The following is a 251,471-nucleotide window of genomic DNA, read 5'->3' on the forward strand; positions in this document are numbered from 1 at the left end:
AAAAGTTACTATCCATACTAGTAATCAGAGAAATGTGAATTAAAACAACATATAAAGCTCTAGAAATTAGCTGATTACTGTTTCAGTGTTCACTGTGGGCGCAGGTGAGTTTCTGCTCCCAGCAAGCTCTGGCTGTTGCAGCCACTTCTGGTTTGTCAGCCAGTGACTTGCCCTGTGGCCATTGATTTTCAGTTTGTTCAACTTTTTTCTTCTTCTGAAACACATGAGAACATTTTTGTGGCTCTTCACCATGAGAAGTGGAGGAGAAGCTAAGATTGCACCCAGGAATGTGTCACTGTCAACCTCAACAACTGGTCAGTTACCATTCAAGCGTCCTCACATTTACACACAAGGCCCCCTGTCCAGAACAGCACAGAAGCAGAGGTGGGAGTCAGAACAGAGCCAGGTTCTCAACAGACCTGGTGCTGCCTGAGGGCCTGGAGGGGAGCTGAGGAGACAGGGCTTCGAGGAACAGATACTCTGAAAATGGAAAGTTACAGGTCTCAGAACTCATGAAAGGGATGCTCTGAAGTGTTTTGTAATTCATACTACTAACTGCTTTGTGGACGCCATCAAAAATCCCACCCACAAATGTCTGGTTATGTCTTGCCTATGGACCTCCCCAACTGGTCCATGGGCATCCCTAATGCCTCAGCTCTCCCCCTGGCTGACTCCTGGCACATGCTCCCATAGATTAGTCAGTGCAGTGCTTTGCAGATGACTATTGAACGTGAGCAGAAAGTCAGCCTGAATCTGAGAAATTAAGAAGGAGCGCACAAGCTTGAACATTTTAGGGACCATGTTATGGTAAACAAAAAAGTTCTCAGTATCTGGCTTTCCAATTATAAGAATTGGAAAAAGGAGAGTTGTATTCATAGAAAAGATCTGAAAAATTCTCATTGTCCCTAACCAGGCTGACTGGTGAAGGTATTTCTCTTCCAAAGCCAGTCAGTACAAATTTGAGGTGGCGACTCTCTTCCAATGTGAATACAGCAATGGAAAATTTCAAGGAACATGAAAAAGAAAGGAGATGATGCCCCCCAAATAACACAGTTTTCTATTAACTAACCCCACAAATGGAGATCTATGTATTCCCTGACAAAGGATTCAAAATATTGTTATAACAAAGCTCAGTGATTTCTAAGGAAACAGACAATTCACTGAAACCAGGAAATATATGAACCAAACAAGAGGTTCAACAGATAGATGGAAATCATAAAAAAGAACCCAAAAGAAATTCTTGATCTGAAGAATACAATGAATAAATTTTTTTTAAAGAAATAATAAAGATAAATTCATAAATAAAATATTCTAAAAACACTTTGGCATTTATAAATAGGTTCTTCCAATCCACTACAAACAGGCTTTTGGCCTCATCATGCCACTGAAATCTCTGTCTCTCTCTCTCTCATCATTAAAGAATTCTAAATTCAAAATAATAATAATACAATTTGGGGGGACAGAACTATCAAGCATTTAAACATCTTGTAAGACCCATTATTGGCAAAGCAATGGAAGAATGAGTGCTCTATTTTCTTGCTGAGCAGAAAATACATTGGTAAACCCTTTGGAAGCGCATTTTAGTAAGTTCTATCCAAAATTTAAGTGGATATATCTTTGGCCCATAAACTTTACTTCTCTAAATTGATCCTAAATAAATACACATGTATACAGGGAATTATATGCAATAGTCTTGAGTGCAGTATACTTGGTAATCGCAGAACATTTGAAATGACCTAAATATCCACTAATGAGAACATTTAGTCAAATTACAATACATTTATGCTATAAAATACTAAACAAATTTAAAAGAATGAGATGAGCTGACACTGAAAAGTCTTCAATACATAATGTTAAGAGAAAAAACTGATCAAATGTTTAAGTGTACATATTCTTATTTAACTATATATATGCATGCATGTATACACATACAATAAACTTTTATCAGTGGTTATAAACCTGGAAGGAGACTGAACCTGGCCCTTGCGTAGAGTGGCACTTTTACTTCTATGTGTTTTTGGGGATTTGAAGATTTTTACAGTGGACCTACATTTTTTTTGTGATTTAAAAAACAATTTAAAAAAGGAAATGGTAATACCAACTGATAGGATAATACAAAAAGATATAAAGAAGAAAAATCAGCTGTAATCCCATCATTAAGAGAAAACCTCTGTCAATATTTTAATGTAAATCTTTTCAGCTCCTTTTCTGGGTACAACTATTTTCTTTAAATGTTTTTATTGATTTGAGAGAGAGAGAGGAAGGAAAAGGGAGAGAGAGAAACATTGATCAGCTGCCTCCTGCATGCCTCCTACCAGGGATCAACCCCGAAACCCAGGCATGTGGCCTGACCGGGAATCGAACCCTCAACCTCTCAGTGCACAGGACCACACTCCACCAACTGAGCCACACTGGCCAGGGCTGGGTATAACTAATTTTTTAACCTAGTTGAGATATAGACTGAACAGTATTCAAATTCTGTTTAGCCTTTTTCACTTTAACTTCCTCTAGAAGTTATCTAGTCTGGAGTTCTCCCTCTTCCATTGAAGTCACTATCTTCATTCAGGCTCTACCTCTGGGTCCGAGTTAATGCCTCTTGCTCTGGAGGACTCTCCCCTACTGATCACTGGGCTTGAAACTCCAGATCCTAGGCACAGGGCACAGGAGTGGCCCGGCAGGGACCACTAGCACCCGGTGCTATGAGCTTCAGACAACTTCGGAGCAGATGGGAAGTAAAGGCATATCAAGGCGCAGGGCTGACTCGGCTTGGGGATCAGACTAGGGGACCGAGGAGCCCCTGGCTATAGCTGACCTTGATGTTAAAAAGAAATAATCTGAAGACAATAGTAGTAAATAAGTATTCCCCCAAGTGAGTTTCCGCACTGCTTCTGCTGGGAATCGGAACTTGGCACCTTTCACGGGGGTTGCAGGGCAGTGTGAGCTGGAATGAGTGTTCTGCACAAGTGCTTTCTGTAGTATGAATACCTTACACTTGAGCTTAGTTCAATGGGGAGAGTGTTTACTTAGACATCAAGAACAAATCCACGCTTCTGATTTACAAAGGGCTCTTAAACAATGATCCTGTGGGTTTAAACAATGACCAGCAGGAGCAGGCCAAGTTTGGGAGTGGGTCTTAGCCAGAAACTGCTTACACCATCCTCCCAGACCCTAGCTGTGCAGAACTGAGTGTGAGCAGATCTGCAAGTGGATGAGCAGGCCCTGGCATCCAGGGAAGGGGCCACAGGTTAGATTAGCATCTGAATTTAATCTAATTGTGATCTTACACAGTATGGGTTAAATCTCTTTAAGTAATCATTTTGCAATATAAACACATATCAAATTATTTTGTACTCCTTAACCTATTACAATGTTACATGTGAATTTTATATCTCAATAAAACTGGAAAAAAATAAAATTTCTTTCCCTAAAGTAAAATGGTCCTCTGCTCTCCCAATGTAAACTCTAAAAGATTTTAAAAGTTCCTTTAGTAAACATACTTGTTGATTTATACATGAACACTACTACAGTCAGATTTTCTTTGGAAATGGCCAAGGTCTTCACAATTAAGGTCCAGACCTGCCACCTCTTTACATCCCCAGCGTTTCTACCGCAGTGAGGAATTTCATAATTGTTTGTGGCTGATGGCAAAGCTATGGAACTTCTGTAGTCAAATCTGATTATTCTACCAAAGAAATGAGGGAAAGGCACAAATAACCCAAAATAATTGACTCCATGATTTGATTTTGAAGTATATTGTGATGATTTTATGGTAAATTGTCCTTTTTATTCACTTTATTAGTAGTTCCTGAGCATGAGCTAATTAGTTAAGGCAGGAATCAGCCCTCTCACTAAGGAAGCTGTAAGTGTCCCTAGAGTATCCTTCCAACATAAACTTCCACTCACTTCTCCAGTGTGGCATGTGACACAAGCGCCACCAATCAAATCCTCTCTCCTAGGGCTTTGGCATTTGAACAAACTGAGAGGAAGGATATGACCTTTGGTCTCAGTGGACTAAGAATGGAGTAGACCTCTAAAGATGAAAGGGAACTTATTGTCCATATAGTAAACTCAAAAAGGGACACAGGGACTCAATTCCTTCATTAAGTTATTCATTTAACAGACATTTACTGAGTACGCTGTGTGTACCAGGCACTGTACTAGATGCTTGTACATAAACATTTCATTTAACAGATAAGGGCAAATTCCAGCTTTCAAGAAACATGCTCCAGGTCACGCAAGCAGTCCAAAAAGGCTAGGATTCAAGCTTTATTTCCTAGTGCTTCGCTTACCATTCCGCAAGTGTCTCCAGAGTTTGCCCACATCCAGTTTTAGGAGTAAATTGAAAGGGAAAAAAATGAACATTCTTTTTCAACAGATGAGGCTGACTTAAAAGGTAGAACTAAAAGTATTAAAACTTATTTGCAGTTTCTGAGAACACATGGCTAGTAGGGGCGGAGCCTAGAAGGTAGAGAGATTTCCCAGGAGAGAATGGGTGGGGACACACACGAAACAGAACCTCCCTAAACCAGAGGGGAAGAACCTCAAGCCAACAGAATGCTGTTGGGGTGCTTGGAATGAGAAAGGTAAACAGATTCTTGGCTACAAGTGAAAGAAACCCAATCCTACCAGCTTAGACAACCACAGAAAGTGCCTCAAGGGCAACTGCAACTAAGACTGGCTCTCTTTCTCCCCTTCCTTTGCTGGTCTGGGCATCTCTCTAAATGTCAACTCCATTCTCTCTCAGACAAGTCCCCACAAGTGAATGGAAGAGTAGCTGTTGGCAGCTTTAAGGCTGCATCTCCCAACTACCCCACCCAGGAACTTCTCTCCTTCACTTAGTGCCAATTGAAACGTCCTGATGCAGGCCTGGGGGAGTTGGGGAGGGGCAGGAGAAGGCAGCCAGTGACTTTGATTTTCCAGAAGAAATGGAAATATATGAGCCTGCAGTGAAAATGTTAAATGTCCTCCACATGGAGTTATAATTCTCATTGGCCTCTGTTCTTTCTGATTATAATTACATCATTGTTTCCACAAATTCAGGAAAGATGTGGATGAGCTCAACGCTATCCCTCATCTAAATTAACAGCGTCATTATTTTCATTAATGGGTATATTCTGTTGATTAGCTTTTATGCCTATTAGCTCTTGATAGACTGTGATGCATGGACATTTTGAGTGAGCTGATCATTTCTGATAACCATCCTAGATTTTTCTGTAGATATTTTCTTTCTTACATTGACTCTTACCTTCTATTTCTACTATGTGGTCCATTAACAAAAATAATTTCAAATAATTATTGTAGCATTTCAGAATTGATTAAGCATTGTATACCCCATTAGATATATTCGAAGCAATGTTTCCTTACAAAAGAATTCATTAGAACCATAGATTTGCATTATTTCCCCCTCACTTAGCATAGAAACAGAAAAGGATCCCAAACTGGGGTAGGGTGGGGACTGGATGGACTCCTCACTTTATCATGCATCCTGGGACCTTGTGGGTAGGTCCTTTAAATTTCCATTTTATTCTCTATGAAATGTTTAATATTATCTACTTACCAGGGATATTGGGAGGAGTAGAGATAACAGATGCTTAGCACAGGAGGCTTAATAAATGGTGTTTATTGATTTTGGCCAAAGCCATTCTCCTACAGATGCCCTGACATATCCTTACCCTGGTTGGGAGGACTCAGCAGTGCTCCACTACATACTCACCTGTCCAGGTTACACAGAAAGCAACCAATCAGCAATTTACAGGGATCTTTCCTCTCAGAGCCCAAATTGCCCTACATGGCTCATGGTCCATTTGATCTTCCTATTCCACTGCATGCCGAAGGGCATGTCTTGCATTGTTAACTCAGACTATTGACTCCCACATTGTTCAATGTTTCAGCATCAGTTGCCAAACTGACCTTATTTCCTGCCAAGCTAACCTCATTTCCGTTTTTTTATAGGGTTACTAAACTGGATGGGTTCCGAGAATACTGCAGACACAGTATATCTGGATTCTGCAAGGGGGGTGATAAGGTCCCGTGGTCTTTCTGCGGCCAGAATGGCCAAACAAAGTGGGAGAGAGGGTAGATAGCAGGAGTCATAACTGGCTGAACAGTTTTTCCTGAAGCCCTTTGATCAGACCAAGAAGTTGTGGGAAGTAGGTAGGTGCAGAGAGATTAACCTGGGATTGAGAACTGATGTGGTCATGAAAAATATCCTCCAAGAACTAGAATAGGAAATCCATCAACTCATTCATGTAGAAAAAACTTACTGAGTGCCTCTGCTGGGCACTATATAAGGCTCTGTGTGCGGATAGAAGAGAACAGACAAGACTTATGCTTTTTTGGAGCTTACATTCTAGTGGAGAGACAGAGACAATGAACACAGAAATTATCTGGAAATTTCTAAAACTGGTATTACCCAGAAAATAGCATGACTTGGGGCAGGAGAGGCATGCTCCTTTAGGTGTGGTTGTCTAGTAATCTAAAGAATGAGTTGCCAGCTGTGTGAACTTCTGGGGCAATAACAACCTAGGCAGAGGAAACAGCAAATACAAAGACCCTAAAATGAGAATGTGCTTGGTATGTTTAAGGTCTAAAAAGGTAAGTAGGTCCTGGTAGCTGAAATGAAGTGAGAGAGGTACAGAGGGGCAAGGAGTGGGCCCTCCAGTGAAGAGCCTCCCAGATAATGGGCCCCGAAGAGTTTCACATGGTCCCAGTTGTTGATCCCCTCGGCCCTCAAGTCAGCAGAAGTAGGATCAGGGGCACCAAAATGTCACAGGTTCGATTTCTGGCCAGGGCACATGCCCAGGTTTGGGGCTCAGTCCCTGGTGAGAGGCAGCCGATCAAGCTTCTCTCTCACATCGATGTTTCTCTCTCTCTCCCTCTCCTTTCCTCTCTCTCTGAAATAAATAAAAATGTGTTTTTTTAAAAATGAGAAGAAGAAGTAGGGTCAGGGCAACCTGATTCCCTCCTGCCACCACCATCACCTAGGACTGAAAAAAGTTCCATCTACTTACCCCAGTGTTCTCGGGGCATATTATAATTTCCTTTATATTCTATGATGTGGGATGTTGGGAAGTGCTAATGTAGGTGTTTGTAGATCATGTCAAACACTTTAAATTTTAAGTCCTGGGTAGTTTCAAAGGACAAAATTAGAACCATTGCTTAGAAAATACAGAAAGGCAAGGGGAAACTTTAAAAACTATCAGAACCGTCCAATGATGGAATGTGTTGCCTCAAAAAATAGCCTGGTAAGAGGAGGAAAAAATATATTATTAGATAGGAAGACTCAGTATTCTAAAGATGTCAATTCACAATAAATTAATCTGACATTTAACATAACCAGGATTAAAACATCAACTTTTTTTGACTAGGCAATTTTAAAATTTATATTCCAAGAATATCTGGGAAAATTCTGAAAAAAATACTGGGGGGAAAAATGGGGAAACCACCTCTTCTAGGTATTAAACATATTAAACATAGAATAATTAGAGTAGTACAGTATAGGGCATGACTAGGCAGACAGATCAATGAAACAAAATTAAAAACTCAGAAACATGTATGTGTAAGGTTTTGTATATAATTTATATATACAGAATGTGGCAAAATTAGGTTTATAGTTGTGAGTATGAGAAACACAGAGTGTATTCTTGTATTATTATTTATTAATTATTATTTTCCTAAGAACAACTGCAAACCTACTTTTGCTCCACCCTGTCTATAAATTCAGTTTATTATAAAGATAGTATTCTAAATCAGTTGGGAAAAGATGGATTATTCAATAAGAGGTGTTGGGGAAACTGGAAAGCAATCTGGGAAAAAGTTAAAGTGGATTGTCACCTCACACTTTATAGCAAAATAAATTCTAGATGAAGTGAAAGACCAAAAGTGCTGGAACAAAACATGGGAGGCCCTGGCAGGGTAGCTCAGTTGGTTAGAGCATTGTCTGGATATATCAAGGCTGTGGATTCAATCCCCAGTCAGGAAACATACAAGAAGCAACCAATGAATGTATAAATAATGGAACAACAAATTAATGTTTCTCTCTCTCTCTCTCTCTCTTCCCCCCCTCTCTAAAAGTTAATTAAAATTTTTTTAAGAAATGGGAGAATATTTGTATTTATATAATCTTTTTTTAAAATTGATTTTTAGAGAGAGAGGAGGGAGAGGGAGAAAGAGAGAGAAACATGGATATGAGAGCCAAACATCGATTGGGTGCCTCCTGCATGCTCCCTACTGAGGATCAAGCCCACAACCCAGACATGTGCGCTGACAGGGAATTGAACCGCTAACCAGTAACCTTTCAGTGCACAGGATGCCACCCGACCAACTGGGCCACACCAGCCAAGGCTGTATGTGTATAATCTTGCTGGACAAGACTGCCTCAGCATGATAAAACAACACACAAATAAATAAAACAAGAAACTATAAAATAAAGTGCTGATAAATTCCACCTTCCCCCCCGCCCAGCTTTATTGAAGTATGATGAAAAAAATGAAATTATATATATTTAAGGTGTACGACGTAATGTTTTGATATGCATATACATTGTGAAATGATTACCACAATCAAGCCAATTAACATACCTGTCGCTTCACATAGTTACCTTCTTTTTGGTGGTGGTGGTAGTGGTGGTGATGATGTAATAGAATGAAATAATCAGCCCTTCTGACTCCCTCCTGCTTGAGCCTGCCCAGTTCCCATAACATGTTTGTTAGAAACGTTTGCTTAGTCCTGAACATACATATGCTAATTATTAAAGGAATCTAACCTGTAGCCTAGGAAGTATTCAAACAACCCCTCCCCCCAGGAAATAAGGAAGGTATGTACAAAAATAATGATTGTTTATCAAAAATTTATAGGAACCTCTTGACTGAGACCACAGCAATTGGAGTTTCTTGAGCAAAAGCAAAGACGTTTCACCGTCCTCCTGGGACCCTTGCTGATGTCCAGATGTCCGCAGTCCTCACTTGCCTTCTGACTTCAGACCCCCCCCCTGCCCCCCTTACCCTGACATTTTAAAAAAGCCTGAATTCTGTACTTTCTCATGATGGTTCTTTCAAACGTTAGTTCACCATCTCCTCAGTTTGCTAGCTTTCTGAATAAAGTCACTGTCCTTGCCCCAGCTCCTTGTCACTCATCTTATTGACTGGTGCAGCAAGCAGTTCAAGCTTTCACTCAATTGCAGTGAGAACGCCTGACATCTATTGTCTTAGCAAATGCGTTATTATTAACTCTAGTCACTATGTTTTACCTTAGGTTTCAGAACTTACTCATCTTATAACTAAAAATTTCTACCCTTTGACAAACCTTATTTTCCCCATCACCCGAAACACTAATAATCACCATTCTACTCTGTTATTATGTGTTCCACTTTTTTAGATTCCACATATAAGTGAGCTCATGTAGCATTTGTCTTTCTGTACCTGGCTTATTTTACTTAAATTTACTAAATTCGACTATTAAAAAATTGTCTTAAATTCTTACATGTAAAAAAATCATGATAAAAATAGTAAACTGAGCCCTGGCCGGGTGGCTCTGTTACTTGGAGCATTGTCCTGTACACCAAAAAGTCCCGGGTTCAATTCCTGATCTGGGCACATACCTAGGTTTCAGGTTTGACCCTTAGTTGCGGTGTGTATGGGAGGCAACCAATTGATGCTTCTCTCTCACACTGATGTTTCTCTCTCTCTCAAATAAAAAAAGCATGTCCTTGGGTAAGGCTTACAAAAAAAAAAAAAAAAAGGCTTGCAAAAATTTTTTAATTTAAATTGAGCTAATTAAAGTGTAGAAAGCCTAGATACTAACCAAAAAAGCAACAAAAAGAAAAACAAATAGAAAATAAGTAAAGGATATGAACAGCCTACACACAGAAAACATACACAAATGGCCCTCATATATATATGAAAGGATGTTCAACTTCACTCATAATAAGAGAAGTGCAAATGAAAACAGCTAGGGGTAACTATTTTTGACCTACCAATTTGGTAAAAAGTCATTAATATACTGGTAACAGGAAGGGGGATGGAGTGCTCTCATAATTGATGAAAAGAATGCAAATTGATACAGCCTCTATTGAAAGCAACTAGCAATGTCTATCAAAATAACAAATGAATCTACCCTTTGATCCAGAAATTCTGCTTTTAGATATTTATTGTACAAATTTTCATGAAAAAGATGCATGCAAAGTTATTCATTGCAGCCTTGTTTGTAATAACAAAAGGTTGGAAACACCAAAATATTCATAAATAGATTGATTTAGTAAATTATGGCATATCTGTACAATGAAATGCTATGCAGCTGTTAAAAGGAATAAAACACCTCTAAGTAATGGTTATGGAATAATGTCTAAGATATTAAGAGGGAAATATTATATATGGTATGCTAACAGATGCACTAAAATAGAATATTAACATGTGCTTGCAAAATGCATAGACTGTCTCTGGAAGGATACACATGAAATTACTAATAGTGGTAGACTCTGGGGAGGAGAGTGAGGGTCTAGACTCTAGAGCAGGGGTGGGAAACCTTTTTTCTGCCAAGGGCCGTTTGGATATTTATAACACCATTTGCAGACCATACAAAATTTTTGTTGCTATGAAAAAAGCTCCTAGATTTATTGAATTTCTAGTCCCACTTGTGATTGCCTTGGCAGGGCCAGACCAAATGATTTTGTGGGCCAGACGTTCCCCACCCCTGCTCTAGAGGGACAGGGAAGGAGATAGAAGGGAGGCTTTCTCTTCATTGTATATTTTTATATCATTTGATCTTTATATTGTACCTGCTATTTAATTTTTTTAATAGATTACAATTGAAAGTATGGGGTGAAATGTTCATATGGGGTGAAATGTCACATATGAACAAGTATAGAAAATAGTTAGCCATCCTCGCTATCCTTAACAGTCCTCACCAGCTGGTGGGAGGCGGAAGGCTGGAGGTGAAGCTTGACTTTTTACTTTTATACTCTGCCATATTGTTTCAATGTGTCACATTAAGCATATATTGCTTTTCTAATTTAAAATATTAATAGTAGTTTCTTCACTAGAGAAGTGTTTGTACAAAGATAAAACTATTTGCAGAGTACTTTGTAGGAGGAGTTTCACCATGATGGGGAATTTTAAGATCAAATGGGTCTCTAGGCAGCCTCCAATATAAAACATTACTTAGTTCTATGATCTGTAACTCCAGCTGGACTGGCCTTATTGCTCCAACTGAATTATAAGCTCCTAAAGGACAGGGAGGCTGTATTTTGCTTTTTCATTTTTATTTATTTATTTACCTATCTATCTATTTATTTATTTGTTGTCAATCTTCACCCAAAGATATTTTTTCCATTGATTTTTAGAGAGAGTGGAAGGGAGGAAGGGAAGGGGAGAGAGAGAGAGAAACATCGATGTGAGACACATCCATTGGTTGCCTCCTGAACGTGTCCCTACTGGGCTGGGGATTGAACCTGCAACCTAGGTACATGCCCTTGACTGGAATCGAACCCTAGACCCTTCAGTGCTCAGGCTGACACTCTAATCACTGAGCTACACTGGCCAGGGCTGCATTTTGCCTTTTTGAAAAATGCTCCTGACCCTGGCCAGCGTGGCTTAGTTGGTTGGGCGTCATCCTGTGCACTGGAAGGTTGATGGTTGGATTCTGGGTCAGGGCATATGCCTGGGTTGTGGGCTCAATCACCGGCAGGGGGCGGCTGATGGGTGTTTTGCTCTCACATCGATGTTTCTCTCTCTCCCTCTCCCTTCCTCTCTCTCTCTAAAAATCAGTAAAAATATACCTTTTTTAAAATACCCCTCATTGTTTAGCACAAAGGTACATAAACTTGCCAAAGAAAGGCTGTCACTTGAATGCAGGGACATCTGTTTTTTCACAGCTGACATATTGCAGACTCTGCCGAGAACTGTAAGGTCACTATTGTTCCAACCTTTCCTATCACAAAGAGAAATGTAATACAATTTTCCTGGTAAAGGAGGCTCAGTCAGCATATTTTGTTTCTGGTTTGGTAAAACAAGAGTTTATTTGTCCAAAGTCAGTGGACCAAGAAGGGTTGGCCAGCACTTTGCCATGATCTCAACTTACACACCAACACCACCCCTGCAGGTCTACAGCCTGGGACCTTTCTCTGGATACCAACTTGAGTCCCTAATTATTATTGATCTCTCTAGTATAAATTTTGTACTTAATAAATGCGTATCAAGTGAATGAAAGTTGCACCAACATGTAAATACACGTTCAAATGAAAAGATGCTTTTGCCTGCATTTCCTCCCCCACCCACAGCCCCTGGAAATAATTTAACCGAGTGGTATTCCTATTCACTTGAATAATTCCTTAAACATAGTAAGTATTCAATAAATATCTGTTTAACGAATGAATCATTTAAAATAGTGAAAATAAAAACAAATGTGTCATAGACCTTTTTTTAAAAAAATTAAATGTATTGGAGTGACATTTGTTAATAGGGTCATATAGGTTTCAAGTGTACATTTCTATGATACAAGATCTGTATATTGCACTGTGTGCCCACCACCCAAAGTCAAATCTTCTTCTATTACCATATATTAGGCCCCCTTCACCCTCCAACCCTCCCACCTCCTTCCCTCTGTCAACCATCACTTTGCTGTTTGAGTCCAAGAGTTTCAGTTTTATATCCCACGTATCAATGAAATCATATGGTTCTTAGCTTTTTCTGACTGACTTATTTCACTTAGCATAATATTCTCAAGGTCCATCCATATTGTTAAAAATGGCAGTATTTCATCTTTTTTAGGGCTGAGTAGTATTCCATTGTGTATATGTACCACATCTTCTTTATCCAGTCCTCTATCACAGAACACTCTGGTTGTCTCCATGTCCTGGCCACCATGAACAATGCTGCAGTGAACACAGGGCTGCATGTATCTTCGCGAATACATGTTTTCGAGTTTTTCAGGTATATACTCAGGAGAGGGATTGCTGGGTCAGGCATAGACCTTTGATTAACCATTAAGTAGTCATTGCAAATATAATTATAATAACTATAATAACTATAATGTAATTATAATAACTATAATAACTATGGACATACTGGTCTGGGGGAAAGCAAAATGCAAAATAATATGCAGGCGTGGTAGATGGTTACTGTAATGGACCCAATGAACCACACCTGCCTATATCTGGACTTTCATGAAGTCTCCCCTCACATTGACTCTGGGCTTCTCCATGTGACTTTCTTTGGACAATGGAACATTAGCAAAGATGATTCAGGCAGCAGCTTGAAAACTGCACAGCAGGTCTTGCCTTCTCTCTCTTGCTGCTTTTGGAACCCAGCTACCCAGGGAACATGCTGGAAATATACCATCCAGCCCATAGCCAACACCAGACACAGAATGTATCATTCATAGAATGAGTCCATATGGTAGCATCCAGCCCCAGTTGAAGCACCAGAAGACTGCAGCGGCATGAATGACCCTAGTTGATAACAGCAAAACAGATGCCCAGTTGAGCTCTGCCCAAATGGATGACTCACAGAATTTTGAGCAAGTGTAAGTTTTAAGCACTAAGTTTTGGGGTAGTTTGATATAACATCTACTATACTAAAAATAAATATGCATAAGTAGAAGGAAAATAGCAATGCTGTTTACGCAGAAAAAAACTCACAGCAATCCTGTGATGAAAGAAGCTCAGGTGAAGAGAACTCTTGACTAGGCCCCACCTACCAGCACAGAGGCCAACGTATTCTAGAGCACGGGTGGGGAACCTTTTTTGTGCCGCAGGCCATTTGGATATTTATAACATCATTCGAGGGCCATACAAAATTATCAACTTAAAAATTAGCTATAAATAAAAGCTCCTAGGTTTATTGAATTTCAAGTCCAGCCTGCAGTTGCCTTGGCAGGGTCAGACCAAATGATATATTGATATATGGCCCACAGGACAGACCACACGTTCACGCCTCCCCTCCCCCGTTCTAGAGAAAAAGTTACTTAAACAACAACAAAAACAAGCACAAATGAGTACTGAGATTCTGTCTATATGAAAAAGTTTTGGAAATAGATAGTAATGATGGTTGTACAGCATTGCAAATGTAATTAATGTCATTAAAATGTATATTTGAAAATGGTTAAAATGGTAAATTTTATGACATATATATTTTACCACAATTTAAAAAACAAACCCAAAACCATATAATCAAAGTTACCCAGCCCTGGCCAGGTAGCTCAGTTGGTTGGAGTGTGGTCCTGATATCCCAAGGTTTCAGGTTTGATCTCCAGTCAAGGCACAGACAGGAGTCAACCAATGAATGCACAAATAGATGGAACAACAGGTTGATATTTCTCTCTCTCTCTAAAATCAATAAATAAAAATTTAGGGGATCTCAGAGACATAGAAGCATAGAACAGACTGAGGAATCTCAGCGAGAAGGGGGGGTGAGGGAGTGGGTGAGGAGAGATTAATCAAAGAATTTATGTGCATATATGCATAACCCTTGGAAACAGATAACAGTGTGGAGAAGGCCTGGGGGATAGGAGTGGATGCGGGGTGAAGAAGATCAATGGGGAGAGGGGGGAGGGGACATCTGTAATATTTTCAACAGTAAAGATAATTTAAAAAAAAACAAATCTAAAACATTTACACATAAAAAAAGAAACTTAGGAGGGGGAAATCAATCACAAACTTCCAAGAAGGGAAGACACCCTGACAAGCCGCCGTGAGCTAACAGCTTGCATAATGGGCAATATCAGCTCTCGGTCACTTTTTCTGTTTCCATGTAGACCTAAGCTGAATAATGCAACCTAATCTTGCCATCCTTTCAAGAGGCATGAATGTCAGTAGTGGGTGGTGGAGCTTACCTTCCTCAAAGGAACCAGACACTGGTTGGCCATATCCCCACACAGTTCCTCACCCTTCCCTAGGAGGCATCAAGACTCACTATGCACTTACAACCACGCCCTTGACTGAGAAGTTTCGTTATTTGCAAAGCACCTTTTCCTACCTCTTGCAATAAGATGTGACATTCACAACCATAATCTGGCACTTACCCCATTGTCTTTTGCTCTATGTCAACCTTGGCGTTAGACAACTCTGACACTGAACAAAGGGTGGCACATCTGGCTGAAACCTCCTGGCAGAGGAGGGGAAGAAAGTTTAAAACAGCACCTCATGCTCGGTCTTCATGCAAATGAGCCCTTCGGGCAGGGTCCAGGGCCAACTTAGTTTCCCGGATCTGTAGGATTCCTCATCGGAATGGTCAGCTAGAGCTCTCACTGAAAAGGTATTTGCCCGGTGTCTTCCCAGTGGCTCTTTTATCCTAAACTTGGATCTGCTGGGACTGACTCATCCCTCCCTTGAGGCACCGATACTCAAGATACTCAATATGAGGCCACAGCAGCCAAGGCAAAATCCCAGCCTGGCTGGTGGCTTTCTTTCCTCCTGTCCTGAACCTGCCCCGGCCCAGTCCTTGCTGCCCACCTCAGGTTTCCTCAGTGCCTGTCCAATCTGGCACTGAGGTTTTAACTTTTTGGCTTCCCCACACAAGTGAATATCTGTTACTAATTTTCCCACCTGTCATCTTTGTGTGCTGGTTTTAGCGCTCCTTTCTGGGACCTACTTTCCCTCATCTCCTGGGTCAGGGTAATTAACCTTTCTAACTCAGTTACAGGACCTAATTTTCCCCCCACTTCCTCTTTCCTTCCATTGTTATGCAGAGGGAGGGGAGGCGGCTAAATGTGCAAGGAATATTGAATTAGGTGGCAGGATATCTCAGCAGCTCTCTTCCTGGTTCCCCCTCTGTCCTTGAGGTCTCACTTCCAACAAGCCCCATACCCAATCGCACTGCCTTTCCACCTGCAAAAAACTGCCAGTGAGCCAGGGGTGTGAATGAAGTCAATAAGGGTGCCTTGGCTCGGGCAGTGAAGGGAGGTTCTGGGAGAATTGAAAGGTTATGGCACTGTAGGAGAGGAAAAAGTTTCACTCCACACTCTTAGGGCCCCTGGCTTGGTCTGAAAATTAAACTGGCAAAGAGTAACAGGAGAAAAGCATACAGATTTCATTAAAATTTTACATGTACCTGGGAGCCTTCATGAGGGAATGAAGACCTGAAGTGGTGACCAGAGCATTTGTGAAGACTTGACGAGAGTAGTAAACGGTGAGACATAACTATGAAGATAAGGGTTAGTTTAACGAGTTTAGCTTATTCAGCCTCGGTCCCAAATTCCCTGTCCCTGAAGATGAGAATTGGCTTCCTTCCTCCCGATACAGAGCAGGTACCTTTCACAGGAGAGTTTTATGACCTGTTTCAGGGAAGAAGGGGGGGAAGGTCAGAGTGACCCTCCTGCTTCTGCCACTTTTTTGTTTGGTTAATCCTCACCTGAGGGTATTTTTTCCATTGATTTTCAGAGAGAGTGGAAGAGAGAGAGAGAAACATCCATGAGAGAGACGGACACATCAATTGATTGCCTCCCACACACCCCTATCGGGCCAGGGATCGAACATGCAACCGAGACATGTGCCCTTGACCGGGAATCTAACCCGAGACTCATTGGTGTGTAAGCTGATGCTCTAACCACTGACCAACACGGACCAGGGCTGCTACTTTTTAAAATTCCTTCAGCTTTAGATATTTAATATGCCAAAGTGCCATATTTCAGGGTACCATGTTCTGAATCCCATCAGCATCTTATAACTTACTCAGGTGAACAGGAGATCCTGACATTACAAAATAACAAAAAAGATTTATACAGGAGGAAAACTGTAGTGTTGCAAAGAAAAGGAATTTAGTTCAGGAAAATCAATACTGAGCCCCGCCGGGTGTGGCTAAGTGGTTGAGCATCGACCTAGGATCCAGGCAATCAGGGTTCGATTCCCAGTCGGGGCACATGCCTGGGTTGTGGGCTCGATCAATGACTCTCCCATCATTGATGTTTCTATCTCTCTCTCCCCCTCTCCTTTCCTCTCTCTGAAATCAATAAAGATATTTAAAAAAAAAAAAATCAATGCTGAGAACATATATATAAAATCTCCGTCCTGGAACTATCTTCTCAAATGATTATTCATATTCTTTTGGAGGACAGGCATCCCTTTGAAAATCTGGTAAGTTATGTAGAATTATATCCCGAGGAAAATGCACGTAAACATAGAAGCCAAACCTTAGAGGCTCACTGCCTCCTTGAATCCTGGGTAAGTGGTATAAGGAGTTAGGCTTTTCATTCTTTGTAAATCCCATGTAGAGTTCAGCGTAGTTAGGAGAAAGCATTCATTTGTTCATTCATTCAACAAGTAACTCTTTGAGAAACTTCCAAGTGTCAGGCCCCACGCTGGGCCACATTGTGAGGCAGAAAGAGGTGAATCGGACACAGAGCCTGCTTCCAGGATGCTCATGGTCTGGCTGGGGAGACCTACAGAGAACAGACAATGAATGTACAGTGATTAGAGAAGCAGCAGAGAGAAGGGTGGGAGCCTGGAGGGGAGGCGAGGGGGTAGAACTACTTCCCACAGCAGCCAGTTCCTACACCTCTGACTACAAAGCAAAGTGGTTTGGAAAAGCCCAACTATTTTCTGAGGGGCTTGCTGAACTGTGCCAGTCAGAGCTTTCACTCCCACCCCACCCCCACCCAGCCCCATCTAGCTTTCACACCTCCCCAGGAATGGAGTCGATTTTTCTAGCTCTCCCCTCAGGCTTTCACGTGCTATCACAGGCTTCACAGCCGCCTCCACTCCCACTCATCCCGGACTGCCCTTAGCTCCCCAGGCGAGCTTTTGAATAAGTAACCAAGCCCCTTGCACCTCCTCTGTTCCTTGCTTAAGCCCTATTGGTTTTACTAGTTGTGCTGCAGGGAAACAGGGAGTAACAGAAATAACTAACTTTAAGGGAGTTACAGATTTGCTAGAAACCTGGGGAGTCCTGGTTTATCCACAGGACAGAAGGCTGGGCTCCGCTGGGCTGTGCCTGGCTGGGCTTTCTCTCACCTCTCCCTGGAATTTTCCTTCTTGGGGGCCTTAGGGAAAAGTCACTAGCTTCAGGGTTGGGTGTCAGCAATCCTACCTATCTGGGTTGGATGCTAGGCTACATCTGCTTATACTAGCTGCTTCCCTGTCACACTTCTGGCCCCTGAGCACCCCTTAGAAGGATCTGGCTGCCCCTCTTCCCCTCCCGGGTTCAGCTCTTGCCGCCTGGGAGAGAAAGTCCTCTCCCTCTTTGGTGTTCAGAGCCCTCCCCAAGGCTTCTTTCCCCACTCACAGAGGTTTCTCTGACTTGGATATCTAAAAGTCCTACTGTGGCGTGCATTGGCTTCACAGACCACTCGATTTGTTTTAGAAAATGAATAAGTTTATAGTTTGTAAAATAAAGGCAAAACCACTTAGAATTTTGTTAAGTGAAGATAATAATTCTATATAAACATAGGATGGGAGGGCTAAGATACTTAATATTCCTGAGGTATTAAATATACATGAGGCACTGAAACTAAATATTCATTAGTCCTAAATTTTCATACATGAAGGAGCACAACCATTCTGGTCCCATCCACTCCCCAAAATATACAAATAAAACCCATAGCTGATCATCTGGCTAATTGGCGAGCTACCTCAGTGGCCGAGTATGCTGGACTGTGTATTCCTGTGTTATTAATCCAGGGAAATCTCCATCTGTGGGCACTCCTTTGTTCAGACCTCAACTCTGGTCCTTGTTCACTGCACCATTAACAGAGAAGGCCAATGTGGCCAAGAGACAAAATACAAACGTCATGGCCCCCAGCATTCAGACCCTGTCAAGCTTGCACCCCTTTGCATCCTACCCTAAATATGTTCACCTACCCCACCTCCCCTTGCTTTTCCCTGTGTTTCCTCCATTTAATAAAGCGTGTGATATGAGCATTCAAGCTGGTTCGAGAGCCTTTAGGAAGGCAAGGCTCAGCACCCCTCCCCCACCCATGTCTAGAAGGAATACGAAACTAATTCTCTTATCTCCAGGAGAGCCCTTTGCTATTCCTGGGGCTCTTGGATTTTGTGCGTTTGCTTCTTTTCTGAATGTTAGGATCTCCCCTGCTGAAAGCAAGCTCCTTGAAGGCAGACCTTGTTTTAGTCTGTGCTTTCCTAGCTGCTACCGCCAGGGTGTCTAAGACATACCAACTGCTCTGTGACTGTTGGACTCAGCAGTGTTTTCAGTTATCCATTTTATTCATTCATCTTGACAGTTCAGCCTCTTACATCTATCTAATCCATGACCACGTCCTAGCACCTCTACCAAAGTTGTTCTTAAGTTTGCTTCTCTTCATCTCTGTTACTACAACCATACCTTGGTCTAAGCCACTCTAACTAGATATTTTTATAGCTAAGACTATATCATAGCTTCCCTGCTTTCTTTATAAACTTCTTTAATATTTCTCCACACAGCTGATACAAAGAAAAAAAGAAAGAAGGAGGCCCTGGCCAGGTAGGTCGGTTGGTTAGAGTGTCATCCCCGTATGCCAAGGTTTCGGCTTCAATCCCCATAGTCAGGACCACACTCTAATCAACTGGGCAACCTAGCCAAGGATTGTTCTTCTTTTTCAAAATAAATTAATTGGCTTTCTACTCTTCTTTTCACACTTGTAGTCAGTTACAAAATCAGAGCCCCAACTAAAACCATCACTAGGGAAGAGTGAAGTTATTAGTTCAAACACTTGTGAAGTGTTGTTGATCTGCTGTCTTTTAGGCCTGTGTGGACTCAGACTTTTGTTTGCTATTTTAATATATCTTTATTGATTTCAGAGAGAGAAAGGGAGAGGGGGAGAGAGTTGAAACATCAATGATGAGAGAGTCATCATTGATCGGCTGCCTCCTGCACGCCCCCGACTGGGGATCGAGGCCACGACCCGGGCATGTGCCCTGACCCGGAATCCAACCTCGATCTCCTGGATCCTAGGTCGATGATCAACCGCTGAACCACGCCCTGCCAGGCTGTACTCAGAGTTTTAAGTGATGTTCTTTCTCTCTCCTGATAGCTCTTCTTTTCTCTGTATTTCAACTTCATTTTCTGACCTGCTCTCCTTATCCAATAGAAGAGAGCTCTCGCTTCACTTAACCTTACGTCTGTAGTGCAGAGAAAAAGAGATGCTTTTCATATGATTTCAATTGGCCCAGTTGAGGTTACCTGCTCCTCTCTGAACCAATCACATTCATCACGGTGGCCAGGGAAACGGAGATTTCTGATTGGCCCCACCGAGGCCCAGGTGGAGCAAGGGATTGGAGTTTCCATAGGAAAAGTGGGGACATAGCCCTGGCCGGATAGCTCAGTTGGTTACTGTATCTCCCAGGAATGCCAAGGTTGCAGGTTTTATCCTCAATCAGGGCACATACAAGAAGCAATCAATAAATGCATAAATAAGTGAAATAACACATTGATGTTTCTTTTTCTCTCTCTTTCTCTCTCTCTCAAATCAAGAAATAAAAATGAAAAAAAAAAAAAAGTGAAGACAGAAACAGAAGAGCTCCAGCCCCTTTTGGGAGAGGGATTTTACATGTGCCCATCTCCTTCTTGCCCCCGTTTATTGACATGAATGCTCCTTCCTCTGCCTGGAATGCTCTACCCACTCCCTTGCTTCTCAAATCCTATGTGGCTAACTCCTACTTGGACTGTAGGTCTCAGTTTAAATGTTTTCTACTCTGAGAGATGCCTTCCCTGACTCCACACATTAAGTTACATCTATTTGGGTAACCTTCTCATAGCAATTTGTAATTTTTTAAATTTGTTTTTGATTTAGTTTAATATTAGTTGAAAGTCTGTCTCCCTCAATAGGCTGTAAGTTCCACCTGGCAAGGATCCTCATAGCTTTGGCTCTTAGTTTTGGACAGTTTGCTTTCACGTGGTAGGTATTCACCCCCTCATGTATTCAGGAGGAAAAAAGGGGTGATAGTTGCTAAGGGCACAGGTACATAAACTGTTTGTGTTATGTACTCAAGGAGTATCAACTGCAACAAACACTGTATGGGGCCAGTGTTTTTCAAATTGCAAGACTCAGAGGGTGGTGAAATTATCTTGGTGGACTGCAACTACAATTCTTAAAAAATGAAATCAAATAGAATTTAAAAGTAGAAATGGACTAGAAAACATCCAAGTGCATCACACATAATAAGAGTGTTATTCCATCACATTTTTATTTCAACTTATATTATAAAAATACACACACAAACACCCCTGTGTGCTGGGCTGCAGTGTAAAATACACCTTTTACTGTTTCAGAAACCCTACATTAAGCTGCCTGAAGTGTGTTAAGATAGTATCCTCACTGTTCAGAGCAATCCAGAGCTCCAGTTATAGAGTCATGTCATCACTGGGAAATAACACCTGGGAAGCTCATTCAAAGAATCAAAGTGGAAGTGGGGACACAATTTCAGGATGCTGTTGCAGGGTGAACTCTGGATTTTTGTGCTTTGGTTGGCTTGTGTTACATCCTCAAGGCCATTTAATTATATGTAGAGTCAGGTGTGTGTTTTCTTTCCTTTTCCCCCACAAATAACAGATGACTTAATGGTTTTCAAAGTTGAATACAAAATTAAAAAAAATTTTTTTTGCTGCCATGTAAAATTAGACCATAAATTGCATGTCCCTAGAAAACACTGAATTAGCTAAAATCCTAAGGAAATAGAACTCAGGGAGGCTGGAGGACAGGAGTTAATGTGGTATGGAAGGCACAGGGGTTATTGTTCTGAATAAATGGTGTTTGAGTCCCTGTTTCAGTACTTGCTGGTTATGTGAATTCAGGTGAAGGGAACTGATACACATTTGCTGAAGCAAAGCCCTCTGTCAACTGTGGGGGGTATAAAAATAAACACTATATCCGTACTCTGTCCCCAAGGAGTTTACAATCTGGTAGGGCTGAGCCTCAGTTTCCTTATCTAGAAAGTGCATATAATAATAGACCTACTTCATTTGGCTAGTAGGAAGATTAAATAAACAAACTCAGATACAAATGGCCCTGTTCCTTCCTGCCACAGGACTCTTGCTTTGACTGATCTGGCTGAGAAATTTTTTGCCCCTGACACCATTGTAATTAGCTAGTTATTAATAATAGGAAAAGAGCCCTAGCTGGTTTGGCTCAGTGGTTAGAGCATTGGCCGGTGGACTGAAAGGTTCCAGGTTCAATTCTGGCCAAGGGCACGTATCTCAGTTGCAGGCTCAATCCTCTGCACTGGTTGGGATGTTTGCAGAAGGCAACCAATCAACATCTCTGTCACATTGATGTTCTTTTTTTCTCTCTCTCCACTCTTTCTGAAAAGCCATGAAAAAAATATCCTCAGGTGAGGATTAAAAAAAAAAAAATAGGAAAGGAACAAAGGGGGAAGGCCAGACATGGTAGGCATGTCATTTGGGCAGCTTCATCAAGAAGCTGCAATTCCTCATTCCCCAGGGATCTGACAAAGGAAAGATAGATGCATACCCAGTAAAGCTGGGGTGACTAGGGAAGGTGCCTGTCAATCACACCTGGGGACAGAGATGGTTGGCCAGAATGGGCATGGCCACTACAAGTGCAGGGAACATTTGGGAACACATAATCGCCTAAACAAAGGACATTGCTCTCTTGAACTCTTGGGACTCTTGTTGCTTGTGTGGCTCAAGCTTGGCTTTCTTGCATTTGTCCCTATGGTCCATAGCCATGTGGACCCCACACCCAATGGACTAATGAACTGCAATGAGAAACATAAGCTAAGCTAGCCTGATGCTGGACTGGACCAGGCACCAACATGGAAAGGAAACTCTGGAGACTGGCTTTGATTTTAGCTCCACTGGAACCCCAGGTACACCTCTTCTATGACTGGACTAAGAGAAATGGGACTTTGGGAATCCAGGGGTGTAATTCCACAGAAATAAAACTTTCTACTATGTCTCATCCTCCCATGGGGGCCTCCAGAAATGCTTATTCCAGCGGTGCTGCAAGAGCCCCACTCCCGCTAGCAACTGGGGGAGGCGCACTCCTCCCCTCCCCTCCCCTCCCCTCCCCTCCCCTCCCCTCCCCTCCCCTCCCCTCCCCTCCCCTCCCCTCCCCTCCCCTCCCCTCCCCTGTAACACCCCCACTCTTTGCTTCCTCTAACCTTCCTTCAGACTGAGGCAGTTTCCCCCTCCTTAAGGAAATGTTTGCTTTCCCCTATCAGTCAATTCCCCTATTATTATTTACTTTCACAGTATCCGGCGCCCCCACTTTATGGCACTCAACTGATCATGTGATGACTTCATTAATGACTTTCTTCCTCTGCAGCATATGCTGTAGGAATCATGCTGTTTTGTTCACCCTTATATCCCCCCCACTTATTCCAGTGCCTGGGACTGTTGCTGAGTGTGTGATAAAGTGAATATTCTCAAGAGTCTGGGAATATTTTTTTTTTACCCTCCAAAGAGTCTGCATATTACTGGAATTTGAGAAACACTGTCTTGTATGAATTTCTCTTAGAAGCTATTAAGACACTTGGGAAAAAAAAGAAGAAGAAGACACTTGTCACATACTTGCTGATTTCATTCTGAAAGTTTAGCCTGGATGGAACATGCCTGAACCCTCTGACAGTGTAAGTTTTGATCTTGTAAAAGAAACAACATCTATAGCCCCTTGACCAATCTGGGGGATTGAGGAAAAGGGAAGTCATTTCACATTTCCCTCTAGTCCCTTCCAGTTCAGATTGAGCAATCCAGGGTATTGTTGAACAGACCTATCCTGTACCTACCAGCTTCCTCATTCATTTGCATAGGCATTTCTAGACTGTGAGCTCAGCTTAAGTATCAAAAGTTAATGCAAGAAGCCGAACTGTCTTATCTACCTACATTTTGAAATAAAGACTTAAGATGCAGAAGTTAAAGAAAGGCAATTCTTTGGATTGTGTTTGCTTAAAGAAAAAGAATGTGATGGAGGCCGTTTCTTTAGCTAAAGGAATTCCCTTTGAAGTTGGAGTTTGTTTTGCAAATATAAGGCCTTATGAGCTGCCTAAGGAGCTGAATCCAGGCTCTCCAATAAAAGTTCAGTGATATGGTGAATTAGGGTGACACTGTAAACAAACCACTGGCACTAGAGTTTGAGACATTTCTTCCTCTGACACCTTCTTAATGAGCCAGAAAATAATTTTTATTGAATTGAATGGGGTGACATTGGCTAATAAAATTATACAGGTTTCAAGTGTACAACTTTAAAATGTTAATTGAATGACATTACATTATCTTCCATATTTATAAAAACAGGTTAAATTGGAGTTTCGGGTGACTTGTCCGAAACAACAAACAGGGCAGTGCCTTTGTTGATGAATTGCTCACATTCCACGAGGCAGAGTCACACCCAAACCCCTTGGGAACCAGGGCTACAATCTTTGATCTACCGAACCCTGCATACCAGCACTAATTGGTTTTAAAAGTACCTAATTTATTATTTTTCAACATTCAACTTATATTTCTTTAGTGAATGACACCATTTCTAGTGGTGCAAGTTAATAGGATGGAAGAGTAATTGCACTTAAAACCCAATGTGATCAGCCTTCTCAATTTGCAAGGCTGGTTTCTGAACCTACTTCCTGTCCTTCCTGTGCCCTCCTTGCCACACCAGCTCACTCCCTCACTAGGCTCCACCCCTTCCTCTTGCTTTTTTGGCTCTGTTTTCTCAATGACAGTCATATCTCTTGCTAAAATACAGCCCTTTTATGTGATATATATATAGGTAATACGTGAGTGAGGGGGAGCAGAGTTTGACACACCAAAATATGCCTTTATTAGGATATTGATTATTTTAAACTTTTTATTTTTAATAAACAAAAGACTCAGGAAGAAGCTTTGACCTGACCCCTAACTGTATAAAAGAATTTAAATAGAGGACCTGCTCAAGTAAGGGAACTATTATCATAGATAATTATATTTTAATATGAACTAAATGTGGCAGTGTGTGGGGGGGGTAAGTCTTTTTGTTAGACTCCCCTCTGTGACCCATTGTTTCTGGGTGGTCCTGGAAAGAATTTGTTCACCAAGTGTTTGCTCCTCTCATCTACCTGTGAATTGCTGACCTTCCCTTTGAAGTCCAAGCTACTACCCCCTTTTCTTCTTAGCTCAAGAAGGCATAAAAACTTCAACTGCCCCATCTGTTCTGGGGTCCCATAGTCTTACCGAACTCCTGTATGTACATACATAATCAACTTTGGTTATTTTCTCCAGTTAATCTGTCTCATGTCAATTTGATTATTAGATCCTCCAGAAGAAATATGAGGGAAAAGAGGGGAAACCCCTACCCCACGTGAGCATGATAAAAATGTCAAATAGCATAAAAGAGAACCATAAAAATGAATCCTCCTTTCCACTCTCTTTTTTTTTTTTTTTTCTCCCTTACATTCTTGTTTTCCAGTCTTTAGTTTGCTGTTAGTTTCTTATATTTGGCTGATGATAATTTATGCACATCCAAATAGTAGCATATTTTAATGTTCTGCTTTTTGCCTATTTTATTAAATAATATTTTGGAGATTGTCCCAGACCAGTACATACAGAAATGTCTTGTTTTTTTGTTTTGTTTTTTTTTAATATATCTTTATTGATTTCAGAGAGAGGAAGGGAGAGGGAGAGAGAAAGATAGAAATATCAATGACGAGAGTCATTGATCGGCTGCAGCCCACAACCCGGGCATGTGCCCTCACCTGGAATTGAACCCTGATCTCCTGGATCCTAGGTCGATGCTCAACCGCTGAGCCACGCCCAGCAGCGCTGTTCTTTTTTTTAATATATATTTAAAATTTTATTTTAGAAAGAGGAAGGGGGAGAGGGAGAAGAAAAACACCAACCAGTTCCCTCCCATACACATCCAAACCGGGGATCAAACGCATAACCTAGGTATGTGCCCTGACCAGGAATCAAAACCACAACCTTTTGGTGAACAGGACTATGCTACAACTGACTGAGCCACCTGGCCAGGGTGCCCTGTGCTTTTTAAAGTTGTATAATATCACGTAATTCAGCTAAACTCTCTGTCTGGATGTATGTGTGTGCTCATGTGCACGTGTGAGTAATTGCATTTTAGTTCCAGGAGCATGTAGTGTCTGGCCCTCCTTTTGTCCCAATGCCTGGCATTCTCCTTCTTTTCAGAATGCCCTCCTTATTCCTACAGGCTCCAGCCCCAGAGGTTGTACATTGGGGTATCCAGATACTCTAAACCCTTTCCTAAAACGATATGGCTAAAAATGTGAGAAGAGAAGAGAAGTTGGTTCTTTAAAAGAAAGCCTTCAATTAAAACCAACTGACATTTGTGCTGGGACCTGAAGATATAAAAGGGAGGAAGAAAGCATTCCAGCCCTCAAGTTTCTTGCAGCCCACTGGAGAGACAGGCTGGAAAACCAGTGATTATTCAACAGAGAGGGGGGAGTCTGTTGTGTATTGGTTTGATATGATTTCAAATCCATTTGTTTATGACAAGTAAAACTGTTTTAATCCACCTATGGCCAAGGGACATTTAGACTATAAAAACTGAGTTTGTGAGGACTGTTCAAGAGTTTTTGGTCTGGGTAAGTGAATGCTTTGCTGACTTAAAAGGTTCTCCAGAGATCTGGAAATGCTTGCTCCTTCTGTGACTCTTTGGTTGGCAGTGGCGCTAAACTATGTAATGGTCCCTGGAGTGATAGCCCTTTGAGCAGCATAGCTTGTCTGCTAGCACTGGCATCTTCGTTCAGTAGCAACATGCTCTAGCAACAAGGGACTTTCATTTTGCGGTGGTAGCTGAAAGTCAGCTTGCAGTTGGTTAAGCCATCTCTCCCAAGAAACCAAACTCCTATAAATGGTACACCTCTAAATTTGGATTTTATTTCTTTTGCCTCCCCTTGCCTGTGATTAAAATGTCATTTGTTGCCCGGCCGTGTGGCTCACTGGTTGAGCATCGACCTATAATCCAGGAGAACATGGTTTGATTCCCAGTTAGGGCATATGCTTGGGTTGCTGGATCGATTCCCAGTTGGGGGCGTGCAGGAGGCAACTGATCAATGACTCTCTCATCATTGATGTTTCTATCTCTCTCTCTTCCTCTCTCTGAAATCAATAAAGATATATTTTTAAAAAGTCATTTGTTTGGAGTATGTTATTTCCTATATTTGGCTCATTAAGAGATATAGTATTCTGTATGCTACTGGTTTGTAAAATTATTGTAATTCTCACAGTGAACCTGTGCTAAATAAATTGCTGGTAAAGGTAGAATCAGTCTCTGAGTATAACTTTGCTGCCTCCAACAAACAAAAATAAAACAAGAGCCCAGCCGTTATGGCTCAGCGGTTGAGCATCGACCTATGATCCAGGAGATCATGGTTTGATTCCTGGTCAGGGCACATGCCCGGGGTTGCAGCTCGATCCCCAGTGGGGGGGGTGCAGGAGGCAGCCAATCAACGACTCTCTCATCATTGGTGCTTCTCTCTCTCCCTCTCCCTTCCTCTCTCTGAAATCAATAAAAATATATTAAAAAACAAAACAAAAACAAAACAAGAGTCTCATAGTGGAGCAGGGAGAGGCCAGTAGTCACAAGGAAGTGAAATTGAGGCTGAGGCCTTGGAGAAAGGTTGGCCAAGGTAATAAGGCAGTTGTGGCTTGGATTGTGGGGAATGGTAGGGAAAAAATTTTAAGAACTGAATCCAAATTCCCCTGGGCCTTTAGCACCAAAGTAGGTACACACTAGGAAGGCAGGCAGGAAACATGTCGCCAAGCAAGATAAACCTACTCTCTGGTGCCTATAGAAATGGACCTTGACTCTTCTGACAAACCTATGTGGGCTTCATCCGTCCCAGCAGCCCAGGAATGGTTCCTCAGTATTACTAGAGAATTTCTAATTCAGCTAGGAATATCAGCATAAACAATGTTTGGAAACCTAATGAGGCCATGTCAATGGATCATGAAGAGTAACTGGCAGGCACTTCAGCAAATTAGGAGCAAAAAAGATCTGGGTTTCCACTGCCTCTGTGACTTTGAGCAAGCCCCTTAACCTTTCTGGGCCTCAGTTTCTTGCTATATAATTCATTCACTCAAAAATATTTAATAAGTGTCTACTATATGTTAGGCACAAATCTTGGCCCTGGGGAGGCAATAGATAAAAGAGACAAGTGTTAGGAGACCAGATAATTTTACTCCACATATCCTGTTTAAAGCCAGCATTTTATATTTGTAAGTGATATTACTGATAATCAGGCATTTGTGAAAATGTTTTTCTTGTCTAGAGAAAAGACAGAAATCCATGCCTTTTTGCCTTTCCTTCTCTCTCCAATATCACTGCCCACCCTGTCTGTTCCCCAAGATCCCGCCCCCCTCCCCAAGTTTTCTTTTCTACTGTAGAGTTTATTCTTCCTGAAGTGACTGACTGCTGCTTACCCTTCCACCTTCCCCTCTGCTCTCCATCGGCCTTTCTCTCTGTCTTCTTCCTCCCATGTTTGGTGGCCTTTTTGTGCTGGTCTTTGAATGCAGTGGGGAGAGAGGGGCGGCATGCCAATAGCTGTGGACGGGACAGGATGTTTGAGGCTTTGTTGGCACGCATCCAAGCCTCCTCCTTCAGAATCTGGGGATGACTAACTTGCTCTCTGGCTTTGTGCAAGTCTTTTTACCCTTAAGGGCTTTGATTTTTCTTTGTGAAAGGTGAGTGGGCTGTACAATGTGATTTCTAAGTCTCCAAGCTCCAAGCTCTAAAATTCTAAGAAAAAAAAGCTCTCAAATACTCTGCTGGCAGGAGTATAAAGGGTCCATCCCATGTAGAGGGTAATTTGGTAATATCCTTCAAAATTACATATAGCTATACCTGTGGATCCAGTAATTCTACCTCTAAGAATTTATTCTGTAGTTGTACTTGCATATGTACCAGATGATATAAATTCAAGGTTGTTCATTGTAGGTTCGTATATGAAAAGATTGGAAACATTCTAAATATCCATCAATAAGGGACCAGATAAATAAATTATAGTATACCTTTACAGTGAAACATTGCATAGCCATAAAATAGAAGGCAGATACAACAAAATACTATATAGCAAAGAATGAACAAAGTACTGTTACATGCTGTAGTGTATGAATATCAAAACAATGTGGAGGAAATGTAGAGCAAATGAAACCAAACACAAAAAGCACACACTGTATGAATCTATTTGATTGAATTTTAAACACAGGAAAAGAGAATCTCTGATATTAGAAGCTGAGATAGTGGTTATCCCTGGAGGCAGAGCAGTGGACTGGAAGGGGTCACAAGTGGGTTCTGAGGTGTTCATCATGTTCTCTTTATTTATTTAGGAACTGGTTACACAATTGTGTTTGATATATGAAAAATTATGACATGTGCAATTTTTTGTATGTATTCTATACACCAATAAAAATTTTAAAAGAATACAGAAAGCCCAGCTGGGCGTGGCTTAGGGGTTGAGCACTGACCTAGGATCCAGGAGATCGTGGTTTCATTCCCAGTCAGGGCACATGCCCAGGTGGCTGGCAAGATCCCCAGTTGGGGGCCTGCAGGAGGCAGCCAATCAATGACGGCTCTCATCATTGATGCTTCTATCTCTCTCTCTCCCTTCCTCACTCTGAAATCAATAAAGATATATTAAAAAAAAAAAAAAAAGAATACAGGAAAATCTATATGCACTGATATAAAACAATCTGATATATATATATATTATGTAAAAAAATCCAAGTATAAATCAAGCACTGCCATTTGTGTAACAAAAAAAGGGGGTGAGGGGGACTATGCCCTGGTCAGATAGTTCAGATGGCTAGAGCATCATCCTGATACTCTAAGTTCGACTCGTAAGTTCGACTCCCTGTCAGGGCACACACAGGAATCAACCAATGAATACATAAATAAGTGGAACAACAAATCAATGTTTCTCTCTTTCTCTCAAATCAATACACAATTTTAATTTAAAAACAGGGAAATATATCTGTATTTGCTTATGTATGCACACAATACTTCTGGAAGGATGCTCAAGAAAATGACAGCATTAGTTGTCTGTAAGGAGAACTTCTTAGCTGTCTATGAGAAAGACTTTTACTGCATATTTGGTTGTACATTTTGGATTCCAATTCTGTGAGTTTAGGAAATACTCAGAAGTATTTGGAAAGAAAGAAAATAGGGGAAAAAAGCAAAAATAGTATTGAAAGTATAGCTCAGAACTCAGTGGTGGGGAAGTGGGCGGACAAGGAGAACCACTCTCTTTTTATGTTCACGACTTTAGCCATGACCAGAAATTAGTAAAAAAAAAAATTTTTTTTCCTTAAAAGCTGCATTTATTGGATTAAAAGAATAAGATAATACATATACTGGTTATAACAATTAAGATAATTCAAAGATCTATAAAGAAAAAGAACTTCCTTCCACCCACACCCCCCTCTTTCAGCCCTCTGAGGTATCCAGTATGATCAGCCTAGTGCAAATTCTTCCACCCTTTTCTCTATGTTCACATGGAGATATATATAAATGGTCAGCAATATACTAACAGGATCATATCACTCTTTATCACTCTAAAAAGTGCCTTTTCCACTTTAGCAATGTATCATGGACAGTCCCAGCAGCTTTGGCTCAGTGGTTAGAGCATCGGCCCATGGCCTGAAGGATCCTGGGTTCGATTTTGGCCACGGGCATGTACCTTGGTTGCAGGCTTGACCCCTGGCCCCAGTTGGGGGGCACGGAGGAGGCAACCAATCGATGTTTCTCTCTAGCTCGCTCTCCCTTCCACTCTTTCTGAAAAGCAATAGAAAAAATATCCTCGGGTGAGGCTTACAAACAAACAAAAACAAACAGAAATATATTCTCTGACAGTTCTGGAGGCCAGAAGTCTGAAATCAAGGTGTCATTCTAGAGGCTCTGAGGGAGAATCTCTTCTATGCCTCTCTCCTAGCATCTGGCAACTGCCAGCAATCCTTGACATTTTTGGTCTGTAGGTGCATCACTCCTACTTCTGCCTCATTCTTTCCATCTTCATCTCCGTGTCTCTGTATCTCAAATCTCCCTCTGACTTTTTCTTATAAGGACACCTGTCATTGGACTTATGGTCCACCCTAAATCTAGGATGATCTCATTTCAAGATCCTTAACTTAATTATATTTGTAAAGATACCATTTCCAAATAAGGCTATATGTTCACAGGTGCCAGGTGGACATATCTTTTGGAGGACCAACATTCAACCCACTATCGCATCATTGTGTATAACCTTACAACTGGTAATTTCTGTAGTTTTCCTACAGGGCGACTTAATGTATTTTTTGATCAATGAATAGGTATGTTTATTTTAAATTTTAATAGATATTCCCAGAGTTTGTGTCAATTTACATTCCCATCAGCCAGGTACCAGGGCTTGTTTCCACATGCATCACTCATTGCTTTTGTTAATGTCTGACAATCTAATGAGAGAAAAATGGATTATTGTTTTAATTTTCTTTTCTGTAACTATTAGTGAAATAAAAATCTTTTAATTTGGATTTTATCTTCCTTTCATTGCCTGCTTGTATACTTTGCCCATATTTTAAAAACATTGAGCTATTTGGCTTTTTAAAAAATCCATTTATAGAAAGTCTTTTATGTTAGACATACAATGTGTTAGCCATATGTTTTGTGTAGTTCTATTCCGTCTATTGTTTTATCTTAAAAAAAAACACTTGTCTTGTCATTGTGATGTCATGCAAAACTTTAAAAATATTTATGGAGACAAATGTTTTGATTTTTTCTTTAATGATTCTGGACTTCCTGTCTTGCTTAAAGTCTCCCCTCGCTAAAGTGATATTACTATTCTTTAAAAAATTCTCTCTAAGTTTTTAATTTGTATATTTTAGATCTTTAATTCTTCTGGAATTTATTTTTGAATATGGCATGGTTCTACTTTTGATTTATTATGAATAGTCAATTAAACCAAGATCAGTTATCGAACAAATAATTCCTTTATCATCGGCTTGTTTGCCACCTTTGCTTTATTAGGTTCTACTTCTAGATTCTCTCCCAGAGCACTCAACTATTTGCCTGAGCTATTATAGTAGTAAGTTACAATTACTTTACAAATAGCTTTACAGTAAGTTAAAATATTGGTTTTCAGTAAGTGAAATTCGAGTGTGCCACTAAGAGAGCCATGAAATTTCCCGGTGAGGTAAAAGATAACAGGAGATAAAGGTCTGACAAACGGCTGGGTAAACCATAAGGCTCTGCAGCAAATGTTAGCTGCTGTTACCGCAAAAATGAACATACAGAAAAAGAATCTTGAGCCTGGAAGGCTAAACTTTTTCTTTTATGACCATTAGCATTGCAGGGAATGGAGGGCCAGCTGTGGGGCAGCTGACCTAGTGTTCCCAGCCGCACGACCGGGAGACAGAGGGGAAGGGGTAAAAGCAAAGTACTGCCTGCGCTCGGGAACCGAGGTATCTTTTCAAAGTCGCAGAACGGAATTAGGGAGAGGAACTGCGAAGAGACGGCCGGCAAGGAGACCCAGGGACACGGGGGTCTCTCGGGAGGTGGCTGCGAAGGTCGGCGCAGGAGGTGCATCTCTCCCCAGCTGCTGGCTGGGGATTCCCGAGCCTGCGGACCTTCGGGAGCCACAGTCTGCAGCACGACCACAGCGCAGCAGCGGGGCTACCCGGTGGCCAGCCGGAGAAGACCGGGCGGCAGAGTCGCCGGTCTCCGGCCCCGCCCGTCCCGTCCCGTAGGTTTGTGGCTGCGGCTGCGGGGCCCCGGATTGGCCCGAGCGGACCACGGGGCGGGGTAGCCGCGCGCGCACGCGCGGGCGCGGTCACGACAGCGGCGCGCGCGTGCTCCGTCGGTCGGTGCGGCGGCGGCGGCGGCCTCGGAGGAACGGGGCGGGCCATGGCAGTGGGCAGCAGGACAGTGTAGCGCCGCGCGGGGCAGGCGGGAGGTGACTGAGAGAGACGGAATGGGGGCGGCGCAGCTGGACGGTCGCGGTGGTCTGGGCTGCTGACCTCGCACCCGGAGCTTGGAGCCGGCGGCTGCGGAGCGCCTGGCAGGTGAGTGTGGCGGAGCGCGACCCGGATATGCGGCGCGGCTGAGGGGCGGCGCGGTCGCGGCAGCCCGCTGAGGTGCCCCCGAGCGGGCCGGCGGCTCGCTCTTGCTGACCACAGCCTGTGGTGCCGGGGACTTCGCTGCCGGCGCCGCGCTTCCTCCCGGCTCGGGGGACTCCCGCCCGCCGGCCCGCGGGGGCGCCTCGCTCAGCTGCGGCCCTCCGGGTTTCTCCTAGGTGAGCGGCTCTTCCCGGCCTCTCGCCGCAGAGACGCAGCTGGGAGCCCGGGGCCGCCGGCGCCGTTGGTCGCTTTCCTGAGGGGAACCTCTGTGGAGAGGCAGTGTCCTTGCCCCCTGCGTCTACATGGTCAGCCTCAAAGCCTCCCGACTCTCGGGTGCCTTTTTGCGCAGAAGTGTATTTTAGGGGCAGGGATCCTGGGCTGTTTGGGTATGGTCGTGTTTTCAAATCTTAGCGCCGCCACTCATCCGCCCTGGGGCCTTGGGCCAAAGTGTCGTGCTTTGTTAATGGGAATAATAATACGTACTTCACAGGCTTCTTGTGAGGATAGGATTGGAAGGTGTGCAAGACCGAACAGCTAGTGATCGGTAAATGGTAGGCTATTAGGAGCAACCCTGGTGCATCATCTTGTCAGCTGTTGCTGATTCTTGGCTGCGCGCGTACGTTTGGGGGGCACATTATTTCGGAACTACTCTGGTGTTGAAGTAACCTCCACTGGAATTGCTTAATACTGGAGTGGCATTAGAATCCTCTAGTCTTACCCTAGAATCCTGTAGTCCCTTGCTTGGGTTGCCTTGGAATACCTGTCTCACGTACCGAGTGGGAATTGTTGCTGAAATAAAACCCAGCGAATTTAGGATTCATTTAGGATGGAAGATGGCGGGACACACAAACTTGAAGTGCTTTGCTGTTTAAATAATCTTAAGTGGCACTTAGACTCTGTCACTTGTTACAGAGTATAAACACACGATGAATATGGAAACAGACTCCTTTTTTCTGCATTGCTACATCCGAAGGGAGTGACAAGTGCTTTTGTAAACATCATTGTGGGTAGTGTTATTGTCTGGTGAAGTCATCATAATTAAATTAGATGAGTACTTATTTTGAAGCACTGAATGAATGTTTGGAAATATGATTCCTAATTAAATCATCTTCAACGAGTCAGAATTCTCAGCAGTTCATTAATCATTTGGGGATTTTTATGCTATGCTCTAAGATTTTTATGGTAAAAGCAGAACTGTTGAAGTCATGATAATGTAGCATAGGAGAGGATGTTCAGGATAAAAATCTTAACCTAGTTTCAGGGGGCAAGTCTACAACAAAGTAGAACTCTTAGGCTTTAAAACTGGAATTGTATTCACTAAAGCAAAAATGACTAAAAACAAAAAACTTTTGTTTTATACTCCCTGTGTTGCTCTGATGAGGGTCTTCTACCTTCAGGTTTTTTTTAAGAAGTGGAAAAGTTGAGTTGGGTTTTGATTTATTGCCGTTTTGCCCCTCTTGCCTATATTTCCTGATTTTTCTAGCCACTCATTCATAAAGGCTTTTGATCCAACTTGCTTTGTGAATGTGAACAAAATACATAGAAAATAGTTAAAGTGAACTTTATAATTTAAATTATGTTCTTCCTTGTAGTCTAATTATGTATTTCCTAAATTATGATCTTCCCTTTTGTCTATCTTTAGACTGGTGAACCCAACAGTAGAAGCACTGTTAGCTACTGTGAAAAGGCTAGGGGTCAGAAGTCACATCTTGGTTCTAGGCCTGGACGTGGGTCCCAAATATCTGGGGCTTTGGGGATGTCACTCAGTCTTTCTGGGCCTCAATTTTTTTTTTTTTAAATTTATGGACTTTGAGTGTGTGTGTCACCAGCAGGTTGGGAGGGTGGTGGTGGACTAGAGAATTGTGTTTATTATACATATAAAGGATATTCCAGGATATTATATTTGCCATTCTCTTTACTCTTTTTCTCTCTTGTTGACTTTTCCTTCTCTTCCTGAATTCAAACATTCTGATGCCTCAGGGTTTTCAAGCTTGCCCCTCTACTTTTTTCTACCTGTACTCCTTCTGGATGATCCTATCATACATGCCCTGTGGTTTAAATACTATCAATACATTGTTGAGTCTCAGATTGTTATCTCGGGTCCTGAACTTCAGATTTCTCCTGCTTGCTTACGTGATATCTTCACTTTGTCTGTAGGCATCGTAAACTTAACATGTTCGAAGTGGAGCTCTTGATTTCCATTCCTCAACCTATTCCTTTCCCAGCAGTCTCCATTTCATAGGAACACCCCTCTGCCCCCCTCCTCCACCTACCTCACTTAAGTTAAAAATCTGGTGTCCATCCTTAATTCATTCATTTGCTTCACTCCTCCTCCCCTACCACACAAGTAACCAGCAAAATCGGTCAATTTTACCTTAAAATATATCCCAAATCATTTATTGTTTTTATCTTCACTGCCCCAATTCTTACTGAGTAGTAGCTTCCTAACTAGTCTCCTTGCCTCTTGTCTTACTCTCCTATAATCCTTTTTCAAACAGCAGTCAGACTGATCTTTACTTACTTTCCTGCTCATATAGCTTCTCATTATACTAAGAAGTGAATCCAAACTCTTTACCTGCATTATCAGCTAATTATCTTTCTTAAATTTTTTTTTGTTCTTTATGGTCTTTTTCCTCCAGCATGCAAGCTGATGGCAGGGATCTCTCTGTCTTCTTGGGCTGTTTTCATTAATTAGAACAGTGATTGGAACATTCCACTAATGCTGAATGAATGAATGTGTGAATGAAATAAATTATAAAATATTCTGATTCCAAGTATATCATGTACTGAACACACTTTACATTTCTTTGGCCTCAGACTTGTGTGAATAAGGAAGTAATCAGAGGGCCTAGAGTTACTCAGTTAGATACCCTTATTCCCTCAGTCTTCATTAACATACTGTACTTCCTGAAAAGGCTAAGCATTTAGACCTTAAGCCACTGATAACAAAACAAATGTGAATTTTGTTCATTGTGTACTGAATCATTAGTGTTTTTGCAAATACGGAACCAAACAAGCTTTCCATCCTGTTTTGTTATTTTGAGGCATTGAATTTTGATATTAACTGGAGGGGATTGGTTCTAGAATGGGGTAGTTTGATCTAATATTGTATAACAAATCTTTAGTGTAGCAGTTGGAATTTTTACAGAGAGCAAATATTTTTATTTCAATTACACTATTTAAAAAAAAAAATCTGAGACTCTCCCCCACCTCTTGCGAGTGTGTGCACATGCATTTGTATATATCCTCTGAACCATTTGATTTGAAGTTGTCCTAGCTTACTATATCTTGGGGATAAATCCCTATTACTTGGTTTCTATTAACCGCTCATTTGACATCTTTGTCATGTTGTAGAAAGAGGCAAAAAACAGGATTTTTTTTCCCTCTGCCTGAGAATGAGTTTAGCCCTAAAAACTGTCTAGCAGGTATGTGAACAAAGAAGGGTATGGAAAAATTACAAGTGTACAATTCCATTGTCAAAGTAGAAGTATAGGAAAAATACATGGAGGAGGAAATCCTAGATTAGAGGAATAATATTGACTGAAGAGAAAAGGAAGATAAGGGAAAATAGAGATTTTGAGACTTATGTGGGACAGCTTCCCTCTTAGCCCTTTTACCTCACTTCCCTTCCCAAATTTTGACACTTGGATACTTTCCCCTCTGCCCCTCTCCATTCCCGGATGTGTATGGACTATTTTTCTAAGGAGTGTCTGTGAGCCTACTGTGTAGTGCAATGTCAGAATACATTGTGGGAGAGCAAACTATCCTTTTATTTATTTTTTTAAAAATCCAGAAATCAGCTTTATTTTTATTTTTTAAAATTGATTTTAGAGACAGAGAGGGAGGGAGGGACAGAGAGAGAGAGAGAAAGAAAGAAAAAGAAACATCGATTTGTTCCACTTTTTAATGTATTCATTGGTTGCTTCTTATATGTGCCCTGACCAGGGCTTGAACCCTAAACCTTGGCATATTGGGATGACACTCTAACCAACTGAGCTATCCAGCCAGGGCTATCCTTTTCTTTATTTTTCTTTTATTTTTTTAAAACATTTTTTATTGATTTCAGAGAGAGGAAGGGATAGAGAAAGAGACAGAGAAACATTTATGTGAGAGGGAAATATCAATCAGTTGCCTCCCACACGGCCTCTTGACTGGAGATGGAACCTGGCAACCTGGGTATGTGCCCTGACTGGGAATCTAACCCCCCACCTTTTGGGTGTACGGGATGATGGTCTAACCGAGCCATACCAGCTAGGGCAGGGCTGTCCTTTTCTTGAAAAGGCCTTTTTATTTTCTCATAATTAAGGTCTGTAGTCTTGGATTTTTCAGCCATTGGAGTGGCATCAAACTGGTGCACTTCCTTTTTAAGTTGTTTTCCCATATATTCTATGGTTGTCTTAATGTTATCTCCAGGTTAAATAATTCTGAGTCACAAGCCTCTAGTTAAGAGGGAAGATGAAAGGGAGCTGATATATGATTGGGTATTAGTCAGCTTCTAGTTGCTCTGATAAAGCAGATTGCATATCTCTAATGTAGACCTTTCTTTTTCTGAATTAGTAGACATTTCTTTTTAGATGACTAAAGAGATTTGTTTGTTTGTTTTTGGTAAGCCTCACTTGAGGACATTTTCCCATTGATTTTTAGAGAGAGTGGAAGGGGTGAAAGGAGGTGGGAGGGGGGGAGAGAGAGAGAGAAAAAAAGAGAGAAATGTCGATGTGAGAGAGACACATAGATTGGTTGCCTCCAGCATGCACCCTCACTGGGTCCCTACCAGGGCCAGGGATCCACCCTGCAACCCAGGTGCGTGCCCTTGACTGGTAATCAAGCCTATGACTCTTTGGTGTGCAGGTCAACGCTTTAACTGGGCATTGAGCACACTGGCCAGGGCTAAAGAGATTTTAATAAAAAGACATTTCTAAAAGGGGAGTGACATTGATTTAAAAAAATTTTACATACAGTAAAGTTCACTTTTTTCCTGTATAGCCCTGTGAATTTTGACACATGCATAGATTCTTATAACTACCATAACTAACTGTATACAGAACAATTCCAACACCCCAAAGAATTCCCCTATCTTACCCCTTTGTAGTCACCTCCCCCCAATTCTTAATGCTTGGACTTCGTTGTTTTTTAAAGAGAAAATTTCTCACGTATAGAATATGTCAGAACTGGAATAAGTGGATAATTAATGAATCAACCTAATTGTTGGTTTTCTTTTAGAAATATAAATGAGAGAATTCCAATCTTCATAGTGGGTTTACATGGAATAAAATATTTAACCTTGCAGATGGAGGAATGTTTATAAAGGCTTTAAGTTAAAAATTATAACTTTTGGAACCTGTCAAGTGATGCAAGTCTCATGATGTCAGGTTATAATAGGGACCATCTAACAAAGAAATTTGGGGGCTAAGTCTGTGATAAAATCATAATGGACCTCATCACATATCCTATTATCTCATCTCTCTTTAGTAAACCCAGAATTCCCATTTACTGCTATCACGGAGTAAAGTAGAGATTAATTTTGTAAAGGATTATGCAGTGAAGTTTCAGTTTTTCTCCCTGGTCTGTCTCGTCTCTAGCATTGCTACTTCTGCTAGTCTATCCATTTTATTCTAGCACTTAAGAGTTTTAGGTGTTCAACTTTCCTAGGAGTTGAGGGGGAGGTATGTTACCTGTATAAAGTGTATTGCAAGTATAGCTTTCCATTATCCTATTAACTTGGTTCCAGCCTAAAGCAGTTAATCTAGAAATTCCATCATTTCCTCAGGAAATTCACAAATCCTTCCCCTGAAAAAATCCTGGCTTCAGGATTTATCTTTCCCTACCTCTTCACCAAGCATGGATATTTACTTATTTCCTCAAATACTTAAAGCAGATCACCTGAGGTTATTATTAGTTGACCCTTTGGGAATATTTATTGCTGAAATAATGTTAATCTGGATAGTCCTCTATATCCTGGTATTGCTAGAGCCAGGTCTGTAGCTCAGAATACTCTGGTTCGAACCCAGGAGAGACTGCTGCATTGCTGACCCTGTAGTTTGTCATCCTTCGTTGCTCCGGCCACTGGGGAGACCACCAAGCAAATGCTCATTTGCCTTCAAGGGAAATGTGATCCTGATTAGCCATGCCTTCAGGAGGATTACGTGGGTTAAAAGAAATCCTTGAGTAATTCAGAAGCTTTATTTAAACTGCAGTTTACCCACATTCCTGACTGTAGTTTTTTCTTTCATTTCTAATAACTTATTTATAATATTTACTAATTTCATATCTACTTTTACCATTTAGAAGTAATGTTAGTTGTGAAGTAGTGAAAAGATGGGAGGCGTCAAAGGAGTTAGATAATCATCAGGCATTGCCCCACATAATTTGGTGTTGACTGGGTGGTTTAACCACAGTGCTTACTAGACCTTGAAGACCTGAATTCCATGAATTCCTTACCTGCTGAGCCACTGGAAGAAATTTGAGGTGACCGTCAACCAGAGGTCATACTCCATTTTGAGACATTTGTACTTTACTAGCGTAAATGATTGAACTTTTGTGATTTAAATAATGAGATTTCAGATTGTCAGAGTTTTAAATTTAATGCACTTTGAACTTGTCTTTAATGGTTATTTAATTCAATATATTGACAGTTTTCATAGGAATGAACAGAAGACCTGCTTTTCGAAATAGAGATGCTCAGTTTTTGTAGCCAGGCCACTAACTACTACTTTCAAGTTACACGTAGTTACACAGTAATTAATTTCTATTAAATAGTTGAAATATGGTCATTTAAAATGGTTTGCTCTTGCTCAGGTGGGTGTAGCTTAGCGGTTGAGCAGCGACCTAGGATTCAGGAGATCGTGGTTTGATTCCCGATCAGGACACATGCCTGGGTTGTGGGTTTGATCCCCAGTGGGGGTGTGAAGCAGGCAGCTGATCAATGATGACTCTCTCATCATTGATATTTCTATCTCTCTCTCCCTCTCTCTCTCTCTGAACTCAATAAAGATATATTTAAAAAAAAAGAAAAAAAAAGATTTGCTCTTGAACTCTTGATTTAGTGTAGGTCCTGTATTTGTGTTACATGCCACTGAGTATTTGTGTTACATGCCACATGCTATTCCTGGTGACTCTGAATGAGTGATTTCCACATCAGCATCCTGTCCTGTCCTCAGCAGCACTGCTCAGCTCCTGTAGACTCATGCCTATGACTTCTTTCATGGAGTCAACCCATCTTATATTTGGTCTTCCTTTTTTTCCTACTGCCTTCTGTTTTCCCCAGCATTATTTTCTTCTCATGATGTGCCTGAAGTGTGGGACAGCTTCAGTTTTGTCATTTTTGCCTCCAGTGATACATCGTTGGATACAAGTGGATCCTTAATTTGCTCTAGGATCCACTTGTATCCCCCCCCCACTTATATTCTTTCTTGTATTCAGATACTTTAAAATCAGTGTTTTCCTCTAGCTTTATAAATCATTACAAATTTCTGCCATTATGTTATCCAAACAAAAATTGTAATTTGTGAGGTAAAACTTACCTTTGTAGTTGTATATTTTCAAAAGTTAGGTTTCGTATTTATCAGCTATATAGATGTCATTCCTCTTAATTAAGATTCATTATGGTTAACTTTTTGGCAGGATGTCCTGAGGAGAAATAATGAGAATTCTCTTAACATGCTTGTTTTTTGTACTGTGAGCATAAGAAAAAATTCATAGGAGTATGATGGTTGTTGGTTTGGACTAGGTTTGATCATTTGAAATTATTTCACTTTTGTCCTTTTGATGGCTGTGGAAATTTCACCTTTTCATTGGAAATCATTAATTGTTTTAAATCTTGATATACTTCACCCACCATTCTAGTGCTAATATTTTTCTTAACTAAGAGGCTTCTGGGTTTTAGGCCCTCATTCTTTCTACAAGGACTATATGTCTATGTTTATATAAATATTTTTTAGAGAACTTTATAAGTCATACCGACCAGCAACAATTATTCAGTTATTTTTCCTTTTTTTTTTTTTAAATCCTCACCAGAGGATATTTTTTCCATTGCTTTTCAGAGAGAGTGGAAGGGAGAAAGAGAGAGAAACAGCAATGTGAAAGACACACATTGATTGGTTGCCTCCTGCACACACCCTGACCTGGGCCGGATCAAGCCTGCAACCGAGGTATGTGCCCTTGATCGGAATCGAACCCGAGACCCTTCAGTCCTCGGGTGCGATGCTCTAACAACTGAGCCAGACCAGCTAGGGCAGTTTTACCTTTAACTTATGAAGAATTCACCATTTTATCCTTGAGCCCCAGGGAGTTATTTTTTAATCAGTGATTTCTTTAATTCTGTGTATTGTTACCTGCTTCCTTTTATGTTCTTTTGTCATTTAAAGCTGTCACTATAGCCTATTAGGAAACTCATCTGTGTGGTTTACTATAGGTAACAATAGTTAACATAGTTACTTATGTGTCAGGTTATGCTAAGTGTTTTTTCTATATTACTTCATTTTATCTTTATAACAAACTTGTAATGAAGTTTTTAATGATACCGTCATTTTAGAGATGAGGAAACTGAAGCTTTTGGAGTTCAGTGTGCCAAGTGGCACACACCTTTTAATTGGGAGAGTCAGGTTTCAAACTCAGGTCTGTTTGACTCTAGAATTTATGCTTTTAATGATAGTCTAATGTAGTTTTTTATTTTTTGGGTCTTTCAGAGGGAGTTTGAAAGAGATTATATAAGCTTAAAGTGTTATTTTTTTATTATTATAGTAATCACTATTTTCATTTCAGTACCTGTGTATTTGGAAACAGGAAGCAATTTTCCAGTCATTTAACAATTAACTTTCTTTCTCTCACTACTCTCTCTCTCTTTTTTTTTTTTTTAAATCAAATTGATTTCAGAGAAAGGAAAGGAGAGAGAGAAAGATACATCAGTGATGAGAGAGTGTCATTGATTGGCTGCCTCCTGCATGCCCTACCCTGGTGATCAAGCCTGAAACCTGGGCATGTGCCCTGACTCGGAATCGAACCGTGACCTCCTGATTCATAGGTTGACGCCCAACCACTGGGCCATGCCAGCCATGCTCTCTCATTACTCTTGAACCAAGTTTATATGACTGTAGTCCACTTTTATGGGTAAGAGTTAAGAGTTAAACAATGAATTAGTTTTTTGATGTAGTATGCCTTTATTTCGAATATACAATAAGGTTTTCCTTTTGTCTTGGTTTTAGAATTATAAAGACTATGGTTTTGTGGTTTGTCATATATGTGTAACTAACAAAAGTACACAATGTATGACCTAGTTAGATGTTCAAAAAGCTTGTGTAGATCATGTTTACAGTTTCCTTTCTTTTTTTTAGTAATGTTTAAAATTTTTACTGATTTTTTTTTTTTTAGAGAGAGAGGAAGGGAAAGAGAGAGAAATATTGATGTGAGAGAGAAACATCCATCGGCTGTCTCCTACATGCCCCCCACCAGGAATTGAGCCACAATGCATGCATGTGCTCTGACTGGGAATTGAACCAGCATCCTTTTGATGCATGGGACGACTCCCAACCGAGTGAGCCACATCGGCCGGGGCTCCAAAGTTTTCAAATAAGAAAACTCAAAATACTTTCTTTCTTTCTGTTCAGGTAATATGTTTGGGTAGTATATTGAAGCATGGCTAAGCTTGATCTTAAAGTATTGAGAATAGAAGAATTAGACATAAATTTACTTTTGACTAAATGAACCAGTAAACTGGTTATTGATCTTTATCTTAAAGAGTGAATAGAGAATCATTATACTATTTGGCCTTTTCTTTTTTCCACATTCACTTGAGAAAAGAATGTGAGCATTAACATTACATCAGCCATTAATAGGACTCAGACACACAGAAGGAGACGCATGGGACATACAGGTTTTTCTGCCTAACTGGAGCCCACTCCAGTGGTTATTTTGAGCTAATCACTAATTTTGGATTAATTTATATGCAGTGGTTTCTATAGAAGAGGCCTGTGTAGTTATAAAAGTAAAAATATTCATTACTTCTTCATTACTGGGCATGGAGACTTGAAGACACTGAAGTTATACATTTTGAAAATGAGCTATTTAATGAATTAAAGAAGTTTTGCACTTTGCTACATTTAGTTGTATGCTAAGGTTGGGATCTGATTTCAGTGAAGAAAAAAAGTTTTAAGGAACCCAATCCTTTTTGAAATCTTCATAAATTATTGACAGTAACAATAATGTTTGCTTTAAAATGTAATCTTAAAAAGTAGCATTTTGGGGGTAGATTTACATAGTGAAATACTTATAAGAAAAACTCAAATTCCCTGGTCGGTAGCTCTGTTGGTTAGAACATCGTCCAGATATACCAAGGTTGTGCGTTTGATCCTGGTTGGGGTACATACAGGAATCAGCCAATGAATGCATAAATAAGTGGAAAAACAAATCTCTCTCTCTCTCTCTCAAGTAAATAGATAAATAAATAACTTAAAAATATTAAAAAAGAAAAGCCCAAATTATTTTAAATGACACTGAAGTAACTTGAACCTGTCAGCTTGGTAAAGATAAAATATTTTAATACTTTTGAATAGGATTGGGGGAAAAATATTTTTATACATTGTTCCTGAAAGTACAAATTGGTACAACTTTTAAGAAGGGCAGTTTAGCAGTATCAAAGTTATGAATGCACTTACTCTTTTACCCATTAACCTTTTTGTAGGAATTACCCTATAGTATACTTACACTTGCAAAATAATGCATGTACAAGTTTATTTGTTATTCATTCATTCAAAAGATTATGGTAATAGGCAGCCAGTTAAGGTTTTTAAAAATGTTATTTATAGCAAAATTCTTGAAGTAACTTAAAAGTTCAGCAGTAGGAGATTGACTTTTAAAAAGTAGCACAACCATATGGTTGAATGCTCTGTAGCTATAAAACAGAATGAGGAAAGTTTTTATGTACTGATGTCACATAAATGGGTAAAGTTAAAAAAAAAAAAAGACATGGCCACAGCATGTGTAGAATTCTACCATTGCTTTTTTTTGAATCCTCACTTGAGGACATGCTTATTGATTTGAGAGAGAGAGGGAGGAAGGGAGGAAAGGAAAAAGAGAGGGGGAAGAGAGAGGAACAGAAACAGAAACATCGGTGTGAAAGAAACATTGATTGGCCACCCTCCCACACACACCCTGACTGGGGATCAAACCCACAACCCAGGTATGTGCCCTGACTGGGAATCAAATCTGCAGCTTTTCGTTGTATGGGACAACACCCCAACCAACTGAGCCACACTGATCTAGCGCTCTACAATTACTATTAGGGAAAAAAAAAAAGGCAGTATAATATATGTATTTGCTTGCTTTATAAGTGCAGTATTTCTGAAAGGATACTCCATAGACTGGCATACATTGGTTAGCTCTGGGAGGAGGAACCTGGGTTAACTGAAGTAATTGAGTGGTAGGGTGCTTTTGAATTCTGAATAATGTATTCAACACAAAAGGTGAATATAATAAATGCATGTAATTAAAAAGTAACAAAATTCAACTATTTTGAAGATTAAAAGATAACCTATAAGGTGCTACAAAATTAAACAAAATGGACACTAATTACACTGTTTAGTTTAAGTATTGTTAAAACTTTAAAAATTTGTATTTGTTCTGTCTTCTACACTGAGTAGTATTATACCTGTACTGCAGTTAATGCATAGGTGAATAAGATGGAGGTCTCTATTCGTTTGCATTCATTTCGGATTTGAAAATAGCCCCTGGCTGGGTAGCTCATTTAGTTAGAGCATTGTCCTGACATGCCAAGGTTGTGTTCGATCCCTGGTTAGTGCACATACAAGAGTCAACCAGGAGGTGCATAAATGGGTGGAACAGCAAAAATCTATATTTCTCTCTTTCTCAAGTCCTTAAATAAAAATTTTAAAAAAGAGTCAACCAATGAATATGTAATTAAGTGGAACAACAAATTGATGTTTCTCTCTCTAAAAATCAATAAATAAAAAATTAAAAAATATACAGTTCAGTGTTTTTTTAGTATATTCAGAGTTATGCAACCATACCAAAGTAAATTTTAGAAAATTTTTATTACCTTTTAGCTATTGTCCAGTTTCATCCTTGCCCCCAGCCCTAATCTATGTCTCTGTAGATTTACTTATTCTGGACATTTCATATAAATGGAATCATATAATATGCAGTTTTTTGTGACTGGCTTCTTTTACTTAGCATAAAGTTTTCAAGGTTTATCCATATTGTGGCATGTATCAATACTTCCTTTTTATTGCCGAATACTTCTGTTTCCTTTTTCAATTCCATTGGTAAATGTATTCTGCTAAGTATAGGGCTGTTAATCAGGAGATTATCCTTGCCCTAGGTTTGCCTTCTGTATATCACCTGGTTAACATTTTGCTGCATATTTATTTATTTACTTATTTAAATAGTAGCTTATTGATTTTTAGGGAGAGAGGAAGGGAGAAGAGAAATATTGATCAGTTGCCTCCTGCATGCGCCCCAAACCTGAAACCCAGGTATGTGCCCTGACTGGGAGTTGAACCTGCAACCTTTTGGTGTATGGGATGATGCTCCAACTAACTGAGCAAACTGAAATTTTGATTGAGGTAATTTTAGATTTTTGTGTAGTTGTATTAAATAATACAGAGAGATTCTTTGTACACTTGACTCGCTGCTCCCCAGTGGTAACCTTTTGTAAAATTAGTATAGTATCATAACCAGGATATTGACATTTATATAACCCACTAACATTATTCAGATTTCCCCAGTTTTCTTTGGACTTATATGTGTGTTTGTATTAAGTTCTATACAGTTTTTATCATTTCTGTAGATTTTTGTATGCACCACTCCAGTCAAGACACTGAACAGTTTCAACACCACAAGGACCCCTTGTGTTGCATGTTTATAACCACGCCTACCTCTAGCGCCCCCACCCCTTCCACCTTCCACTTCCCTCTGGTCTTTAACCCCTGGCAGCCACTAATTTGTCCTCCATTTTGCCTTTCAAATTTGTTACAGAAATGAAGTCATATAGTATATAATCTTTTGAGATTGCTTTTTTTAAAAAAAAATATGTCTACTTATTTCAGAGAGAGGAAGGGAGAGGGAGAGAGCGAGAGAGCGAGATAGAAACACCAATGATGAGAGAGTCATTGATTGGCTGCCTCCGGCACCCCTGCACAGAGATTGAGCTGGCAACCTGGGCATGTGCCCTGACCAGGAATCGAACTGCGATCTCCTCGGTCATAGGTCAATGCTCAACTGCTGAGCCACGCCAGCCAGGTGAGATTACTTTTTTTTTCACTTGCCACCATTTCCCGAAGATTCATTCAAGTGTTGCATGTATTAATAGTTTGCTCCTTTTTATTGCTGAGTAGAATTCCACGAGATGGATGAACCACAGTTTAACTACTTACCTGTTGAAAGATGTGGATTGTTTTCAGTTTTTGGCCATTACAAATAAAGCAGGGTTGAACATTTGTTTTTTGTATGAACACAGGTTTTTGTGTGGACATAAGTTTTCGTTTCTTTGGGATAAATGCCCATGAGAGCAATTGCTGGATCATAGGGTAATTGCATGTTTAGTTGTATAAGAAACTGCCAACAGTCCCTTTTATAATACAAAAAGTAATAGAGAAGTCTTATATAAACAGATGCTAGCTGCAGTGTATAAATAAATCATAGCTGAGCTGCTGTTGTGGTGGAGTAAGATTGGAGTACCACCTGCTTGATCACCTCCCAGGGACTGTGACAGTCTTGTCTGCTCTCATCACCCAGGCTAAAATTGAGGGCCAGACAGGTGAAGTGACTTTAAATTAAAAAAATAAATAAAAATTTAGAAGTGACGTTAGACTTGTCACTGGCAAAGCTGATATTGGAACTCTGGTTTTTTAGTTCCTAGTTTTTTGTTGTTTTCTTAAATTAGAGTTATACTTTCATTTATATTGTTTGAATGGTTAAATAGTCCTCCAAGAGTATAAAAAACAGTAGTATTCTGCTGCTCCAGTCCCTTCCAAAGTAATTGTACTAGAGAACTTACTATTAGCTTATATATTATTTTTTACTAAATTATGCTCTTTATTCCTCCTTTATAATATAGTTAGGACTCTATATAACATATACATATATGTGGTTATTTAAAATTATGTTTAATTTGTCTTATCTACAGATTTTATTTCAGAATGGTAAAGGGGATGTTACAAAATATTTGTTATTTTAAAAAAGGGAACATTGGGTTTGACATTACTGAGAATGCCTAGGATAGGTGGGATGTGGTGGTATAGCACATGGGAATATTCTGGTGGGAGGAACCCTGGCATCTTGGAGAAAGTAAAAGGCCATATATAGCTTGAGAGGAGAGAGTGAGGGTGAGAGGTGTAGGTTAAGAGATGTGTAGAATGAGTCCAAGAGGGAGGCTGGGGCCATGCAGGGCCTTGTAGGAAGAAGCTTGGGGAGTTGTTTGACTAGAACAAAAGCTGAGGAGTTGTGAGGTGTAGAGTGGCTTGATCAAGTGGAATTTATAGTTGAAATGGACTTTAAAGGTCATATAATTTAATCATTCCATTTTACAAATGAGAAAGTGGAAGTTAAGGGAACTTTCCCGAGGTTGAACAGTTAGGGGATGAGGTGGAGCTAGAAATCAATGGTGCTTGTTCATTGTTTACAGTTGGATTACCAGGCAAAGGGGTTAAATTTTAGATAGTTGGGAGCATTTCAGGTTTTGAGCAAGAGAATTCCAAGATGGAGATTGCTGGATGGCTGTGTGTACCCAGGAGGCTGTGGATAATGGGAAACCGCAAAGTCAGGGCCCCATGCATCAGGATTTGAATTGGGCCACCAGTTTACTAGAATCTTCATTTCATCTTCCTGAACTGACTTTTTACTTGGTTATGTAGACTTACGGTTGCCGGCAGAGATCAGTTCATGCTCTCCATAGCAAAGCTCTTCTCCAGCAACAAACTTTGATGACTGTACTTAAGTAATACTGAAAATAAGGAACTAGGGGCTCTGTGGTTTAGATCTTATTTAGAAGATTATTTTTAAAAGGAGTTTATGTGTACTTAATTCTCTGTAGTATTACTCATGGATTGGTCCTGAAGTGGTGCGTTATCTGCTCTCACAGGTGAGGTGGAGAAGCTCTCAAAAGTCCCTGTTACCATTTGGGACTCACAGTGAGGGCAGTCGCATTGTTACTAGCAAGTAAATGATAGTCCCCAAGGAGACTTACCACCTTCTGGTTTTCAACTATTTTACTTAAATATATATTTACTTTTAATAGTTGGTACATGCATGTTATATAAAATATAAAATGTATACAGTGAAATGTAAATCTTCTACCTCTTTTCTCCCAACTACCCAATTCTCTCAGGAGATAATCACACTCTTTTAAGTTTTTTTGTGTGCTGTTCCTTAGGTAACCTATGCATTTATGAATAGCATATACACATAAAGTCCCACCCTCACATAGCATACTCATTGTTCTTTGTATCTTTGCTTATCATTTAACAATATATTTGATACTCTGTAGGTATAGAACTGCTTTATTCTTTTCCATGGTTCCTTAGTATTCCATTATGTCAATATAATTTTTCTCTATTTGTGTGTGAATAGATGTTTAAATTGTTTCTAATCTTTTGCTATAGTTTTGACTAGTTTTAAAATGGCCAGATTTGAGATCAACCTGTGCAAGGTATGTGTGGAGACAGAGAAAGAAAGATTGAGTTAAGAAGGAAAGATGAGTAAATCTAGAGAGGGCTAGAAGGAGAATGAGGGGAAAGAAAAAGTTAAGGAAAGAAGAATAAAGGATAGGAGTGAAACAAACCATGTCTTCTCAAGGCTGATACTGAAACCCAAGACTCAACCTTTCTGTTGCTGTCTTAGAACTGGACTGAGTTCATAATAAGTAGGCATGCGATCTTGGGCAGGTTATCTCTTCTGTGCCTCCATTTCCTCATCTGTAAAATGGGGTAATTGGGATAATGACACCTCATCATGTGGTAATTCATATAGAGCTGTTAGTATAGCATCCATCCACATCCACTCACATTGAGAAAGCTTTCTGCTACTCTGGCCCCCCAAAATTAAGTTATTAATTTTTGCTTTTGCCCTTATTTAGCCTTTCTCAACTTGTGTACTCCTAGAAACCATCAAGGTTTATACTAAGAGCCCCACTTCTATATCCTGTTCCTTTGTCTTAGTGTTCACCCTATTCTTTTTAAATTTCCATATCTAATTATTTGCCTCTTTCTGAGTGTGGGGAACTATCTCTTGTAATGTCTTGTATAATTTAGTTTCACCCTGCAGCACCACTAAAATACTTGGCATAGTGCCTGGCACATAGTAGGCACTTGATAATGTTTGAATTAAACTGGAGAAAGCCTTGAATGAGGAACATTGAACCTAGAGAAATGATAATCATTCCATCCTTTCCCTAGCCACACAGTTTTCATTCTCTGAGGATAACAATAATTAAAAATGCATTTTTTGAGTATTTATATAAATAAATGTATAAATAAGTACAGATACGTGTTTATATATCCCCTCTTCCTCCCTTCTTAAACATAAAACAATAGCATACTCTAAATATTGTTTTGCACATTGTAGTCACTCCAACAGTTCTAGGCATCATTAAATTATTTTTCTTATTTTGAAATAATTGTAGATTCACATGTGGTTGTAAGATAATACAGAAGAATCTTGGTTACCCTTTACTAATATTTCCCCAATGGTAACATCTTGCATAACTATAGAATAATATCACAACCAGGAAATTGGTTTGTATAGTCCATCCACCTTATTCAGATTTCATCAGTTTTACATGCACTTACTATAGTTTGTATATTTAGTTCTGTGCAGTTTAATCACGTGTAGATTTGTGTGATCACCACCAGAGTGAAGATACAAGTTACATCACAAGAATCTCTCATGCTACATTTTTTGTTGTTGTTAATCTCACCCGAGGATATTTTTTCCTTTGATATTTTTTTTTTAGAGAGTGGAAGGGAGAGGGAGAGACAGAGAGAGAAACATTGATGTGAGAGAGACACATGGATTGGTTGCCTCTTGCACGTGCCCCTACCAGAGCCTGGGATCGAACCTGCAACCCAGGTATGTGCCCTTGACTGGTAATCCAACCTGTGACCCTTCGGTGTGTGGGCTAGTGCTCTAACCACTGAGCCACACCAGCTATGGCTGAGATTTTTTTTTTTTTGCACTCAGCATAATTTTCTGAAGATTTATCCAAGTTGTTGCATATATCAGTAGACATTGTTTTGCATGGCCATAGTTATAGTTACCAAATTTAGGAAATTAACATTGATGCGATATTATTATCTGATGTAGTCCATATTCCAGTTTTACCAAGTGTACTAACAATATTTTTTACATCACCAGCACCACCCAGTCCACTGTCATATTATGCATATATGCTTGTCAGTTCCCTCTAATTTCCTTTAATCTGAAATAATTCCTTTACCTTTTTTTTTAAATAACTTTGATATAATTGGAAAGTAAAGATCAGTTTATGTTGTAAAATGTTCCTAAGTTTGGGTTTGTCTGTTCTTCATGAGTAGATCCAGGTTATGCACTCTTGGCAGAAACACCACAGAAGTGATGATATGTGTTCCTCAGCATACACAAGATGGCAGTTCATGCCATTATTGGTCATTTTAACTTTGATCACGTGATTAAAGTGATGTTGGCTTGATTTCTCCATTTAAAGTTATTAATTTTTGCTTTTTTCATTAAAAAGTCTTTCTGTGGGAAGATACTTTGAGTCTAAGTAAAGATCCCATTCCTCATCAAACTTTCATCAATTTTAGCATACATTGAGTTTTTTGGTAGTTGTTATGATGGTTGCAAAATGGCGTTAAACTTTTAAAGGACAGCAAAAAGGCAGAGCTGACTTCTATTTCATTATCCAGTTAACAAGTAGAAAAACAATTCTTTCAAATATATTAAAAATATAAAATCAAGCCTAAAAAGGCAAGGATTAAATTGTATAAAAAAGGGTAATAAATTTAGGCTCTCCCAAAAGTATATTTAAGAGAAAAATGTTGTAAGTCGTAATTGTCAAGAAGTTAAGGTTTGATTGTGAATTATAAAAAGATAAAAAAGCAAGTTTGAGAATCTGAAGGCAGAGGTAGTTTTAAAAAATTTTATAAGAACAGTTTTAGATTTACAGAAACATTACCAAGATAGTCCAGAGTTCCCATATGCTCTGTATGTAGTTTATATTAACATTAATATGGTATATTTGTTACATTTAGTGAATCAGTCTTGATAAATTATTAGTAAGTAAAGCTCATATTTTTTTCAGATTTCTTTAGTTTTTACCCAATGTCTTTTTTCCTGTTCTAGGATCCCATCCAGGATACCACATTGTAGTTAGTTGTCATGTTTCCTTAGAGTTCCTCTTAGCTTTTTCTTTTGAGATTTAAAAAAAAAAATTATTGATTGATTTTGAGAGAGAGAGAGAAACATCGATTTGTTTTTCCACTTATTTATGCATTCATTGGTTGTGCTCCGACTGCAGATATTGGGAAGACTCTCTTAACCAACTGAGATACCCGGCCAAGGGCAACCTCTTAGCTTTTTCTTAAAGTTCCTCTTAGCCTCTTAGTTTCTCAGATATTCTTTGTTTTTGAAGATCTTGACAGTTTTGAGGAATACTAATCAGGTATTTTGCATGATGCCTTTCAGTTGGATTTCTCAGTTGACTTTTAAAATACGTTTAGACTGGAGTTAATGGATTTTGGGAGGAAGACCATAGAGACAAAGTGCCATTTCATCACATCTTATCAAGGTACTTACTATCAATATGACTTAATCGCTGTTGATGCTGATTGTGATCACCTGGCTGAGGTAGTGTTTACCAGGTTTCTCCATGATAAAGTTACTGCCCCTCCCTCCTTTTCTTGTTACACTCTTTGAAAGGAAGACACTTTGTGCACTCCACACTTAAGGAGTGGGAAGTTATGTTCCTTCTCCTTGAGGGAGAGTATTTGCATAAATTACTTGTAATTCCTCTGCATGGGGGATTTGTCTTCTTCCCTACCCTCTATTTATCTATTTATTTATTTGTTCATTTGTTTACATTAGTATAGACTCTTGGATATTTATTTTATACTTGAGATTATAATCCAATACTACTTTCTTAATTTTATTTAAAATGTTCCAGTTTTGGCCATTGGGAACTTTTTCAGGTGGCTCCTGTGTCCTTTTGACGAATCCCCATCATTATGAGTTTGTTTTTCCTTTCCCCTTTTTTTCTTTTTTTTAGCACTTTCTTACTTTTTTGTATGACAAGATATTCAGGGTTTACCTTGTTTCCTTCCTCAGTCCTAGGATCAGTAATTTCTTCAAGGAGCCCTGGTTCCTTTTATTGGAGGATGGTCTAAGGAACTAAGATGTAGGCATTAGGCATGCTCATTACTCCTGGGATATTACTGCTTCTAGGTGTTTTTGTCTGAAGAAGCAAGGAAATATGGAAGTATATTAACCTGTGAATATAAATATGTCTATAAATATTTCTGTGTATAACCATTTCTGTCTTTGTTAAGCTAAACATGAGTTTATACTGGTATTTTCAACTCTAATCCATTTTAGCCTCTTCTTGTTGCTTAACTGTCCTGCTTCAATGGTGATAAAACTGGATTTTGATTTTCTTAACATTGTCTTTCACAGAGCAGAAGTTTTGGAATAATTTTTTTTTTTTTTTTTTTTTAAGAGCAGGTTTATTAAAGCTAGAGACAGTGAAACATGGAAGGGCCTAGGATAGAAGAAGCAATAGGAGAGGGACTAGGTGGGGAAATGAGCCTAGGCTGCTTTGGCTCACTAAGAAATCAGAGAAAAGGGGGCCTTGGGGACAGGGTCAGGGGGTTACCCTAGGATGAGCTCCTGCTGCCCTTTGCTCCCTGGTTGCAAGTCTTGTGGGGTCCCTTAGAGTTTAGTAGATGCAGGCCTGTGGGGGATGAAGACAGGGGAAGGTAAAGGCACTGGTGCACTCCTGTACTCCTGGGAGGGAGAACACATCAGAAGTTTTGAATTGTAATAAAGTCCAACTTACCCTTGTCTCCCTATGGATCGTGCTTTTAGTGTTGTCTAAAAACTCATAGCCAAACCCAAGGTCACCTAGATTTTCTTGTTGAAGTTTTATGGTTTTGCATTGTACATCAGAAATAGCTTTTTGAGCTTTTGACTCAGAGAATTTTGATTGTTTCAGTAATATATTTGGCTATTTTTCCCTTTTTAACTTCTTAGATGTGACATAGATGCCAGTTATAAGTTTCATAGTTAGAAAAAGAAATGGTGAAATGAGGTTTTAGAACTTGAGGGGTGAATAAAAACTTCTAATAATGTCAGAATTGAAATACCATATGTCATATGAAGAAAATAAATCCATCTTTTTCCAGTCCTTAATCTGATTGAGGGTACAAGACATATGTAATAAAATAATCAGCAGTATAAAACAATATACAGTATAATGCTTACTTGTGTTTTAAAAAACACACCCTAAAATTGCAAGGAGACCAAGTTCAGCGTCAGCTGGACCAGTAAGGCAGACTTGAATTAGGTTTTGAGGACTTGGTGATAAAACTTTCTCATTCGAGGGATGGAACAAAATCTAGGTGTAGGCCCGGCTGGCGTGGCTCAGAGGTTGAGCATCGACCTATGATCCAGGAGATCACAGTTCAGTTCCCAGTCAGGGCACATGCCTGAGTTGGAGGCTTGATCCCCGGTGGGGAGGCGTGCAGGAGGTAGCCGATCAGTGACTCATCATTGATATTTCTCTCAATCTCTCCCTCTTCCTTCCTCTCTCTGAAATCATTAAAGACATGGTTTTGTGTGTGTGTGTTTAAATCTAGATGTAGGAAGTAAGGGAGCTACTGGGGAGAGACAAATGGAAGTAATCTTGAATGATAAGGGGAGAAGAGAAGAAGAATGGGGGGAAAGGAAGGAAGGACAAGTGAGGTGTGTATTTTTGGAATCAGAGGTAAAAGATCCAGGAGGGGATTGAAAGGGGATTGGTAGGAGGGGATTGAAAGTGCTAGTAGTTGAGGTAAGTACAGGAATTAGATGCCTCAAGATGCTGGATTTAGCTCTTATTTTTTAATTATTGTTTTTAGATCAGGTAACAGGTAATACTATGCCATGATTCAAAGTTCAAGAGGAAACAAAGATCATATAGTGAAAAGTCTCCTTTCTACCTTTCTCTCAGATATCCAATTTTCATGAGGCAAGCAGTGGTTTCAGATGCATTTTTTTTTTTTAAATTATTGATTGATTTGAGAGAGAGAGAGAAAGATTGATTTTTGTTCCACTTATTTATGCATTCATTGGTTGATACTTGTATGAGCCCTTACTGGGAATTGAACACACAACTTTGGTGTATTAAAGCATAACCAACTGAGCTATCCAGCCAGGGCTCAAATGAATTTTTTCCTGAGTGCTTATATTAAGCAAACACATATGTATTTATATATCCCCCCTTTTTTTTTTTACAAAAATGATAGCATATTCTAAACATTGTTCTGCATGTTGCAGCTTTGTGTGTGTGTGTGGCCTTTCCACAATTTTAAAGACTTTTAAAAATAATAACTGCAGATCATTACATTATGTGGATGTACCTAACCAGTCCCCTATTGAAGGACTTTTATTTTACAGTCTTTTGCCATTATAAGTACTCCTGCACTGTAAAAATAGGTTTAGATTTTACTTTGAAACATTTGGTTCAGATTCTGTATGATCCAAAGTATGGATTATGACCAGTGAAAGAAACAATGAAGGCAAATTGACATACTGCAATAAATGGCTCACATTCAGAATAGTGGTTAACACATCTGTATGTATGCATATAATTTATGTATTTGAGGGCAGTTCCACAAAGAACTGTAGGAGCTGTGGAATGCTTGCACATAGTATAAAGTTTAAAAGTACAGAAGTTTATTGTAAAGAGTAAGCATTTAGTTGTCTGCCTACAGATGCCTACAACATCCCAGTTTCTTGTGTTTTGATGATCGTGTTCAACATTCAGCCATGTGCAGTTATCACTCCTTGCCAGTCGACTTGTTTTCCAGGGTGATCCCACATATCTCCCATCTTTTTCTATTCCCCTAATGTGAGCTTATTTTTTCTCCTGGCCATTCTAGCTCTTTACCTCCTGTTGGTCTCTTTTCAAGTTTAACTTAGTCCAGAGTAATTCTAAATAAACAGGCTTCAGGTTCTCTGGAATTCAGGGCCTTCTTTGTTCAGTCCCAGCCTTGACTAGATAGGGTGTCAACTCTGTCATTCCTGGGACTCCTCTCTGGCGAGCATGTTTAGTTATGTGGCTGAATGATTTTAATAGTGATGGTCCTCTTTACTGTTTCTTTTCAAGTCTGAAAAATCATTGAAGATTTTATAAACCACTGATGTGTTTATAATTGTGTGTCAACATACATTTCTCTTAATCCACACAGAAACTGTTGCTCTGCTGACCTAGCTGGATTGACTCAGTGGTTAGAGTTGGCCTGCAGATTGAAATGTCTCAGGTTCGATTCCAGTCAAGGACCTCGTACTTCGGTTGTAAGGCTCAGTTGTAGGCTTGATCCCTGGCCCCAGTTGGGGGGATGTGCAGGAAGCAACCAATCAGTGTCTCTCTCTCACATTGATGCACCTCCCCCCCATTCTCTCTGAAAAGCAATAAAAAAAATATCCTTGGGTGAGGATAAAAAAAACAACAACTATTGCTCTGCTGATCTAATGAATGAAATCCTGATTCTTTTTGTAAGGGGAAGAATCCTTTAAAAATGGGAAGTGGACTTCTTAATGTTGATTTTTATACTTACTGGGTTTCAAAAAGGCTGCTTACACTCTGCCTAGGAAAGAAATTGCAGAAATTAAGAATTCTTAAGGAGTTGTGTGTCTTGCATTAAATGACTAGATATTAGCTTATTTTGTAGAGATATTCTTAACAGTTGGTGAGAATATCAAATGAGAATAATAAACATAATCTAAAGGTCATAGAAGACTTTTTGAATAGGTAACATGAGAAATAAAATTGAGAATATAGTGAGATTTTAATGGGTAATAGTTTCCCCTTCACAAGAAAAGCCTATTTTCTAAACCAGGGGCTGGGAACCTTTTTTCTGCCAAGGGCCACTTGGATATTTATAACATCATTTGAAAGCCATACAAAATTATCAATTTAAAAATTAGCTATGAAAAAAGCTCCTAGATTTATTGAGTTTCGAGTCCCGCCTGCCGTTGCTGTGGCAAGGCCAGACCAAATGATTTCGAGGGCTGGATGTTCCCCACCCCCCTGTTTAAACCATGACATGGTTCTATGAACCTTGTTCTAAGGGCATTGCAAACTGAATGTCTTTGTATGGTGCTCTATTTACAAGTTGTGCTGCCAATGAAAAATATGTTGTGATTTTAACAACTAAAAGTTTAAGGAATCCTTTATAAAACATAATAGGAGCTAGGAAATTATTTTAATAACTATTATTTTCTAAAGTATTAATATGGATTTTTTTCTTTAAGAGGTCAAGTAATTTGTCAGGTTACTTCTGTCTCTATTTCCTTATTTAGAAAATCTGTTAAAAGTATTAACCTATTTGTTGTAAGTTATCTTATGGTAATTAAGTGCTCTGCCAAAATGTGAAATACTGGTGCATGACTCTAAATTCAGATCTTTGGAATGTCAGATTTGTTCTGCCATGGGGTTGGGGCTTTCCTGGGCAACATAGACTTCCTGAAAATCATGTTAGAGAGCTCTCCTGCATTTTAGAGTTTCATTTTACAATTGAGAGTGGAGACCTAGGGAAGGTGTCCATCAGCACTAGGGTGTGCAGTCTGTAGTGACCCTTGAACCCCAGACTCTTTTAGCTCTGCATTCAATTTCCCCTTCACTCCTGAGAATTGTTCCAAGAAGTTTTCTCATCCTCTTGGTCAGTGTGCCATTCCACTCTAACCCATCCCAGACCTTACTACAAAAGGATCTTTTTCCTTGGCATGCACACCTCTTCAGATAACCTTTTAATGAACAAACCTAGACAGATTGGTTGAGCTTCAAGGTACTAGACTAGGTATAAGTGAGAGAGACAAATATGTGTCCTATTTTCAATAATGTTATGATGTTGGTGTTTAATTGGATTGGGAGGATGATGTTCATTCATAGAAATAAAAGGAGGTATTGATTTGAAAAACAAGGCGAATAAAGGCAGGACATTTAAAAAAAATACTCTAGTGTGATTGACAAAATTTGAAGAAATTCATAAGCTGAGAATACCCGTTTGATTCTAGTTATCAGTCACTGGCACTGTCCCTACCTTGACACCAACACTCCCTCTTCCCAACCCTGCCATTTTTTCAGACAGTAGTGTAATTGTCTTGTTGCAGAGGTGGATACTTTTATTTAGTCAGAAGACTGGAGCTGTGGGTGTTTGTTTACAGTCTAAGATGTTTTTTAGGATCTGCTTTCCTTGTTCCCTCAGGGCTGAATTTTGAAAAGGTCTAATCTAGTGTGGTTAAGCCAGGTCTGAATGTATCCTTTATTCTACTGTTGGCATTGCTTTCAGTTTATCATAAGATTTTCTTTTATACATTTGTATTAGCTAAAGAATCGGCCATGGGAAAATCTGGTTCATTCACATATACCTTTCTATTAATTAGGGTGTGTGAACATTTACCTGTATTTTTACCATTTTATTCATGGAACGTTTATTGAGAGGATATATGCTATATGCTTTGTGAGGCACTGGGATGCAAAGCTGAAGAAGGCTCATGGCTCTAAGCAACTTTGAAACAAACAGATAATTCAGATACTACTGTGTGAAGTACAAATGACCGAGCTGCTCTATCCAGAGTATTATGGGAGCACAGAACCGAGCAGTGGTTCTCAAAGTGTGGTCTGGGGGTGGTTTCTGGAGGTCCCTGAGTTCTTTCTCAGAGATCTGCAAGGTCAAAACTATTTTCATAACGTAAGACATTATTTGCTTAAAAATGTATGATGGAGTTATTATTTTATTTTTAAAAATTTATCTTTATTGTTGAAAGTATTATAGATATCCCCCCCTTTTTTCCGCCGTTGATCCCCCCTGCATCCCCCACCTCTCCCCAGGCCTTCACCACGTTATTTTCTGTGTCCATGGGTTATGCATATATGCATATAAGTTTTTTGATTAGTCTCTCACCACCTACTCCCCCACCCCCGCCTTCCCACTGAAATTCATCAGTCTGTTCCAGCTTCTATGTCTCTGGATCTGTTTTGTTCCTCGGTCTATTTTGTTTATTAGATTCCACATATGAGTGAGATCATGTAAAACTGAATCAGAAGAATCAGAAAACCTGAATAGGCAACTAACAACTGATGAAATCGAAGCAGCAATAAAAATACTCCCAGCAGCTCTCTTTCTGTGCCTAGCGCAGCCATGGCTTGTGGTCCCAAGAAGCATCTGAAGCATGTAGCAGCTCCAGAGCATTGGATGCTAGATAAACGGACCAGTGTGTTTTCTCCTCAGCCCATATAACGGTCCCCACAAGTTGAGTGAATGTATTCCTCTCATCATTTTCTTAAGGAACAGACTTAAGTATGCTCTAACAGGAGATGAAGTAAAGAAGATCTGCATGCAGTGGTTATTAAGATCTATGGCAAGGTCCAAACTGATATAACATATCCAGCATTAAGACTGGAGAGAATTTCCTTCTGATCTCTGACACCAAGGGTCTCTTTGCTGTTCATCGTATTACACGTGAGGAGGCCAAGTACATGTTGTGCAAAGTGAGGAAGATCTTTGTGGACATAAAAGGAATCCCTTATCTGGTAACCAGTAATGCTCGCACCATTCACTACCCTGATCCCCTCATCAAGGTAAACGACACCATTCACATTGATTTGGAGACTGGCAAAATTACTGAGTTCATCAAGTTTGACATTGGTAATCCATGTATGGTGACCAGAGATGCTAACCTGGGAAGACTTGACGTGATAACCAACAGAGAGAGGCACCCTGGTTCTTTTGACATAATTCATGTGAAAGATGCCAATGGCAACAGCTTTGCGACCTGGCTTTCCAACATTTTTGTAATTGGTAAAGGCAAAAAACCATGGATTTCCCTTCCCGGTGGAAAGGGTGTCTGCCTCACTATTGCTGAAGAGACAACAGACCAGTAGCCAAACAGAGCAGCGGGTAAAATAAGCTCTAGGTGACATGATTGGAAAAGTCTTTGTACTTAATTAAAGATAATACAGCATGAAAAAACAAACAAACAAACAAACAAACAGAAAACTCCCAGCAAACAAAAGCCCTGGTTCGGATGGCCTCACAGGGGAGCTTTCTAATTCTTTAAGTTGTAGGGTTAGATCATTTACTAAAAACTTCTCTTGCTTTTTGAGGTAGGCCTGTAGTGCTATGAACTTCCCTCTTAGGACTGCTTTTGCTGTGTCTCATAGACTTTGGGTTGTTGTGTGTTCATTTTCATTTGTTTCCAGGAAGTTTTTGATTTCTTTCTTGATCTTATTGATAACCCATTCATTGTATTAGTAAAACATGCATCAAATAAGCCATATATATAAACACTTACAAGTCAAAAATAAAAATTTAAATAATCCATCTTAAAAATTGGCAACATGTTTAAATAAAACGTTTTCCAAGGAAGACATACAAATGGCTAGTAAGCATATGATCAATTGCTAGCATCGTTAATCATTAGGGATATGCAAATCAAAATCATAATGAGCTACCACTTCATACCACTAGAATGGCTATAACCAAAAGGTGGACAGTAAGAAGTGTTGTGGAGTTGGAACCCTCATATATTGCTAGATTGTACAATAGCATTTCCACTTTGAAAAAGCAGCTTATCAGTTTTTCAGGTTAAACATAGAGTTATCATATGACCCAGACAGAATTCCACTCCTGGGTATATACCCAAGAGAACTGAAACACATGGCCGTACAAAAAAAACTGTACATGGATGTTTGAAGCAGCATTATTTATAATAACCAAAAAGTGGGAACAGCACAAATGTCCATTAGCTGGTGAATGGATGAATAAAACTCAGTTTATCCATTCAGTGGAATAGTATTCAGCCTTAAAAATAGATGCAGTTCTTGTACATGCTACCACAGGCAAGGGTGAACCTTGAAAATATGCTAAGTGAAAGAGGCTAGTCATAAAAGATGGTGTATTATATGATTCCATTTATATAAAATGTCCAGAATAAGTAATTCCATGGAGAATTATTTGAAATAATTTTAGACTTATAGGAAAGTTTAAAAAAAGTTAAAGTTGTGTGGATTAAAAGCTATCCTCAAGACTTTCCATTTTTGCAGTGAAAAACATGTAAAAAATAAAAGAGAATTTTAAGTACTAATAAGTATTATGAAGGTGATAAAGTGATAGACATTGTTAATCTAAGAACTTCCAAGCCTGTAGAAAATTTTTATAAAAATTAATTTGAGCCAGACAGGATACTCCTGGAAGCAAGCAAGATCTCAACAGGCTGAGAAAACTGCTGCTTAGAATGAGTTTGCAGCTTCTTTTACACATTTGGAATTAGGGAAGGAGGGAAGATTACATGAAGGTAGGAGAAAGCACAAGGTGGAGATTGAATTACAGTATAGTTAACAAGAATATGTGTTCTCCCTCTTTTTTTGATCTGTTTCCTCCCACACACACCCTGACCTGGGGCTGTGGATTGAGCCTGCAACTGAGGTACATGCTTTTGGCCAGACCAGGGACCCTTCAGTCTTCTGGCTGAGGCTCTAACCACGGAGGAAAACCCGCCAGGGCTAGAAATGTGCCCCTGAGGGTGGCTTCTAAGGGGTCTGAAAAGAGGCATTTTGAAAGTGTGTTAACCTAGATGCATAGAAACAATGGATAGGACTTGCTTAAAGCAAAGATAAACCTTTTACTAAAGTTATATGCCTGGGGCGTGACTATCCACCATAACCTGCTCAGTTAGGAATTTGTGATTAGATCACTCTGTGAGGTTACTTCCTGTAGAAACCCTTTTTGTCCACAAGAATGGCCCTGGTGATACACAGAAACCCTCTTAAAAGAGGTAACTTTTGAGTTGAGACATGAATGTTAGAAGGTGGCCGATGACCTGGGGCAGAACATTCCAAGCTAAAAGAACACAAGTACAAAAGCCCTAAGGTAGGGACAATGTATGTGTGGAAGGGACAGCAAAACCAGTATGGCTAGAGAGTAGTGAATGATGAAGAGAGTGGAAGATGAGATCAAAGGTAGACAGATACCAAATCATATAGGTAGGGTCTTTGTAGGTCATAGTTGCAAATCAGGTAGGGTTACAATGGAAACCTTTTGGAAGATTTTAAGCAAGGAATTGGAGTGATCTGATTTTTGCTGTACAAGGCACAGTCTTGTTGCTCTGGCACAGATGAATTGTAGAGTCTAGAGTAGAGGCAGTGAGCCCTTCTTGGTAGGTATCTTTTTTCTCAGGGTCCACAGAACAAATAACTGAACTCTAGACAGTATATTGTTTTTCATATTGGATTGATTTAGGAATCTCATAACTTTTATGTGAATTTAGGATTAAGCTTTTTAATATATTAAGGATGAGAGTTTATCTCTCTGGTAAAGGTAGTTATAAATATGGCTTGAATGAACATTGTGATTTTGGATTACAATCTGAGATAACAGTATGAATTCTTAAAAAAACCTACCTTTAAAAAAAAAATCCTTAGCAAGGATATTTTTTTCCATTGGTTTTTGGAGAGAGTAGAAGGAAGAGAGAGAGAGAGAGAAGCATCTTTGTGAGAGAGACACATCGAGTGGTTGCCTCCTGTGCACGCCCCCCAACCGGGCCAGGTATTGAGCCTGCACTGGAGGTATGTGCCCTTGGGCCTGAATCGACCCCTGGACCCTTCAGTCCAGGGGCTAACGCTCTAAGCACTGAGCAAAACTGGCTAGGGCTAAAAAAATTTTTGATTCATTGGTTTTTAGAGAGAGAGAGGAAGTAGGGAGAGAGAGAAACACATCAATTTATTGTTCCACTTATTTACGAATTCATCAGTTGATTCTTGTTTGTGCCCTGATGGAGGATCCATGCGACAACCTTAACCTATAGGGACGACGCTCTAACCAACTGAGCTACCTGATCAGGGCTCAGTATGAATTCTTGGTCTGTTTAGATAGATAGAAATAACCATAGATGTGTGTATGCATGGGTCAGTATACATTCGTGTATTTCCTAATTCTGTCGTTTCTTATTCTCTGACAGAAAATAAAAAAGCTACTGAATTCCTGGATTTTGAGAACAGTATTTGGAGGACAGGCTCATGGTTAGCTAGGATGTATTTAAGAGGCACCCTTAAAGTTTGCTTTTCTCCTTGTACCAGTTTTTACCAGTATCTGATAAAATTTGAATACTCATCCTGAATTATAAATCCCTGCCGTACAGTTCTTGGGTGTATTTGAATAGTTGATTATTCTGTTCTCTGCTTTCTCTTCCTCAGGCCATTGGGACAGCCCATATGGCAAAGCCCATATAAGTTAATGTTCGAGACACTGTGGAAAAATCCCTGGCCCCTATATAGCCTTGTCTGTCATCTTATAAGATGCTACATATCTTTATTTTTTATCATTATATCTCAGTTTCTTTAAAACAGAAAAAATGAACAAAAGGTCTTAAAAGTTTAGCCCTCTAACATCAGTTTTTTTCCTTTATTATCTCTTAATAGACATACATACTTTTTACATAGTTTTATGCAGTATTCTGAAGTAATTGAGATATGTTCTTAATATTTTGAGTTGTTTTGTATGAAAATTTTACATCTAAGATATTTATTAACATATTTCATTAAGGAAAAGTGTTATTGAGGTGCTGTTTCCTTCAAAACAGAGGCTGAATAAAGTAAAATGCCTTTCAGAATAAGCAGAACATTAAGTGGGATTTCTGCCACACTTAACAATTTGTTTACAAGTGTAGTTTCTTAAATTCATTTAGTGAGCATTTTTGATAACCTACCACAGGCAAAGGCAAGTGGCTGGTTACCTAGATTATAAATATGAATGTGATTTTCTTCTTATCCTGAGGGATACACAGCCAAGTATAGAGACAAGCAAACTCATATTTGTGATGCACTGTAATAAGTGAGATACATACAGGCCACAGAAGGATCCCATGGGAGTGAGCCTTGGGGGTCAGGAAGCGCTCTAGAGAAAATGCCATCTGAAGTGGTGCAGGTGTATAGCAGTTGGCTGGATCGACAGGGTGCTGGAATGAGCAACACTGGCACAGGCACCAGAGGTTTGGACCTCATGTGCTCATACTTAATCTTGGTGTTACCTGAATTTAGTCAAATAATGCTTTGCATTTTAGGTAAATGAAAAATGGATGATATAATTTACTATGGAGGACAGTTCAGGATAGGGGCTCATTGTTTCAGTTTAAGGAGGAGACATTATTGGTGGCAAACTCTGGATGTCTCCCTTTTACAAGTTTTCTTATTTATTGGACCATTACTTAGTTATTAGGGTGAATTGCTGGTGAGTAGAAAAGATTAACCCCTGGACTTACAGGTGAGAGTGAGAGAACCCTGAAGTGAGGCCTTTGTTCAGAACAGACAGGAGGCTTTGTGTAACTAGGGGAGAAGAGGTTCACCCTGGCCTTCAGAGAAGCAAAGTGGACTTAAGGAGTAAATATCCTTTCTCAAGGAGATTAGCATTAGAGACCTTGGGCTGATGATTTAGACACATGGACAGTATCACACTGCAAACCTTAGCGAGATGGGCAATGCTGGGTTCTCAGTTACAGAGATGGTAAAATAATAATTCATGTCATCGTGTGTGTATATTGATAGTATTTGGGTCCTATTTTTGCCTGTTAATAGATTCCTGTGGGGTTAAAAACTTTTAAGTGTAAAAAGGAACAATGGAAATTCTCCCACCTTTGTCCTCAGCCAGGCTGTTCCTTTTCACCCCATTTCTCCAACCTCCCCTCTCCCCAATCTGTATTAGTCTCTTATTTATTCTTCTATAGTTTATATAAATAAAGGCAACACAAATGCAGATTCTTATTTCTTTCTAGCTAAACCCTAAAAACCCACCGACTCCAGCCCTGGCCTGTGTGGCTTGGTTGGTTGGGTGTCATCCTATGCACTGAAAGGTTGCTGGTTTGATTCCTGGTCAGGGCACAAGCCCAGGTTGTAGGCTTCGATCCCTGGTGTGGGGTATGCAGGAGGCAGCCAGTCCATGTTTCTCTCTCCCTCTCCCTTCCTCTCTCTCTAAAAATCAATCAAAAATTCTTAAAATAAATAAATAAAAACCCACTGACTCCAAAGGTGGCATATTATTATACCTATTGTTTTGCAAATTGGTCTTCCCACCCTCTCCTTTGCACATTGTGTTTCTTACTTAACAATGGAGATCTTCATAGAAGATCTTTTCATAAAGTACAGTTTTGTTTTGTTTTTTTAACTTGTATGATTTCCCTTTGGATAATTTATTTAACCTGTTCTCAATTGGTAGACATTTGGGTTGTTTCCAGTTTTTTATTATAGTAAGTGTTGCAGTGAATTACCTGATACATATGTCATTTTGCCCATATGTAATTATATAATTATGGAATAAATTCAGCTGTGATATTGCTAATCAAAGGCTATATGGCTTTGTCATTTTGAGATATTGCCAAATTGCCCTTACGTTTAGACCCAGGCTCTCCCACTAATAATAAGGGATGATGTATATTTCTCCCCTTACCCCCTAGCTTTATTGAGATTCAACTGACATATAACATTGTATATGTTTTGAAAGGTTAAGGTTGGTGGTGTGTGGACAGGCTAAATAGCTATCTCAGATGGTGGATAAAGAAAAATTGAATTTATTTAAGGAAAAGGGGGTGAGGGATAGGGATACCCAAAGGGAAGGGCTATACAGCACTGAGTCAAAGGGTATTGGGTCCATGATGGCAGCAAAAATATACCTGGAATATACCTTGGACAGTGAAACAAGGAAGAGCATAGAAGCAGCAACAGGAGAACCTAATGGGCTGCTTTGGCTAACTGAGAAGTCAGAGAGAGAAGGGGGCCTGGAGACAGGTTCAGAGGGTAAGTCCAGGGCGTGCTGCAGCTGCCCATCGCTCCCCTGGTTGCAAGTCTCCTGGGGTCCCCTCGGAGGGAAAAAGGGGGAATGATATGGTGCCAGCATGCTCCCCTGATGGGGCGCGCGCACTGGATCCTCTGTCCTGAGTGTATTTATCTCTTTTTTGCAGGTGGAAATCTTAGGGGAGTTCTCAGGGGAGAGTCTCAATAGAATATTCATCAGCTTTCCAGGTGTGCTTGTTCAGAGTCGTGGTCTCCACTGATTGATCGGTGCCAGCGCAGGGGGTCATAAGTCAATGTAGCTGGTCCTGTCTGGTTTTGCCACTTTTCTGGGCCTGGAGCTGAAGTACAGCAGAGGCCTAGATGTTATCTTTAGGGAGAAAATGCTCAGGAGGTCTAAATTGCATTTTAGTATTTTGATGGGGGAGGATAGGTTACCCTGGGACAAGGTTCTTGTTTTCCCAGTTTTGCCCTTGCTAGGCATTTGGGATTTCCTGCCCTGGTGAGTTTCTGTACCCTAGTTTCTGTACCTGGCCCATCAAGTTTAAAGTGTACAATGTGATGATTTGATACATGTATATATTGCAAAATATTTACTACAATAAGGTCATCACATCCTTCACATAAGTCACATAATTACCATTTTGTTGTTGTTGTTATAGTGGATAGATAATATGTATTTCTTCACAGCCTGGCCAACAAAGTAACTTGGCAAATAGGGATTTTTGCCAAATGGATTATGTTGAAGTGGTGTCTCCCTGTAGTTTTGCATTTTTCTAAGGAGTGAGGTTAAGAGTCTTCATATTTTAAAGCCTTTCTTTTCTATGAACTTTCATAAGGTTTTCAAGCAGAAATGATATTATCTTTATTTATATATATATATTCTTCTAATTAACATGTACAGCAGAGTGCATAAATTTTAAGTAAGGTTATAGTGAGATGGATTTTCATAAACCTTGACACTGATTCTGGGGGGTTTTGGTGATTTTTACCAGAAGATGTCAACAAAGATTTCAGACCCCTGCCAGGATATTTATTCTTACCTCAAATGGTCCTTGCATGGTTTGTGTACTGAAATATTAATGAATTGTAGTTGTCTTATTAGGCCATCAGGAAAAAAAAGAATCAAGTTCACATGTGTAGTCAGTGACCTTTAGATCGTACCTGCTGCCTGATTGATAGTGACTGTAAGATGCATTTCTGTATCACAGGTGTTAAAATGTGGGAAAAACTCCAACTTAAAATAGATAATACTGGAATCTTTTCCTAAGAGGTTATAATTTATACTGTCACCAGGAAAGTAAAATATTTTGGTTGTTCACATTTCCACAAGCAGTTGATACTGAATCCTTTTGATCAATCTGGCAGAAGTGAAATATAATGTTTCACTGTGTTTTTTTTTCTCCTTTTAACTTTTTTCAATGGAGTATAACACAGTGAAAGGCAAAAAATCATCAATGTGTAACATCATGACTTACCGCAGAATAAACAAACCCATGTAACCACCACCAAAAATCAGAAACTCTCCATATATGTTAAACCCTCACTCTCAACCTCCATCACTACAGCTTACTTCTTTCCCATAGGTAATCACTGCTCTGACAGTTAACACCATAGATTAGTTTTGCCCAGTTTTTTTTCTCCCACCCCTTCCTTGCCCAGGAGAAGGAAGGTATTTGCATAGAATATGTTTCCCAGTTCAGTGGCAGGAGCCACATCATTTACTTAACTTGGTGTCCCTGTCTGATCAACTTGTCTTTGATCTCTGCCATTACTACCTCCCCAGTGTCCTGTCAGCTCCGTGAGGCAGGGTCTATGTCTTTCTTGATCACCAGGTCTCCCCAGGGCTCAGAAAGTGTATGGCACATCACAAGAAGGAGGGCATTGTTTATGCAGAAATCTGTTTCTAGAGCCCAGGCTTTCTGTTTCCTGGGCTGGTGCTGGGACCACCCTTTGGCTGGCCCCTCACATGCACCATTAGCCCCAGGGATGACCTGTCCACCTTGCCCAGACAATGAATGGAAATGCCAACAAGAAGTCAGGGTGGCAAGGGCAGAGGGTCCCACCCCATGTTATCTGAAGCTAGGGGCCCTATAAAGGCGAAAGAGAACACTCAGTGGAGGGCTGTGGATGGGGAAGAGAAGTGGGGGTGGGGGTCCCTAGGGTAGCAGCAGAGCTAGCTGGTGCCAGGTACCAATTTCTACCTGGGGTGGTCTAGCCTGAGCCTTGGGCCACCCCAGCTGTCTGCCTCTCGAACCTCTTCCATCCCCCTAGCCTCGGCTCCTGAGCTTGTTGGGAAGGTCCTTCTCTCCATCTCTTCGTGCAGAATGCTTCTGAGCTGGACTCACATACTCAGCCTCCACTTGAACCCAGCACTTCATTTCAGTTTCGCCCATTTTTTTGAACGTCATCATGGAATCGTATGTTAGGGGTGCCTTTGTTTCTGTTATCTTTTATTCAACAGTATGCTTATGAGATTTATCTGTTATGTGTAGTTGTGAGTTGCTCCTTGTAGCTTTAAGATGGACAAAGCTATATCATCCTTATGATGTGTAAGAGTGGTTCCCATTATTTGTGTGTGTTTAAGGCACACTTTTTTTGCTGTTGTTTCGAGGGATTTGGAAATTATTTTTGTTGCTGAAATTTTTTTTTTGTAATTCAGATGCTCACATCTAAACTAGACTTACTGGGGCAGTCACTTCTTAAATTATATAAATTTCTATAACCACTATGCTGTACACCTGAAACTAATGTAAAAATGTTATATGTAGGATGGAATTCCTGTGTCATAACTATGTGAATTTCCATGGCTTCACATCCTTAACAAGCCTGGGTATTGTTAGTTTCTTTAATTTTTACCTATTCTGGTAGATACACAGTGATATTATTGTGATTTTAATATTTATTTTCTGGAGTACTAATGAGATTGCCCATTTTTCCCTATGCTAATTGGCTATATTGGCCATATTTAATAAAAAAAAAAACTTTATTAAGAAAAAGCCAGAGTATATAACCTCCATTTGTTAAAAATAAAAAATAAAAATTAAAAAACCCAACTAGATAGATTTGACAAACTCATCTCATACACTATCAGTCTTAATCTGGTTCTTTTTTTTTAATTTTAATTTTTTTTGTTAATCCTCACCCAAGGATATTTTTTCCATTAATCTTTAGAGTGGAAAAGAGGGAGGAAGGGAGGGAGAAAGAGAGAGAGAGACAGACACATTGATTGGTTGCCTCCTGCACATGTCCTGACTGGGGCCAGGGATTGAATCTGCAACGCAGCTATGTGCCCCTTCACCAGAAATCGAACCCAAGACCCTTTGGTACGTGGGATGATGCTCTAACCACTGTGCCACTCAGGCGAGGGCTCTGGTTATTTCTTGGGTAATAAGTATCAAAACATACTTTTGACTGTTCTAATTGCATTTTATAAATGGTAGAGGAGAAATTACATTTTTTTTATGTTGGGCTAGGACTTTGTGGTAATATATGAGGGATACTCTGGGTTTAGTAGGAAGGAGAAGAGAGATGAGCACCTCTGCCATGAAATGATTTTGGAATTTAGATCGTTTGGCTTGCTCATTTGTAGGTGAAGGATGGGTGATTGAAATGATTGTTAACTTAAATAGATTAGTTTAGGCAGCTCTTAAATTGTAATATAAACTTCATGATTGAAGCATAGTGTTTTTTGTTTTGTTTTTGTAGAAAAGTACTTTTACTTGAGTAGAGACTAGAGATAGAATCTGTATAGGAGGTTTGGCTTGGTCAGGGGCCGTTCTCAGTGTGAGCTTTTGCAATTCTTTCCCTGCCTCCATCCCTTTAAAGTTTAATGGGTATTTATTGTTTGTTTAGAACTTTTTCCTTCTAGTAAATTCTGTTTCCTTTTTTTCCACAGTGAACTTGTGTGAGTGGATCTTCATGTGTAGGGTCATTAGTAACTTTGTTTATACTTAAAGCATTATTAGGAACTTTAAGAATAAATTCTTTTGAATTTTGTGTTGAAATCTGAGTAATTTTATTGATTATCCAAGAACACTACACAATATACTTACATTCATTATTAGCTGATACTGTGTTAAATCTCCACCCCAACCCCCTTTAAATAGACATTATTTTTTAGAGCAGTTTTAGTTTCACAGCAAAATTGAGCAGGAAATACAGAGTTCCCATAGCCTCGCCCTCTGTCAACATCCTGCACCAGCAAAGTGGTTAATTTTGAGTTTACTGATTCCCTTACTTTTGGGAAACTAATCAGTTTGATATAGTTTTGACATCATTCTAAAATTTGTTTTATAAGATTTTCTCTCTAAAAAGATTATTATTGATCTTATTTAAAAAACAAAGAAACCAAGACTAGAATTAAATTATTTGCTTCCTAGATGAATTTTCTTTTGAAGGTACAAAATGAAAAAGATTTTCAACCTTAATAGCAACAATTATGCTCTCCTTTGATTCCTACCAATTTTATGAAGCTTGAAGATTTTTTTAGCCATTTCTCTCTTCTTTTCAATGTAAACTGTTCTAACCAAATACTTGAACTTTTTATTAAAATTTCTGACTTGTAGTACTACTAACAAATGTAAATAATTCCAAACTTGGTATATAGTTTAGACTCCAACCCAATTTGAGTGAGCTTGCCCAGAAATGAATTAAATGATATTGATTAGGATGCAGCTATTATAAAGGTTATAAAGTCCAATAAAAGTTATTAGTGAAGAATTGGACATAACAGATGAGAGGAGAGGGCTGTGAACTCACTGATCCTTGGAAAACACCCATGGTTTAGAGCTCAGATTGAAAGGCAAAACCATAAAACTTTATGAAGACTATAATAAGATTTTTTTCAACAAGACAGAAGAGTCAACTAAAACAATAATGATATTTTTGATCACATTAAAATTAATGTTCATCTAAGACACCATAGATAACAATGAAAAGATAAACTACAAATTTGGAAAAAAAATAAATACTATATATAATAGAGAATTAGTGCCCTGAACAGGGCTGCTTAATAGATGTACAACCTGTGCAGTCACACTGAACCCCATGCTTATTTTAATGCTAAGCTGTCCCTCTTGAAATTCTTACTTTTTGAATAAGTGTCCCTGCTTTTTTTTTTTTTTTTTTAAATATATCTTTATTGATTTCAGAGAAAGGAAGGGAGGAGAGATAGAGAAACATCAATGATGAGAGAGTCATTGTTTGGCTGCCTCCTACATGCCCCCAATTGGGGATCGAGCCCGCATCCTGGGCATGTGCCCTGACTGGGAATCGAACCTCTATCTCCTGGATCCTAGATCAGTGCTCAACTGCTGAGCCATGCCCGGCCGGGCTGGCCCTGCTTTTTTTATTTTACATTGGGCCCTGCAAGTTATTTAGCCAGTCCTAGTCCTGAATGTGTAAAGCCTACTAATTAATAAGAAAAAGACATCTCAATAATAATGGCCAAAATCTGTGAACAGAGGAGTACAGAAAGGAACATAGATAATTAATAAACATGTGAAAAGGTCTTCAACCAAATCAAGCAAATAAAACGGAAATCATAGTGCTATACCATTTTATATGTTCTATAAGCTACCAATGAAGAAATCTAACTTTACCAAGTATTTGGAGAGGATATATTATCAATTCATATACTCCTGGTGCGTTGGTAAAATGATTCAATTGGAAGACAATTTGGCATTTTTGGTTAAGTTGGGAATTTGCATGTTTTATAACCCACCAATTTTACTTCTAGGTTTAAAGCATACCCAAAAGAAATTCTCGTTTGTATAATATCGTTGATAAAAGCAAAAAACTGTAAACCATCCAAATGTCTGTCAACAGAATGGTTAAATACATTGTGGCATATTTATATAATGAAATACTATAAAGCAATGAAAATGTAATATGAATAAAGGTTAGAAAAACACAGAGTGAAAAAAATTCAAGTCCCTGAAGACTTCATACAGCACACCAATTTATCAAGCTGAAAAAGGGAGCAGAGGACACAAACAAAATATTATTTAGGAATATATACATATGTGACAAAGTTATTTTTTTAATGTTTTCATTGATTTTAGAGAGAGAGGAAGGGAGAGGGATAGAAATATAGAAAGAAACATGGTTGAGAGAGAAACATCTATCAGCTGCTTCCTACATCCCCCCTACTGAGGACTGAATCCACAACCTGGGCATGTGCCCTGATCAGGAATCAAACCAATGACCTCTTGGTTCATGGGTGAGTGCTCAGCCACTGAGTCACACTGGACAAGAGACAGAGTTATTTTTATTTTTATTATTTTTTTAATCCTCACGCGATATTTTTTCTATTGCTTTTCAGAGAGAATGGAAGAGAGGGAGAAAGAGAGAGAGAAACATCTATGCGAGAGAGACACTTCGATTGGTTGCCTCCTGCACATGCCCTGACCAGGGTTGTGGATTGAGCCTGCAACCATGGTATGTGCCCTGCAACCTTGGTATGTGCCATCAGTCCAGGGGACGATGCTGAGCCAAACCAGCTAGGGCGACAAAGTTATTTTTAAAAATGTAATAATAACTTTAGATGGTGAACACACAATATAATATACAGATGATATATCATAGAATTGTAGACTTGAAATCTATATAATTTTATTAACCAATGTCACCCCAATAAATTCAATAAAAATAAAAGGTAATAAGTATTCAAGACAAAGGTTGGGATAAGAAGAGAACATGGGAAGATATAATGTTATTTGTGTTCTGTGCGATGGTGATTGCCAGTGCTCATTTTATGTTTGCTTACATGCATCTTTCCATACATTTTGTGCATGTAGACTATTACATTAAAGAAAAAAAGGGGAAAAATGAAATAAGCTGCTGTTGTTAGCAGCTTATAATGTAGATAGAGGAATGGATTGAAAAATAGAACACTAGCGTATTATAGAAAAAAGGTTTCAAGAAAGAGGAGGTGATCTAAATGAGAGCATTTAATTGTACAGGATGGCCACTTAATTCCCTTCCAGTTCTAACATTCTATAATTTTCATATTGTGGTTCATGTGTGTGCTATATTTCCCCCATATTTAAAAATATAGAATTATGAGCAATTAAATGTCATAAAAGTAATAGAATGTACTTTATTTTTAATTTAGCCCATTTAGGTGTTAATACCTTTTGTCCTCACCTTCTTTTTTGTAGTGTATCTTCTAATCTGATTAAGTCTTCCATGAAAACTTCACTTTTAAAAAAATAAGTAATGTCGTCTGTTTTCCTAAAAGACTGAAATGGGGGTTACCATTTTGAGGTAAGTATTCAGTTTTGTATCTTTGATTACTTACATTATTTTCCCAGAAGTTAAATATAGAAGGAAAATGTGAATAGTGGTTAGATTCTAAATCTTTTAGTTTATCTGGGGCAGGAGTCAGGAGATAAGAGGCCTTGTTTTAAGACAGTCATATGTTTAGGATTATGTTTATCTCAGAGCTTCATGAAAGAGAGAGGAGGGGCCAGTAGGGTTGAAAACTTTTTAGAGAGATTAATTAAAAACTAAAGCTTTTTTGAATTTGGCAGGTATGAGGTCATTGCTGGCTCTAGCAGGACCCATTTCAGGACATTTGTGGCTGAATATAAGCTTGCAATGGAGTAAAGAATGAGGAGGTGAGCCCTGGCCAGGTGGTTCAGTTGGTTAGAGCATCGTTCCCCTACGCCGCGGATGTGGGCTCGATCCCCAGTCAGGGCACATACAAGAATCAACCAATGAATACATAAATAAGTGGAACAATAAATCTCTCTGTCTCAGATCAATCAATAAATTTTTAAAAAAGAATGAGGAGGTGATAAAGTGAATATTTCAGCTCTTAATTAATTTATTAAACCATTATGTAGTGTGTACTTAGAATGTAGCCATCCTTTAACTAAGCACTGGAATTAAGAGTTAGTGTGACCATATATCATAGCCTGGTTTAAGGCTCTTGTAGATCAGTTAATGCCCAACTTTTTTTTCCAACTTGAAGATATAATTAACACATAACATTGTGTAATTACCCAGCTATTTTTAATGCCCTTTTTTACTCTCAAGGCTACTAGTTTGGATGATAAATAACATAGTTCACCCTAGTTATACTGTTAACAAGGATGGACATTCCCTGCCTGAGGTTATCTTGCCTTCTAGACTGAGCTTTTAGTCTCGAAGGCAAGTTAGGTGGTTAATAAATAGTTATGAAGCTAATTGGTTAATTACAGCATTAATAAGTGCTGAAGAAGTGAAATAATGACTAGTAGGAGTAATGAATAGTAGGAGTAAAAGTCAATGATGTATGAATTCATTTTGCAGGGTAGATTTCATAGGTAGATTTGGCAGGGAATATGGAAGAAAGAAGCCATATAAACGAATCCAAGATTTTGAGTTCCAGTGGTTGGACATATGATGGTACCATGAACAGAAAAGTAAGGAAACTATGAGAAAAGATTGGTATTAAAGGTCAAGAGGGTAGGACTGTAACATGATGAATTCTGTTAGACACATTTGTATTTTTGAGGTACGGGTAGAACTTTGAGAATTATTTCCTTAAATTGTGGATATATGAGACTGAAACTTAGGAAAAGATAATTTAGGGCATGAAGATGAAGAATTTGGAGTAATTCACATAGTGTTTAAGCTGTGGAAGTAGGTAACATTTCTAGTATCTTAGCAGAGAGAAAAAGGTAAAGCACTGAACTTTAGGAAGTACCTATTATAAATAAGTGACTGTTGTTCAAAAGAATCAGTAAAGGAAAAATAAGGAAAAAGGCATGAAGGAAACCAGAATCATGCAGTGTTTTTCTTTGAAGCACAATAAAGAGTTTTAAGAAGAAGCTCTTCAGAAGGATGAGTTACTATAGAAAGATTAAGAATTTTAATACCCTAGAAGGGGCCATTGAATTTAATTAAGAGGTTATTGAACTGAGAAAACATATCGAGTAGACCAGGATGAATTGTAAGAGGTTAAGTAAATGGTTTTACAAAATATACAGCAGGAAGAATAAAATAGAATGTTTTTCAAGGAGTTTGTGCAGGATGTGAGACAGTGATCATTTTGAGAAATTAGCCACATAAGCAAAGATATTTTAGCATTAGCACTTGGTATATTTTAGGTAAAAGGGAGTGATCCATTAGAGTAGTTTAAACATGTAGGGTAGCTTAAAAATTAGTGATTAATTGCCCAGAGGAGGTAAGGCATTTTGAGATCAAGGACATGGGCAAAGAGCTGAACGTTTACAAAAGAGTAGCAACCTTTCTGCTTAGAAACCAGACAAATGGAAGAGAGGGTGAATCAAGGAATTTTTAGGCAAAGAGAAAGAAAGCTAGAATTTTGTATCCTTTTTAAATAAGGTAAGGATTGAGGTTATCTTTTAGGCATATAATCAGTGGTGAGGTTGCTATCCTAGGAAAAGGTAACATTTAGAAAAAAACATTGTAATGACCAAATTACCAAATATTTATTGAACACCCATTTTGTACCAGGCACTCTTATAGACTAGATCTGTGTTCTTATGGAGCCAGTCATTGAAATGAATAAGAAAAATACCAAATTATAATGTGATCTGGAGAGTATTAAAACAGGGCAGTTGATAGAATGACTGGGTGGCTACTTCTGAGGAGGTGATATTAAGGTAAGGTGTGAAAAACAAGAATTCAGTTGAAAATCAAGCTAGTGTAAGAACCTTAAGGTAGAAATGAGCTTATGAGTTTGAGGAATGTGCTCTATAGTGTATTAGCAACATAGTGGCATGAGATGAAGTTGAAGTAGGCAGGGCCACGCCATGTTGGCCTCTATGGCCATGGTTAGGAGTTTAGATTCAAGGAAGTCTTATAGGAAGGTTTTAAACAGAAAAGTCTCATGATATAATGTTTTAAAGATTCCTCTGGCTGCTCTAGTGAAGGTGGATATAGAGGGGAAGCACGAATGTCAGTTAAGAGTCTGTTGGACCCTGGCCAGTTTGGCTCAGTGGTTAGAGTGTCGGCCCGCAGACCAAAGGGTCATGGGTTTGATACCTGGTCAAGGGCATGTACCTCAGTTGCAGGTTCCCCATCCCCTGTCGGGGCATGTGCGGGAGGCAACCAATCGATGTGTCTTTCTTAAGTCGATGCTTCTCTCTCCCCCCTTCTTCCCTCCCTTCCACTCTCTCTAGGAATCAATGAAAAAAAAAAAAAATCCTTGGGTGAGGATTTAAAAAAAAAGAGAGGCTGTTGGAATTGATCAGGCCAGAGATGATGGTGGAGAAACTTAATATAATCACTGGGATGGAATAGAAAGGATTGCTGAGCAACAGTAAAGGCTCATTTTAAGATAACCTAGCATGACATGGCAGGCAGTATGAATTTAGCTAGCATAACCTTTTAGATGGAAATAATAAATTTGATACTGGTGGTTGAAATAACTTTCTGGGATGCAGGGTTGGTAAAAGGGAATGCATAAAGGGACTGGAGGCCATGATTGATTCAGTACATATTTATTGAGCATATAGTGATATTCCAAGAACTGTGCTAGCTGCTAGGGTTACAACAATAAATAAAAACAGAGGTCCCTTTTTCTCAGGGAATTGATATTCTAATGAGGTGGAGAAGATAATAAGTAAAAATATATTGTGTTGGGTAGTGATGAGTACTATTAAGAAAAATATACTAGGGGAAGGTAGACATTGATGGGTGTGAGGTAGGCTTACTATTTTATAAGGTGTGGTTAGGGAACCCTTCTCTAATTAGATGATATTTGAACCTTTGAGCCAACAGCTCTGTATGAAGTAAGGGAGCAGGCCACGTAGATATTTGGGTTAGGGGAGGTGGGGCAGCATTTCAGGCTGAAGGAACTTAAAAACAAAGACTCTGAGGCTGGACTGTGATGAGCAGTTCTAGGAGCAGTAAGAGGGCCAATGTGGCTGGAATGGAATTAGTGAAGGAGTAGGTAGTAGAAGCTGATACTGTGAAGATAGAGGAGGCTCAAGTCAAGCTATAGGTTTTTTTCTGTGTGACGTGGGAGGAGTGAAAGGCAAGGCTATACCTGAGAAGTTTAACTTATGGCTAATGAATCGTGAGGCCAGGTGTTTGAAGTAACTGAAGGTAATGATAAAAGAAGGGGATGTACAATAAAACCAATTTTTGCAGGGAGGTAGGATAGTAGAAAAAGGTGAGTTAGGGTCATGGAGGGCTTATAGTTCCTGATGAATAAGTTTATTTGGATTTGTGTGTTTTTTAAATTGTAAAATAAGCATAACAAAACTGACCATTTTGACAATTTTAAAAAAATAATCTTTACCTGAGGATATGTTTACTGATTTTAGAGAGAGGGAGTGGGGGGAGAGAGAGAGAGAAAGAGAGAAAGAAAGGAAACATTATTCAGTTGCCTCCTGTATGCACCCCGACCAGGGACTGAACCCACAACCTTTTGGTGTATAGAATGATGCTCCAACCAACTGAGCCACTCAGCTAGGGTGACCATTTTAACAATTTTTGAGTACAATTCACTGGCATTAAATACATTCACAGTGTTGTGTAACCAGGACCACTGTCCATTTCCAGAACATTTTCATCATCCCAAACTGAAACTCTGTACCCATTAAACGATAACTCCCCCTTGCCTTTTCACCTTCAATTCCAGATAGCCACTGTTCTACTTTCTGTCTCTGTGATTTGCCTATACTAGATATCTCATGTAAATCGAATCATACAATATTTATCCTTTTGTGGCTGGTTTATTTCACTTAGCACAATGACTTCAAGGTTTATCCATGTTGTAGCATGTATCACAATGTTCTTTTTAAGGTGGGTAATATTCCATTGTATGTATATACCACATTTTGTTTATCTGTTCATCAGTGGACATAAGGGTTGTTTCTACCTTTTGGCTATTGTTAATACTACTGCATTTACATGGATGTACAAATATCTGTTTGAGTCCCTGCTTTTAATTCTTTTGGTTGTATACCCAGAAGTGGAATTATTGGATCATATGGTAATTCTATGTTTAAATTTTTGAGGAACTGCTGTACTCTTTTACACATCAGTTGCACTATTTTATATTCCCATCAGTAGTACACACAGGTTAACAATTTCTTTATATCTTTGCCTGGATTTGGTTTACAGTGTGCCTTTGCTTTTGGGCATGCTTTTCCTTAAAAGAATGTTTATCATGGTTTGTTTTCTAGTAGTTTTGGAAGTAACACAAATCCTCATGCTCTACTATGAAGTCAGAACTGGTTAAGAAAGTTGTGTTCTTGTTAAATTTCAGTGAGAAATCCTCACAGGAATTAAATTCTGGGGCCTTAAAAAGAATACATTGCCAGGAACTTGTGGTTACTATATCTTTGTAACTTGGCTATGAAGTCTAAATATACTAAGTACCTTCAACTGGCTCAGGAGAAAGCTATGTGTTTTGATTTCTAGGCAGGAATAACTGACTTCTCAGGATTAGACAAAATGATTAAATGAGCTAGAATGATTTTTTTTCTTCTTCAAAGAGTACACATGTTAACCTCTGAGACTGGAAATTTTAAAAGTAGTTGGAGGAATTTTTATCTTCCTGTTGACTGACACATTATTTATGTAACAGGTGGGGAAGACATTCCTTGTCCAGTCGGATAATAGACCAATAAAAGTTATTAAGGGAAAAAATGTTGGTGGGATTACAGCCCCTGCAGAGAGGTTTTTGAAACTTTGTACCTTATTTGTAATCGTCATTAAGATTTGGAAAATTTGAAGTAGATCCAATATTGTATATTTATGTTTTTCCTGGGTAAATTATGTATTAATTTGAAAAAGTTTGTTTTAGAAACTTACCATGTTATATGAACAGTATGAATAAATGGAGTGGTTTATACTTGCCTTCTAGTTTTCTCCAGTTCTTTCTTTGCCTCAGGGTTCTTTTTCTTTAATTGCATTGGATGTTTGTGCAGTTAGAAAAAATGTTCATAAAGATTATATTGTTGAGCGCCTACTGTTTCTGGTCCTTTGATAGATAACACGCCTTTTGCTTTTACTCAGAAAATAACTGTGGTAAGATTGTCATATAGCCTGTCATACACAGTAAGGATATTGTGAAAGAAATTCTGACTATCTGTGTAGCATGACCTTTCAAAATTGTTTTCTTTGCTGCAAGCATCCCATTTAGCCTTTTGACTGCCGCATGACAGAGGAAGTAGTATATAAAGGGCAATATAAATGACTGCCTTGTTGATCTCAATAGTTTTCCAATATAAGAGCATGCTAAACAGACATGTTATTAAATATTATTATTTTGTTTAGGTGGAGGATTAACTAGTTTTATGCATAATTCAGAATATATTTTAAGTGTAGTTTTATAAAATTTATAATATTGAAAATTTAAATAGAAAAACATTTATGTTACTTTGAAAAAGGATCTAGATTTTTATTCAAAATATTAAGAATTATGACTGAATGGAGATTATTACATATAGCCATGAATACAAATCCACCATTTTTGTGGACAAAGATTTTAAAATAACTGAGTAGTCAAGAGAGGTTTCTATAAAACTATGAAGGGACCTGGGAAACATGAGCAAGCACCAGCCTGATTTTAAACTTTGATCTTATTTTTCACTAGTAATATAGCTCTATAATTCATATATTTATTTATTCTTTGTTCAGCAAATAGTTACTGAGGACTTGTGTCAGGCACTGTTCAGAACCCCGAAGATGAAAGAGCCTGTCCCTGTCATTCAGGAACTCACCATCTAGATATCAGCAAGGGTGGCAGAAAAGAGTTTATTTAGCAGGATCGCAACTCCTTGTGCCAGGTGCTAATTTCACTTCCCTTTAAGAACCTAGAGATAAAGGCAAAGGTTATAAGGAGAAGTTGGAGGGGCCTGAGGATGGCTAGGATTCTTAGGAGAGAACAGTGCTGGGAGGTGACAGTAAAAATCTGGAGCTTGGGTTTGATTATCACCAACACTGAGGTCATAAGCAGAGCAAAATGGGAATGGATTCCCATCAAATGGATTCTCCATGCCAGTTGCTGTATAGGGCCTTTACATATGTTATTGCTATTAATCCATTTTTAAAAGTTGTAAAATACAGCATATATAAAGAGCACATGAACACTTAAATTTATGATTTGAAGAACAATAAAAAAATAAAACCCGTGCATAACAGCCAAGCCAATCTATGTGCCTTCCTCTATCACATTTCCCTCCCTCTCCTGAAGATACACTTTGCTGAGTTATTTACTTCCTCGGCTTTTCTTTATAACTTTATGACCTACATTTATATCTCTGAACAATATTTAACTTTGTGTTTATACTTGAGTAAATGGAATCATATTATATATATTTTATTTGTTTCTCTTAACATTGTATGGCTCATTTAGGATGATGTGTATGGCTGTATTTTATTAATTTTCCATATCGTAAAATAGTGCAACATATTGATCCATCCTATTAATGTACATTTAGATTATGTCTAGTTGTTGGATATTATGAAAAATTCCACATTGAATATTTATGTGTGTGTGACATCCTTGGATAAGGATTTTCCTAGTATATAAGCCTAGTAATGGAGTTTTTGATGCCAAACTCTTTGGAAGAGGTTGAATTGGTTTATTCTCCCACCAGCAGTAATCTTTGAAATGTCATAGCATTGTGGTTTTAATTTACATTTCCTTGGTGACTAATGAACATTTTTGTCCCCATGTTTATGGGTTTTTTTGGGGCTCCTGTGAAATTTCTGTTTAATTATTTTGCCCATTTTTCTATCAAGTTTGTGTTCATGTCTTTTTTTTTTTTTTTAATATATCTTTATTGATTTCAGAGAGAGGAAAGGAGAGGGAGAAAGAGAGATAGAAACATCAATGATACGAGAGTCATTGATTGAGCCCACAACTGGGGCATGTGCCTTGACCGGGAATTGAACCCCGATCGCCTGGATCCCAGGTCGACGCTCAACCACTGAGCCACACCCAGCCGGGCTCAAGTTTGTGTTCTTTACATATTCATTTTCTCACTATAATTTATAAAAATTATTTGATCAATTTTTATTTACCTGTTTAACATTCTTCATTGAATCTCTTCTTGTTTTTTGTGTTAAGAGCAGCACGATGTATGGCCTACCAGAACCTGGATCTAGCCAGCCTCTCCAATACTATTCTCCCTGTTTTCTGCCTCTCTGTGTTCCTTATCTTTGAATTCTTTAAATTCTTAAGGTTTTTTTCAATCTTGCATATGTTCTTTCTCCCTTTGCCTAGCTAATTTCTTCTCTTCAAATCTGTGTTAAAATTCCTCTTTTCTTGGAAATTACCCTTGGCTTTACCTGCCTCAAATTCACATACTTTGTACCTCTACACTTATTTCTGAGAAATATAGTAATTCTAATTAGATGACTAGTCAGGAGCAGAAAGAGAGCAGTCAATATGTTCATTTCTGCTAATGGATTAAAAAATGCATTGTACAAAGTGATAAACAAGGATGAAAAGCTGTTGAGTTGAAATAGGAGAGAATGATCTGCTGGTGTCATAATGGTACTCTAATTAATGTTGTTTTTCCCACTCTTCATGATTCTGTTTTCTGTTTGGATGGAGAAGGGTGATAAGGAAAACACAGTGGTAGAGTAGACCAAGCAGTAGACTGAATGTGACTGAGGAGTATATGTGGGTTTTGATCATGGCTTTGATCATGACCTAAACCAGTGACTTTCAACCTTTTCATCTCACAGTAAACAAACTAAGTACTAAAATTTTGCGACACTCCAAAAAATATATTTTTTGCTGATTTGACAAAATAGGTATAATTTTGAGTGATTTACAAAAAATATATAATAGTAATTATCTACCCTTTTTGATCCAATGTGACTTTTTAAAAAATCAGGTGCCTATACTTGTATATAAAGTTTCTGGTACCAAAAATTAACCAATCAGATGCAACCTTATGATGTGACATGGTCAATAAGATGCAAGTCTGTTATATGACATATATTTATGGTTCAAGACAGAGCATTCATACCGGTCAGCTATTGTTGTTGGCTGTTGTCATTTTTTTCTTTGACAATCTAAAGGAAAAGAGGTCAGTGCCCCTGACTAAATAGTCAGGTATTTCATGTTTTAAAAATTCTTGCGGCACACCAGTTGAAAATCGCTGACCTAAACTATGTATTTGACTAAATTTAGTGAAGCCTAAATTGCTCTAGCAGACTGAAAATGAATAATGGCCCAAACAAAATAGATGTTTATTTCTTACTTATGGAACAGTCTAAAGTGGATTGTCCTCTTTGGTGGGTGGTTTCTTCTATGTTATGACTTTTTCATTGTGACCAGTGGAAGAGAAGAGAGAAGATATAAGCAGCACACTAACTTTCTTAAAAGACCTCACCTGAAACGGCATTTCCATTCAACATTCCACTGGAGAGAACTTAGTACATGACTGTTTCTTACTGCACAGTCCCCAGTCCCATGAGCATGCATATCCCTTCTCTGAGACCATCACTGTTACAGTTTTGTGAATTTTTCTTATTCTTGCCTTTCTTTCATACTTTTACATACATATGTTTTTAAGCAATAAATAGTTTTGTATTTTTAATGTACATAAACTACTTACATTTCTGTGTTTTCCTTTTTCCTTTTTCCTAGAGGAGGTTAGAATATCTAGTCTGCCAGGTGCCCAGCCCCAATTCCATACTTTGTAAGGAGAAAAGCAGTCTCTGTCACAGTGGCCCAGGTAATCTTATTTTTGTAGATCTCAGGTTGTAAGGTATAAAATAAGGAATCTATACTCAGAAGATTTATAATACACACCCTTCTTCCTTAGAGATTAAATTTAAGACACAAGGAAAGTGTTTCCATTGTGTCTCGTATTCACCTTGAAGGAATATGAGATGCTAAAGCTGTTTTTCATCACTATTGGCTCCTTGTTATCACAACTAGGCTACTCACAGTGCTACTTAATCTAAGCCCTGGGTATAAACTGTACAGTGAATGGAAGCTTATTATGTAAGGTGAAGTAGTTCTGATGTTTTGTGTTTGTGCAAAGTAGTAGGCAAATGTGTTAGTTAGTTTTTACTAAATTTAGAAAACCTGTTTAAATATTCTATATTTTTTTTGGAAAATAAAAGAATATTAAATATATTTATAAACATGTAATTAAGGAAGCTGACTAGAGCTTGCATCAGTTTATTTAGAAATTTGGGAAGTTCCAGCAGTTATGATTTCAAGGAAACTGTTTTGATAGTTGTTTTTGTAACTAAAGTTTGATAGATCAAAGTTGGGTAATGGAAGTTTCATTTTTATACTGTATATGGAACTAAAAACAAAAACAAGAAAACAAAATTGAACTTGGATAGAATAGTTGGTGGTTGCCAGAGGTAGGGAGCTAGAAGTTGGTGAAATGGGTAAAAGGGGTCAAAAGGTACAAACTTTTAGTTACAAATAAGTCATGGGGGTGTGGTATATAGCATGGTGACTATAGTTATTAATATTGTATAGTTAGAAGTTGTTAAGAGAGTATATCTTAAAAGTTTTCATCACAAGGAAAAATTATGCTGCTAAATAATGTCTTTGAGGTTTTTGAAACAGTGTGATATATTAAATGCTATAAATTAAATATAGGACATTATCCAGAAGATCAATTTGAAGCATAAATAAATGAAGATTTCAGATCTTTTGGGAACCTAGACATAGTGAACTTCTATGATGAATTATTATATTCAAGCCAGTGATTTCCAACCTACCAGTATGCTGGAAGAATTTTTAAAACATATGATACCTGACTATTTAGTCAGGGTTACTGACCTCTTTCACCCTGGATTGTCAAATAAAAAAATAACAGCCGACACAACAGTAGCTGACCAGTGTGAATACCCTGTCTTGAACCATAAATATATAGGTCATATTATAGAATTGCATCTTACTGATCACATTGTATAATAAAGATGCATCTGATTAATTAATACTTGGTACCAGCCCTGGCTTGTGTGGCTCAATGGATAGAGTGTCGGCCCACACACCAAATGATCTTGGGTTTGATTCCCAGTCAAGGGCATGTACCTGGGTTGCAGGTTTGATCACCAGTGCGGTCTGGGCATGTGTAGGAGGCAACCAGTCGATATGTTTCTCTCACATGGATGTTTCTCTCTCTCTCCTTCCCTCCCTTCTGCTCTCTCTAAAAATCAGTGGGAAAATATCCTCAGTTGAGGATTGACCCCCAAAAACACACAAAAAAACTTAGTACCAGAAATTCTTATATACAATATAGGCACCTGATGTTGTTAAAAGTGACTTTGGAGCAAAAAGGGTAGGTAATTACTATTATTATGCATATTTTTTATAAATCAATCAAAATTGTACCTATTTTTTGTCAGATCAGCAAAAAATATATTTTTTGTATGCCATGAAATGAAAAAGGTTGAAAATTGCTGTTCCAAACCATGTAACTCTCCGTATTTATTCTGTTGTGCACTGTTCATAGGCACGGGCAGTTAGGCAGTGAGGGGCTTTCATGGCAGTGATACGTGGTGCTGTCTCACCTTGAAGGTCATGTCTTCTGATCCCTAGACACTGCCTTCCAAAGCTCTTCTTGAAATTCCCAGTATTTCATCCTCATCTCTTGTGGTTGAGACTCTGTGGGGGTTGAGGTGGAAAATACTATAACTGGTCATGTAAGCCTTCATTATCTTTCTCGGTTGTATTCCCCCCAGCAGTCTAAGAAGGAGCATCATCTGAATAAACAGAACAGTTGTACCTCCCACTTGTCTTTCTCAGATGATTTAAGTGCTCTGGTACAGACTGGGTTGCAAAGTGCTCCATGTTTTATTCTTATAATCCCCTTTCCCCCCACACAAGTGTGTGATATGGCATCTTAAACAGAGTCAGTACTTAATAAATATTTATTGACTTGAAGTCCAATAATTTTTTCTTCCTTCCTCTTTTGATCAAGGACTAGCACTGAGGTGACTATATCAGTCAGCCTTTCTTGACGTACTGTGCCCTCTAGAGAGAATAGGCAGTGAAAGAAGAGTTGGCACCAAGGACAGTTTTCCCTACTTTCGTTGTTGTTAAATCCTCAGTTTATGTCAGTATTGAAGGGGAAATAAAAGCTACACACAGAAGCATTTGTCATTCATGGCTGGATAGCTTAAGAGGAAAATTGGTCTCTAACTAAAAGCCATAAAACAGACAAACAAGTACTTCCATAGACCAACTTAAAAACCAGTGTGCAAAGGAGTAATCCTCAAATGGCTTGGGAGAAATCCCAGCTTTTTGGGATGCTCTGTTAATTTTTATATATTATAACTTATTTTTAAAATGACAGCAGACAGAAATAACTGAAAGATTCAGAGTCTGGAATAGTGCTTTTTCTACAGCTGTAAGCTATTTAAAATTCTTCTCATGTTACTGTTTGCCATCCAGATGGCTTTCTGGCACTGGTTCAGTTCCTAGATGTGAAGGCTGTTGGTTCTTTACTCACCAGCGTCACCACACGCTTGTACAATTTGACTCATGACTCACACTCACAGTGCTTACATGTGGGTACCCTTTGCTATAGAGTCATTCCTGATTGTCCTAATGTCACTTGCTATAAACAAGTACCAGAATTGATTGGGTACCAGTTCCGGGATGAAGATTGTTGACATTCAAAAGAACACCCTGGTTAGTCTGTTGGGTCCATTGCTACTGGAGTGAGAAAAAGAAACAGTCATCCAGACAATGAAACGTTTGTCTGAAATAATGTATGTGCATGGTAGGTGCAAAAGTGTATCTAATAAACCAGAATTACTTGCTTTACTTTTTATTATTAACTAAAGTGATCAAAAAGCAAAAAAGGGCTTACCACAGAAATCAGTGTGGTGAGAGGTTAGGAAGGGGGAGAGAGTTGCTATCTGAAAGGAACACCCTGAAGATGCTGACAGTGTTGTATTTCTTTCTTTCTTCTTGTTTTTTCTTTTTTTTTAATCCTCACCTAAGGATATGTTTTTATTGATTTTGGGGCAGGGGGAGAGAGACAGAAATATCAATCGATTGCCACCCGTACATGCAACGACTAGGGATTGAACTCACAACCTAGGCATGTGCCATGACTGGGAATCCAACCCGCAACCTTTTGGCATATGAGACAACACTCCAGCCAGCAGAGCTACCCAGCCAGGGCAGTGTTGTATTTCTTGACCTGGACTGTGGTTTGCTTTACAATAGGTATTTGTTTTTCAATAATTGATTGGGTACTTTTTTATTTATGTGCTATTTTAAACAATAAAAATGTTTAAAAGTAGAGAATACTTGCCTATCATGTAGGTGAATTTCCTTCAGAGGCTAGAAAAGGTCACCATATTTTGTACTAGATATTGGTGGTAAGTTTTTGTCCTGTTAATTTTTAAATATTTAGGAAAATAATCACTTTTGCCCTAAAACTTGGTTATGGTCAACCAGTGATTGAAATAGGCTGTTAACAGTTAGTTCTCCTTTCCACAATACTACTCATTTGGGCTTCAGGAAGAGAAGGGACAGGGTGAGGAGAGAATATAGTGGGGATGAAATATATCTTTCTTACACATATATACCCAATTAGGACAATTACCTTTTTTGTTGTTGTTGTTGTTGGTAAGCAAGATAAAACATTTTGATTAGAAGAGAAGCCAGCAGACTGAAAATTAGAACACTGGAAAAATTAATTAGCATTACTTAATAAAAAGTTAAATATTCTAACTCAAGTTAATTTAAATAATTTAAAATGGAGTATTTGATAACACCAAATAAATATAAAGGATTGTAAGAAAATACTATGAACTACTATATTTCAACAGAGTGGACAATCTGGACGAAACGGGTAAATTCCTAGAAACATACAATCTTCCAAAACTATATCAGAAAGAATCAGAGAATCTGAATAGATAGATTACAACTAGTGAAATTGAAGCAGTAATTAAAAAACTTCCAACAAACAAAAGTTCTGGACCAGATGGCTTTACAGGTGAATTTTTCCAAACCTTCAAAGAACTAACTGCTATCCTCAAATCATTCAAAAAAATTCAAGAAGATGGAAGACTCCCAACCTCATTTTATGAGGCCAATATTATCCTTATTCTAAAACCAGATAAAGACGTGACAAAGAAAGAAAATTATAGGTCAGTATCTCTGATGAACGCACATGCTAAAATCCTCAACAAAGTATTAGCAAACTGAATCCAGCAATACATTAGAAAGACCATACACCATGACCCAGTGGGATTTATTTCAGAGATGCAGGGTTGGTACAGTATCTGCAAAATAATAAACATGATATACCACATAAACAAAATGAAGGATAAAAACCACATGATCATATCAGTGGATGCAGAAAAAGCATTTGCTAAAATCCAGCACCCATTTTTGATAAAAACTCAGCAAAGTGGGAGTAGAGAGAACCTACCTCAATGTAATAAAGGCCATATATGACAAACCCACAGCCAACATCATACTCAGTGGGCAAAAACTATAAGCATTCCCCTTAAGATCGGGAACAAGACAGGGATGCCCACTTCTACCACTGTTATTCAACCTAGTACTGGAAGTCCTAGCCACAGCAATCAGACAAGAAGAAATAAAGGCATCCAAATTGGAAAGAAAGGAGTAAAACTCATTATTTGCAGCTGACATGATACTGCATATAGTGAACCCTAAAGATTACACCAAAAGACTACTAGAACTCATAAATGAATTCAGTACAGTAGCAGGATACAAAATATCCAGAAACCAGTTTCATTTTTATACACTAATAATGAATATCAGAAAGGGAAACTTAAAAAAAAATCCCATTCACATTTGGTTCAAAAAACTAAAATACCTAGGAATAAATTTAACTGAGGATGTGAAAGACCTGTACGTGGAAAAATAAAAGACGTTGAAGAAAGAAATTGAAGAATATACTAATAAGTGGAAGCATATACCTTGTTCATGGATAGGAAAAATGAACACTGTTAAAATATCCATACTACCCAAATCAATATACAGATTCAGTGCAATTCCTATCCAGATACCAGTAGCATATTTCACAGAACTAGAACAAATATTCCAAAATGTACATGGAACCACAAAAGACCCTGAATAACAACAGTGATCTTGAGAAAGAAGAACAAAGTTGGAGGAATCATCCTACCTGATATCAAACTGTACTACAAGGCCATAGTAATAAAAACAGCATGGAACTGGCCTAAAAACAGACATATAGATCACAGGAACAGAATAGAGAGCCCAGAAATAAACCCATGCCTTTATAGTCAATTACTATTTGACAAAGGAGGCAAAAACATACAGTGGGCTAAAAATAGTGCTGGGAAAATTAGATAAGTGCAAAAAAGTTAAACTAGACCACCTTTTAACACTGCACACAAGAATAAACTCCAAATGGATTAAAGACTTAAGTGTTAGACTTGAAACCATAAAAATCCCAGAAGAAAACATAGACAGTAAAATCTAAGGCATTTCTAATAGAAATATTTTTTCTGATATATCTCCTCAGGCAAGGGAAAGAAAAGAAAAAATAAACAAATGTGACTATATCAAACTAAAAAGATGTTACACAGCAATGGGAACCATTAACAAAATGAAAAGACAAACCACTGAATGGGAGAACATATTCGCCAGTGATACATCTGATAAGGGGTTAATATCCAAACTTGCAAATAAACTGTCCAAACATGAAGCAATAATTAGATAAAAATGATTTACCCACTTGATGGCATATTAAGCAGCCATTTAAACTGAAGTTTGTCAAGTGTGTACAGTACTGTAGAAGTTATAAATGATATGAAAACAGCAAAATATAAAACAGTACAAAAGTATAATTAGAATTCTGCTTTCTGCAAAAGGGAAAAATCCATGAGTACAACCTAATGCATAAAAATTAAGGCTGCAAGAAAATATATTGACATACTTCGAAAGTATAAATAAATATTTCCTTTTTTCAATGTTTCATTAATGAGGGCATACAGCTTACATATTTTTAAAAGTTCTATTTTCAGGACACTTTTACTAATCCAAAGGAAGGACTCAGGTTAGAGTTGACAATCTATATTTTTTAGTGTCATTTCATTTAATAAGCCAGTAGTACAGCAACCTAAAGACTGTGGCTGTGATCACACGGAGATGTTTTTATGGAATTGCTGTAGGACACATGATTGGCAGCTGGCACCCTCTGGTTCACTGTGCCAAGTGAGCATCACTAGCACCAGCTCCTTGAGGAGACCTATGGATGGGGTGTGTAGCACAGGTATATCTTGCCAGATGGGAGCCCTTTGGTGAAGAATCCTTTAGGAAAAAGTTTCTTGGCTTCCTTTTCAGGGATGGTTGGAAGGACCATCACTCTACCTCCAACATTCCAATCAACTGGAGTGGCAACCCTCTTTTTCCACAGTCAGTTGGAGAGAGAACTACTCTGAAAATCTCTTCAAAGTTCCTGCCAGTGGTAGCTGGGTAGAGGATAGACAACTTCAGTTTCTTATCAGGACCAAAAACAAATACCAGGCACACTGACACAGGCATGCCCTTTTCGTCTTCTGCTGGGTCCAGCATGCATACTTCACTGTAAACAAATCAATAGTTAAGGCTGATTTGTTGTCTTTGAACAATGGGGTCAGAAGGACTGAAGTCCAGATGAATTAAGATCTCATCACTTAAGTTGTCTCTGAGTGAACCCTAAAGTTAAAATAGTAAATATAGTGTATTGTATTTCATCAGTGCTTGGCCCCTTCCAGTGCTAATGTTCTATTTTATGAACATCTACTTTTCTTCTAGCTATATCAGATAACAGGAAAGAGAAACACTATTGCACTTAATTTTTTAAAAATTCCCTTTTAGTTTCTCTTAAGATTTCTTCCATGATTTTCCAAAGTAGTTTTTGGTTGAAACTATTCTCTATATAACAAGTTTATGTTGGTTTCTGCTTGTCATTTAACTTGAAGTAAAACCCAGTGGCTTTACTGGCACTTGCCAGGGAAGCTGAGAACATTTTAATACTTTCCTCTCTGCCAATGAACAATTAACAGGATATGGGTTTGTAATTACAGTCTAAGCAGGTTTAGTTGACTGACTGTCACTGCTGAAGTTCCTATGTCCTCTTATAGTTTCCTTGAAAAGTTTTCATACTAGTTTCATGCTTGTCCTCAACCTTTGATCATTTGCATAGATGCTCAAACAAAAGAGTGGTACAAGACTGAGGATCTTGCTGGGCTAGGTAACCCTGTGAAAAACATTTCCTTTAAAGAAAAAAAAGAAAGAAAAAATGAATAAAATAAAGAATTTAAAAGTATGTTATTTACTTGGGGGAAAAAAATCTTTCTTTTGGTCCTGGCTCTGCCTCTGTGTAATCCTGGATAATTTACTTAATTTCTCTGGGCCGCAGTTTTCTTATGTTTAAAATGGGAAAGGTCTGTAACTCCTAAGGCACCTATCTCTTAACCTGAAGCTCTGTTACTTCACAAACTGGACTCTTTTGTGTGGTGTTGCCTATAAAAGAAGGGTGACATAGAGAAATAGGAACCAAAATATATTTTACTTTCAATTATGTAGCAATAATTTTACTTTAAAATATCTCTACAAAGGATTATCTTTTAGCAGTTGATTGTTACCTCATTTTTTTCAGCAGCTGTGTCACAGTTTTAGGAATGACAAAGGACATGTTATTTTAATTACAACATAGGACATCGTGTGAGTAGGGCCCCTCAGTGCTTACTTTCAAGTGTTGTGCATGAAGCTCTGAGGAGCTACAAGTTATTCTGTGGTTTTAGTTAGACCACCCCATCAGTAAGTTTGTTTACTCCTGGCTTTATGTTCCTTTGATCAGTTAAGGGGCTAACACTTTTTTTTTTTTTTTGACTTAGTGTCTTTTACCCTTCAAGAATTAGCCCAAGACAACATGGGCAAATACACAAAACACCATTGATTGGCAAATACAACTATATGCTAAGTTATGTTCTTTATAATGTTTTAAATACACACTGCAAGTAGATCTAGATAAATTGTGCGAAGAGCCCATTAATTACTACTTTGAGATGTAGTAGGAATTGTCCTAGAGCTGTGGTTCTGAAAGTGGACAGTGTGAACTTCCTTCATAAATCCTTTGTAAATTGGTGGGAGGTGCTTTTGTTGTGCTTATTGTTGAGACAGTGATTGGGGGAAGTTCTACTATTTTGTAAGGGATAATTGGACATCCTACAATGCCCAGGACTGTTTGTTTTTTTCAGGGGAGTTTATCTCTTAGGGGAAAGATAGTGGATAGAAAGGAGCACTGGGGGGACCTTCTGGGATACGGACAGTCTTGGCCAACAAAAAAAGGTCTCATGTATAACACAAATTTTGAATTTCCTTCCAGATATTCATGTAGGTGAAAAGTCTCTTTATTGTGTCTAATTGTAGATGTGAACTCTATATCCCATAAAAATGTAATACCAGGTAATTTTATATTATTTTAATATATTGGTTCTAGAAGATACAGATTTGGGAAATTTGTGGTATCAGTGGCATTTCTGGTGTTTGATAATCAGTACAACACACCTGGATCAGTCTGCATTTATAGTTGTCGCATCCATGGTGATTCTTTGTTATAGATGTAAAACTCTGACTACCTCATTATGCCAGTGGCATGGTCATGTCCAAGTATCTGCATACTCAGATATACATTATTATTATTATTATTATTATTATTATATTTCTTCTTCATAGTAAAGTTAGAACATCATGTGGGTTTATTTTCAAGTTAAGTACATACATTGTATGTAAGTTATATTAATAATATTTCAGATTTTTAAAGTATTTTAAAAATATTTGTTTAAAAAGAATATTGAATATGAGAGGACTGAAAACCATTTTTCTACTATACCTGAAACTAATACAAAATAATTTTCAATGTAAACTAATTTAAAAAATTTAAAACCTTAAAAAAAAATAAAGAGAACCATTCTTCTAGATAGTATTTAGCTTAAAGTACTTGAAAACCTTGATAATCCATCTAATAAAGGTGCTTTTATTAAAGAGACACACAAGTACAACATATATGTTAGGTTGTAATTATAAACTATATGTCTCCCCAGAGTGTTTACAAAGTCTGGCAACCTCTAACTCGGTTACTAGTAAATTACTAATATGACAGTATCAAGGTAGAAATTTATGTACCTGGGCATAATATTATAATATTCCCTTTGATAATTTATTCCTGGTTGACAAAAACATTTTTAGGTCTCTTATTTAAACAGTATTGCTTTACAAGCATCTTCAGTATCTTGCTGAATCATTAGACTTTCTAAATTGTTGACATTTTGAATGTGAGGATTTTGTCCTTGAAATTGAAGATAGGGGAGTTGATTTTGGAGATTGATGTGATGTTCCTTTAGTAAGCAGAGAGAGAGCATGGTTAGCTGTAAAGCTAAAGGATTAAACTTTATGATGCATTTTGAGATGGCACAAGAAAAATGCTTGATTATCACAACTTATTTTGCCAATTATTAAGTGTGCCCTGACCAGGAATCAAACCAGCTCCCTTCTGGTATACAGGACATTGCTCCAACCAACTGAGCCCCACCGGCCAGGGCCACTGGTTGATTCTGTGCCCCAGCTGGGGATTGAACCCACAACCTTGGCGTATTGGGTCGACACACTAACCAACTGAGCTACCTGGCCAGGGCCTAAACTATTTTATTTTTATATTCCTATCAAAACACATAATGCTGTTTACCCCTACATGTACTGCCATTATGTATCTCTAATGCATAAGGACTGATTTTTAGAAACATAATAAATATTCCATTATTATACGTCACAAACTTAATAGGAAATACTGCTAAGTATTTTCCTAATTTCATCTAATATGCAATCTGTATTTAAATTTCCTAGTTTGTTTGAAAGATAGTTTTTTATAGAGGATTTGTTCAAATCAATGTTGGATTTGGCTATGTCACCTAAGTATTCTTTTATTCTTTTAACAGTCCTTCCACCATCCTGTTCCTTCTTGTTATTGATTAGCTTGCTTTCTTGTTATTGATTGTTTTATTCATGATCCAACATTCTGGATGCTACTTACTGATTGCTTCTTTGATTGTTTAACTTCCTCCTCTATTTCCTCTATTTCCTAGATAATGGTAAGATATATATATCAGATCTGACAATTAGATTCAAGTACATTTTTTAAAAAGTCAAGTATACCCTTTAGGTAGTGGGTAGTACTTAATGTTGTATTACAGGAGGAGACATAGTATATCTGGATTATTCAGAGAATTTAGGTGAAGTAAACCTGGTCTGTTACCTATAAAGTTCCCTACTATCTTCCACCTTACCTTGTAAATTTTTTTTTAGCACTCATTAATGATCCTTGCCTAGATCCTTTATTTCATTAGAGGTTGCAAAATGGTGATTTTTCTAATTCTATCATTCTTTTTGCATTTATGAGCTAAAATTGTTTAAAAAAACCCACCCCTAATCTCATCAGTTATGAACTGGTACAAACCAGCAGGTTAAATGTTTGATTTACTTCCCCATTTTTTTAGTTTTCAAAATAATGAGTTGGTCTAAGCAGCCTTCAGTGGTGACCAATAAAGGATTTATTTTTTTGTATCATTATTAAGTCACACATTTGTATATATTTGTTGTATTTCAACCCATGGGTATTGTCATTATTTTTGATGCTCAAAATGCTTTAAGTTGGCTCTAGTGTTTTTTAATGTGATACTTTTATACTTTGAATAAACAGAATTTGAATCTAGGTTTATTTAACTTTAAAGCCCTTGTTCTTCCCACTGCCATTGTTGTGCCTTCTTGAAGGAAGCCCTTAAGGAATGGATAAGACTTAAATGGCACAGTTGAAGGGTGCGTTTGTTGAGATAGGGGTTTGATGCAAGAGTGCCAAACTATTTATGAACATAGGTCTGGCAGTAGGAAGGCAAAAGGCACTTGTGGCATAAGGGCCTGGTCTATGGAGTGCTAGGACAAGCAAAGGAAAGTAGGCTAGAAACATAGGGCTTTTCTAACTGGGTTGAAGGATTTGGTCTTTTTAATACCTAAGTGGTGGGTCATGGAACTAAGTTCATGATACTTTGTTTCTCACACGAGATGGATAGAAAATTATTTTTGCAAGAAGGCGCTCTTGATTGCCATTTTCATTGGAGTTTGCAAAGAAAAACTTAGCCAAATAAGCCAATATCATCTAAGTCAAGATAATCACACATTGAGTGGTTGGTTATTAACTTTCTCAGACCCTGTAATCCTTAACTGTTAATCCTTCACATGTGATATACTTACGTTGTTGAATTTGAGTCAGTATGGTGTGTGTGTGTATAATATTTACTTGGTGATAACCAAAGCATATTTAAGTAATTTATTTCTATTGTCTTACCCTTGCTTGATTTCATTGGTCTCCTGTTACATTACTGGCTATATATTGAAATACAAAGACTAATTATGGATTGGTGGGCTTTATCATATTTTAGTGTAAAATCTGGCTTAATTATCTGTTTTACTAAATTTTATTTACTGACTCCTAGGGCCCCATGGTTATGAATGTGCTTCAATTTCATAATGCCTCCTGCTATGGCAGACATCCTTGACATCTGGGCAGTGGATTCACAGATAGCATCTGATGGCTCCATACCTGTGGATTTCCTTTTGCCCACTGGGATTTATATCCAGTTGGAGGTACCTCGGGAAGCTACCATTTCTTATATTAAACAGGTATGAAAATAAGTGGAAATTCTATAATGATAACTTATTATATCACTTAGGGGAACATGTTCTGTTATAGAAAGTGTTCAGAATGTAAATCATATGGTAAATGTGAGGGAAATTTAACCTTTAGTTTATGACATTTAAAGATTTTGATTTATGCTTTGTCTTTTGAGGACATACAAAACACCCTCATTCTTTACTTCCACTTTTAACTTTTTTTTTAAATCTTCACCTGAGGATATTTTTTCCATTACTTTTTCAGAGTTGAAGGGAGAGAGGGAGGGGGAGAGAAAGAGAAACATTAATGTGAGAGAGATACATTGACTGGTTGCGTCCTGTACATGCCCCAACTGGGCGGAGTGAACTCGAAACCAAGGTACATGCCCTTGACTGGGAATCAAACCCGAGACCCTTCAGGAGCACAGGCCTATGTTCTAACCACTGAGCCACACCAGCTGGGCCCACTTTTAATTTAAAAATGTATGTGATACCTGAATTTAAAAAAATAAGCTTATGTTTGAAATTTTTGTTCAGGTTATTAAAAGGAATTTGAGATTGTCAAAGAAAGTTTTATTTTGCGTTAAAATCTTTATATTTGCAACCTTTGACCTTATTACACTTTTTTTTCATGTGATTTTTTTTTTTTTTTGGTTGGTTGTCTCTTCTCTCCTTTTCTTTCACCTTCTCTTTCTCTTTTCCCTCCCTAAGCCCACTACTTTTCATGGTGACTCTTGGGGAATAAAATGTTTCCTGCTATTCACTAGATTTCCCCCCCTCACTAATGAATGGTATGTCCTCACTTGGAAGTAAATTCTTTTGCATAACAAGGTTTGTGTGTGTTGTTGGATTATTTTTTCAAGTGAGTTGATGAATGCTATTGATTTTTGAACACTGACACATAAATGAAGTGTTTTTCTAAATTTTCTCTTTAATGCTTTTCAAATAGCTGAACCTAATATGGAAAGCAAGGGTTATGATTTATTTATATATATATATAATTATATATATATATAATAATTATTATTATTTTTAATATATTTTTATTGATTTCAGAGAGAGGAATGGAGAGGGGGAGAGAGAAACACCAATGATGAGAGAGTCGTCATTGATCAGCTGCCTCCTGCATACTCCCAACTGTGGACTGTGCCTACAACCTGGGCATGCTCCCAGACCAGGAATCAAATGGCGGTCTCCTGGATCCTAGGTCGATGCTCAACAGTTGAGCCATGTCCAACCGGGCAAGGATTATGATATTTAAAAAAAAAGTAGTTATGATAAACCTTTTTAAAGTTCATGACTTTGGACATTTTTTTAACTCTTAGCCCATGATTCTTCTTCAGGGAGACATGATAATTCTAAAACTGCGTGATCCATGAAGTTAAACAAAAAGACAGTTTTCAGGCATCCCACGGGTGCAGAGTACTTATTTTTATATTGACCAGAATGCCTATGACTTTACCTGAAGCTGGATTAACCATTGATACCTTTCTCCTTCTTTGTTTTAAATTGTTGTAAAATATGCATAACATAAAATTTATCATTAGAGTCATTTTTCCATGCATAATTCCATGGCATTAAGTACATTCACAGTGTTGCCCAACTATCACTATTATCCATACCCAGCACTTTTTATCATCCCAAACACTAACTCTACTCATTAAGTGATAAACTTCCCCTTCTCCCAGACTGGGTAATCTCAACTTTAGTTTCTGTCTCTGCGAATTTGTATATTCTTACTACTTCATATAAGTGGAATCATATAATAGTTGTCCTTTTGTGTTTGGCTTTTACTTAGGATAATACTTTTAAAGTTCATCTATGTTCTAACATGTATCAAAATTTTATTCCCTTTTAAGACTGAATAATATTCCACTGTGTGAATCCTACCGTATTTTTGTTTATCCATTCATCTTTTGATTTTGGTTATAAATGTCTTCTGGCTATTGTGATTAATTCTGCTATGAACATTGGTGTACAAGTATCTGATTTCCTGCTTTCTGTTATTTTGTGTGTATACCTAGAAATGGAATTGTTGGATTATATGGTAATTCTGTTTTAACCTATTAAGGAATTGTCAAATTATTTTCCACAGTGACTATACCATTTTCATTCCCATCAGCAGTGCACAAGAGTTCTAGTTTCTTTATATCCTGCCAACACCTGTTATTTTCCATTCTTTTTTTTTTTTTTTTTTTTTTTTTTTTTTTTTTTAATAACAACATCCTCATGGCTGTGAAGTGGTATCTTATTGTAGTTTTTATTTGTACTTCCTTAGTGACTAATGATGTTGAGCATCTTTTCATGTTCTTATGGCCATTTTTAGAATTGCCTATTCAAGACCCTTGCCTATTTTTAAATTCAGTTATTTTGTTTTTATTGTTGTTGAGTCATAGGAATGTATTATATATTCTCAAATTAATCTCTTATCAAATATATAATTTGCAAATATTTTCTTCTAGTCTGTGAGTTGCCTTTTCACTCTCTTGTTTGTTTTTGTTTTTAATCCTCACCCCAGGATATTTTATCCTTTGCTTTTTAGAGAAAGTGGAAGAGGGGGGCGGGAGAGAGATAAGGGAGCATCGATGTGAGAGAGACGCATTGATTGGTTGCCTCCCACACGGGCCCCTACTGGGGCTGTGGATTGAACCTACAACCCAGGTATGTTCCCTTGACGGGGAATAGAACCCGTGACCCTTCAGTTTTGTGGACTGAAAAATAACCATCGAGCCACACTGGCCAGGGCTCACTCTCTTGATACTGTCCTTTGATGCACCAGAGATTTTAATTTCAACAAAGTTCAGTTCACCTATTTTTTCTTTATTGCCTAACACTGCTTTTTCTTTTTTGTTTTATATAACCAAATATGAGAATTGGCCCTGGTTTTTACCCCAAGTCTCTTATCTTCAGCTCCTGGCCTTTGTACTGGCTGTTAAAATATGTAATCCCATTTTACATTTGTTTGGTGGTTATTTTATTTAAAAATTTTTAAAAAATATATCTTTATTGATTTCAGAGAGAAGAAGGGAGAAGGAGAGAGAGAGATAGAAGCATCAATGATGAGAGTCATTGATTGGCTGCCTCCTGCACGCCCCCTACTGGGGATCGAGCCTGAAACCTGGGCATGTGCCCTGACCAGAAATTGAACCTCAATCTCCTGGATCCTAGGTCGATGCTCAACTGCTGAGCCACGCCCAGCCAGGCTGGCCCTGCTTTTTTTATTTTACCTTGGGCCCTGCAAGTTATTTAGCCAGTCCTGGTCCTGAATATGTAAAGCTTACTAATTAATAAGAAAAAGACATCTCAATAATGCCAAAATTAAAATGGAAATCATAGTGCTATACCCTGACTGGGAATTGGACCTTGATCTTTTGGATCATAGATTGATGCTCTCAACCACTGAGCCACACCTGGCTGTATGGTGATTTTTTATATGATCTCATCCAGAGACAGGGAGAGCTGAAGAGAGATTGACTAGACTGTGTTCATCCTGACAGGGTAGTGTTAATAAAGAGAGACCCCTAGTGAATAGAAAAGAATTCAGGACAAAAATAATACACATTTTCATGGGGGTGATGATATATAGTTTAAAATTTCTATTTTTTTTCCGAATTAGAAGTTATTTTTGTTCACAGGAATGTTAAATATGGAAGTCTACATTGATTCTTAGTCTTCATAGATATTCACTTTAATGATTTTGTTTATACGAGTGTATTTTTTGTGTATTATGGGATTATATTACTTTACAAAAATGAGTATATCTTTGAAAGCTTTCCATGTTTAGTGTATTTCTGTTTTATATTCATAGTTCTTTAGTGTTCTATAATTTAACCAATCCCTTATTGTCAAATATTTGTCTTGACCTCAGTTTTTGAGTTTTGCAAACAGTGCTACAGTGAACATCCTTGTAGATATGTCTTTGTGCACTTGAGCCAGTGCCATTTCAGAAAATGTCTTTATGATTTTTTTTCCTGTAGATGTTGTGGACACAGATTCACAATTACCCAATGTTTAACCTCCTTATGGAAATTGACTCCTATATGTTTGCATGTGTGAATCAAACTGCTGTATATGAGGAGCTTGAAGATGAAACAAGAAGACTCTGTGATGTCAGACCTTTTCTTCCAGTTCTCAAATTAGTGACAAGAAGCTGTGACCCAGGGGAAAAATTAGACTCAAAAATTGGAGTCCTTATAGGAAAAGGTAATTACAAAAATTTTTAGTATGAATTCTTAACATGTTTTTTTACTATCTAAGACATTGCTTTGCAAAGTGTGGTTGATGAACCAATGCTGGTCTGTACATTGTTACCAGTTACTGAGGCAAGTACAGAAATCAGGGGTAAATGTTTAGAAACTCCTCTAGCAATGCGATAGTGCTACAATATCCATGGGCTTATGTTTTGTATATTTTTTTCTTTTCTAGTGACTTCTTTTTATTTTATAAAAATACTGTTTTTTGACAGATTGGAAAGAAAAATATTGTTCCTTTGCCTTAGATAATTTGAGAAGCCCCTTTCTAAGAGATAGTGAACTGCCCCTACAGTATGAACATAATTTATATACAACTCTCTACGCCAGTGGAGACTTTAAGCTGATAAGTTTCTATAAGTAACCCATTATTATTGACAAATTTTACTCCATAACTAAAATTATCTTTAAGAAGTTACTTTTGTACTGAGTCTAGATACAGCATGTCTATATTATTCCTTGCAAATTAATTGCAGGGAGAACTGTTAGTAACAAAAAAACCATGGAGGAGCCTCTCTTCTGTAGTAATCGTAGGTGTCTCAGAGGCCAGTGTATACTATCAGTATCCTGCCTTAGACAATGTACTAACTTGAAGTAGGTACTATAAGGGTTTATTGAGGAGAAGGCTTGAAGTTTAAATACAGAACCAAAAAGAGCCATTGGAAGTTATTGGATCTGGATGGCTACCTGTATTGGTCAAATTTACTGTTAGAGGATAATATAATACCATCCCCTCTAAGAACCATCCTATTTAAGATAGTATTCTTTGATCCTGACCTAAGGTAATTCAGGCTAGCCAATGGTTATATTGTGAGACTGAACTCTTCCCTTTGAGTTCAGAACAGAATCCTGTTGATTTACTCAATGACACCCTGTTCTTTAAAAATGTTTGATTACTTCAGAGGATAGCTAGTTTGATTTTGACAATAATTTTTCTCCCATTAAATAGATGTATAATTATATACCAGTTTTTTTCTCATATATTAATAGACTCAGTAGAAAGCATTCATTTCTATTTTCTGATGCTCCAAAGATTTTTATAGGTTTTTAATTTTTCTCCATTAGAAAAAGTTTTTCCTTAATTTGAATTGACAAATATATGGAAAAGTAGAAAGAATTAAAAATTGTTTATAGTCTTTTATCATCTAGGATAATACTGTCTACTGATTTTATATATATATATATATATATACACCCACACACACGTGTATTTTTTATTATTATTGATTTTAGAGAGAAGGAGAGGGATTGAGAGATAGAAACATCTATTGGCTGCCTCCTCCATGCCCCCACCCAGGCACGTGCCCTGACTGAGAATTGAACCTGTGACCTCTTGGTTCATGGGTCAGTGCAACCACTGGGCCACCCCAGCTGGACTCCACTGATAATTTTTTGATGTAGCTAAAGTATTTGGTAATCCAAAAGGTTAGCACCACAGACATAGCTAACTTTCTTCAGAATACAGGTATCTTTTTCAAATTTACAATCTTTTCAAAGCTTAGATCACTCTGCTCTCTTCTGGTCTTGATTTCCAAAACATACAGATTTATTAGCTACCATTACCTCTACCCAAGCTTGCCAAATTTAGTAAATAAAAATATGGGAGATCCAAATATTACATAGGATATACTTATGCTAAAAAATCGCTATTCATTGTTTACCTAGAATTGAAACAGAATTGGGCATGCCATTTTTCTTTTTTTAAATTTGGCAAACCTAACTTTACCTTACTACACAGCACAGGGATATTTTATTTTTTTTAATTTTTAAAAAATATATCTTTATTGATTTCAGAGAGAGGAAAGGAGAGGGAGAGAGGGACATAGAAACATCAATGATTTGAGAGTCATTGATCAGCTGCAGCCCACAACTTGGGCATGTGCCCTGACGGGGAATCAAACCCGGATCGCCTGGATCCTAGGTCGATGCTCAACCGCTGAGCCACGCCCGGCCGGGCAGCACAGGGATATTTTATACACATACACACACACACACACACACACACACACACACGAATTGAATTTCTCTTTCCATAAACAATGTATTATATTTCACTCAGAATCATAAAGCTTATTGTGTAATTTTTTTTGCAGTGTTCCTTGCAATTTGAATGTAAAAAGTGTTTTACTGTGTTAAATTAAGCAGTTTATAAACACTTAACTATTTGTAAATTGTACTTTAGATCTTGGGCATCTCTGGAAAAACTGGTGTTTTGGTCATATACACAAATTTAAATGTTAACATTTGTTTAGGAAGTTGAGTAAGTCTTTTAATATTTTAGAGTGAATTTTCACTTTAAATACCTAAGAAGTAGATTTTGGTAGTTGTTGATTTGTATTTCATGACTACGACCGGGGCTTGGTGAGGTCATGCCTCCTGGGAAAACAATAAACAATTATTTCAGTTTAACTTCAGGAACAAGTTTGCTGCCTCCTCCTCCCCAAAGAAAACAATAGAACCTTTACAGACATAACTGCCTAATGGGTCTAAAAATACCTTCTCTTAAATATGATGTGCCTGATCATTTTATTTTCTATGTTTAATTCTAAATTATTATTTATAGAGCAGCTGTTTGGGGTTCTGATTATTGTCTGTAGTGAAGGTACATGTCACCCTTGAATTAATTTCTCCAAACACTCAGTAGTAAATCTTGATCAGAGCAATTTTATCAGCATACTAAAAAAGCATTTGAAAATTCCCTTATTTCCCTTGACCTATCATAGCGTATCTTAAAGTGAAGGAAACATATAATCTGCTGGATTTTAACAATATATTTAGTACAAAGAGATAGTTTGCTCAATACCTTTTTTAATATTAAAAAAATATTTGATTGTAAACTATATAGTAGCCTTATCTTAAAATTTAAGCTTGGCTATCACAATTTCTTACTGGAAGACACGTAGGAAATTAACTAGGTTTAAAACTAAATTACTTAGCTTAACTTCTTATTTTTGGCAGTTTCTATTCTTTTTTTTTTATATCTCTTTATTGATTTCAGAGAGAGGAAAGGAGAAGGCAAGAGAGAGATAGAAACATCAATGATGAGAGAGTCATTGATCGGCTGCAGCCCGCAACCCGGGCATGTGCTCTGTCTGACCGGGAATCTAACCCTGATCGCCTGGATCCTAGGTCGATGCTTAACCGCTGAGCCACGCCTGGCCGGGCAACAGTTTCTATTCTTAAGAGATCTTTGTAGTGGTTCCCAAATCCAAGGTTCATCAGTTTGTTAAAAAGCAGTTCTTGCTCTGGCCTGTGTGAATCAGTTGTTTGAGCATAGTCCCATGCACGGAGAGGTCGCCTGTGCGGTTCCTGGTCAGGCCACTTGCCAGGGTTGCTGGCTCCATCCCCAGTAGGGGATGTGCAGGAGGCAGCCCATGGATGTTTCTCTCTTATTGATGTTTCTTTCTCTCCCCTAGTAAAATCAATAAACACACACACACACACACACACACACACACACACACACTTTTTTTTTTAAATAGCAGATTCTTAGAGATTGGGATTCAGTGAGTCTGGGATGAAGTAAAGAAATCTGTACTTTTTAGTTGATTCTAACAGTTATGTGAACTAAGTTCCTTATTTATGATATATTTCAAAATTTACCAACAAGTAGCAATTATAGTTTAATTGCAATTTGCTGAGTGTTTATACTTGGGACTACAGCAGTGAACTTGGGTGATGTTGTCTTTGTTTGCTTTGAGCTCATGATCCTGTGGGAAATATGGATCAGTAAACAGACAATTAAATACAATGTGTAAACTGCTGTAAGTCAAGGAGAGTCACTTAAATCAACTGGGTGAATCAGGGACTGCCCCTTAGAGAACATACATCTAAACTGAACTTCCACTGCTAATTAGGAATTGAGCAAGTAAAAGAAGTTAGAAGATGGAAAAGTAATAGGGAATGGCCTGTGTGAAGGATAGCCTATTTGAAGAATACAATAAATTGATTATGATTTGTTTAGGGAGACAGCTAGGACAAGCAGGAAGACCAGAGAGACAAGCAACTTCAGAGCATATAAAAAGTAGAGATGTACTCCTAAGAGCACTTGGGAAGCTGTTGAAGGGATTTAAGTAGAGGAGTAACACGATCAGATTTGTATTAAAAAATGTTAATTGTCCAGTTATAGTTGACACACAATATTATATTAGTTTTAGGTGTACAACATAGTGATTAGACATTTGTGTACCTCACAAAGTGCTCACCCTGATTAGCCTAGTACCGGACACCATACATAGTTATTACATTATTATTGACTTTATTCCCAATACTGTACTATACATCCCTGTGACTATTTTTATAACCATGACTTTATACTTAGTCTCTTTAACATTCATTCCCCCCCCTTCTCCCTGTCCCCCCTCCCATCTGATGACAATTTATTTGTTCTCTGTGAGTTTGTTTCTGTTTTGTTCATTTATTTTGTTTCTTAGATTCCATATATAAATGAAATGGTATTTTTCTTTCTCTGTCTGACTTATTTCACTTAGTGTAATACACTCTAGATCCGTCCGTGTCATCACAAATGGTAAGACTTTATTCTTTTTTATGACTGAGTAATATTCCATTGTATATATGTACCACATCTTCTTTATCCATTTATCTCTGTATGGATACAGGTTGCCTTCATATCTTGGCTATTGTAAATAATATGTAATTAGCATAGGGATACATATATCTTTTGGAATCAGTGCTTTGGATTTCTTTGGATAAATATCCAGAAGTGGAATTGCTGAGTCATAAGGTAGTTCTATTTTTAACTTAAAAAAAATCCTCACCAAGGATATGTTTCCATTGGTTTTAGAGAGAGAGGAAGGGAGAAGGGGGGGGGGGGGGAGGAGAGAAACATTGATTGGTTGCCTCCCACTCCTACCCCAGGGATCCAACTGGAAACCTGGGTATGTGCCTTGCCTGACTGGGAGTTGAATCCAAGACCCTTTGGAGTATAGGATGACCTTCCAACCAACTGAGCCACACCAGCCAGGGCTCTGTTTTTAACTTTTTGAGCAACCTCCATAGTGGTTTCCGTAGTGGCTGCACCGATTTACAATCTCTCCAATAGTTCATGAGGGTTCCCTTTTCTCTACATACTCCAATTTTGGTCTCTTTCTCAAGACTGCTTTGTCTATTCAGAGTCTTTTGTGATTCCATATAAATTTTAGGATAATTTGTTCTAGTTCTGTGAAAAATGCCACTGGTATTTTGATAGGGATTGCATTGAATCTGTAGATTACTTTAGGTAGTATGGATATTTCAATTATGTTAATTCTTCCTCTCCATGAGCATGGTTTATCCTTCCATTTATTTGTATCTTCTTCAGTGTCTTACAGTTTTCTGAATGCAGGTCTTTTACCTTCTTGGTTAAATTTATTCCTAGGTATTTTATTCTTTTTGATGTAATTGTAAGTGCGATTGTATTTTTAATTTCTCTTTCTGATAACTTATTATGAGTGTATAAAATTGCAACTGATTTCTTAATTTTAATTTTGTATCCTGTGACTTAGTTTTCACAAAAAACTATGAATCTCTTAAAATGTGTTTTAAAATGTGTACTGTGAATTTCAGTGATCTTTGTAAAACCGATAATTATCTCTATAAAAATGGTAACCAGCTACATTTCTTTATAAAGTTTCAGGTTTGTGTTCTTTAGAAATCCAATTTTATAATTGTCTTCTATACATAACTTTTAGTATTTCATCAGGCTATTCATTGATTTTGTATAATATTTTCCTTCCCAATTTTGTTTGCTTGGTAAAAACCAATTATCCAAATAAGTTTTTGTTGAATATATTTTATATTCTCTTTATTTATTATTAGCTATTCAAAATGATACCTTTAAAAAATGTGTTTAGGTCTGCATGAATTTGATGCCTTGAAGGATCCTGAAGTGAATGAATTCCGAATAAAAATGCGGAAATTCAGTGAGGAAAAGATTCAGTCACTTGTGGGATTGTCTTGGATGGACTGGCTAAAGCAAACATATCCACCGGAGCATGATCCATCCCTCCTTGAAAACTTAGAAGATAAACTTTATGGAGGAAAGCTCATTGTGGCTGTTCATTTTGAAAATTGTCAGGTAATGTAGCAGTATTTTAATAAATATTTTGTAATAAATCTGTTACTTTTACCTCAATACAGCTCCAGTCTCAGAGGAGGCTCTTACTTGCCTAGCAGACACTATTATAAAGAACCTTGTTAGATTTAGGATGGAAATATATTTAGGATTATAGTAATAATCTGAAATGGCACATCCTTTGCTCACATATGATTTTTTTGATGCAATGGTCTGTTAGTCTGGATTGGGGTCAGCCAACTGTACTGTTTTTGAGTGTGTTTTTATTTTTAATGAGACCTAAAAAAGCAAAGAATTTTAAAAGGATGTAGAAAAGAAAAGAAAGAAAGAATATGTACAAAAAGATACATGTCATCAAAGCCTGGTCCTTTACAGAAAATGTTTGCTAACTCCTGTCTAGATAATCTTCTTTAGTGTAGATATTTTATTTTCTCATGAATTTTGTCTATACAATGAAAGGTTTGACCAAATGACTTTTCCCCCTCATATTCTTGTATTTGTGAATATGTGAATTAAGTACTAATATGGAATTGGGCATTACAATGAGTGTATGTACAGTTAATCTGTATCTGAATATTCAGAGCAATTTTACTAACTGGATTATGCTACTACCTTTGTATCAAGTATTGTCATTTTATCATCTAGGATCTGGCCTGAGAATTAGGGTAGGAGTTGAAAGATAGTTTGTTTTGTTCTTCAATTACTATGATAATGACAAAAACCATGACCTGTAGCCATTCTATATTGAGCACTGATACTGTGCCAGGAACTACGAAAGGAATTTTTAGTATATTTGCCACTTCTCACAACAACTCTATAAAGTGTTGTTATTTTCTCCCCATTTATGCTGGGCCTCATAACTGGCCAGTGGTAGAGCCAGGATTTTATTCTGGTGTTTCTAGTTTTATCCAGTCCTTGCCTCTTTTCAAACAACATGTTACTAAGTATTTATTAAGACAAATGTGAGAGAAGGATCCTGCCTTCTGGCATTTTACAAAGCAAGTTTGTCTAGGGAACAAAAACCATTTGTCACTCTGTCCTCAGATATGTGGAGACTGAAGTTCAGTTTGAGTCAAGATTTGGATATCTTGAGGTATCAAAATCAAATTTAAATTACCATTTAGGGAATTCTGTAGTGTTGAAAGATCTGGAATAGGGAATTTTACTGATAAAAGGTGGTGAGAATTTAAGTTGAGAACACTAGAATTTAACTTGAAAACAGTCTGAATTTCATTACACATGGGTCAAATCTCTACTGGACACAAATTTTAATGTAATCATCGTGACAAAATATGTGAAAAGTGTTTGAAGTTAGATAAGGAATGGAGATATTGGGAAATCTTACTGGATTCCAAGCAGTCATAGAATTTAGTGGGGAAAGGAGTTTAGAGATCATGTAGTCAAGACTCTTTATATAATATAATAATTTTTTTCACCATCTTTTTAACCTGTATCTCTGACCAAATACATTCAGTGCTAGAGGGAGCACTCTGCCTCCTGGAAGCAGCACATTGTCAGTGTGGGCAAGACCAAATTTAAATTTCAAATTAAAAATAATTTTAAAAATCAAACTCTCCTCTGTGACTTCTGTGTATCTGGTTATACTTTCCTGTTTTGCATAAGTATCCATTCAGTCTTCCCTTGATTCTACATCCCAGATATTCAGATAGTAGAAATGTAGCTATCATATCTCTCCTTAGTCTTCTTTTCTTCTGGCTGTATATTTCCCCAGTGATGGGGGAAAAAAGCCCCTAGACTATTGGTTTATATAGAGCAGTAAAATTATTAAGTTATTAAAGAATTTTGGGAAGTCATACAGAGTTTAAAGCTTTTTATTTTGGCAAGTAAGACCAGCCAAACCATCATTTATTAACAACACTATTTCTTAAATGAGTAAACATTTACCACCAAAAATACAGAAATGACAATATCAGAATCAAGAACGGCTGGCAATCATAATATAAGCATTTTCTCTTGTCCCTCCCATTTCTATAAAATTCTCATTTGGCCATTTTACCATCATTGCTGTAGAACATGGCTCTTACAAAGCAAGATAAATATAATCGTGGATGCTCAGTTGGTGTGGCTCAGTTGGTTGAGTGTTGTTCTGAGTACCAAAAGGTCACCAGTTCCATGCCCGGTCAGGGCACATGCCCAGGTTGTGGGTTCAATTCTGGGTTGGGATGCGTGCAAATGATCGATGTTTCTCTCTTCCTCGCCCTTCCTCTCTATCTAAAACCGATAAAAACCTTCTCTCTCTCTCTCTCTCTCTCTCTCTCTCTATATATATATATATATATATATGAAAAATGGAACTATTATTTCTCAATTTTACAGAACAATGGTCCCAGCTGCCAGATCACAGGTACATTATTTTTAATTTCAAGAATTATAATTTGTAAAGAATAATGAACTTGAGCAGCCCTTTTACTCTTATTTTTTACCTCTGCCAGCCTGAGGTATATGAAATAATTCTATCAATAAAGGGAGGGGCACATGTAATTAGAAATAGTTCTTGCATGTTGGGGCATGGGGGGAAAGAATAAAGGTGGTAAAGGAAATGAAGAGTATGTTTTTTGGTAATTCCAGATATCAGAAGCATAGGCAGAAATGTGAGAAACAGTGAAGCATGTAGAGTAAAACTATCAAGAATAAGTATTTTCTCTCCTGAGGTGTCATTATCTGAATAACCACAGTTGTCATGATATAGATTTAGTCACTAATGAGTTGTTTTCCTCCCTGCTGAACAGAAGTGTCTGTTCCTACCCATTTGCTCACTGTCTTTGTTGGATAGTCTCTCATCTATAGCTGTTTGTAAACGTGGGGCAATATATAGCACAGTGAGTTTTCAACTGGTGTTTCCCAAGAATTTTTAAAACATTCAGTACCTGACTATTGAGTCAGGGGCACTGACCTCTTTTCCCTTAAATTGTCAGATAAAAAATGACAAAAGCCAACAAAACAATAGCCATCTGGTGTAAATGAATCAAAATTACACTTTTGTGGGTTTTTTTTGACAGATCAGCAAAAAATATAATGTTGTGGGGGTTTTTTGTTTTTTGCAAATATTTAAACAACTTTGTTCATAATAGAGAAAAACTAGAAACAAACCAAATGTCCCTTAACTGGTGAATAGATAAACAGAATGTGGTACATCTACACAATGGACTACTACCAACAAATAAAAGGGAGTAAACTACTGATAGATACAACCACATGGATAAACCTCAAAGGCATTTTTTGGTGTGCCGCAGAATTTTAGTAATTAGTTTATGTGTGCCATGAAATGAGAAAGGTTGAAAATCGCTGATATAACAAATTGATCACTGAGGAACATTACAAGTCTTATAAAAAATGTAATATTTTGTGAAGTGTATGAAAGTCACCTTGGAAAACTGCTTGAAATATAGGAAAAACCAGTCAAGTTGAATTCTGACCAAGTATGTCCAATTAACAGTTTATATGGAGAAAATTAACAAGGGTGATGATGACACACCAGTAATCTTTAGAAGACATGTATTTAATCATTAAGGGATTAAGGAGGCCTCTGGAGAAAAGATTGGAGTCCTTGGTATATAGTTCCATTATATAAATTTCTTTGTTGTCTTGATCTCATCTCCCTTAAAGCTGATGAGGATGAATCCCTTAAAAAAAATTAAAAAATCTTTATTGATTTCAGAGAGTGAGGAAGGGAGATAGAGAGAGAATTGAAGTATCAATGATGAGAGAGAATCATTGATCGACTGCCTCCCGCACGCCCCCAACTGGGGATCAAGCCTGCAACCTAGGCATGTGCCCTGACCGGGAATTGAACTGCAATCTCCTGGATCCTAGGTCGATGCTCAACTGCTGAGCCATGCCTGGCTGGGCAGGATGAATCTCTTTTCACATACTTATGACACAGTTGTGTTTCTGTTGGGTTTATTTTGTCTATTTTTTTATTGTTTTTTTAATTTTATTGATAGAATTTCTTGATGTTTTGGGGCTAGTCATTAATGTCTGCTGCAAATGTATTCTCTGAATATGTGGCTTATCTTTTTTAATTTTTAAATTTTTATTTATATGAGAGACAGACAGACAGACACTGATTTTGTTGTTCAACTTATTTATGCATTCATTGGTCGATTCTCATATGTGCCTTCCCCGGAGATTGAACCCGCAACCTTGGTATATTGGGATTACGCTCAAACCAACTTAGCTACCTGGCCAGGGCTGGCTTATCTTTTCATTCTTTGTTTTGTTTGTTCTGTTTTGCTCACTTTTTATCCTCATTCTAATCATGTTTAGATTTCCTCATTTTTCGTATGGCATATGTATATACACATAGAGCATATCAAGTTTAACATTGATGCTACATAGAATAATGCTGATTTATGTATTTCTATTGCATATATATATCTAGGAACAGAATTGGTGAGTCAGGTGTATGTATATAATCAGTTTTTAAGAGATGCCCTCAAGTAGCTCTTCATACATTCCTACCAGTAGTATTTTTAGAGTTTGGTTTTCCCACATCTTTCCCAACACTTGATATTATCAGTCTTTTAAATCTCTTTAAATTTTCCACTTTTCCTTTTTATTGAATTTTAAATTTTACTTAACATATTTTATTCCTTGGAGTTCTCTTTTACTCTTCCTCAGATATACTTGATCTTTATTCATTTCCAAGTTGCTTTAATTCTTGAAAAACATTAATCATACTTGATTATTTTCTGATTGTTAATTTTAATACCTGAAGTTTTTCAAGCCCAGTTCTGTTTTCTGCAGCTTCTTGCTCTCTGATCATGAGATTGTCCTTTAGTTTTGTATTTCTGAAGAGTTTATGTATGAAATAGAGAGTAGGTGGGCATCATAGAATAATTATATTAAGGAACCTGGTCTTTATCATTCAGACCTGTGCTATTGAATACAGTAGTCACTAGCCACATGTGTAATTTTATTTAAAAATTTGGTTCTTCATAGTAACCACATATCGAGCCAGTTGTGGCTAGTGGTTATTGTATTGTACAGCACACATTTTTATTATTAAAGTTCTATTTGTGTACCACTGCTTTTGACAGTTATGGAAATTTGTATTATGTTAAAAAAACTATCATATCTCTTTGCTTCTCTTCTTTTAAAGATAGATTACTTTCTAAGCTGGGTGAGGGTTAGTTTTGAAGTGGATAGTGGAAGAGATAGATCAAATACTATCTTGTTCTTTAGGAGAGATGTAAAGAGTCATTGAAGTAGAATAGTGTTACTGGAGATGGAGAGAAGGTAATCATTTGTATGTATGGGAAGTGAGGTAGTAGGGGAGTTTTATGACTTACCAAGTGACTCTCTGGATGATGCTATGATGCACATGGCACCAGCTTATAGGAAAATGTAAGAGGGAAGGGTAAAAATATTGGAGAACATAGATTGGAAGACCCAGCAGGTTTAAGTTTAAAAGTTTGCATTTGAGATACCTGTGGAAAAGGGAGGTGATATAAATTAATTTGGTGGAAAATACTTCAAAATCTATTTCAGGTCAGTGTAGAGAATTTTCTAATAATCATAGGTGTCCAGAGTAGCAGTTGGCTGCCTTGGGAGATAGTGAGCTTTCTTAGATCTTTGACATATGATCATTTGGTGGGAAATGATTTTGCTGGATTATGGGAGGATTCAGGTATTAAATAATCTTTAATATCTCTACCTTTGGGATTTAAGTTTAATAATATTCTATCGCAATTATATCTTCATTTTTCACTAATTAAAATTTCTTTGTTTCTTTTTACATGTTTATAAAATCAAACAATTGTTAATTTATGGTTCAGTTGGTATAAAGTACAGATCTCTTCTTTCTAGCAACAATATTATAATTCTGTTTTTAAATACAGACTGAATTTGAACAACTATGGGATATTTGATTAACTTTTTAAGAGAAGGATATTCACTGGGAAATATATGTGATAAACTGCCTGATGATAAATTTTAGTTAAATATTAGTAAACTTTAAGTATTTATCTGACCTGTGGAAACTGTGGCATTCTGTATAGTGTAAGATGAATTGCAAATTATCAGAAATCTTAACATTACTGACATGGACCCATTATATTTAGCCAATAGGAAAATTTACTGAAATAGTAAATGTAAAGGATATACATATGTAAATATTATGTATGGCTATCTTAATGTAGTAATAAGTACAAATGTAAAGAGTGTTTGTTTTTTAGCAGAGATGTAAAATTGTTTCTTTTTCTACCCCCCTCTTTAGGATGTGTTTAGCTTTCAAGTGTCTCCTAATATGAATCCTATCAAAGTAAATGAATTGGCAATCCAGAAACGTTTGACTATTCACGGGAAGGAGGATGAAATCAGTCCCTATGACTACGTGTTGCAAATCAGCGGGAGAGTAGAATATGTGTTTGGCGATCACCCGCTAATCCAGTTCCAGGTATGTGTATTAAGTATCAGTTTACCAGAGAAATGTGTGCCTATATATTTAACAATTTGACAGTTTAAATTTCTGGTAAAAAAAAGTATGTTAACTATAGTAGAACATTTGGAACCTACAGAAATTATATACACAATTACATTATAGCCATATCTACCTACCTCTGAGTTAGCATTGTTAACATTTTGGCATGTTTTTGTCATTTTACTCAGGTTATATATATATTTGGCATAATGATTATATATTTATGTGTATCTGTCTAAAATGTTTGCATTCTGCTTTTTTGATTGTTTCAGTGTCATAATTTCCTACAGCATTACAAATTCTTTTTTTTAAAATATATCTTTATTGATTTCAGAGAGAGGAAGGGAGAAGGAGAGAGATAGAAACATCAATGATGAGAGAGTCGTCACTGATTGGCTGCCTCCTGCAAGCCCCTGACTGGGGACCCAGCCCGCAACCCAGGCATGTGCCCTGACCAGAATCAAACCGAGATGTCCTGGACCCTAGGTCGATGCTCAACCGTTGAGCCAAGCCTGGCCGGGCACATCTTAACCATTTTTAAGCAAATGGCCAGCTCGATCCCCAGTCAGGCAGTTGGATTTAAATTCAGGTCTTAAAGATACTAGATGTGTAACAGCCCTTCTGATTTTTGTTCTTTAATCTATTAAATGAGAGATAATACTCTTACAGAGTTTTTATGAAGATTAGCTGTAATGCATAAGAAGTGTCTAGCTCAGTTCTTATGTACTTATATGTTCAGTTATTGGTAGTTTTTTTATGTTGTGATTTTAATTTCTCATTCTTGACATCAAATTGATTAAGATATATTTTCTCATAGGCATTTTGATACAGTGTTCAGCTGAATTTTATTTTTCTACTGATTTAAGTTATTTGCTTAAATATCCTTCCTTACCTTATTGTTTCTTGCCACTGTTAGTATATCCGGAACTGTGTTATGAACAGGACCTTGCCCCATTTTATACTTGTGGAATGTTGCAAGATCAAAAAGATGTATGAACAGGAAATGATTGCCATAGAGGCTGCCATAAATCGAAATTCATCTAACCTTCCTCTTCCTTTACCACCAAAGAAACGAATTATTTCTGTAAGTTTCATGTGTGAACTTTTGGCAACCCCAAAAGGCATGTGATTTTGTTAAGTTGTGTGCTTAAGTCTCACACACCTTTTTTTCTCTCTCTCACTTCTCCTTCTGTGAAAACCAGTGCATATTTGCCAAAATCCGTCACCATTTATAATAATTATCTCTCTAGTTACTATTGTTTTTCTATACTCATGCTACATATCAATGTAAATATGCCATTTATATTTTCTTTGTTTTTTTGGTGCCAAAGAAAAATGCCATTAAATTAGAGACTTTTTAAGATTAGAGCTGAGCATAGTACTTCAGTGAGTAATTTGAGACACTGTGGTAGAAAAGTTAGACGTGCGGAAATAGTTGATTTACTAATATATTTCATTTCTTTCAGCTTAGCTATGATAGTGTTGTGGTATAATTTGCCTGTTTTATTGAATTCTTTTAGACTTCAAATGTATCAAAGGTACCATTTTTTCCAGAATGTAATACATTTATATAAAGCAAATTTTAAGTTTGTGTTCATGGGAACAGTTAATATTTTTTAAATAGTTACTCAGTCTTAACAAATTGTATGATTAAGATATTATCTATATATTAATTTAAGTGGTCAACTCTTAATTTATTCAAAGCTTTTAATAGTATTTGTTTATGATGTTTAGTTTAGTGAATCTCTTAGCAGTATTGGAATACTCCATGTGTTTTAACATGAGAACTAAATGCTAGTGGTTATGATGTTTAATATATGTGACTTTCAGTTGTTAGAGGTCTATTTTCATTATTTTGCCATGGACATGAAAATTGATGAGATGATTTCATTGTTGGCGTAAAGTATCCATGTCTTTAATTAAAATACTTGGTATTTATTTCATTCTTTTACAGCATGTTTGGGAAAATAACAGTCCTTTCCAAATTGTCTTGGTTAAGGGAAATAAACTTAACACAGAAGAAACTGTAAAGGTGAGTACTTGCTAAGATTTCAATTTGTCATCTATTCCATTACTTAAGTAACTCACTGATATGCTCAATGAATGTCACATTGGAAATTAAGTTTTACCAATATTGGTCAATTCTATGAGATAGAATATGGCAATTTATTATAAGATAATTAGGAATTTTTGTTTTAAATTATTCTTTAAATAGTTGGAGATATAATGGGTAGATTGGTATTTTCCAGTATATATTATATAAAAGAAGTTGCTTTAGATCAGGAATTTAGCAAGTGAAATTTAGGTTGAAATCATAGGTCACATGTTTGTATGTAAGCTTACTCTTCTGTCTCAGCCTTGCTTAGAGCCGCACCAGCCCTTTTTTCTTTTAAAGTTGCTGAACACAGAAAATGTAATACCATTTCCTGGAAGCAAACAGATGACTACATTATAGACCACAAGTTGTTAACACATAGAGATTTATTGCACAACCCCATACAATTAAGTGAAGACTTAACAAGGCATTTTGTCTCAAAGTATAAAGCGTGCATTTTCCCCTATTTTGCTTGGCAGGAAATTAATGAATAGTTTTGTGATCCAAGAAAGAGATTCAGTTAGTTTGAGATGTTTGCTGGCATGACAGTATATTCAGGAAGCACCTTGCTAAAGATTGCCAATAGCTTGCTTTTATAAATGGACATTAAAGATTCTTTGGGTAGCTCTCATTAAAATAAGGGGTTTTTTGTTCTTATATTCTTAGCTAGATTTGAATTTTTAATGAGTGTGCTTATGCCATTTAGCCTTTGTTTTCCATTTTAGTGGTAATTGTATTTTTTCCTTTAATTTAATTTTTTCTTATTATTTTCCAATTGTAAAGGTATAACATTGTGCAGCAGGTAAAAAAATCCAAACATGATTAGAGAAAAAGTTATACTGATCTCTCCTATCTTTTTATTATCATATATAACCAGCATTGTGAGTGACTTCTATATTTATATAAATATATAAACGTATGGTTTGGGGATCAAGTGGGTTTTGGTTGTGTTTATTTTGTTGATTGGTTGGTTTGTTCAAAAGGTATGATACTGTATGCATTATTCTACAACTTGATTTATTTACTTTATAATACATCTTGGACAGTTATAAATATTCACTAGAGTTCGTTGGGTATTATATTCCTAAAGGCAGAAATCATATATAGGCAAATCTATCCTCAAGTAATGTGGAGTATTATGTATGTGTATATGATTTTGTTTCGTGATTTGTATGTATAGATGTGTAATTTACATTGTAAAAATGGGAATTCCTACTTGTTCTTCCCATTCGTAATTTATTGTGTTTGTCTTCTGTAGGTAATTTGTGTTATTTAATTCTCCTGCAGTTACTAAATTTTCTACTGTCTTCTATTTTATTTTTTCCTAAAGAAGACCAAAGAAGCCTTTGCTACCTGCTTTAGTTTTTTAAGTATTACATTTTATTTCTTTGTCAGTGACATTTTATTTCCATAGGTTTTTGCCAGCTTCCACCAGGCATTTCAAGCTTGGTTGATTCTATTGTTTGTGGTCATGTTCTGAGGAGTAATGGTCTTAATAACTTGTACTATTTAAAGTGTCCCCTAGTTCACTCCATCTAGTTAGATAGTCTATCCTCACCAACCCTTTTTCTTTTTCATTGGGGTGTATAGTTGAATTTAAAGTTAAGGCAGTTATGACATGATTTTTTGTGTGTGGATACACCCCATTCTGTTTAATTGCTACACAAGTACAATGTTGAAATCTGAAGGAAAAATGGAGGGGGAGGATATGTAGCTTTACTTCTTTCTTTTCAAACTTTCTTTCTGGCTAGGACCTTCAGTATGATGTTAAATTGTGATGAGAGTAGATGTACCAGTCAGGATTCTTCAGTGACACAAACAGAACCAACCAGTAGTGTGTGTGTATGCCCACTCAGACAGATTTATTTAAGGAATTGGCTCACATGATTATGAAATTGGTTAAGTCCCATAGTCTGCAGGGTTAGATGGGAAACTGGAGACTCAGGAGAGCTGGTAACTTAGTTCTGGTCTGAATCCGAAGGCTTGAGAACCAGGAGAGGGTTTTGTGTAGTTCTTGTTGAAGGCTAGCAGGCTCAAGACCCTGGCAGAACTGTTGTTTCAGTTCAACTCTGAAGGCAGCAGAAAAGCTGATAAATCAGTCAGGCAGGGAGAATTCTTTCTTACTCTGGGGAGGGTCAGCTTTTTTTTCTATTTAGTTCTTTAACAGATTGAATTAGGGCTACCCATTTAGGCAATCTGCTCTTGCCAGTCTACCAGTTAAATGTTTATTTTATCTAAAAACCCTCACAGGAACACTCAGAACATTTGGATATCCCAAGGCTTAATCTTAAAGGAAAACTTTCAGTCTTACAACTTTAAGTATAATGTTACCTGTACATTTTTCATAGACGGTCTTTATTCAAGAAATTCTCTTCTCTCCCTACTTTGCTGAGAGTGTTTATCCTGAAAGGGATAAAAAAGGGTTGTACTTTGTCAAATGCTTTTTCTATATTTATTAAGGTGATCGTGTGGTTTTTATATTTTAATCTGTTAATTTGGTTGATCTTCAGATGTTGAAACCAACCTTGTGTCTCTGAAACATTCTCCTTTTTATGTATTTCTTGATGTGTTTTATTGCTGTTTTGTTATAGGTTTTTATGTCTATACTCATGGAGAATATTTGTCTGCACTTTTCTTCACTTGTAATGTCTTTCTCTGATTTTAGTATCGTGATGTTAGCCTTATGAATTGAGTTGAGAAGCGTTCCCCTCCTCAATATCCTGAACAAGTTTATGTAGGATTGGTATCATTTCTTCCTTAAACATTTGATAGGATTTACTCCAAGCCATCTAAGCCTAGAGTTTTCATTGTGGAAAAGTTTTTAATTAGAAATTTAATTTCTTGCCCCAGTCCATTTGCTCAGTGGTTAGAGCATTGACCCGTGGACTGAAGGGTTCCATTCCAATCAAGGGCATGTACCTCGGTTGCAGGCTATCTGCCCCAATTGGGGCAGGTGCAGGAGGCAACCAATTGGTGTGTGTGTGTGTGTGTGTGTGTGTGTGTGTGTCTTTTTCTCCTCCCCCTCTCTGATGAGGATTAAAAATAAAAAATAAAAAAATAAAAATAAAAACAATAAAAAAAAGAAATTTAATCTCTTTAGTGGATATATAGATAGTCAGATTTTCTTTTTCTTTTGTGTCAGTTTTGGTAGTTTTTGAAGAATTTGTTAAATTTATTAGCATTAAGTTTATAATAGCCCCTTAATTTGGTTTTCTATTGCTGGGTAACAGATAACTGAAAACTTAGCAGCTTAAAACAGCATCTGTTTATTAGCTCACATTTCTGTTGGTCAGTAGGCTGGGCATGGTGTGGCTGAGTTTTCTCCTTATTGTCTTTAGAAGGTTGAAATCCAGGTGTTAGTTGGGCTACATTCCTTCCTGAAGGCTCTGGGGAAGAATCTGCTTCCAACATGATTCAAGTTAGTGGCCAAATTCAGTTCCTTGCAATTGTAGGACTGAGGTTCTTGTTTCCTTGCTGGCTGTTGGCTGTGGATTGCTCTCAGTTAATAGAGGCATCTTTCAGGTTCTGGCCATGTGGCTGTCTCTGTTTTTAAATCTAGAAATGGGGTATTTCTCAAGCATTAAGTCCTTCTCATTCTTTGAATCTACTGCCAGGAAGAACCTGATCTTTTTTAAGGATTCATGAGTCAGGCCCCTGAAAGATAATCTCCCTTCCTTAAAGTCAGCTATGTCATTTAGTATAACCTATCACAGGAATGAGATGCAGTATATTCAGTCCCAGAGACTTCACAGGGCACAAGATTCTCTGGAGTCTGTAATGAAAATCCTGGCTGGCACTTGAATGTCTTTCAACCCTGGGAGAGTGCTTAGAATTCTGTAGCATACAGCTTCTTTCCTGGTCAGTCTTTTTCCTACCTTGTGACATTTCATTTTTCTGGTGTGCATCTTTATATTCAGCGGAAGCCTGAACTCAATACTGCCTAAATCTAGAAGATGGTGTTAGTGCAGCCGGAGAGCATTCAAGAAGTCCTCTAGTTATAGCTGTTGTGGGAAAGGGGTCTTGAACTCTCAAAGTTCTCCCTATTTTATTCCTTTCTTTTTTGTTTTCTGTTCTTTTCTCTATTTTCATTTGTTCCAGTCTTTAAGATGTCCTGTGGCAACAGTAGCAGTGATGGCTGTGACAGCAGCAACAGCATGGGGACAGGCTTAAAATGCAGAATTGAACCTTCCTCTTTGATTAGAGGAGTTGTAATCTCCTCATTCATTCTCTCTCTTCCTGTTCTGTTCTTCTGCTGTTTGGCATAGTTGCAGGAAGTGTGGGTGAATAAAGCCTCAGTTTTCTGGCTGAGTGACAAGAAAAGGGGAACCCTAGGCAACTAAAAAATACTTGGATGATTGCAGAGTGGGAGGAGCTTGGGAAAGCAACTCCTTTAAATGCTTAGATGTTTATGCTTATATGTTTATCCCTGAGCTGTTCATTGTGGATCTGAGTCTTAACTACCTACGTACTCTGAGAACTGAAGTATGCCTTAAATTACCACCCAGTTCTCAGACTGGTCCCTGTATGATGAACACGTAGGACAGATTCATATACCCCTGCAAAGGATTTGAAAACTGAACTGGTATCGGAACCACAGCTCATTGAAGGCTTGTTGGAACTTGCAGCCTGGACTTAATCATGGTTTCCTGAAAAAACATTAATTTTCTCTGTAGGATGTAAACGAAACCCAGAGTAGTATAACTTGTTTTCAAAATTTAGAAATGAAAAATAAAATAACTAATTTAAAGAACTCACTGAATGGACTCAGTGATGGAATGGTAATGAGAATGGAATGAGTCGGTGAAGTTGAAGATTAATAATCAATAAAAATTTCCAATTTGAACAACAGAGAGAAACATGATAGTGAAGAAAAAAGCTACAAGAGCCTATGACTATCTAACATTTGTGTAATCTCAATCCCAGAAAGAAAAGAAAGAGTACATTTCAGAAAAAATGTTTAAAGAAATTGTTACCGGGAGCTTTCCAAAGTTGCAGAAAAATATAAATGTTATGACGGATTCAAGAAGCTAAGTAAACCCCAAACAGGATAAACTTAGAGAATTCCAAGCCCAAATACATCCCATATATCACACTTATTAGTCATAAATCATAACACCATTGCCTACTTATATGGGTCTCAGCACTCCTAACCTATTAAAATATACATAATCTAAGGAGCAGAATTGTATCTTAATCTTTTATCTTCTTATTTTAGTGCCTAGACTCTAAATAAACATTTGTGCAATGAATTAATAATACATTTTAATATCTTCAGTTAAAGGTAGCACATGATTTTTCCCACAAATGAAAACAAATCTGTCTCTTTACAAAGTGATACACTTCCTGAAACTGAGAATTTCAGCCTACTATTCATGCTACTGACTTTTTTTGGTGGGGAGGTGTCTAATATCTCAAAGCAAATATAGTGGATTTTGGCCATATTGCCAAACAAGAAGGAAATTAAGTGTTGATGTCGGGAAAAAAATTCATATCTTGCCCAACACAGACATTCCTGGTGAGAACAGAAATAGAGTCTGTGTATTTGCTTGGCACATCCTTGCTGTAGCACAGAGGCAAGTCCTTTGCATTATAAAGCCTACTTCTCTTGCTTTCCATGTGTTCTGGGGTTTGTGAAAAAGTGTCTCTTTGGAAGTTTACTATAGTCAGACAATAAAGTGTGTAACTGTATCAAGCATAATTGTGCTTTAAAATTCTTCACTTTTCAAAGCTTGAAGATGATCCAGACCAAGCATCAGGAAATGGGACAATTTTGACAAAATTTCACATGATAGAAGTTTAGGGAATGGTTTTTCTTACTGCTTTTTCTGAAAACAAACCTTTTAAACATCTGATATCATGGAAGATTTTAAGTTCTGAAACACTTTTTTTTTCCATTTTATTTTAAATGGAGATTATTTTTTCATCTTCTTAGTTTTTAACCATGTATCAACTTTAATCTTTTAAAGAGATTTAGCAAGCAGATACAATCTTAATGACTTGGTCTTAAGTAAATCACACTTTGACTATTTGATAATGAATGAGATTTCAACAAATTTCTTCAGAATGTGCAGAGTTTCTTTTTTTGTTTATTGTTACCATGCCTAAGTTAGACTCATTCTTTATTGTTATTCTTTTCCAGATCACACCTTTTACTGTTTCTGTTTATAGTTAGTATATGACTTTTCTAGTCATCATACTTGAGATTTTTTGGTGTGCTTTATAGCCAGGTGACCCATAATTTTATTTCATTCCTTATGTCAGAATTTTGCCAGAAGTTGGTTGATAGAATTATAACTAGCATTTTTTGTTTTGTTTTAAAAAATATTAATATTTATTGAATACTACTTATTGTTGTGTAGTGGGCTCTTGCTTGCTTGTATTTCTCTGTTTTTAAGCTCAGCAATTGTAAGTAGCTTGGCTTTATCACAATAATGTTGAAAAATAATTCAGTTTTTAAATTTTTAATTTTTCTGACTATATTGTATTTATAGTTTATATACTAAAGGTGGTTAATTCATAAGTCTTTAAGATCACTGAGAGTGAGAATTGAATATCATTTTTATCCTAAAATTTTTGGTTGGAGTGTCATCCCATACACTGAAAGGTCTCAGGTCCGATTCCCAGTCAGGGCACATACCTAGGTTGTGGGTTTGATTCCCTGTTAGAGTGTGTATGGGAGGCAACCAATCGATGTTTCTCTCTCTCACATTGATGTTTATCTCTCTCTTTCCTTTCTTCTCTCTCTAAAGTCAATAAACATATCCTCGGGTGAGGATTAAAAAAATAAATCTTAAAAAAAAATTGAGGATATTTAATGGCCAAAAAAGTCAGGAGCAAGATTCACAGTAGGTATGTATATACAGTAATAAGAATCTGTATAATCTCTTAATGGGGACTACAAATTTTGCTCTCAGCTTGAAATATAGCTAGTGGTCAAAGCAAAGAAAACATGATCAGTAACAATATTCAGAATCTCCTAAGATTAAAATAGACTAGTTATTTATGTGTTTGTAACTCCTCCTATACTGTAAATTGAGAAATGGTTCCTTATCAAGGAGACACAGTGGGTGATAAAGTGAGCACCAACACCATTGACAGCATCATTACAGTAGGTAAAATAATGCTTCACATATTTGTCTCTTACATGTTTCACTGGTTACACTTAAAATGTAATATTGACAGTACAATTCAGAAAAAATCATTCTGTGAGAGACTAAAATAATTCTCTCTGAATACTGTACTCAGCTGTGTGATGGCTTATGTTTAATTGAGTGGTAATATTTGGACTTTCCCAAGAAATAAATATATTGTGTGTCTTTTAAGAAATTCTATATATATTTTTACTCAAAACTGGGTTTAGGGTGAGGATTAGGCAGCAGAAACTTTGTTGTGGTCATTTAAAGTCAGTTGTGTAGATGAGAACAAAGTATATATACTTTGATCATCAACTGAGCCTAGAGTAGAATTAAAGTAGTTTTATTATGGACATGAAGTTTCTAAGTGGGAATTGTGTTAATAGATGACAGTACCAGCCCTCCCTCTTTATACACCTTGACATTGGAGATTTGTTTATTGTCAGGTGTGTATGAAATAACCTGCATTTTGGGGGAAGAAAAATACTCTTCAAGCTTCAGCTTCATCCCAACAACCTTGTCCTCTGTCTGCCCCACCTATGACTTTATAATTTAGTAACAACTGTCTGTCTCTAGTTTGCAAGTATTGGATTCTGGTTTTTATATTGGCTGCATAATTTGATCTTCCTTATTACTTGCTTTTCTTATAAATAATAGTGAACTAGTATTTCTTTGTTCAGATGTTGTATAGCTCTAAATAGAATAGATTGACAGGAGGTATCCTTCAGAGCATGTTATTATCTTCATGTAACAGAAAACCTGAGCACAAAAGTAGATTAAATAGGGCTTTAAAATAATTTTTATAGTTTTATTGAATGGGACGCTCATCTCACAGGATAGTAAATGGCTATGAAAGTTGTCAGAAGTGAAGGAAAGATAAGAAATAGTTCTTGCACTGATGAAAGAATAATATTACCATGTATATATATTATTGATTTCAGAGAGAGGAAGGGAGAGGGAGAGAGAGAGAGAAATACCAATGATGAGAGTCATTGATAGGCTGCCTCCTGCATGCCCCCTGCTGGGGACCAAGCAGCAACCCAGGCATGTGCCCTGACTGGGAATCCAACCAACATCTCCACGATCATAGGTTGATGCTTAACTGCTAAGCGACTCCAGCTGGGCTAATTTTACCTTTGCGATTGGTAAGTCATGGTGCTGCTTTTTCCAAAAACATTTGACATGGATGAGAAGCAGGCAATTAGGTTTATCCAGATGAGTGTGACAAAGGGAAAGACAGGCACTTGCAGAGAGTTTTGGGGAGGGTGAAGGCAGACAAAGCTGACAGAAAGAGGGGAAGGTGTTGGTCATTGAATTGGAGGCTTTAATGAGGGCAAGGGAGTTTTCTTGTGTGACCCTGTAGCTGAGGGGAAGGAGAGGAAATACTGTAAAGCTTTTGAGGTCAAGGAACTCAGAGATTAGATGGAGGCATGTGGGCCCTGCCTCAGCACTTAGTGTTTTCCTTTCACTGGGTATTCTTTAGTTCTTGGGAAACAATTACTGACAACTTCTTTGTAAGAAAATTGAAAAAACTATACCACTTTTGCTTATGATTCTCAAGCCTTTGCCTGTAGCCCAGATCTCTCTTCAGTTCCAAACTTCTGTTTTCATACACATTTCTAAAGCCAATTTATAGCTAACATCTTCAATTCATTCTCTTACCCCTTTTACTGTCGAACTATTATGTTTGGTAAAGCAGCTAGAGTTGTCTCTCTCTCTTATCTATCATATCTGATCAGTTGATCACATACGGTTGATCCTACCTCTACCTTTACTTTCCATTCTTCCTTCTGACTCGCAGAGTTCCAGCCTTTACTGTCTCTCCCTGAATTACAGCAGCAGCCTTCCTTCTGCTCTTGCCTCTATTTTCATACCTTACCTTGTACCCAAGCATTTCTCCCCCCTGAAGAAAAAGTGGTCTTTTATCTGTTTAACTTATATTCCTGCTCAGTAGTCTTAAATGACACTGACTTTGCTATTAGCCTCTCCAACCGAAGCACCTTGTGACTTAGTCTGTACTGGGCTGTTTTTGGTTCTTAAGGCATGCCAGGGGAGCTTGTCATTGTTCAGGCAATAGGCACTTCCTTTTTTCTCTACCTGTTGAACTCCTTTTAAGATAATGCTTGGTACAATAGTGGTGGAACCTTTTCCTAACCTCCTGATGAATTTAAACTCTCATCCATTGTGTATTCTTTAACTGATGCTCAATCTTCCTGAGGTATGTTAGGGAGGAAAAAAAAACTTAGAAATCTGGGTTTTGTGTTTGTTCTTCCTACCTGCCATATAATTTTACTGACACCAAATGCCATTTATTGTGCATTTCATGATGTGGCCATTTCTTAATTGCTTAGAAAATAATTGTTTTATGGCTCTTATAGGCAACAAAATTTTTCTTTAGAGAACAAGTATTATGAAAATGAGAAATTGTGTGTCAATATTCTTTCTCTTATTTCTGTTCTGCCTTAACTGTTAAAAAGACTAATATTGTCACCCTGGCTGGTGTGGTGCTCATTTGGTTGTGCATCATCCTATGTACCAAGAGGTCACCGGGTTGATTTCCTCTTAGGGCACATGCCTGGGTTCTGGGCTCAATCCCTGGTGGAGAGCATGCATGAGGCAGCCCATTGATGTCTGTCTGTCTGTCTCCCTCTCTCTCTCTCTCTCCCCCCATCTCTTTTCCTCTCTCTCTAAAATCAATAAAAACATTTAAAAAAAATCCACAATACTAATATTGCTTTGAATATAGCATAAAGGTAGATACAAAGATTTCGTAGAAGTGCTGTTATATAAATCGTTCTTTTTAGTTATTCTTACCATATTTTTTACAAACTAAAAGTGAAAGTTCCCAGACTTTTAATTTAATTTTGGGGAACATAGGAAATATCATTTAAGACAGTTTAGAGACATGGACTTAAAAAGACGGTTGCTTATGTCTATGGCAACTCAATCTTGAAACTGTCTGTTTAAAGATGGAGAAAAGCTTGGTTGTTTTTAAAAAATAATACCAAAAATATAATTTCCATTTTTATCCATACTTTTATTAAATTGAATGAGTTTTGAATTGATTGTGGATATTTGCTGTTATGTCTGTATACCAGCCTGCGAAATCATTTGGTCTGGCCGTGCCAGGGCAACTGCAGGTGGGACTTGAAATTCAGTAAGTTCAATTAAATGTTTTACCAAATATAGCAGGCTAATTTTTAAGTTGATAATTTTGTATGGCTCTCAAATGATATTATAAATATCCAAATGGCCCTTGGCAGAAAAAAGGTTCCCTACCCGTGGTATTATAGGATCTTAAATTTAGATCACCCAGCTATTTTATGTGGTACTTTCTAGAATATTAATTTTTAAATATTTAAGAAATAACATTATAAAATAAAATCCAAGGTCATATTCTTGCTACCCCCTACTTACTATAAACTAGTTTTATTCATATTCTTTTCTTCACATGGTGAAAATGTGAATGTGCTTTTAATGAGTATATATAGTATTTTGTTATTTTCCATTTAAGATTACATCACGGTTCAGCCAGCGTAGCTCAGGGGTTGAGCATCAACCTATGATCCAGCAGATCTCAGTTTAATTCCCGGTCAGGGCACATGCTTGGGTTTCGGGCTCGATCCCTGTCAGGGGACGTGGCGTGCGGGAGGCAGCCGAACAATGACTTTTTCATCATTGATGTTTCTCTCTCTCTCTCTCCCTCTCCTTTTCTCTCTCTGAAATCAATAAAGATATATTTAAAAAACAGATTATATCACAAATCATTTCCCCTTGTATGTAAGGCATCATGATGTATTGAAAGTAAGAGACTGTTTCTGAGTAGATGCTGGTACCATTCTCATTATGGTAGAGAAAATAGGTGATTATGGTTAGTTAGATTCTGAGAAAGATTTTGTTTGAGTTTGTTATGGAAAAGATTTGCATAAGTTTATAGCCTGCTTGGGGCTGGGGAGGTAGATTTTTTTCCAGTGCAGAGAAGCAAAGGAGCAAGGTCTAACTAAGTACTTGGGAAGTTGGAGCAAGATAGAACAGTCACTTTCCTGTGAAGTTGAAGGGAATCAGCTGTATTTAAATAAATATTCCTGGTAGCATGAGAGTTTACTGCAAATGTTTTTAGTAATCTTTTGTAACCTCTATTACTTTAACCCTTACTGTGTTATATACAATAATCTACATTTGAAGTAAATAATTTTCTTCTTAAGGTTTAAAGAAACTTTTTAAGGAAAATTTTGAACATACACAAAAATAGAGAATAGTATAATCAACTTCCATGAACCCATCACCCAGCTTCATTGGTTATTCATAGCTTCTTAACAGTTTTTCTTTTTAATTTGCTTTTTATTGTTTTAAAAATATTTGACCATATAATCCATTTGTGTTTATTTTGCAGGAGTTAGATTAATGAATAGTATTTATTAAAGTAAGCCATTCTTTCCTTGTTACATTATGAAGTGTATAGTCTACTAACCTATAGTTTTATTTATCCAAATATAGTGTAGTTTTAGTTATTTTAATAGGTTTTAAACTCATAATTGTAATCTATTATAAATATTTATAAGAATTTTTAAAATCGATGTTATCAATATTCAAAATTTTATGTCACTATTTAAAATAACGTTCTAACATCTATAGATAAAGTAGATATTATTGGGTATTTATCTTCTCAAAATTAGGATAGTAACTTTTTTAACAAGTCAAAATTTTTATTGATAAGCTCTTTTTTATTCAGGAAAGATAAACCTAAATAAATCCACGTAGGTATTCATTTATTCAGTAAATATTTGACTACTACTGTGTGCTATGTCTCATATGAATAATTGATATAAAAACATTTGACTTTAATGTATTTCATTGAGTCAGTCTCTGTTTTAGTACTGTGGTTAGATCTACTTTTACCACTTACTCACCTTTAAATTGAAGATGAATAGATCATATCTTTTTTTAAAAAAAAAAGTAGATGACTGAGTAAAATTTTCTGGACATTTTACATATGTCCGGCATGGCTTTGGACCTGAGTCTTTGGAAAAAACAAAAGACAGTGGTGTGTAGGATAATCATAAATATGGATATACTGTCTTTAGTTGGCTACTTATAATGACCAATTTATAAATGATTTAGAAATAGAAAGAGACTTTGGAGACATTTTATCCATCTCTTCCTTCCCAGCTGTACAGAAGAGTAAGACAAGGCCCCAAGTAAATGAAGTCAGTGCAAGTAAGCATATGATAGTAGTTTTTATGCCTATGGTCTTGGTTTCCTCAGATCTATTTGTACCACTGAGGCCTCTGGTATTTTTTAGCTGATTTACTTAGTAAGTGAAAAATAGGTTAAACAGTTTAGTTAATAATAGGCTGATTAATTACAGTCGGATGCTTCTGTGGACAAATAGTTGAGTTCTCTGGAGTTGATGTTCTTCTTCTTCCAGTATATGTTTCTTCATTCTCCAAAATTAGAGGTGCGTCAGTGGTGCAGTATTCATGATTCTGTATTTGTTTTTGTCTCCCTCATTACAGGTTCATGTCAGGGCTGGCCTTTTTCATGGTACTGAACTCCTGTGTAAAACCATCGTAAGCTCAGAGATATCAGGGAAAAGTGATCATATTTGGAATGAACCACTGGAATTTGATATTAATACTTGTGACCTGCCACGAATGGCTAGATTATGTTTTGCTGTTTATGCAGTTTTGGATAAAGTAAAAACAAAGAAATCAACTAAAACGATTAATGCCTCTAAATATCAGACTATCAGGAAATCCGGGAAAGTGGTAATTATATACTAACTTCTGAAAATTTTTAAAAATACAGTAACTTAATGGAATATTATAATGAAATCATTTTAAGACCCTTTAACTAATTGAGTAATATAAATATATGTGAAATTATATAACTTTGGTGCCTAAGAACCAATTTTAAAAAGACAATAAATCTCCCTTTTTATGTCCTGCTCACACATTTTTCTTTTGGCAAATTTATTTTAGTAAATGTCATACTATAAGTGCTCTATTATAAATGTTATACTTTTTAGGAGATACAGAAGAAAAAGAATAAAGAAATTTTAAAAATTTCAAGTCCACAGTCTCTTAACTGAAATTTCAGGTGTCACATATGTTTGAAAATTCAGAATTTTGTGCGTTTTTTAGGAAGATCATAGATTGTCATGCTCACTCAATACACGGCGGTGTGGGACTCAAATCTGTAATCAAACACATCAGTATCTAGAAGTAAAATATATGAATATAAACTTTAAATGAGATAAATGAAGACTATTAATTTCATGTTATTTCTGGTCTTTTTTTTTTACTGTCAAATGAGTTATGAACAAACCTTTAGTTATGAGTTTCTTTGATTTTGAAATTGTGGATAAAGGATGGTGCATTTTTTTTCTCATATTCTCTTCCACTTAATATTTTTAGTTAAGTCTTTTTCATTTTTCTTCTTTATGAAAAGTTTTTTGGTTTTTTTTTGAGAGATGGGGACATTGACTTTTGTACCTTAAAAAAACTTGATTACTACATTTATTTACATGAATTTGTATCCTGTTCTTTACATCAATGTAAATATTTTATCTGGTTATTATATTTTTTTCAAAATAAATTTTTATGAAAAAGTCACAGAGTTATTTCCCTAGTGTTTTTTCCCTCATTGATACAGAGTTTTTTTACCAAAAGCATTTGAGTATTAATTAGTTTTTTTGATACACTGACCTAGTTAATTAGTCTAAGTGTCTACGTAAAAGTCGTATCAGCTTGGTGCTTCCTTTTTAGAAATACAAATAAAGTTTATGATACCTAGGAACATTGCCTTCTCCTAGTTATATATGCTGAAACCTCTTAAAACACACAACCTGACAATATATCACAAATATTGTCTTGAATCATTAAAAGTTCCTCCTCATTTTGATAGCTCTACAACAAACATTTCATTTTTGGATATACTACTTTATTGTGAAACTTTAATTGGCTTTTAGGGTTTTCTTCAACCATTGTAAAGATGTTGAGCATTTTACTACATGTATCTTGGATTTTTATTTTGGATGGTTTTTTTTTTTTTAATCATCTAGAACTCTAGAAATTCCTAGACCTAAGGATTATTAGAACAAATGGCATGCACATGTTTACATCTTAAAATTCACTCTTAGCATATTTATGCAATGGTATCTTTTTCAACAGCATTATCCTGTAGCATGGGTAAATACGATGGTTTTTGACTTCAAAGGACAGTTGAGATCTGGAGACATAATATTGCACAGCTGGTCTTCATTTCCTGGTAAGATTTACTTTGTAATTCTTAGTGTTAAAGAATAACTTTTGGCACATGGACTAATTAATGTTTCTTTATGACTCACTATTCTTTCAGTTTAGTAAATAAACCATCATTTTGTATCTTTATTGATGTATTTTAAAACAAATTTCCATAGATTATTTTAATATATTCAAAAGTGATTTATATATGCATATATTATTATTTCAATCAATGTGTTCTTGCTCTAAACATTTTATATTTATAGGTATTTGAGAAATTCTCCTAAGGAATAATATCTTTTATAACATTATCTCTTCTTTATTGCTCCTAGTTGTACTAAATTTCTATAGTAGTAGAAGGAACATTCACTAATATGGGAAGAGTGGTAAAGACACTTATTTGTCAGTTGGCTTTAGCCTGAAATTTGAGCTAAGAAGAGCACCTTATATATGCATATATTTTTCAAATACAGTGTAAAGTACCCCTATAAGGCCGATGGTTTTATCTCCATTTTACAGATGAGGAAAGTGAACCTCTGTCAATCTTACATAATTGGTTCAAACCTAGTATTTGTACAAAAGACTGCTCGATTCTTTCCATTACTCTATACTGCTTTCCCAAATATTGGAAATTTTTAATGTAAAACTTGCACTATAATAGTGAGGGGCTTTTCTGTCTTCATAGATACTTAGTAAAATTTTGAACTAACTTGCATTTTAAAATTATTTTGTGAGTGACAAACATTTGAAAAATGTTCATATATTAGTAGTCGCTACTGGATAAGTTGTTTTTGGACACACATGCACACACACTCACAGTTGTTTTGGACATAAATTATAATTAGTTATTTATGTATACGTTTATAAATTTCTCATATTGTAATATTTTATTTATGTGCATATTCTGTTACTCCTTTCTTGCATCTACTTCCAATAATTTTCACTAATCACATTAATCCCCAAATATAGGAGAGTAGTGTGCGTGTACACATTTCTTGGGGAGAACTATAATTTCATAATTAGAGTAAAAATTATACATTTAAGCAATATACTTTTTATTTTGGAAAATCTTAATTTAAACTCACACGTGTTCTCCAGAATCTTCAAGCAACTTGACTGGGATTTTTAGAAAATTTTTGGTGGTATTAACTAGGCATACCCTGAACTTAACTTTATTTCTAACAAAATATAAAATGAAAAATAACAAATGAACACATTTGCTCTGCATGTATCAGCTCTAGAATTGTCACGTTTACCCCAGTAGGAGCAAGCCAAAAATGAACTACAAATAAACTATTATCTAGAATTCCTTTTCCATCATCAAAATGTATATAATCACACTTATTGTTTGCTTTTGTGTCTTTCCAAAATTTTTCATGTATATACCAGGAAATAATAAAGTAGATTTCTGGTTTTTCCCCTGTGTGTAGTGTTCTGCTCTTTGCCCTTTTAACTTTTCTCTCTACAAAAGAGTGCTGCTGCTACTTCTTAAAGCAGTTATCTTTTGATAGTTTTCACAGTTATAATGAATAACCTTGCTTATGTGCTGGTATATATCTAAGGTAAATTCCCAGAGGTGGGTTTATTGAGTCAAAGAATAAATACATATATAATGTTGAAAGATAATCTCAAATTGTTCTCTAAGAGATTTAACAGTTTATATTCTCCATTTGTAATATATTAGAGTGCCTTTTTTTGTGATCACTTTTAAGCAAGGTTACCTCTATAAATTTGGGGCTGGTAAGAATACTAAAACGCTACATTTGACTTTAGATAGGTAGCACAAATAACTACAATGCTACAGGTTAGCAAATATAGGATCATTATTTGCTGAGAAGGTAGCTTTAGGTGTATAAATTATGAGAATTGCTTCAGTCCAGTGAACATGGAATCTGTGAGATAAGAGAGTATTTAAAAAGATGAGCAAAGAATTAAGTAGCTGAAACTTGTAAACTAAAAAAAATATTTTTAGCCCGGGTGGGCATGGCTCAGTGGTTGAGCGTCAACCTAGGATCCAGGCCATTGGGGTTGGATTCCCCGTCAGGGCACATGCCCAGGTTGTGGGCTCGATCCCCAGTTGGGGGCGTGCAGGAGGCAGCTGATCAATGACTCATCATTGATGTTTCTATCTCTCTCTCCTTTCCTCTCTCTGAAATCAATAAAGATATATTTAAAAAAAAAAATTAGCTTTGGGAGATAATTCTGATTGTACATACTGTCTGGACATTAGGCTTAGACAGACTTTTCTCAGGATGTACAGGGAGAATAACTTATAAATTAGTATAAGAAAAGAGAAATTCATTTAGAGAGAGGAGGCTAAGCTCTATTCTCTCATCTTGAATTTCATGCCTCTTCAACATTTTACTTATCTATGAAATGAGAAAGTTATATGAACTTCAGAGCTTTATGACAACACTGAAATTCTAAGAGTCCCCGGGCACAATTCTGTGCATGGACAATGTTTAGAGTGGTAGAGAAGAGGAAGGAGTTGGTAAGGTTAAAGGAGTACCACTTGGAGTGTTACAGAAACTACCAGAGAAGGTGTTTAACTGTATCAGTAGTTATAGGATAATAAAGGAACATGAAGTTTGTCAAAAGGAATGTCATTGATAACTTTGAAAATAACACTTTGAGTACTGTAATGACCATGGAAATCAGATTACATGTGATTAAGAAATCTATAGTGATGAAATAATTATTCTTATGGGCCCCTAATTTTGATGGAGGGAGAGCAGTTTTAATTAAGTTTTTGTTTTCCAAAATTGAGAATACTTACCAAATTGAAGAAAGGGGTGAGGTAGCAAATAATTTTTGTTAATTTTCTCATTTTAAAAATATATATAAACTCAGATTCAAATTTTGTGCCAATCATTAACAGAAAATTAAAGGCTTACTGATAAAATTGTCTGCCAAACTTCCTTAGATAACACACTTTTAAAATCATTTCCATGGTTGAAATCTAGTCAAGTTTTATTTTACTTTCAAAAATATATTTTAAGAATCAAAATTATTTGCATGTTTTAGATGAACTTGAAGAAATGCTGAATCCAATGGGAACTGTTCAAACAAATCCATATACTGAAAATGCAACGGCTCTATATATCAAATTCCCAGAGAATAAAAAACAACCATATTATTACCCTCCCTTTGATAAGGTAAGATAATTATTTAAAGGGCCAGTATGCATGAAATAATTGGATTAATTGTTCCTGGCTCTGTATGTTTATAGTTTAAACTCTATATATCTATTTCTATTTCTATTTTAAAACTTCACATAAATTGACAGCTTGGTTCATTGTAAAGACCACTGAGCAGGGAGTCAACTCTACTTAGTTCTGGCTTTGCCACTGAACAAGTGAGATACCATTATCTTTGGAGTCCAGGTTCCTCATTTATAAAATGAGGAAATCATAATTGTTCTCAGAGGATTTTTTTCGCTCTCAATTTAAAAGGGCTATAAATGCAGTTAGGTGTAATTCTGAACATGTGAAATGCACAGTGAAACATGCCAGCATGTTGGTTCAGATTAAAGACATAATCACTGCTGTGTTATTGTTGGTATTCAAAGAAAAGATGATTTATGTTGAATATTACTATTAGTAGGATTTTCTAAGGTACTATTATTTTTGTAGAATCTATAGCAAGAATTTCCATTTTTAACCACATTTCCTTGGTGAAGCTGCATGTCTTGGATAAGGAGAGTATCTTGAAGGGGCTTAAAATAGGGCTGTGATGATTTACATGCTAAGAGAGCTAAGTAAGCTGTCATGTTTTATCTTCAGGATTGGCATCTTTGTTTCAGGTATGATTGATGCTGATTTTTACGATGAAATCTTTGAGCAAATTCTCAAACAGTAATGTTTTATTTCTTTAATCATTTGAGAACCAGTTACCTTTAAAAATTGATGTTATACTAAATAGTATTTAAATTAATATGCCTATAAACTTAATTGTGTTTTAATGTTCAACACTACCAGACCTATAGAGAGTAAATTTTAAAAGTAGTATGTAAATTAAATTCATATAACTTGATGTTTCTTCCTTTACTTTCATTTTAATTGAATTTTATCCACCTAAGAACTAACTTTTCATTTCAGATTCTTGTACAATGTTTTTCTGATCAATAATATTTTGTGATTATTATAGTAGAAATCCCAAATATGTCAAGATCCCTATAACTTATGTACATTGAGTAAAAAAAAGGGTACATTTTGATTCATCCATTACATTTATACCATGGCTTTATTCCTTAGAATAGGAATAGAATAGTTGTCCTAGCTTTACCTATTTTTATGTCCGCTTATGGTGTGTTCGACAGTTATAATTCTTTTTGGAATCAGATGAGATGCTTTTTGAAGCATTTTTACAAATATAACATCCTATGCAAATATAAATGTTTTAAATCTAATATTGAGAAGTCTAGTTTTTAAAAAATGTTTTATTTCAACATTGCTTAAGTCATCTCTAACCGGTCACTAAACTTTCCTTTGCCTTTCAAGATTAACTTGGAATGGAGATTTTAGCCTTGAAATATGTCTAAATATATTTATACTTACTGGGTTTCTTTTAATAGTACAATTTTTATATGATCACTGTAAACACCAAATCAAATAATATAAATATAAAAAGTGAAAGTTCCCTGTATTCTTTTTCATGTTTTTTTTTCTATAATCACTTGCATACATTTTGCTTTTCAAATCAATTTCTTATTGATTAATTTTAGTAACCATAATCTAATTTTATCATTATAAAACAACCCTATGAAATAGGATGGGAATAATCATTACATTTTACACATGAGGATACAGACAAATTATTAGTTTAAGATTACCCAACTCAGATACAGATTTTCAGATTCTTTACCACTGATGTTCTTCCTGGACCTGTGGGTTCCATATTTCAAGAATTAGAGCCCTTTTGAATGTAATGCTTTGAAAAATATTTTTAGGCTCTCATTTGACATTACTTTACACTTTTGATATCTGTTAATTCAGAAAAAATCATGATGACAAATGACAAATATTCTATCTTTAAAAACTCTCACATACCTTTTTATTTTCGTAATCAGAAGACATTAACCTACATTAAAAAATTTTTTTCTACATCCGTATGCAAGCCACTGCTCATTTTATCAACAGACAATCCTAGTGCACCCTAGGAGTCACAGTCCCTTATAGTAATGCCAGTGGTTCCCAGTTATCGGGAGTTTGATGATTGTGAATCACTGCATAATACTATTTTGCGTTTAAAATTCATGTTTCATTATGAAGCATAGAAATGCCAGACTATATGTAGTCTAAGTACAAGTGTAGTCATTTATGTTTAAAATTTTACAAATACAAGAGCCAAAATTGATTTTTAAAATCTTTTTAAACAGATTATCGAAAAGGCAGCTGAGATTGCAAGCAGCGATAGTGCTAATGTATCAGTAAGTATCAAGGTTTTAAAATGACCCTTTCTTATTATAAAGTTGTGCTCATTATTAGCTGCCTTCATCTCATTTATAGCGGTGAGCTTACAGAGGACCTTACTCATATGCAAGAACAGTCTGTAAGTGTGCGTATGTACATACTAAAGTTTTGTTAAATGGCAGCTGTCTGTAGGTGGTCTATGTTCAGTGGTACATCCTTTACTGAGATAAACATGAGTTCAGCAGCTAGTTTATAAGGGATGCTATAACATCTCATAAATTAACAATACTGTCTTTGTGAATATTATTCAGTTGAATGAGGAGGCTGTAATTTTCTTTTTGAAAAAATATATTTTTATTGATTTTAGAGAGAGAAAGGGAGAGGAGGAGAGAGAAACATTGATTGGTTGCCTCCCACATGCACCCGGACCCAGGCCCCAACCTGAAACCTGGGCATGTGCCCTGACTGGGAATCAAATCAGCGACCTTTCGGCAACCAACTGAGCCACACTGGCCAGGGCAGGAGACTGTAATTTTCTTTTTCCCCCTCTCATGTAACAGAGCAGATATAATCAGAGCAGGCTTCACAGTGCTGTGAAGGCTTCTTCCATCTTGGTGTGCTGCGATGTTTTACATGTAGTTCCTATCTCATGGTTTAATATTGGTGCTTGAGTTCCCTACAGCAAGAACAGGAAAAGCAAGACTAGAGGCCACACTCATTCTTTTTGAGAATATCATTGACATGATTTCTGCTTACGTCTCATTAGCCAGTACTTAGCCACATGGCCACCCTTAACTACAGGTGAGGCCGGGAAATGTAGTCTTTAACTGGGCAGTCATGTGTTTGGCTAAAAGTAAGAGATTCTGCTTACTAAAGGAGAATGGGAGAATGCATATTGAGGGAAAAGAGCAAACTCTGTCACACAAACTATTCCCCTTTTTTTCTGCCCAAAGACTACAAAAGAGATTACTTTGTTTACTTAGCAGCTCATAATATATATAATATTTCTACCATTTGTACTTTTTAATTTAAATTCTTTTTTTAGTTCAGTGCTTTGCTGAGTTCTAATCTGATGTTCTCTTTTCATGTCAATAACTTTTAAGTGTAAAGCCATTTTGTGTAGATTGGTAACTATATAGAGGCCAGCAGGCAAAATGGAGATAATGTATATATTTTTGTCATTTGCAATGAATCAAAGCATTACCTAATGTTGACTATTTGGAGAAATGTCTGGCCCAGGCTGTTTTTTTGCATTGCCATTAGAGTTGTCAAAAATTTCTGTAGCTTTGTAGTGCAAGTTATGTGCTACCAGAGATACTTTGAAGAGTAGTTTTCTTTAATGAAGCAAAACAAGTTTATTAAAACTGTACATTTATCAGTCAAGCAATTACTGAAATAGATGATTGTGCTTTAAGTTTAAGAGAACAGTTATATAGGGATATCTTTATTCTAATGGCTATTTTTAGCTACCCTTTATTAGTTTTAATATTGCTCTAATATTCTTGCCTGTTTTTAAAATTGGGTATATAGTACAGTTAATAAATTATGAAACCAAAACTGAAAATTTTTTTCTGTAACTCCCGGCAACTTTCCTTCTGAGAGATAACTATCTAAACAGTTTAGCTTATAGTTACCAATCCTAATGCTATGTATGCATTTACATACCTTTATGTGTAAATATCAGTATCTTTAGTATATAATCTCTTCATTTTTCATTTAATGCCTTTTGTGGATCTTGTTACATCTGTATGTTAAGCCTTCTTAACATTCCCTGGCATTTTAATTATTAGTATCTATTACATACCTCTCCTCTTCTGATGGATCTTTTTCTTATTTCCAATTATTCTCCACTAAAACAGTGCTGCAATGAATATTTTGTACATACTTCTTTATACATATGTGTATTTTATAGGATGGATTCCTAGAAATGAAATTATTAGATCAAAAGGTATGTGCCCTTTTTATAAGAATCCTGCCAAATTGCATACCATAAAAGATGGAAGATCAACAACCCCACCCACACTACGGAAGAGTTCCTACTTTTTGCATTCCTGCCAGTCCCTTTAATATGTTAATCTAGTAGATTAAAAAAGGTGTCACATTATTAAGATTTCTGATTATTTCTTTTCCATGGCTATAATGTCACCTTATTTCTCTCTGAGGAATTAAATAATCTTGTTTTTAAAGTGGTATTGCTTCTTTTGGCATCTTTCTCCATACTGATTTTCTCAAATATTTGGTGATTCTTAGTTTAGCTCTTTTTATACTGTGACTTCCTGTTTATCTGCCTATTCTCTGTAACCTGCCGTCAGTAACTGTAGGAATTAGGGTAGACTGTGCTGATACTTGGAGTCTCCAGTATGTAAAGATTTCCATACCTTCTGGGATAAGGTGGCTTCCAAGGGCTCAGTACTCATGCCCCTCACCTCAGTCCAGTGCCCATGTCATTGCTCTTTCAGTTTAGCTCAGAGGAAGGGGGATGCCTGATCAGAGCAGCTGCTCCACTTGCAGTTCCCTTGAGAATCTCACTGATGATTCCCCTAGCCTCCTCTCATTCCTTGTATCCCTTGATTCTGAGCTGGAGTTCCCCAGCACTTCTTGGTGTTTTGAATGACAGGAATGAATAGAACTGTTTCAGTCTACCAGTCATATATATGCCAAGAACAGGTTATATTCCTTCATAATAAGATCATCATAAGTTGACTCGTTGAACTGTTTGTGTATGTGTGTGTACATTTATAGGTATATATAAAAAACATGTATACATGTGTATAATGTGTACACACACAGTTCAGCAGTTGAGTTTACCATCCATCACCTTACTAATGGACTTAACCCTATTCTTGGATTTAAAAGTTTTTAAAACTGTGATAAAATATACTAATGTAAAATTTACCATCTTAATCATTTTTAAGTATATAGTTCAGGAGTGTTATGTGAGTATTCAAAATATTCTTAACACATTGTTAAGTGCAACTGATCTCTAGAACTTTTACATCTTGCCTAACTAAAACTCTGTATCCATTAAACAACTCCATATCCTCCTCTCCCCTCAGTCCTTAACGTCCACTATTCTACTTTCTATCTCTGAATTTCACTGTCTAGATGTCTCATATAAATGGAATCATATATTATTTTTTCTTGTTGTGACTGGCCTTTTTTATTTAGCATAATGGCTAGAGATTTTCTTGTTTGTCACAACTCATGGGAGAGTGCTTTTGGCACCTAGTAAGTAGAGTTCAAGGGTGCTGCTAAATTTTCTACAATGCACAGGACTGTCTTCTACAACAAAATATAAATAGTACCGAGGTTGACAAATCCTACTCTAATCTAAAACATCTGTGTTATAAAGTATGTCTTATTTTCTTAGGGCAGAAGCTCAGGCACAAAATCTTAATGGCTGGCTTTGGAAAATGCAGAAGATGACTCAACCTTTAGTTCAGAGGTTCTGGGGATCTGCCTAGGATGTTTTCTTAGTAGAATGACTTGGAGTCTTTACAACCTTAAATTTTAGGGAAAGGAAATATCAAACATTAAAAAGTTTTTCTAACTTACAGAAAACTTACAAGAAGAGTACAAAAATTCCCATATAACCTTCTTTCAACTTCCCCAACTGTTAACATTTTACCATATTTGTTTTACCAAATTGTGTGTGAATGAATTTTTTGGAATCATTTGAGATTAAGTAATATACATCATGTTCTTTTACCCCTCAATTCTTTAGTATGCATTTCCTAAAAACAAGGACATTCTCATACTTAACCAGAATCCATCCATAAAAATCAGGAAAATAATATCGATATAGTTCTGTTTTCTAAACCACACATTCCATTCAAATATAGCCTCTTGTCTCAGTAATGTCCTTTATTAGGTACAGGATCCAACTCACGATTACTTGTTGCATTTCATTGTTATGTGTCTTTAGTTTCCTTCATTCTAAAACAGTTGCTCAGCCTTTTCTTATTTTTAATGACTGACTTTTTTTAAGAATATAAGCCAGCTACTTTGTAGAATGTTACTCATTTTGGATTTGCCTAATGTTTTATCATGATCAGATTCCAGCTATGCATTTTTAGCATAAACACTGTAGAAGTGGCAGAGTGTATGCATTTTATCAGGAAGCAACAATGTCAGTTTGCTCAGTTAATATTGATGTTGACTGTTATCACATGATCTAGGTTTTTCTCTATAAAGTTAGTATTGTTGTTGTTGTTGTTACTTCTCAACCAAGGATATTTTTTCCATTGATTTTTATTTTTTCTTTTCTTTTATTTTTTTAAATATATCTTTGTTGATTTCAGAGAGAGGAAAGGAGAGGGAGAGAGAGAGATAGAAACATCAATGATGAGAGAGTCATTGATTGAGCCCGCAACCCAGGCATGTGCCCTGACCGGGAATCGAACCCTATTGCCTGGATCCTAGGCCAACGCTCAACCACTGAGCCACGCCCGGCCCGGCTCCATTGATTTTTAGAGAAAGTGGAAGGGAGGGAGGGGGCTGAGAGAGAAAGAGACACTGATGTGAGAGAGATACATCCATTGGTTGCTTCCCACAAGCGCCAGGGATTGAACCTGCAACCCAGGTGTATGCCCTTGACCCGCAATTGAACCCGAGACCCTTCCTTGCACGTGTCGACGCTCTAACCATTGAGCAACACTGGCCAGGGCATGTGGAAGGATATTTTGATTCTAAGTTGTCATCCTGTTTCACATTAGATTTTTACCCAGTTGTTTTAATATTGATTAATTTTCCTTGCTTGAATCAATATTACAGTGGTTTGCCAAGTGCTGATTTTCAAATTTATTTTTCCTGTTGGATTTATTAGTTGGCTTGTACCATAAGATAGAAGCTTTCTTCTTCATTTCTTGATTTTTTTTTTTACTTACAGTAATATAGATTTATGATTTCTATTTTATTTAGTGACTTATAATTAGTTACCGTAATTTATTTTGATGTTCTAAATAACCCAGATTTGGCTAGTGGCAGCCCATTGAAGCTCTCTTCTGTGTCTTTTTGACATGTCTCATATCATTCTTTAAGCATTTCCTTCCTTCTTTCCTCCCTCCCTCCCTTCCTTCGGATATGTTTTTATTGATTTTTAGAGAGAGAAAAACATTTGGTCTGTTGCCTCCCATATGCACCCTGACTGGGGATTGAACCTACAGCCTAGGTATATGCCCTGACTGGGAATCAAACTTGCAGCCTTTTGGTATATAGGACAATGCTCCAATGAAGTGAGCCACCCGGCCAGGGTGCATTTTTCTTTCTGATACAGTGAAATGTTCTAGGCTCATCTCGTGTTTTCTCTATTTCAGTTTTCTTCAGGGAGTCCTGATTCCTTCATTTTTGAAAAGTATTTAGAATCCAAAATCTGGGCATTTAGGCATTTTCATGAAACAGTGAGATAATATATGTATATCTGTGTTTGTATATATTTGGGCAAACAATGCACAGAGATATATTTCTTTGTCTTTTAAAAAGCATGAAGTTCTTATCAATGCCTCTAATTTGGATCTAACACCACAGGATTCTTTCTAGCCTTTGACTTCATATATATTTTTAAAAGATTTTTTTAATTGATTTTTAGAGAGAGAGGAAGGGAGAGGGAGACAGAAACATCACTGTGAAAGTGAAACATTGATCAGCTGCCTCCTGCACTCCCCCTACCTGGGATGGAGCCCACAACCTGGGCATGTGCCTTGACCGGGAATGGAGGGAATGGAACCAGCAACCCTTCCATGTATGGATGACGCTCATACTGGGGATTGAGCCTGCACCGAGTATGTTCCCTGATAGGGAATTGAAACAGTATGATTTTGTTGTATGGGATGACTCCCAGCCAACTGAGTCACATCGACCAGGACTGACCTTTCGTATATTTTTTTTATTCTAAATATTTTTAAAAGAGTTTTATAGAAATAGTAGTGTTCAGAGATGTCTTTTTTGTTTGTTTGTTTTTTTAAATCCTCACCTGAGGAGTAAAAATTTTTTTCCATTGATTTTTATTTTTTAGAGAGAGTGGAAGGGAGGGGTGTTGGGGAGAGGGAGGGAGGGAGGGAGGGAGGGAGGGAGGGAGGGCGGGAGGGAGGGAGGGAAGAAACACTGATGTGACAGAGACACATGGATTGGTTGCCTCCCACATGAGACCTGACCGACCAGGGGCAGGGATCAGACCTGTGACCCAGGTACATGCCCTTGACCAGGAATGGAACCTGCGACACTCTGATGCTCAGACTGACACTCTAACCACTGAGCCATGCCAGCCAGGGCACTTTTGAGACATATCTTTTTAAATATTTTTATTTATCTTTATTGTTGAAAGTGTTACAGATGTCCCCTTTTTTCCCCTGTTGATCCCCTCCACCCTGTACCACACCCCCTCAAGCCTTCACCACATGATTGTCTGTGTCCATGGGTTATGCATATATGCATATAAGTTCTTAAGTTAATTCCTCCCCACCCACCCACCCCTGCCTTCTCTCTGAGATTTGTCAGTCTGTTCCATGCATCTATGTCTCTGGATCTGTTTTGTTCATCAGTTTATTTTGTGCATTGGATTCCACATATGAGTAAGATCATGTGATACTTGTCCTTCTCTGATTGGCTTATTTCACTTAGCATAATACTTTCCAGGTCCCACCATGCTATCTCAAAAGGGTAAAGGATCCTTCTTTTTTATACAGCTGCATAGTATTCCATGAGGTAAATGTCTGAGAAGATGCTTGATATGTTTCAGTCTTTACTTGTAGAGACTTGTTTTGTGTCCTAACATATGGTGGTCTATCTTTGAGAATGTCCCACCTGCACTTGAGAAGAATGCCTGTTCTGCAGCTTTGGGGTGGAATGTTCTGTAAATGTCAATTAAATCCATCTGATCTAGCATGCCATTTAGAGTTACTGTTTCTGTGTTGACTTTTTGTCTGGAAGATCTATGTGGTAAAGTCAGTGGGATGTTAAAGTCCCCTACTATGACTGTATTGCTGTAAATCTCTCTCCCTTAAAGTCCTCCAAAATTTTTTTTTTCAGCCTGTGTGAGCCTTTTGTTTTGAGGTGGGTCTCTTGTAGATAGCATATATTGGGGTCATGTTTTCTTATCCACTCAGCTACCCTATGTCTTTTGATTGGAGCACTTAACCCATTTACATTTAAGGTTATTATTGATAGGTACTTATCTAGTGCCATTTTAATTCTTTACTTCTATGTTTTTCTCTATTTCCACTTCTTATTACAGCAGTCCCTTTAACATTTCTTGAAATGCTAATTGTGATAAACTTCTTTAGCCTTCTTTTGTCTGAGAAGCTCTTTATTTCACCATCTATTTTGAATGATAGCCTTGCTGGATAGAGTAGTCTTGGTTTCAGAACTTTGTTTTGCATTTCCTTGAATACTTCATGCCATTCCCTGCTGGCTTGTAGAGTTTCTGATGAGAAATCAGTTTTGTATAGTGACCTTATTTGCTGCAAGGTTGCTTTAATTGCTTATTAGTTGCAATAGTGTTTTTGTTGAGTCTTTCAAATATTCTACATAGATAATTGTTATACCCCTATTCTTTTTTACATATTTATATACAATTTTGCATCTGTTACTTTAGAAAATTGGTAATATGACTTTTTAGCTTATTTTAATGTTTATATCAAATCTCAGTTTAAAAAATGTCAAGTACAAAGTAATAAAATAATAGAATATAAATCCTTACAGAATCTTGTCAGATAATTCTGCAGAGCGTTTTTGTTTTTTTGTTTTTTTAAAATGTGTTTTGGCCTAACTGGCATAGTTTTTCATTAAGTATAAGGCAGTGTCCTTCTTTCTCTTAATGCAGTTCAGCATCTAGATCCAAAAAATAGCATGGATTTTCTTCTTTATTTTAGTATTTTCTTACAAGGATTGGGAAGAGAAATGGGATTAATTAATTGTATTTTGTGTGTGTGTGTTTAGCCAAGATTTAAGTCTTAATCCAAATGGTTTTATGCCTCTGAGCCAAGAAGACTTATTACTTTTCTTTTAAAACATCATATGTTTGGTTTACCTTTTTTTTGGTTTGGGTTATTTGTTTTTTTTTATAGAAACTGAAAATTAAAGAAAAAATTTAGTTCAAATAATAAATGACTTTTTAATCCAGATTGCAATTCTGCCACCTAGTGTTTGCATGTGGATTTTTAGGAAACATTTTTCCTTTTTCAGAACTGAGAATAATTCTTTTCTTTATTCTTAGCTTATAGATGTTATATTTGCCAATTAAAACTTTAAAAGGGGAATCCATCTTTATTAATCTTTTTGAGGAATTAGATTTTAAGTATCTCAGATGTTAAAGCTCATAAAATTTTTATAAATTCATTGTATAAAATTTGCTAAGTGTTTGACATGGATGCTTGCACAATTCAATTCTATAATGAATGATTTTACTTTCTTAGAGTCGGGGTGGAAAAAAGTTTCTTGCTGTACTGAAGGAAATCTTGGACAGGGATCCCTTGTCTCAACTGTGTGAGAATGAAATGGATCTTATTTGGACTTTGCGGCAAGACTGCAGAGAGAATTTCCCACAGTCACTGCCAAAATTATTACTGTCAATCAAGTGGAATAAACTTGAGGATGTTGCTCAGGTAACAAAAGATCACTTGTATAGCATGTTTTGGGAATATATATTACTTTGTTGATTTTGTGTAAATTGTGCTTTCCTACATAGGTATATTTCTATAGGTTAGATAGTTTTTTGCAAGAGAAATGTTGAGGTTGTAAACTCTTACATATAATCTAAATAGTAGTCCAGAAAGTTTTAAGATTTTAAAATCCCAGATTCTGTGTATATTTTCTGTATCATTCACTAAACAATAAAAACAGTGGTCTTGGTGTAATCACCTATAGTAATTACTGGCAGGTTGTAGGTCCTGAGCTACTTCCAACAGTTCAGTGAACTCCAAAGTTTTAATCTTAAGACCCTTTGCAGTGACCATTCTAAAATGAGTATATATTGTTCGAAAATTACCTCTGTTTGTGGAAGGTAACATTTTAGAGCATAAAATTAAACTGTTCAGATAAATTTTAACATTCATTTCAGTTTGGCAGAGTTGAATGTTTACCTTTAGGCAGAATAAAGAAGGGAAAAAAATTTTGCTCCAAAAAGGCCACTAAATTTTAACTCCTTGATTTAATTTTTTAAGACTCTGTGAAAAAGCACTGGCATTTATTAAATTTAATTGGTCTTTAATGCTCTATAGAAAGACCCTCAAAATGGTTTTTAATCAGGATGAATACGTTTAGCGTATTAAAATAACCAAATTTGTTTATCTGTTTGAATTCACCCAATCTTTTAAAGAGTTTTCTGGTCTTAGTAAATTTATAATGACTTTAAAAGTTTATTTTAATCATATGCATTTAAAAAATCTATGTTATAGTTTTACTTCTCAACTTAAGTGTAGAAAGGATTTCTTTTCAGTTTATTTCTTAATGATTTTTTGAATCATGTTATATAATTATATTATTATGGGCCTTGTTTAAACTGTTTCTACAGTTAGACCACATGCACATTACTTACTCTGAAAAGGAACTATTTTTGTCGTTTAGATAGGTTTTCTTATTATTCTGGTGTAGTTTGTGTTCTAACCACTTTTTTAAATTCAAGCTTAGTTTTCTATGAACCCTCATAATGCTAGAATATCAGATATAAACATTTTTTAGTTTACATATTTGCCTACTTCTCGTGGATAGTATTCAGTTCTAAGTGCTTCCCGATCCCATCCTCCACCAAGAAATACATATTATTTTGTATAGAATTATAGAGTAGGAAACATTTCTTGCTGTATACTATCTGAGAGAGAAGTTTCATATGTCAGAAAATGGAATGAGCTAATTTATGGTTAATATTTTTTTATTTGTACCCTAGGGACAGTAATTTTTATATTCAGGATTTTAGCATGCTTATCTCATTTCCATGAGGGAATCTAAAGCATTATTTTCAGATAATTTAACATCCTTAATTTTGGTAGAAGAAAGCTAGTAGTGTAACTTATTACTCAATTAGAAACACCTAGATGTGTGTAAACAGGTGTATGAAAGCATGAATTTCACAATCCTAATCACCTTTTTTAGTAGTGTAGAAAAAATTTAATAGAATTAAAAAGTAGTGTGGTTCAGCTTCTCTCCCTACCTTACCCCATTGCCTGTTACAGTGAACTGGTATAAAAGAATATAAATTGTGTTTTCAGTAAATCTGCTACCTTGTAAAGTAAAGAGTCAGAAGCTTGGTGCAAAGCTTGTACTCTGATTCTACAAGTATAAGCCATAGGTGAAAATTCTATAGAAGTGTAGCCTCCCATTAATCCACAGGAAAATATTCTGTTAGCGTAATGCAAAAGGGGTTTTTGTTAGCGTAATGCAAAAGGGGTTTCAATAGTTTTTGCAGCAGGCAGGTAGTCAGCATTGCTTTTACTATTTATATGGCTGAGTCAGATTATTTCCCTTTTCTGTTGGCTTCTATAGGTTTCCGCAAACTAAAGTGATAGATTTTGGTAATTTGTTTATGTAATTGATTTTTTAATAATCATAAATAATCTTATCAGTTGCTTTTCAATAGTAGGGCTGTTTTTAACCCATAACTTAGTTGAACCTCAAGTATTACAGAACATTATTTTCCTTTGCAATATTGTTTTTGTGAAGTAATGTATTCCAGGTGTTAACTAGAGATGCTAGGACTTTTTTTTACTATTGTTTTAGACCCTCAGGAAATGGTACCCCCCTAATTCCTCTCTCCATAATGAGGACTGCTGGTCCATTAGGGCCTTGGACAAAGTGGAGAGAGGGCCCATCAGTGATAAAAAGTGGAGTGAGGCAGGTATTTCATATCTTTAAACCAGTATTTCTCAAACATATTTTATTACACTCCTTAGGAGCCTTTTTAGTCAGTTTTTCCCTTAATAACCTCATTCACATGAGATTTTGATACCACAGACAAGTATATGTCTGTTTAGGTATGTATATATGTGCTTTATAATGTATAGAAAAACAAGTATAAAGCTTATTCTCTTTATTCAATGCAACTTTAAGAATAATTAAACAAAATTTTAAGGTAAAATTTAAAATTAAAAAAGCTATCATTTTACTGTATTTGTTGAAAATTTTTGATGTAATTTGTCATGTAAATTATGTTTTATATGTATGTTAGCAATTTACATAAATGTACACTAATAATGGCAATGTAATCTAATTTTTAAAACTTATTCAAGAGTTCTTATTCTGTAAATGTAAAACTATTGAAAAATAAGTTAATTTCTTTTTTTTTTTTTAAACATATCTTTATTGATTTCAGAGAGAGGAGAGGAGAGGGAGAGAGAGAGAGAGAAACATCAATAACGAGAGAGTCATTGATTGGCTGCCTAGCCCGCAACCCGTGCATGTGCCCTGACCGGGAATCGAACCCCGATCTCCTGGATCCTAGGCCGACGCTCGGCCGCTGAGCTACGCCCAGCCGGGCAATAAGTTAATTTCTTAAAAATTGTTTTTAGTGAACTTTGAAATTTTTTGATATGAGAAAATACCTTTTAACTTAGCTGGTAGATATTCATTCAGATATTACTGACTTTTGGGGGCCACTGACTTAATTAATGAAAGGTTAAGTAATTTGTAGAATTAAATAATGAAGTATAAACTATTTTTATTTCATTCTTAAAGCCCAAATCTCACATAACAGCTCAAAGGACATACACAAGGCAGCCAGCAGGTAGTAACAGACCACCTCTTACAACATGACTTTGAGACTGGGCAGTCAGTTGAAAGAAAGTTCTCCAGTCATTGCCATCGATTTGCCATAGTTTTGTAACTCTGATCCTTGGACTTGATGTCAGTGATAACCAAGGAAACTCAACGAGATAAATATTAAGGAATAAGATTTTGTTAGATAGGGTTGAGCTTTAAAGGGCCACATGAATACCCAAAATATTTTTGTTCTCCATAACCAATTTTCTTCCCACTTACCATCCCTGATAAGAGTGCATGCTATAAACATATCAAAACCATGAGGAGGAAGAGGCTTTTGCAAGGAGCAACCCTGAAGAGTCTCACTTTGTTCTGATAGGATACAGATAAAATATAACCTGTTTTTATTTAATTCTCAAAGCCCAAGTCTTACACAGAAGCTCAAGAGGTGTGGGCTCTCTGGAACTTGGGTTTCCAAAGGTGTGGCCATGTGTACCCAAACCTGTCCTCTACCTGCAGTCCCAGCATAATCTCCCCAAGGGATTTCTTTTTATCCTATGTCTAGACCATTTCTACGTGACATCTACAAATAGGAGACTGGTTGTATTTGTCTTGTTTATAGGAAATAAACAACTAGGTACTATTTATTTCTAATGGGTTATTTATTATGATTTAAAGGTTTAAATATGTTATGGTCAATAAAAAGTTCCATTAAGTGATAAGATTCTCTTAAAATATTGTTAAAAGTAAACTCCCTCAGAATTTTATATTGTTATTAATGAACTTTATATGTAAATTGCCCATCATTAACTTGAGCATTGCAACTTATATTTGAATTTTACCTTTAATTATTTCTTGATCATTTTGTGCACACGTGTCCTCCTTCCCTCCCTACCTTGCCCTCTCTGTTTCTTTCCATTTAAAAATTATTTAATGGATATTGTTTGTAGAATTCATATATTCAGTATACCATCTATTTCCAAGTAAGTACTTAATAGCTTTTATTACCTGCTTATCTATAGAATATCTCAACTGTCACAATCTTTATTAATCCATATTAACAGGAATGGATTTTTGAGGCCACTGTAATTGCAAGTATGCTTTTCCTTTCTTTTGACCCATCTCTTCTCCTAACCCCTATAATTTCTGAACCAGTTTCAATTTTTAAACAGCTTCAGGCACTACTTCAGATTTGGCCTAAACTACCCCCCCGGGAGGCCCTGGAGCTTCTAGATTTCAACTATCCAGATCAGTATGTTCGGGAATATGCTGTAGGCTGCCTGCGACAGATGAGGTATCTCCTGCATTTGGCTTTTTTGGGGGGCAAGGAATTGGTAGGGCAATGTCTGCTTGAATATCTCATAAGAAAGGAAGAGACTAGGAATTCAGAATTTAAAAGCATCTATGTTTCTCCCTTCCCTCCCTCCTCCTCCCCTCCCCCTCCCTTCCTCCCTTCCTCCCTTCCTCTCTCTCTCTCTCTCTCTCTCTCTCCCCCCCCCCACTTACTCTGTATTGTAAAACAAACAAAAACGTACTGGAGCAGAGTTCCCCAAGATCACTCTCAGGTTCCATGATTCACTAGGAGGACTCATAGGACTCAGCATATAATCATACTCTTGGTTATGATTTATTACAGCAAAAGAATACAGAGCAGAATTGGCAAAGGAAAAAGATTCATGGGGCAAAGTCTGGAGGAAACCAGGCAAGTTTCTAAGGTTCCTTTCCCAGTGGAGTCACACTAAATACACTTAAATTCTCCCAGCAATGAGTCGTAACAATGCATTTGAAATACTGTCTACGAGGGAAGCATTAGAGACTTGGTGGCTAGGGGTTTTTTTGGAGAGCTAATCACATAAGCACCCTCTGCCTAGCACATACCAAAATTCTAGAGTTCCAGAAGAAAAGTGGGTATTCAGCATAAACCATACTGTTTGCACAGTTGAGTCATGTTAAGCTACTCTTACCTGTTAGGGTGGTAGAAAGCCTTTTGAAATCTATGTTTCCAGATGTCAGCCAAGGGCCAACCTTTTTCAAAGGATAACAGTCAGGCCATCTATGATAACTCTTTTTTTATCTACCACTTGGAATTAATAGATGTTAATATTTTGTAATGATTATTTAATTTTTTTGTTTGTTTTTAAGCAAATAACATTACAGTTAAAGATGAAATCCTCATAGTTTCCTTAACCAAGCCCTGATTTTTTTCTTTCACTTTCCAGAGGCAACCATAATTATGAATTTGGTGTGTATCCTTCTGTACCACATTTTTCTGTTTTTACCACACTTCTATATCTATAAAAATATAGATACAGAATAGTATTATAATACATTCAGAATTCACACAAATGTGTTTTGCCGTATGTATTGTTTTACACTTTTCTTTTTTTAAAATTCAGCATTAGGTTTTTCAGGTCAATCCTCTCTTATTAAATATAAATATAATTTTTTCCTTTTACCACTGTGTAATATTCTGTCGTAGGGATATATCTTAATTATTCCATTCCCCTATTGAGGAACATTTTAAGTTTTCTCCTGATTTGTCTAGTACAAACAATGCTGCAGTGAATATGCTGGTACAGTCCCCTTTGGTCAGTACTGTCTGGAAATCTGTGGGGTTTATTTGAAGGTAGTGGACTTGGGATTCACATCTTAACCTGATTAGTGGAACTGTCTCTGATAGGAGTGTGTTTACATGTGAATGGTTTGTGGATGGACACCCAATAGAGAACCACTAATCTTAATTAATTCAACTCAGTTTAATTACACTATTATGTTATATTAATTCAGTAGTTCAGTACAAATGGACTCATTTTCTTATCCTTCAAACTATTTAAAGTTAAGATTTTAATTGATTATTGATTATCTGGAAGAAGGAATTACTTAACCCTAATGATAGGAAAGGAAGATAAATTGCTAAAGTACTACTGATACAGTTTTATTTTAAAAAAACTGATTGGTTGACTGAGTACACAACTTTTTCAGGATGACCAGAAATCAGTACCTAATTTTATTGTAACTCTGGGCTGATTGTAAATACAATCAATGATTGTATCAGCCTAAATAATTTGATAAAAATGCCCCATATATCTGTTCTTTGCTCCCTTCCACTCTCCCTCTTGCCCATCTGAAATCCTCAGCTTTTCTTGAGTTTTTGTAATAGTGGAACAGTGAATGTAAGCGTGCAACAAGCCTGACCCAAAAGAACCATTGTGTTTCAGTAAGTGAATATTCAGTAATTTGATAGGATGGGGTCTTTTTCTGGCACAGGGTGTGGAGTGACTTATATGTTGTTTTTTGTTTTGTTTTTTCAGTGATGAAGAACTCTCACAGTATCTTTTACAACTGGTGCAAGTTTTAAAATATGAGCCTTTTCTTGATTGTGCCCTCTCTAGATTCCTATTAGAAAGAGCACTTGCTAATCGGAGGATAGGGCAGTTTCTATTTTGGCACCTTAGGTAAGTGTTTTATATTTCAATTTGAGTCCATCTTGTACTTTTATAAATATAAATCAGCCTAATATAGGACATTTAGCAAAAATAGTCAGTTTCTTATTTTTAAACATCTCAGGGAATAAGGTATTCCTCCCTGTTTCAAATGTGTACACCATTCTTTAAGTGAGAAAAAATTGAGTAGAAGCTAATTGAGAGATTAGTTAGTTGTGTGATGTGAGTCAGAGCTTTGTAATTGTCTTTAAATTGGTAGTATTACCTTTTCACTCCAAAAAGCAAATAAGGTAGGGTGTAAAAATTTTGGATTTCTTGGAATCATGAATTAAGTATTTAAAAAAAATTTTTTTTCTTTTAGATTATTTTATTTATTTTTAAATTTCCTCATCTTTATTGTTGAGAATATTACAGATGTCCCCTTTCTATCCCTACTGATCCCCTCCACCCCATATCCAGGCTTTCCCTATACCAATGTCTGTGTCCATGGGTTATGCTTATAAACATATAAATTCTCTGATTAATCTCTCCCCACCCACACACCCCTCCCCACCTTCCCTCTGAGATCCCTCAGTCTGTTCCATGCTTTTATGTCTCTGGATCCACTTTGTTCATCAGTTTATTTTGTTTATTATATTCCACATATAAGTGAGATCATGTGGTATTTGTCTTTCTCTGACTGGCTTATTTCACTTAGCATAATACTTTCTAGTTCCCTCCATGATGTGCCAAAGGATAAAAGATCCTTTCTTTTTATGGTGTAAATGTGCCACAGCTTTTTTATCCACTCATCTACTGATGGGCACTTGGCTGTTTCCAGATCTCAGCTATTATAAATTGTGCTGCTTTGAACATAGGGGTGCATAAGTTCTTTGTGATTGGTGTTTTGTGTTCCTTAGGATATATTCCTAGAAGTGGGGTCACTGGGTCAAATGGCAGTTCAATTTTTAATCTTTTGAGGAAACTCCATACTGCTTCCCATAGTGGCTGCACCAGTCAGCATTCCCACCAGCAGTGTACTAGGGTGCCCTTTTCTCCACACCCTCGCTAGCACTTGTAGTTTGTTGATTTGTTGATGGAGCCATTCTGACAGGTGTGAAGTGATACCTCATTGTGGTTTTAATTTGCATCTCTCTGATGGTTATCGACATTGAGCATTTTTTCATATGCCACTTAGCCATTTGTATATCCTCTTTGGAGAAGTATCTACTTAGGTCCTTTGCCCATTTTTTAATTGGATTGTCTTCCTTTTGTTAAGTTGTATGAGGTTTTATTTTTTTGAACTACGATGTTTAAAGAATGGGAAAGTTGACTGTTCCACTAAAATTTTTTCACAAGAGGATGTGTTGTTCTTTTCTTTGGTTGGCATCCTTAAGTCAATTTTATAATAGAATAAAGAAGTCATTACTTTTATTTGGTGATCTGAAGTGTTTGATAAACCATCATAATATTACTTACTTTCTGCAGGTCAGAAGTACACATTCCTGCTATCTCCATACAGTTTGGTGTCATCCTTGAAGCTTACTGCCGGGGAAGTGTAGGGCACATGAAAGTGCTTTCTAAGCAGGTATCAGCTTGTTTTAATCTTCATGTTCAGTTTGTCACATGGTACTTGATAAATTGTATCATATGCTCTTTCTTCCTTTTCATTATTTATAGAAGTTTCAGTAACTGAATCTTATTAATACATTTTTAAAAATGAAAATTTAGCCCGGCCAGGCGTGGCTCAGCGGTTAAACATCGACCTAGGACCGAGGAGATCAGGGTTCGATTCCCGGCCAGGGCACATGCCCGGGTTGCGGACTGCAGCCGATCAATGACTCTCTCATCATTGATGTTTCTATCTCTCTCTCTCCCTCTCCTTTCCTCTCTCTGAAATCAATAAAGATATATTAAAAATAATAATAATAATAAAAATAAAAATTTAAGTCAAAAAATGAAGTTTCAACAAACTTAGCAGATCATTAATTGAACGCTACCTGAAAAATTAATCAGGAGTCCTTGTAGTATTTATAGTAATACCATGCCTTAGATTTTTAATAGGAAATATGTATTTAGATATGCTTAACAATAGGTTTGTTGATGATGGTGACAATAATCTTTAGACCTTGTTTTTTCATATCCCTGAGCTACTCTTTTCAGTTAGTATACTATTTATGATTCATATGCTCTGCCATTTGTTTTAGACTGAGATATTTTGAAACCAAAGTCCATAGGAGTTAAAAGAATTAAAAATCCTCAGTCTGCTTTTTCAAACCACGTGTACACACACACACACACACACACACACAATATGCCTGAAATTGTGAATTCTCCCACAGTCCCTCGTCTTCTTTCCTGGCTCTCATTTTTTAATCATTGCAGACGATGACATTTTGGTGATATTAATAGGTCAGATATTAATTGCTTACTCTATGCCAGGAACCATACTAAGTGTTTTTAAGTATGATATCTTATTGTACTCCTAATAATGCGCCATAGTACTTACCAACACTGTCTGGATTAGACAAGGGAAAAAACTGAGGCTCCAAGGGTTTAATGAACTTAACTAAAAAGTCACAACTATTAAGTGACAGAAATCCTTACCAAAGTTAGGTCTGTCCAGCTATAAAACTAACATTTTTTTTTGGTTGTGTTTTGTTTTGTTTTTAATACTGGGAGTTTTCAAACCTTTTTAGCAGCACAGCTCTTTTCTTTTAAAATCAAAACTTAAACACAAACCTAGTATGTAAAATAGACAGTATTGTCATTTTATCAGTATAAATGTATTTTTGAAGCTAAAATAAAATAGAAGCCATTTAACAATATCATGAAGATGTTTTACTGAACACAGAATTTCAAAATCGGGGGTTATTGTTGACAGTTGTAGTCTCAGTATTCAATTATTTCCATATTTTGTTTTAGCAATAATCCTGATTTATACAGCTAAGTAATTGCAAATAGTAATGATTTTTTTTAATAGCTTGCCTGCAAATGAGAAGCATAACTGTGGCCCTGGCTTGATTTGCTGGTAGGGCCTTGGTCCCTTGAAGGATAAGATGAGAGCATTTCTGCCCTCAAAATAAAACAGCCCTGTATCCCATCTTCTTTCTCTGGAACCCTGCATTGACAGATAGCAGCAATATGCTCTTGTTCTTTAGCAGTACTTTTTTCTGAATTAAGTATTACCTAACCTCACACCAGAAGGTTTTCTTGATGGCTTAGTATATATTTAGTTAGAACCTACTATATGCTAAGGGTTTGTTTTAGGTATCAGTGATGTTAAGTCACATTAGCTATGTTGCTGAAATATAAACTCAAGAAGTATGTGTACAAATCAGTGATTAAGTATTTTGATGCAAGTGTTATGGGAGTATTACAGAAGCACCAGAGAGACAAGTAACCTAGCTTAGGGCATTAGGGAAGAGTTCACAATAGAAGGGACAATTGTGGTAGGTTTTGATGGTCTAGTTGGTGTTAGCTAGATGAAAAGTGTTAATGTTCTACAGAGAAACAGAACCAATGTGTATATATTTAGAGAGTGAGTGAACGGGGGTTGAGTTTGAGATTTATTAAAAAGAATTGTCTCAAATGATTATGGAGGCTCTGAAGTCCCAAGATCTGTAATCAAGCAAGCTGGAAACCCAAGAGAGCTGATGGTATAGTTCCAGTCTAAGTCTGAAGTCTAAGTCTGAAGGCCTTAGTATGTAAATTCTGGTCCAAAAGTAGACAAATTTGACACCTAAGAAGAGCCCATGTTTCAGTTCAAGTCTGAAAGCAGGAAAAGACCTATGTTCCGGTTCAAGGCAATAAGGCAGGTGGAGTTTCTTCTTACTCGCAGGAGAGTCTGCCATTTTGTTCTATTCAAGATATATGTTTGGATGAGGCCCTCTTGCATCAGAGAGGGCAATCTGCTTTCCTCAGTCTACTGATTCAGATGTTAAGCTTATCTGAAAACACCCTTACAGACACACCCAGAAAATGTTGGACCAAATATCTCAGTACTCCATAGCCCAGTCAAGTTAATACATAAAATTAATCATGGTAGATGCCCAGCCGGGCGTGGCTCAGCAGTTGAGCATCGACCTAGGATCCAGGTGATCAGAGTTCAGTTGCCGGTCAGGGCACATGCCCGGGTTGCGAGCTGCAGCCGATCAGTGACTCTCTTGTCATTGATGTTTCTCTCTCTCTCTCTCTCTCTCCCTCTCCTTTCCTCTCTCTGAAATCAATAAAGATATATTTAAAAAAAAATAAATAAAATAAATAAAATTAATCATGGTAGATCAACTAAGCATCCATATGCAGGTTGTTAATCCATAGTTAATCTACAAATAAAGACAATAACAAGGTCAAAATGTCACCTAACATGATACAACTACCCTGAGTATAACTAAAAATGCACTAAGCTCTTTCCCAGAAGAGGAAGTAATGCCCTTGAGTGGTGTTTATTCTTCTTGATATTCTATAATTTAAATACTCTGATGTAAAGTTAACAGCACTTCAGTACTACAGTATAGGGCCAACATTTATCTTACGTTACATGATCAGAGAATAAGAGCAGGAAGAAACAAAGACATTTGCTATAAAGACACACCACACACAAACACATAACAAAATGAAGAGATATTTATGACAGTCCTCATTTTTGTAAGTGGTCACATGGTTGTAGCTGGTATTTATCACTACCTTCTTCCAACCTATTCCATATTTCCTTTGCCTTTAGCAAGCTCCCTCGGTTGTGGTTCTTTACTCGCTGGAATGACTCAAACCTTCATTCTTGAAGGGTCTAGGCCATTAAGTAGTCCTGTCTGGATTGGCTTATAATTTTCCATTGACCGTAATCACAGAGCCCAATAATTCCAAGAGATCTCCTGTATTCTAGACACACTCTTCCTTACCTCCATTGTGGAGTGGTAGGCCAATTTCCCCTTGGTAGTCAGGAGCAATCACTCCAGCCAGCATTGTGATGCCCTTCTTTGCCTGTTGTCCCAGAGGCACGAGGAGGGCAAAGTGGCTGGAAAGGAGTCTTCAACTTCAATAGCATTATTGTTATGTCTTGCAGCAGAAGCATTCCTCCCTTTGTAGCTAAGACCACTGTGCCAGCAGAGCATAAGGTCGCAGGAACAGGAAGCAAAAGTGTTGCTAGTGGGTTACCATGGGAGTAATAGTGGTACCGCCTCCTTTTCCACACCTTGACTCCTAGAGCCATGAATCTTGGCTATAGGAGAAATAGTATCATATATATTGGCCACTGATTCAGAGCAGATACCACGTTCTGGGGGACCTTGCCCCAGCCCTGTAAGGTATTGTCACATAGTTGTCTATAACTGAGTCTTCAAAAGACCACTTCACTGTTCTATCAAGCCAACTACTTTAGGATGGTAGAGAATATGGTAAGACCATTGAATTCCATGAGAACAAGCCCATTGCTACATTTCACTTTTTGTGAAATAAGTTTATTGATCAGAAGCAATGCTATATGGAATACCATGACAATGGATAAGGTGTTCTGTAATTCCATGGATGGTAGTTTTGGCAGAAGCATTGAGTGCAAGAAGGCAATTTCATAACCACTACACTTTTCTAACTTGTTTACATTGCCAGAGGAACTCCCATAGGTTTTCAGAGATACTTTTAATATTAATGATTTTTCACTCATGTTAAAACAGATTATATCTGATCCCTCCCTTTTGGAAAGCCCATTATTATAAGCCATTTATTCTTCACAATAGCATGAGATTCATACTATTAATCCCTTAATTTTATAGTCCCCTTAAATCTCATACCTATTGATGTCAGTCGTGTTCATGGCTACCACCCTAGTCTCATCCATTATCCTCTCACCTGGATGTCTTCATTAACCTCCTAAATTGTGCCCTTTGTTTCCATGTCCCCCTCCCCCCACTCCACCCCCATTCTCTACAGATAAAGTTTTATGTTTTTAAAATATAGATGTATTATGTCATTTCCCTTTTTAAAATCCCTGCAGTAATTTTCATTGCATGGAGAATATAAATCCAAACTCTTTGTCAAAGCCTATAAGGCCACACTTGATGAAGTCCCTACTTTGACCTCACTTGTATGCTCAAACCACACTGGACATTTTCTTGATTCTCTGGGAACCTCAGCTTGACTTTTATAACAGCAATCATATGATATATGTATGATCATATTATTCTTTTTTCTAGACTGATGAACAGCATGGGGAAGACTGCCCTTTACTGCCAGTTCTTGTTATCACTGTAAAGCTATAAAAAGACAAGGTGTTGAAGCATTTAAAGTATTTGACTTATGGCCATATGGGTATCCAAGACACTGTTCCAAGAAATGGGTATCAACACAATTAGTGATGGGGCATGAAAATTCCCAACTGTACAAACATGGAAGAAATTCAATTTGAAATATTTCCAAAAGTTTGTGTTTGCATAGCCCTTTTTTAGCTGGTTCCTTTTTCACCACTCTTTGTGCAGCTTCTGGAATTGTTGAGAAATGGAGTGTCTGTGGTTTTGACAGATGACTAACTTGGCAAGTTGGTCAGCCACCTCAATTTTATCATCAGGCTAATAGATCTTTCCCAGTTTCCTGTGAGCAAGCCCTCTTACCATGTCTGTAGAAACTGTATGCCTCAATTCACCTCCCTACAGAGTCTTAGTAGTCTCCTTGAATAGAAGCAGAGTTTGAAAATGAAAATAAGGTGTAAAATAAGTCTCCTTTTCATGGAAATTTAAGCCATGGTGTTCATAATGTTTTTTGTATACATATTTTATATGCTTTTTATATACAACTTACACATACTCTGTTTTTATCATTAGTTGTTTCCAGTTTTAATGCCATAATGAAAAAATATTTTGATTTATGACTGGCCAAGGCTGTCTTCTGGAATTTTACATAATATGACATGGAAAGACCCTCAGTTATTAAAGTTGACTTCTAAACATAGTAGTTTTGATTAATTTAGCCATTGTTGATTCACCTTGTACTACTTGCATAAGCTTTTTTTTTTATTTGTATAGGCTTTGATAGCCAGTTACCTCATTATAAAAACAATTTAGACTTGGACAACAAACACTGTGCCTGTCTATATTCTTATTTATTACACAAAAAATCCATTTTAACTTACTCTTAATGGGAAGAGAGAATATACTGAGAAGACGTCCTATAAGATGATGACAAGAAGTAGGTAGTAAGGTTGAATATCAGGAACCCCAGGGTTACTTGTATATAAATTTTCCTCTTATACTATGGAGTTGGCAAATGGAGTGGTTCAGATTAGTTGTGTTTCAAATTCTGTTACTTAGTGAGCTAGAGAGTTCTGTATAGTTTAAGTTTCATACTTCTTATCCACAATCTATGTTCCTTTAGTTTTCTCTAATTTATAAGATTCTGTTTAAGAAAGAAAAGTTTGAAAAGTGGTGCTTTAAGTAACAAGTGATAAAAGTAAGGTTTTTTATACTGTTGTATCTGTTTGTCATAAGCCAAGTACTGTTTTTACATTAGCTGGTCGGTGTGTGTGTGTGTTTGGTTACTGATTAATGTGACCAAATTATATTAATAGTACTTTATATTGTTTTTAACCATGAATGAATTATAGTGGTGGGGGAACTTATTTTTCAGGTTGAAGCACTCAATAAATTAAAAACTTTAAATAGTTTAATCAAACTGAATGCAATGAAGTTAAACAGAGCCAAAGGGAAAGAGGCCATGCACACTTGTTTAAAACAGAATGCTTACCGAGAAGCCCTCTCTGACCTGCAATCACCTCTGAACCCATGTGTCATCCTCTCAGAACTCTAGTAAGTGACAATCTGTGTTGTGCTAAGTGAATCTTACATGAAAATAGCAATAAAGAAAGGATTTCTAAGTGACTGCTTTAAAGGAGGAATAGGGCCAGATGTTAGCTCCAATAAGTGGAATACAGTGGTACCTCGGTTTTCGAATGTCTCCGTTGACAAACATTTTGGTTTACACGTTTGGGTTTACGAACGCCATAAATCCAGGAAGTAAATGCTTCGGTTTTCGAACATGCCTCAGAAGTTGAACATGCCACACGGCTTCTGCTGAGTGCAAGATCCTGAGGCCTCGCTGTCAGCTGTTGATCCCTCGGTTTTCGAACGTTTCAGAACTCGAATGGTCTTCCGGAATGGCTTACATTTGAAAACCGAGGTACCACTGTATAATTAAAGAAGGGAAGTCTTAAAAGTCCTTGAAGGTTATTCTTGTGTTCAATAGGATGTATGTCTGCTAACTGAATTTACCTGTGGGGTTAGTGAAAGTTGTTACAAGTTAATTTCCTTTCAACTGTATGTAATTAAATTTGTTTTCTATTACTGGTTTCTAAAAGTTGAAAATCCTCTGGAAGTAAAACATTGGCACCCATCATTTAATAGTTAACTTATTTTAAAATTATTTACTAATTAACTTTCCTATTTCAAAAATGAGATCTTGAGTAAATTTGGAAAATTATGTCTCATTTTTTAAATTCTCTACAGGAGTAATAATGGAAAAGTAATAATATGTATTCAGTATGTCAGTATTCAAAATTGATTCCTTTTTCAGAAATCAAGAATGAACTTTTAATAATTCTATTTTAATTTAATAATATGTTGTTATTGGCTTTACATAACAACATGAAGTTCAGGAAGAATAAGGAAAGAAAAGGAGAAATTTTAAATGCAGGTAGTAAGAAGGGCATACCTGGGTTTTTAGTCCAGTCCATCTGGCATCACAACATGCCAATCCAAGACTGTCATCCAGGTTACTTTTTTACCAAGAGGAAATGTTCTAGTTCTGACTTCTGCAGACTAGAACAGGTGAAGGGTTCTCCTGAGCCTCGTATATCACAGCAAAATTATAATACTGCCATATCTTTATATTGAAGTGGGCTAATTTTCCCCTTGTTTGATTTCAGTGTTGAAAAGTGTAAATACATGGATTCTAAAATGAAGCCTTTGTGGTTGGTGTACAACAACAAGGTATTTGGTGAGGATTCAGTCGGAGTGATTTTTAAAAATGGTGATGGTATGTACTGAGGTTTTTACAGTGCCAAATTCCTTAGTATTTCTTCATTTGTTGTTAGTTTGCTTTATCTGAAAGGTGATGTGTAAATGTGTAATAAGTGACAGCCAAAAGAGCTTGGTATCATTGGTCATAAGATTGAATTCAGCATGTCCTACATCTTTTTTTCTCTTTTGGAAATTAACTTCTACAGCTTACTTACATACATTGTTCTAATAAACCTTCCCTTTTTTCCCTACAAAATACAAAGTCTGTCTATTCCTTTGGTAAAAAGCTTGTGAAATACAACAGATTATTTCCAATAATATATTCATACATCTTACTTCAGTGATAGCAATTTTGATATTGCTGCCATAGTTTTGTTTTTTAGAATACCTACTGAGCCCTGGCCAGTGTGCCTGAGTTGGTTGGGTGTCATCCTGTGCATCTACAGGTTGCTGGTTTCCCTCCCCATCAGGGCACATGCCTGGATTTCGGGCCCAATCCCCAGTAGGGGCCGTGCAGGAGGCATCCTATCAGTGGTTCACTCTCACATCGATATTTCTCTCTCTCCCTCTCCTCTCCCTCCCTCTGTCTCTAGAAATGAATTTTGTAAAAATCTTTAAAACAAACAAAAAAACTTTACTGACCCAAACTTTATAAAGGAAATGCCTCTGAAGTAATCACACAAACCAGAAGGCAGTCATAACTGCTACCACTTACTAGTTGCGTGACTATAGGCAAGTCATGCAAAATTCATTGAGCTTCAGATTCTTCATGTCCATGAGTATTACAGCATCTATATGGCAGAGTTATTAAAAGGAATTAAGTGAGATAAGAAGTAAATGTGTTTAACATAGTATGTGCTTACAACTGTTTTTAAAATAACTTGTAGTGTTTTGCCAGATATTTAACATCACCTGACCACATGAATATCATTATGTAGAAGTAACTATTTTCACAGCCTCTGTTACCTGAAAATTACCCCTGGACATCATAAATAAAATCAACTATTAGTGTTTTGTTAACCCATCGTGCAATTATTACTTATGTAATTTCTAAGAACTTCCTGTGCCTCCTTAAAATTAAAAAAGGAAAAAAATTTGCAGTGTGAATTGTGTGGATGCTTTAATATAGTAGCATTACTGTGTTACAACTGTATTATAGCTCCATACAATTAGTGTAGTAGCTTACACATGGTAAACAATTAAAAATAATTTTATACTTAATTTATTTTTTTAAAAATTTATCTCTTGTTGAAATTATTACAGATATTCCCCTTTTCCCCCTTTTTTCTGAAATAGCATTACAGGGACACACCAGCAAACCTAATATTTAGCATAATGAATATAGTCAATGTTAAAATTTTGGGGGAAAAATTACCACAGCATTTGTCAGTAGTTTTAGTTAATTCTGGTTGAATTAGCTAATCTTGAATTAATGTTAGCAGTCATAAAATGGAAAGCATTTGTAATAATGCAGGGTTTTTCCCTTAGATTTACGACAGGATATGTTGACACTCCAAATGCTGCGCTTAATGGATTTACTCTGGAAAGAAGCCGGTCTGGATCTTCGGTGAGATTTCTAGTGAATTATTTTTGTCTCATGACACATTCCTTCCACAGCAAAATTTAAAAAATTTGTTGAGTCCTTCCCTCCTGTTGTTATTAACTTTTTCATAATAATATTTATATATCATTTTACAGCTTATAGTGTACTCTCAAATATATTATTTTATTTAAACCTTATCAGTTGTAAAACTATACATGTGATGGTGAATTCAGAAAGGAGGAATAGGTTTACTTCCTGTAAAGCCTGGGCAGACAGCAGGAGTCATGATTTGATTTCTAGTTTTGAAGTTGCTCTCAGGAGGATTCACTGGTGGTTATGGAGTGACAAGGCCAGAGAAAGAATTGTCCTTCTTCGCCTACTAACATTGATTTCTCTGCCTTCCCAAGAGAAAGAGTTTAGGTGAACTTTTAGGATTTTTAGCTTGCCACCGTTAGTGGTGGACAGTGAGCAGGAAAGATTTACAGCAACAGAAAAAAAGAAACATAACGGATTTTAAGTTTAATTATTATCAGATATTCTAAGGTAAAAAGCAGATAAAGATAATAGCAAACAAAATGTTGATATATTTACATAAAAATATAAGATTTGAATGTCACCCAAGAAAATGAAAAGTCAGGTTTCACACTGGGTATTACATTCATAATGAACAAGATGGGAGATAATAATCCTAAGTATTTTAAGAGCTTATAAAAATAAATATATGGAGAAAAGATGTAAAAAGGCTATTCATACAAGATATAAAATAAGTAAACTAATAATTATGTGAACACCGTCAGTTCCAATGTAAAAGTACAAATTACAAGAATAATTGGATAGCATTGATTTCCTAGCAAAGATTTTGTTAAATGATAATCTAGTCTAGGACACTGTTGACGCAACAAAAATGCAAGTATTTTTATATGCCACTGTAAATTAATATAAACCTCTGTGTAGCAAGTTTATTTATACTCTGTATCCAGTATTTCCAGAACTTACTTTAAAATTAGGAATGTGGACAGATTTATGCACAAAGATATTTATCCTTGCTTTATTTACAAATTTACAAATTGGACCACCCTTTTGAACATTTGCTCAATAGTAGAATAAAGGTTTAAAAAATTATTAGCTTTTCCAGTATGACCAAATATCTGAAATATTTTTAAAATATTATTTATAGAGAATTGCTAACAATTTGGAGAAAGTGCTTACCTTCAAATATCAAATGAAGTATTTGATGCAAACGTATTTTTATAAAATTATTTCAACTGTGTTAAAAATTCACTGAACAATGACACTGAAATTCTGACAGAAACTAAAATGGTAATAGTTATTTCTGGTTATGGGATTACAGATGATCCCCCCACCTTTGTGAATGTCTAGTTTTCTATAATGGTAATCTCTTTTAATCAAGGAGAAAAAAATATTAAGCATGTTTCGTGATATAATATAGGTCCATACAGTTTTTAAACACTCCCAGGCAAAAGGCAGTTCACACTAGATGAGGTCTGAGTCAGGTCAAAGAAAAAGAATTGAGAGTGGGGATCTTCCTGGGAAACACTAGAGAGTTCAAAAGAATGACAATTCTGTAGAAATGGGGCTTTGAAGAAGCTCCAGCTGCATTTTGCCCCCTCGAGTGGCTTCCCAGTTACTGTTTTCACCATGATTGTGGGCTGTTCATTATCTAGTCTATTGCAGACCTGGGAAGTGTGCGGATATTGGAATAGGTTACGGTAGAACACAACTGAGATTCAGCCGTTTTCTTCAGTAACACTCCCCAGATTGCTGAAAGCCTTTCTTGTATTTTTTCATATTACTGAAATAGTTGACTCTGACAATTTTTTGGCAGTGTCTTGTTGCTTTATGGAAGAGTGGATTTTTCAGAGGTCATTAACTTCCTGTTTTTGCTGACATCACCTGGTTATAGAATTTTAAAAATCTAAATTGACAGCTTTCTTTAGAGACCTTGAAGACATTATTCAATTGTGTTCTTACCTCTGCTGTTAATTTTTAAGTCTACGGATCAGTCTAAATAATTTTTCTTTTCTATTTTTACCCCATTGCAGAAAAAAATTCTCTTTGCCTTTGGTGTCTGCAGTTTTACTACATTTTGTCAGTGTATGGATTTTTTCTTCCCCTTTCTTATTATATCTTTTCAGTCAAAGAAAGTCATACCTTTTAATTTCTACAAAAATGTATTCATATTCTTTAACAACACAGTTCTCCCACTCTCATTCTTCTTCTGTAGTTATAATAGATGTATGTTGCACTATCCTGTTCTGTCCTGCCTGCTTCTTTACCTATCTTTTCTATTTTCCACCTGTTATCTTTATGTGACATTCTTTGTAGTTTCTTTTATTCTTTCTTCCAGTTCACTAATTATCATTTCAACATTGTCTAATTTATTGTGTATTCAATGTAGTGTGTTTACTTAATGACTCTTTTTATGTAGGAGTTGTATTTGATTTTGTTTTTGTATGCCTGGTCTTTTTGTTTTAAAATATACTTTTCTTATCCTTTTTTTTTAATTTCATGTCTTTTCATCCTTTTAAAATCTCATACTGTTTTGTATTATCTCTTGGGATGTCACCCTTTCATTTATCTGCTTAATCTTATGCATTTAATATTTGGTTTTGAATTCATTATTATTTTTTATGAGGGTACTTTGCTCCCTGGGTGTGAAAGTTTCCCCCCAAAATGAGTTTGTGTTTGGTTTGTCCTATTCCCCAAGTCTTTTGCACACAACCAACCAGTTTTTATGATAACTCTTTGCTTTTAGGCTCTCATACCTTATAGGTAGTTTATGGTTGGATCTCATGAGTATGTGGGAAGGCTTCAGTTTTTGTACTTTCATGAAACGTTTTTATTGCCCACCTAGTGCCCAGGGTAGATAGCAGACTTTCATACCACATCCTCTAGTCAGTGAGCAGACATTTTGTATTTCCCTTCTCACACACTTGATAACCCTTTCAGAGTCCTCACTTTGTGTAGGATCTCGGGGCCAGATTCTGCATCTCATGGGCTTAAGACCATCTCTCTTTTCTCATGAGCATTAAAATAACCAAGTCAGTAACTTCCTGAGCAACTATTATGAATAATCTCTATTTCTGGGACCTAGAGATTTCATTTTCTTTGTTTGTGAACCATAACTGTAAAACCATTTTTGACTCTCCGTCATTTTTTGCTGTGTTTTAGTGTCTACGGCAACTTAGTCCACAAGAAGGCTGGAAATAATTGTACTTGTGATTGCCATTATCTCTGCAAGATTATAAGTATTTTCTGATTAATTTTTTAAGTTTGAATTATGTTCTATTTTAATTTTAATTTTTACAAACTTAAAACAGTTGCTGTTTATTGCCTGAACTAGGCATTGTATTAGATTCTTCACTTATGTAATGCCATGTAATTGTCACAGCTCTATGTTTTTTCTTTTTTAACTGAAGAGAAAATTAAGACTCAGAGGATTTTAAACAATTTGTCAAAAGTTAAAAGAATATTAATTAGTAGAGCCAGATTCAAATCCAGTTCTCTCAGACTCTAAACTTGATGGGTTTCTATTATTTTACCAGTGTAAGTGAGAAAACAATTATGGTAAGATATATCTAGTAACCCTGTTTTTCCAAGTGTTCTGGTTCCCAAAATATGTGTATTTTTTCCATTGATTTTTTTTTTTTTTTAAAGAAAGAGTTTTCTATTCTTGGATCCCTCCATAGTAAACTTTTGCAGTGCTGTTGAGGTAGAAAGAACAATTTGCTATGGGTGTTGTTCCTTTCATGAGACCCATAGATGTGATTGGAATTAGGAGGAAGAGGGATTATAGTTTCATCTGAACAAGACCTTTTGAACACCATAAATGATAGTGTTTTTCTTTTAAATTAGAGATTTCTAATACAGCTGTGTAAAAATGGAATTAGTAGTTTTGAATAGATAAGTTTTTGGTCAACCATTCGCTCATAAGAAATACTGCATAGATGAAAGGAATGGTAATTGTGCTAAACTCCGCCTGAGGAACATAAACCCAGAGGAATTTTGGCAGGCTTTAAAAAAAAATAAAGTTTTATTGGCACACAGCCACAACCCATTTGTTTGCAGATAGTCTGTGGCAACTTTTATGCTGTTAATTATAGAATTGAGTAGTGACTTAATAGTCTGCAGCACCTGAAATATTTACTATCTGGCTCATTCCAGCAAAACTTTACAGACCCTTGCAAAAACAGTAAACCCTGATAAAAATGTTTTTACGTGACTCATGCCATAAAAAATGGGGGAAACTTTTCAGGCTTAGGCTAGTAACTTATTGATTCTTTTCAAGGTTAGCATGTAAATACACAGTGGTCTCCTTTTGCTAAGAGCAGATTCAGAGCATATGATGAGTCTTATTTAGTTATAAATAGCTGAGCTAAAGACTATGCCCTTAGTTCCATCAGCCTAATTGAAAACCCTAACCAAATCCTTTTCTCTTAGTTTTCATTTTCCATTCTATTCAAATGTAAAGCATCATATGAAGTTTTGTGACTTCAGGCAAAGGGAGACAGCCACATGTGGGACAGTGCTAGAAACAAACCTGGTGTATGCCTGATGGGAAGCAGTGTGTGTCTAACAAGAAAAAGGAACTTGTCTGTCTAGTGAGATCTTTGCTGACTTTTTGCACTCTGACCCCATGTTTAAAAAAATATGCAGGACTTTAATTCTTTTGAGTTCATTTTCAAGCTAGTACCTTTTCCTCACTAAACATTTTTTACTGTTTCTATAAATATATGTGCTCCAGTGTTTCTATTGTGTTTGTTTTTCTTTTGGCCAGCTGTTCAGGTTAAACTGGGTCACGTAGCACACACTGTTTTAAGTTTAAACTAAAATCTAATGTACCTTCTATATAGTACTATTTTGATCAGAATATTTTAGTACTTGTAACAGTGCCATTTTAGCTTGAACCGAAGTGCATATTCCTCATTTTCATTTTTCCCTGATGTCTCAAAATACTCTTTTGGCATCTTTTATTTCAAATTGGAACAATTGTAAGCTATCAGTGTGTTAGAACACCCTGACCTCCTTTGCTCAACAAATAATAGGCAGTTATCCTTTTCTGTCAAGTCCAATATGTTTTCTACATTTATATCTATCAGGCCTTTGTTACATGTGACATTAAATTTTGGATAGTTGTCTTCATTGTGACTTATATCTGAGTTGCACTAATGGGGTTTACTTCCCCTTTAAGAGAGCTACATAACAGTACTTGAATGACACTGGTATCAGTAGTCTCAGAATGATGAAGGAAGAAGATGGAATTAATGCAGTCATTAGGTAAAGTTGTTATACTTTCCTTCTTTGAAGACATGGGGCTTCAATGTCTTCATTGACCCATTCAGACTTGGGTCAATGTGTCAGAGTCAAGGCCAGAGAAAACTTTTTACATATCCATTCAGAGTAGGGTTATGGAGCTACCTCCCCATTGTAGGATTTATCTCATTTTTTAATTGTTGCTTTAGTGGAAAGGTAACAAATTACTCCTTGGGTCAGAGAGTCTGAAAAAGGAAGGTAAATGTTGCTAATTGTTTTCATGGCCTTTATAAGAAGTGTAGAAGTTGAGTGCAAAGGAGGCCCATGTAAGATGGTCAGGGTTTGTCCCCAGCTTGACTTCTGTCAAACTGTCTTTCAGACAAGGATGTTTTTTCCTTCCTATTGTGAGTGTTCCATCCTCAAGACACTGAATGCTTTCATCATTGCCTGCTTTTGAAGAGGAAGTTGTTGGACTTTTGCCCAGTTTGGCTGCAAGTGGGGTGGGAGGAGATGCAGGAAAGTGAGCCAAAGTGCACTTTAATCGGGCAGAGTTTACTTCACATGTGTTGTGTCATGATAAGGATAAGGGTATTGGTAAAAACCTTTCATGAACCATAACTACCTTTCTTATTGAGGGGTAAATTCTTAAAAGAAGTAAATTAATAATGCAAATATAAAGTAGTCTATTGGTATATCAGACTGCCAGCATGTACTTTGACACTTCTGGTCTCATCCTTATTTTGCTAGAACTAAGAAAGTGCTTAAAGAGGCATAAACTAGTTGAATTGTTGTGTGGAAAGAAATTTAGGAACTACTTAATAAAACTTTCCTCTTTTATCTGATTGTTACATGCACTAACACAGATTCCCCCCAACTTACACACACACACACACTCTCTCTCTCTCTCTCTCTCTCTCTCTTTCTCTTTCTCTCTCTCTCTCTCTCTCTTCCTCCCTCTCATAATGTTCTTCAAAGGTTTTTTCAGTGCATTGAGGAGAATGACAGAAGTTTTTACGTGGCCTATAGAATCCTGCATGGTCTTCCCAACACTGATTATTTCTTGTCCTCACCTTGCTTTTGTGCTTCCCTTGCATTCTCCTCCAACCATGCTGACTTTCCTCCTCACAGAGATCTTACTTAACTCTTGGCATGTTCTTGTGGCACTTCTCATTCATGCAGAGATCAAATGTAGTACATTGTGCATTTGTAGTTTGTCTGGATGAGATGCTGGTATTTTTGCTCATTTCTGTATCACCAGCAGCTAACACAATGCTTGGCATGTAGCTGCACCCAAAAACTTATTGAATCCATTCATTGCATTTTCTGTAGTTACTTGACTTTTATTTGAACTTTCCAAGATACCTCATTTCATTTTGGAATTGCTGTAGTGATAATACAGTTTTTAGAAAACTGGAGAAATTGTTTACAACCGGAATGAGAAAAGGATATTATAAATATATCTAAAGAACTAATATAAATCACTAAGGAAAATATGTAAAACCCTAATAAATAAGCAAAGTATTTAAATAGCTAATTCACAAAATAAATTCTTTTTAAAATGGCTAAAAGAGAGCTGAGCAATTTTTAATTTTCACTGGGGATTATAGAAATACAAATTAAAGCAAAGTGCTACCTATCAATGTGGCAAAAATTATATTGCACAAGAAGGAGCCTTAGAAGCTTCTTATATATACTCAGTGACACTGGAGACTGTGTAAGGTTAAAAAGACTGTGTAAGGTTTTAGAGCCACACAGACAGTTTTAAGCATTGGATCTTTACTTAGTTAAATGTATGACTTTTTGCAAATTATTTCTTGTTTGTAAAATTGATAACTTACCTTATAGGGATTTTGTTATTAAATGTTTATTCATTCAGAATATTTATTGAGTGCCTGCTTTGTGTCAGGCACATTTTCAGGCACTGAGGATACTGCAGTGAACAAAGCATCACTGCCTGATGGAATTTAAACCCTAACAGTGGAGACAGACAATAAACTAATAAATAAAATGTACAGGATGTTGGAGATTGTTGAGGGCTGTAGAGGAAAATAAAGCAGGGAAGAAATAGCAAGTATTGTGCCACAGGTAGTGTTGCTATTTTAAATAGCATGATCCAGGAATTTCTCACTGAGATGGTGACATTTCAGCAAAGATTTCCAAAAGGCATGGTAGTAAGCCATGTGAATGTCTTGGGGAAGAATGATCCAGGCAGAGAAAATAATACTTGTAAAGGAATGAGGGAGTATTGCCTGATGTATCTGAGGAATAGCAAGGAAGCCAGTGTAATCTGAACAAAGTTGAGCAAGGGGGAGTAGATTGAAGGCTTTGTAGGTTATGGCAAACATACTGGCTTTCACTGTAAGGTAGGAAGTCTTTGCAGACAGTTCGATCAGGAGAGTGACATGATATGAGTATATTGTAAATGGATTATATTGCTGTCACATCTAAAATATACTATGATCTGGAAGCAAGGAGACTAATTAGGAAATTGTTCAATAATTAAGGGTTAATGGTGACTTAGACTAGGGTGGTAGCAGAAGGAATGATGGAGGCAGAGAAGTATTTGGACTCTGTATACATATTCAAGATAGGTAAATGTTGGGCATGAGAGAAAGAGCCAAAGATGACCTTAAGGCTGTGGGCCTGAACACCTGGAAGGATGGAGTTGCCATTAACTAAACTAATATGAAATACCTATCTTTTTTTAAAAAAATTTATCTTTATTGAAAGCCTTACAGATGTCTCCCCTTTCTCCCCATTGACCTCCTCCACCCTGCCTCCACCCCACCCCCAGGCCTTCCCCATACCCATGTCTGTGTCCATAGGTTGTGCATATAGGCATATAAATTCTTTGATTAATCTCCCCCCACCCACTCCCCCACCCCCGCCTTCCCTCTGAGATTCCTTTAGTCTGTTCCATGCTTCTATGTCTCTGGATCTATTTTGTTCATCAGTTTATTTTGTTTATTATATTCCACATATGAGTAAGAACATGTGGTACTTATCTTTCTCTGACTGGCTTGTTTTGCTTAGCATAATACTCTCCAGTTCCATCCATGCTGTCCCAAAGGGTAAGAGATCCTTTTTTTTACAGCTGCATAGTATTGGATGGTGTAAATGTCCCACAGCTTTTTTATCCACTCATCTACTGATGGGCACTTAGGCTGTTTCCAGATCTTAGCTACTGTAAATTGCGCTGCTGTGAACATAGGGGTGCATAAGTTCTTTCTGATTGGTGTTTCAGGTTTCTTAGTATATATTCCTAGAAGTGAGATGACTCAGTCAAATGGCAGTTCAATTTTTAATTTTTTGAGGACATTCTATACTGTTTTCCATAGTGGCTGCACCAGTCTGCATTCCCACCAGCAACGTACTAGGGTGTCCTTTTCTCCACACCCTTGCCAGCACTTGTAGTTCGTTGATTTGTTGATGGTAGCCATTCTGACAAGTGTGAAGTGATAACTCATTGTGGTTTTAATTTGCATCTCTCTGATGATTAGTGACTTTGAGCATTTTTTCATGTCTCTTGGCCAACTGTATGTCCTCTTTGGAGAAGTATCTACTTAGGTCCTTTGCCCATTTTTTAATTGGATTGTTTGCTCTGATCTTTATTATTTCTATTTACTTTGGGCTTTTCTTGTTGTTCTCTTTCTAAATCTTTAAGTTGTAGGGTTAGAGATTCTATTAGAAGTTTTTCTTGTTTTTTGAGGTAGGCCTGCAGTGCTATGAACTTCCCTCTCAGGACTGCTTTCATTGTGTCCCATAGATTTGAGGTTGTTGTGAATTCATTTTCATTTAATTCCAGGAAGTTTTTGATTTCTTTCTTGATCTCTTTGGTAACCCATTCATTGTTTAATAACATACTATTTAGCCACCATGTGTTTGAATGTTTTTTAGTGTGTTTGTTGTAGTTGATCTAATTTGATGCCATTGTGGTTCGAGAAGATGCTTGATACAATTTCAATCTTCTTGAACATGTAGAGACTTGTTTTGTGTCCTAACATGTGGTCTATCTTTGAGAATGTCCCACATGCACTTGAGAAGAATGTATATTCTGCAGCTTTGGGGTGGAATGTTTTGTAAATGTCAGTTTAATTCATCTGATCTAGTGTGTCATTTAAGGTCGCTGTTTCCTTGTTGATTTTTTTGTCTGGAAGACCTATCCAGTGAAGTCAGTGGGGTGTTAAAGTCCCCTACTATGACTGTATTGCTGTTGATCTCTCCCTTAAAGTCCTCCAGAATTTTCTTATAAATTTAGGTGCTCCTATATTGGGTGCATATATGTTTATCAGGGTTTTATTTTGGTGGACCGATCCCTTTAGTATTATGTAGTAACCTTTCTTGTCTCTTGTTACGGCCTTCATTTTGAAGTCTGTTTTGTCAGATATGAGTATTGCTACGCCAGCTTTTTTTTCATTTGCATTTGCATGGAAAATTTTCTCCCATCCCTTCACTCTCATCCCGTGTGAGTCTTTTGTTCTGAGGTGGGTCTCTTGTAGACAGCATATGCTTGGGTCATGTTTACTTATTTACTCAGCTACCCTGTGTCTTTTTATGGGAGCATTTAATCCATTTACATTTAAGGTTATTATTGATAGATACTTATCTATTGCCATTTTAATTCTTTATGCCTTTGTTTCTCGCTCTTTATTTCTACTTCTAATTACAGCAGTCCCTTTAACATTTCCTGCAATGCTGGTGATAAACTCCTTTAGCCTTTTTTGTCTGGGGAGCTCTTTATTTCACCATCTATTTTGAATGATAGCCATGCTGGAAAGAGTAGTCTTGGTTTCAGAACTTTGTTTTGCATTACCTTGAATACTTCATGCCATTCCCTGCTGGCTTGTAGAGTTTCTGATGAGAAATCAGCTGACAGCCTTATGGGAGCACCTTTGTAGGTAACAGATTGCTTTTCTCTTGCTGCCTTTAATATTCTCTTTGTCTTGAATTTTGGGCATTTTAATTATGATGTGTCTGGGCATGGGCCGTTTTGGATTCTTCTTGCTTGGGACTCTCTGTGCCTCCTGAACTTGGGTGACATTTTTCTTGACCAGGTTAGGGAAGTTTTCTGCCATTATTTCTTCAAACAGGTTCTCTAACCCTTGCTTCCTTTCAACTTCTTTTGGCATTCATCTATGATGTGAATATTGTTACATTTCATGTTTTCCCACAGCTCCCTTAGACTGTCCTGTTTTTTAATTGTTTGTTCTTTTTGGATCTCTGATTGAGTGATTTTTTTCTACCCTGTCTTGTAATTCACTGATCTGATCCTCAGCTTCCTCTAATCTGCTGTTTATTCCTTCCAATGTATTCTTTGTTTCTGCTATGTCATTTTTCATTTCTGACTGGTCATTTTTCAGTTTTTATATCCTTTTTCATGCTTTTGAGCATCCTTACAATCAGTATTCTGAACTCTACATCTGATAGATTCCCTCTCCATTTCATTTAGCTCTTTTTCTGGAGACTTCTCTTGTTCTTTCCTTTGGGGCTTGTTTTTTTGTCTCCCAATTTTGGCTGCCTATTTGGGTTTGTTTCTATGTATTAGGTAGATCTGCTAGGACTCTCAGTCTTTTTGAAACATCTCCTCTGTAGGCCAGTGTCAGACACTGTTTGTGACTAGTCTTGAGTGTCCTGTTTGGAGCTATCAACAACCTACAGCTTGAATTCCCCTCTGTTGGGGCTGGGTGCATTTGGACAGGACTAAGGTGCAGACCAAAATCTGCTATTCCAAGGCCTGGGTCCAGGGGCAGAGCAGGCAAAGACTCAAAGCACTCTGAGTTCTGCCTCTGCCTGCAGGCTGATAAATCTGATTCTCTTAATGAGCCTCAGGCTGTAGAAACTCCAGAGGGTGGGGCAAGGTTTTCCAGCAGAGTGGGGCAATTGCTTCCCCCTCAGGCAAAAGCTGCTTGGAAGGTATGTGTCTGCCTGTGAAAGAGGTCCTCTGCAATATGGGGGAATGACTAGGCACAGGAATCCAGAGGTCTGCCCTCTGAGTTATATCTCCAGAGCCCACAACCCTAGATTCTCTTCACACAGCTCCAGTCCACTCTGCCCTCCCTCTGCTGGAGCCCAAAGTGAGTGGCCACACACAAAGTTTTGTGTGTTGGCTCTTTAAGAGGGTGCCTGCATTTCTAGCCACCTCTCCCTGGCAGACAAACCTGGCTGCTTTTCATAGCCAGATGTTACGTGGGCACCTTTCTCAGTTCTGGTGCTGTTGGCTGGGAAGCCCAGCCTGGAGTTTAGACCCCAGAGCCCTCAGCGGGAACCCCCACAGCTGAGATATCCCTCAGGACCTTCAGCTGCTGCCTGTGGGAGCCCAGCCAGCCTTCTCGTGCCACTGCACTCCCTACCAGTCTCTGTGCGGTCTCCACTTTTCCTCCTTGGTTATGAGGGTGCTCTCTATTTCGTCTTCAGTTGCAGATGATTATTCAGGATGGTTTTTCTATACTTTAGTTGTAATTCCAGTTTGGTCCAGGGAGTGTGTCACTGTAGCTTCCACTCAGTCCACCGCCATCTTTAATCTTCCTGAAATACTTATCTTGCTATGTATTACCTAGTAGGTGCTCCATTAAGGGTGATTCCCTTCCTCAAAATTTAGAGTAAAAGATGAAATACTTTCCTTTTATCTGATGTGCTTCTGTCTACCTATACAAACAAATAGAATATTTCACCAGAATAACTAAATAACAGGTTATACATTTAGCCGGCATATTGGAATTCTAGGGAATTACTGCAAGAGATTTACTTCTTAATAGAAAGTAGAACTCATATTTTCCCACATGATAATAAGTAATACAATAATGGCAAGCTATCTATAGTAATAAAACATTTAAAAAGATAAAAGAAAAAACTTACTCTGTTAATATTTCATTTAATGGATAATATACACATATGACTTTTTATGCCCGTTATTTTTCCTTTCAGGATGCTACCTTATGGCTGTTTAGCCACAGGAGATCGCTCAGGCCTCATTGAAGTTGTGAGCACCTCTGAAACAATTGCTGACATTCAGCTGAACAGTAGCAATGTGGCTGCTGCAGCAGCCTTCAATAAAGATGCCCTTCTGAACTGGCTTAAAGAATACAATTCTGGGTTAGTTTAATTTTGTTTGATTATTATTTTTCTGAGCAAACAGCCAAATAACTGTTCTCCCCATTAGAATCATCAGTGTCCTAGAGTAAATATTAGTGTTATTTATTGCTTCATTTCAAGTTAGGTCAAAATGACATATAGGCCTTCCTAAAGGCTTACAGATAATTAGTGTTGAATTCTACTTTATCTGGATCTTAAATTCCAAAGTTTAAGTATTTTTAAAATAACTTAAAAGTTTTTGTTTAAATTTATCAACTTCTATAATGATGTGAATGTGTGAGCTTAAGGGAGTTCTCAATATATATATTTTTATAACAGAAGTAAGTAAGTTTGTAGACTGATCTCTCCACACTAAAAAAGAAGGTGCTTGGATTTGTGATTTTTATGGTTATTGTGTTGGAAAAGCCTTAGTATATAGGAAATTAAGGAATTTCACAGTGAGGGGAAAATACTTTGCAAATATTTTTGGCTAAAGACCTCAAAGTCAGGCTTAAATTTTATTATTGACAAAATCCAAGGGCTTGTATGTATTAGTTTACAAATTTTGATCTTGTCTCTAATGGGTCTGTATTACTCACTTCCAATTTAAGTTGGTGACATGAATAATTGGAACTGCAATGCTTAACTTTTAAATATGAAATTCTAGTCTTAGGTCAAAATTGACCAAAGTGTTCCAAAGCCCCAGCATTATCCAGCAAAGCTAATGGTCTCCTCTCATTTCTGTGCCTCTGAACCTATCCCCATGCCCTCTGAAACATGCATGACCCCAGGACATGACAATTTGAATGGCTGAGGTCCAGTTTGATGGCTTTGAGCGAGCCTGCTCATGCTCACTCCTCTTTGCCGTGCTCCTGTGATCATTGTCACTCTCTTGGCTTATCCAGCATGTTCTGCTCATATGGTTTTGGCAGCTCTTTGTTGCAGTTCTCACAATTAAAGAAGAAACAAGTGTGGAATTGGGTCTCATCTCACACAATTGGAGGCTGAAAACCTTTGTTGCTTCTATTTTTTCTCCTGTTCAGAGATGACCTGGACCGAGCCATTGAGGAGTTTACCCTGTCCTGTGCTGGCTACTGTGTAGCTTCTTATGTCCTTGGGATTGGTGACAGACATAGTGACAACATTATGGTAAAAAAAAACGGCCAGGTGAGCTGTTCCCCAGAGTCTGCCAAGGGCCCCAGTGATGCTTACTTATGTACAGCACAGTCTCTTGTGAAACTCAGGCAGATTCTTTAGTGATTCTCAGAGTCATGTGTTTGTCTTTATTTGATTTTCCATCCCTTGTTTCACTTCCGTCTACTTCATATGTCCACTGGTTTGCTTAAACTTAGGTGATGAGAATTTATTTAAATGTTTAAAAATTATTGTGGTTATTTAAAAGTGACCTATTCTTTCCATATAAGAAATTGTATTTTGGGCACATATGTACCTAAGAGTAGAAGGAACAAATGGTGTACAGAATGTATTAACTTTAAATAAGATAACCAGTGCTTAAAAAGAAAAGTACCCATCAGAAGATGAGTAGATAAAAAACCTGTGGGACATTTACACAATAGAATACTATGTGGCTGTAAAAAAAAGGATCTCTTACCCTTTGAGACAGCATGGAGGGACCTGGAGAGTATTATGCTAAGCAAAATAAGCCAGTCAGAGAAAGACAAGTACCATATGATCTCACTTATATGTGGAATCTAATGAATAAAATAAATTGGTAGACATAATTGTTCCAGTTTCATGGGAGCATGGCACAGACCTATGGATCTGAGAGAGAAGGGGGTGGGGGTGGGGGAATGGCAAGAGATTAACCAAAGAATTTATATGCATATATGCAAAGCCCATGGATACAGACAAAAGTGCTGAAGGCCTTGGCGGGGGGGGGGGGGGGGGGGGGGGTCGGGAACCAAGTGGAAGGGAGCAATGGGGGGAAAATAGGGGACATCTGTAATATTCTCCACAGTAAAGATTTAAAAAAATAATTAGTGTAAACTAAAGATTAGCTAATATTTATGGAATTCTTAACTTGTGGAAGCCACACGTCTAAGTTCTTTAGTTAAGTTCTTCAGTCCTCAGGACAACCTTATAGAGTAAGTGGTAGGGTATTCTCCATTTACTGGGGAGAAAATTGAGGCAACAGACATACCAGGATTTAAGTCCTGGTCACTTGGCTCAGATTCTGTTTTTAGCCACCATGCTCTATATTGCTCCTTAATATCCCAGAAGAACCAAAACATCTGATAAACAGAAGAAAGAAGAACCAGTAATGATAGTGAATAAATCCAGGGAGGTCCACCGTCACGCTAATGGGAGTTCCAGAAAGAAGTAACATGAAAGGAAGGAACTTACCAAGCAAATAACATAAAAAGTTTTCTAAAGCTGATGTTTGTGAATATCAGTCAATAGAGCACAAAACTTCCATTATATTGGATCAAAAGACCCTCATTAAGGCACTTCATCATGACATTTCAGTGCATCTGGCATAAAAAGATAGTATTAAAACCTTCCCAGAGACCCAGCAGGCCATATACTTGGAGTCAGAAAGACTTCGCTTCTCAATAGCAACTTTGGAAACTGTGACAGTGGAAGTTAGCCTTTATAATTTTGAGAGAAAATGATCTCTAACATAGCATTCTAATTAAACTGTGAATCAAGTATAAAGGTGGAATAAAGACATTTTTAATCATACCAGGTCTCAAAAGCTGTGTCTCCAAAACAAGAGTATAAACCAGTAGTTCTCATTTAGGGTGCTTTTGCCCTCAGGAGACATTTGTCAATATCTGAAGACATTTCTGGTTGTCATAACTGGGGAGGAGTTATTCTGTTGTTATCTAGTGGGTAGAGGCTAGGGATGCTTCCAGACATCTTGTAGTGTACAGGACGGAACCTCACAGCATAGAATTATTGGGCCCAAGATGTCATTAGTGCCAATATTGAAGAACCCTGGTCTAAACCAAATGAGAATGTGATGTAGGACTTGGAAAAGAGGGACTCCAAATGGGACAAGAGTTGAAGGGAGAGCCCAGGATGATGGTTGTGCAGCAGCCCTAGAGAACAACCAGCTCAGACAGGAACTAATAGATTACCTGACCATGTGGAAAATATATTGAAATGATTTTTAGATTTTTAAGATTTTGGGAAGAATTAATGTATCTTAGAACTCTTAAGTTAAAAAATAAAATGTTTTGTCAAGGAAAAAGGTGAACAAAAAAAGAAATGTAGTCCTAGTATACCAGTACCACATGGCTTAGCTTTGAAATGTATTTATGTAGTTTGGACAGTATAAATATTGAATATTAATTTCACCAGAAATTATGACATTGTGTAACATTACATCAGCACAAGAAAACTAAATCTTTTACCTTCCATAATAAGAATAGTAATCCAAAATTAGGAAGTAAAAAATAAGTATAAACATACTGTTTAGAAAAATGGAGGCAGATACCAGGAAAAATATGTGGAAGACTCCGGAGACCTTACCACTAAGTAGTAGTACTCAAGATGGTGAGGGAGCTAGTGGGGCAAAAATATACTCTTTTTGTTATGTTTCTATATGTAGAACTATTGACATAGAAATAATTCTGTATGTAGAACTATTTGATTTTTTTAAACCAGATGTTTATTATTTGGATATACTTTTCTTTTAAAAGATTTGCTTTTCCCACTGAGTATATGCATTTTACTATTGGTTGTTATAGAATATAAAAGACCTGTGAATGTTAGGCATATTCTCTTCCCAAGTAGGCTGTGGAAAGAGAGAAGGGCTCAGATGAGGGTGGATGCATGGGGATCTAGGACTGCTGAAATCTTGCCTTTCTATTTAGAACCCACCAGAAAAACAAGGGAAATTAAATCCCATTTGTTTTCCAGCTCTTCCACATTGACTTTGGACATATTCTTGGAAATTTTAAATCTAAATTTGGCATTAAAAGGGAGCGAGTGCCTTTTATTCTTACTTATGATTTCATTCATGTGATTCAACAAGGAAAAACAGGAAACACGGAAAAATTTGGCCGGTGAGTATTGCCCTCATGTCAGGGGTAAACACACCAGTTTTCTCCTTTGGCCAGTTGGACTTGCATTTCTTTGCTGAGCAGTATTTAGGCCTGGGAGATACTTAGTCTGCTAACGGGGTTTTTGGGGGGAATTTGCTTTTTAGATCCATGTTGTAATTCAGGTATACTCAGAGAAAAGAAACTATGCTAGAAATTTGAACTAAGTTACTGTGTTTTCTTCTAATAGTATACCACCTTTTACCTGTCTTATAAACCTCTCTGAAACTGTTTAGATATTTGATAGTGAGATGCTGGAACAGGCATTTTGCTGTGGTTCAGTGTGGAGTACAGTAAGGGAGCCAAGGTTCAGGGGTAGACTTTGTAATCTGATCTATCCCTTGCTCCTTGTATGTTTCCAAGCACATTACTTGTCATCATGTCTTTGTTTCTTCATCTTAAAATGGGGACAAAAATAATTAAATTTCAGGCCTATTTTGATAATTAGAGCTATGTTATATTATGTGACCAACTCATTATAGCCTTACCAAATAATTGCTATTATCATTTCTAGTTCTGCTTGGGTTTCTGCAGAATATACTTCTGGGTCCATTTTTTCTTTGGCAAAATTAAGTTTGGATGGTCCTTTCCAGTCACCATCTTGAAGAGGAGAGAGAAGGACAGCAAGATGACAAGGAGGCACAATGCAAAAGCATTGACACTGATTTAGGGGACATTAAAGAAATTAGTCTCTGGAGTCAGACCACAAATCTAGAATCTAGAAGTATGTTTTGAAATCCTCATTGGTTATAATGATCACTTTTCTTATAATCATTTTTTCCCTCATAGAATTTAAAAGCCTAAATTAAGTGTTATATTGCCTTTTATTGTAGAATTTCTATTTTGTTTTGTTTTTTAAAAAGATATGTGTGGTTTTAGAAAGCATGATTTATTTTATGTAAATTTTAGTCCTGGCACAGTTTTCAAAGAAGCAAACCCTTCAGTTCAGTAGAAAGTGTTCAGCTCTTATAGAAAGTCTGTATGTCTCTTGTTTTCCTTTATGAAATTTGCTATCTCCCCTTTAACATCATGCTCTTATGATTTGCTGCATCTACTAAGGTTCCGCCAGTGTTGTGAGGATGCGTATCTGATTTTGCGACGACACGGGAATCTCTTCATCACTCTCTTTGCACTGATGTTGACTGCAGGGCTTCCTGAACTCACATCAGTCAAGGATATACAGTATCTTAAGGTATAAACTCCTTTCTCTGTATATCAGAGCTCAATTATACCTGCCTATTTAATTCACATGTTCAAAGGGAATGGAACAAAGTCATTTTCTGTGAGACAGTTCTTACCCAGGAGTGATAGTGGCAAACACTTGAGTAGCTGTCTTGCAGTAATCATAAATTCATTTCATCTTCAAAAACCCTTTGGCAGAGGTCTGTTATCACCCTACCTTGGTGTTCTTTCTCCCTCCTGCAAAAGGCTTTTAAATAAAAACAATATGTCCAGAGGCATGGATGCATGGAACAGACTGACAGATCTCAGAGGGAAGAGGGGTGGAGGGGACAGGAAGAGATTAACCAAAGAACATATATATATGCATAGGTCATGGACACAGACAATAACATGGGGAAGGCCTAGGGTAGGGCTGGGGCTGGGTGGAGGGGGGCAAAGTTGGGGGAAATGGGGGACATCTGTAATACTGTTAACAATAAGTATAAAAAATTAAAACTAAAAACATGAGGCACACTACTTCATGTTGGCTGGGGCGGCATGGCCAAGTAAGCTTCCTGCAGACTTGGACATTTGCATGTCACTTTGGAGGATGTATAAAATCAGGTTTTTCCCCTCCTTCATTTTTAGGACTCACTTGCCTTAGGGAAGAGTGAAGAAGAAGCACTGAAGCAATTTAAGCAGAAATTTGATGAGGCGCTCAGGGAAAGCTGGACTACTAAGGTGAACTGGATGGCCCACACAGTTCGGAAAGACTACAGATCGTAATGATCAGCCTTTTTGTTTTGTTTCCATTTTGCACTTGCACTAAATTGAACATGACCCTGCCAGAGATGTTATAAAGGGAATGAAATTCTGAATCTCAGTTAAATTAAGAACAACGCATCCACAGAACCTAATCTGAACAACCCCCGATGACCACCCTCTGCTTTTTGAATGCTTCCAAGATTCATCACAAAAACTGTCAACATTATGGATAATCATTTCCTGCTGACTTTGCACGCCAAGGAATGCTACTAGAGATTGTTTTTTGTCTTTCTGTCTTTTTAAATTTTATTTTCATTATTTGGTACTTTTCCAGAAAGGTGTAAATACTTCTTTTTTGAATTGCGACTAAGTGTTATCACTCAGCCAACTTATTCATACCTGAGGACTGGTGGCTGTTCTTAATTTCCAAATGAGGCTAAAAAAAGGCATCTTTCTTCCTTTTTAAATTGTGTAAACTACAAATTATAATAGAATTTGAAATTATGATTATTTTTCAAAAGAAATCTTCTAAACCTGTGGAAACATTAATTCTTTTGTTGATATTTATCTATAGTGATAGCATCATCCTGGCCAGACTTGCTGAAAATCTACTGTTGAGGCAAATATAATATATTTGCTGCATATATATTTATAAAGCTCTAGTGGGAGTTCTATATAAAAAGATGTTTCTTTGTTTTTCTCCAGCCTCTGTTTTACAAAAAGCAGAGCATTTTCCTAAGTTACTTTTTAGTTCATTATGTGATCCAGTTCTTCCAGCTGCTTCTGTAATGAGGCACACATTAATACAGTTTTTACATGGTATCTATGAACAAGTTCACTTCATAGAGCATAATACTTGAGCAAATGTGCTCAAGACAGAAAGCAAATGAAAAAGAAACTGTTTATGGAATAAACTCCAGACCTAAAATTCAGTATTTTAGTAAAATGCCAGCTGTTCTTACTGTATTTATTAAAACTGATGTGATTTTTTAAAGGATATTCAAATTGAAATGGCTTTATGCCACATGGAATTCTTTAATTTATTTGTTGAGGTACCATATATTTAGGGTGCTAGATGGCAAATAATGTTGTTAATATGTGCAATAGGAACTACTGGTTTGAATGTGTAAATGGATGCTCTTTCTGAGTACTGGCAATATCCAGCAAAACTACTGCTTATTCTCCAAAGACTATTGGAATCTCCAATCCTCAATGACATGGGAAAGAGAACTGAGTTTTTGCCCTGTGACTGAGTTTTCTATAGGAATTTCATTAAAGATTGTTTAATTTTGTTGTCTTCCTTCATGTGCTCAGTCAAATAAATGGGTGAGCTGGTTTTGGCTGCTCTTGGGATGTGTGGGCCTCTTCTTTATGGGCAGCACAGGCCCTTGGATCTTGGCACTGGGACTCTTAAGAAATGGCCAAGTCAAGACAAACCAGCCTCAGGAATTGTGAGGCATGTGATCTCTTCCCTGACTTCTCTCCTTGCTTCCCAGTCCCATTAGGTGCTATGGGAGGCCTCTTGGACTTTGGTGGGAACCTGAGGCAAGAGGGGTACCTTCATCAAGTTTTCATATCTTTGGGAGGTACCCTGAGGTCTGGGAGAATGCCTTTTCAGTTACTTGGTACCTAAGCCAAGGTCAGACTGTACTACTATGGCACTGTCTTCCATGGGCAGATGCTCAGAGCAGGTCACAGTTTCTTAGAAATAACTCAGCTGAGGATGGGGGTTGATCTCTCAACATTACCAGGGCTGGTCTAGTTTCAGTGAGAGTTCCATGAGTGGGACTATAGAAGGATAGTTTGTTCAGGGATTTTTGTACAGTATCAGTCTATTATCACATGCATCAGGTTACAGGTTAGGGGTTTGGAAAGAAGTGAACATTGCCAGGCAGAAGTGGGAACCACTGTTTCCAGAGGGGTCTCCTCAGCCCATAGAGGACCTTGATAAATATATGCTAAATCAGTGAATGTGAATATTTTTAAGAGCAAGAAAGGGAAATGAATCTCCTGGATCTGAGTCCAGAATGGCCCTTTTCATACACACCCCCTCCCCAACTGCAGGACACTGCACAGTAGCCCTCAGTAGCTGCTGAGCATCTGTAGTTGGTGCCCCCTACGTATTTGCTGAATTGCATGTCTGATTCTCAGGGGCTCTGGCTGAGCCAGAGAGGAGGAGATAGAAGGCAGAGGATAGCCAGCTTCTGAGATGGGTTGGGTTCTGAGCTGCAGGATGAGCTTCTTGTGTGGGGGCTGGTTGCCTTGGCTGTTAAATGCCCTGGTCAACAGCGAATCTTACCCCAACACAGTTAACTCCCTCTTTTCGGTAGTTTTCCAAATTTTCCCCAAACAAGGTTTTAGAAACCCTATACATTTCCACATTGAGGCCAGCATCTGTATCTACCTGGGTCTGGGAACACAAAGGATGACTTTGTTGAACAAGTTATTCCTGAGTGTCCACCTCATGTCTATAGGCAGACCCTGAGCTCCAGAGGCCAATATTTGCAATCCAGCTCTGCCTCTGTGACCCTTGAGTAAGGTATTTATTATTTCTTAGGGTCTGAACTTCCTGGTTTGTAAAATGAGACTGATAGTAACTGCTCACTTCTGTGGAGTGAGGAGAGGCTAGGTTAAGGCTGTGAATGGGAACATTCTGAGTCCCAACTCATGCAAACTCATTTCTTTCCCTGCTTCCCCCTCTTGAAGGCCACTGAAGGGAGGAATCTCAGGGAAGGAAACCCTTCCAGAGCTCTATCCATGTCAGCACCAGACTTCAGCCACGCAGCCTGTAATGCAGGGGTCACATTTCTGCAGAATGTGAAACATTGGTCCTTGGGGTGGAGAGCAGAGAGGTGTCCATGCCATGTGACCGTGACTATTGGGGATTAGCAGCTCTTAGGAGGGGGCTAGGGCTGGGGTTTCTTGGAGAAGATGAGTCTTCAAGGACAGATAGGAGCTAGGTGAAGGGGTGATGGGAAGAGCAGACTAAGCTGAAAGGTTCAGCATATGTAAAGGCCTGGAGGTACAATAAAGCAGGATTCATGGGCAGCAACACTCAACAATCATTTTCCACCTTGCTCTTCCCCTTCCTCCACTCCAGAATGCAGCACCTCTTCTCAGGGGTCCAGGTAGGATCTGAACATCAGTCATTTGGATTTCTTCCTTAGTGAAATCCCTGCTTATGTCCTTTGTCCATTTATTTATTTGGTTGCCTGTCACTTTGAGGTTGTTTGTTTTGTTTTTTAAAATGTGAAATTATATATATATATATATATATATATATATATGTATATATTATATACAAGCCCTTAGATCTGTTAGAAATATGTTTTCTATTCATTGTGTGACTTTCTCATTCTCTTAATGGGTTCTTTTAACAGGATCTGAATTTTAATGTCAAATGTATCATTTTCCTTTATGGTATTTCTTGTGTAGTATTTAAGAAATTTTGCCATACCCTAAGGTAGGTATTCTCCTGAATTATCTATCCTAAAAACTTTATTTTTTTTTTTACCTATTTCATTTAGATCTATAATCTCCGTGGAATTGCTTTTTATATATAGTATGAAGTGGGAGTCAAACTTTGTTTTTTCCCATATGGGCATGAAGTCCTGGTATCTTTTATTGGAAAAATAATTCTTCTCCACTGTTCTATAGATCTACCTTTGTCATAAACCAAGTGTCCATATATGCATGAGGCTGCTCCTGGATTCTATAAGATGCCCAGTAGATTTCACCTCCCTGTTTTTATTATCGAACTTATACATACCATAGTGTGTGCTAGGCACACATCTAAACTATGTATATTTAATCCTTACAACAATCTTATGTGATAGGTATAATTGTTCTTTCCCACTTTACAGATGAGAAAACTGAGACACAGAAGTTTCAGTAATTTATCCAAAGTAGGAGCCAGTATTCAAATCCAGGGAGTCCTTCTGAAGTGTCCAGGTTCTTTACTCACAATTATTGATGATGCCTTCATGTACATTTCAAAATCTGCTTGTTGAAATTCACAAAAAGAAACCTATGGAAATTTTGAACAGGATTGCATTCAATTATAGATTGGGTTGAGGCAGATTGACATCTTCAGAATATTGACTCTTCCAATCTGTAGTATCCTTCATGTAGATCCTCTTTAATTTATATACATAATGATTTATAGGATTCTATGTAGTTTTGTATGTGTCTTGTTAAATTACTTGATTTTAACTTTCATTGTTGCTAATATAGAGCAGTTTTTGAAGAGGGGTCCCATAACTAGGATTATTAGCATCACTTGAAAACTGATTTAGAACTGCAAATTCTTAAGCTCCACACCAGACCTACTGAATCAGAAACTCTGGAGATGGAATCCAACATCATGTGACTTAATAAAATTTTCAAGTTTCATCAGAGCAATCAAAAGAAATACAATTGATGTTGTGTTTAGCAGACTTATTAAACATTCGTATTAATCCTATTAATAGAAATTATTTTGATTTCATATATATCATCTACAAATAATTGTAGCTTTATGTCTTCTTTCTGTTCCCTTCAACATTTTATTTCTTGTTCTTGCCCTTCTGCACTGGTTAGGAATTCTAATAAAAGGTTGAAGAGAGGCAATATTCAACCTTATACTGATCTCATAGGGAAAGTTTTCTACATAAAGTATGGTGTTTACCCTAGAATCTGGATCTTTTACCAGATTAAGAAAGCACACTGCAGTTCCCAAGGTTTTTTTGTGGTGGTGTTTTTTAATTATGAATGGGAGCTTCTGGATTGGTCAAAGCATGCACGTACCAGATGTTGGCACATCCCAACTCCATAAGGAACAAACTCCTTGGCTCAGGACCTATCCGGTCTTTGCCCTGTGGACGTCTTCATCAGTATGTTCATTTGTAACCTTTATAATCTTTATAATGAACTAGTAAGTTAAAAAAATCATGTTGAAAAGGATGTTGCATTTTTTTCAAATTATTTTTCTTCTATATTTTATTAAGATGATCACAAGTAAACCAAGTGTACATTCCAGGAATGAGCAACTTGGTTGTGATGTATTGTCTTTTTATATATTTCTGGGTTTGATTGCCAATATTTCATTTGGTATTTTTGCATCTATTTTCATCAGTGGGATTGGCCCTTAAGTTTCCTTTAAGGTCTATGTCAGGTTTTGTTATCAAGGCTTTTGTGACCTTATAACACAAATAAGATTGACATCATTTCTTACTTAAAAGTTTGATAGAATTTTGCCAGCAACCTTATGTCTGATGTTTTCTTTTGAGATATGGTGTAATTAATAGAGGAGTATTCAGATTTTTGTTCCTTGTGTTTGTTTTGAAGAGTTCTAATTTTCTAGGATTGTGTCCATTTCACCTACATTTTTAAATTTATTTTTCTAAATCATGTGTTGAGTTTATTAATATTGCAGGATTGATAGTGATGTCTTCTTTTTCATTCTTAGTATTGGTTAGTGCCTTTATTAGTCTCACTAGAAGTTTTCTAATTGCATTGATCTTTACAAAGAATCAGCGTTCAGCTTTTTTGATCCTCTGTTGTATGTTTTGAACTCTTCTTTTATCCTTATTATTTCCTTCCTTCTACTTTATTTGTATTTCAATTGCTGTTATTCCTCCTGTCCAATTGTATGTTTGCTTAGCTGATCAATAACTATCTTTATAATAACAATCTTTATCTGCATCTCATAAGTTTTTATATGAAATCTTCATTACCAGTCAGTATAAAATATTTTCTAAGTTTCATTTTGGTTTCTTCATGACCTGCTGGTTATTTAGAAGTATATTTATTAATTTCCAAATACGGATTTTCTTATTAATGTTTTGTTGATTTCTAGATTGCATGGCATTCAGAGAACATATTCTGTATTATTTCAGTTCTTTCAAATTTGTGGGACTTGTTTTTATGACTTACAATATGGTCAAGTATTATAAATGTTCAGTGTGCATGTGAAAAAATGGGTATTCTGCATTTATTAGATTGTTCTATATATGTTCATTAGATCATTTCTGCTAATTGTGTTGTTTAAGTTTACATATCTTTACTGAGTTTTTGCCTAGCATTTATGAGATAAGTTAAAATATCCCACTGTAGTTTTGAATTTTCCTATTCTAGTTATGTCAATTTTTGCTTTATAGAGTTTGAGGCAATATTATTAGGTGCATACAAATTTAGAAATGATTGCTCCCTGCCACATGAGAACACAGAAGGCGGCTCTCACTGGGGAACCAAATCAATCAGTATCTTGATCTTGGACTTCACAGCCACCAGAACTGTGAGAAATAAATGTCTATTGTTTCCACACAGTGTAATGAACACTAGTGAAGGCAGAAATTGATTCCCAGAAGTGGGGTATTGCAAATTGCCTGTCCTAAAATGGGGAATGTGAGCTGAGTTGAGGTGGATGAGGAGCAGTGAGGATCCCCCCCCGCCATGCCCTTATTAGGAAATTGCAGTCATTGTTCCATAGCAACAAAGAAAGCAGGTTGAAAGGTGCCAATGCATCTTGGGATTCCGACCACATGTTCATAGAGGCTAGTACTTTAGGACTTGATGTAAGAAATACCGGAATGTTGGTAGTGGAGTCTTCTAGTGAACTTTAGTAAGTTGCTGTAAGAAATATACACTCTTTCAGCTGCCTGGTCTGAAAGCAGAAAGGAAAGGAAATGCAGACTCGTGTGAGGCAGGCTTTCCAACTATGGCTCAGGGTCAATGTTAAAAAAGCCAATTTTGCAGCCCCATGATAAAGTCAGTAAGAACAAAGATTGGGGGAAAAAACACCCACAAGTTTAGAGATGACTTATATCCCTGGTGAATTGAACCATTAAATATTATTTTAAAGCATTCTGTATTTCTGGTAATGCTTTTTTGCCTTAAAGTCTACTTTAACTGATACTAATGTCATTACACCAGCTTTCGTTTTTTAATTCTGCTGCGTCTTTTAAAAAATTCTGAAATTCTCAGAGTTGTCTTTTATTACCTTAAACATTTTAAACATAGCTCTACATCTAATGAACTCTTAATCCGTAGCCCCTGTGAGTCTGCTTGTATTGTTGGTTATTTCTGTATGCCCATTCGTGTTGTACTGTCTCATATGCTTCTGTATTTATGTATTTGTGACCCTTGTCCTCTACATTACAAGTATTTCCCCCAAATATATTGTTTGTATATTGGCTTTGTTTGTTGTATTTTTTACCACACAACTTCTAAATTTCTAAATAATCAAATATGTCTGTCCTTTGTTTTAAAGCTTCAGGATTTCTTTACTTAATGACCTCCCTTGCCCTTAGCCAGTCTCAAATGCTGTGGCTCTTCAGGGTTTCATTTTATGCCCGCCTTCTTCCCCCTCCCTAAGTTCCCTAGTTGATGTTATCCATTCCCATTGTTTTAAATTTTTTCTGCGGGCATTCCTCGTTTTATTGTGCTTCACTTTATTGTGCTTTGCAGATACTGCATTTTCACAAATTGAAGGTTTGTAGCAACCCTGCATCAGGCAAGTTTGTTGGCCCCATTTTCCCCAATAGGCTCAGATGATGGTTAGCATTTTCTAGCAATAAACTATTTCTTTTCTTGTTGTTATTAATCCTCAGCCAAGGATATTTTTCCATTGATTTTTTTTTTAGCTAGAGCGGGAAAGAGAGAGAGAGGGAGAACATCGATGTGAGAGAAACATCGATTGGTTGCCTCCTGCACACGCCCCAACTGGGGCAGGGTATCAACCCTGCAACCCAGGTGTGTGCCCTTGATTGGGAATCAAACCCACCACACCCTTTCGTGCAAGGTTCAACACTAACCACTGAGCCCACCGGCCAGGGCAGCAATGAAGTATTTCTTAAGGTATGTACATTTTTTTTTTTAGATGTAATGCTATTGCACACTTGTAGACTACAGTATAAACAACTTTGACATGCTCTGGGAAAACAAAAAACTCATGTGACTCACTTTATGCGAAACTCACTTTATTACAGTGATCTGGAACCCAACCCACAGTATCTCTGAGGTGTGTCCGTATATGCTGATGATGCCCATATGTATATTTCCAGCCCAGACTTCTCTTCTGAGCATCTTCTGTAATATAAATCTCACTGCCCACCATCTGTGAGGGGCATGCTAGGTCCTGGAGGATATAGTAGTATGTAGTCCCTGCCCTCAGTGCTCATTAGAGAAAGTACATACTGTGTTAAACTGAAGGGAAGACTGGGAGACTTGTCCATCTGTTGTACATTTTGTACTGCTATAAGGGAAAGGCTACAGGCAAAGGCTTGATTCTGGAATACAGGGGTGGGCAAAAGTACGTTAAATTACCAGCCATCATTACCTAAAAGGTAAATCATAAGTAAGGATATGAAGTAACAATAAGATAATACAAATAAGTACAATAATAAGAATACAAGAATAAACTTTAATGTGCTCACAACCGTAAACCTACTTTTTCCTCCCCCTATATATGTGACACTATTTGACATTTCCTTAAATGTTTCTCATTCCTCCAATTAAACTAATAATTATAGCCTCACATACTAACTGCTTTAAACTAGAGAGACAACCTATCTGCACAAGTCGAAAATATATGAAGACGTCCATTTTTAGAAACACAAATCAAGCAGCACCAATTTTAGTTTGTAGATTTATTATAGTAAAAGTTCCCCTTGTAAAACATTACTGATTTTGGTCCTTATCTTATTTTCCATTTGGCTTTGAAACATTTTTTTTTTACATTATTTACAAAATAAATTGCAGGTTTTTTTATTGTATATAATTTTTTCCCCTGACTCTTTGGAACATTACAGTTTCAAGTAACTAAAAAAATAAAAACACAGCAGATTAAATGTACCGAGAAGTACATATTGAACATATTTAATTACCACAGTAATTTAAAAGTCCTGATCGTTACTTCTTAAGATTAATGTTCATTAACATGAAGTCATTCAGGAATCTCCGGGATTTCCCTATTATCCACAATGAGAGTGTGAATAATGCCTTCTTTCCGCTTTCCACTACTGACAGCCTTTATGTAACAGTCGTGGTTCCCAACACTGAAGTGAGTTTCAGTCCCATCATCTACAAACTCACCCTAGGCCAACAAAAGGAGGAAGAATTAGTGTTCAGAAACATTTATCTTTGTCTAGAGCACTAACACCATCTAAAAGGGTGGTAAAATGAAGTACATATTAAATGTTAAGCTTTGCAAAATTAAAGTTAGAAATTTGTATTTTGATGCTTTCATATTCTGCTATGAATTAAAGTTTATTTGTACTCCCTACATTCTAAGAATCTAAAGTTTCAGAGGGAAGAAACAACCATGCACCTCATGGCTCTGTGTCTATAACACATACTATGCAGACAAATAGAATATTTTCAAAAGTAAAAATGATAAACATGAGCCCTGGCCGGCGTGGCTCAGTTGGTTAGAGCATTGCCCCGTGCACTGAAGGGTCTCGGGTTCGATTCCCGGTCAGGGCACATACCCAGGTTGCGGGTTCCATCCCTGGTCAGGCAATTGATCAATGTTTTTTCTCACATCGATGTTTCTCTCTCCCTCCCCTCCGCTCTAGAATCAATGAAAAAAACATCCTCAGGTGAGGATTATAAAAAAAGATAAACATGATAGCAAAAAATTACTTATTCTAAACCAAGAACGGTTTACGTGCATTATTTCACTACATCCTCACAATAACCCTGATAGAAGTACTGTTATCCTCATTTTACAGATGAGGAAATTGAGGTATACAGTGGTTAAGTAACTTGTTAAAGACCCTAGCCAGTAAGGGGATGGAGTGTTCTTAACCACTCCGAAGATCCGATTCCTCGGGGTATAAAGTGGCTTTACAATAAAATACACAGATAACATAAAATCAAACACTACTAAATCTAGACTTGCTCTGTCCAGTACAGCTGCCACTCGCCATATGTAGCAAAATTGAGCACTGGAAATGTGGCGAGTCTGACATGAGATATGCTATTTAAGCGTAAAATATACACTGGATTTGGAATACTTAGTATGAAACAAAGAATGTAAAATAACTCACTAAAAACTTTTTTACTGATTACATGTTAAATAATACTATTTTGATAGACTGATTTAAATCAAATATAAAATAAACTTCACCTTAAGACATAGCTACTAGAAAAGTTACACTCCCAGCTCATATCTGGCTTATATTTCTGTTGATAGCACTGAACTGGAGTAAAAAGACAGGGACCAAGTAGAAGGAACAGGGTTAGAGGATACGAATGGATTATGTCAGAAAGCAAAGAAACCTCAGTCAGACTTGAAACTTGGCTATGAGCTCTCCTGGGCAGCCAAGGCAGACAGAGCAAGGTCCCGTGGCTTACATGATCTAACCAAGGAAAGCACAAGTGCGTCAGGGAGAGAAGCATTTTCCTGGCTCTGAGGAGAATTTGGCCAGTAGCCCTTAAGGGAGGTGCACTGAGAAGGACAGGGTCTTTTCACTCTTTTTTTATACTGAGCCTTGAAAAATGCCTTTAAGTCATACTTCTGTAAAGATCAATTTAGAGGGCAGGGCAATGGTTTAGTAAAACAACCCCTCTAAGTAGCTTCTTGGCAATTTGACAGGTACATAATCTTGGTCATGATGCTTGGAGAAAAAAAGGGAGAAAATAAGCTGTAACTCACAGCAAGAGAAGGTGAGCATAGTACCAGGGAGGCTGCCTGGATACGGAGCTGCCAAGAGTCCTGCAAACTAGGTTGTAGTTACAATGAGGAGGCAACTGGGTCATAAAGAGCTATTTCCACACACTTGTGGTTTCCTGTCCATTACTGAGAAAGAGACATTGTAGGTGAACACTATTTTCAACTTCTTATTTACAACCACCTTTTTAAAGTCATAAAACAACGTTCTCTTTATATATGCACTGGAGAACTCCTTGAGGATGAGAGGGAATGTCGTTAAAACTACTTATTCTCCATTTAGGGAATTCCAGGGTAGGAAAGGAAGAACAGGAAGGAGCACCAGGTGTGGCGCTAGGCTGTTCCACAAGGGGTCATAGAATGCTGAAGAGCTCTCCAAGCCTCTCCATAAAAGAAGTCCTAATCAGCAGACTGGACTTGGAAAGTGGCTCAGGCTCTGGGGCTCAGGTTTGAGTGAATCCTGATTAATGTTCTCTTCAAGAATTAATACCAGGATTGAGAAACAGAAAAGCATTCACCTTTGTAACTTTGGATTTCTCGCTTGGGCACTTCCTCAGAAGCAGACAGCTACAAGACCTGGTAGGTTCTAGGTAGTCTGAGTAAGTTCATCCCAGACCAAGCACCTCTTCTCACTTTCCTATACCAATACTAGATAGAGGAGAAATGGCAGCGACTACTATTGTGCAGGTAGCTGAAAATGTGAATGGAGAAGACAGCGCCTCATTCTCTAGCCCTGGCGCACCTGAAGCCAGCAGAAAAGGCAGACAGATACTGCCTGCTTGCCAGCTGACCCAATAACATGGGAATTTCCACTTGGTGATTTTAGCTCCTAGTCCCTCCCACACTCCCTGCTTCCCAAAATAGTCTCCTCTGCTTCCACTCCCTCCCTGTGCTGTGTAGATTACACCACTATTACTGGGGTTTTTTTTAAACTGAATATTGGGGTGACAGTGGTTAATAAAATTATATAGGTTTCAGGAATACAATTCTATATACACCACTATTTCATTCCAGCTTGGAATTCACTCCTATATTCATCCCACCCACAGCATTAACAGTGCAAGCAGCTGAGAGCAAAAGCTGAACACTGGAATTTAGGTGGGGATTTCATCCTGCATGGCCACAATGAGCGAATAGTCTCTTGGCACTGCTAGTCTATAAATTCCACTTATCTTCTGGGGGTTGTGACAGTGCCCTTCCCGGTCTGCCTTTGTGTCATCATCTGACATTGTGTGCATCCCTTCTTTTCAAAAACATTGCTATTAGAAAACTACCATCTGTTTCAAGTGTGTGTGTAAAGCCTTCTATTCAAAGTGTGATCTGTAGATCAGTAGCATGAGCATCACCTGAGGAAATGTTAACATTTGCATTTTAACAAGATCCCAGGTGATTTCTATGCATGTGCAGTTGAGAAGCAGTGGTACAAAGCACCACTTTAACATGGATAAACGGGTATGCAGCTTTCAGGGGAGGAATTTTCTAATGGGGGAACTCTTTTTAGGATAAGCCTGATCCAGGAAAAGAAAGAGTGAGAGGTTGGTGTATGCTTACAACATAAATTGTTCCCAAATTCTTGCCATCCAAGGTACTTTCTGGGAAACATTTTCAGATTTTGGAGTCTGGTTAATTCGTCTCTTTTTTGTTTTCAACTAAGAGCACCTTGGGGTTAATTATAAAATCTTCATAATTAGGAAACATCGCAGCATTTCAACGGTAATGTACACACATGATGTGAAGAGAAATCAAAAGGTCAACTTACTGCTGTCTCCATTTTCTTACCATTGCACCATACATCCATAGTGTCTTTTTCTGTAAAAGTAACAAATTAAAAAAATTATAATCTATGATTTAAAGATAAAGTTAACTCTATATTTATTATTTTTAGAAAGGTTTGATACACTGGATTCCTAAAATTCCATTAACTTTTCACAGCCCTGAACTTCTTCTAAATTTGAAGAAACTGATTATTCTTTGTTCACAGACAAAAATCAAAATCAAACAATACAAACTTTTAAGGGAAAGTCATTGTCCCAATACAAATTGACAAAGACTTGTTAAAATAAATCCTGAAGCACGGTCGTCAGAGGATGCATACAAGTGAACGTGAAGAGGGACTTTTGCACATGGAATGTTTGTTAGACTAGGTGATTAACCCTGCCCCTCACACTCAGCAGGATGGACGATGGCATAAAAAGACCACCGAGCCCTGGCTGGTGTGGCTCAGTTGGCTGGAGCATCATCCCATACACTGAAAGGTCGAGGGTTCGATTCCCAGTCAGGGCACATGCCTAGGTTGCAGGTTCGATCCCCGATCAGGTCACGTACAGGAGGCAACCGATTAATGTTTCTCTCTCACATCAGTGTTTATCTCGCTCTCCCTCCCAGCCCTCGCTAAAAAAAAATCTGTGAAAATGTCCTTGGGTGAAGATTAGAAAGAAAAAAAGACCACCAAAAAAGACTACCACAGAGTTCATACAGGATAGCATGTCAGGTTTAGAAACTAAGTCTTAAATTTCTTACTGGATAGCATAATAATATCTATTCAGTTTTGTAATGGTTTCACTTTAGGGAAAAATTGGATCATAAGAAAAAAATACAGGCAGGTATACCTGGTGGCCTGTGCTAAGTATAGTGCTGACATACTAGAGCAAGATGCTGCCACGATACACCTGGGCATCAGTCAAGCTGCCATAGCTCACTTCTAGGAGGTGGGTATGTGTGTGTGCATGTGCATTTGGGGGGGAGATTCCCTAGACCCACTGTGAATGTGAGTGTCCTGGCCAGTGACAGGAGAGAAAACTGCACTCATCAGGCAACCAGAAGATGAGCTTTGGGACGAATGAAGACTAGAGAGAGAGATGGATGACTTGTGTGTGCACAAGGAATCCAGGAGTCAAAAACTTGTCTGAGGTCAAGGCTGAGGTGCCAGTCTGGCTTGACACTGACAGGCCCTCTACTCTGGAAAATGGTCTAAAGGACATTCTTTTCTCCTCACCCCTCGAGATGGGATCCCCACTCAGAGAGTGGAAAAGGGACTTTGAGCAGGGCTAGAGGGACAGAGAGAAAGGCAGAGGGGCCCAGGAGATACAGCAGGGGAACCACTGTGGCAGCCTGAGTAGGAAGCATCAACAGCAACAGTTGCACAGAAACCCAGGTTGTCCCAACACATGATCAGATCACACAGTGCTAAAATAAACCACAATAATGGTGAAAACTAGAATTTTATTTTGTATGCCTACTGAACATGTGCTCAGATTTTCTACAATAGCTATTAACATGCCTCTGAAGAACACCACTAATCCAGAAGCCATAAAAGAAACATGAAATAAATCTGACTACATAAAAGTAAAAAAGGTTTCCGCACGATTAAACAGAACCATGCACACACATAATAAACAAAGTCATATAATAAATGACAAACTGGGGAAAAAATATTCAAAACTCACAGCACAGAGGACTAATCTTAGTAATATAAGGACTACTCCCTCAAAATCAAGGAGAAAAAGACCAACAACCCTCTACCCCCCAAAACGGGTCAAGGGAACCAACAGGCATTTCTAGAAAAAAAAAAACTCAAAAGGACTGTAACCGCATGAGAAGATGCTCAACCTCACTCAATTCTGAGAAAAGCAAAATAACACTGGAATACTATTTCTCACCTAACAGAATATAAAAAATCCAACAACATGCTCTGTTGTCTCAAGAACCTGTGGGGAAATACTAGGAGCATAAAATGGTAAAAGCCTTCTGGAGGGCAACTGGGCAAAATCTAAGATGACCCAGCAATCCTACTTTCCCACCTCTGGGAATGGGTCCCAAAGAGATGTGTGCACTATATTCCAAGAGGCAGGTGAACAACGTCATTCAATACTGCTTCTAACAGCAATGGAGCAGAAACAGCCCAAGTGCCCATCAGTTGGGAATGAGTTAAACTATTTTATTTACTATTTAAATTTACTCTGCAGCTACAAAAAAAAAGTATGAGAACATTCTTTATTACTGCTATAAAAGGATCTTCAGAATATACTAATAAATCAATAAAGATGATTTTATGTAATGAAGTAATACTTGTTTCAGTTTGAATAAAGAAACATTAGAAGGAGTCTATAAAAAATGGCTCTTTATGAGGTGACCAGGGTGAATGGGAACAGGTGTGGAAGCAAGATTTCTCAATTATCTTTTTATATCATTTTGATTTCTGAATTATATATCACCTATTCTAAAACATGTATTATAAAAAAGATATTGCTCTGATAAAGCATCAAATCAAGGCTCAGAAGTGGATTCAGTGAATCATAGGAGGTACTGGAGCATGTTCACCCTGGACCCTGTCCTCTCTGCCTACCTGCAGATTCCCTTGTCCCACACGACCGACAGCTGGGGAGTCCACAGATGCGTCCTGAGCAGGTATGCGCAAGGTTTCAGAGCAGAAGGAATTTCCTCCCAGCATGAAGTTTCAGCATAATGGCACTTTCTCTGGCTGTCTTTATCTGCCTCCCACAGTGTTCAGTGGTGTGGCAACTACCAAACCTAACAATGCTGACCAGTGCTATCTTCAGGCCCCTTGTGTGCCTCACATCTTTTAGGTGGTGAAAAAGAAGGTAGAGGATCTTTGAGGTCAGAGAGCTCTGGGTTCAAATCCCAGCTTTGTGATTTGCTAACAGTATCCTCTGGCAAGTCACCACCACTCTGAGTCTCAATTAGCCTCAGTTTTCTCATGGGTAAAATGAAAATGATACCACTTTTCTTAAAGATTGTTATAAGGATTAGAAATAATTTATGTAAAATGCCCAGCACAATATATTGCACAGAATATGGCCTCTCAGTACATTGTATTGTTTTAGTTATTAAGAGCTTTTTCTGCCTTGTTCTGCTTTTACTTCTCAATGTAAAATTTAGAAAGTTACATATTGTTATTTGAAATTTGTCAAATAATAAATACGTAGGCAACTTTCATGCCAAGCAAGACTCTAGGTAATTCCGTTCTTTGCCCAGGAATAACAATAATAACCACAGACAAGTTTTTAATTTTTCTTAATTGATTTTTTTTTTAGAGAGATAAAGGGACAGAGAGAGAGAAACGTTAATTTGAGAGAGAAACATCAATCGGTTGCCTCCCATATGTGCCCTGACTGAGAATCGAACCCTCAACCTTTTGATGTACAGGACGACACTCCAACCAACTGAGCCACCCAGCTATGGCCTTTTATTTTTTAATCTACCTTATCTGGATCTGACAAGTTTGATCTGCTGCAATCCTAACCCTATTGCTACCTAGAGAAAAATTCCCTTCTTACTGAACTGATGAATCTTAAATTTCCAGCTGCCTTTAGATATGCTTTTAAAGTGAAATATAAAATAATAACATGTCTATATCAATTTCTTTTTTAAAAATTTTATTGACTGATTGATTTTACAGAGAGAGGATGGAAGAGAGAGATTAACATGGATTTGTTGTCCCATTTATTAATGCATTCATTGGTTGACTCTTGTATGTGCTCTGACCAGGAATCAAACCCACAACCTTGGTGCATCAGGACAATGCTATAACCAAGGGAGGTACCTGGCCAGGGCCCAATATTTCTTCTTTTTTTTTTTTTTTAAATATCTTTATTGATTTAAGAGAGAGGAAGGGGGAGGGAGAGGGAGAAACATCAATGATGAGAGAGTCATTGATCAGCTGCCTCCTGCACCCCTGACTGGGGATCGAGCCCGCAACCTGGGCATGTGCCCTAACGGGGAATCGAACCTTGATCTCCTGGATCCTACGTTGATGCTCAACCGTTTAGCCACGCCCGGCTGGGCCCAATATTTCTTTTTGAAGCGCAAGCTTATAACCCTCAAATCCATCACTATGAAATCTGGCTCTCATATTTTATATATAAATCAATCGATTAAATGAATACTTCATTCACACAGAACACATTAAAAATACACTTGCATTTATACTCTCCCTTCTTCAAAGCTCCCTTAAAAGGTCTGGACAGCTAAAGAAACTACTAACTAAATGACTATCATAAAAAGGCAATACATTTTGCAGAAATAGCAATCACTTACCCAGCACAACTCTGAAGTCCTCACCATCCAAATGTAACACCCAAGTATTAGTTGTTTTTGATCTGTTCTCCATATACTTCTTGAGACTTTTCCCATTAATTTCCAGAGTATACTCATAAGCAAAGCCACTGACAGCATCTATATTTATGGTTGCTTTAGTCTTTGCAGCTCCAACACAGAAGGTTTCTTTACCCACTAATTTGAACATCCATTCTTTTCTTATCTCTTCCTAAGTAATAAAATAGAAAAATTGAAAACACACAAATGGAAGACAATTTAATATTTAATTTTAGAAATAATATAATTAAAGTGAGCAAATGACAATGCTATTTAGATGTAATTTTATTTAATTTGTGATGCAAAAGTTTTAGAATATAAACGCACTTAAGTTTAAATATTAAATGTTATATCCTATGAACTCTATAACTATGATTAGATTACTTTGTACAGCAAAATGATACAGGCCAAAATATAAAGATAACCACTTGAGTAAGAGAAAAGCCTAATTCACATAGGAAGGATCTACATTAACAAAATCAACCTTCTCTGTATACCATATTTACAAAGTAACGTGCTTTTTTTCCTACCTTCCCATCTACATATACCACTCGTTTGCCAGATGTGGTCCCATGTTCAAATTCAATCCTATGGACTCCATCACTTAAAGCAACATCCCAAACGGCTACAAGATCTGCCATTTTTCCCAGGCTATCCAAAGGGCTAAGGGAATAAAATACTTTAGTTACAATAGGCCAAAAACAGTAATCGAATAGCCAATTAATCCTTCTAAGAGGAAAATAACAGGTTTTTAAAACCCCTAAAATTACAAAATATTAAAGTGATATTACCTAAGAAATCTCACTCACAGTACATGTAATGATCTTCTCCCTCTTATGCACTCTTCAAGATGAAACTACTCTGCGTGGGTATACAGTCAGATAATTCCATACAAAGTCACCTTAACATTAATAGGATTAAGAATCTATCAGTTTATTCATGATAGTATTCTAAGCTAGGCTACAGAGTAATGCTTGGAAAGGTCAGTAGGAAGTCTCCACTTCTCCCTCCCCTCATTTAAAAAGCACAGTACTTAATTTGGTTTTTCTTTTTCAGATCCAATCACTCCAAAACAAGAATTATACAAACCTTTCATACTTAAACCATGACTAGAAATTAATTTTAACAAAAAAAGATTCTCATTTATCAAAGTAAGAACTGAGAAAAAGAGAAGTCATGAAAGAAATGTCCTATAATAAAGATTAAAATGGTATAGAAAATAGTAACTCTTGTCATTGCTATAGGAAATCTTATTTAAAAAATAAAGGATTCCATTTAGTCAGAAGTTTCTGGCACAATTTAAACACATATTTTAATATAAACATATTAAACAATATAAATATTTTAATATAAAACATATATATTATGTGTGTCCTATGTAAATGATATGTATAATACAAACATAACAGATAAATAATATTTTGATATTGATATATGTTTTGGGCTTTGAGAGAAGTAACATTTATTACAGCTTTAATTATCATAGCTAACAGTGAAGTGCCCACTGTGTGCCAGTCACTGTTCTAAGAGCTTTACATATACTAACTCATAGAATCCTCACCATGAAATGGGTACTGTTATTACCCCTATTTTATAGATGAGGAAATTGAGGCTCAGAGAAGCTAAGGGCTTGTCTAAGGTCACAATGACAGTAAGTGGCAGATGGGATTTAAACTTAGGACCCTGGCTCCAGAGGCTGTTCATTTAACTACATCCTACTCTTCATTCCCTCTAATCTCCTTTGTGTGCTCTAAATCAGAGATACTAAACGGGTTTTATATCATCTTGAAGTGATTGCCAAGAACTTTGTGCTGAGATTGATTTGTAGATTGTACATCCAGGTCCTATAGAGGATGCCACGTTAGTGGTGGCCACCTTCATGCCAGGTGTTTACTACCCTTGTTCTACATCATAGAAAAGCAAAGCAGTTTTACAAAATGTTTCCTTAAAAAAGTAGCTTGGATAAATAACTCTTGTGAATGATTAAAACAATCTGGAAAGTTTCAAAAGCTAGTTTTATTGCAATGCAAGACATTTACCTTTCATCATCTTCAAAGATAGGACTGTCATCTCCAGATGCCATGGTTGGCAAAACAGTCTTTAATCCAATTAGCAGCCAGGAAAGAAAAAGGCAGAATTGCAGGCAAGAAAGATTGAGAGCAACAAAGATGACATTTGCAAAGGGTTTGTCTTCTTTTAAAAAAAAAAAAAAAAAGTTTTTATTGATTTTAGAGAGGAAGGGAGAGGGAGAGAGAGAAACATTTATCGGCTGCCTCCTGCACATCCCCTACTGGGGATTGAGCCCGCAACCCAGGCACATGCCCTGACCAGGAATGGAACCTGCAACCTTTTGGTGCATGGGACCAAGTTCAGTGAACTGAGCCATACTGGCCAGGGCTCTGCAAAGGGTCTTTCTAACTTTGCAATTCATTTCTTAAATTGCATGCAGTTTCTGATGAAACAACTTTTACATACAACAGAATTGCAATCTCTAATTTTCAGGGAAAGAAGTTAAGTCATGCAAATTGGCTAATCATATATTTCCATGTTACGTGTTTATAGAATAACTCGAGTTTAGTTCAAGGATTATACCGCATCAGAGCTTCAGGAGTCCTAGAGGTCCTCTGGGTCCCATGCTTCTCAAATTGAGGCAAAAAAAGCCCCAAGGGTATGAGGCAGCGGGTTAGGGAATACATAAAACTCCAGGATAAACAATGCATCTTCTGGAAGCATCGATGTTAGAGGGTGGCCGCAAATTAAAAGGCAACCTTTATATTAAGTTTTAGAAGGCTACATTATGGTAGAATATATAATTTTAAAATTTTATATAACTTCAAAGAAATGTTGAGTTTGCAGGAAGCAGCCAAGAATATGCCAGTTCACTCTATAAGAGAAAACTTAATTTACTGGTTTGCTCAAGCCAACTTAATTTACTAGTGCCAAAAATGAATCCACAAATGTTATATGGTTTGCTCAGGCCACTAGCAGGGCCCAAGCCAAATCTAGAGCCCAGTATTTCTGTGCAATTAATGAAACAGTAACTGGGCTGTAATGCTAATTATGTATTGCTGAGATCAGAGGCACAAATATACTCACATACATAGGAAACGTTCCATATTTGAAGATTTGGGATTAACGGTTGTACCCCTGCCATACCTACTAAAAAATGGACTCACTGATTTTTGCTCCCAAGATCTATGCTAGCCTAGCCTTCTCCCTATAGATGTCCAAGGGTGCTCTCTCCTTATTTAAAATGGAAAATCAGACAGCCAGAAGCCACAAATTGCTTTTTAAAAGATGTTAAGGAAGAGATTAGTATCCATAAAAGCAATATAACAGGCAAAGAAAAGCTAAGAATTTTAGTATGAAAACTAGGTAAGTATTTAAAACACTTTATTCCTAAAATAAATCCCTCTTTTTTTTTTTATTAGCACCTTAAAATTCTATAGATTTTTCTAGTCTTAGGAAGCCCTAGGGTACCTCCTATGAAAGTGGAGGGTACCCTACAACTATGAAAGCAAAGAGAATACATAGCAATAGAGTAAGCCAAACAACATAATATCAATTTGGATAAGGTATCCTCTGCAAGTCAGAGTAGAGTTAGGGATATCATTCAAATTTTGCTCTACAACTTCTTAGAAACTCTAGAAAGTTCAGTAATTCAGCATTCAAATTTGAAAGAATTCCCCAGTTTTCCATTATAAGGAACTTCAACTATTGTCATACTAACATAAGGCCTGGTACCATCTTAATTGTAATAACTTTTCAAATAGGTATAAAAGACAACACAACATATTAAAAGGGGGAGTTAGATAGTAGTGTGGTAAAGGCCTGGAACTGAGAGGGTGGGTGGGTGTGGGGTAGAAGGGGTCAATGGGGAAAAAAGAGGACATCTGTAATACTTTCAACAGTAAAGATAAAAAAATAATATAAAAAATAAAAGGGGGATTAGAAATCATGGTAACATTTAAACATTTTTTTTTCTGTAAAAACTATCAACATTCATTCATATATTCAACAATTATTTATGGAGTATCTGTTTAAGGTGTAAAATGATTTTGGAAAAGTGGTGAAGGTTGAACAACATTGTGAGTTATTTAATGTTACTGAATTTTTAACACTTAAAAATAGGTGAAGTGGCAAATTTCATGTCATATATATTTTACCACAACTTAAAAAAGTAATATTGCAATATACCAAAAATAGGAATTATACACTTTAAATGGATGAATTATATGGTATATGAATTATATTAAACAAAGTTGTTTAAAAAAAAAAAAGGCCTAAGTGCCCTGCTCCTGCTGGTAGTGTTTCTTGGAATGTAATATCACTTATAATCCAGAGATGATCACAGCTGCCCTTGTCCCTAATTTCTACCTTACTCATTTGAATGAGAAATCAGTCACACAGATCTCTAACTTACAAATTGAACTTAATAAACATGTCATATTCTGAATTCATCCACCATGCCAATAGTTATCAGTCACTTATGTGTCAGGCCCTGACCTGGGCCATAAGCTCAGAGTGAGGGACTCTGGAGAGACCAAAAAGAGGATTACAGCACAGCCATGGGAGGGTCTTATAAAGCGAAGCAGTAAAGGGCAGAATGGGCCAGTAGAGAAAGGATCCTAGCCCTGCCAAATGGGTGGAAAGGCTTTGGTTTAATATTTGGGAGAAAGGAATCAATCCACTGTCATTTTTAAACTCTTATTCATATATTTAGTTTTCGGGATCATGTGACCAAACAGGAAAATGATCATGGCAAAGAAAAATTCCCCCTATTGCCCAGCTGTGCGTGGCTCAGCGGTTGAGCATTGACCTAGGATCCAGGAGGTCCAGGTTTGATTCCCCATCAGGGCACATGCCTGGGTTGTGGGCTTCATTCCCAGTAGGGGGCCTGCAGGAGGCAGCAGATCAGTGACCACTGTCTCATCATTGATATTTCAACTCTCTCTTCCTCTCTTTGAAATCAATAAAGATATATTTTTTAAAAAAGAAAAATTCCCCCTATTTTAGCACAAAACTTAAAAAATGTAAATGAAAAGGGTGGAAAAACAAATTCCATTTATTTTCACTGATGAGGACAATGTCATTCACTTGAAGCCTTTTACAAGTCTTCAAAGAAAGCTTTTTGAGTATCTAGTGACTACCCATCAGCAGAACCTTTTAAAATCCCTTCCCTTGCAACCCAACACCTTTGTTTCAGAGCATGCCTTAAACATTAAAACGTTTCTAACCCCGGCTGGAATTTTGCATTAACGTAGGTTTAACCGTATTGGAGACTGCAGTGGTTTATCCAAGCCAAACCTAATTAACATTTTTTTAAAAAAAATTTTGTCTTTTTTAAAAAAAAATTATTGTTGAAAGTACTACAGATGTCCTCTGATTTTAAAATTACTAAGATACTCAGAGTTCGCTTTTCAGGAAAAGCTCTAGGTAAGGCGATCCACAAGGCAGGCCACTCCTTAACAAACAGGTGTTGACACTGTCCCTGGAGATGCACTGGGACCTACAACGAAGGAGATCGGGAAGTTCCATGAACCAAGTATTCCCAAATGCTGGCGGAGGTAGAAAAGCGAGAATCACTTCTAAGGAGCATTGCGCAAGGTATATACACTACAAGCCCTGTGAAGGAGTCACTGTAAACAGTGATGCTCAAAAACCAGACGGAGCACTGCTAACAAGCTGCTTTTGTAACAGCTAAAAACTAGAACTCCCCTGTCTGTTCACCATCAGGGGGGAATCCTTTAAGTCAGTCACAGCCCCGTCACTCAACAAACTGAAGGTGGAGCCCGGGCCGGACAACGGCCGGATGGGGTCAACCTGACGCGCGCGATCGCCGTCGAGCGCGGGCAGGGCCAGGAACGCGGAAAAGCATTTCAAGCCGCGGGCGGCGCCCGCGCTGTACAAAGGAGCCAAGTTACTGCACTTTCTGATCCAGGCGCTGCACAGACCCGGTCTGGCCGCGCTTACTAGGCAAAGGAAGGAAATTCAGCTTAATGCTAACCCGGCTTGTCTCCGGGGTGCAGGGGCTCGGCTCTCCAGCTTTTCTGTTCCGCGTTTTCGACGGCGACGAGTACTAACTTTAGAGTTGGGGACGTGGCCGGAGGCTGGAGCGGCGGGTCGCAGGGCCTGGCGGGCCCGGGGTCCCCGCCTCCGCCCGCGCGGCCCGGCCGCCAGGAGCCGCCGGAACGCCCCACCCCCATCCCGCGGGCCCGGGGCCCCCCGGGGGGCTCTCCCCCGCCACGCAGACGCCGCCCCCGGGCCGCAGCGCCCGCCGCGGCCACAGCTTCCGGGAGATGGCGGCCGCCCGCGCCGCGGAGGGGGCGCCGGGGCTGCGCGCACGGGCCTCGGGGGCGGGGCGGGGCCGCCCCCCTGGGCCGCGGGGCTCACCTGGGCGCCGTGGGCTGCGGGAGGCTCTGGGCCACGCCGCGGATGCGCGCAGACTCGGCCGCTCAGGCCGCGGGGCCTTCCCCCTTCGCCGAGAACCGGACGCAGCCTCCGCGGAAGCTGAGGCGCGGCGAGCGCGAGCACCATGCGCGCCGAGGGTTCGTCGCGCTCCAGGTCCCCGAGGGGCCCGGCGCAGGCCGCCCGCGCCCCCCGCGCCGCGCCGCGCCCCCGCCCCGCCCGCTGCCTCCGCCCCGGGCTCGGCGCGCCGCACAGGCCCCGCTCGGCCCCGCCCGACACCCAGCCCGGGCGCGTCCGGTCGCCCAGCCGACAGTGTCCGCGGGAACCAGCGGGCGGCAGGCGCGGGGCGGGGCGGGACGCGGGCGGGACAGCCTGGCGGGCACGTCGGACCCCGCGCCTGCGGGAAAGGCGCCAGGGAGGCCCATCCATCACGGCCTTCGCTCCTGGAAACCTTTATGGGCTCTATTTCTTTTCTTTCTTTTAAAAATATATTTATTGATTTCAGAGAGAGGAAGAGAGAGAGAAACATCAATGATGAGTCATTGATCGAGCCCCCAACCCGGGCATGTGCCCTGACCGGGAATCGACCCCTGATCGCCCGGATCCTACGTGGACGCTCACCCTCTGAGCCCTGCCCGGCGGGCTCTGACTATTTCTGTAGTGTGGAGACCCAGACTCCCTATGGGAGGCACAAGGCCCACCTGGCTTCATTCAGGGACGCACCCGGCGCCTGCTGCTTCTCTACCCGGGGCCTCTGCAATGCTCCTGGCTTCTTCCCCTACCTTATGTCCATTTTGTTGTTGAGCTCGTTCTGCTTAGATCATTTCTTACGGAAAACTACCCTGGCCCCTAAGACTTGCAGCACCTGTAATTCTCCTTCGTAGTCTCTTTCAAGGTGTGCATTTTGTGTGTGATCTTTGCTGACTGTGCATCTTGTAGACTGAGATCCGTGAAGGCGGGGGCCGGGGCTGCTTGGCTCCCCCTCTTGTATCTCCCACATGTCCGCAGTGCAGGCTCACACACAGTAGGCTCTGATAAATGTCTGTTGAATGAGCGAATGAACATCAGGCCTGGGTAATGTTTTAGGTGGCCTTGGGTTTCCCTTTAAGGAGGGGACAAGATCACCTGCAGAGAGGGAGGAAGGTTGTTGAGTGGGCCATTCGAGGACAGCAATGAGTGGTCCCTGTGGAGACTGGGCCCAGCAACAAAGTAGAGGCATGTAAAGTGTTCTGAGGGGTTCTGAGGGCCCAGCAGATTTGGGGCAGAGAGGCAGGCAGGTCCCTTATGTAATTTCTTCTTGCAGCTTGATGTCAATGTAAAGAAGTAGTGTCTCACCTTTGGGGTTGGTAGGGTGGATTCATGTCTACATGCTGGGCAAGTATGTGAGTGAAAGGGGAGTTGGGAGACAGCAGGGAACAATCTACTAATTAGGTTAACCAGTCTGCAAGGTAATAATAACTGATTCTTAAGCAAATTACGTTACAGGGTTTCTGCTTAGTGAGCACTGATTTCTTGTTTGCTACCCTGTATTGAAAATCCTCTGAAGACAAAGACTTTTCATATTTGTATTTTCTTCTGTATCAGTGTCTTCAACAGAGAGTTTTCAATAAATGATTGTTGAACGAATGAATTAGGGGGAAAAGGTAAAAGGCTCCAGTGTGGCAAAATTTCCAGAGCTGGGACAAGGCTAGTTGAAGACATCTCCTTAATTCTTTTTTCCTAGCCCTTAGATCTTCTGAGAAACAATCCTGAGTTGTTGGGTTAGGACCAGGAAATGGGGATGTGTTATCATATCACAGATATGTTAATGAAGGATGATATTTTCTTATGAAACTTTAGGATCAGGATATCTTTTCCAAGACCAATAGGTGTAATTGAATGCTTGCTATGTGTCTTATATGTCACCTATAGTTCTTAGACCAGCCCAGTGATTACATTTACACCAAACTACAGAAAGCCCGAAAGCCCTTCAGGAGTTGCAGGGCCAGCATGTCGAACCAGGCCTGTGGAATTTCAAATGTTCATGCTAATAGGAACATATTAGAAAAGTGTTCATTATGATTGAAGAAAAATTTGAGTCCCATCTTCAAGGCCTGGAAAGCTCCTCTGCCCAGGGACACCAGAATGAGCTCATAAGGTACATCCAAGTCCGAACCCAGAATAGGCAAGGCAGTTTGTGATTTCACAGATGACTCGTTCCTTGCCACTATTTTCTCTTTGGGTATAGTTTCTGGGATACCTGGAAATAAGGAACATACCAGCTTGGGCTGTATTTTCCACCTACTCATTCCCTCAGCCCAGGACACACAAGGTAGGAATAGTGAATTCTTACCAGACAGGATTGTTATGCAAAGAAATAAAGTTGGAACAAAACACTGTGAAAGGTATTGAAATTGAGTACAAAACATATTCAATCATTCAGACTGATCCTGCTTTTGACTTTATTCTCACTCTCAGATTGTTTCCTTGTTTCCTAGGATGTACCTAGACGCTGCTCTTTCTTCTTAAATGACCTCTCACCAATTTGCCCATAGACATCAGTGATTTATTTTAAGAGAGCAGCTAAAAATGTTTTCATTCACAATAGTCAGTGTTTTTATTGGGCCTCCTTTTGAAAGGGGAATTGTTAATGGATTGACATTTTCTGAACTTACATTTTAAACAGCATGAATGGATATCAAAATAAAAGGAAAAAGTTACTAATCTGATACCTATAGATTTAAAATTTGCATGTGCCCTTCCAGTATTGTTCCAGTGTGACTACTGGCTATGTGAAAGGAAGAAGTACCGTGCTTTAGAAATTACCCAGGGCCCACGATTCTGGCCTCAGAGGATTGGGTGTCAGGACCAGTGCCAGCAACTACAGCCTTATGCTGTTGGCCAGGCTCTCCCTCAGCTCAAGGAGGCTGGGGCACAAATACAGAAGCAGCAAGCCAAGGGGATTTTGTAGAACTTCAAGTCAGAAAGTCTTGAGAAAATAGGTTTTGGTCTGAGTCATGTGGAGAGTGGGGTTTGTAGATACACCCTTAATTAGAGAGAAGAGCCAAAGGAAGGCAGTACAGACATATGTTGCAATTGGTTAGGACTTTTAAAATTCGTATCTTGTTTGTGTTGAGAAAAATTTTAAAATATAGAGGACAGAGTATATAATTCCTGCATTCCTGCCACCCAGAATTGACTAATCAATCTTAAATACTGACTCAATAAAAATTTTAATAGAAGAAAATGTTGCAGATAAAACCCTCTTTGACTTTCAATCCCCAAACCATTAAATTCTTCTCCTCCCCAAAGGCCAACATTCTCATAAATTTGGTGTAACCTTCCAAGCCCACTCTCTATAGTTATATAGATATTATATGCATGAATAAATGTTCTTGGCTATGGATATAGTCCTGCTTTTAAAGATTATTTCAATGGTACCATGAATGGCAGCTGGGAATTTGTGTGAGAGTAAGACAGGATTATAGGGAGCTCATCATCCTTTGGACTTCATTTCACCATCATCCTTACATTTATTCGATATTTATTGACTATTTGTTATATGACAAGGAATGAACTGAGCCCCTCTAACAGCCACATGTGTGAATTTGGAAGTGAATCATTCAGTTGAACCTTGAGATGATCTTGCTCTGGCCAACAGGTTGACTGCAACCTCATGAAAAATTGTGTCCAGACCATCCAGCTAAGCCACTGCTATATTTCTGACCCACAGAAACTCTGAGATAGTAAATGTTTATTTTAAGCTGCTGTGATTAAGGGTAATTTATTGTTATATATCAATAGATAAATACAGAGACAGATGAAATAATTGCAAATGAAAATAAATGCATACATCAACTTATAGTAGAGCAGATGCCCACATGAGAAGTGCTATGGTCACGTGGTTAATGAGTTAGGCTTTGGAGCCAGAATTTTCATTTCAGATCCTGGCTCTGTCACATACTTGCTGTGAGACCTTAGCAAGTCTTTTTTTCCCCCTTTTACTTTCTAATTTGATAATTTGTAACATAAAGATAACAGTATTTACATTATAGTTGTTGTGAAGAGTCAACAAGTTAGAAGATGAAAGTGCTTAGTCCAGAGCCTGGCACATTTTAAGGGCTCAATTAATATAACTATTGTTATTCTGTATAGATTCTCAAGGATTTGTTATTAATATATTTGCCTGAGCTTTTTTGCTTACTGTCCTTCATATTAGAAAATGGCTATTGAAGGTAAATGCCCCCTATATAAATCTGACTCAAATTTAACAACGCAATTCAACACTGCACTGAACACCTACTATGTGCCAGGGACTGTTTTGCTGCTGGAAAAAGTAAGATATGATCTATGTCCCCAGGAGTTCAAATTCTCATTGGGGAAGCAGAAACAAGTGTATTAATGTAATAAAGGATTCTAAAAGACTTGTGAATTAAGAATCTTCAAGAATTTACCACCAAATGGCATTCATATTTGGTATACTCCTTGTGGTGGGAAGAAACCTGATAGTTCTATACCCAGGAGAAAATTTGAGAATCAGTTTAGAAATGAAAAGATCTGTTTTAATTGCTAGTGAAGGCTATAATTTGTACTGGGAAGTCAAAGCACAGAGGAAATGAAGACAGGCTTTGGATCTCAGCTTAAATGGCACTTCCTCAGAGAGGCGTCCTTCATATACCTCCATTCTCTTCCTTCGTAGCACTTAGCAAAATTACATGCTCGCCTGTGTTTGTTTCATATTTCTCTTCCCAAGTAGACTATAAGCTCCATGAGGGCAGGAACCACATCTGGTTTACTCATAACTATAAACTCAGCATCTAGTTCAATCCCTAGTACCTAACAAGTGCTTAATAAATTTGTTTTGGTAAATGAATGAATGTTAAATAAGTGTTTAGAACCATTAAATCCTGGTGGGTGGATGAGGCCCATAGAAAACTCTTGACACCAGTGCAGCAGGATGCCAAGCTGAAGACTGAACTTGTGTGTAGAGTCTTTTCTTTCCCTACCAAAGCAAGGTGCTGGACAGGGGTTGTCCATAAGAAGAGAATTCCTTTGGAGGACAGTGCTACAGAGCTTCTTCCCCTCCACTTGCTACACACAAAATCCAGGAGTGATGAGAGGGAGGCTCTCTATTGTTAGGAAATAGCAATTAGGCTTCTTGTGCTTTGAAGATCATGAATACTGGTGATCTATTCATCTAGCATCCATGTCCTCTCACTGCTTACAGGACTCCAGTCTTACTGAAGCAGCCATGCCTCCACCTTCCAACCCATGAGATTCAACGAGCACCCCACTACCAATTCCAATTATGGTAACCCCTTTTCCCTTCTGGAACCCAGGAGTTGTTTCCATGGGGGCCAAGACACATATCAAACTCACAGTGTCTGCAGCTGCCTGGAATAAGACTGAGTATGGACCTGAAAATATTTTACCCTAAGAGCTGTGAACCTGAGACCTTCTTGTGAGAGACACCATTGCCGATTCTTGCGTGGGAAAAGCCTGTTGGCCATTGTGGGACCTGCAGCACTGCAGACCTGCATCATTTAACCAGTTGGAAAATACAGGTTGTCAATAGCGACACCATGTGGCTATAACGTGCAATGACCGTGGTGGGCAGATGAGATGCCTGGCCGCCTCTTCAGGTGTGTGGAAGTTGGGATTTTTCTCTTAGGAATTTTTGGATCACTTAACCCCTGTGAGTTTTCTTAAATGTTGGGCATGGACTCTATTTGTATATCCTCAACTTATAAAGCTGAGAAGTAGAGGATTGATTTGATTTCCTTTTGTGGAAAAAAAAAAAGCAGCAATCATATTTGCATACTGTTAGAGCTATTTTTAGAGTTTCCACCCATATATCACGATGCAAGAAAATTAGGCTTGAAGACGCCCAGACAAAAACCCTTTCCATTTCATGGCCCTTTTGAAAACTTGTCTATTGTTCTCTGTCACCTCTTGGATAAAGTCCCAGCTTCTTAGCATACCTCCTAAGGCTTTCCTCCTCAGCCTCTCTAGGGATGCAACACATTCATCAGCTTCCTCAGTAAGTTCCATTATATTTGTAAGTGTTTTGGGAGTTAGGTTTTTGGGAGGGCAGATATGAGATGCACAGAAGTGACCCAGGCTTAACCACACACACACACAAAAAGTAAGGTTTGCTGAGCACTTGTGAACTAGGCATTATAATAATGTGCTTCTGAGTTATTATTTAATTTACACATGAAGTTTTCTCTACCTTTCTTCCCTGTATTGCTGGGGAACTCTTATTTACCATTAAGAATCATTCCTCTTAAATATTCCTCCAGGTTTACAGTTCTTAAGTATGGCCGCACATTAGAATCACTTGGGGAGTTTTACAAACTATGGACACCTGAGTCCCACCTCGAGATTCTAATTTAATTAGTCCGAGGCTTGAGCAACAAAGGTTTTCAAAGCTCCCCGGGTAATTCTAATGTGCAGCCAGGGTGGAGACCCACTGGTCTAGGAAGACTTCAGTGACTGACAGATAAGCCTGCTCCTCTTTCGCTTCTGTGCCCTGCACACCCTTCTCTGATCATATCACACTGTATCTTCATTTCAGAGTAGGTACCCCTTCTCCCTAAATACTTTGAGCTTCTCCAGTCAGCCACCTCTACATCTCTGGAGCTCGATATAGGGCCTGATTGTGGAGATTTGGAAAATGCTGAATGGAAGGGTAAAGTATCATCAACAAACACTTTGGAGGTCTCCAAATGCCAGGCGCTGCAGTTCTCAGCCGGGTCTGGAACATAAACAGCTGACGGGACCTGCAGCAAGAACTCGCAGCTACGGCGGGTGTATGTGTCCGGTGGTCAGTCTGTGGTGGCCACGTGGCCCGGGCCTCACTTTCACCGACTGCCTCAAATGTGTATTTCTTAAATCATCCCGGCAAAGTTGAGCTCCAAGTAGGTGCTAAAACACCTGCGAGCCAAGAGCCTGTTGCGAGTGCTATGAAAGTGCGCAGGCGCAAGATAGCAACACTGCAAACTCCCGTCAATCTTAGCGTAAGCCCCGCCCCCAGCAGCGAGCCAACCAGACGGCGCGGGGCGGTCCCAACCTCCGGGCGCTGCGGCGGAAACTCGGTCCCGGGTGTTCGGAGGCGGAGCGGAGGGAGGCCCCCCGACGCTCTCGGGCTCGATTAGCCAGCCTCCCCCGGCGCTGCAACGGTCGCAGAGGCGGGGCCAAGGCGCGGAGCCGGCCCAGCTGGGCGCGCTGCTGGTGGGAGACGGCGGCCGCGGAAGGTGAGTGCGGCCCTCGGGCTTCAGGGGCGTCGGCTAGAGCTGCTGCCTGAGGCACCCCCAGAACTGACTTCTCCTGGGCCCCGCGAGTGGTCAAGCTGACCCTTGTCGCGGCCCCCAGGGAGGAGCCTCTGGGGACTGTTTCGCGCCAATTAGAAATCTCAGTTTCAGGGCTGGGTACCTGACAGACCTGGCTCCCCACCCGCCTTTGTGATATTTGGCTCCTCGTGTAACGTCTCAGCGCCTCAGTTTCTTCGTTTATAGCGCGCAGCTGGTCATTCTTGCCTCGCACGGTGGTCGAGGAGGTTCACCGGGGCAGTACATGTAAATCTTAGAGCAGCGACTTCCAACCTTTTTCATCTCATAGCACACGTAAACTAGTAACTAAAATTCTGCGGCACACCAAAAAAGATATTTTTTGCTAATATGGCAAAAAAAGGGTATACTTTTAATTTATTCACACCAACGGCTGTTGTCGCGTTGGCTGTTGCCACTTTTTCATTTGACAGTCTAAGGGAAAAGAGGTCAGCGCTCCTGAGCAAATAGTCAGGTGGTGCGGTTCTGGACGTTCTGGCGGCGCACCGGTTGGAAATCGCTGGCGTAGAGTGACACCGGCGCAGACGGGGTTCTGGATAAATTGTAGGTGAGGGAGTCTGAGAAGGCTGCCTGGCCGGCGAAGACTGGGAGCCAAAGGAGGGGGCTTTTTGCAGGAACGGGTAGGTGAGTAGCCCTTTCTCCGGTTTATGATGCGCATTCCTGACTCGGGGCGCCTCCGAGTTTATGAGGGGTCTAATATGATTCTATTAGGAAAACCACTGAGGTGGAAATGCCTGAGGCTAAGAGACCCATGACACAGAAACCAAACAGAAAGGGTTTGTTTCTACTACCACTTTATTTTCTGACTGTAATAGTATTAAACACTGTGCAGGTGTGACCAATTTTTGTTGTTGTTTTACTTTCTGTATTGCCAAGTAGACCTGGGCCTCCCCAGCCCCACCTTGGGGAAGAGGTGGCCGCCCAGGGTTTTGCCTCAGCTTCTGCTTCCAAGGGGGAGAGGTGTTTTCTGGAACTTTATGAAACCTCTTCTGGGGCAGGATGATTTGGTTGAAATGATATCCAGTCCTGACTCCATTTCCTTATTTGTGGTAGATTCAGTTTGTTTGTTTTTTAGGAACATTAAACAGTGTGTTAGCATATTTTTCTAATAGAGCTTTTGCATTTAATAGACAACAGAGACTTTGAAAATAATGGATATTCAGCTTATTGCAGTAATGTGAACTGTATGCTTTTGAGAAAGCTAATTACAGATTTTAATGTAACTCACTTGAGAAAGAACAGTTACTGGCCATAGTTTATTTCTAGCTTTCCTTCCACCCCCAAATGGTGAAAAATAATTACATTTTAATGTATAGTGCATGTTACAGGGGCTTCAGACCTGTAAAGGGCAAGTTACCAAAGGGCTCTTAGGAAACCTGGACAGTGCCAGAAAATACAGCTGTATTTTGCTTCTTTGCACTGGGCTTTCTATGCCGCATACACACCAACTCCTGCCCTGCAACCCTTATTCCCAAAGTCTTACTTAAAGTGAGGTATCAAAGAAATAAACAGACCGATTAAAGTTGCAGCTTCTGCCTTGGCAAGCCTTTGGTCTCTTCCTGTGACTCAGTTCCAACTGTGTCCTGTCACAGCCTAAGTGGGGAAGGGCTGCTGCAAATTATTGACACATTAATTTCACAGTATGGATCTCTAAAAAGGAGGGCTTGGTTACAGGTGGAATTGAGAGTTTTTCTTCCTGCCTTTGCCTTTTATGTTTAGTGGTATTTATCCCTCTGAGTGTACTTCTTTTCAGTACCTTTGCAAATGAGAATATTCTACCTGTGAAGCCAGAAGTCAGAATTGTAGATAGATAGATTTGGATCCCCAGCAGGGAGAGGAAAGTTAAGGGGAAAAGAAGAGAAGGGAGAAGGCTTGTGGTGGGTGGTGAGCATTGGAGTACGTTAGCAGTTACTTTAGTTGTTCAGCGCCTGTTCAGTGGTTACCAGTACTACGGATGCCCTCTCTGGGAATAACACAAAGCCATTCTTACTAGGAAGGTGGACATTTTAAGATTTTGGCCTGTTTATTTTTTTTGAAACCTAGATGAAGATCCAGTTTCGGACATGAGATTCACTGGGTGATCATTTCATTGAGATCAACTTGAATGACCAGGTAAAAAGTGCAAGAGGAATGTGCTATGACTGAGGTATGCCTAATGTGACAGATCACTCTCTGGATGTTGGGAGACCATGAAAAGAATCTATTGTTTATTGACTACTGTACTCCGTATAACACCTATATTTCCTTTTGACCTCCTGATAATCCTATCAGGTAGATAGTTTAAATTCAGATAAGGAACTTGAAGCCCAGAGGGGTTAAGTAATTAAGATAACACAGCCGGTCACCAACACTAATCACTGCCTCTGTCCTGCTATGTGCTAGGCACTGTTCTATTTCCTTTCTTCAGGCTTATCTTGTTTTATTGTGCTTCTCTTTCCTGCACCTAACAGATACTGTGTTTTTTACAAATTGAAAATAAGACCCTTTATCAGCAGAAAGATTACAACTCTCTGAAGGCTCAGGTGATGGTTATTATATTTTAGCAATAAAGTATTTTTAAATTAAGGTATGTACGTGGTTTTTTTAGACAGAACACTATTGCACACTTAATAGAGTATAGTGTAGCCCAGCCAGGCGTGGCTCAGCGGTTGAGCGTCGACCTGGGATCCAGGCAGTTGGGGTTCGATTCCTGGTCAAGTCACATGCCCAGGTTGCGGGCTCTATCAATGACTCTCTCATCATTGATGTTTCTATCTCTCGCTCTCTCCCTCTCCTTTCCTCTCTCTCAAGTCAATAAATATATATTTTTAAAAAAATAGAGTATAGTGTAAACATAACTTTTATATATGCTGGGAAACCAAAAAAATTGTGTGAGTTGCTTTATTGTGGTGGTCTGGCACCAAACCTGCAATATCTCTGAGGTATGCCTGTATATTAACTCCCCTAATCTTCACAACAACCCTATGGGCTAAATACTTTTATTATTCTCACTTCATGCTGAAGAAATTGAGGCTCAGAGAGATTAGTACGTTCCTGGCTGTGTGGCAGAATCCACAATTCAAACCTAGGCAGTCTGGCTCCAAAATTATACCAGCTTTCTTTTGGTTAGTATTTCCTTTACTTTTGTTTTTATTATTTAACAAATTTTTTAATAGTAAAATGAATTTTTTATTTTGAAATCAAACAGAATACACATACCAGATGTATAGCTTAATGAATTATTAAAAGACGATACCACCTAGGTCAGGGTGTAGAACCGTGCTAGCCATGCCAGAGCTGCTCTGTTGCCCCATCCCAATCACAACTACTTCTGTGCTATTGTTAGTAGCCATTCTTCTGACTTTTATAGTAATTGCTTCCTTATGTTTTAAAAAAAGTTTTTTCATAAATTCACATTCCTAGACATTAAAATGTAGTTTGGCTCATTAAATTTTTTTTAAAAGCTTAATTTGTAGGCTTTCTCTCTGTTCCTTTTTTTTACAATTTATCTGATGAAGAGCCTGGATCATTTAACCTGTATATCCTACAGTCTGGATTTTGCTGATTGTATAATCATGCATAGTTCATAGGTTCCCCTGCCTTGGGTAGTAGTTCCTGCACATTGAAAGCTGGATTCCAGACTGGATCAGACTGAGAGTCAATCCCCTTGGCAGTTCTCTAGGTAGTGGTTGGCAAGACCATAGAAGGTGCATACTTTGTCATTGTTTCTCTCTTCCTAATCTCAGCAGCTGGTGCTACTTGATGCCTATATTCACTGAAGATTGCAAAATAGTGGTATTGTAATTCAATCATGTGTTTTTCACTTATTGGTTGGAATACCAGTCCTTTATCATTTGGATAGGCAGCAGTATAATTCCTTTAGGAAAGGATGCGTTTATGCTTAATTCCTACCATTTATTTACTAATTTTCAAGATAATAAGTTGGTTCTTTATCTCCTTTTTTTCCCCACTTTAAATTTTATTAAGTTTACATTTTAATGTATATATTATTGACAATGTTAGACATTCACAGAGTTGAATTTTCCAATTTAAATGTCTTTATATTGAAAATATTCACTTAACTCACTATTTTAATAATTCTGGTCCTTCCCTAAAGTCAACAAATATTTTTTATTGTACTTCTTTTTAGGAAAGCATTTATATATAAATAAGTTATGTAAATTTATACTTTTTCCAGTGAAAATTATTCACTATCCTCTACTTGATTTTTAACGTACACATATATCTTTGAGATAATTCATAACCAGTATATGAAGAGCATCATCATTTATTTTTACATCTACATAATATTTCATTTGTCTATCCTGGCACATTGTGTGTTACCAGAATTTATTTGCCAGTTCCCAGTTGATGACTATCTAGTTTGCTTCCATTTTTTTGTGCTCTTATAAGTAATATTATAGTAAATAATCTTGTATATTGGTTTCTTCTGAAGAAAATTTTTAAAAATCCAATATCAGTATAAGGTCATGAATTTAAACATGTTTGTTGCGTTTCAGTTCATTGCGGTTATTATCACTATTGAAACTTACGTTATCTCATCTTTGGCTGGGGGTAGGGCATCTACTCAAGCCTACTTTCTGATATGACTACTAGTCTTGGATAACTTCCACATTGTCTGATATCTTGAAAGTTCTTTCCCCAATCTGAAAGTATCCATTTCTTCAAGAAACACTGGTTTCTTTTAAAAGCTAACTGGCATTTTAAGGTCATAGGGATCCTGAGTCAGTCACTGCTTTAGGCTCTTCAGTAGACAGAGCTAGGATACTTCTATCTATCTGTAGACCCACACATTAAAGATGAAATATCACCCTCACCAGGTGGCTCAGTTGGTTGGAGTGTTGTCCCATACACCAAAAGGTTGCCTGTTTGATTCCCAGTCAGGGCATATACCTAGGTTGTGGTTTGATCCCCAGCTGGGGTGAACACAGGAGGCAACTGATCAATGTTTCTCAGATCGATGTTTCTCTCTCTGTGTTCCTCTCTCTTTAAAATCAATAAACATATCCTCAGGTGAGGATTAAAAACAAACTGACAAAAAGATAAAATATCTCATGAGTTCACATGAATACTTTCAATTCAAGCTACCTAGGTTGTGGGTTTGATCCCTGGTCAGGGTGCCTATGGGAGGCAATTGATCGATATTTCTCATATCAATGCTTTTCTAACCCTCCCTCCTTCCCTCTCCCCTTCCCTCTCCCCTTCTTGCCCTCTCCCTCTCCCTCCCTCCCTCCCTCCCTCTCTCTCTCTCCCCCCCCCCCCTTTCTAAAAAATCAATAAAAACATATCCTTGGGTGAGGATTTTTTTAAAAAGTATCCATATACTTAAAAAAAAAAACCCACAAAACATTTATCTACAAGTCTTTGTGGGGACATATGTTTTCATTTCTCTTGGGTAAATAGGAATGGAATGGCTGGGTCTCATAGTAGTTATTTAACCTTTTAAGAAACTACCCAAGTATTTCCTCAAGTAGTTCTATTTTACATTCCCATCAGCAGTTTATCAGAGTTCTAGTTCCTTCACATCCTTGTAAACACTTGGTATAGTCAGTCTTAGCCATTCAAATAGGTGTGTAGTGGTTTCACATTGTTGGTTTTAATTTGCATTCCCTTTATAACTAATAACTTTTAATGTCTTTTTATTTGCTTACGTGCTATCACTATATCTTTTGATGAAATGTCTATTCAAATTTTGTGCCTGTTTTTAAGTTGGGTTGTTTGCTTTTTTATTAATTGTGTTTTGAGAGTTCTTTATAAATTTTGTATGAGTCTTTATGTTTTGCAATTATTTTCACTTAGCCTATGATTTGTCTTTCCATTCTCATAACAGTATCTTTCAAAGAACACTTCTCATTCTTTTAAAAATATTTATTATTTTTTAATCCTTACCCAAGCACTTAGAGGAAGGGAAAGAGAGAGAGAAACATCAATGTGAGAGAAACATCGATTGGTTGCCCTCCATACAGGCCCCAACCCGGGATGGAACCCACTACTCTTCGATGAACAAGATGATGCTCAACCAACTGAGCCACTCTGGCCGGGCCAGTTGTCATTTTTATGAAGCCCAATTTGTTCTTTTATGGATCATGCTTTTGATGATGTAGTTAAGAAATGTTTACCTAATCCAAGATCACAAAGGTTTTCTATGTTTTTTTCTTGACACTTTGTAGTTTTAGGTTTTAGATTTATGTCTGTGATTCATTTTGAGTTAAATTTTGTATATGGTGTGAGGTATGAATCAAAGTCCCTTTTTTGGCACATAAACTATGCTGTCACCATGTCATCAATCCTTTATTCTTTTACTTCTGCCATTCTTTATATTTATGTTTTATGGCTTTTTAATATTTTAGATATTTTTTTCCTCCAACAGCAAATAGTTTGATTTTTTTTAAAATCGGTTTGACAGTGTCTCTTTAAACTGGAGCATTTAATCAGTTGACATTTAATATAATGACTAATGTGAGTTTAAGTCTGCTATCTTATCATGTACTTTCTCTTTGTTCTCTGTTTAGTCTCCTTTTGAATTTATTTTTAAAATTTATGTTTATTGTTAAAAGTATTAGAGATGTCCTCTTTTTTCCCCCATTGACCCCTTCTATCCTGCACTTGTCCCCCCGCCCCGCCCCAGGCCTTCACTACACTTTTACATTTTTTTTTTTCATCATCATGGTCTTTTTATTAGTTAGGAAATTATACATTTGTGTTCTTTTCTTTAGTTGTTATCCTGGAAATTCTCAAGCATCCTTAACTTGCAAAAGCCTGATGTTACTACATACCTTTACTAGCCTCCTGGATTATAAACAAAATTAGAACACTGTTAGTCTACCCTACTCCTGATATATTTTTGTCATTGTGCATTTAATTATATTTTAAAACTTCACAAGATCTTTTTATTTTATATAGTCAATGTGTGTTTACACTCCCCCAGTTCTTTGTTCCTTACTCCTTTCTACAGCTCTGTCTTTATATCAAGTAATCTTCTGCATGAAGCATCTTTAGAATTCTTTATAGAACAGATCTGTTATATTTGTTTTGTTTGAAAATATCGTTTGTTTTTATTAATGGATATTTTCACTGGGTTTAGAATTTTGGATTGGCAATTATTTTCTTTCAGCACATTCAAGATATTAGTGTACTCTTAGTTTCCATTGTTACTGCTAAGAAGTTAGCGGACATTCTGTCACTCCTTTGAAGATAATCTTTTTTTTCTCTTATTGTTTTTAATATTTTTTATACTTTATATGAAGTATTTTTATACGTTAATATGATGTGTCTAGGTGTGAATTTTTCTTTTCTATATTGATGCAATATTATGTTTGGCTTCTAGAACTGTGGACTTCAGTATTTCATGGGCTCTCAAAACTTCTTAGTTTTATCTTCAAATGTTGCTTCTCCATTTTTTTCTGTGTTTCTTGGATTCCTGTATTCCCTTCATTTGAAGTCTAATCTCTTCTGTGTGTTTCTGAAGGCAGCATGGAGAACTAAAAAGGCTCTTCTAACTATCCTTCCAGTTCATGTAATTTTCTCTTCTCTTTCTAATCTACTGTTAAGCCTGTGACTTAAGATCTCAATTTCAATTATTGTAATTTTTTTGTTCTAAATTTTTAAAATTCTTTTTCAAATCTGTTTTGTTTCTAGTTCTCTGCCAGACATTTCAAGTTTTTATTTTTATGAACATTGTCACACAGTTATTTTATGGTCTGTGCCTAATAATTACAATATTAGAAGTCTTTCTTTGTTGGTTGGTTTCTGTTGACTGTTGCTTCTGTCCTCCTTATGTTTTGTTTCCTGTATTGCCTTGGTTATCTTTGGCTATTTTTTGGATGTTGTACTTGAAACATTTTTTGTGGGGATAATTTGAGGCTTTTTTCCAGAGATTTCATTTGCTCTGCCAGGTGCTCGGAAGCTCTATTCATTTGGGACCTTCTTGAGATATTGTAATGACTTAGAGAAGGGGAAGCCAGGTTTCAGTTTATGGAATAGGCGTTTTACTTGTTGCTCACCCTTCTTTTGAGAGTTGTAGCCCTTTCAGGTAACCATTTTAATTAAATAGGGTGGCTTTGCGCTTTAGCCCTCATTCCCACAGTTCTTTTTTTGGATTTGGCATTGCCTTCAGGGAGAAAGTGGGTTCTCATCTTTGTGATTTTTTTTTTTTTTTTGGCCTGGTAATTCCACATTATCTTGTTCTTTAATGCTTACAAGAAAAAAAAATGTATTTATGTGGCTTTCTTCATTGTCTTTAGAGGCAGAGTTGCCTATTCGACCATTATCAAAAATAGACTACTTATCTCATGGAATTTAGTTTTACTTAGACATATTTATGTAAAACAACTTGTAACAGATAGTTAACTGAGTAATTTGTAGAAAAAGGTTTAAGATAATATATGATTATGTAATTAGGCAAGATCCATTTTGTTCAACATACTTTTATATGTAACAACTACCAATTACCTATAAATTTGTATATGCCACACACTTGTACTAAATACTTTCTACCTGTTATCTGACTTAATTCAACCTATGAGGTGCAGGTATTATTACTATGTTCTCTCTTTTACAAATGAAGAAATCAAGGTTCAAAGACGTTAATGAGTTTGTCCATGTCACACAGTTTAATAAATGGTTAAGCTGGTAGTCACTCAGGCCATCTGACTCTGAACTCTAAATCTCTATACTTTTTTCTTTATAGTCCTACAAGAGCATATAGCAAGAGAACCTGATCTAGTCATGGAATCAGGGGAGATTTCCCTGAAGAAGGAAATTTGAGCCGACATCTGAAGAAGGTCAAGTATGAGTTAACTAAGTGAAGAAGAGGTTGAGTTTCCAGGCCTTGAACGTGGAGGGAGATGGCACTTTGAGGATTTGAGAGAGGTCTGGGGTGGCCATTAGGAAGATTGTTAGAAAACGTGGCTCCACACTCTTTGGGAGATTCTCTTACATTGATATATACCACCCTTATGTCTGGCTTACATGGTGTATTCTTCCCACTTTAAAACTCTGGCTGATTCCTAATGGTGATGCAGTAGAAAGAACACAGCACCACCTCTGAATTATTCTTGCCAAAAAATACTGAACCTGAATTTAAGAAAGCCTCTAGATGTAACCAGTTTACAAGAAATACAAGAGATGGAGAAATATGTTAAATGATGAGAATACAATAAGCCAATTCTGAAATGTAGGAAACTGCAAGATAAATGGCTTACTTCTTCAACAAATAGATGGCATGTTAAAAAGCAGACTGGGACTATTAAAAATTAAAAGAAACTTAAAAGCGCTATATATGGACTTTGGAAAAAAATCACAAGATATTTGAGGGAAATTGAACACAGACTGGATATTAAGTGATAGTAAGGAATTATTGTTATTTTTATTGGATGTGATAATGACTCTATATTTGTTAGAGATGTATACTGAAATATAAGTGAGAGGAAGAAATGTAACAAGAATGGAAGAATGTTATCAAGGCTGGATTTATGAATACATGAGTTCATTATACTCCTCTGTTTTTGTGTACTTTTGAAAATTTTCTCTAATGAAAAGTTTAAAAAAAAGCTAGCTGAAAGGTGATAGCAGCTGAAGTTGTCTGACATTTTTGCAAAGGATCTTTATTTAAACTAAGGGCAGGAGGGTTGAACGTAGTAGGTGATTGAGTTATTGAAAGAGACCAGTGTTTGAAGGGAGAAAGGACTCCGATGTGAAACTGCAAAAATGGCAGCATTTAAGAATTTGTAATATGTTACTAGGTTTAGCTAAAAATAAGTTATTAGTGACTGGTAAATTGTTTAGTTGGATTTCACTATCTGAAGCAGATAGGGAAGGGCGGGAGGGTGCTTTGGAAGAAATACTGAACTGGCAGCAAGGAGGCCAGTCCTCTAATCAGTCCTGGAAGATAATTTCACCTCTATGGGCCTCAGCTGGCTCTGGTACCTGATATATTGGTATAGACACTTTTCTGCCAGCTATGAACAGCTAGAGGTTTGGGATTAAACAATTTCCAAGGTCCTCTCAAGTTCTGAAATTCCATGATGCTAATGAATATGTGGGATTATGCCTCTGGAGAGAAGGAATTATACCTATATATCAAACAATCCAGGGAAATTTTTTTCTATAAAATGGTAGACTCTTAGATAACAAGAGGAAGTGATGGTAGGTTAGACTGAATATAAACTTGTGTGTGTACCTGTCAGACAGAATCCTTTGTTGCTAATCTCTGATCTACTTAGAAATGAAGTGCCACTTAAGAAAGTGGCACTCCATTCACCCTTGGAGTTAGTCCAATGAATTGTTAGACTGGCCTGTAACTTTTGGATCAGGCAGAATTCTTTTTGTTTTTTGAGAAGCAGCTACCAAAAAATAACAGTTTATTAGCATCACATCACATGCTTTCACATCTAGTTAAAACAAATATTTCTCTTTGTTTGGTATGTGTGTAAAACCCCATATTGTTTTATATCTAGAGGAGAATGGTGTCAGATGCAGTTTATTCTAATCATTCTTTAACAAAAGTAACAAAAGTTTCAACACAGGAATGGCTTAAATTGCTCAAGAGTAGTGGGTTCTTTTAAAGATAATTTCATTTAATGCCTATTAACACTTTTTCTCTTTTAATTTAGGCAACTCAAAATTTTTCATTGCCAGTCTCTACTTCTTTGGTTCTGCAAACGAAATTTTATCTCCAGCAGCCCCTAAAGCCCAGTAAATCATCAAACAGACTCATGACTGAAAAACAGGTAGACTTGAAATATTTGAAACCAGTGTTTCTCAAAAAAAGTATGTGGTGGCAAAGAATACTACATCTACAGATGTGAAAAATCTTACTTTAAAAGGATTCTTTTGGGCGATGTAAAGTACAAGATAGGGAATATAATCAATAATATTGTAATAACTATGTATGGTGCCAAGTGGGTACTGGAAATATTGGAGGGAACACTTTGTAAAGTATGTGATTGTCTAACCACTATACTGTATACCCAAAACTGATACAAAATAATATTGAATGTAAATTGTAATTGAAAATAAATTCTTTTATTTAGTAAAATAGTTTTGGGAAATGGTAGGTTAAAAACTATTAAATGATTTCATTGTTCTAAGACTTCACAATACTATCAGCCTCTAAAAGGAGGCTTTAGTATAAAGCATTTCCTACTTATTTAACACTAGTCTGATTTCATCAAACTAGTGTTCGACAGCACATACTTTGGAAAATGCCTTTCTTAGCTCTTTTTAGAATTTACAAACAGTTATGTTATCCTTTCTCTTAAAAGGTATCAGGGGCCCTGACCTGTGTAGTTCAGTTGGTTGGATCATTGTCTCATACACCAAAGATTGTGGGTTCAATTCCTGGTCAGGGCACATACCCAGGTTGTGGTTCCATCCCCTGTGGGGGTACATGTGAGAGGCAACAATTGATGTTTCTCTCTCTCTCAAACAAAAATCAATAAAAAAAAGATCAGGGAACAACATGTATAATTTAATCATTTAAAATTCATGACATTTTTACAAAGCATTTTGTTTCTGTAAGTCATACTAGACCTCCACTGAGATCCACACAGAGCTTTTCACTCCTAAAGCAGGTATCAGTAATAATTTTATTTTTTAAATTTTTATTTATTGATTGAGAGAGGGGTGGGGAAGAGAGAGAGAAATATCGATTTGTTGTTCCACTTACTTATGCACTCATTGGTTGCTTCTTGTATGCGCCCTGACCACGGATCAAACCCACAACCTTGGCTTGTCAGGATGACTCTAACCAACTGAACTACCTGGCCAGGGCTATCAGTAATAATTTTAGTTCTGTGTCATTAATCTTTGTAACCAGAAGACCTAAGCATAAATAAGAGGAAAGGTTTGGGGAAGGAGGAGAAGTATAGAAAAGATAAAGAAGGGAAAGAAAGTCAGCAGTCAAAAGGAAAGATTTATTTGGCGCTGTGAGTCATAATGCTGTCAGAGTCATCAGGGTAATATGTTCCTTTTTTGTCTTGATAGAATCTTTAATGTCAGAGGGACATTTGGATATGGAGAATAATACTTTTATTCATGCTTTGTCTGTCTAAATTATTAACCTTTAAGCTATTACAGTATTTATATAGTATACCAGTAATAAAAATGTATTTATTGTATAAATTATATTTTTTCAAGCATTTAAACATGGAAAAGTCATTCAAATTGCCCTTTTATAAGTATACTTTAATACCTTAAAAAGCAAGCAGAGCACCTCACACAGTGATTTCAAAACTGATCATTGTACTTAACATTAAAAGCCCCCATTATAAAAAGCCCCCAAGATATAAAACTATCTTGGGTTTAAATGCCATTTAAAATAGTCATCTCTCTTTCTATTATTCCTGTCGGTATTTTATGTCCTTTTTACTTTTTTCTTCCCATTGTTATGTTTTTATTCACTTAATCTATAGAGTTAGAGTTCCCCTCTCAGCTTTATGGCTGAAATACATACTTAGAATCAGGGATACAAGACTTGGGAACATCTCTCAGAGTGATTCTACTCGAATTAGTTACCTAGATGGACAGACTTCTTTTTATAGTTAGACCAAGTCCATTATACAAGGAAGTATCTAAATTATTGGCTTCCACCAGTCGGATATGTTTGTGCGCGCGAGTGCGTAACCTTAATCATTATTAAAATGACACTTGTTTCCAAGTGACTTACCTTTTCTTTACTCTTCAGTTAATATAATCTAGTTTGGAGCTGTTTCTTTTGAGTAGGGCCTGGTCTGGTTCAGTTAAATCAAAAACTTAAGGCCTGTTTGGTTCACTGCAATTACAAGGTGTATTTTTAGTTGTTTTAATTATTGTATGTGCATAAAAATTTATATTAAAAACTTATGGAGAAAAAGTTCGGTTATTCTGAAAACAGAGGAAATTATATACAAGAGGGTATTTCTTCACTTTACATCATAAAGTTGATCCTTTCTCCTTTGTAGCAGGAAGAAGCAGAATGGGAGAGCATAAATGTGCTGTTGATGACCCATGGCTTAAAACCTTTATGTCTAATCAAAAGAACAGATTCAAAAGGTAATCAGATGCTATTCTTGTTCCTTATAATAAAAAGCTGCTTTTTCCTTTAAAATATTTTCTATCTTAATTTTTTTTGCCTTACCTTTATTTTTACTATTTGTATAACATTTTAAAAAATGTAGATCTCATCATTTTTGACAAGCAGTCATCACAAAGGATGAGACAGAACTTGAAAACATTGGTGGAAGAAACAGCACGTCAACAGAACATGATCCAGGAGCTCATAGAAACTAATCAGCAGCTTAAGTAAGAAAGTGGAAAAAAAAAAATCTCTTTTGAATTTTTTGTATCCAAGTGGATACAAATACAGGTATTTTTAATAGGTAATCTTTGGGTAATAGCTTTCCTTAGATATGTAATGGCACCCTATGTTTCTTCTCTTGGTTTGTGTTATTAGATAGAAATTTTAAGAATGCAAAGAAATTTTAGAAATTCGTTATGTTGTTAGATGGGCTGGTTCATTGATGTGATTTATGTTTATTACTAAAGAAGGAATTATTTGTCTATTATTAGAAAAGAACTTCAGCTAGAGAAATGCCGAGCAGTAAATCAGGAACAACGAGCTAATGACTTGGAACAAATTATGGAGAGTGTGAAATCCAAAATTGGTGAATTGGAGGATGAATCCCTAAATAGGGTTTGTCATCAGCAGAATAAAATAAAAGATCTTCAAAAGGAGCATAAAGCTTTACAGGTACCGAGTTATGTGTTTTCTTACATGATAGTACTAAAACAGCTCATCAAGGTTAGAGGTGACTTCCATGTTGCTTAATTCAATGGTCTTTACCTTTCTTGTCCTATTACTGTCTCTTCTTGAGATTCTTCCCTTGGTTTCTAGAATATCTCCTCTTTTGGTTTCCCTCCAACCCCACTGCTGGCTCTTCTCATCTCCCTAACCTTTCACTGTTGGGATTCCCTAGTACTAATTCTTTAGACCTTTTCTCTTTCCTTTGTACTCTAACTCCCTTGATGAGGCTCAGTCTAATTCTTAGCACCTAATTTAAACCTGTAGCCCAGGCCTCTTCCCTTAAGTCCTGACTCATATCCCACTATCTTCTTGATATCTCTCCTGGCTGTCTAATAGGCATCTAGAACTTTACATATCTAAAACTGAGTTCTTGAATTTCCTCTCCAAACTTTCTTTTTTCAGTCTCCATTGTGGTCCAAGTCAACTTCATTTCCCTCCTTCTCTCTTGGCCTCGCTGCTTCTCTCCTTGCCTTTTAAAAGTGCTTACAACATAGTAGCTCAAAACTCTCCATGGGTTTCCTTTTTCTTTAGTTTTATGGAGATTCTTGGATTCCTTTATGATTATGAGACCTTGAATGCATGCAATTATAAGCTATATTTCCCCTATTTTATACCTGTTTTACTTGCTACATTTTTGCATTTATGACATTAATGTTTCTGGAGCTAGCATCCATTTAAAATCAGCCTCAGTACTGAAGTTCTTGAATGAAGCAGCTTGATAGAAACTGTGAAGATGGCTTTGTGTACAATATTGTTAGGACAGCATGTCCTAGATGTACATATTGTAATTAACGTTTTTTGAAAAATTTCTTCTAGGCAAAATGTCAGCATTATAAGAAAAAACAAATGGAGCAACAAGAGACTATTGCTTTTTTGCAAAAGGATATCTATAGATTAACAAAGGAGGAGGAAGAGCGCATTATCACTCAAAATAGAGTGTTTTCTTATCTCTGCAGAAGAGTTCCTCATACCGTCTTGGATAGACAGTAATGTTTGCTTTATAAATTGACATATGGATAGATTCATCATTTTTTAAAACTGATTTTATCTTGGGAATGGTTATATATATCTCTTATAAACTGGGTTCTGCTTTCTATATAGCAGGATAAAAATCCACAGGTTTTTTTGAGCAAAGAAATTAAGCCTAGAGACAGAAAGACAAGTCAGTAATGAGTTGTAATAGTCTAGGTGGGAGATTATGAAGACCTGTATTAGGGCTAAAGGAGAGATTGCAGAGATGGACAGGAATTGTCCAGACTGACTGACTATAGTTGTTGAGAGAAGAGTCAGAGATTGTTAGATTTCAAGGTAGAGTTGGGGAATGGGAGGGAAGATGAATTCATTTATGAACATGTGCTTAAGCACCTTATGTCCACTATGTAGTTAAAAGGACCAAACTCCAGAGAACTTCCAAATTTCAGACAGACAAGAGGCAGAAAAGTTATGTTTGGGTGTCAGGATAACCAAGGAACAGAGTGTTTCAAGGAGAGGGTTGTAAGAAATGTTACATGCTGCCTCATCAGTTTATGTGTTTGCCTTCTTCCTGTCTTATTTGCTCAGAATTCCCAGTTTCACACATAATAACTCCTCGCTAGAAGTTTATTGAAGGTAGCAGGTAACAATCACCCAGAACGAATGAAGTTTGCTATGGAGGAAAAGATAAAAATGGAATGGTAGCATAAGGGGGAATTGTAGGGATGAAAGGGCTTGTGAAGGATAGTATGTGTGGGGATGGGGAAGGGTTGAAGAGAGAATAATTCAGAAAGTTATATTAAAAGCACAGTTGGTTGAATTAGTTCTGAAGGGAGGAGATGGGTAAGTTTTCCAAGATAGGAGGGAAATAGTATGACTTCTTACTTTAAAAAGAATAACGTGAAAGTATAGTGTTACTTTATTTTTCTCTGAGGACTTTTTATATTACAAAAGCAGTACGTGCCTATAAAAATTCAAATAATATTTAAGTGTTTAAAATGTTATAGACCTGCTTACCCCTCCTAATTCCTACATCCTAGAGATAACTGCTTTTAATAGTTTGGTTTGTGCCCTTCCTAGTGTTTCACAACAGGAGTGCTGTTGTTATTTTGGGTGAGACAGTTTTTATCGTTTAGGACTGTCATGTTCAGTGATGAACTTTTAATGTTCTGCCTTCTCCCCAACTAGCCAGTGTGCAACCAACTCTGTCCCCTAGAATATAGTATTATTCCCCCAGTTAAGAACCTGTAGAGTTCTTTTTCAATACATACACAAAATCATATGCAATTATTTCTTTGAAAAAATAGTAGTAGTATACATTTGGCTATGTAACATTAATTTTTCCCTTACTCCTTATTAGGAAATACAAATATACATTATTTCTTCTAATGCGTCATTATTTTCTATAGTACGGATGTGCCATTATTTATTTAATTTTTTCCTTGTTGAAGAATAAATTGTTTCTTTTTCTACTTCTCTAAATAATGGTACAGTGAGCAACTTTGTTCATCTTGAGTTTCAACCTTGCGCAAATATTTCTGTGGATTGCTAGAGGTAGAACTGTTGGGACAGGGAGAATATACATTTACTATGTTGAGATATAATGTTTGTGGTTACTTTTAAAACTATACTTTGAAAGTAATATAAAATATATGATTTAGTATAGTACTTCTGGCAAAACCACTTAAATTTTTTACAAACTTGCTAGATTATCTGTACATTTATCACTGTAATTTGAATTATGTAGAGAGAATAGTAAATGCTGCAATATCACATTTTGAAAATAATTCATTTTATTTTCTGTTTTCTAGGTTGCTTTGCCTGATTGATTACTATGAATCTAAAATTAGAAAACTTCATAAACAAAGGTATGACTAATCCTGAATTACAGTTTTTAAAGTTACTATTCATTTGTGAGTCACACCAAAAGTTTTCATAGCCTTTTGAAACTTAAAATATGCTTTAGAAATCTACCTAATATGTAGTTATGAATTTATTTTTTTATAAAGATCCTGAAGACTGTATTTTATTACTTATGTTAAAATGTATTGTTCTAAAAAAAAGTGTTGTTCTACTATATATTAAATATATATATTTATTTCACCAAAATATTGGTTTCAGAAAAAATAGAGTTTACTTTATATTTTGAAGTATTATAATTTGTTCTGCTGATGTCATGGAGCCATTGGATAGTTACTGAGTGTATTCACAAAGCGATAGAATTAGATTAGCTGCCTAGCAAAGTGCAATCTAATTTGTATGCAGATTTATATGAGCTAAAGATAAAATGTCATAGTGAAAAATCAAGCATATAGAGAGTAAAACACACTTGTCACCTCTGATTAAAGAAATTAAGGTTAGCCCTAGCTGGTTTGGCTCAGTGGTTAGAGCGATAGCCCTTGGTCTGAAGGGTCTTGGGTTCAGTTCCAGTCAAGGGCACATTCCTTGGTTGTAGGCTCAATCCCCAGCCTGGTCAGGGTTTATGAGGGAGGCAACCAATCAGTGTGGTGTCTCTTTCTCATCGATGTTTTTTTTTTTCTCTCTCTCTCTCCCCCCACTCACTGGAAAACAGTGGAAAAAATATCCTCAGGTGAGGATTAAAAAAAAAAAAGATTAGGGGTAAAGATTAAAATAATGGTCTTCGACTAACCTAAAATAGCTGAAGGATATCTAAGGCCAAATAATCTAAAGAGCTTTAATATAGGGTCATTAAAACAGTAACTATTCTGTTTCATTGCTTATGGATGGAACAGTTTTTTTAACAAATACTTATTTGAGCATCTTCTTTGTACCTGTTCTGTTTTAGGTATTCAGGATACTATAATAAACAAAGCAGATAAATGCTGTACTTTCATCAAGCATACGCTGTAGTATTCTTAAGAAAAATAACTTTCCAGAAACTCAGCAGGACCAGTGACAGAACTGTGCTGGTTGCTGATTCCTTCTAACCCCTTAGAGACTCTTTAAAAAAGAAAGCAGGATGGAGGGAAGAAGGGAAAAAGTGTAAAAGGGAGGAAGGGAAGACAAGAAAAGAACAGTTAATGATAGAGCAACTGGTTGCTTCATTCTATTTAGAAAGCAGTATTACATGAAACTTAGGGGATCTTCTGATTTTCAAATGAAACTTACTCTTTAGATGGTAGTGGTGGTGTTAAATTCTGCAGAGATAGGAGGAAGTTTTGGATAGGGTCCTTACTTTCTAGGATTTTGTAATCTGTTAAGGGAGATAAAATGTAACCACATAATAATTTAAAAAATAATATGAGACTTAAAAAACACTAATGTCACAATAATTACTAAAAATTATATAGACAGTAATGTAGGAGTATAAACTAGAACAAATTAGATTTGGATGGAGTGACCAGGGAAGCTTTTACAAAGCAGGTGGGGTTGTGCTTGAGCTCGAAGAATAAGTAAAATTTGGGAAAGCAGAAAGGCAAAAAGGTAGAGCCATTTTAGACTGCTTGGCTGTTATGAGCAAAAGCTCGTAGATACGGAAGTGTAGATTTTCTTATGGTGCTGTTATTAAGCCAGTTTGGCTGGAGTTCAAGGGATTTGTGGGTATATTTATAGATAGATGTCATAACCTATAGAGGGCAGTCATTCAGATGCTGAACCAAGAGGAAGCTGTACGTGAATGAGAAGACATCATTTGCCTTGCAAAGAAGGAAAGCACTTTTTTCTTTAATACAGAAACACTGGGTGATGGGCTTATAAGTATGTGTGGTAGTCAGGGTTCTCAAGAAAACCAGAACCAATGAGATGTACATTTATATATTATATAGAGAGAGATTTATTTTAAAGGAATTGGTTCATGCGAATGTGAGGCTGGCAAGTCAAATCTGTGAGGCAGGCTGGAGACCCAGGGAAGAGTTGATGTTGCAGTGTTGAGGTTGAAGGCAGTCAGGAGGCAAAATACCACACATTTTAGAGGTCTTGGTCTTTGCTTTTGAGGCCTTTAACTAACTGCATGAGACTCACCCGCATTATGAAGGTTTATCTGCTTTACTCAGTCTATTGATTTAAACGATAATCACATCTAAAAAGTAACCTCATAGCAATATCTAGACTGGTGTTAGATCAAACAGTTGGGCACCATAGCTTAGCCAAGTTGACACTAAAATGAACGATGACCATACGTAGGAGTGAAGAGAAGGAGAATAAAGAATTTCCTAGCTTGAGAGGTTGTAAACTCTTATGCCCGCAGAGTAAAGAAAATAATGAAAATAAGTGAAGCTAGTTATATGGGGACTGTGGCAAAGTGGAGAGCTGTACACCATCTGCCTTAAGGAGGTAGTTACTAAACACTCGCCAGTTGATGCCATGCAAGAATGTATGCCCAGTGTGGCTAGATCTGTTTTTTCCAGAGAAGCTACAAGGTTAGATTTATAAATGAAATCTGATTTTTAATGTTCACAATAAATTCAATGCTTTAAAAAATATATGGTCCAAACTGAGTATTAGTTACTACCTTTGGTCTATGTCTTTAGTAAATTCTCATCTAGATTTCAGGGGTTGGCAAACATTTTTCTCTAAAGGGCCAAACAGTAAATATCTTAGGCATTTTAGGCTATATAGTCTCTTGCAACTACTCAACTCTCTACTATCATAGCATGAAATCAGCCATAGATGATATGCAAATGAATTGGCTTGTGCTCTGCCCATAGGCAGCAGTTTGCTGACTGCTGATCTAGATGAAGAGAGTTTGGGATTTGTAGTAAGAGTAGAGAAGATTTAGCATAGCCATCATTGAAATCTTTCATGTAGAATATGGTATGAGAGGTTGCCTCTGAAGTTGTGTAAACTGGGGTTCTCGACTAATAATGACAAAAGAATTGAGGCCATTGTGGGGGTGGTGTTGCCTCCCATACCTGCCCCAACCCGGGCCAGGGATTGAACCTGCAATCAGGTACGTGCTCTTGACTGGAATTGAACCTGTGAACCTTTGGTGTGTGGGCTGGTGCTCTAACCATTGAGACACTGGCCAGGGTGAAATAAATCTTAATACTTTATTTAACATTCAAAATACTATCATTTCAACATGTAATTAATAAGAACAATATTAATGAGATTTTTTCATATTAAGTCATCAAAATATGAATATTTTAACTTACAGCTTATCTCAATTCAAACACTAATTTTTCATTAGAAATATTTGATCTGTAGTTAGATTTCATGAAGTTTACAGTTGAAAAATAGTTATACATATCCAAGTTGTTTTAAACATAACTAAAAGTTTCTAGCAACTGAATCAAATACAAAAAATTGTTTTTCCTTTAATATTTGCATCCATATTTGCAAAATTGGTTTATTTATTTTTTGAATAGTTGATTTGACTTTGAATCTAGACATATCTGTTTCAAAACTATATCCAACTTAAATAAATTCACTAGCTCTTATTTGGAAGGGTATTGCAAAAGTGAAAAGCAACTCTAAATCTACCAATAGCAACTAAAAGTTCTTCAGAGTTTTATTGTGTGTGTTTTTTCATTTGTTTGTTTGTTTTTTAATATCTTTTTTTTTTTAATATATTTTTATTGATTTCACAGAGAGGAAAGGAGAGGGAGAGAGAGAGAGAGAAATATCAATGATGAGAGAGTCATTGATCCGCTGCAGCCCACAACTCGGGCATGTGCCCTGACCGGGAATCAAACCCTGATCACCTGGATCCTAGGTCAATGCTCAACCACTGAGCCACTCCTGGCCGGGCTATTGTGTGTGTTTTTTAATCTAGTTGTGCTCTGAGTTTGTCTTTACACACTGGGCTATCTTGTAGTTTTAATAGCCACTTTACATGCATTGCTGATCAAAACTAAAATCTACATATTGACTCATTAGGAAAATTTTAAATCAATGCTGATTTCTATTATGATAAGTTTCCATTTCAATATAAATTCTCATACCTATGAGCTACTCACAAATAATGCTTTTTCTTTCTTTGGAGCTTCAAATTTAGCTTACTCATATGTAGAGTGATATCGGTGAAAAAATATAAATCACATAACCATTTTTTGTGTTTGATTATTGAACCTTTTTTTTCCTAGAAAATATTGAATTCAGGTTAAACAGTGTGGTAAACCTTTGCAACTTCCATGACTCAACCAATAAGCATTGGCAAAACCCAGAAGATCTTTAAATTCATTGCCCTCTATTTGATTCAGTGGTTTCACAAACTGGCACATGTGTTGAATAATTTTAACAACTATATTCATGACACTGTATCTGCTTCAGAAAACTGAGCACAAATATTTCCAATATGTACGTATACACAGTACAAGAAAGCAACAGGAGAAACGTGTCTTTTTAAAAATTCCAGTAAATCTGGATTTTTAACCTTACAAAGCTGGAGCACCTTTCATTGTGATAAAAAATTATTTTTTTCATATATAGCTGAAATTCTTCTTTGATAGAATGTAAAATTCACAAATACATACACCACAGCTTGATTTTTTTTTTTAGGCCCCAAGTTGCCAATATTTCCTGGTAAATCTGGAAGTCTTTTTCAGACAAAACAGTCCCAAAATATTAACTGGGTGCATGACTCATCAGAAGATAAATACTTGAAATTTTCCAAATTTTACTACCTTTAAATCTAAAAACAATTTCTGTTTTTGTGCAAGACTTCAGTGTTTTATAGCTGGCCAAAGTTATAAGCTCAGAGTCTGCTGAAAATTATTAAAAGTTTTTGTTGGATGGTTCTGATTTCAGTAGCTAGTCCCCATTCTCTATGAGCACAAGTAGGAAATTTGGTTTAAATTTTAATTCATATTTGGGTTATCAAAACCTTATTGGATTGATTTAATTTATGTTAGCTAGATTTTTTCTTTGAAGATAGATTTTTCATAAGAAGTGTACTGCATATATTTTTTCATAGGCAATACAAAGAAGATGAAAGTCAGTCAGAAGACGATGACTACAGAAGTCTTGATGCCTCACCGACTTATAAAGGCCTTCTAATGGTATGGGGACTACATGACTCATAAATATTTTTTTATAAAATAAAATAATCATCTAGGAAAGTTAACTTTTTAAATGAAATGTGTTGCAGTCGTTACAGAATCAACTGAAGGAATCAAAATATAAGATTGATAAACTTTTAAGTGAAAAACTGAATCTCCAAAAAGATTTGGAAACCAGGTGAGAGAAACTTAAGTCATTTGTAAGTAACCTTTGGAAAGTAAACACATAATGGAATTTGGGATGTTAAATGAGTCAGTTTAGCCCTTTTACTCTAAAGCTAATCTTGGGGAAATTCATATTCATAGTCATTTTAGTCAGTTTTCTCTCATATGATGGAAGGAACAAGAACACATAGGTAGACAAGGAAGTGAGAAAATAGGAGTGGACATTGACAAGATAAAACTGGGTAGGAACTCAGAGTAGATTCAGTCTTATACTAGTGGGTTTCCCATTCCCAAATTCCTTTAGGACATCTTATTATTTCATCTTATCCCTGTGTGTTGTGGAAGGAGAAGAAACTAAAAAGTTTAAATGGCATACCACAGAAAGGTATATTTATATAGAGCATGCTACCACAATAGAATGAGGCCTTCCATGTAACTAGTAAGTAAAAAGGAATGAGATGTTTCTTCAACAAATATTTGTTGAACGCCTATTATGTTAGACACTACCCTAAGCTCTAGTATAATATAATGACCAAAACAAATACCTTGTTCTCATAAAGCTTATACTTTAATGGAGAGGGGACTGATACCTACAGTATAAACCACTTATATAAATTTTAACAACCTGCCACATAGTAATATGGAAATTTATGATTATATAAATATATAGTAACACCTTTAAAACATGCACGGGAATCATGAACAGTGAATTCGGGATTTTGGTTACCTGTGTTATGCAAAGGAGACGAATGACATTAATGAGGGACACACATGGAGTTTTAAGTATATGTATAACATTTTAGTTAAAAAGAGATTTGAAACATCTGTTAATATTCAACCTGGATATTGTAAAACTATTTGTAAAATACTATTTGTTTTACTGTTCTTTATTCTTGTCTGTTCATATGAAATATTTCATTAGATAAACAAGTTAATAGGTTAACAACAATAAAAATGGGTAAAAAGTTTTGAATAGAGAATACAGAGAAGAAATCTAGTGGCCAATAAACACCTAACTGGCATCATGAAATATTTTAAGAATTTTGATAAGCGTATTTGTGATAACTAACAAAGTATACTCAATTGTTTATTAAACATCTTTACAGTTTTATTTATTAAATTGAATCTATTCAATATGATTTATTTCCTACAGGCCCACACAGCATGAATTAAGACTTTATAAACAACAGGTGAAGAAACTGGAGAAAGCCCTAAAGAAAAGCATCAAGTAATTATATTTTACCAAAGTTACTAATTTATTAGGCTTTTGTATTTTGTTACCTGTCAGCTTATCTCATGCTTACCTCATAGTGGGCTTGGCTTGAAGTTACCAGGCTGATAGAGGGAAAAGACAATAAAAAGGGATATTTCTGGTTCCGCAGTTTCAAAACAGTTTCTACTGTGTTGGATTTGGCTATATATTCATCTTAAATAAGAACAAGAGAAAAGTATTTGCCCGATGTAATAAAGGGCAAGATTTTAACTAGAAAGTTGTCTTTGGAAGTCATGAAGGAATTGTAAGAGAATCACTGAAATTAAAAATAACAAGCCCAAGCTTTCATTGGTGGTAGCCGTGACCTGAAGAATATATAGCCTCACCACACTTTAAAAGTACCAGGATGGATAGCTATTCATATTCACCACTTGTATCTTTCTTGGCTTTGAAAAGCACGTACTCAGAGGAATTTCCAAAAATTTGTCCTCCGAAAGTGATAGCATTTCCTGAAGATTATCTATGTGTACTCTTTGGTTCAACAGAATGGGACTTGAATGAGCATTGAGATGAAATATTTTGAAAATTATATGAGTTAATATATGTATTAGATGTATTAAATCAATTAGCATAAGTTGATTCAGCTTTTAGTGATAGCTGTGTTTCCTTCTTCCTGTGGCAGCACATGCCACATTCATGGACATGCCCAACACAAACATTTCCAGCTGTTGAACAAGATGATGCTCTGCCTTCTTATTTCAGCCCTCATACTGTAAACAAGCATCCTTTTTGTGATCACAGTGCCACTTTTTTTGCACATTTTTGCCAATTTCTCTGTGATGGCCCCCAAGCATAGTGTTGAAGTGCTGTCTAGTGTCCCTATACAAGAAGTGATGTGCCTTACAGAAAAAAATGTATGTGTTAGGTAAACTTCATTTAGGCATGAGTTATAGTGCTGTTAGCTGTGTCTTTAAACATTAACACATAAAACTAGGTTATATATTGATCAGTTGAGGAAATGTGACCAGATGCATGCAGGAACCTGACCCTGTGTTTCTCCTAGGAGCAATGGTTTAATCTTTGCTAATTTAGTGTTTATGGTGACTTTATGGAACATAACTACCACAAATAGGAATTGACTATAAATATGTTTTGTGTTGTTCATTTAGGCTCTGGTCTTTATATTGATTTTTTTATTATTAGCCTTTAAAATTGTGATTCAGAACCAATCCCTGCCATATTTTTCTGCTGAATTTGAAGAAATTATTTGTGTTTTTAGAAATTTAAATTTGGAATTTTAAAAAAATCTATGCTCTTTAGGTATGGAACTTTTATAGTATCTAGATGTGGAAACAGAATTAGGAATGTTAGGTAACTTTCATCACTTGGGTAGTATATAGAAGAACTTTAAAAGAAATTAGGTCTGTATCCAATCATTGTTACTTCAAATCTCACACTCCCAACCACCACACTGATAAATTAGAACCAAACAAAGCACCCAGTGAAAAAATTTTTAAGGTAAAACATTTCAAATTTTCATTTTCTTAAGTGGCAGAGGTAGAATATTTTTTCAAACAACTGATACTGGGGAAATAATTAAGAATAAAATCTGTCAACTCAGTGAATTCTTTCCACATATATAGAAAAAAAGAAACAGTTTCATTACTGAATAAACATTGAACCAGACTGATGTGCACTATAGGCAATCCACTAAAGAGATGGCAAAGACACAAAGAGATCTCACGCTTTTATACAGCCAGGCATATACTATCTGTTACATACATGTGAATTGTCTTTATCCAAAGGAAAAAGAAAACTTTTTGTATCCCTAGCCCAAGCAGGAAGTTACAATTTAGAGCTAGGAGCCCAGGCTAATCTCCAGTAAAACTGGGAGACAAGGTATAGCCCTCCCGGATATCCACATTCAAAGAGATGGTTCCAAGACCCCCAAGGCAGGCATTCATAGGATGTAAAATTGGCAAGAGGCTTATGTAAATTTTAAAAATTTATGTTCTTCTTAAAGAGACAGATGGGATTTGTAGCTACAGTTTTCAAAAGGAAATGCTACAAGAGAAAGGAGGGAAAGTCTCTTTCCCTTTTAGAATAAAAAAATTCATTTTTCCCCTTTAGATTTGTAGCTACCTTTCAGCTCACCAACCTTCAATATCAAATGAGGATATTAATTTAACATGGGAAAACACGGGCTCCTCTTGTTTGAGTTAATATTACAAATGGGTTAATTGTAAAATTCTGTTGCTAGGAAGTGATCAGATAGGTGTGCCAGTGCAAGATAACCAAAACACAATTCCCTTTAATTTTTAATGGTATATGTATTTTGCTAAGGAGGAAACAAAATCAGAATCCCATCACCCTAGTGTTGAGATGACAGGTGTTGAGGTGGTCAGTTAGACCAACAAGACAAACTGAAATTAACAATCTAGGCTTTATTCACTTACTGCAGTAGTATTAGCAAGGGGCCAAAAAGAAAAGTTTGCGTTGTCAATGTTCCATTTTCCCCAGGAAATGGCACCAGGCAGGGGTAATCAGTGACATGTAGAACAGATGGGAGGAAACATCTCACTGCCTTAGGAGCCTGGCACAAAAGACCCCTACTGTTTCATGGGCCTAGGAGTAGGCCTAGGAATAGAAAAGTAGAGTCAGACTGGAGAACAGTGTTTCAGTTAAGGCTCTCCCTACCCCATAAGGAGAAGTGAAAAGTGCCTCTCTCAGAGCCTCCCAATAAAGAGGGATCAGAATGGAGGCACCTGGGCTAGGAATGCAGAAATGCATGTGAGCATGGCCAGCCAGGAGTCTGGAGGGAGGGGAGAGGTTAGGGGGACTGAATTCTTGACAGCAATTCCCTCCAGAGATTACGATGCACACTTGGGCTAGTGTGTGCATGGGGGAGCGGCAGCTTTCCCCCATGAGGCTTTCCATGCAAAGCCTGTATAATTGCCTATGGATTGGGCCTGAAAGATAACACACAGGATTTTGGCCTGGAGCTAGACTCCCTTCCAAAAGAAGCATATTTTAAGCTGGAAGTGCAGTTTTCTGGTTTCCCCAGCCTCCACAAAGAAACAGAGCTAATGCTCTTATCTCTGTGGAATGAGTGTCTACTAAGTACATAAAGTATCGCTTAGCCACTCTTAGGGGATTTGTATGGCCTTCAGGCCCTGCTCACTGCTTTAGAAACTACAAACAACCATTGCATATTTTGAGTACAGCCTATTCTGCTACAACATAGGTTTCTCAAACACTCTTAGCTTAATTAAAAATAAATAAGTAAAAAGCTTTTCCTCCCTGGCTTCTTGAAGGTCAGAAACCATCATGAATGAATGACACAGTAACTATATGGACCAGAAAGTTCATGACCAATAGACTACTTGCGCAGAAACAAGTAGTCGTTGAAGTTCTTCACCCTGGGAAGACGACAGTTCCGAAGACAGAAATTTAGGAAAAACTAGCCAAAATGTATAAGACCACACCAGATATTATTTTTGTATTTGAATTCAGAACTCATTTTGGTGGTGGCAAGACAACTGGCTTCAGCATGATTTATGATTCCTTGGGTTACATAAATAAAAATGAACCCAAACATAGACTTGTCAGATGTGGCCTGAATAAGAAGACCTCAAGAAAACAGTGACAGGAACACAAGAACAGAATGGAGAGCCAGGGGGACTGCAGAGGCCAGTGTTGGTGCTGGCAAGAAGGAGCAAAGATTCATCAGTGACTTTATCTGTGGTGATTGTGCAGATTTTTTATGAGAGGATTACTAAACAGAACTTTTTTAAAAAGCCAAAATGAGAGGCCACAACATTTATTTATTTGGGATAAAAAAGAATTGAATACAGATTGAGACAGAAACCCAAATAGTGTCCCCATTACAGGGTGAAGGCAAAGAGTTTTTATGAGAAAGGGAAGGGGAATAATTACATGAATAGAAGGTAGGAGTTTCTATTGGTGCTAATAAGTAAAGGAAGGAATTTCTATAGGTGCAAATAAGCTATTATTCTCTAGCTAAAATGGTGGTGCTAATTCTAAAGATGTCTTTAATTTTCAGTCCAGAGTGTCTGCTTTCCTGGTAGTGTTACAAATTATTTGAAATACAGTGATGTTTTAAGCCCAGTCCAAAGGTTATTTTGCCCAGTTTAAACATTCCAAAGGTTTAAAGAACAAGACTGCAAGGTTAACATTTAAATTCAGATATATCAGTTTTCTTTTATCCCACTGGAGAGCATATTGGCTTTTCTATGTCTCTTGTATTCTAGATAATATCTTCTTGGCTCTGCCTTTAGGCAAAACTGTAAAGTAGGTTAATATGGTAGATAGGTGGGAAATCAAGTGGAAAATAGATTATGAGGTCTTCGTGTCTGCTAGAGGAAAGAGGTTGACTTTTACCTAGAGCTAATTCCATTTGTTATTATTATTGTTATCATTATTATTATTTTTGTCATATACTCACCAGAGAGCAGAGCAGAGAAGAGCAATTGAGTGAGGATCATGGGTAATGCATGTGATGAGTAGATAATTGCACAGTAGTAGTAAGAGATGAGGTAAGAAAGGAATCAGGAAGAATATTGGGTTAGGACTAACAGTATGGAGAGATTCAAAAGCTAATCCAGGAAGGTTAGATTGAATTCACAAAGCAGTTGAAAGCAATTGATTGTTTTTTAGCAGGCAAATGACATGATAGCAGGCATATTGTCATTCTGTTTTACAAATAGCAGCAGGTCAAGTTCATTAATGAGTCATGGAATCAGTTTGACGAATCAAGATTCTGTAAGAAACTGATAGGCATACTCAAAGTTAAGATGGTTAATTTGAAGAGGGTGTACTAAGAGAGCAGTTTTTTCAAAGGTATGGTGGGTGAAAGGAAGAATGTCTATTACAGCCTGACTTCAGAGATATTTGGAGAAGGGCAGCGATTTGCTACTAGGTGGATACACTCATACATAGTTAAGTTTTTGGGCAAAGAGACTCCCCCCCCCAGCGTTCTAGTAACCACCTGGAACAATGGTCTCCTGGATTTTCATGCCCTCTTGCCTGGCCCAGGCATCACTGTTGTCTCTTGTATTCTAGATCATAAGCTTTTGGCCTTGCCTTTAGGCAAAATTGTAAAGAATGTGAATATGGTAAATAAGTGAGACAAGTGGAGCATGAAGAAGGAAGGATCACTTTCTAGTTCTTGCTGCTACAGTGCCCAAACCAATTGCCCTGCCCATTGCTTCTTGCTTCCCTTACCTATAGCTTCCAAGCTTGGATCCTTTGGAAGTTGTTTACATTCTCTGTAGTTATTGCCAAATTTTTTTTTTTAATCCTCACCTGAGGATATTTTTTCCATTGCTTTACAGAGAGAGTGGAAGAGAGAGAGAGGAAGAAAGTGAGAGAGAGCCCAGCCGGGCGTGGCTCAGCGGTTGAGCATCAACCTAGTAGGATCCAGGCGATCGGGGTTCGATTCCCGGTCAGGGCACATGCCCGGGTTGAGGGCTAGGCAGCCGATTAATGACTCTCTCATCATTGATCTTTCTATCTCTCTCTCTCCCCGTCCTTTCCTCTCTCTGAAATCAATAAAAGATACAAAAAAAGAAAATGGATCTTTCCACTTCTTAAAAAAAAAAAAAAAGAGAGAGAGAGAAACATCAATGTGAGAGAGACACATTGATTGGTTGCCTGCAACCGAGGTATGTGCCCTTGCCGGAATCAAACCCGGGACCCTTCAGTCTGTGGGCTGATGTTCTAACCATTGAGCTAAACCTGCTAGGACCTATTTTTTTTTTTTTGCAAGTGTTAGGGAGTAGTTAGAACTTTCTTCTTCAGTCTGATCCCTTTTGTTTTCAGCAATGCCTTCTAATTTGTGGTGTATTGGGAGGACCTTCTTTTCCAATGACAATATGGCTTAAATTTTTAAAAAGGCATGTGTGTGTGAGCACATGCACACACACATATATAAAATGAAATAAAGCTTTTGGGAGGGTAGCTGGATCTTTGGCTGAGTTTATCTTAATCTAGTGTCTAGGAAAGCATTTTGTATTATCTTGATTTTTCTTTCCTCCCCCCCTTTAGATTACAGGATCTTATCAGTCCAAACAAGGCTGAGGACACAGAGAAAAAAGATGAGCCCAGCAAAGATAACCAGCAGCAGGCCCTAATTGACCAAAGATATTTTCAGGTATTGACTAGCTGGCAAAGAGACTGGTGTTTGTAGTCAACCTTGGTTTCAATTGCAGTGTAATAAATTACCAGTTGGTAAGGAATACTTATATTTGTATCTGCTTATCCTGTTTTGTCTTGCCATGCCATACCTGTTTGGCTAAAAACATTGTAGTTAGCTTGCCTTAGAATATGTCTTAACCCTTAAAAGAGACTTTGGCCTGGTTCAGAGCAGGTAGTAAAAGGCAGGTAAGTGTAAAAAAGATTTTACTCTTTTCCCTGTTCTCCCTTAAGCCGTTTCCCTTTTTATTGTTTTTGGTGTTGCTGTGGCTGGTATTACTATTATTATATAAGTACATTTTCTTAAGGTTCTTTATGGTTTTGTTTTATATTTAGATATTTAGTTCATCTGAAATTTAATTTTTTATATGGTGTGATGTAGATATCTTACCTTACTGATTTTGTAGAATAGATAGGTAAGCATTTATTAAAAAGATGTGCAAGTAAGCCTGGTAATTTACTGATGGAATTGGGCCTGCATTTTTATTTTAGTGGACCCACACAGGGTTTTTTTAAACGCTGAGTTAATTACTAATATTTTTTAAATTAAGAGATTTTATTTAAGTCCTTATTTATAGTTTCTCTTAAAAAGAGAATCTGGCACCCTGGCTGGTGTGGCTCAGTTAGTTGGAGTGTTGTCCCATGCACTGAAGGGTCATGGGTTCATGACACATACGGGAGGCAACCAATGGATATTTCTCTCTCACATCGATGTTTTTTCTCTCCCTCTCCTTTCCTGTCTCTATAAAATCAAGAAAAACATGTCCTCTGGTGAGGACTGGAAAAAAAAAAGAGAATCTGGAAACAAAATCCTGTGCAGTTATTATCAGAGCAAAATTATGCGTTTCCCCGGTCACATATGGGCATGTGCTCTTCAGTAGGCCATAGTTCCCATCCATCTTTGCTTCAGTTATTTATGTTCTTACCTGGCTTCCATAGGCATTTGAATTTGCAGTTTCCAACACACCATTTTTTTCTACTTTTTTGAAATGAAACCTTTACCATATGTCTTATTCCCTTGTATGCATAGGTTTGTTTTTAGACTCTAGTCTGTTCCATTTTTATACTGTTTTCATAGTCTTTAAATTTTTGTAGTTTTGATACCTTATAGGTTAAGTATCTTGTCATTGTTCTTTTAAATTTTTTCCTTGACTATGTTTTTAGCACATTTATTCTTCCGGATGAACAGTTTGTCAAATTTAAAAATAGATCCCATCGAGATGAACTGAAATTCAATTAACTTTTTAAATTATTTTTCAGAAAAACGATACCTTTGCAGTTTTGAATCACTTCACTCAGAAATATGTCTTTAATTTTATTTGGGTCTTCCTTGATAGTCTTTGATCAAATGTTATATATATTTTTAAATTTAGCTCTTGCATATTTCTTATATTTATTTCCTGGGTATTTTATAACTTGCTATTGTGTGGGATCTTTTTTCCATTATATTTTCTAATTGATTATTGTTGGTTCTTCATGTATCTCTGTGTTGATTTCATGTCTAGTCACCTTTCTGAAAACTATTTTGTTTTGGATAGCTCTTTTGACCTGGTATATATAACTGAATCTCTTTTATTTCATTTTTTTTCTTAGATTCCATTTGAGAGACTTTATCCTTTAACAGAGGAATCAAACCATTCATGGACACAGACCAACACACATCTACTTTCATTCCTGGCATCTTATTTTCTGTTTCTATTTTCATGGTTTCTTGTTTCATTCTTTTCTTTTCCTGACATTTGTTGAGATTCCTTTTTCCTTTTTTTCTCTTCAAGTAGTTAGAATGTTCATCATCATAATCCTTTTAATGATTCTGATGATTACCTTTAAAAATACATTTTTTTTATCCATACCAAGTGTCTATTAGTAGCTGCGAGCTCTTTCTGAATAAGACCTTTATTGTGAGTTTTGTTTTTTTAATTCCTATACCCCTGGGAATTAAGTCATTTTACCATTTCCTCATTGTTAATACATCTTTTATTGCCACTCATCAGATAAGGAAAAATATACCTTCCTGTCAACAATAATTCAGCATAGAAGAAATAATTAATTTTCCATTAAAATGATGTGTTTAGATATAAGTGAAATGTTGAAATACACTTTCTTTAAAAATTTTTTTTTAATTGATTTTAGGGGGAGAGGGGGGGAGAGAGAGAGAAACAGAAACATTGATTTGTTGTCCCACTTATTTATGTACTCATTGGTTGATTCTTCTATGTACCCTGACCAGGGATCGAACCCACAACCTTGGTGTATGGGGACGATGTTCTAGCCAACTGAGCTACCCAGTCAGGGCCAAAATACACTTTCTTGAACTGAAAAAAAAAAAATGTTCCTAAATAAACATCTGAAGTCATATAACTAGGAGACCTATGAGTTGTAGCTTAAAGTATGAATAGGGACAAAGATTCAAGATCAGAATGGTATCTTGTTTTTATACTCATATGACCATTTATTAAATAGGCTGGCCTTGGTGGTGGTAAATAAGGGAATTACTGTACTCTTCTCCCTTTAAACTTGCTGGTTCTGATATCCCTTTTCTTTCTTCGGATGATATATGACATAGAACTCACAGCTTTTGGCGGGGGGTGGGGATTCCTGTGAACTTCTGAAGCTCAGCTAGCATCAGCTCCCTGGTCTCTCTTAGGAGTGCTGCTGCCCTCCTTACTTTTGGTCTGAGGCAGGGGGAGAAGGACTGTTCTTGCTCTCATCGATAATTTAGTGGAGTGAAATTGTTGTCCCCCCCCCCATTAAAATGGTATTCAAAGAGTTTAAATAGATGTGAAATACTGAAGTACACTAAAACAACAAACAAAACTGCTTATAAATAAGCATCAGAAGTCAAATTTTCAGGAGACCTGTAGCTTTTATTGGGGGAAAAGAAAAACAGCGCAGCATTTTTCTCTCACTAGTTCTGTACATTCCTTTAAAATATACTTATCTTGGTGAATCCTGTACAATGAATCTCTAACAATCTCTAACATAAATAGGCTGATCACTATCCAGGATCGATTTGATCACTTCTTAGCAAGACCTGTATGATGTTTTTAGGATTTCTCTTTAGAGTGTGTTGGACTCTATAATTCATTGTCTTTACTTTGAACTTCAGCTGAAGCTTTGAAACAATAGGATATCTGGATAATTATTCTTCTCTTTGTGGATTATAATAGATCACAACTACTTTCAAGTCTAAATCACTTAAAAATACATTGTAGTTTCTCTGTGAAGTCTGTGGTTCTCATTAGAACTTACATGTTTTATTATGTTGATGAAACTATTGTACTTCCAAAAATTACAAGTGTCAGTCTTATTAAATATCTTTTTAATGTCTAAAATTAACTTTGAAGATGATGTTACATTGATATATAAAGTACTCCTTTAACATATATCACTTTTAAAGTACTATGGTTAAAGATTTCAACTAAAAACAGTCTTTTTTTAAAGGTACTGAATAGCATCAATTCAATTATTCACAATCCAAGAGCTCCAGTAATAATTTATAAACAGAGCAAAGGAGGAGCCCAACATTTTAATAAAGATCTTGATTGCGGATTTGAGCATCTTGTTCCTATATTAGAAATGTGGGCAGATCAGCTGACTTCCCTAAAGGTGAGGGGTTGAATATTCTTCACATGCTTTGAAAATCTATTGGAGTCTGTGGACTTTATTAATAGGACTAGGCTTAATTTGTTTTGTTTGTTTTAACTGTAAAGCTGACAAGGCTTATCTAAATGTGAATCTTGCTACTTACATATCTGTTTTAAGTACTACCTATTTGATGTTGTCATTACTGTAAGTTTTGCCTCCTATAAGGTTCTACCAGACGAGATGTTTTTAGGCCCATTGCCTTGTTGAAAATCTGTAGTAGATCCACTTTGACTTCTGAGTCCTTCCCTGTTCTCCCTTCATCTCCCTTGTTTTGATGTCCCCATGCTACAGATTTTCCTGGCCTATTTCTCTATAGATTTCATTCCATTTAATTGGGGATGTTTCTTTTCTCTTCATATTTTAAATTATTTCTTTTCTTTCAAAGCTTATCTCCATATCTGTCTATCCTGTACAGCAGATTGTGGTCAGATAGCAGCCATTACTACTGTTACCTATTCTATCTATGGGAGATGGGATATTCTTCACTTTATAGAATTATTGTATATTCTGTATTAACTTCAGGTTTTTTTCAGTTTTTGTTGAGTAGCTCACTGAAAGGTGAATTGCTAAAGTCAATAGTATTTAATTTCTGTTCCCTTTAAATTTTAGATTTTTCAATAACTAATATATATATAGCATACCTCTGTTCATGAAGGTGTGAGTCAGTAATAGTATTTGTCAATAGAAACCTTATTACAGGAAGTATAAATGATGCAGAAGATATGAGTAGGAATGTGTAAGTTCCATGGGTTTTGTCTCTCACATGTCCCAAGGAACTTCCTGATATGTGATTAACACTAAATATTTGTCAGAAGAATGAAGCAGAATAACACATTTCAAGGCAACAAAATGGAAATGATACAGAATTTTTAAAAAGTTTTAATGAAAACACACCTGTAACTGATGAAAGAATCTTTACATTCAGCCTAATTTCACCTTCCCGTTTTAAATAGGGCTCAGATAAAGCTATAAAATTAAAAAAATTGTAATTGAGTGACAGTGTTGGCTTAATGTACCTGTTTTATAGGCCTAAGTTCCTCCAGTTTGTATCTCAGAAGAGGGAGAAATAATTAGTGGTTAATTATGTAAATCATGGCATTTCCCCCAGGTATTGCTTGCCAGGGGATTCTTCTAGTAGGAGGGAATAACACTGACTCCACTTTTCTTCTTAGAGCAGATGGGCCAGAAAATGCCCCAGCCTTCCGGAGACAAGGGAAAGACTAGAAGGGGGAAGGAGACAAAGGGAAGAATCAAATAAGTGGATAGTTATTGACTATTTATGATATTCAAGGCAGTATGGGAGGTGTTAGAAAGGGAAACACAAAATTCAGATTAATTGGAGAAACAGAACATATTAAAATATATGAAATAAAATTTCACCATTCACTATATATCATTACAAGAAATGAAAATAAGCCATGAAGTGCCAGTTGGATGATGCAGATAACTTGTACTCCAGATTCTGGAGGAGGAAGGGGCCCCCCAAAAAGCTTTACAGTGGTGATGAATTCTTGCTACTGTATAGTTTTCCCACTGGAAGGAGACAAGGAGAGTTAGGTTTATAATTAGAATATCCTGAGGACCCCTAACAGGAATTTAGTGGCTCTGCCACTGAAGTAACTCATGGATTTGGGGCAGTGCTTCTGATATTTACCTTATATTGCAGAATCAAGATTCAGATTGAGAAACTACATGAGGTTCCTTGAGGTTTCCTCATATGAAAGGTTTACTACACGGTAGCAGCCTCTAAGTTGGGAACCACCATTTTCCCAGATTATTTTCTCAGGTTAGATTTGGGGTAAAATGACGGAAAAAGCATGGAGCTTGCTAATTGGCTACCTCCTTCCTCCTGTCTTTCCCACCTGCCTTTCCAGGAAAGGTGGGCCATAGACTAGCTTTTTCAACCAGTGCACTGCGGCTTTCCCATTCCCCAGTGCTGCAGAGACCAGTCATCCAAAGTCAGAAGGACCTTAATTTACATCCCCAAGGCTGAGCCATGTGGAGAACCTAGGAGATCCTTTTTTAGGTTTTTCAGGGCTTACTTGATGGACTGTACTACGACCATTTTGCACTGCTAAGTATACCAGACATCGTTTTTTCTTAATTTTGTTAATACTTTTATTCTCAAGCAAAATTTTCTATTTGGTATGGTTTTTATACATAGACCCTTTGCTTATGATTGCACCTTGTTGATGGAGTGGAGCATTGGTTAATGAAGGTATCATGCTGTGACTTTCTTGACTTTTTTCAAATTCTGGTGGTACTTAATGTTTAAAACATTTGACACTGAATGTATTTACCTTGAATTGCTAAAGTAGGTCATTGCCTTCTTACCAAATGAAAGGTTAAAGGTGTAAATATGTGAGGTCTGGGCATGAATTGGAAAGTGTTAAATAAGTGGAAACTAAAAGAAGTTAGAAAATTTTTTGTATACTTCTTTCTGTATTTTGGCATTGCACTAATACAGGAACCACCTGTCACATGTAGCCTTGATCACTTGAAATGTGGCTAGTTCCAATTGAGATGTGCTGTAAGTATAGAATACAAGATTTAGAAGACTTAATATGGAAAAAAATAATTTATTAAGTATTAAATGATAGCATTTCAGTTATATTGGGTTAAATAAAATATTAGAGTTAATTAATGTCACCTGTTTCTTTTTACTTTTAGAGTGCAGCTACTAGACAATTTAAAATTGCTGTAATTCACATTCCATTTCTTTTGGATAGCATTGTTCTAAAGGGCCAAGTACTGTGACATGCACACATAGATGTTCAGTAAATATTTATCAATTGACCAGTCTTAACAGTTCTAAACTTTCAGTAGCCTTGCCCCTTGTGCACAGTTTAAAATAGATTAGGGTAACGTGTCTAGGCCAAGAAAACTAAGTAGGACATCATGAAGACTAAGTAGAATTAATTCAGGCATCCTTTCACATTAAAACCTGCCTGGAGATATCTGCCATAACATGGATGAATCTGGAAAATATTATCCTAAGTGAAAGAGGCCAGTCACAAAAGACCTTTTATAGTATGATTCCATTTTATGTAAAATGCACAGAATATAGGAAATCCATAGAAAAAAAAGTAGATTAGTAGTACCCAGGGAGAAAAAGAAAGATAAGGGCTGGGGCAGGGAAGAATGGGGAATGACTTCAAGTAGGTGCAGGTTTATTTTTGTGTTGATAACAATGTTCTGAAATTAGATAATGGCTTCCCATCTCTGTAAATATATTAAAATACTGTATTGTACACTTAAGGTGAATATTATGCTATGTGAATTACATCTTAATAAGTCAGCTATAAAAAATTCAAGGCAAAAATATAAAGAACAAGCTTATTTTTTACCCATCATTAATTTAAACCAATTATTTAAATAACATATGCTAATAATAACATAGTTACTTAAAAACAGATTCAAGACAATCAGTATGGAATGTTTTATGTAAGGCCTGTATTTACCTGGAGAAAACTAATTTAACAGACTTTTTCTAAACTGGTAATGATATTTTTAAAAAAATACTGATAATGGTTGATGAATTTATTAAACCCCTAACATCCTGATTTTTTAAAAATATATTGAAACATAATTATATGTTATTAGCATTAATTTGGGGACTATTTTTTAAAATCAATAATATCATGTCGTTTCTTTTGTTATAAAGGGTTTGTATAAGTCCTTGAAAATACTGTCTGCAGAATTGGTGCCTTGGCATAATTTAAAGAAGCAGGATGAAAATGAAGGTATTAGAGTTGAAGACCTGCTATTTATAGTAGATACCATGTTGGAAGAAGTTGAAAATAAGGAAAAGGTAATATTTAATACTTATGTAAAGGTTTACATTTTAATGTAATCTTAACTTAAAATTGATATATGGATATTGACATTTGTTCTACTAGGACTCTGTTTCTCTTTTTAAAGTTTTTATTAAAGGTTTGGGATTATTTTAAGATGTGAACTATCTTTCTTTTTCTCCCTCTTTTTTGGACAGGACAGCAATATGCCAAACTTTCAAACTTTGCAAGCTATTGTTTCTCACTTCCAAAAATTGTTTGATGTGCCTTCTTTAAATGGAGTCTATCCTCGAATGAATGAAGTTTATACTAGGCTTGGGGAAATGAACAATGCTGTGAGAAACCTCCAAGAACTCTTAGAATTAGGTAATGACCCTCTGTCATTTTGGGCCCCCATTTAAGAATTATTCTTAATAAATCAACAAAAAGCAGGTAAAATTTTTTAAAGTAAAAAATTGATAACTAAAGCATAAGGTATTTGACTCAGTGATTTTGAGAATTCTCTTCTAAAATTTCCTATTCTTTTATATCTCTTTTGCAGATAGTTCATCCTCATTGTCTGTGCTGGTGAGCACAGTTGGAAAATTGTGTAGGCTGATTAATGAGAATGTGAATGACCAGGTTATGCAGGTATTGGGACCTGAAGACCTCCAAAGGTATTTATTTCAAAAAGCTTGCAAAGTGTCATCCAGAATGCTTGGAGTGGTAAAATTAAAGACTTACAAAATTTCATAAGTTATTTACCTTTCCTGTTTGGAATAGCATCTTTTAAATAACTTGACAATCTAAAATAATTTCACACGTTAGGGATGGAGAGAATGCCAAGTATTTTCAAGATAAAAATAGATTGTAGGGCACAGAAGGTGGATAAGTTTACATAATCCAGCATTATTACTTGTAAGCCTGTTCCCAGGGGAAATTATATGTGGAGAAATTCAAACCTTGTTTGCAACTTCATGTGAGTTTAGAATATATAAACAAATTCTGTTTTTAATACACTACCATATTTGATTAGAAGATAAAATGCTAAAGATTTTTTTTTTTAAAGCTAGGTATCTCTAATATAAAACTCTTCTTCCTCACACCCACACAAATTTTATACTGCAACATATGGGAAGGAAAAAAATTCACTATTCCATATGTTCTGTAAGTTTTCTAAGAACCTTTACCTAATCTGACACTTGAATTTTCTGATACTTGATGCTTTTAAAAGGAACATTTATCTCACTACTGGTCTTTTTCCCCTTCCCACTGTTTTACTAACTACTGATACTTAATGTTTAATAGATATAACTAGATATAAAGGCCAATTATTTTTTAATATGTTATAAAAACATGGTCTCTTAAGAATCCTTGAGCTAAATGGAAAGTTCCCCATATTAAGGGAACTTTATATAAATTTATCTAAATTTAACCTTGGAGCAGATATTTACACTGATAATAAGAGATTTTTTTTTTTTTTTTTTAGAAAAGTGATGTTTGATGAACAAAGAGTTCAAAAGGAAGGATTGCAGTAAATTATTAAATTTATATTTAAATTAGCAGGACAGTTTCTATTTTGAAAATATTCTATATTCAGTCAGATGCAAGAACTTTAAGTTGGAAATTCAGTGTATACTGTGCGTTTCTTTTTAAAAGCATTATCACCAAATTGGAAGAACATGAGGAGTTTTTTCCAGCGTTTCAGGCATTCACTAATGATCTACTTGAAATCTTAGGTAAGATCTCTGTAAATGGTGTTTAAATTTCAAGTCTTAAGATGTCAGTGGGTTTGAGGGAAGGATGTTCCTTAGTCACTGGATTAGTGTTTTACCTAGAGTGTTTGGTAGAAAGTGTCTGGAAACCACTAACAGTTCTTGAAAAACACTCCTAAATTGTAGTTAGAGGTGGTTGGGATTAGTCTACAGAACAGAAAAACACATATCCTTTAAGGAACAAGGGGCTGCCTTTGTCCTGGGACCTTAAGATGAGAAATGGCATTTACTCTGGCTAGGCCCTGACTCTGTCATTATCTAATGAGAAATTTTGATAAAATTTATGACCTTGGAAGGTGTTTTTTTCTCCTTTTCCTCTTGCTCCTTTTAAAAGATAGTGCCTATTTGCTGTGTTTTTTAAATATACAAATTAGCCCTGGCTGATGTGGCTCGGTTGGAGCATTGTCCTGTACACCAAAAGGTGGTGGGTTCGATTCCCAGTAAGGACACACACCCAGGTTGTGGGTTTGATCGCCGGTATAGAACAATATGATTTTACTTGCTTCCAGATAGGAGTTAACTTAAGTAGTGAAGATCTTGTTACTGATTAATATTTTAATAAATGTACTGGTAACACTTATTTCAGAATCCTTCTATAGAAACTTCATCTCAGGTTATTGTCAGCATGGTTCATGTGAGATCATTTGTTTCCAGAAGCCAAGTCTCCCTGCAGATGAATTTTAGTCATAGTTGGAGTTAAATATTATATATAACATTGGGAAAGTTAAATCTGTTTTGGCAAACATGACTTTTTTTATTATTAGATGTCGTATTATGCATCTAGAAGTAGAGTGGTATACTGAATAACAGATATGGAGAAAGACACTCTTTTATATAAGCTGAAGATTCTCAGATCAGCCAAGATTCTTCTCTGTGAGGTTGATTTATAAGGTTGATTTCTCATTTAGTGAGAAAACAGGTGTGATCTTGTACCTTACCATGATGCAATGTGTGAACCAAGTTTCTGTTGTAGATTTGCTTATATTTTTTTCTTGTATCTTGATGCTTTGTAAGTGGATCCAGACAAGTACAACAAAGGTCATCTATTTAGGCAGAAGGAAGAACAACCAAAATCTAGCTAAACATTAAGGGAGAAAGGTGGATTCCAAGGAAGCATATTTTATGTAAAGGAAATGAGTTTATGAATAGTGGCCTAGCAGAATAATCTAGAAAAAGTGGTGAGAATCTAGAGAACCTGCCACTGGGGCTTACCTTAAGTAGAGATGGAGTTTAGATAATCAGAGAAAAGGACCTTGCTTCCTCAGTAGCCAGGAGCTTTCAGAAAGAGTTCCAACTTAGGCTGATTAGAAGAAGATAGTCTTAGAAAAATCAGATTCAGAAAGAACCTGGCAGAGAAAAACCTGAACTGGTTTATCTAGGAAGCTGGAGCAGGCTAAGCTCTATAATACATTGCATCTGAGATTTGTACTTTGGGAAGCCTCACACCTTTTATTAGGTAGATATGTTTCATCCTAAAAGGTAGACTTAAGAGTTATCCTACTAATGAGAAATCTTTCCAAGAGAATTAAGGATAGGACTGTGTTCCATGCAAAGAAATCCTTAGGGACCCAGGAGAGAGGTGGCCTCTACCTGAGATTTTACCATGTAGGCCCACCCATGTAATTATACAGATTTAAAGAGGCAGTAACATAATATCATAAATGTGGCCAGAAGGAACTGTTAATAAGAGCATACTGCTAATGAGTGTAATATCAGAGTCAGTGAATTCTTGTATGTGGTAGCTTTTACAAACAAGATGCCCTGTGAAACATCTTGTCTGAATTAGTGATAATCTTATCACCACTATTGGAGAGAAACTCCATGTGCATGAGGGCACCAGTGTTGTTGCTTTTGTGTTTGAGGTTTGCCTTTGCATAGAGATTCTCATTTCATTTGAGCCTATCACTAGATAAAGTTACTCTTTTATTATTCTCTTTTTTATTACAGAAATTGATAACTTGGATGCCATTGTACCTGCAGTAAAGAAATTAAAAATACTTTCATACTGAAAACAAATCATTTTTACTGTGTAAATTGCATTCTTAACATCCTAAGTATTTTGTAGGATTGATCTTACTTTTGAGACAAGAGTTATAAAATGTATTTACTCTCAGAATTCATCCCCTTGTTAGTATTGGGTCCTCCACTCATACTTTTTATTAACTTTGAGAGTCTTATGTAGAAAACAGTTGTTAAGTTAAAGTAGTAAGTTAACTTTAGACCCTTTAATCATTTCTTAAGCAATTCCTGAGTGCTTAAAATTTAAGATTGTTTTAATGTATAGTGTATGAGTAAAAGAGAAACTCAGGGAGAGATTGAAAGTAACAGAAAGGTCACATTTAAGTTCAGGGTTTAGTGATCTTTCTGGGTCTGGGAACAAGGAATGCCAGTGGCTCTCTAAAGTCCAGTAGGAAGTTGTTGCTTTCCTGGCAAGGAATTGGCACCTTCCATTAAGATTTCCCTCCTGGCACTTGTCCTTTCAAAGCAGGAGGAAGAAAAGGAGGAGGAAGTGTGTTAGGGTAGGAAAAGAATAACGAGGTAACAGAGATGAGTAGATAAGTCTCTTAAAAAAAGTGTCTTTTTTTTTTGCAATCTTGATGTAATGTACTTTTTTATAAGGGCATGAGATCTTAAATAAAATTTTTATGATGAATTTTCAAACGTAAGTGTCTTCAGTGACTTATTTGTATCGCTCACAAATAATGAGTCATATTCTCTTACTAGGCTGAGCCTTCCTTGGGCAGCGGGTTCACCCTTGGCTGCCGTCTACTTATCTTTTCTCAATATTCAAGTCTGATTTTCTTAAAGGACTAGTGTTCTGCCTCACATCTATGAGTACAAGCCCCTTACTGCTGCTTCCCCCCCACCACAGCCCTGGCATCCCCCCACCTCACTTATAATAGTAGGCATAGGAAGATGTTTCAGTTATTCTTGTTTGTTGTTTGTTGTTGTGTAGAATGTTGTAAAGAATTTCCAGGAAGCAGCAGGGTGGTTTGGAGAGACTAATGTCAGTAGATAAGCATCCAGGTTCTTGGTGTTGTGATAGGGATTAGACATAGTTCTTTCTAGATTTAAAATTCTTTGTTTTGTTAGCCTGCAATTACATTTCTAAACACTAGTCTATAATTTGTGAAAGAACCTGTGTCTTTAAGGATTGGATAGAAAAAAATATTTGGGCCCTGTCCAGTGTGGCTACATTGGTTGGAGCATTGCCCTGTACACCAAAAGGTGGCGGGTTTGGTTCCAGTCAGGGCATATATCCAGGTTGCAGGTTCAGTCCCCAGTTGGGTGCATACAGGGGACACTGATTGATGTTTCTCTCTCTCCCTTCCTCTCTCTAAAATAAAATTAAAAAAAAAATCTTTGAAAAAATATATTTGGATATCCAATAATGTAAATATTCTGAGTTGATTGGATTACTGCAAGAAATTGCTATGAGACAGTTTGGAAATTAAACAGTATTTGAAAGGAAGAAATGTAATTTAAAAATTATGTTAATCTAAGTTTTGTCAGCTAGCTTAAGAGCCTGTGGCTAACTCTTAGTTTAAAACAGAGGTTTTACAGACTCTTCCTCAGAGGCCTAAGAGTTTTTTGGAGGGCCACTTGAGAGGGACAATGCCACTAGTAAGAATGTTAAGCCCTCTTTATCAGATCTACTTTTTTCCAATTTTAATCATTTACTTTGTATCCAGCAACATTGTTAAAAACTTTTTGATTAATTCTAGCAATTCATCTTTAAATTATTTTGGATTTTTAAAAAATATATATATCTTTATTGATTTCAGAGAGAGGAAAGGAGAGGGAGAGAGATAGATAGAAATATCAATGATGAGAGAGTCATTGATCGAGCCCACAACCCCGGCATGTACCCTGACTGGAAATCGAACCCCGATCGCCTGGATCCTAGGTCGATGCTCAACCGCTGAGCCACGCCCGGCCAGACTAATTTGGATTTTTATGTTCATGATCATATCATCTGCATATAACAACAGTTTTGGTCAGATATACTTGTTTTTTCTTGCCTTACTACCTAAGCTTCAATATAATGCTGAGTAGAAGTGGTGATAGGAAGCAGCCCTTTCTTGTTCCCAATTTCAAAAGAAAGTCTTTTACTGTTTCACCATTCAATATGATGTTTGCTACCATTACTATAAGCAGAAATCTAAGCTGTATATATCATTTTCATCCTTTTATTTTCAATATTTGTATGTTTGAAGTGAACCTTTTGTAAATAGCATATAACTATATTTTTTATTTTCATGGACTTTCACATTCTAGGTTTTAATAGTGGATTTATTGTGATTACAAATATAATGAGGTCTTTTGACCATCTTCCGTATCTATTTATCATAGTTTTCTGTGTCTTTGCCTTCTTTCCTATTTTTTTGGGGGAGGGGTGTTGATTTTTCTTCATTCTCATTTCTTCTCCACTATTGATTTGGAAGTTTTACATTTCACCTCTGTTGATTTTTCTCTTGTTACTCTATTATATTGGTTATCTTAAAGATTTTAATATATACTTTGTGAGTCAGTGTCCAATCAGGAGACAAAAGCCACTTTGCTAGCTGCCATGGAAAACGGCACATCAGTGGGAGAAAGAAAAGTCCCTCTTTTTGCTCTGGCCTTGCAGTCTCTACTCAGTGCCCTCTGTTGGCAAGGCATAACATCAAATCCCCTGGCCAAGGTAGGAGTCTGTGGTGTCTGCATTGTAAAAGCCAGGCAAAGAAGGGTTGACTTGGAGCTGAGAGGTGATAAACTAGTAACTGACACTTACTTATAATTTATTTTAAAAGTATAAAACTATCTTTAGCTCCCTAAATAAGATAAGGGCTTGAACACTTTAATTTTCCTCTGAACCAGCCTCATGTCCCTACTTAGATGTCAGTACAAGCATTTTAGTGCCACTGTTTTTGAACCCAGTTTTTGCAAAAATTTTTGGTTGGTTGCTTGTGTGTATTTTTTAAACAATCAAAACTTACTTAGGTTTACCAACATAATTTACAGATTTCTTTGCTCTCCACTGTTTCCTACACACTACTTCTAACCTAATGTTACATTTTCCTTCTTGCTGAAATACATTTACTGGCCATTTTTGTTTAATCTGCTCTGTGCCTCGTATTTTTAAAATTCTACTTTTTATAATTTTTACCAGTTAGCTTTCCTTTAGTAGGAATTACCTGCTACAGTGGTCCACATGAGCCCTAGATGGGAATGGCAACCCTAAGGGCCAGTTTGTGGTTGCCTCTTACCGGGCTTCACATGGTTCCAGGTTCTAAACCAATTTTCACATTAGTTTCAAGTTTTGGGGGTTCCCCCACCAAGTCAGTTGTGTTTAATTTTAGACCCGGTGCTCCTGTAGGGGAGATTAGCTGATTGTTTTCACCCATTGCTGATAACTAGTTCCTTGTCTTTATTGGCAACTAAGGTGTTTTCTTGATGACACTAAGTTTTTTAGGCTCCTTGTCCCTTACACAGTAGCCTTGCCTTGCCTCCTGGCTGGTGTATGCTGAAATTCTGGTTCCCTTCAACACTTAAACACCCCTTCAGCTCTGCATTGCTTTAGATTTCCTCTTTGGATTACCAGGAACCTTACCTCTGTTACTTTTTAATTAACCATGTTTAAAATAAATATTCATGCTTTAACTAGGTTTTCTGTGTATTTGGAAGAGGAAAGATAGGTTTTCACTTGTCTGCTTTGTCTTCCATCTTGATCAGTGGTTTTAAGGTTGCCAGATTTCAGGATGTGAAATATGATACATTCCCTTTTACTTCTTTGGTACTTTACCATTTTCAAGGCCCTTGTCTACTTAGTGAACATGACAGTGCCATTGTGAGGTAGATAGGACAGGCATCATTTGCCCCACTTTATTATGAGAATTTGTCATTCAAAATAGAAATCTCAGCAGAAACAAATTTTATTATACATCTACCATGTATTTAGCATAACCTTGGATGATGGAGGTAAAAATTCAAGTAGCTTATAGTTTAGTTGGAGAGTAAACGGAAACATAAAATAGCAAACACAATACAAGTAGTTGCTTAGCATGTAGATACCTAATAAACTTCTTTTAAAAATTAAATGTTACAAGACAGGGAATTGTTAAAATGAAAAATGCACAGTATTGACAGTAATGCTGTACTATAGGTGGTGGGGAGAGGCCATTTCAGTATGGATTGGCTTAATGGAGGAGGCAGATTTGAGATACACG

The 251,471-nt window shown here is 37.2% G+C and overlaps 3 protein-coding genes and 2 pseudogenes across 15 annotated transcripts; 4 read left to right on the forward strand and 1 right to left on the reverse strand.

Annotated features, from left to right (window-relative positions):
• The first annotated feature begins 32,669 nt into the window (after positions 1–32,669).
• On the forward strand, positions 32,670–177,613 carry PIK3CB (phosphatidylinositol-4,5-bisphosphate 3-kinase catalytic subunit beta). 4 transcript variants are annotated; one of them, XM_081160465.1, is made up of 24 exons: positions 32,682–32,921; positions 72,159–72,264; positions 93,442–93,628; positions 97,597–97,822; positions 103,722–103,945; positions 110,181–110,360; positions 111,301–111,468; positions 112,339–112,416; positions 125,129–125,380; positions 126,785–126,881; positions 129,881–130,011; positions 132,234–132,284; positions 140,679–140,867; positions 145,128–145,249; positions 147,267–147,410; positions 148,866–148,965; positions 154,992–155,170; positions 156,286–156,395; positions 157,868–157,946; positions 170,121–170,288; positions 171,311–171,434; positions 174,153–174,298; positions 175,394–175,526; positions 176,144–177,613. In XM_081160465.1, exons 3-24 carry the CDS (start codon positions 93,458–93,460, stop codon positions 176,279–176,281), a joined length of 3,210 nt encoding a protein of 1,069 aa, XP_081016591.1. In that variant the 5' UTR covers positions 32,682–32,921; positions 72,159–72,264; positions 93,442–93,457; the 3' UTR covers positions 176,282–177,613. The 4 variants fall into 4 exon arrangements, with proteins under 4 accessions (XP_081016592.1, XP_081016591.1, XP_081016593.1 ...); XM_081160467.1 differs by lacking the exon at positions 32,682–32,921 and adding an exon at positions 89,791–89,855 and having other exon boundaries at positions 72,178–72,264; XM_081160466.1 differs by lacking the exon at positions 72,159–72,264 and having other exon boundaries at positions 32,670–32,921.
• LOC308567888 (small ribosomal subunit protein eS4 pseudogene) lies at positions 58,358–60,257 on the forward strand (annotated as a pseudogene). Its single transcript has one exon. The product of its transcript is annotated as a small ribosomal subunit protein eS4 pseudogene (transcript).
• A 6,591-nt stretch (positions 177,614–184,204) lies between the features above and the next one.
• On the reverse strand, positions 184,205–199,640 carry FAIM (Fas apoptotic inhibitory molecule). 3 transcript variants are annotated; one of them, XM_081159106.1, is made up of 6 exons: positions 199,419–199,640; positions 195,065–195,123; positions 193,556–193,688; positions 192,969–193,197; positions 188,671–188,720; positions 184,205–185,333 (listed from the first exon to the last, which is right to left on the reverse strand). In XM_081159106.1, exons 1-6 carry the CDS (start codon positions 199,560–199,562, stop codon positions 185,184–185,186), a joined length of 765 nt encoding a protein of 254 aa, XP_081015232.1. In that variant the 5' UTR covers positions 199,563–199,640; the 3' UTR covers positions 184,205–185,183. The 3 variants fall into 3 exon arrangements, with proteins under 3 accessions (XP_081015232.1, XP_081015233.1, XP_081015234.1); XM_081159107.1 differs by lacking the exon at positions 195,065–195,123 and having other exon boundaries at positions 199,419–199,634; XM_081159108.1 differs by lacking the exons at positions 195,065–195,123; positions 199,419–199,640 and adding an exon at positions 199,033–199,102.
• Positions 199,641–206,488: 6,848 nt separating this feature from the next.
• CEP70 (centrosomal protein 70) lies at positions 206,489–247,278 on the forward strand. 6 transcript variants are annotated; one of them, XM_081159882.1, is made up of 19 exons: positions 206,489–206,668; positions 208,805–208,907; positions 215,451–215,544; positions 217,375–217,491; positions 219,703–219,793; positions 219,919–220,042; positions 220,310–220,490; positions 221,361–221,530; positions 223,328–223,384; positions 228,391–228,475; positions 228,565–228,653; positions 229,794–229,868; positions 235,920–236,025; positions 239,511–239,675; positions 243,379–243,525; positions 243,706–243,874; positions 244,050–244,164; positions 245,147–245,226; positions 247,210–247,278. In XM_081159882.1, exons 4-19 carry the CDS (start codon positions 217,477–217,479, stop codon positions 247,269–247,271), a joined length of 1,731 nt encoding a protein of 576 aa, XP_081016008.1. In that variant the 5' UTR covers positions 206,489–206,668; positions 208,805–208,907; positions 215,451–215,544; positions 217,375–217,476; the 3' UTR covers positions 247,272–247,278. The 6 variants fall into 6 exon arrangements, with proteins under 6 accessions (XP_081016008.1, XP_081016007.1, XP_081016010.1 ...); XM_081159881.1 differs by having other exon boundaries at positions 208,805–208,873; XM_081159884.1 differs by lacking the exon at positions 247,210–247,278 and adding an exon at positions 246,027–246,105 and having other exon boundaries at positions 208,805–208,873.
• LOC308568098 (small ribosomal subunit protein eS24 pseudogene) lies at positions 233,185–233,620 on the forward strand (annotated as a pseudogene). The gene has a single exon. The product of its transcript is annotated as a small ribosomal subunit protein eS24 pseudogene (transcript).
• Positions 247,279–251,471: the final 4,193 nt, after the last annotated feature.

This window comes from Miniopterus schreibersii, assembly GCF_964146895.1.
Source record: "Miniopterus schreibersii genome assembly, chromosome: 15".
NCBI lineage: Eukaryota > Metazoa > Chordata > Mammalia > Chiroptera > Miniopteridae > Miniopterus > Miniopterus schreibersii.

Coding starts and splice junctions, on each gene's coding strand:
- PIK3CB (XM_081160466.1), top strand. CDS start 93,458: ATGTGCTTCAATTTCATAATGCCTCCTGCTATGGCAGACATCCTTGAC. Junction 93,629..97,596: donor CCATTTCTTATATTAAACAG/GTATGAAAATAA, acceptor TTTTTCCTGTAG/ATGTTGTGGACACAGATTCA. Junction 148,966..154,991: donor TGAAAGTGCTTTCTAAGCAG/GTATCAGCTTGT, acceptor CTTATTTTTCAG/GTTGAAGCACTCAATAAATT.
- FAIM (XM_081159106.1), bottom strand. CDS start 199,562: ATGGTGCTCGCGCTCGCCGCGCCTCAGCTTCCGCGGAGGCTGCGTCCG. Junction 193,198..193,555: donor TGGTATATGTAGATGGGAAG/GTAGGAAAAAAA, acceptor TTTATTACTTAG/GAAGAGATAAGAAAAGAATG. Junction 185,334..188,670: donor GTAAGAAAATGGAGACAGCA/GTAAGTTGACCT, acceptor TTGTTGGCCTAG/GGTGAGTTTGTAGATGATGG.
- CEP70 (XM_081159882.1), top strand. Junction 236,026..239,510: donor TTGACCAAAGATATTTTCAG/GTATTGACTAGC, acceptor CTTTTTTTAAAG/GTACTGAATAGCATCAATTC. Junction 239,676..243,378: donor ATCAGCTGACTTCCCTAAAG/GTGAGGGGTTGA, acceptor TTTGTTATAAAG/GGTTTGTATAAGTCCTTGAA.